Source organism: Schistocerca nitens, chromosome 8 (assembly GCF_023898315.1).
Source record: "Schistocerca nitens isolate TAMUIC-IGC-003100 chromosome 8, iqSchNite1.1, whole genome shotgun sequence".
NCBI classification, from domain to species: Eukaryota; Metazoa; Arthropoda; class Insecta; order Orthoptera; family Acrididae; genus Schistocerca; species Schistocerca nitens.
In genome coordinates, this window is record NC_064621.1 from 429,246,293 (window position 1) to 429,534,650 (window position 288,358).

The 288,358-nt window shown below is 43.6% G+C and overlaps 1 protein-coding gene and 1 non-coding gene across 2 annotated transcripts; both read left to right on the plus strand.

The window, feature by feature from the left end:
- The first annotated feature begins 15,003 nt into the window (after positions 1-15,003).
- LOC126199112 (myrosinase 1-like) lies at positions 15,004-240,050 on the plus strand. The gene is made up of 12 exons (XM_049935868.1): positions 15,004-15,132; positions 101,497-101,695; positions 128,098-128,231; positions 137,692-137,826; positions 160,299-160,421; positions 175,888-176,077; positions 186,784-186,878; positions 210,752-210,899; positions 215,515-215,663; positions 216,792-216,926; positions 235,181-235,287; positions 239,750-240,050. The coding sequence occupies exons 2-12, from the start codon at positions 101,518-101,520 to the stop codon at positions 239,898-239,900; spliced, it is 1,545 nt and encodes a 514-aa protein (XP_049791825.1). The 5' UTR covers positions 15,004-15,132; positions 101,497-101,517; the 3' UTR covers positions 239,901-240,050.
- Trnat-ugu (transfer RNA threonine (anticodon UGU)) lies at positions 40,078-40,151 on the plus strand. The gene has a single exon. It is a non-coding gene; the product is annotated as a tRNA-Thr (tRNA).
- Positions 240,051-288,358: the final 48,308 nt, after the last annotated feature.

Sequence of the window (288,358 nt, forward strand, 5' to 3'; positions counted from 1 at the left end):
CTGCAGACGATATGGCAAAGGAAAGTGAACATAATTAACTACGTGACAAAAACTTCGTTAAAATTGTTAGTATTACGGACGGTCGAAAATGTGTAACAAAATTCAAGTACGTTGACGCCAGCAAACTGGCTCAACTATAGTGCCGCTGCACAATCGTACCTTAGCTTTGATCACCGTATAACTTACACATAATCTTGATTCTGCCGGTAGACCCAGAGGAAGGACATTGTAAATGTAGCGAAAATCTCGGTTTTATTCAGTTTATTTTACACGACGCTCCACAAAACTCAGAAATATATCATGTCACCTGATTCTAGCCGCAGAAGTGTACGCACCTCTGGTTTTCCGCGGTTTTATTAAACTACTTGAGGCGAATACCGGATTGTCATGGCCGATTTGCTTCCGCATCCGTGTCCATGTTTTCTCTTTGTCCCGTCTCGTATGACAACAACATGGACGGGACTCCAAACTGTGAGCTTTCTTTTCACAACCAACAAGTTTTGACTCCGTTGAACTTCAGTAAATTTACATTTATAGTAAGATGGAGAGGCTCTCGCGATCATACTGGAACTACAGTGCCTCCCGTGCAGCCAATGTAACGCCCACCATTAATTCAAATAACGTATTGTTCTCGAAAAGCATTCCATTAAGTCCTGTTATTCGTTCCTGCTGCAGGTACACACTCCTGGAAATGGAAAAAAGAACACATTGACACCGGTGTGTCACACCCACCATACTTGCTCCGGACACTGCGAGAGGGCTGTACAAGCAATGATCACACGCACGGCACAGCGGACACACCAGGAACCGCGGTGTTGGCCGTCGAATGGCGCTAGCTGCGCAGCATTTGTGCACCGCCGCCGTCAGTGTCAGCCAGTTTGCCGTGGCATACGGAGCTCCATCGCAGTCTTTAACACTGGTAGCATGCCGCGACAGCGTGGACGTGAACCGTATGTGCAGTTGACGGACTTTGAGCGAGGGCGTAGAGTGGGCATGCGGGAGGCCGGGTGGACGTACCGCCGAATTGCTCAACACGTGGGGCGTGAGGTCTCCACAGTACATCGATGTTGTCGCCAGTGGTCGGCGGAAGGTGCACGTGCCCGTCGACCTGGGACCGGACCGCAGCGACGCACGGATGCACGCCAAGACCGTAGGATCCTACACAGTGCCGTAGGGGACCGCACCGCCACTTCCCAGCAAATTAGGGACACTGTTGCTCCTGGGGTATCGGCGAGGACCATTCGCAACCGTCTCCATGAAGCTGGGCTACGGTCCCGCACACCGTTAGGCCGTCTTCCGCTCACGCCCCAACATCGTGCAGCCCGCCTCCAGTGGTGTCGCGACAGGCGTGAATGGAGGGTGAATGGAGACGTGTCGTCTTCAGCGATGAGAGTCGCTTCTGCCTTGGTGCCAATGATGGTCGTATGCGTGTTTGGCGCCGTGCAGGTGAGCGCCACAATCAGGACTGCATACGACCGAGGCACACAGGGCCAACACCCGGCATCATGGTGTGGGGAGCGATCTCCTACACTGGCCGTACACCACTGGTGATCGTCGAGGGGACACTGAATAGTGCACGGTACATCCAAACCGTCATCGACCCCATCGTTCTACCATTCCTAGACCGGCAAGGGAACGTGCTGTTCCAACAGGACAATGCACGTCCGCATGTATCCCGTGCCACCCAACGTGTTCTAGAAGGTGTAAGTCAACTACCCTGGCCAGCAAGATCTCCGGATCTGTCCCCCATTGAGCATGTTTGGGACTGGATGAAGCGTCGTCTCACGCGGTCTGCACGTCCAGCACGAACGCTGGTCCAACTGAGGCGCCAGGTGGAAATGGCATGGCAAGCCGTTCCACAGGACTACATCCAACATCTCTACGATCGTCTCCATGGGAGAATAGCAGCCTGCATTGCTGCGAAAGGTGGATATAAACTGTACTAGTGCCGACATTGTGCATGCTCTGTTACCTGTGTCTATGTGCCTGTGGTTCTGTCAGTGTGATCATGTGATGTATCTGACCCCAGGAATGTGTCAATAAAGTTTCCCCTTCCTGGGACAATGAATTCACGCTGTTCTTATTTCAGTTTCCAGGAGTGTATTTTACTTGGCCCTATTCCCGAGAATAGTGCTTGTAGATGTATTTATAGAGAAACTAATTTTGAAACTTATTTACACTGTCTTTCGTCTATTGTGGTGCAGTCATCGATGGTAACTGCGTGGTTATTGATTCAACACTGCGTAAATGTGGTTTCATCAATCAACAGCATAAACAGAAGTATGTCACCATTCGCATTTAACCGCAGACAAATACTGAATCACAATGCTGTCTCCGTTCTGAAGAGCTACCCGTGAAAGGACAGAAGCCTTCTCTACGTAATGTTCGCTTTGCTCGTGTTCGCGAAACGGGGAGAGCTACCCGAACTGGTCGTGTGACAGTTTTTGGACAGCACTGAGCAATATTAATGTGTTCTTGAACTTATTGTTTACTTTCTTGTTCAGGTGCAACGTGCTCTCTGGTGACCCTGCCACTTTCACTCGGCTTTTCTAAAACTCGTGAAAAACGCGACGACCCGTAATTCGATGCTTGGGAAAGCGCCGACAGTCTTGTTCAACAGCCGTGGTATCACTGATATTTCAGAAATCGTAAAAGTACTGTACACTTCTTCAGCATATTCATATTTAGTGAAAATGTGTGGCATTTTAGCGACTACTTGTAGAATAAGCAGTTACTTTGATGCTGAATTGTGATGAGTTAGCAAAAGATCTCCCTAATGGAGTCGTGCCAAACAACAGTCAACTGATAATGGTGGAAAAAACGACACATTGTTTTGCGTGACTGCGTCCCCCATTGTCTTAGCCTTCGCATGACAACTCTGGAAAAAGATAATACATGTCTGGGGTCTTTTTTAGCCCCAAAGTGATTCTAGCAACTTAATGGTGATAAAATGTAAATATTAATAATGATATATTGAGAGACCCATGCACAATGTTGAAATCACAACTCCTTAGTTGCTTGCTATAATTAAGTTACGTATGTTGTAATTATGTACTAGCTATGTTTGAAATATGAAAAAATATATTGTTTAGTTTGTTTGGTTCCAAAAATTATTTTAACGCCAAATATACATATACCACACACCTTGTAACCCTATGCCATTAATTAATATGATGTGTAATATCATGTGTAAAAATACTGTGTTACAGATAAAGATCTACTCGCTCTCCATGTCAAGTGACGAACACTCATTACACAACACTCTTACTCTGATATGTTCTCTCAGACAAACTTGTGACACTCATCAGATTGTGATTCACTTTCATGAATTTGACCTTTCTCGTTTCGGATTTGGAACATTGTAACTATGGTCTAATGTGACGTGACGGAAATATGTGCAGTTTCAAGTATTACATTCCTTGAAATCTGCTTGCGCACATCAGGTAGTACCATGACATATGTTGTCAGTGCACATCCAGATACAAGAGGAGGCACCCTAGTTTCCTGAATATCGTTATCGTCTTTTCACATTCAATCACTTCTACTTCATCTCTGGGCTGTATATCTTCCTCCATCACATTTAAATAAGCGTTATTACTCTGATCTTGATTTCCAAAAATTGATTCATTTCACTATCACTCTTGTGTAAATCTGCTAAAGCCTGTTCGAGACTGTAGCCACTTTCAAAAAGTATATCATCATCCATCACGAATAAAATATAACAATACGTCTTATTTCAACAAAATGCGATTCCTAGCAGTGAATTAGTCGCAAAAATGCACAATTTGTGTTTTCTACTAATTGTTTACAACAATGGACATACAAACGTCAGTTAAGAAGGTGCATTGTTGCCAAGTTTTCATTTTCATACTAAAGTTGAAATACAGCATCAGAAATCACATATTGTATACGTGATGTATTTCCTGACCCCATTGCCAAAATTTCAAATTATTGTACTATGAACTGTAGTATAACCACAAATGTTTTACCCAGATAAAATCAAAAGCCCATGAAACGCACATCTGTAGGATGAGAATTCTACAATCACATTAAAACTGTTTCTTTTTAGTTAAACGACCCCTGGAATTTAAAAAGACCCCAGACACCACACGAGGGTTAGATTTTGATGTAAGGCAACTGTCGTAGTTGTTGGTTAATGTTATTGCTGTTGTGGACTTCAGACCGAAGACTGATTTGATGCAGCTCTCTACACTAGTCAATCCTGTGCGAAACTTTTCATCTCTGCATGACTATAATAAAACATACATAATTTTTAATCTGATTACCGCATTCAAGCCTTGGTCTATCTCTAGACTTTTCATCCCCCAACACATCCCTCTTTTGCCAAACTGAAAGATCCTTGATGCCTCAGGATGTGTCATATCAACTGATCACTTCCTTTAGTCAAATTGTGCTATAAATTTCTTTTTTACCCTCAAATATTTCGCTGCCCAAATAACAAAGCTCGTCTACTAAGAGTCTCATTTCCTAACCTAATTCCCTCAGCTTTACCTGACAATGCTCGACTGCATTCCATTACCATAGTTTTACTTTTGTTGAATTCATGCTGTAATACAGGAATACTGCGTGGTTTTCATAATATAATCCGATGCAACGCATCTTGTAACCTCTTTTCAAGACACTGTCCGTTCCTTTCAACTGACCTTCAGAAACCTTTGCCGTCTGCGACTAAATTACAATATCATAGGTAAATCTCTAAGTTTTAGTTCCTTCTTCTGGATTTTAATTTCCTTTCCGAATATCTCCTTGGTTCCCTTCATGACTTGCTCTAAACTGTGGTAACAAAAGTCAAAGGATGGCGATGTGCACGTATACGGTTGGCGGTAGTATTGCGTACGTAAGTTATAAAGTGACAGAGCATTGACGGAACTGTCATTTGTACCCACGCAAGTCATGTGAAAAGGTTGCCGGTGTGATTATGGCCGCACGACGGGAATTAACAGACTTTGAACGCGGAAGCCGCGAGGGATTAGCCGAGCGGTCTGAGGCGCAGCAGTCATGGACTGTGCGGCTGTTCCTGGCGGAGGTTCGAGTCCTCCCTCGGGCATGAGTGTGTGTGCTTGTCCTTAGAATAATTTAGGTTAAGTAGTCTGTAAGCTTAGGGACTGATGACCTTAGCAGTTAAGTCCCATGAGATTTCACACACATTTGAGCATTTTTTTGAATGCGGAATGGAAGTTTGAGCTAGACGCAAGGGACATCCCACATCGAAAATCGTTAGGGTGTTCAGTGTTTCGAGATCCGCAGTGTCAAGAAAGTGCCGTGAATACCAATTTGAGGATTATCTCTCAGCACGGACAACGCAGTGGCTGACGGCCTTCTGTTACCGACAGACAGCAGCGGCGTTTCCGTAGAGTTGTCAGCAGAAATCAATATGGGACGTACGACTAACGTATTCTTAGGCCAATGCCGCGAAATATGACGTTAATAGGCTATGGTAGCAGACGACCGCCTTGAGTTCCCTTGCTAACAGTACGATATCGCCTGCAGCGCCTCTCCTGGGCTCATGACCATATCAGGTGGTCCTAGCCGACTGTAAAACCGTGGCCTGGTCAGATGAGTCCCGATTTCAGTTGGTAAGAACTGATGGTAGGGTTCGAGTATAGCGCAGACACCACGAACCCATGCACGGAAGTTATCAACAAGGCACTGTGCGGACTGGTGGTGGGTGGCTCCATAATGGTATGGGCTGTGTTTTCATGGGATGGACTGGGTCCTCTGGCCCAAAACCTATGAAATGAAATGAGTGTTTGGCGTCATTAGCCGGGAGGCCCCTTGCGGGGCAGGTCCAGCCGCCTTGGTGCAGGTCTTATTATATTCGACGCCACATTGGGCGACCTGCGCGCCGGGTGGGGACGAAATGATGATGAAGACAGCACAACACCCAGTCCCTGAGCGGAGAAAATCTCCGACACAGCCGGGCATCGAACCCGGGCCCGTAGGACGGCAATCCGTCACGCTGACCACTCAAATATCGGGGCGGATCAAGAGAACCTATCATTAACCATCTGCAGCCATTCATGTACTTCATATTCCTAAACAACGATGAAATTTTCATGTATGACAATGCACCGTGTCACTGGTCCACAAACGTCGGCGATTGGTTTGAGAAACATTTTGGAGAATTCTAGTGATCGATCTGGGCCACCCACATCACCCGACATGAATCACATTAACCATTTATGCGACAAAACAGACAAATCAGTTCTTGCAAAAAATCTTGCATGGGCAACACTTTCGCAGTTATGGACAGCTGTTGAGGCAAAATGGCTCAGTATTTTTGCAGAGCACTTCCAGCGCCTTGTTGAGTCCATACCACGTCCAGTTGCTGCACTGCGCTGGGCAAGAGGAGGTATGACACGATATTACGAGGTATAACATGACTTCACTCACTTCAGTATATACAGATTGGATAAGATCGGGGTACGCTACAACCCGATCTCACTACCGTCTCAACTAAGAATTTCCTTTCGTATAATTAGACTGTTATAACTGCAGTATGGTTTCTGTGTGAGTTGAAAGACGAAGCTAATGAAGTTCCCTCACAGGCGGCGTGACGTCGTGTGAAGCAGCTAACCATACGTTCCTAGCGCCTGACAAATTTTACAGTACCTCACGTCACTTACCAGCAAGGAAACATTTATCAGAGGATCTGCATCAATGCTCGGACCTACTACATTTGTGAGAGAGTTTTAGTTAAGAGTCACCAGCCTTGTTCTTAGCTCGCGAGATATTGTTAAAGTATTAGGTTGGTGCATAAGTTCGTAGAGTTTTCGTTTTGCATGTCGGTGTTCCGGTTGCTGTGGGTTTATTTATTGATTGTCATTTTCTATTTCTGGATCACTGTTGCTATTTGAGTTTACATATTGTTGTTTTGAGACAGTGAGTGGAGCTGTGGACGCTAGAAAATGGAGTGCCAAGTGGATAAATCGGAACATTTCCGACATACTGTTTTGTTTGAGTTCAGTAGAGGAGTGAAAGCAGGGAGGCAGCCAAAAATATTTGTACCGTATGTGTGGATAATGCTGTTGTGCAGAGAAGGGCAAGAAAATATTTAGCTCGTTTTAAGGCGGTCCTTTTTGACATTAGTGACTCTCCACTTTTAGGATGACCTTCGAGGTTTGAAAAAGACCGTTTAAACGCATTAATCCACAAATATCCACGTCAGTGTACTAGAGAACTGGCAAATATCACGAACTACGATCATTCCACCATCGTGCGACATTTCCATGCAATAGGGGATGTTTGAAAATCGGGTGTACGGGCACCGCATGCTCTAAGCCAAAATCACAAAAATCAGCGAGTGGCCATATGTTCATCTCTGCTTGTTCGTCATCAGCTGGCTCGTGAACAACGTCGAGCAGTCCTTTCCTGTACCGTTAATGGTGACGAGAAATGGTGTCTTCATTCTACTATAAGGAGAAGAAGTGAATCGCTGAGTCCAAACAAAGCAGCAACTCCCGGTACAAAGAACAGCGCGCATCCACAGGAGATAACGTTATGTTATCTGGTGGAACAGTGACTGTGTGGCGAACTAAGAAATGCTTACCCGAGTTGTCACCATTACATTTAATATTACAGACGCAAGCCAAGAACAGCGACTAAAGTACAAGTGAAGTGGTGCTATTCCACGATAACGCACAGCAGCGTTTTGCCAGACTGACAAAAAACACCACACAGGAGTTGCGTTGGGAAGTCACTCCGCACCCACCCTATTTACCTACGTTGCGCCCTCAGATTTTCACTGTATCCGCTCTCTATCGAACAACCTTCAAGGAACTTACTTTCAGGATGAGAATGCGCTACGAACATGGCTCGACGAGTTCTTTGCCCCAAAACCACGTGATTTCTACAGGTGCGGAATCGAAAAGTTACCCCAGCGTTGGCAGACTGTTGTAAATAGTGAAGGAGAATATGTTATTGATGATTAAAGTCTCTGTTATGTGTATCTGTTGTGTTTATTAAACTTAGGGATTGCGCCACGAACTTATACAACAACCTAATAACCACTACTCCAATACCAATGATAAAAACCCTGCAGCAGACTAACTGCTCTCAAAATTGGTTTCAAGATTTTAAAACAAGGAAACGTATATCGCTAACAGTCAACGGGCCATCGTTCCAACCGCTATTGCGCAACTTACCCAGAAATCTCCTCCAGGAAAGGACACAGCTTGCAGTAACTGACGGGAAGTCATCGAGTGAAACAGAAATGATGTCTGGCGTTTGCCAAGGAAGTGTTATAGGTCCTCTGCTGCTTCTATTTCATAGATAGTGTAAACAGCCGTCTTGGATTCCTTGCAGATGATGCTGGTAAAGTCATCAGAAGATGAATTCGAATTACAAAATGATTTATTCAAGAGGTCTGTATGGTGTGAAAAGTGGCAGTTGCCCTTGAATAGTAAAAAAATATGAGGTCCTTCACATGAGTGCCAAAAATAATGTGTTAAATTTAATTTACATGACAAAAAATACAAATTTAAAGATTGTCGATGCAAGTAAATGCCCAGGGCTTACAATTACGAACAACATAATTTGGAAAATGTTGTTGGAAAAGGGAACCGTTTCATTGGCAACACACTTAGAAGGCTCAACAGGTGTACTGAAGAGACTGGGTACACTATGCTTTAGCGAACTCTGCTAGAGTACTCTGCGTGGTATGGGACCCTTAATAGACAGGATTGACGCAGGTCTTCGAAAAAAGGTCAAAGAAGGGCAGCTAGCTTTGTACTATCGCGAAATAGGGGACAGAGTGTCACAGATATTATTCTCGAGTTGGGGAGCACTGATTACAAGAAGTAAGTTTTTCTTTGTGACGAGATGTTTTCACAAAATTCCTCCTCTTCCCACTTACATAGTGAGAAATGACCATTGTAATAAAATAAGATAAATCAGAGCTAACACAGAAAGATTTAGGTGTTTATTTTCCCAAGTGCTACTGGAAAGTAAAGTGGGCGAGAAATGGTCTGAAAGTGGTTCTGTGAGCCTTCTACCCAGGACTTGAATGTGAACTGCAGATTTGTGATGGAGATGTGAAGAAGATAACAGTACAATGAACGAGCATCAAGAGTCACAAAAAAGGCACAAAATTCACACTGAAACAGAGTTTATTAGTTTCAATAAAACTCTGCGAAGCCCATCTCTTCTGTCATCACCTCCTCGAGCTGGCTTGTAACTCCACAACCTAACACGAGACCTCTGCCTACCAATCACACGAGGAATATCGCGCACGTTGCAATATCCACGTAGTGCAAAATAGGAGATAAACTAACCAGAATTTCACGTTCAGGAACGGGAACGTGTTCAATATTTCTTGTAACCTTCCTGTGCTGGCACAAAAACGTCGTTAAAAACTGGACCGCTAACTCTAATCAGAAACGCGTAACACACTCGCAGGGGGCCCATGGCAGGCGCGTTGCTGATCGAGCAAACAACTAACTCCCAAATTTCGTAAGCTCGGAGCAACTCCCAAAATAGTTGAGACACTGAGACTTTTCAGCCACCAGGCCAGATGTGCAGAATGACTTTTGGCTTCCGTACATTTCTCTGACAGAATTTTTCAAATTTTTATTTCCAGCGACACGGTACCAGGTAAATCGGAGTGTCTCTAAACCTTTAACCATGCTTGCAGATTCGAAATCAAAATGTTAAACATCTTAAAACACACATAGTTTCAAAATATAGCTTTTAAACGCTGAAAATGGGCATCTGGCCCGACACTGATCTAAACGTATTCACGAATAAATAATCTTTTGTCGAGACTTTGTCGATTTCTGAATCACAAACATATTCTTCAAATTTATTCAGGTTCCAGCGCACCATGTATCCAAAAAAAGAAAAAACTAGAATCAGTAGTTAAATGACCTAAGAGTTAGGTTCAGTCACCTATTTTGCCTCAAGAGTTCCCTCAATTACAACCGTCCATAACCCTAAAGTCACATCCAATGCCCCCAAACCATGACGCTAGGAGTAAAATACTATGTGCCACGCAAAACATTGGAAGATGGGACCTCTCCTCATGTCTCAACGACACTCGACAACAAAGGTCAGCCGGGGTAGTACAAAACCACGATTCATCGCTGAAGACAATGCGACACCATTCATCAACAGTCCATGATTCCCAGTGATGGCACCATATCAAACGCTGTCGTATGTGTTGTGGTGTTAAGAGCAGCCTACGCATCGAACAGTAATTCCTTAAACTAGCTGCTGTTAGTCTCCGACCAATAGTGCTGGATGACAGAGAACGTTGCAGGAAGTCCATTATTTGTTCTCGTAATGGCAGCTGCAGATCTGATTGAGTTACGGTATGCTTGGAGTACAATACGGCGGTCTTCACTTGTGGTGGTCAGAGTGGTCGACCGGTATTTTGATGACAAGTATTTCTTTCCTCAGGTCCAACAATGGGGCGCTGTCACATCCGAATATTGCACGATTCGGCCAGCCGGCCAAATGGAGAGTCACAATTAGGCCCATTTCAAACTCTGTCTCATACGAGTACGCAGTATCTCCTTCTTCTTCACAGTTATCGCTCAACGTCCGACGCTATTCACTCCCCTTTCATACCACACCAGGCTGGCAAGAACACTAAACACGAACAATCGCTCAATGTCCGACGCTATTCACTCCCCTTTCATACCACACCAGGCTGGCAAGAAAACTAAACACGAACAATAGTGATGCATCCTGGCCGCCGTTCTGCCTGTTACAGAGAATTGCAGCTCTAATCATTTAAATACTCGCCGATTGTATGTCCGACCGTGTCTTCTGAGCGCTTTCCTTTTTTTTTTTTTTTTTTTTTTTTTTTTTTTTTTTTTTGCAGTTAGTCTATTCGCACAAACACTCGAAACCAATTTTAAATGGAGGACGCGGCACTTTTTTACTTTATCCTCTGTGATTTTTCTTTCTAAGTGATGAATAACGGTAAAAACGTCTTCCACCCATAGAGCTGACTTGATTACTGCCGAAACTATTTCAATTAAAAACTTTTTTATCTATTTACGTTGTTATGTACGTTGTAGGCTTTTTCTTTGTCCAGGCATTGTAAATTTTAAATCATTCTTTGCATTCACATATTTGGTCTCAGTTATGGGAGAGCGCTCGTAGGGAGATATCAGATCCTCAAGCAACCTTTGAAATATGTCACGAAACAAAGTAAACAAGAAAATAAAGGATAAGAAGACACAAGGGTCACAAAACCCGTTGTTACAACATGCTTGAGGCGAGAATTGCTTGTGTTCCGACAATGCCACCGTCCCCGGCTTCTGTACATGTACGGTCTTCAGCATACTTAGTATTTCAGAACTCTACGTGCCGCACAGTCAACTGATCATTAATGTCGCCGATCCACACACACGCTTCTTGGGTGGCAGCTGATTTTACACGCCGGCGTGTAATGTACAACCACCGTGAGTAGTCGATTACCGTTCTACTCATGTTGAAAGAAAATTTTACTGAGCGCATAAGGGCTGTAGACTCTTCTGCAACTCAATGATTTACATAATGTCTGTTTATATTGCGTTTGTATATTACATTAGAGTATATCTGTTACTGTCATAGCTAATAACCGTATCTCCGCTGGTATAGCTTCTTTACAGTTTTTTTTCTTCCTGTCAGAGGCCCAACCAGACGCAATGTTACTTCGAGTCACGAGTTATTAAAGGCGTTACACCTTCCCAGGTTTGTCTCTTCCGCCACGTTCACGAGTGCCCTGTGCAGAAGATATTAATTGTGTCGGTACTTATGCTTTTTTACAAGGTCGTCTTTACTTGAAAATATACTGGCTGTGGCGAACTGTGCTAGTAGAGATGACACCTTGATCGCTGGAACAGATCTAGCGATCGTCAGGTGCCGTCGCCAGAGGTCGCCCGATAATATCGGCCGACAGTGTGGTCATAGTGCGTCTGATCTCAGTCAGTTTTTGGCAGGTTGAAGAATGTTAGGTTAGGTTAGAATCTCTTCTATGTGTGAAGTAGGATAGATTTGAATCTGCTGGGGTGGGATGGACACCAGTATGCCTCTGTGCTTGGAAACGTACGCTGCATTGTCGCTTTTGCTAACAAGGACGCCGAATGCATGTGAATGAGCTATATCTGTCTCGAAAACAACTGGGCGAGTACTGTTCACTCTGTCCTCTGCAAACGGAATAGCCAAACAAGTTTTACGAACGTAAGGGATAACGGAAGAAACGCTCTGTCACATACTCGACTCGTGATGACCTTCAAAAGCAAGATTACAAACACTCCTGTTTCGCTGTATTTATTTAAAGCTGTGCAGATAACCTCCAACGACTGTCAGTCAACATACCTGTGAAACACAAGCTTAAAGTTTAGCACATGATATTCTGAACGCGTAAAGCACTGAAAAGTGGAAATACATACCTTACACCATTTTGCAAACCACTTCATATCACCAACCTAGTAACACAAAGCCAGTAAGTGGTAATAATACACTACTGGCCATTAAAATTGGTACACCACGAAGATGACGAGCTACAGACGCGAAATTTAACCGACAGGAAGAAGAAGGTGTGATATGCAAATGATTACCTTTTCAGAGCATTCACACAAGGTTGGCGCTGGTGGCGACACCTACAACGTGCTGACATGAGGAAAGTTTCCAACCGATTTCTCATACACAAACTGCAGTTGACTGGAGTTGCCTGGTGAAACGTTGTTGCGATGCCTCGTGTAAGGAGGAGAAATGCGTACCATCACGTTTCCGACTTTGATAAAGGTCGGACTGTAGCCTATTACCTTTGCGGTTTATCGTATCGCGACATTGCTGCTCGCGTTGGTCGAGATCCAATGACTGTTAGCAGAATATCGAATCGGTGGGTTCAGGAGGGTAATACGGAACGCCGTGCTGGATCTCAACGGCCTCGTATCACTAGCAGTCGAGATGACAGATATCTTATTCGCATGGTTGTAACGGATCGTACGGCCACGTCTCGATCCCTGAGTCAACAGATGGGGATGTTTGTAAGACAACAACCATCAGCACGAACAGTTCGACGACGTTTGCAGCAGTATGGACTATCAGCTCGGAGACCATGGCTGCGGTTACCCTTGACGCTGCATCACAGACAGGAGCGCCTGCGATGGTGTACTCAACGACGAACCTGGGTGCACGAATGGCAAAACGTCATTTTTTCGGATGAATCCAGGTTCTGTTTACAGCATCATGATGGTCGCATCCGTGTTTGGCGACATCGCGGTGAATGCACATTGGAAGCGTGTATTCGTCATCGTCGTACTGGCGTATCAGCCGGCGTGATGGTATGGGGTGCCATTGGTTACACATCTCGGTCACCTCTTGTTCGCATTGACGGCACTTTGAACAGTGGACGTTACATTTCAGATGTGTTACGACCCGTGGCTCTACCCTTCATTCGATCCCTGCGGAACCCTACATTTCAGCAGGATAATACACGGCCGCATGTTGCAGCTCCTGTACGGGCCTTTCTGGATACAGAAAATGTTCGACTGCTGCCCTGGTCAGCACATTCTCCAGATCTCTCACCAATTGAAAACGTCTGGTCAATGGTGGCCGAGCAACTGGCTCGTCACAGTACGCCAGTCACTACTCTTGATGAACTGTGGTATCGTGTTGAAGCTACATGGGCAGCTGTACCTGTAGACGCCATCCAAGCTCTGTTTGACTCAATGGCCAGGCGTATCAAGGCCGTTATTACGACCAGAGGTGGTTGTTCTGGGTACTGATTTCTCAGGATCTATGAACCCAAATTGCGTGAAACTGTAATCACATGTCAGTTCTAGTATAATATATTTGTCCAATGAATACCCGTTTATCATCTTTATTTCTTCTTGGTGTAGCAATTTTAATGGCCAATAGTGTAATTTATAGACAGCTAATGCCAACCTACCACAAGCCAAAAATGACGCACTACACTAACTTTCTGCATAAGATAAGCCACCCTTCGCTTCCCGCGTCTGGGTTCCCGGGTTCGATTCCCGGCGGGGTCAGGGATTTTCTCTGCCTCGTGATGACTGGGTGTTGTGTGATGTCCTTAGGTTAGTTAGATTTAAGTAGTTCTAAGTTATAGGGGACTGATGACCATAGATGTTAAGTCCCATAGTGCTCAGAGCCATTTGAACCATTTTTTTAAGCCACCCTGCTCACTTCAACTAATTATTTTTTGAGGTTATAATTTACGCCTAAAATTTCCAATAAAGATTCTGCCTAGTTGTGGTGTCCGATAAAGCTGCGATTTCAGCCGATATATTCTAAATTATATTCCAATTATGATATTTTCACCCTCAGGATGCCACAAACTCGCCCTTTCTTGGAGTAAACTTATCAGTTTAGCACAGTCTATATTTCGTGTGTGAGAATGTCGGTCGATTTGACCATAGAAAAGTTTAGTTTCCCCGATTGTCGTCCGAAGTGTTCACGTCCGGACGATGAGATCGGCTACAGTGTAACCGCGCTCTTAGTGGCCTACTGATTTGAAAAGGTCGGCCGATGTCGGTCCTTAAGGGCCATACATATGCACCAACCGACAGAGCAACATACTGAACGACCGATTTCGTATGTAGCCTACACACGCCTTCACTCAGCGATAAAAGCGCCACCCTGTTCCTATCCCTACGTCGAATATTTTGTTTTCTCACACGCAGACAACTGACGAACCTCAGTCGGAAACTTGACACGACAGCGCTACACACGGTACAATATGTTGGGTGAAGTGGTGATTGGCTAAAATAACAACCCTCGTTAAGTCTGCCGGTCGGTCGTTCGGTCGGTCGGTTGCGCGGATAAAAAAGTGTGCTTTTTCTTGCGTATGAGGCAAACACAGGTACACGGCGACTACTTGTAGGCGCAGAAGTGTAAACCCACCTTTGGCAGCATCTCCTGATATGCTGAATTGAAGCGAGAGCTCGTGAGGAACAGCTGTGCGATAGCAGCAGGAAGAGCGGCGGAGCTGCTGAGTCATCCTGATGGCTGCCAAGGTCGCGTCCAGGCGAGCCAAGGCAAACCAAGCCGCCTACCAGTCGCGACGCCGCCGTCAAACACACAGCACGGGACGCGCGTTGCTGTGCTGTGCTGGGCTGTGCTTGCAGTGCTGGTGCTGCGACCTTCTTGCCTGAGGTAAGTTTTCCGGCAACCTGCTTCTCCTCCTCTCGCGGCGCGCCAGGAAGCCGTCAAAGTTCCCGAGCAGCGCTGCCCCGCATAGTTCGACATCGGGCGTGTCTTCAAGCGCTGTCCCGCATAGTTCGACATCTGACCAGTCTTCGAGCGCTTCGTTTGATCCACCTAAAGAGGGAAACGAACAATTTAGCGTGTGCATAGCAGTGTCTCGTACCGTGAAAGCGACGCTTTGCACTTGAGAATCAATACTTTCTGTATCTCCGCCGTCTTTTCAACGGTCTAAGTACCGTCGCACTGAAGTGAATACTGGTGCTATGTTTATATGGATGACATTAGCACGCGCGGCTTTAGATATATGTCTACGGGAAATGCGCTTGCCTATCTCGTGCAACCAATGGCTTCAGCTGACCGGCTGACCTCGGAACACTTATCTGTTCCTATCAGTCGCTTATGCGCAGAAGCGTTGCGGATTACGCGAACGGAGGCAGCGGGTAAGGCGCCTCTATCCGGTCGCAGCTTCAGGTCCACCTGTTGTTCCCTGGCGTCATTGAAACTGTTTAACCCTAAAAGTGTACATCCCGGTCACTCTCATCCTAGAGTTTTTTGTTTGTTATTATGCATGCGTCAACACACAGCCCGCTGCCACCAATACAGATTCAGCATTGATGGAGATCTAGGATGGACGTTCCAAGTAGTGAGACAATAGTCTTTAATTAAGTTGCCAAATATTTCTTGAAAGTTCACTGTGATCCTGCAGGACACTTCATGTAACTGCTCTGTCCCTGAGTGTGAAGATCATTTGTGTGAAAATGGTATGAGGGAATGACATGTTATACAGGAAGCCTTGTTAGAAGAACTTAAATGTGAAAATGACGTAAGTGATTTTCGCGATGAAAGTGATTCTGAAGGTTGATACCCATACAGTAGTTACGGATAATGGCAAATATGATCAGTCTACCGAATCTTCAGATAGCGATGAAGTAAACAGAGTTCTCCAAGGCAAGAATGATCATTGTTGGAACACAGCTGTCCTAAAAGTTCAGGTCTGCCATCTACCGATAAATTGTAGTCGATATTCCGAGACTGCGGAAATAATGACTGTAAGAGGTTTTGAACACCTCAGAATAATCGTGTAATATGTGCATTTCTTTAAATGAATATCATCTTCATGTAATTAAACTACAAACAAAGTCTTTACATCCGCATCACTTTCAGGTTTCTACATTGAAAAGCCCCCCCCCCCCCCCCCCCCATGAACCATGGACCTTGCCGTTGGTGAGGAGGCTTGCGTGCCTCAGCGATACAGATAGCCGTACCGTAGGTACAACCACAACGGAGGGGTATCTGTTGAGAGGCCAGACAAACGTGTGGTTCCTGAAGAGGGGCAGCAGCCTTTTCAGTAGTTGCAAGGGCAACAGTCTGGATGATTGACTGATCTGGCCTTGTAACATTAACCAAAACGGCCTTGCTGTGCTGGTACTGCGAACGGCTGAAAGCAAGGGGAAACTACGGCCGTAATTTTTCCCGAGGGCATGCAGCTTTACTGTATGATTAAATGATGATGGCGTCCTCTTGGGTAAAATATTCCGGAGGTAAAATAGTCCCCCATTCGGATCTCCGGGCGGGGACTACTCAAGAGGATGTCGTTATCAGGAGAAAGAAAACTGGTATTCTACGGATCGGAGCGTGGAATGTCAGATCCCTTAACCGGGCAGGTAGGTTAGAAAATTTAAAAAGGGAAATGGATAGGTTAAAGTTAGATATAGTGGGAATTAGTGAAGTTCGGTGGCAGGAGGAACAAGACTTCTGGTCAGGTGACTACAGGGTTATCAACACAAAGTCAAATAGGGGTAATGCAGGAGTAGGTTTAATAATGAATAGGAAAATAGGAATGCGGGTAAGCTACTGCAAACAGCATAGTGAACGCATTATTGTGGCCAAGATAGATACGAAGCCCACACCTACTACAGTAGTACAAGTTTATATGCCAACTAGCTCTGCAGATGACGAAGAAATTGAAGAAATGTATGATGAAATAAAAGAAATTATTCAGATAGTGAAGGGAGACGAAAATTTAATAGTCATGGGTGACTGGAATTCGAGTGTAGGAAAAGGGAGAGAAGGAAACGTAGTAGGTGAATATGGATTGGGGCTAAGAAATGAAAGAGGAAGCCGTCTGGTAGAATTTTGCACAGAGCACAACTTAATGATAGCTAACACTTGGTTTAAGAATCATGATAGAAGGTTGTATACATGGAAGAACCCTGGAGATACTAAAAGGTATCAGATAGATTATATAATGGTAAGACAGAGATTTAGGAACCAGGTTTTAAATTGTAAGACATTTCCAGGGGCAGATGTGGACTCTGACCACAATCTATTGGTTATGACCTGTAGATTAAAACTGAAGAAACTGCAAAAAGGTGGGAATTTAAAGAGATGGGACCTGGATAAACTGAAAGAACCAGAGGTTGTACAGAGTTTCAGGGAGAGCATAAGGGAACAATTGACAGGAATGGGGGAAAGAAATACAGTAGAAGAGGAATGGGTAGCTTTGAGGGATGAAGTAGTGAAGGCAGCAGACGATCAAATAAGTAAAAAGACGAGGACTAGTAGAAATCCTTGGGTAACAGAAGAAATATTGAATTTAATTGATGAAAGGAGAAAATATAAAAATGCAGTAAATGAAGCAGGCAAAAAGGAATACAAACGTCTCAAAAATGAGATCGACAGGAAGTGCAAAATGGCTAAGCAGGGATGGCTAGAGGACAAATGTAAGGATGTAGAGGCTTTTCTCACTAGGGGTAAGATAGATACTGCCTTCAGGAAAATTAAAGAGACCTTTGGAGATAAGAGAACCACTTGTATGAACATCAAGAGCTCAGATGGAAACCCAGTTCTAAGCAAAGAAGGGAAAGCAGAAAGGTGGAAGGAGTATATAGAGGGTCTATACAAGGGCGATGTACTTGAGGACAATTTTATGGAAATGGAAGAGGATGTAGATGAAGATGAAATGGGAGATACGATACTGCATGAACAGTTTGACAGAGCACTGAAAGACCTAAGTCGAAACAAGGTCCCGGGAGTAGACAACATTCCATTGGAACTACTGATGGCCTTGGGAGAGCCAGTCCTGACAAAACTCTACCATCTGGTGAACAAGATATATGAGACAGGCGAAATACCCTCAGACTTCAAGAAGAATATAATAATACCAATCCCAAAGAAAGCAGGTGTTGACAGATGTGAAAATTACCGAACTATCAGTTTGTTTTCATTTAAAGAGTGCCCCAATACTCTAGGTAAATTCTTTCGACAAGAGATATGAACGTATTTTACTTATAAATACGCTACCATAATGAAATGTAAGAATTGTTGTATTCAGAATGAGATTTTCACTCTGCAGCGGAGTGTGCGCTGATATGAAACTTCCTGGCAGATTAAAACTGTGTGCCCGACCGAGACTCGAACCCGGGACCTTTGCCATTCGCGGGCAAGTGCTCTACCATCTGAGCTACCGAAGCACGACTCACGCCCGGTACTCACATCTTTACTTCTGCCAGTATCTCGTCTCCTACGTTCCAAACTTTACAGAAGCTCTTCTGCGAACCTTGCAGAACTTGCACTCCTGAAAGAAAGGATACTGCGGAGACATGGCTTAGCCACAGCCTGGGGGATGTTTCCAGAATGAGATTTTCACTCTGCAGCGGAGTGTGCGCTGATATGAAACTTCCTGGCAGATTAAAACTGTGTGCCCGACCGAGACTCGAACTCGGGACCTTTGCCTTTCGCGGGCAAGTGCTCTACCATCTGAGCTACCGAAGCACGACTCACGCCCGGTACTCACAGCTTTACTTCTGCCAGTATCTCGTCTCCTACCTTCCAAACTTCACAGAAACTCTTCTGCGAACCTTGCAGAACTAGTACTCCTGAAAGAAAGGATACTGCGGAGACATGGCTTAGCCACAGCCTGGGGGATGTTTCCAGAATGAGATTTTCACTCTGCAGCGGAGTGTGCGCTGATATGAAACTTCCTGGCAGATTAAAACTGTGTGCCCGACCGAAACTCGAACTCGGGACCTTTGCCTTTCGCGGGCAAGTGCTCTACTATTTGAGCTATCGAAGCACGCCAGTATAATGCCCAGTATAACGCAGTTCTCCTTTCTCACAACGTCATCTCAGTCGGTCCGGCGACGATAGTTCCCGACCCACTGTTACTCGAGTTATCACCCAGCTGCCAAACATAGCGAGTGACTAATCGACTCCTACCCGCGAGACCTATGCGCTACAGTACTTCTATCTCACTATTAACGATATCTTTCTCTTTCAATTGATATAACATACCTTCATAATGTATCTCCCATATATTCATAATAACTGGGTTATATTCTGACAATATTTAAGGGCGTAATTTGTTGATATATGAATTCTTAATCGCCGTAGATGTACATATAACTGGACATTTTCAGGTTCTTCATCACGAAGAGGTGGAAAGCTTGTACAGTTTTATTGTAAAAAAAAAAAAATGAAATGTGCGTATGGCATTGTTGGCAGCGAATCCCAGTCTGGGCAGTTGGCGCCTGAGGGAAGTCTTCATCTGACGCCACTTCAACGGTCTGGGCATCAATGATGACGAAATGATGGTAACACAGAAACGCAGCCGCGACCAGAGAAAATCCGCCGTCCGGCCGGGAATCGAACCCGGAGCACAATGATCGAGAGTCAGCAATGCTAACCACAAGACCACGAGCTACTGACTTAACTTTTAAAAATAAGTAATGACTTCATTTTTCAATGTAAAAGAAGGCTGCTCGGCAGCACGAACATTTTCATTGGTTATCTACACAACACCGATCTACAGGGCGAGGCAAATAAAAATGGCACGGAGAAAAGAGTTCCAGGGTACAAAGAAACACAGCAGAGGAAAGGAAATGCAGTACTAAGTTGTCTATAGTAGATGTTGAAAGTGACGACGATTCATATCTTGGCGCTTTCGGACCCTTGTCAGCAAGTTGCTGAAGGCGGACGGAAACTGGACAGCTGGAATTGCTGCAGTCTCGTACGAAATGTTCTGCTGCAGTTCTTGAAGGCCATGAGGATTTTTGCGATAGACCTTAGACTTCAGGGCTTCCCACACAAAGTAATCGCATAGTGACAGTTCAGGTGGCCCGGGTGGCCACCTAACGCTGCGACCAAACTGAGCTCTGCTAACAACTCTGTCAGGCGTGCAGATTGTTCATGTGCGCTCCAAGGTTTGGCCGGCTTTATGGGCAGTTGCTCCATCCTGTTGGAAGTCAGCTTGGATATTAATAAACCGCTTCAGCTGTATTTAGTCCTTTATTATTGGATCACCACCGGTTTCGCGGCACTAAAAGCCACATCTTCAGGTGACTAATGTTTTAGTTACGTGAGTACTAACATTTTATATTCTCATGTAAAAGATTTTAATAGTTTTCAAAAATTTCTTAAAATCTTAAAATAATTTACGACACCACTGTATATTCAGGGCTGTTATTCGTTCTGGATTAATTGTTATACAGATGTTCACCTGAAGATGTGACTTTTAGCGCCACGAAACCCATAGTGATCCAATAATAAAGGACAAAATATAGCTGAAGCTGTTAATACCCAAAATGACTACTGATAGCTGTGATTGCCCTACCCAAAAGTGGGCTGCAGGCGCATGCCAATTGAGGCAAAAAGGGCCTTCTTTCTATTTTTAAATAAAAGTAAAGCCTTAATTAAAGTTAAAGCACATGTCCAGTTAAATAAGCTGTGTCTCAGAATGGTTGCATCCCAAATTATATAAAACACTTGTTCCGAGAAAGATTGGCTATGCCTGAACATTACATTCGCGGAGTTATGACATATTTTGTCAGATGTGAAATACGAAGTTTGAATGCAAAAAAAGGATCAGGTAAATAAGGGATTGTATTTAGCCCAGTTGGCATTTTCCAGGTTAGTAAGCGGGCAGCAGTATGATTTGGCCCGCGAGCACATTGAGGATGTAGGGGGACAGTTTAGAGATCGTATTAGTGCTACACATCAGGGTAAACTAAGTAGGTTACGTAATAAGGGGCATTAGATTGTTCATCAGGATGCCACTGAGTGTAGTTTTGACTTTTGTCTTAGGATGTTCAACATTTCTGATATCAACTTTAATGAGAAAGAAACATCATTTTTAGAGAAAGGATGTCATACATCAATGATATGACCAATCGACAAGGGATTAGTTCGTTGACCTCCCACGCCGTCTCTGCGCCAGATTGTGCCAACCTAACCACGGCTCAACGCTATGAAGTAGCTATTGGCTTCAAGAAAATAATCGAGGGAGGTCGTGCAGACTACAATGGGTCTGGTTTAGTCAAGGAACGACTTTACAGTGACAAGTCTGTTTTGGACATTAATAACAAAAAACTCGACGAACTTAAAGCGCTAGAGAAACACAGTCGTTATCTCAACTGAAGATCAGTATGTGATTAAAGTGCAGTCTTTCTTTGTAGATAATGGAATTTTTAAGTCTAATGTAGACCCTACGAACACATACTTGACCAGCTTAAAAAAGACCCTTAATACAACCACTACCTTTCCAAATCCGTTCAAGAAGAAAATCATTTTTCCTATGTACCCAGTAACTCCAAGACTCCGAGCTTTGATTAAGGTACATTAAGTCGACTTGCCAACTCGTCCAATTGTTAACGTCCATAGTGGATTTGATTGCAATACTGAGAAGTTGCTTGCGAAGTACCTCGACCAGCATTAGCGCCTCTCGATTTCCTTTAACATTCGCAATAGGGGACAGTTAATTGAAAAACTTTCTAGTTTAAATATCCCCCCAGGAACTCATCTAGTCTTCCTGGATGTCAAGAACATGTATACCAGTATTCTGGACGATCTGATGCCGGATATTGTGGCTCAGAATTTAAGGGTGCAGGGCGGAAGACCCAGCAACAAAATCAATGATGTACTCAAGTTGTTGGAGTTGGTTCTAAGGTTCTTCAGCTCTGGGAATAATATCTTTTTACAAAAACAAGGTCTTGCAATGGGATCCCCCATGTCATATTGTCTTTCAAATATGTTCATGACAGCTTTTGAGTAGGACGCTATGACTCAGTTTTCAGTGTATGCTAGCAAGATCGTTGGTATAGGTATGTAGATGACATTCACCTTCTTTTCTATGGGAAACGCGAGGAATGTTGTCAGTTCGTGGACGAGTTAAATGGCTTACAAGAGAACATTCAATTTACTCCTAAGCACAATGGATGGGGGTCGCTACCATATCTCGACCTTAAGATTACCTTACGACATTTACAGAAAAGGAACTTCCACTGATATAGTGATTGATAGCTCCTCCAACCGCCCTACCAAGTACAAAATGTCAGCTTTCAGGTCGTTTCTATACAGGCTTCATACTATCCCGTTGATAAAGGGTTTCGAATCATACACTTCATAGTCTACAAAAATGGCTTTGACAGTGAGTTCGCCATTGGTATAAATCGGGGTATCCTGAGAAAGATAAGAAGAAAAGCCACTCTAACAGACAGCATTTTTTTGTTTTCATTATCAGTGCCAATAGTTGGGTGGCCGCTGGTATCATGTATCATAAAATTCCATATTTCAGTAATATTCCCGAAAAGATGGGCAGACTGTTATGGTTTCTTCACTGCCAGCAACGTTGGCACAAAGTAGAGACCAGAGAACATGCCACCTCTTCCAAATATAGCCGGCCGGTGTGGCCGTGCGGTTCTAGGCGCTTCAGTCTGGAACCGCGTGACCGCTACGGTCGCAGGTTCGAATCCTGCCTCGGGCATGGATGTGTGTGATGTCCTTAGGTTAGTTAGGTTTAAGTAGTTCTAAGTTCTAGGGGACTGATGACCACAGATGTTAAGTCCCATAGTGCTCAGAGCCATTTGAACCATTTTTTCCAAATATAATGCAACCGAGGTGTATTGCACCACTTGCAAAGATTGCCCCATGCGGTACATCGGACAAACAGGCAGGAACTTTAGCACCAGATTTAAAAAACATCTTAGGGTTTCTGGCTCAAAATCTGCCTTGAAAACCCATCTTTGCGAGCAGAGACATTCCGTCACCGATCTCACTAATAACTTAAGAAACAAGGAGCATGCTTTAAGCATCCCGGAGGAGTTCGAAATTATGAGAGCCATTAATCGTTTTCCACATCAAACCCTGAATGGACAAACGGAGTGGAGACACTTTAGCATTTTGGCACATTTCGACTGCCTAAGTTAGTTGACGTAATACTCTCTACTTTCTTTGCCTGCTCCCACTTTGTTCCTCCTGGGTCTTTCCGTTTTCCTCCCCCCGCCCTTCCCACCTCACCTCCCCACCTCACCCCATCTCAGCTCCCCACCTCATATATGAGGTGCGACAATAAAGTAATGAGACTGATGTGAAAAAAACATGTTGCTTACCGTTGTCTCCTTCAAAGTACGAGGGTCAGTCAAAAAGTAATGCCTCCTATGTTTTTTTCTACGTTTAATTGTCAGGAAATTTAAATGCAATTACATAGGTTGAAAACCACAACATTGAGGATCATTTTGTCATTTTTCAATGTAATCTCCGCCCATCTCTACAGTTTTGGTCCATCTTTGAACAAGGGCACGTATCCCAGCACGGTAAAAATCACAGCTCTGCTTCCTAAGCCATTGACGCACGGATGTTTTGACGGCCTCCTCATCTTCAAAATGAATCCCACGATGAGCTTCTTTTAGTGGCCCGAACAGATGGAAGTCTGATGGTGCCAGGTCAGGGCTGTATGGGGGATGAGGCAAAACTTCCCATCCAATTTTGACAATCTCGTCAGAGGTGTGACGACTGGTGTGTGGTCTTGCATTGTCATGCAAAAGAAGAACATCTGCCATTGATTTTGTTGGGCGAACTCGCTGAAGACGTGCTTTAAGTTTTTTGAGGGTTGTGACGTATTGAACAGAATTTATTGTGCATCCCTGCTCCAAAAAATCAACCAGAATCACACCCTCTGTATCCCAGAAAACTGTTGCCATAACTTTCCCTGCCAATCGCACAGTTTTGAATTTTTTCTTCCTCGGCGAGCTTGTGTGATGCCACTCCATTGACTGCCTCTTTGATTCGGGTTCAAAAAAATGCACCCATGTTTCGTCCCCGGTCACAATTTTTTTCAGAAACTCATCTCCCTCCAAACGGAAGCGCTGCAAGTGTTGGGAGGCTATTGTTTTCCTTGCCTCTTTATTCTGATCGGTTAACATTCTTGGAACCCACCGTGCACAAACTTTTGAGTACCCCAATTGTTTAATAATCGTGCCGGCCGCGGTGGTCTAGCGGTTCTGGGCGCTCAGTCCGGAACCGCGCGACTGCTACGGTCGCAGGTTCGAATCCTGCCTCGGGCATGGATGTGTGTGATGTCCTTAGGTTAGTTAGGTTTAAGTAGTTCTAAGTTCTAGGGGACTGATGACCACAGCAGTTAAGTCCCATAGTGCTCAGAGCCATTTGAACCATTTTTTTAATAATCGTGATCACACTGCCTTTACTAAGAGAAATAATGCGACACACTTCATCTGCAGTCACCCGACGGTCACCACGAATGATGTCATCAACTTGCTGAATGTTATGTGGAGTCACTGCACTCACCGGCCTGCCGCTCCGCTTTTCGTCAGTCAACGGTGTTTGCCCTTCAGCTTCCTTACAACGACGAACCCATCGTCTAACAGTGCTGACATCCACTGTCACAACACCATACACCTTCTTCAGTCTTTCATGAATGCGTATGGGCGTTTCACCTTCTGCATTCAAGAATTCAATCACACAACGCTGTCACAAACGAACATCGATGTCGGCCATCTTACAAACTTCTGCTGTGCTGCCACCTGTTGACACAGAAAGTTACTACTGCAGTGGATTGCAGAAGAAGGTTTGAGGAATGGCGCCAAATTCAAATTTTTCACTTAAGGGGATACGGAATCGGATTTTGGGTTAAAAAATCGAATTTTTTTTTATTGGCGTATTATATTCTGCCATGTTTCCTCTTTAAAATGACGTATCATACATAGCTCTACTACAATTATAACTATTTTATTTTTATATATTTGTGAGATCGGGTATTGCGCTTTAGTTATACACGTCTCTCGTGGCTGACCATGAACTTTTTGGCAGTACCTTTAAAGTGACATGAATTCAAATATCCCGGTTTCCAGCGACTATTTATACACTAGTTGCCCGAAAATGTTTCTCTCTGGTTTCCTCAAGTTACTCTTTGACTTTGTGGCGGGACTGTTTTGTAAACAGTGTGATATAAGAAAGTAGTTGTTGTTGAGTTATTTCGTATTTAGTGCTTCATTTTTCGCAGTGAAAATGCCTAGAGCTAAAGCAAAAGTATTTAAAAAGCGTGTGAACTGGCAAAAGAAAATAAATAATGATTCATTAGCAAAGCAAAGCAGTTCATCATCATCACTGTTGGAAAATGTGAATCCACTTATTACTGATTTGCCGAACGAACTTACACCAAATGAAAACAGTGCTTCTCATAAAAAACTAAGAGATTTGGAAGAGAAATATAATTTACTTGATAGAGGGAATGAAGTTTTTGAACTCATTGATACGAATATATTGTGTGAAGCTCTTGAAAACAGTTTGTGCTGCAAAAAATGTCATGGAAACGTTTCTCTGAAAGTAGAATCCCATGTTGGCCTGGCTGCCCAGTTTAATTTAATATGCAGTGTTTGTAAATACAGCTGTAAGTTTCCAAGTTCGGTTTCAGTAACTGTAAATAATGGATACAAGAAAACTGAACTTTATAGTGTAAATATTAGGTTAGTTTATGGATTGCGAGCAATTGGTAAGGGCAAAGCAGCTGGTGATATGCTATGTGGTGTTCTAAATCTTCCAAGTGCACCTTCAAAGTTTGAAGCTTACAATTATGTACTAGGATCTGCAGTTGAAGATGTAGCACAGAAGTCAATGCAGGTTGCTGTGGAAGAAGCAGTGGAAGAAAATGACGGCAGTCGTGACCTCACAGTGGCGTTTGATGGCACGTGGCAGAAAAGGGGCCACACCTCCAACAATGGTGTTGTAACAGCAACTAGTGTTGATACTGGCAAGGTTATTGATGTTGCAATAATGTCTAAATACTGTAGGTGCACAGGCAGGCTGAAAAATGAACACAGTGATGACTGTATTGCTAATTATTATGGTAGTAGTGGTGGCATGGAGGTTGCTGGGGTGAAGAAAATTTTTCATCGCTCTTCACAGTGGTATAATGTTCGCTATGTCAAATATCTGGGAGATGGTGACTCTAAAGCATTCAAAGAAGTTTTGGAAAGCAAACCATATGGGAACAGTGTAAATATAAGCAAACTTGAATGTATAGGACATGTGCAGAAGAGAATGGGTGCCAGGCTGAGAAGGTTAAAATCAGTTATGAAAGGGAAAAAACTAGATGATGGGAAAACCTTGGATGGCAGAGGAAGATTGACTGATTCCATAATAGACCACATTCAGAACTGCTATGGCCTTGCAATCAGGCAAAATACAGGCAATCTTGAAGAAATGAGGAGAGCTATATGGGCTTTATATTTCCACACCGCATCCACGGATGAGCATCCACAACATGGTTTGTGCCCCAAAGGTGAAAACAGCTGGTGTAAATACAATAGGGGACTAACAACAGGAGAGAAATACATTCACCACCACAGTCTACCATCAGCCATCATGGCAGAAATAAAGCCCATTTTCAGAGATCTGGCTGACAGAAGTCTTCTGATGAAATGTCTTCACGGAAAAACGCAGAACCCCAACGAGTGCTTGAATAGTGTGATATGGCATCGTCTCCCAAAAACAGTGTTTGTCGGAATTAATACACTACATTTTGGTGTGTATGATGCTGTGGCAACCTTCAATCTTGGAAATATAACTAAATGCCAGGTCCTTCAAAAGTTGGGTATGTGTGTTGGTTCCCGTACGGTACGTGCTATGTTCTTTTTAGATCAGCACAGACTAAGGCATGCTGATAATATAATCAAGACATTAGTGAAAAAAGCAAGACAGGTGCAGAGGGGTGCCAAAAGAAGACTTGAAGATGATTATGAAGACTGTGAAGGGGGTATTAGCTACGGATCAGGAATGTTTTAATCTTCTTTCTCCGTTTCCCGTAAGTTTACTTTTTACTTCATCTAGGAACATTATCTCAGGTACTGGTCAACCTAGAAGTCTGAAATTTTTATGACGTAGTGACATAGGTCCCTATTACATACTCAACGATTTTTTAATTACTTGATTTACAAAAGACTTAGGGGTGATAGTCTAGTAAAAAGCGATGGAAAAAATTTACTTAAAAATAAATGTACAATATCTCTGTAAGAAAATACTTTGACAATAAATTGTTGTTTCAGTATTGTTGTAACATATGAATGCACATACAGTAAAATTTTTACCTCTCTGTCTCCAGTAGTTTGTGAGAAAATGTTCCCTATAGTAGGCATATATTAACATTGCGGGGATAGGTGATTCCGTATCCCCTTACCTTAATTTCTTTAAGTAGAAAAAAAATGGGAGGCATTACTTTTTGACCGACCCTCGTAGTTCCCTTCTGATTGCACACAATTTTCCAGCGCTTTTGCCATTGATGGTAACATTTCTGGAACTCGTCTTCTGTAATATCCTCCAAGACCCTCGTCACAGCTTTTTGGACACCTTGTGTTGTTTGAAAATGGTGTCCCTTGACCGCCGTTTTGATTCTTGGAAATAGAAAAAAAGGCGCATGGAGCGATATATGGTGATTAAGGTGACTGTGGTAGTACTGAAATTTGTTTTGAGGTTAAAAATTGGTGTACTGACAGAGCAGTATCGGATGGCGCATTATCGTGATGCAGAATCCAATTATCAGCAATGTTGGCACGGACACGAAGAACTCTTTTACGAAGTCTTTCTAAAATTTCTTTGTAGTAATATTGGTTAACTGTTTGTACAGGAGGCACCCACTCTTTCTGAACAATTTCCTTGGAATCAAAGCAGCACACAAGCATGCATTTCACTTTTGACTTTGACATGCGAGCTTTTTTTTGGTCTGGATGATCCCTTTGAGCACCATTGCGAACTCTGGCGTTTTGTCTCTGGATCGTACTGAAAAAACCAACTTTGATAACCAGTGATAACACGGCTCAACAATTCTGGATTGATTTCCGTTTGCTCTAATAGATCGGCTGTCACATTTTGCTGTGTTTCTCGCTGTTGTGGTGTAAGATTTTTGGGGACCATTTTTGCACAAATCTTTCTCATACCAAGATCTTCAGTTATTATTAGACAAACCGTTTGTCGATTGATGTTCAGTTCTTCTGCAATCATTTTCACGGATAATTTTCGATCAGATCGTACGAGGTCACGCACCCTGGCCAAGTTGACATCCGTCCGTAAGGTTGATGTCGTCCATTGCGGTCTTCATCTTCAACATTCGTTCTGCCTTCACTAAACATTTTATGCCAACGAAAAACTTGAGCTCTTGGCATAACCTCCACTCCAAAAACCTACTTAAGCTTACCGTAAGCTGTCGTCGCGTTTCACCCAATTTAAAGCAAAAAGAAATGGTATACTGTTGCGCAATGTTTGCAGTACCATTTCCGTGACGAGAGACACAAACACGTGTTAACTAATTATAGCACAACTCATGACTGTGCAGTTGCATCTACGTGCCGCTTGGACTAGAAGCAGCTTATAGACCAAGGTCAAAGATATTGTGCCTATGCAAGCCTGCAGGGTTGCCATATCTTGCAAAGAAAATCGGTCTCATTACTTTATTGTCGTACCTCGTACATCCTCCTCATTATCTTTGGTTTCCACACCTGCCTTTCAAGTATGTTTTAAAATTATTATAAATTTTCGTAAATTTTATCTACTCTTAATAACATCAAAATTCACTACAGTCTTGGATCCTTTTAACGGTAAAAGTGAACAATTTTTAAAACATTTTCACGAAAAAATAATTTTTACAATTTTAAAATTCTTAAAGTTTTTTGAAATTTTGAGATTTATTCAGTGGTCACTGCCTGCAGATGTTTCGTTGCCGTAATATATCCATATGACGTTCCTTTTTTACGTCATTACTCGCTCAAGCTGTAGCATAACTTACGAAAAACTGTAAACTGTCACTATCATCTTGTTATTCTATAGATGTTTTTCAAAAAAAAAAAAAAAAAAAAAGAATCTGTGCTTTTTATCCCAATATTCGTTGTTCTCATTCACCATTAGTGTATCCTCCAAAAGACCACCAATCATTCGGCTGAGCCCGCGCATCATCAGAGCATGCGCAAGCCGTCCACAGGCAAGCTGTTCGCTTTCCTGCCCTCAGTATGACACAGCACGCGGCCTCGTCCCCAGTTCGCGATTGCTTATAGGTCGGAGAAGCTGTAGTGCGGTTTTCAGGTTCTGTTTTTCCGTCAATAGCTATTTACTTGACGGGTTTGTTCCAGGCCGCAAACATCTCTTCGTTTTGTGTCAACCAAGTCATCGTTTTTCATTCTGGTCCAAAATTAGGTCTTAATAGTTTTTCATTTATTTTCACCTTACCAATGGATCACTATGGTGTGATCTGTTTACGACTCACCCAATATATTGGAATCAAGCTGTTTTATTCTAGGGCATACCCCCCCCCCCCCCCCCCCCCCCCCGTTAGCGGTGTTTTGTTATGACGGAACTCGAATTTTGGGTACAAAATTCCGAGAACTTCCGCTGTAATATTTTAGTTGTATGAGTACTAACATTTTGATATTTTCATGTAGAAGTTCTTAACAGCTTTTAATAACTTTTTAAAATCTTAAAATAATTTACCATACAAGTGTATATCTCAGGGTTGTTATTCCTTCTGGATTTCCTGTTATACAGATGCTCACCTGAAGATGTGTCTTTTAGTGCCACGAAACCGGTTCAAATAGTTCAAATGGCTCTGAGCACTATGGGACTTAACATCTGAGGTCATCAGTCCCCTAGAACTTAGAACTACTTAAACCTAACCAACCTAAGGACATCACACACATCCATGCCCGAGGCAGGATTCGAACCTGCGACCGAAGCAGTCGCGCGGTTCCGGACTGAAGTGCCTAAAACCGCTCGGCTACAACGGCCGGCACGAAACCGGTACCGATTCAATAACAAAGGACTAAATACAGCTGAAGTGGTTTATTAATACCCAAGATGTTCATAGCTGTGGTTGCCCTACCTAAAAGGTTGTCTGTTTGCTGGAAGTAACGGTTGATCACGGGGGTGTGGTTTTCTGCATACATTCACGTAAAATAGTATCCAGTCGTCTGAGCCACTTTTATTTGCCCCGTCCTGTGTATCCCTGTCAGCCCAAGGAAGCAAGCAGCTAAGTCGGCCGTCACAAATACCCTCGAACCACCGAACGCTTCTTCTCTTCCCTCCCCCCGATCCTTTGTGGCACCACTATGACTGTTTCTTTGGACGGATTGGAGGCGGAATATTTCTCTTGAGACACGACTGTACCTTACGCCGTATCTAGGAGCACTGGCACGTGTCACACAATGTTATCTGTCTTTGCCTTTATGGCTGCCACTGCTGTGTTTGTTCGTAGCGGCCAACGAGCGTGTTACTGAAGTCATTAGACGCAGTATGTCGTCTCCTTCAAAACACTCCAACACAGAGCTTTTGCTTCTAAGTGCCATTCAGAGGAATTTCTGGTCGAAGAGATTTAGCTTCCAAGAAAGTAGAAGTGATGGTACTAGAAAGCAGTTCTGCTCTCCATTTAGTAACATCTAGAAAGAATGAAGGAAAACAAAGAAAAATTCATGGAATGCGTGGACCTGGGAAACTACTTCTACAGTAAAGTGGAATAATGTTTGCCATATCACGCGAAGAAGGAAAACAAATAACGAGACAGCCGAATAATAAAAGTGGGAAATTCAAGAAAGAAAATTCGTGTTAGGAGGATGTGGGGCAGAGCTCTTTTTTCAATCGAGTGTCAACGAAGGAAATGAGGCAACAATATTTCTCAACAGAAATAAAAATGAAAGGAGAGCAAATGAGACTGATAAGGTCCACAGATGACAGCTTCTCTGGCTGGTAGTAAAAATGATGTACAAAAATGATTAACAGAATTGACGTCCTGAGTGACGCAGAATTTACGTTAAGGACAAACAAAAGAAAGGTGCAAGTGGTCAGGAATGATAGAGGAAAGAATAATAGTTTGCTTAGTATTAACATTGAAGAAAGCACAGTGAAGGAAACGATAGAGTTCTCCTGTCTAAAATGAAACATTATACAAGATGACCGAAGCATGGAAAACATCGATGAGCAGACTGGTGCACAGAAAAGAAGCTATTTTATACAAAAGAGATCTAAATGTATCGAATACTAACTTATAATAAGAGAAAAATGTTTCGTAAACTTGTATGTACAGCCACAATATTGTGCTGAAGTGTATAGTGGGGTGTAGGATTCATAAGAGAAGGAATATGTAGGCTTTGAAAATAGTGCAATGAAAAAAATTTAAAAATATGTTGTCAGATCTGATAAGGCGGGTCTTCAGTCTGATGGCTGGTTTGAACACAGCGACGATGTGCTAGTATTTGACTAACGGTTGTGGCATACCGTTGCCATCGTCTGCGTTTTATATACTGACTTACCTGGTCATTGTAACGTGGACTCGGAACAAGGGGCAAGATTGCATTTTTTTTCTCATGTAGCCAGAGGTGAAAGGAGCTACAAGCTACAGAAAAATTCTAGGAACAACCGAGAATGGAGGCCTAGCGTATCGGTATGTCCAAATCATCTGTGGGAATGTAGTCGGGTGACGTCGTCGGCAACCGCCAGTATTTCGACAGGTGACACCTTGTGATTTTCAAGGCAACACAGCTGCAAGTAAGCACTGGGCAAGGAAATTTAAAAACTTCAGTTGGCACAGCAATTCCGGGAAGGTAAAGCGCGCGCGCACACACACACACACACACACACACACACACACACACACACACACACACACACTGTAAACACTAGCGCCATCATGCGACCAAAGATGACCGACGTCAGAAGTTATCAATAGTGAAAATTAATAACCAACGGGTGAGGTAGCATTAACTCTGTCCCTCTGATTTCTTTTCTTTGACATCGCTTATTTACTGCAGTTTTGCCTTGAAAATGACGAGGTGTGCACGCGTCGATATGTGGACGGTTGTCGACGACGTCAGCATTCTTCTTCCCTGAAGTTATGCATGTGCCTGGAGAGCCAACGGCCTTGCTGCATTGGTAACGCCGCTTCCCGTCAGATCACTGGAGTTCAGCGTTGTCGGGGTTGGGTGGGTGACCGTCCGTTCTGGCAAGCGCTGTTGGTAAGGAGGGTGTACTCAGCTCTTGGGAGGCAAATTGACGAGCTACTTGACTGAGAAGTAGCAGCTCCGGTCACGAAAACTTAACTACGGCCGAGAGAGCGGTGCGCTGACCTCACGTCCCTCCATATCCGCATCAAGTGACGCCTATAGGCTGAGGATGTTATGGCGAACGGTCAGTAACATTGGGTCTTCAGAAGCCTGTTCGGACGGATTCTATAGGCCGGGAGAAACTCACGTCTCACATTTGGATATGTATTCTGTCACCTAATCCACTTTTTTTTGAACAAGTACTAGAAAATCAAGAAATTTGATTACAAATAACACTATCCACATAGGAGAACCAATAATTCTTCAACAGATACTAGTATTCCACACACTAGCTGCCTGACGTAAACTGTGAAGCACTAAGAGGGCAACAAGGTAGCGAAACGATACTTCACGGATTCTGAGGATAGGTGTTATTTCAGTGATTACAAATCGAGCCAAATTTACAAAGAACTTGGCAGTATGAGGCCATTTATCAGTATGCCGTTACACCCCCTTTTGGCCTGGATGCATGGGATGACTATGTTGAGCGATTGGGGAGGCTGTCATAAAGGCAAGTTGGTCTACAACTACCGTAAATGGTCCTTGATACTACTGGCACTGGGACGTAGATGACATCCGAACTGCCCCACATATTCCATGTGGGGACGGATCTAGTGATCTTGCTAGATACGGGAATACCTCAGCGTCAGGTAGACAGGATATAGAGAAATGTGCCATTTGTGGACGAGCTCTGCCGTACTGAAAGACGTTAGCTCAATACCGTCGCATCAGAGGTGACGGATGACAACGCACGATATTGGTGACGTGCTGATGTGCTGGCAGAGTTTGCTCAGTCTCCGCCAGCCGTGACCTGAACTCATACCCGATGGCTTCCCACACCATGACACCAGGAGTAACACCGCTGTGCTTTGAAAGAATGGGTGCCTCTCCAAATGCCGCCGTATTCGCCGTCCATCATCATTTGGGACTTAAGCAGAATCACGATTCATCGCTGAACACAATGAGATGCCGTTCATCAGCAGTCCATGGTTCCCTGTCATGGCACCAGTCTACACACAGCCGCTTTGTTTTGTGGTGTTAGTGTCGCCTACGCTTGGGACGGCAATTCCCTACTCTGGTTGCTGCTGGTCTCTACAACATGATGTTAAGTTTTATACTCCATCCGTACATTAGACATGTGTAAGCCTTGTTTTCTCGTCTTCTGTTATATACAAGCTTTATGTATTTATCATATTCATGGCAGTTTTCGGAACCTCTTGAAAATAGCGTAACACAAGGGCCGAAACGGGTAGCGGACTCAGTAAAGTTCTCAAGAGCAACTGGAGCGGTTTTTCATTAGTTGAACGAATAGTTGTGGAGTCAGCTCACTGAGAAACTAATAAATTTGGTTTTGTTAACACAGAGGGTCCAGAAAAATGTAGACACTCTTAGACACTCTGTGATAGTTAATAGTTTTGGAAGAAGAGAACATATCGTTGCAATTTTGTGCGGTAGCGTAACCCTTTTTTTATTTATTTATTTATTTATTTATTTTTTCAATAGATTTTGGGCGTATTTTCCAGCAGAAGACTGTGCAGCAATGAATGAAGCACACTACTTAAACTAACTTACGCTAAGGACAACACACACACCCAAGACCGAGGGAGGACTCGAACCACCGGCGGCAGGGGCCGAGCAATCCATGACATGGCGCCCTAAACCGCGCGGCTACTCCGTGCGGCAAACATCATTGAGATGCAACAGCAATGACGGAATGTGTACGGAACTCAGCCATCAACACGTACAATACTTTATGGTATTCGGGATAAATTTGAAGCCGACGGTACTGTTCAGGACGTACATAAGGGAAGATGGTGAAGAAGATGATGGTTTTGGATTGTGGGGCGCTCAACGGCGTGGTTATCAGCGCCCCTGTAAATTCCCAATCTTGTCACCGTCTAATCTCGCCATTTTCCTAATGATGAAGAAATGATGAGGACAACACAGACACCCAGTCTCCAGGGCGGAGGAAATCCCCGACACGGCCGGGAATCGAACCTAGGACCCCGTGAGGCAGCAGCGCTAAACATTAGAACACGAGCTGTGAACGCATAGGGAAAGGTCTGGCCGACTAAAAACATCAACAAGCTCAGCTTCCAGCTGTGCTGTGTTGCTACATTTACCAGGTCACCTCAAAAAACTGTGAAGCAGGGAGCACGTGAAAGCAGGTAAGCCGGTCAAGCGTACGACGAATTCTGAAGGTTGCATAGTGGAAAATGTACATTACAAGATCGCTGCACGCTTTGACGGAGGACAACTCGGGTCGAAGGATGGAGTACTGCGAGTGGTTTGAAGGCATCTTCGCGAGGATGAATGGTTTTCAGCGATGGTTATCTGGCCTCACGAAATGAACAATGCTGTAAAATGCAGCAACTGCGTGCACAAGGCTCCTGAAAATCCTCACTTTGAAGTGGACAAACATGTTAATGTACCACGTGGTAATGTGTGGTATTGTCCATCATCGTCCGGTTTGACTGGCCCATTCTTCTCTGAAGGTGCCGTAACTGGTGAGATGTATCCCCATTTTCTGCAAACATCGATTTTACGTGCCACCCGAGAAGTGTTAGCAAAAGAAAGATTTTACCTGCAACGAGATGGCGCTCCGCCTCACTGTTACAGAGATGTCAGAGCGTACTTGGGTGAAAATCTACCTGGACGTCGATAGGGGCTGTTGAGTACCCACCACGGTCTCTAGACCTTAAAGCTCTTGACTTCTACCTATGGGGAACCTTGAAAAATGAAGAAGAGAAGCCAGCTACACTGAATGAGCTACGAGAAACCATCGAGGCGTCCTGAGCGGCTGTCGCACCGGCAACACTGACAACCGTAGTTTGGTCAACAGTTCAGCGGCATCGATGTTGTTTGGTTGCTAATAGGGGGTCACTTTGGACACACAAGATAGCCTTCCTTCCGAGAAAGAATTGTAACGGTATGTCGTTTTGTTCCATTAATATTGACTATCAAAAAAGTGTCTACATTTTTCCGGACTCCTCTGTCAAGTGACTTCCTGTTAGCCACTTTTCTTTATTATAATCTGTTACCGTCTCTATAAATTTTGACCGTTGTTCGTTTACCTTCACCCGTCCAGTGCCCAGCAGCCAGTAAAGCAGCTGACAGTACAGTGCAGTCACCACATAATTAGATACTTAGCGTCTACCCAGAAAGGAGAAGTGCTAAATCATGTGGCGGGACTTGCGGAAATAGTACACATCCAGCCTGCACGTTAGCTTTACACAATTCCATACCTGGTTTTGAATATGCACCATTTTACCAAGCTGACAATTAGTGGCCACAGCTGAGGTCAACTGATACCTTTCGCCATTAGCGCTTGATAACATAGCAATGGGTAGCGGTTCAAACGGCTCTGAGCACTATGGGACTTAACATATGTGGTCATCAGTGCCCTAGAACTTAGAACTACTTAAACCTAACTAACCTAAGGACATCACACACATCCATGCCCGAGGCAGGATTCGAACCTGCGACCGTAGCAGTCGCGCGGTTCCGGACTGAGCGCCTAGAACCGCTAGACCACCGCGGCCGGCCTCAATGGGTAGCACCAGCTGAAACTCAGATACAGTTATGCTAATGGACAGACTGGATAATGACTTAAAGCCTGCAGTGTTTGGCTGCAACTACAGCGGTAAACCGGTATACAAACAGTTACTGTCTTTGGAAACTTGTCTGCTAGAAGATAGTCAAACGATCGAAGCTATTAGAGAAATATCATCCTGAAGTAGCAGCCCACAGTGTACTCTATTTTGCGGCAAGATGACATTCACAAACAAGTGTAATTTCCTTCGGCTAGGCATGTTGAGTTACAGAACTTATTTTCCGGCTCCATGTACAAATTGAGACCTTGCCGTTTCTGAAAATATTTGTGCGCATATGCGCTCTAAAGGCATGAATAGAATACATAAAGAGTTACTAGATAAAATAGGTGTAGGAAGAAGTCTACAGAAAACCTTGAATAAAAGAAGGGATACATGCTGTGGCATCCAGAATAGTGAACAAGACAGTGGAAGGAACACATGACGGGGAAAGTGGAAAAAGCTCATGAAGTTTGGATGGTTAAAACAAGATTATTGAGCATTTATTTATCCATGTTAATGGTTATTGAGTTTATCATGGTATAAGTGTATATCTATGTGGCCACTTTATAACGGGATGATTATATATTTTTATTTTTATAATTATGTATTGTATGATTTTGGTTGGGGTGGCTCTAAATATTGTGGGCTAGCATGAGACTTTTAATTAACTTATACCGCGATAACATTCGTACGGACATCGGCTGCCTCGAAGTACGTACGATATAATATTTTTTAAACACAACGCGCGACTCACTGCCTTCTAATAAACAGTTTGCGTGAGCACTGCTATTTAGAAAAGAAAATATGCGTATTCTTACGCAAACTGTAATTATTAAAATGGGTCTCAGGGGCTACTGGTTATTTATGTGCCAAACTACATAAAGATTAACTGAGATATTGCGGAACTTATTGAATAAAAATAATTTCAATATTTCTTGTTCATTATTTGCAAGGTAATACTGGCGAGAATCTCATCTGCCGTTAGGCAACCAAAATGAAACGTACTAACTCATTCAGTACTGTGGATTTAGTAAATGATCTCTATCACTACTCTTTTTAACTTTGAATTTAATGAAAGATCAAAATTGAGAAGCCTCTCGCATTTACATTTAATATTATGACATGAAATTTTAATTAAATAATACAATCAGCGTAATGGCCGACTAAATCCTGTTAGGGGAGATGAGGTCCCTGCACTACGAAGTTCTGTAAAAACTTGGATAATGAGAATTAATGGTTGCGATCATGAGAGGTGACAACTAAGTCAATAATACACACTTTCTAATAACAATTTCTATTATATTTTTCAAAAATACAGGTAAAACTTACGTTAATTATCAGACAGCACTACAATGGCGGCCTACCGCTAGACGAAACAAAACAGAAGAGCTTTTAATAAAACAATAGTCTCTGATCTTCATGGCTTATGTTACACAGAGATTATACCGAAAAACTGTGTTTTATTAATTACATCGATATTTGTGTTTTGATAATAATAACTTACGTTCTTTACTATTTGTTATACATCGCGCAGACGTACTTAGTCTTTAGATAATTTATGTTTCACACGTGTCATAGCAAAAACTTCTTTTCCCTTTCTCCAAATATCCATTTATGTGACATACCGTCACAAGCTCTGTGGCTGGGGAGTGAATTACTCACTTACTTCCGTACTTAGTTTTACTGGCCACACAAACCGCAGCCGGTCCTTGGCCTCTCTCAGTCCAGTCTTCCACGCTTTCCTGTCAGTTGCATCTTCACCTCCTAGACCCAGTATCTACATGTCTCACATGGCATTATCCTTCCATCTCGTTCTCTGCCGTCCTAGTGGTGTCGCCCGCATCTCGTGGTCGTGCGGTAGCGTTCTCGCTTCCCACGCACGGGTTCCCGGGTTCGATTCCCGGCGGGGTCAGGGATTTTCTCTGCCTCGTGATGGCTGGGTGTTGTGTGCTGTCCTTAGGTTAGTTAGGTTTAAGTAGTTCTAAGTTCTAGGGGACTGATGACCATAGATGTTAAGTCCCATAGTGCTCAGAGCCATCCTAGTGGTGTCGTTCCTTCGGCTTCCCCATGGATCACTGCCTTTATTACCGCGTTCTCCCCTCTCCTCCTCACATGTCCGTACCACCTGAGATTTTTGGTTGAAAACATTCTTGGTTGCATTTGCTCAAGAAATTCGATGAGTCTCGGACCTCGAACGTCGAACGGTGAGCATCACCTTGGCGGTTGAGGGCAGAGTTTTGAATTTTTTTGGGGGAGGTGATGACACTACATTCGAGTCCTTAGATGTTTCACTACGTTATCCCAAAGCGACATATACACTTTTCGACCGGTTGGTCGTCGTCTCGTACCATTTCATTTGAACACTTCTGATAGTTTCTGTAAATGCATCATATAGATGTGAATGCGGGACAGCGGCTGAACATTACCCGAAAAAAAAAGGAACCAACAGCCGTAATTCTTCCTAATTCAAGCAAACAGTTTCGCTTCGGCTTCAAGACAACACTAATGAAGCCTCTAAACTGGTTCCTTAAATAATAAAATGTTTGGGACTTGTTTCAAATTTGTATAGCAAAAAATGCCTGTCAGAAGGCACTAAAATCAGACAATACAACACATTAATCCAACCGACAGTCACATATGCGAATGAAACGCTCTCATTGAATCGAAAACTAGATTTACAAGAAATTAAGAAAGTAGAGAGAAAGATTGGAAAAATTCTGGGACCACGACACACAAGATGGATACAGGCTGCAAACCATCGAGACAACAGAAAAAGTAACAAACATCAAAACCGACAACAGAAAGAGACGAATGAAGTTGTATGGACACGTAGATAGATTGTCTGGAAACGGACTAACTAAACGTCTATTGGACTATGTGACATTCCTTAAAGCATCAATACCTTTCCTAACTGAAGTTAAGAATGATTTGACAAAAGCAAAAACTGACGTCACAAAGAAATCAGACAGGGATACCTTCAGAAGCAAAATTGATAAGTGGAAGTTCATTCCCGAGATGGAACGGAAACCATACCGGCCAAAATGAACTGAAGAAAAAAAATAAGGCCCTCGAAGAGAAAATGAAGAAATATTGGGAAAATAAGAAGAACCCTAAGAAAAACTGAAAATGACCTGCTTTTCGTTCTCCAGTGGGGACATTCGCTAATTACAATAAAATGTTTAGGAAAATTTACAGATGTTGGTATCCTTTTTCTACGAGAAGATATAAATCTTAACTGAAGAAAAGCGAATGCCCTAAAAGCATCTTAGCATAAGTAGAACTCCATAAAGTGACTGGTTGCTGCATTTCTTCAACAAGCATTATAGAGCTCGCTGGGATGGCGATGCGTCGATCAGCAAGAGCAGGACTGTGGATCACAAAGGAACATTATGTCGACCCAATACACAGGGTTAAGGTCATAACTGTTTCACCTCAACTGCGCTTGAACACGTAAAAGACATCGGCAGTCTGTTTACAAGGAGCACACAAGACAATGAGCAAAGTGTTTTCGTAATACGTGTATATTCCTCTGGTTACTAATATCAGCTTAGTTATTTTAATACAATCATGCTGCTGTTTGTGAGCTACCCAACAGTAGTTCTCACTGCATGAGTCGCATTCAGTTTTGTTGAAACAAAAAATACCATTGCCGATCTTGCAGCTCTAGAAAAATGAAATTACAATGAAATCCAGACATGTCCGGGCGAACAGGTACCATCTTCATATAGATAAGTCTTACCAGACAATGATGCTCTTTAGTGCGGATGCACTCACATTGCTCAAACTCTTACGGGAATCGGTAGATCGACTGCCGTGAGTAATGAGTATAGTGGGCAGGGGGACTGCAGTTGTAGTGTGTTGACAGTAAGTTGGAAATGTGGGTCTCACGGAGAGCGTGCCAGAGATAAATTCCTGCTGTCGCACTATCCTCTCTGGCCTCGATGGCTCAGTCGGATAGAGCGTCTGCCATGTAAGCAGGAGATACCGGGTTCGAGTCCCGGTCGGGGCACACATTTTCAACTGTCCCCGTTGACTTAAATCAACACCTGTATGCAGCTAGGTGTATTCATTTCATTATAACCCTCATTTTGCCAATGATCGATGACCAGCCCAAGGCTTTTCATTGGTTTTCGCATTAAAAGTCCATGTATCTTTCCTGTAAGTCAGAAGTCACACTGCTAGAGAGCATTCCTTTCCCGAAATATCGGTATCTTAGTTATGAAAACCTCGTTCAGTTTACCGAAACCAATCCAGGACATTTTTATTTCTGTGCTTATTTCTTTTGCAGTCCGTCGAGTCTCCCCACCTCAGAAATAAAAGCTGCTGAGCTGGTTCTGTGGCTCCATTGTTACGTAGCACACAATTTGTCTTATCATCGTTGATTTTCAGGTGTAATTTCAAACTCGGATAAGAAATATTTAATCAATTGCTTGTCGCCATTTGGAGCATTTAGACGAAGGTGAAATTTACCGTCTTATATGTCAAGCTATACTGAAATTAATTTAGTGTGATCCATAAAAAGATCTACAGTGTCCAGTTTATTCACATATTCCTTGAGAATGTCATAATTTTCCGGTTTCGGCTACTATTCAGTTACAAGAATATAGTATTTTACTTTACGTCGTTACTTTTTCGTGTCCTGATCTATCTGTTTTTCGGCACAATATTGGGCTATATAAAAAGTTTCAGGCTTGCTTAGCCAGATGTCGTAAATTTGGAAATTTGTGGAAGATTCATATGGGACAAAACCGCTGAGGTCATGGGTCCCTAGACTTACACTTTACTTAATCTAACTTAAACTAACTTACGCTAAGGTCAACACAAACACACACACACAGACACACACACACACACACACACACACACACACACACACACATGCCTGAGGGACTCGAACCTCGAAGGGAGGACAACGGTTCAATCCCGCGTCCGGTCATCCTGATTTAGGTTTTCCGTGATTTTCCCTAAATCGCTCGGGGCAAATGTCGGAATGGTTCCTTTCAAAGGGCACGGCCGGCTTCCTTCCCCGTCCTTCCCTAATCCGATGAGACCGATTACCTCGCTGTCTGGTCTCCTGCCCCCTAAACAACCCAACCTCCGAAGGGGGGAACCGCGCGAACCGTGGCAAGGGGCCCCACACCGCACGGCTACCCCGCCCAGCCAGATCTCGTCTAGGGAGCAACGTGGAAGACAATTTCGGCCTGTTGGAAGATGTTTCATATTATATATTTCTCCGCAATCGGACTTAATTGTCATCAGGTTCTAATAGGCTCAGTTTTATCGGCCTGATTTTGACAGAGACTACACCAGTTCTGATATAGTGTAGGATTTCCCAAGACTTATAGTTTAATTCATCACCACTTGGTGGATCTTCTGAAATAGGGTGGCCGACAGGCGGTTCATCCAAAGTGTAATTGAGGAACCTGTTGTGGATTGGCCAGAGCGCCAACCCACAATGAGAGGGAGCCGAAAGGCACGCGTTTAAGCTCACGCAGGATGGCGTGAGGTCTGGAACAGGACAAGGTCTTTAGAGTAGCAAAAATAGTACGTAGCTTCTGGAATACTTAAATTTAATCCATAATTGGTGAACATCGGTCTGACGGTACATGCATCACAAGATAAATAGCAATTGATAATGGCGCCTTGCTAGGTCGTAGCAAATGACGTAGCTGAAGGCTATGCTAACTATCGTCTCGGCAAAATGAGAGCGTAATTTGTCAGTGAACCATCGCAAGAAAAGTCGGCTGTACAACTGGGCCGAGTGCTAGGAAGTCTCTCTAGATCTGTCGTGTGGCGCCGCTCGGTCTGCAATCACTGATAGTGGCGACACGCGGGTCCGACGTATACTACCGGACCGCGACCGATTTAAAGGCTACCACCTAGCAAGTGTGGTGTCTGGAGGTGACACCACAGAACCTATTCTTGATTTTGGTGTTTTTATTCCATAAAGGCTACCGATAGTGGGCGGCACTCATCAAATGTCTTTTTGAACTGCTCGTTAAGTTCATGAGCTATCCTGAGAGACTTAGGACTGTTGAAACCAGAAGCTTAGTAGAAGTTTTCCAGTGGAGTGGGCTACATGCCTCCTGTTACTAGCCTACAGATTTCGTTTATGCTTTTTTCGATCTTCCTTGCATGCGCCGACGTAGACCAGACAGGGCACGCATACTCAGCTGCGAAAAAGCAAAGCGCTAAAGCGTTGGTTCTAAGCACAGTAGGTTTCGCGCCCCATTTGCTGCCAGTTAGCTTTCTGAGGATATTGTTCCTTTCAGCTACCTTATTCCGGTTTTTGCCGCAGTGACGTTTCTATGTGAGGGACATCTGAAGTGTCACTTTGAGGCATGTCGCCTCGTCTATGCGCTCAAGGGTAGACCCATTTCAACCTACGTGCAGCTATTGGCTAGGCGTGTGTGTGTGGGTGAAAATCGCAAACTTTGGTTTTATGGAATTTGGTTTGGGAGAGTTTTCTTCGTAATATATTAACGAAGCTTCTAGGGTATTCTCCAGTTTACCTCTACTTCCTCAAACATTCTGCCTTGCGCAGTGATACCCAAATCGTCTGCATACAGAAGATATCACGTATCTGTGGGTATTGACTGAACGTTCGTAGATATGCTGAACAGATGGGAGCTGGAATACTTCCCTGAGTAAGGCCAGTTTTCTGCTTCCTCCAGCTACTTGTATTCCCATCTAAGATGACTTAGAATTGTCGTTTCTGCAGCAGGGATTCTATAATTTTTACTAGTTGATGTTCCCAGGTAATATCATAGATTTTGAGTAACAGTTTTCGCTGGTTTACTGCATCGTTGGCGGCACTTAGATCGACCAGAGCTAAGCCCATTATTAAATTATTTTCAGAACCATCCTCTATATGCTTCGTCAGTGCCAATATATGGTCAGAACAAGATTTATCTGGCCTGAAGCCAGCTTTCTGCGGGATTAACTTTGAATCAATGATGTTATTGATTCGTTTGAAGAAGGGGTATGGGCCGATATTTTGTTGGTGAGACAGGCTCTTTTCTGCCTTTATGTATGCTATTACCTTGCACGTCCTTCATAGTATAGGTATTTTAAAGGTTTCTCAGCAGTGGTTAAATAGGTTTAACACTCAGTTTTTGGCATTCGGTCCGAATGACTGTTGCTAGCCTGAATGTCGAGGGAATAACAAAGAACAAGCATTAATATTTTGAAAACACGTTGGTAATTACTTTACGAGTTCATCGTAACAATATGTCTTGATGACAACACGTGGCCAATACTTCTAACGTGTAAAAATATGTCTGACATGAAAAATAAGACGCGTCATACAGTACGCTAAGCGCTGGTTATCATTTCATAAGTTTATAGTCAAACATAATTTATGGCTAAAACAATGACGCTCATTCATTGTCGGCTTACCGTAAATGACCTTTACTGGAAGGAAGAATTGAAAAGTGTCTAAGGCGGTTGATTATCAACACATAATCACGGACGGCCAATATATATTAAATATAAGTAAAATAATGCCATCTCAGACCACGCCAACACAGGTCTACCACCGACAATGGACGCTTACTGTCCTTTGACACCGCCGGCCAGAGAAAGGCGAGTGAATGTAGAACACCCGTTAGCTTCAAAACATCGAAAAATGCACTACGGACGGCAGTTAAGCCCACAAAATCTGTAGCCATTGCACCCGCCATTCTGCTCTGTACTGGCCTACTGTCTGACTGGCAATCGGCTTGCTTGCTCACTTCGTTGTACAGCATTCTCTTTATCGCTGGCCTGTTACATAAAAAATTAAAAATCTAGCGTTGGTGCCTTGTTTGAAAAAATCGTTGATTTTAATCTTCGGTAAAACCAATGGCAAAAAAGTCGTAATTCTGTCTCTTACTCTGTTATTGTAGCTTCTAAAAATGATTTTAATCCTCTTAGCTTTTTGTTCTGATGAAAGAAGGTTGTGTCAGGAATCCGTGTACTGTAGTTAGCAGAAAGCAGTAATTTTTTAGTAGTCATCGTCGATGTTAGATTTTAGTATGTATCACTCAAGTCAACGGACGTACAGAGTTCGCCTTGTGAAATCAACAATCCGTTGCGATATCTCTTTCCAATCTTCCACAAGAACAGTAGGACATTATATTGTTATTATCGTCAGTCTGGTGATTTCATGCGTTGATTTTCAACAGTTAGACAAGACCCATTCAGTGATCTGAATTTTTTTTATATGACATTTACCACATTCCTTTCTCATTGTTATTTAGTAACCAAGTATTTTGTAGAGGCGAGCGAACAATTGAAGATATATCTCATTTTTGTTTATAGGCGTGTCACAAACTTAACCTGTTTTAAAATTAATGTATGCTTCCTTTGTATTAAATTTGATGGCCTCGTCTTAGAAGTATCGGCTTACGTAAAGGCATATTCATGGTTGTTTCAAAAAATTATGTTGATATTGGGAAGATCAAAGACCGCATTAATTTCAGTTTATTATTCTATGAGACACTGTGTGATCTTTTTCCTGTACCATACACAAAAGATTGTGTCATTAGAAAGGTGCCAGGGCACGCAATTCTTTGCAGCAAAAAAATACGCATGCAATTGGGCAAGAAATCGTTGTAGTAGATGTAATACAATTGGCAACATCTCCATCATGTGCCGGAAGAACTTTTGTGAAGCAAGAGAGAGAATGACTGCATCGCTACTTTATGAGAGCTCATTCCAACCATTAACGATGTGTAATTATTTCTGCAACCTGTGAATAAACCGTGGGCAGCGAAGAAATGATCGTCATCTACTAATTATGCCAAGGAGCGTGCCAAACTGTCTCAAACTATGTACTGGGCAGCGGATTTTGTAAATCGACCAACTAACCTCTTCCAGATCTTCCATGAAAAAAAAAAAAAAGCAATTACTTCTAGATTATCATCGTGTAAACACAAATCACAGATTTTAATGCAAGGGTCCTATACGGTGATACCATAAATTTTACAGATTGTTTCCGTAGAAAAAAATCCTCAATATGGCGCCCATACAGCGCGAAATCTGCAGTGTACCTATGATTGAGTTTCAATTACTTATAGTTTATCCGCTAATTTATTTTTATATGTTGTGCAGGTGATACCTCACAGATCGTAAATTTTTCAAGGGGGTCGTAATTAAGAACTCTAGGGAGCTGCTGATGAACTAAACCTTAATTCACTAGCAATTTCGATTAATCGAGTATCAAGTAAGATAAAATTATGAAATTATGTATTGCAGCTTACATTTTTATGCCACAGTATGAACGCTACCGTCGGAAGGATCACAAGCATTCAAATGTTTTTTAATGTTAGTTCATACGGCTAAATCTAAATGATATTGTTGTGTTATTCATGTATAACTTTACAAATGTCAATATTGGATGCATCACTGGTCTTGCTGCTGTGATAACATCGGGTCCAGTCAGATCACCAATGTTAAGGGCTGTGGGGCTTGGCTAGTACTTCGGTGGGTGACAGTCCGGGTCTGCCGAGCACTTTTGGCAAGCGGGTTGCACTCACTTCTTGTGAGGCCAAATGAGGAGCTACCTGACTGAGAAGTGGCTGCTCCGACCATGAAAACTGACAACAGCCGGAAGGGTGGTGTGCTGAACTCATGGCCTTCCATATCCACATCCAGTGATGCTCATCGGCTGAGGATGACACAGCGGTCGGTAGTACCATTGGGCCTTCCGAGGCCTGTTCGGTCGGAATAATGGATGCGTTCAGAGTCTTGTGTCCGCTTCTGGTAGGTTTCGACTATTACACTGTTTTTTTGATTTCGTCTTATGGATGTCAGTGCATGCGGGAGAGTCTGTCTCTACGAACCTGTAGATGTGAATAAGGAAACCTGCGTGCCCCAAACAGGTAACTGATACGGCGTTTGCCATTGCTGTTCCTTTTCTTGAAATGTGGAAACTATACAGGGTGGTTTTTTCCACCGTTTACAAACTCTGGGGATTGATCGAAAAGGCCGGTCGGATTGGCCGAGCGGTTCTAGGCGCTTCAGTCTGGAACCGCGCGACCGCTACGATCGCAGGTTCGAATCCTGCCTCGGGCATGGATGTGTGTGATGTCCTTAGGTTAGTTAGGTTTAAGTAGTTCTAAGTTGTAGGGCACTTATGACCTCAGATGTTAAGTCCTATAGTGCTCAGAGCCATTTGAACCATTTGACGGAAAAGAGGATACAGAACAAAAAAAGGTGTAATGACCTCATGTCCGGTAATACATGGTTTCCATGCTGGAGATCATGTATTCAGTCATACATTTTTGCAGAGACTGCGGTCTAATACGCGCTGTATCATGCAGCCATAGTTACAGTATTTGTTAAAAATGGCCTCCATGTGCCCCAATGCATGCGTGTACGCGCTGTAGCATGTTCTGTCTCATTCGTCCATATCGGCCAGGCTGCATCCGAATAGTGTCAGAGGGAGCATGAATACGCTTCTCCAGTGTCCCCACATCTAGAATGGGGTCTGCATACACGATACTTTTGAGATGGCCCCACAACCAGAAATCGCACGGGTTGAGGTTTGGTAAACGAGTAGGCCATGAAACTGGACCCCCTCGTACGATCCATGGACCAGGGAAGACACGATTGAGATGCGTCCTGACGTTAACGGTGAAGTGGGCTGGAGCAGCATCATGTAGCAGCCACATAGCCCTTCGATTCATCAATGGCATTTCTTCCAGCAGGGGAGGCAAAGTCACCCGCAAGAAACGCCGATAATTCCGGCCTATTAGGCGACGTGGAAGGAAGACTGGTCCCAAAATAGGTCGCCATTTATCCCGGCCCACACATTCCGGCTGCACCGATGGTGGTGATTCGCCGTCATCATACCATGGGGGTTCTGCATACTATCCCACAGATGACTTGTGAAAGTTGAAGATACCACTCCTTGTAAAGGTGGCCTCATCTGTGAGTAGGATGGATGACACAAATCCCGGAATCGACGTTGCATGCCGAAGAAACCACTGGCAAAACTGCTCCCGATGTGGAAAGTATGGCGCCAGTAAACCCTGCACACGCTGTAAGTTAGAAGGGTAGTAGCAATTGTCATGGAGAATGTTCCACACGGCCATCTGGCTTACCATGTACTGGCGGTCCAACTGCCTGGTAGTGTGACACGGTGGTCGCCTTCCACAGTGGTAATTAAATTTTCTTCCAAGTTGGGTGTCCGAACATTTCAGGTACATCCTTCATGATTTCCTGCTTCCTGCAACGACCGTGTCTCAGACAAATTGCGAAACACTGTTGCAAACATTGAATGCTGTCGTTGTTGTCGGCGGGGATAGTTCTCCTAATACAACCTTGCTGCCCACCGCCCGTTGCCATTTGCCTTTCCGTAAGTAAACACTCCGTCGGCAAGCTCTCGATTCGAAAACGGAACCGTCGTGTACAACGCTGTATCACATCCATTACAAGTTGAATCAGCAAGAGAAGTGAATCGCTTACAACAGTAACAATTACTAAGGCAGGAGAGGGCGCTAGTGCATGACGTGTGAGGAATAATACAACCCTCTAGGAGGAAACCATCCATACTGTAACTGTGGGTGCATGGTACAGCGTCTATTAGACCGCAGTCCTGTCACAAAGTATGGTTCAAATGGCTCTGAGCACTATGGGACTCAACTGCTGTGGTCATAAGTCCCCTAGAACTTAGAACTACTTAAACCTAACTAACCTAAGGACATCACACACATCCATGCCCAAGGCAGGATTCGAACCTGCGACCGTAGCGGTCGTGCGGTTCCAGACTGTAGCGCCTTTAACCGCTCGGCCACTTCGGCCGGCCACAAAGTATGATTGAATAAATGGTCTCTAGCATGGAAACCATGCATTTCCGAACGTAAGTTCATTAGACCTTTCTTGTTCCGTATCCTCTCATCGATCAGTCTGTAGAATTTGTATACAATGGAAAAAATCACCCTGTGTAAGAAGCGTTTCCCCTGGTTTGATGCTCTGTTTTGCAAGTCTGTCTATGACTTCGTTGCACTGAATAGCTAGGTGCACAAAGAGGAAGTTAGAGGAATGGTTTAGTTTTCGTTCTTGGATTTCATTGTTGATCACACCACCTAATAAATATACAAAGAATGAAACCTATGGCCACCTGCTAAATACCGTGTTGGTGCCCCTTTCGAACAGCAACGGTTCTGCCTGGCCAGTCATCGACAAATTCGGAGTAAGTTTCCGGAGGCATGTGGCACCAGAAGCAGATGGTCCGCAGTAATATCCATCCAGTTCACAGCTCTCATGACACCTTCGATTACTATCACAGGTCTCACGGAAGCCTTGGTGAATGTCTCGAAAATGTGCACGATATGCAGTTCCAGTAATTAACGTGTCAGTGGTCTGTGGGCGCAGAGCTGGCCCCCGTTTCGTCCCCGATGTGTTCCACAGTATTCAGATAGGGCGGATTTGGTCGCAAACAGAGCAACGTTTGTCCATTATCGTGTCATCAAACGACTGTAGCATGTGATATCTGAATTTCTCCCGGCCCATACAGTTTTCAAATTACTTACGGGAATGTAGCCAGGTGACGTTGTCGAAAGTCGCCGTTATTTCGGTAGGAGCATTCCATGCCATTTTCAAGGCAAAACTACAACAAGTAAGCGTTATGCAAAGGAATTTAAAGCCTCGGTTAGCAGAGATTTCAGAAAAATATCACTCACTCACTCACTCACACACACACACACGCACTGCGAACAATAGCTCCATCACAAAGCAAAGATGATACGTATAGCCATTAAGGCGAGTATACAGCCGTTATGAAATACATGAAATACATTCGCAGTTGCCTGTTTCTTCAGACATGCATGCGTGTCCGGAGGTACACTGCATCTTACATCTGAACATAGGCACTGCAATATCATATTTATTCGCCGACACCGGGCAAGCGCATTTCAATTAAAATTCTCCCCTTTACGGGAATATACATAACTGATATACGAGGGTTGCCCAGTAAATAATGCCCCATATTTTTTTTCTCCGAAATAAAAAATATTAGAAATGTGAAACTTTAGGTGCGAGTTATTTGAAGTTTCCCGCGTGTGTACGCAAAGTTTCAATTTCCTCCGACAGAGAGCGGTGGTGTAGGAATGTTCTAAAATGGCGTCTGCAAGTGACATCCGTCAGAAACAACGTGCAGTGATTGAATTTCTCGTAGCAGAGGAAGAAACCGTGGGCAATATCCATAAACGCTTGTGCAACGTCTACGGAACATCTGCAGTCGATAGGAGTACTGTTGGTCGCTGGGCACAGAGGGTGAAAGCATCAGAGGGCGGTGCTGCGGAGCTCCGAGATTTGCCGCGGTCGGGAAGGCCTCCCACGGCTGTCACGCCTGACATGTTGCAGCGGGCTGATGTTCTCATTCGACGGGATCGACGCATACGACTCGACAATTGGCACTGGAGTTGTCAGTAAGCAAAGGAAGTGTGGATGTGATTATCAATCAGCTTGGATACTCAAAAGTGTGTGCAAGATGGGTTCCTCGGTGTCTTACTGTCGATCACAAATCCCAAAGAAAAGACATTTCTTTCGATTTGTTGCGACGCTTTCACGTTGACGGGGAGGCCTTTTTGTCACGGATTGTGACAGGTGATGAAACTTGGGTGCATCATTTTGAGCCCGAAACAAAAAGACAATCGATGGAATGGCGTCATGCTTATTCTCCACAGAAGAAAAAATTCAAAACAGGTCCTTCAGCCGGAAAAGTCATGATGACTGTGTTTTGGGATTGCGAGGGCGTAATTCTCATTGATGTGATGCCAAAAGGCAGTACCATTAATTCAGAGGCTTATGTCAAAACATTAGACAAACTTAAGCAGCGCTTCCGGCGCCTTGGGCGTCATGTTAACCCACAGGATGTTTTGATTCAGCATGATAACGCTCGTCCTCACACAAGTTTGAGGACTTGTGAACACATCGCGAAACTGGGTTGGATAGTGTTACCCCATCCACCCTACAGCCCCGATTTGGCTCCTTCAGACTTTCACTTGTTTGGGCCAATGAAGAATTTCATTCGTGGAAGACGTTTTGCCGATGACGAAGAAGTGATTCACGAAGTGACAACCTGGCTCCGTAGGCAGAGTAAAGATTTTTACCAGCAGGGAATACACGCTCTTGTGTCTCGCTGGAAAAAGGCCGTCGAACTTGAAGGAGATTATGTGGAAAAATAAAGCAAGTAGACAAAACATCAGTCTTTCACATATGTAAATTTGATTGTTGTGGAATAAATACTTCTGGAGAAAAAAAATATGGGGCATTATTTACTGGGCAACCCTCGTACTACTGCAGGTCGTAGACAAATGGTTGACGGCATAGCGAAGTTTGGGTCTGGCCGTGAGGCGTGTTCGGATAGCCTAACGGTAAGGCGATAAGAAGGAAATCCGGTTCGGGTCCTGGTCCGGAACAAATTTTCATTGTTGTCAATCATTATACAGCTGATGATTATCCTTATTCGCAGCTGTAAAGATGACCCACGTTAGAAGTTACCAATAGTGAAATTAATAATAAGCGGGTGATTCAAATGGTTCAAATGGCTCTGAGCACTATGCGACTTAACTTCTGAGGTCATCAGTCGCCTAGAACTTAGAACTAATTAAACCTAACTAACCTAAGGACATCACACACATCCATGCCCGAGGCAGGATTCGAACCTGCGACCATAGCGGTCGCTCGGCTTCAGACTGTAGCGCCTAGAACCGCACGGCCATCCGGCCGGCAAGCGGGTGATGTTTTTGACGAGGGAGAGAGCAGGATTCCATGCACAATTTAAGCAAAAATCAAAATCTATTTTCATACGGTTATTTGCTGATTTAATTTCATCTGCTTCCTTAATAACACTATACCAATAGCTGGAAGTGTAAGCCAGAATCTCCTTGTTGTTATACCTATTTCGTAGTCCGATTGCGAGTAACTTTGGTGCCTCGCCATATTGTGTAGCAAAACGCCTTGGTACTCCGTAGAGCCCTATAGTGTTCAAATATGTGTGAATTTCTAAGAGACCAAACTGCTCGGGTCATCGGTCCCTAGACTTACACACTACTTAAACTGACTTACGCTAAGAACAACACACACACCCATGCCCGAGGGAGGACTCGAACCTCCGAAGGGAGGGGCCACGCATTCCGCGGCATGGTGCCTCAAACCGCTCGGCCACTCCGCGCGGCAAGAGCCCTATAGTAGGTGTGAGCACCACATTAGGAACTCGGCGGATTTCTTACGTCGATTAGAGGGAATACGTTTGAGTGACTCCGATATTCTAACAAGTTTTGATGAACTCTCTCTCTTCACTCGTGTTCCTCTGTCCGATTCGTTCCGGTACATTAAGGTTAAGTTTGGTGTTGAGTTAACGAAACTGTTTCGACATGTGGTGACATCAACTAATTTTTTATTCAGTGACCAGTACTACGAGCAGACAGACTAATTTGCGATGGGAAGCCCGTAGCCACCTATTATTTAGTGCCAGTTTATTTACGGAAGACCACGAGGAACGTGTCTTGGAAAATGGCGCAAATGGCTCTAAGCACTATGGGACTTAACATCTGAGGTCATCAGTCCCCTAGAACTTAGAACTACCTCAACCTAACTAACCTAAGGACATCACACACATCCATGCCCGAGGCAGGGTTCGAACCTGCGACCGTAGCAGTCGCGCGGTTCCGGACTGAAGCGCCTAGAACCACTCGGCCACCGTGGCCGGCCGTGTCTTGGAGCCGGCGGCTTTGAAACTTGCGTGTTTTTTTCAGATAGGTAAACGATACTTTCGTTGTTCGGCCTCATGGCAGTGAGAATTTGAACAACTTTTTAGAACATTGAATTTAATCCACCAGGATGTTTGTTTCACTCTGGAAGTGGAAAGGGATGTCTTTCCTTCCCTGATGTGTTGGTCAGGAGGGAGGTTTATGATACATTGGGACATGCCGTTTATACGAAGCCTAGTCACACTGACATGCGTCGACATGCTGACAGTTGTCACCGTCTGGCTCTACGTGAAGGTGTACTCCGTGTCATGGTTCACACTGCCCACGTTATCTCGGACCTCTGAGAGTTTGTCAGCTGAGTTGGCCCAGCTCGAAATCACCTTCCGTCAGAATGGTTGTTGTGGAAGACAGATAAAACGTGTGTTGGGCTGTCGACCAACTGTGCACCGCGTGAGTGATGACAATACCGAGGTGGCACCAAAGTGTACGGCCTCTTTGCCTTACGAAGGGAGCATTTCGAATAGGAATGGTCGTATTTTGCGGGAATATGGTGTGAAATGTGTTTTCCGATCACCATCTAAGATCAGACTCCTTTTAGGTTCCGTAAAAGATGATCTCGGTTTGCATAGGGCTGGTGTCTCCTTATTCCTTGCAGTTGCGATATGTCATACTTTGGTCAGACTATCAGGACTGTGGAGGACCAGTGTACTGAGAATAACAACATCCGAGCAAATCCACCATTGGAGAACATTGTCTTGGCAATGGTCATCCAATGGAATGTAACGACACGGAGATTCTGGCATGCACTTCCAGCTATTGGGATAGTGTTGCGAGGAAGCTGTTGATATTAAACTGGCACGTAACATTATATACAGAGATGATGGTTTTTGTTTAAAGGCTTCATGGGATCCCGCTCTCTCCTTTTTCAAAAAACAGAAAGACATTGCTTTTACTACCGTACCCGTTGATTATGAATTTCACTATCGATAACTTCTGACATCGGTCGTCTTTGGTTTGTGGTGGCGCTAGTGTGTGTGTGTGTGTGTGTGTGTGTGTGTATTATCTTTCCGGAATTTCTCTGAAACCGAAGTTTTAAATCCCTTGCACAGCGGTTACTTGCTGCAATTTTGCCTTGAAATTGGCAGGATGTGCTCCTGAGAAACATCGGCTGTTGTCGCCGACATCAACCGGCTACTTTCCCGTAGTTTATTTGAACAATGTAGCATGATTCTAGCCTTGTAACATGGATTGTTATCCTGTTGGAAGACATCGCCACTGGTGAAAACATAGAGCTTGAAGGCATGCAGGTGGTCCGCAATAATATTCTCCTAGTCCACGGCTATTGATGATGTCTTCGATAACTACCACAAATCACACGGAAGCCTTGGTGAGTGTCGGACACAGTATAATACTGTCCCCGTCAGCTTGCGTCTCTAGTACGATGCATCTTACCAGTAGCCATTTGCCTGGATGATAGCGTGTCTGGAAGTAATCATCGACCTGGTGATTCATCTGACTAACGACGTGATTTTGTTGATCTACAGACCAATCTGCATGCTTTCGTGGCAGCTACTGTCGTGACTGACGATTTCGTTGAGTGACATGGGGACAGGTAGGTGTCATATGCTATGGAGCCCTGTATTGAACAATATGCGCTGAGATGTGTGGCCCGAAGCACTTGTACTTGCACTGTACTCTGTAATTAGATCTTCCATAATTGCCAGATACGCCCCGCCTCTCTCTCTCTCTCTCTCTCTCTCTCTCTCTCTCTCTCTCTCTCTCAGTGTATTTCCCATTTGCGGCCCATATCGTTGTTAGGATTATTTCCCATTCTTTTTACGGTTCCGTGCCTCAGTAGGTGAAAACGGAACCCCTTATACGATAGTTTTGTTGTCCATCTGTCTGTCTGTCCGAGTGTTAAAAACCTTTTTTTCTCAGGAACGGGTAGATATATCAATTTGAAATTTATGTCGCACACTTAGGTCTATGGTCCTATCATGGTGTAAAAGATTTAAGCTTCTAAGTCAGTGTAATCAAAAGATACGGTCGTTTATGTCACTTATTTTAATACTAGCAAACTCACTCATCAAAACCTATTGAAAGGTATCTTTACAATTAAGGGGCGTATTTACAATTAATCTGAAAATGGTGGTAAAGTATGGCCTCAATACAACTGTCGCGCAAACGGAGTGGAGTAAACTGTGCTGTACCTCACAGTGCTGAATGAATCATGGAGTGGAATTTTAGCAGTGACAGCATAAACAAAAATTCTGGTTAAATAACATTTATTAGATCGGTAAATTTAATTGCACACGTGAATACATGTAGTGAGTAATATGATAGTTGCTGTTACCTGCAATCTATTGGTCACATATTAATTTAACCTAGAACTTTACTTTGGAGTTCCCTGCAAGGTCTATGATCTATGGAAGAGGAATGATCAAAGAATGGTTTAATCACGAACACTTACATTCGCATGCAATTGAGAGACTAACACGAAGAAAAAGAACTAAAAACCTTCACCACACCACACGTGGGTAGCAAGAGGGGCTGTTCCCTTGACTTTAACATGCGAGATAAATGAATAAAATTTCTATTAAAAGTGAATTGCTACAAAAATGAAGCATAAATAAGAATCACAATTAATGCAGATATTCTAGAGAGGAAGATCACTGTGGCCTTCGCACTGTAGAATTTATTATTAGATCACGACCATGTGGTCCTCACAAACAAAAGTGTGCATAAAGAAAGTTATCAAGTGGGACGAATTGCACAAAATTCAGTCATAAAATCATGGAAATCATACGCAATATAAATGTTCTCGCGTAAGGGATACTAAACGAAATGAACTGAATCACAATAAACTCAACACGGCTCCACGCGTTTGATTAACAGTTCAACTGAACAATAGCCTACACCGTCCCTGGATTTTAACGCATTTAACACTCGCGAATTAGCGAGTAAAATTTGTCACACACAATAATAAACTATGAACGACTAGCTTCGAAAAACTTACGTAAAACACAACATTAACTCTAAAAGGCACACTTATCGCCAGTAGGTTTCACCCGTCTCGCGTCCCACGGAACACTCCGCCAGCATTCGCTCCCAACCAGAACCGCTCCCCGTACCTACGGTAGAGGCAGAGAAATCCCTATTGTGGTGCCAACCTATGAAAACGGTTCGTTCAAGTTAAACAGAAACCCCTTTGCTACCTGGTACGAGTTTCCTACCGTTGGCTGTTCTGACACAGACTACTACACTCCCACGGAACTACACACTGAAAACCTCGCACACTCTCATTCATACATTCAACTGATCGGACAAGAAGAGGAAAGAAGATGAAATATGGCACTTAAACGTATTAAACATGCGTGTGGGGCTCCGACAAGTACCAATAACTTAATGAAATATTAAAACGAAATATGGATAGTATACTGTGGCCACCACACACACACTCAGCTGCTCAGTCTTTTTCCTTTTCTTCTTTACATATAGGGTAACAGACCATTTGCACCAACAATTGAGGTGCCATAGCACAAATGAAGCTGTGTGGTATGGAAAAATCATGAAGAGGCTCATGCATAGACCCTTCACTATAGGGTACTTCCCGTTGGCCTATAATCATGAAATTTGGGGAAAAGGTACAACCAAAGGAAAAAATTCTAAAATTGTAAATTTGTAATTAGATATCTCGAATTTTTTTTTGGTCGTTTGTTATTCGACGTCAGACCTGAAATGAAAACAAACAGTAGTTTTGCGTTCAGGAGGACTGGATCGCAATAGTAAAAGTCAAACATTAGGCAAGGAATAACTTTATTCCTCATATGAAGCGTTTCGCAATTTATCCACCAGATATCCAGGAGTGAGTGCAGCACGTGGATATGGCGTTTCAAGTTGTTTGTTGAAATGCCATATATGCGAGCAGCAATCGTTCCTGGAATCTGACGACGGATAAATTCCGAAACGCATCATATGAGCAATCAAATCATTCCTTGCCTGACTTTTGCCTGTACCATTGTGACCCAGTTAGCCTGAATGGAGAACTACTGATTATTACAATAATGGTCGCCTCCCTCCTGCATGACTATATCACATTTATATTACTGAAAGTAAAACATTCTCGAAAATCTTGTAGCATCAGGGACCGATATCAGTGCACGAGTTCGACTCGCCACCTGGCCTTTTCTTTTCTTTTCTTTTTTTTTTGCCTTCTCTTTCTTGTTTTTTTTTTTTTTTTCCTACGTACTGTGGCTGTTCGAGTAATAAACCATACAGAGTCAAGAACTTTTCAGGCAAGTTCATGCGAGCTGCCAGTGGGATCGAGCAAATCTCTGATGGGAAAATTTGGGAGTGGATGAGGATTTGCAGTTCCAGCATTTGTCGTACCACGGGGTGGGGAGGGGGGGGGGGACATCCGAAAACCTTGACCATAACTGGCAGATGGGACACGCTTTCAATTTCAATCTGGTACCGTATGTTCCAGACAATAAATGAAAGCCTAGTGTATATGTAAGTGAATTTGACTAAGAGTATACGCTCTAAAATCGATGATTTACTCGACACATGAACGTCCCTACCGCTTGCAGGCGATGCGAACAACGTGTGTTGGTTCCCTACTCGTCTCCACTCCAGCTATATACTTTTCTTAAGCCGTCGGCACACAAAAGTTAATGTTGAGCGTTCTGAAGTTCAACGTGCTTACGGGACGCGTGTCTCAACTCGGCATATGCGATCGCAACGCCTTCCAGCGGCAGTTGTCGGGTGTATCTGGCTCACAGATCACAGTATTTGTGAAATGGATGGGTGTAAAATTTCTACTTTAGCTCTTTAAAACGCATATTTCCTCCCTTGTCCATAAGCTATTCATGTCATTTTTCCTGTAGTATGCATAAATAAAAACTGTAATATTCATGAACATGTTCTAAGGCAAAAAAGGAATTACCATGCCGTCTCATGAAAGTTCCATTACAAATAGTGCGACACAAATTTAAAGTAGTTCTCCGTATAAGATAAAAATTATTTCATCATTCTTACTTTTTAGTAACACCCTGAAGTCATTCTTTCTCGTTCAGTGTTACTATTCAGTAGTAGAATCTTTACAACGTGAAATTCAAAACTTAAAAACAAAAAAGTGCAAAATGTCTTACTACAGGTACTGTAATAACAAAGCATCAGAACCCACTAGAAAGCGCGATGGCTAGTAAAAAAGTTTTTTGGGTCCAGCGAGAGGCGAGCCAGCGACACATTATAAATCTGCGACTCTGATCATTGCGCTATACCGGCCACGTGTGTTACACGACCATAATTTGCATCTTACCGTCTCGTGAAATCCTTAGTCATTGACATGTTAATTACTGACAAATAATTATAACAAATTGCGCCAAGAACGTGGATTCTCAGTGTGCCGTTGCCTTGAAAGAGCGTACTTTCATAATATGCAAGGTACAATAATTCTCTTATCACGAATACGATGTTTCCTGTCATTTTATTGAAGCATATTATACAATTAACGACGGGTTTTCGAGAGATCCGCAATGTTCTGATGCCGAGATACGGCATATGTACATATACTCATGCTCATAAATTAAGGATAATGCTGACACATGGTGAAACAACGCTCTGGTGGGCGGTTTGCGGGTTTAAATCACCTCGGGGTATGACCATGAGGTGTATTTGACCTGCGGTCGCGTCACGGTGACGCTGGCAGCAGGCCACATACGCAGAGGTGTGTTGGTGCATGACAGAGTACGGTGCAGCGAGTAAGTGTACAGACGTTTTCAGACGTGCTAGTGGTGACTGTGTGTTGAAAATGGCTCAGAGAGCACATATTGATGACGTTGTGAGGGGTAGAATAATAGGGCAACTAGAGACTGGTCAAACACAGCAGGTCGTCGCACGGGCCCTCCGTGTGCCACAAAGTGTGATCTCAAGATTATGGCAACGATTCCAGCAGACCGGAAACGTGTCCAGGCGCTACAGTACGGGACGTCCATAGTGTACAACACCACAAGAAGACCGCTATCTCACCATCAGTGCCCGCAGACGGCCACGGAGTACTGCAGGTAGCCTTGCTCGGGACCTTACCGCAGCCACTGGAACTGTTGTATCCAGACACACAGTCTACAGACGACTGAACAGACATGCTTCATTTGCCCGGAGACCTGCAAAGTGCATTCCACTGACCCCTGGTCACAGGAGAGCCCGTAAACCCTGGTGTCAGGAACACAGTACATGGTCTCTGGAACAGTGGTCCCAGGTTATGTTCACGGACGAGTCCAGGTATAGTCTGAACAGTGATTCTCGCCGGGTTTTCATCTGGCGTGAACCAGGAACCTGATACCAACCCCTTAATGTCCTTGAAAGAGACCTGTATGGTGGTCGTGGTTTGATGGTGTTGGGTGGCTTTATGATTGGTGCACGTACACCCCTGCATGTCTTTGACAGAGGAACTGTAACAGGTGAGGTGTATCGGGAAATCATTTTGCACCAGTATGTCCGCCTTTTCAGGGGTGCAATGGGTCCCACCTTCCTCCTGATGGATGATAACGCACGGCCCCACCAATCTGCTATCGTGGAGGTGTACCCAAACAGAAGGCTAATGGAGAGGCCTGCCTGTTCTCCAGACCTAAACCCCATCGAGCACGTCTGGGACGCTCTCGGTCGACGTATCGCTGCACGTGTTCAAGCCCCTACGATAGTTCAGGAGCTCCGACAGGCACTGGTGCAAGAATGGGAGGCTATACCCCAGCAGCTGCTCGACCACCTGATCCCGAGTATGCCAACCCGTTGTGCGGCTTGTGTACGTGCGCAAGGTGATCATATCCCATATTGATGTCGGGGTACATGCGCAGGGAACAGTGGCGTTTTGTAGCACATCTGTTTTCTCAACTTATCACCAATGCCGTGGACTTACAGAGCTGTTTCGTGTGTATTCCCTATGTGCCTATGCTATTAGCGCCAGTTTTGTGTATTGCCACGTTGTGTGGCACCCATGCAGCAGTTATCCTTAATTTATGGGCGTGAGTGTATATGCTTCAGCTGAAAGGCAATATGGCGTCTCGCGTCTCTGTACTGAAGAAAGATGGCGTGGGTGTGCCGTAGGTGCCGTTCTTCTGTCTCATTGGTCTACGATCAAACGCACGTTCAGAATATCTCAAGTGATAGATATTATTTAGCGCGTTAGGAAAGACTCCCAAACGTGCTATTACCAGTCTGTGACGTCAGAAACTTGGCACTCCCAACGCCCAACGTTCGAATACACGTCACGGACCCGTAATCCTAAGAATCCCGCGGTGGCCTGTGATCATTACGTTTTGGTTGAGCATTGTGGTTCTATCGGTATTAAATCCGTCTTGCGACGCTCGGTTCACTCCAAAGTACCTCTAAGGTAGGTAAGAAGCGGAATTTCGCACCGTGTCACCAATCACTAAAGTTAACTACCACCAAACAAATACACTTGGAATTTGAGACAGCACAAACATCACAGTAGCCTGTTCTTGCTGATTACAAAAATTTGTAAACACACGGACAAAACTCAACAAAGCGACATCTCTCTCTTGAGTACGATTTGGAGCAGGGTACTGACCGCTGATGAGCGTTGCTAAGAACAACGTAAACGATCCGATGTAATGCCTTGATAACGTAAATTATAACGTTAGATAACGCTTTTGTTCGCTGCATTGGCTGTAAAATTTGTAAATTTTGTGATCCTTAGATGCAACGGAGTCTTAGTACAAACTGATAGCAGACGACAAAGCGTACAGTCTCGTATCAGATGACTGTCGCGTATCTGTGTCGTCCGGTATACCAAGACCACAAAAGTGGGAAGATGTCTCCTCAGTATAGAGCGCGTGCAAACGTAAGCGAAAACGCCGACGCTTAACTTTGTTTATCAAACCAGGGGTCCTGCGATACTGAGAGGCTGTAGAGTCAATTATTATGACAGTTTCAAATTTGAGTCTTGTCTAATCCCAATATCGTTACTTGCCTGCAATCATGGATCTAGATAGTACATGTCTGTAATCTGTATTTGGTTTGTCACTCCAAGTTGTATCACCTGCCACAAGCCCGCATCTCGTGGTCGTGCGGTAGCGTTCTCGCTTCCCACGCCCGGGTTCCCGGGTTCCCGGGTTCGATTCCCGGCGGGGTCAGGGATTTTCTCTGCCTCGTGATGGCTGGGTGTTGTGTGATGTCCTTAGTTTAGTTAGGTTTAAGTGGTTCTAAGTTCTAGGGGACTGATGACCTCAGAAGTTAAGTCCCATAGTGCTCAGAGCCATTTGAACCATTTGAACCTGCCACAACGGCTTGATTATGACAAGGTAGTCAACAACTTCACTATCGGTGTACAGTCTGTGTGCTTCCCCCCCCCAAGCGAAGATAACAGATTTGTCACCTGACAACTTTTATCAGTTATGTACCTTCGCTTAATCTATATTCAGTAAGTTTTCGATCGATCCGATGTTGAAGTATTTTTCAGGGTTAGCAGTGAAGAGAATGAATCGCAGAGTATGATGTAAAAACTTACTATAGCTGTGGTCAGGTCTTTTGGAGGGTGACTGTTAGTGGACTGTTGCCAGACTGTGAGTGACAAGCACTTGATAGTCACATGCAGCTCTGTTACACGTCGTAATAGTTCCTGCTTTCGTCAGAATCAATACAATTACGTTTTTGTGGTGAAATCTGATTTCTGCTATGTTAGTCATATCGTTGTGGAAGTAATGTAAGTGTGCATCATTTGAACGTAAAAACACATTAAAAGTCTTGCTATTCAGTTCGTTATTTGTAGTCTAGAGTGTGTAAAATTACTATAGACAACATGCGGTATTATATGTCTATATGAAGTATAAATGTAAGAAAATCACTGATAAAAAATGCACATCAGGGTAGAACATATTATAAGTACTGGTATTTCACGCAAATTTGCACGCTAACGAAAATGCATAATTGCTAAGACTAGCCGTGTTCATATCAGAATATTCATCTTCTGACTTGTTTGTTTTGATACATTTATAAACAAATTTACTTTCTTTAAGAATCCTGTATTCGGTGACCCCACATGTACGACAATCAGCCTGGCTCCTTTCACAGCAGGTGCCTTAAGACCCCCACTTTGGCTGGAATTCTGCCTTATGTACGTCGGTAAATAGTTCTGAGTAACCGAAGTTTCATCCAAATAAAACACAGGTCGCATGTCATTGAAGTACGCAGCAAATTCATTGTCAGCAAAAATTAATTCCGGATGCCACTATGTCGTTTCGTTAAAGTAAAAATTGTCTGTAATCGTTGGGACGTTTGTATTTAAATCCTATATCATTTATTATGCGTACAACAGATCTAGCAGATCCAGTAAAATTTATTTTTTCAACTAACTTTTTTGTATTTTTGTAAATGTTGGATACTCGCCATTGTAAAATTCACAAACTGTCCGCCTGACAACGTCTGTTGATAAGTCGTTCAGTTGGTTTAAAGAGCTGTGTTGCTTAATATTTTTCCATGGAGAATTGAACGTTGGGGACTTTTTCCTCGCTACTCTTGCGCTGGATAGTTCTGCACAAATAGCCTGTTCGGTAGCAAGGTGTTTTGTTACAATGTCTTTTTCATGTGTAACATGTCGCATTTCTTGATACCATCGTTATTGATTCTGTCTACTTTCCGCAAAACTTTCCTAACGAGCGTGCATGTTGATGCTAACACTTCACCATTATCGTATACAAGACATTTTAAATATTTATAGACTCTATGGATTATGAATCTGCGTCGGCCGGTGTGGCCGAGCGGTTCTAGGCGCTTCAGTGTGGAACCGCGCGACCGCTACGGTCGCAGGTTCGAATCCTGCCTCGGGCATGGATGTGTTTGGTGTTCTTAGGTTAGTTAGGTTTAAGTAGTTCTAAGTTCCAGGGGACTGACGACCTCAGATGTTAAGTCCCACAGTGCTCAGAGCCATTTGAACCATATGAATCTGCCTTGCTGCTGCATGGGTGAGCACCACGTACACCGAGGCGACAAACGTCATGTGATACCTCCTAATATCGTTTCGGCCATCGTACTGCCCGGCGTAGTGCGGCAACTAGACGTGTCATGGGCTCAACAAGTCGTTGGAAGTCCTCAGCAAAAGTATTGAGCCATGTTGCCTCTACAGCCGTCCATAACTACGAAAGCGTTGCAGGTGCAGGATTTTGTTCACGAACTGAGCTCTCGATAACGTACCATAAATGTTGGATGGGACTCATATCGTGTTATCTTGGTCACCAAATAATTCGCTGGAACTGTCCAGAATGTTCTTCAAACCAATCGCGAACAATTGTGGCCCGGTGACATGTATTGCCATCTATAAAAATTCCGTCGTTGTCTGGGCACATGAAGTCCATAAATGGTTCAAATGGTCTCCAAGTAGCCGAGCATAGCCATTCCCCGTCAATAATCCGTTCATTTGGACCAGAGGACCCAGTCCATTCCGTGTAAACAGAGCCCACACTATTATGGAGCCACTGCGAGCTTGCGCAGTGCCTTGTTGACAACTTGGGTCCATGTTTCCGTTATACTATAACCCTCCCGTCAACTCTTATCACTTGAAATCGGGATTCATCTGACAAGGCCGCGGTTTGTCAGTCGTCAAGGGTCCAACTGGTTTGTTCACGAGCCCAGGAGAGGCGCTGCAGGGGATATCGCGCAGTTAGCAAAGGCACTCACGGCGGTCATCTGCTGCCAAATTTCACCGCAATTCCATGACTTTCGTCAGTTTGAAAGAAATCTGTAATATTTGTAAACTCGTGTCTGTAAGTGCCGGATAAGTATCTGAGAAATGTGTAAAACTTAGCCGCGCGGGATTAGCCGAGCGGTCTCAGGCGCTGCAGTCATGGACTGTGCGTCTGCTCCCGGCGGAGGTTCGAGTCCTCCCTCGGGCATGGATGTGTGTGCTTGTCCGTAGGATAATTTAGGATAAGTAGTGTGTAAGCTTAGGGACTGATGACCTTAGCAGTTAAGTCCCATACGATTTCACACACATTTGAACTTTTCTTTGTAAAACTTATTTTGACATCGCAATGTGTAAATTTCGGTGCAGAGCAACAGACCTATGTGAAAATTTAATTTTGAACGGAAATACGTGGAGCACACGCTACACGATGAGAAATTCAGACTATCCGTTTCATCAAACAATTCGCCTGCGAGAAAGAAAACCGTTTTAAATGAAATTTACATAAGCTGTCTGATTGCTAAACTAATAACTCAGATTAAAATACTGGCCTGAATAGGGCTAATCTTTATCTTAGTCTTGTAAACAATCACTGTACCAGGACTATAATTGTAATTAAACAGCAAATGAACACAAAAATTAATGCATCTGACTATCTGATAAAACAGCTTGAAAATTCACAATGTAGTGCCTTACTGAAACCTTTTTCTTGTATTAAGCCTCAGGACTGATTCTTATATTTTCATTAAAATGCGCTGATAGTCACTGTGCCTTACAGTGGACAGGAACTTTGATGGTAATTAAATTTATTGGCATACTTGTGCGCACGGAACGCTCGTCCGCTCTGCATCCTGTCACTATTAGGATTATTGATTTGATTGTCCAAAACCAAATTTCATTTGCCAAACTTGCAATGTGCAATGCATTTTCATAAAAATGCTTCTCCGTACACACCACGCGATGCGAGTATGCAAACACAGTCATGAAAGTAAACAAGAATGGGGAACTAGTCTTAACGACTGATAAATAACAACAAGACTCCGAGTTTTACTACGCTTCATTAAACCCTAACAACAATATACCTGCCGGCCGGAGTGGCCGAGCGGTTAAAGGCGCTACAGTCTGGAACCGCACGAACGCTACGGTCGCAGGTTCGAATCCTGCCTCGGGCATGGATGTGTGTGTTGTCCTTAGGTTAGTTAGGTTTAAGTAGTTCTAAGTTCTAGGGGACTTATGACCACAGCAGTTGAGTCCCATAGTGCTCAGAGCCATTTGAACAATATACCTTTTCATAAAGTTCTCACAACTAGCTAGCTTAGCAAAAAAAGTTTCCTAAAAATTCCCCTGTTTGATTACCTTCCTTGACACTATCATCTGTCAGAGAAGTCCATGTGCTTCACTATAAAACTTTAACCATACACTATGTTGTAACAATAAGGAACTACACAGTTACATGTATGTGTACAGAAAAACTGGGTTACCTTAACAGGTGGTTTTTATCCTTCTTCTACGAATATAGTCTCACCAAAAATTTTCCTTCAAACATATTATTACAAAATCCCTTTTTAAATAATGTAGTGGTACTACACGGAAAATCAGATTCCATCCTTTACAAACCAAGTATGTTGCTAGACTGTCCAGCACACACTATTGCCACTCTCTTCAAAATGAAGCAACCTCTCTGAGTAACGTCTGTGGTCTCAAAATGGTTCAAATGGCTCTGAGCACTATGGGACTTAACGTCTGTGGTCATCAGTCCCCTAGAACTTGAACTACTTAAACCTAACTAACCTAAGGACATCACACACATCCATGCCCGAAGCAGGATTAGAACCTGCGACCGTAGCAGTCAAGCGGTTCCGGACTGAGCACCTAGAACCGCTAGACCACCGCGGCCGGCTGTGGTCTCGAGATTTAAAAAGAACAAGGTTATATCAATACTACAGAGGTTGAGTACATTTATCAAATTCGCAACTTCATTCAGTTCAACAGTTCCTTTTCAGCCCCAGTGTCTTATTCTCACTGCTCAACACTTTCTTTCTAAGTGGTAACTTACAGCAGAAAATTATTCCTTAAGACATTTTTGAGTGAAAATAAGCAAGTTACAGACAGTATTTTGAACTGGTTTTGGAGATGTAGGAGATAGATCTCGCCGCTGATATTGTTGCTCCTGCAAAGCGCATCTGTAGCGGGCGCTGACCCGCAACTTAACAGTAAAGTTGGCGAGCAGTTTACGGGTCAGTGGCTTCCGGAGAAGGAGCTGCTTCAGCGAAAGGGCCAGTATTTGAACCACTTCAAGTATCTCAGCTACTTTACTCAAGTTGTTTGCTCAGCAACACTTACAATAGCTCCCAGCTGCGCGCTTGCAGTCTCATAGACAATACCCAGCTACATGCAAACAACAATATATTCCGCGGCTGGAAATAGCATTTGCTACGGCGTTATTATGTTCACTGTTATGCTTGGATGTTATTGAAAATAATAAAAAAAATATATTCTCAACTACAACTGGGGTTATTTTAATTTTATCTCAATGACAGTGGCTAGACTCATTCGTTAGTGTGAATGATTCCACATGAAGATTTTATTGAACCAAGTGACACTCTAATCGCGGAGAGCACTTCAAACCTTAACCTTCCATCCGTCATGCCATTGAAATAACCACAGTCTTATCTCGACGTCCCGCATTTACTTTTTCTGTAACTAGATTGTACAGTAATGTACGAAGACCATGCCTGACATTTTACACGAGTCAACTACAGTAAATTTAACAAGTCACATTAACCCTTCTCCCGCGAATCATTATATACATTTTCCTTCCATAGCATTACCTACCAAAAGAGATCGCTAACACTTCAGAAAACTTAGTTTACACTTCACAGGAAATGTCAGACAGTATATGTCATGCAAGGACGAAGCCGGGGAAGCCTACAGAAGTAAAATCAAGTGTCTCTACGGGTAGGATACGGTAAAAATTGCACGAAGGTTGTATAAACTTTGGAGGAAGAAACGGAAGCTGTTGAATACACTCACCTTCTTGCTGAGATGCCATGAGGAAAATATCATTTCTAATTTAACCACGTCTGTTTATTTTATTAATAGAAGGAGTGCTAATAGGATTAAAGAGAATGACAGTCAAGCACTGATTACGGAACGCATTCGTTTTGCCTATAGAGAGTTACCTATTATTTCCAAAGATTTAGGTTACTTACATATGGACCTTTAGATGCGGTCGTCATGAAATCTTTTTAGTGCATTGATTATTCATGTGTGGTATCAGATTGGGCACTAGAAGCACCGTTATCAGGGAGTCTTCCCAATTCGGATTTCTTTCTCGGTCTGCCGCGCTAGAAGGGTGTACCCTCGACACACTAATGTTTCAAGTAAAGAACAGACTGGGCCCACAGTGGTCGTGTTGAAGAAATGTTTGAATTTTACTCCCACTCTAGTGAGTCATCCGGTTACGGTGAGAGCAATTATTCGTTCTCGTAGGAATGACGTAGTAGTTTCACAAGATGATAAGGGTAATGTCACAGTTGGGATGAGTACGTCGTTAAAATGCAGTCACTACTCTATGGCCGAATTACAGAATATTGTGTAATGACCCCCGGAAAGGATTAAACATATGACTGTTGACTTTTGAAGACGAGCACATTGTCGGAAGAGTTGTGTAAGAAACTTCATCCTGATGCTGTATTAACGCCAAGGTTGTACATAAAGCTACAGCCTATAGTAAGTAATTTCGGTACACCCTCTTACAACAAGGTTAAGCATTTAACATGTTTTCTTTGGCCATTTGATAGCAAATATGAACAATATATCCATGATTGTACGGATTTCGTTCGACAGCTGAAATCTTTGTGGCAGGGTTCTTCGGATTTACTTGTGAGTTTTGATGTGGTATATTTAGATGAGTGCCTCCGGAAGAGTCCTTGAATTTGACTGGTGAAAAACTGAGTGAAGAGTTGAAGCTTTGTCGTCTTCTATCGACACGAAAGTATTTTTCACTTAATGACAATATTTTTGATTAAACTGGAGAGATGGCTATGGGAAGACCTTTATCGCCTATAGTTGCCACTTTATTTATTAAGGACTTTAAGGATAGGGCACTGAAGACTCCAGCTTTGGAAAACATGTTCCTGGAGATACGTTCACGCCCCTTTTTTTTGTCTGCCGTCATAGACATGATGCACTTATTCGATTTTATGAACACTTCAACTATCTTCATCGCAGAATTATTTAACATGCTGGCTGAAGGGAAGCTTCCATTTTTGGACATGAAGGTTTATAGAAAAGCATGATTGTTCTATGGGACATAGTGTTCACTGCAAACGGACACATACCGACCGTATCTGTGTGGCAAAAGTTGCTAGCACTGTACCAATGCAGTGCCGTCCTTTGTACTCGTATTCTGGTAGGCAGAACATATTCTATTTCGGACACGGATAGTCGAACACAGGAACTTTCACAATGGGCATCTATGTTTAAGGAGATAATCAGATCAGTCGGACTATGGAGCTTGGACCGTCCCTGAAGTGTATGAAAGGGAGAGCTGTAGCCTTTATTCCTTATGTTGGGCGCATATCCTTGAAGACTGGAAGAATTTTAGGGGATTTGACATCAAGAGTGTGTTCCACCCACCTGACAAAATCAGAGCACTACTGGACTCTGTGAAGAATGACTTAGGAAGCGTGACATGTATGAAAATTCCGCGTCAGTGTAGGTAGAGTATTATCGGACGGCCGATTCCCACAGTTCAGGACAGGTGCGTGGAACATCGCCATCACACGAGGTTGCAACAGACGAAAAATGTCTAAATTAGGTACACGGGAGTAAATTTGACGAGACACTGCTAGTTGTCGATACGTCCGGTTTTTGGGACACTGTTTATCACAATTAAATTGAAATTAGGTTGCAGACAACTTGATTAATACGGTGACAAGGGTTTCCCTCTTAGCAGGACGGGGAACACTGTGCTATCCCGCATCAGGGCACGATGTTCTTCCATGCGGTCGAATTGAGTGTTTGAGGACAGCCTTTGATTGCGATACATCGTTAACGCTGGTGTCTACCGCGGGCGGCGCCCCAAGCCCATTCTTGGGGACAGCGCCGGTGGTGTGCGGCGCATGCGCCATGTGCCGTACGAAGGCCTATATTGGACGGTTCCAGTCTTGGCATCATCTTTCATTGGATCTCAGCAGCAGTTGTATCACCCTTGGAGACGGCAGACAGACGGATCGCCGAAATTTCGATTCTTGTTCATTTCAGGATCCGACAGCAAACAAGAGGAGACTAAAGAAGTGTTGCCTTCATGACATTTCTTTGCCCTTAGGAGGACAATAATAGTCACAGGCTGCGAGGTCAAGCGAACAGCGTGTTTTTCTTATCTGTTTCTTCCTATCTTCCGTTTTCCAAGCTAGGGAGATGGTAGGTTTAGGGGGTCAGACTAGGAGGAGTGGAAAGGCATTGGACTTGTATTCAAATACCCATCCAGACGTCGAGACCGATGTTTTTCCGTGATTTAACTGAATCTCGGTGTCGTTTCTTTGGAAAGGCACAGCCGATGTCTTTCCCCACTCCGCGCTTGTGCTCCGTCTCTAATGACTTCGTCGTAGGTGGGACGTTAAACCCAAATGTTTCTCCCTTCCAGTCTTTCTTCATTTACATAAAAACTAGCACTTCTTCCTGCTGTGTTGGCTCTCATTTTGTCTTGGTGCCTTGATTTCAATGCGTGCTCTTTACTACACTACTGGCCATTAAAATTGCTGCACCACGAAGATGACGTGCTACAGACGCGAAATTTAACCGATAGGAAGAAGATGCTGTCATATGCAAATGATTAGCTTTTCAGAGCATTCACACAAGGTTGGCGCCGGTGGCGACACCTACAACGTGCTGACACGAGGAAAGTTTCCAGCCGATTTCTCATACACAAGCAGCAGTTGACCGGCGTTGCCTGGTGAAACGTTGTTGTGATGCCTCGTGTAAGGAGGAGAAATACGTACCATCACGTTTCATAAAGGTCGGATTGTAGCCTATCGCGATTACGGTTTATCGTATCGCGACATTGCTGTTCGCGTTGGTCGAGATCCAATGACTGTTAGCAGAATATGGAATCGGTGGGTTCAGGAGGGTAATACGGAAAGCCGTGCTGGATCTCAACGGCCTCGTATCACTAGTAGTCGAGATGACAGGCATCTTATCCGCATGGCTGTAACGGATCGTGCAGCCACGTCTCGATCCCTGAGTCAACAGATGGGGACGTTTGCAAGACAACAACCATCTGCACGAACAGTTCGACGACGTTTGCAGCAGCATCGACTATCGGCTCGGAGGCCATGCCTGCTTTTACCCCTGACGCTGCATCATAGACAGGAGCGCCTGCGATGGTGTACTCAACGACGAACATGGGTGCACGAATGGCAAAACGTTATTTTTTCGGATGAACCCAGGTTCTGTTTACAGCATCATGATGGTCGCATCCGTGTTTGTCGACATCGCGGTGAACGCACACTGGAAGCGTGTATTCGTCATCGCCATACTGGCGTATCACCCGGCGGGATGGTATGGGGTGCCATTGGTTACATGTCTCAGTCACATCTTGTACGAATTGACGGCACTTTGAATAGTGGACATTACATTACAGATGTGTTACGACCCGTGACTCTACCCTTCATTCGATCCCTGCGAAACCCTACATTTCAGCAGGATAATGCACGACCGCATGTTGCAGGTCCTCTACGGGCCTTTCTGGATACAGAAAATGTTTGACTGCTGTCCTGGCCAGCACATTCTCCAAATCTCTCACCAATTGAAAACGTCTGGTTAATCGTTGCCGATCATCTGGCTCGTCACAATACGCCAGTCTCTACTCTTGATGAACTGTGGTATCGTGTTGAAGCTGCATGGGCAGCTGTCCCTGTACATGCCATCTAGGCTCTGTTTAACTCAATGCCAAGACGTATCAAGGCCGTTATTACGGCCAGAGGTGGTTGTTCTGGATACTGATTTCTCAGGATCTATGCACCCAAATTGCATGAAAATGTAATCACATGTCAGTTCTAGTATAATATATTTGTCCAATGAATACCCGTTTATCATCTGCATTTCTTCTTGCTGTAGCAATTTTAATGGCCAGTAGTGTATTTAAGAAGCAAAGTGCTATATAGAATTTAGTCGCCACCATGTGTTGGATATTCAGGGGGCAGGATCTGGGATGTCCGATCTTCGTGAAGAATGACGCGATCTGCCTCAGTATTGCGATTCCATTTTCTCGTGGTTGGCGTGCTTTATTTTGAGAGGCACCAACACCTACAGCACGCTGTAGGTGTCGCCACCATGATGGTATACATATATGTCGTCACCATTCGTATATTACATGTATCTTTGAAATAGCTTCCCGCCGACATGTAGTCAACATTGTTTCGCGTACGCGGCAGAAGTTTCGCTGGGAAGCCTTTGCGCATACTCCATACAGCTCCGGTTTGTGCCCATGCGATTTTCATATTTTTTTTAGAGCCCTGGTTCAAATGGCTCTGAGCACTATGGGACTCAACTGCTGTGGTTATCAGTCCCCTAGAACTCAGGACTACTTAAACCTAACTAACCTAAGGACATCACACACATCCATGCCCGAGGCAGGATTCGAACCTGCGACCGTAGCAGTCCCACGGTGCCGGACTGCGCGCCTAGAACCGCGAGACCACCGCGGCCGGCTTTTAGAGCCCTGATGAAAGACATTCGTGGCCGTTGATTTTCTTCGGCAAGAGGTGCACGTCTGGATACAATGATGCTTCCGTAGCAAACATTTTTCCATTTGACCGTCTTGTCTCACAGTGGGATAAATGTGTTAGCAGTGATGGTGATTACTTTCGAAATAATAAACAGTTTACGTACAACAACAGTCAAAAAACAGAGAAACCCATCTTATATGGAAGTCCCTGTATATGCTCCTAACACTGCTATGCAGAGAGTACTGCGCGATCGAAACAGCCGAGTTTCATCCCGCAGTCATGCTTTCTTTATTGTGATGCAGCTTGCGCAGTAAATAGTACACTGCAATTGATGCAATCATGTTACTGCTGGAAAGGTGCAGTGTCGCATAACATTACTGAATTTATGTGTTCTCTGCGCTTTTGGTGACATCAGTGAACACATCTTTCGTTGTTAACGCAGCATTCTGTTAGAAGAATGACCTGCGACTGTTTACTCGGAAAGTTAAGTGACTGGAAATAAAGTTTTCCTCTACCTGTTGGTGTTAACTGCGGTTAGCGCAACGTCTTTGTTTTTTAACTCTCCTCAGCTTATGACCACATAAAGAATGCAAATTGCAAATGGATAACGTTCTAAGTGCCATTTTTTTCATAAGCGTGTTTACAGTGCTGTTGTGTTCTCCATGCTCTGTTTCAGGTCCCCAGACTTGATCGAATGGCCAAAACGTGGAGGAAGTCTTTCAAGCAAGCGTTAATAGGTGGCGCATCGCCCATCTGCCAAGCTGTGCTACCCTCTAGGTTTCCCAAATTTAATACTTATGAGAAGTACTTTTTGTTGGCTACAGTTCTACGAGCTGAAAACTTAACGCTGCATTTCTGCACTTGTATTATAGAAAAAGAAACATAGTACGTCAGTATTAATGGTACTTGAAAGAAAAACTTTCTTTCTCCTATTTTGTCGGAAACTCACAGTTTTGAGACCGTGGTTGTGTACAAAATACAAGTTGATTCTTGCAAAGAAGAAAACAGCAACAAGCCACTGATAATAGTGCCCGTGTTTTACGCAAATATCGAGCCGATAGATTCATCTTCACTCGACTGTTATATAACATTTATTGTTGTTTACATTATTTGTTAAAAAAAGAACCGGCCAACAACTAATTTAAACAAAAACAAATGCAATATAAATGTGAACACTCCCCCAGGGGGGGCTCACGGTTCTTTCGTGAGATCGTGCGTGGCGCACACGGGTCCCCGAGCTATTGCAGCTCATTCTTCATTTCCTAGCTTCTTTTCCTTCTCCCTGCCCCCTCCCTCCCTATCCCCGCTCCTTCCACGTTGCCACCTCCTTTCCCTCTCAGCGTTCTGCTTTATGTCGACGTGACTATTCCCCTGGTTTCCTGTATTGGTTGTAATTTTGTTCCTTTTGCTGGTTCTTTCACCCTTTTGACGTTTCGGTCCCCACTTGAGTTTGACTTCCACTTCAAAATGTCCTGTTTTTAGTGTGAGCCATACGGGCAAGAACTCCCTCCGTAGCATCCACGGTGTGGATTCCTCTCCCCTCTCCCTTCCCCACTGTAGCCCCCTACCACCCTGCTAGGTCACCAGCACGTGTAGCCAGTCCGTATGGTGGGGCTGTTATGTACCCATATGGCTGAGCCCCCTGACAACACAGGGATCACAATACTGAGCTGTTCCCTCCCTGTGTATGCCAAGGAGTGGTTGCTTGTCTTCTTGGAGCATCGGAACTCCAGGCAAAGGCTGCTGTGCCAGATGGCCCTTACTGTGGCTGGATGGCGCCCATGGGGAGAGCCCCCGGTCGGAGTGCGTGGTATCAGGGCGGGTGCTTGGCTTATGAAGTCTATCAAGCTGAAAAAATCTGGCCGTCTCTTCGAATGGTGAAGGATTCTTAAATGCTGTCTCGTATGACCCAGCAGCCTTCCCTTCCCTGGCTACCCCATGGGAGGAGGGCCAGGCCCGCTGTCTGTGGATGAAACCCTTTCCCTGTTACCTCGTCTGTACTTAGGCGGATGGGGACACATTCACCCCCACAAAGCCATTGTGTTTCGTGGAAAATATCGAGGACAAGTTTGGTGGAGTGTTTTAGTAAGATGCCGTCAGGCTCCCTGTTGATCAAAGCTTCTTCTGCCATCCAATCCTCAGCTCTTCGTGCCTGTGATCGTCTTGGCAACGTCCCAGTGTCTATCATTCCTTACCAATCTCTGAATTTGGTCCAGGGAGTCATTTTTCATAGGGACCTCACCCTGCAAACTGATTATGAACTCCGGGATAATCTAGAGCGGTGTGGCGTTGATTTTGTTCGATGTGTGCAGAAGGATCGCAAGGACAACTGCACTGATACTGGCATCTTCATCCTGGCTTTCGAGGGGGACACCCTCCCAGTGAAGGTAAAGGTTATGTGCTACAGATGTGACGTGAAGCCGTACATCTCTCCACCTATGCGGTGCTTTCGGTGCTTGCGTTTTGGGCATATGTCTTCCTGCTGTATGGTGGACCCTTTGTGTGGTGACTGTGGCCACCCCGTCCATGAGGGAACCACTTGTGTTCCGCCGCCTGTGTGTGTTAATTGTACTGACAGCCACTCCCCTCGCTCACCGGATTGCCGGCTTACAAGAGAGAAAAGAAGATATGAGATTATAAGTCCCTGGATCGCCTGTCTTACACTGAGGCTCGGCAAAAGTATGAGAGACTCCATTCAGTGTCACTATCATCAACTTTTGCCTCTGTTACTTCCTTTCCTCTTCCTCCTCCTCCTCCTACTCCCTCATCCTTACCCCAGCCCCGCCCCACTCACCCTCTACCTACCCTGCCGTCCCCACGACCTCCTGTCAGGGAGTCGCCCTCCCACCCCACCCGATGAAGTGCCCCCTTCTTTGGCATCTCTCAGGCCAGAAGACTGTTACCACCACTCGGCCATGACGTGCACCATCTGTGGGCCCCAAGATCTCCCGCTCTCTTTCGGTTCCCGATCTTGCAGACGCTTGTACTCCCCCTGTGTCCTGTCCTCCTCCACCTCAGAAAGAGAAGAAGAAGAAACATAAATCCCAAGAGAAGGCGTCTCCGGTTCACCCAGAGGTGCCAACTCCCCTCTCACAACCTGACATCTTATTTATGGATGTCACACATCATTGTCAATGACAACTATTGACCAAATGACCTGACCTCCTCGGCTCCTTCATGCCTACTTTGGACTCACGCCACATGAACATACAGTGGAACTGCAACGACTACAATCGTCACCTACCGGAAAAACAACGTCTTGTTTTCTCTTATTCTGCATTCTGTCTTGTTCTCCAAGAAACACATTTCCGTGACGACCACTCTCCCACTTTACATGGTTATCATGCGTTCTGTCAGAACCGTGCTGGCCCTGGGATAGCATCTGGTGGGGTCTGCACTTTGGTTCGCTCCAATGTCCTTAGTGACTGGATCCCCCTGTGTATCACCTTGGAAGTGATAGCAGTTAGAGGGCAAACAACTCCGGCAATCACCATTTGCAACCTCTACCTCCCTGCAGGTAGGCCACTTGCTTATGTTTGCACTATCTACCTTACTTCAGTAACTCCCGCCCCCGTTTCTCCTCCTTGGGGATTTCAGTGCCCTCCATCCACGTTGGGGAGTGTTACATCAACGGCTCGGGGTATCCAAATCGACCAACTTATCACGGACTTCGATTTGTGTCTCCTCAACGATTGTTCCTTTACCCACTTCAGTGCCACTCTTGATACATTCTATGCTATCGATCTCGCGTTCTCCTCCTCTGCCCTCGTGGCTTCCCTACGTTGGTCATCCCATGATGACCTTCGTGACAGTGACGACTTCCCAGTGACACTATCGTTCCCCTGCTGCCGCCAGGCAGACAGACCCCCACGTTGGGCATTCCGCAGGGCCTATTGGCTTTCACACCTCCCTCTCGAATTCCACTGATGTAGTCGTGCAAGGCATCTCTGTTCATGCTCTTCTTGATGCTGCTGGCACTGCTGTCCTTCTATCCACGGGGCCCCCTCGTCATCGGCCTATACCGTGGTGGACCAAGGACGTCGCAGTCGCTGTCCAGGACCGCCGACAGGCGCTGCAGCGATTTAAGCGACACCCCTTCAAGATCAATCTCCTCACATTTAAGCGTCTTCGTGTTAAGGCTCGTTACATTATTAAGTGGGATAAAAAGGAATGCTGGGAGCGCTATGTTTCCTCCCTGCGGACATATGCCTCTTTATCGCAGGTTTGGTCGAAGATCCGTAGCGTTCTGGGCCGCCAGCAACAGTCAACTGTCCAGTGTCTGAACATCCAAGGAGCTCTGTGCACTGATCCCTTGGTCCACGCAGAACACCTTGTGACACACTTTGTGATGGCATCGTTGTCCGCTTCCTATCTTCCTGCCTTTCTCCAGCAGAAATGCAGAGTTGAACGGACCTCCCTCCATTTCATCCCGCTCCATGTTGAGCCCTACAATGCTCCTTTCACTGAATGGGAATTGGTGCAGGCTCTTAGCTCTTCACGAGACACAGCCACAGGGCCAGATTCCATTCACAATCAGATGATTCAACACAAGGACGTTCCCCAGAGGCAACGACTCCTCAGGGTCTTCAATCACGTCTGGCTCACGGGTACTTTTCCGTCGCAATGGCGAGACAGTATAGTTATCCCCGTCCTTAAGACCGGGAAGACTCCAACGTCTCTCGACAGCTACCGCCCCATTAGCCTTATAAATGTGCTTCGTAAACTGCTTGAAGGAATGAGATTTTCACTCTGCAGCGGAGTGTGCGCTGATATGAAACTTCCTGGCAGATTAAAACTGTGTGCTGGATCTAGACTCGAACTCGGGACCTTTGCCTTTCGCGGGAAAGTGCTCTACCAGATACTGGCAGAAGTAAAGCTGTGAGGCCGGGGCGTGAGTCGTGCTTGGGTAGCTCTACAAAGAACATTAGTGTCTTGCATATAAACACTACCAAAGGACTTCACACCTATACGAAGTTATGTGTATCTCAGTTATGATTTTTTTTTTAAAGTCATCTGCCTTCTGACTTGTTTGATGCGGGCTGCTACAAATTCCTCTCCTGTGACAACCTCTGCCAACCTCTTCGTCTCAGAATAGCTATGGCGACCTACGTCCTCAATCATTCTCCAGATGCATTCCAAACTCTGTCTTCCTCCACAGTTTTTACTCTCTACAGCTCCCTGTAGTACCATGGAAGTCACTCCCTGATGTCTGAACAGATACCCTGTCATCCTGTCCCTTCTTCTTGTCAGTATTTTCGACATATTTCTTACCTCTCCGGTTCTGTGGAGAGCCTCCTCATTCCTTACTTTAACAGTCCACTTAATTTTCAACATTCGTCTGTAGCACCACATCTCAAATGCTTCAATTCTCTTCTGTTCCCTTTTTCCCGCAGCCATGTTTTGCTACCAGGCAATGCTGTGCTCCAAGCGTACATTCCCAGAAATGTTATCCTCAAATTAAGGCCTATGTTTAATACTAGTAGATTTCTCTTGGCCAGGAATTCCCTTTCTGCCAGTGCTAGTCATCTTTTCATGTGCTCTTTGCTCCGCCCATCATGGGTGTACATACTGAATAGTAACTAAACTACACTGATGCGCCAAAAAAATTGGTATAGGCATGCGTATTCAAATACAGAGATATGTTAACAGGCAGAATACGGCACTGCGGTCGGTAACGCCAATATAAGACAACGAGTGTCTGGCGCAGTTGTTAGATCGGTTACTGCTGCTACATGGCAGGTTATCAAGGTTAAAATGAGTTTGAATGTGGTGTTATAGTCGGCGCACGAGCAATGGGACACAGCTTAAAAAATGGTGCAAATGGCTCTGAGCACTATGGGACTCAACTGCTGAGGTTATAACTCCCCTAGAACTTAGAACTACTTAAGCCTAACTAACCTAAGGACAACACACATATCCATGCCCGAGGCAGGATACGAACCTGGGACCGTAGCGGTCGCGCGGTTCCAGACTGTAGCGCCTAGAACCGCTCGGCCACTCCGGCCGGCGACACAGCATCTCCGAGGTAGCGATGAAGTGGGGATTTCGCGTACGTCCATTTCACGATTGTAGCGTGAATATCAGGAATCTGGTAAAAGATCAAATCTCCGAGATCGCCGCGGCCGAAAAAAGGTCCTACAAGAACGGGACCAACGAAGACTGAAGAAAATCTTTGAACGTGACAGAAGTGCAGCCCTTCCGCAAATTGCTGCAGATTTCAATGCTGGGCCATCAACAAGTGTCAGCGTGCGAACCGTTCAACGAAACGTCATCGACATGGCCTTTCGGAGCCGAAGGCCCACTCGTGTACTCTTGACGACTCAATGACACAAAGCTCGCCTGGGCCCGTCAAAACCGACAATGGACTGTGGATGACTGGAAACATGTTGCCTGGTCGGACGAGTCTCGTTTCAAATTGTATGGACGCTGCATGTCAGAATGAGATTGTTCAAGCTGGTGGAGGCTCTGTAATGGTGTGAGGCGTGTGCAGTTGGAGTGATGTGGGACCCCTGATACATTTAGATACGACTCTGACAGGTGACACGTACGTAAGCATCGTGTCTGATCACCGGCATCCATTCACGTTCATTGAGCATTCCGACAGACTTGGGCAATTCCATCAGGACAATGCGACACCCTACACGTCCAGAATGGCTGCAGAGTGGCTCCAGGAAGATCTTTCCAAGTTTAAACACTTCTGCCGGCTACCAAACTCCCCAGACATGAACATTATTCAGCACATCTGAGATGCCCTGCAACGTGCTGTTCAGAAGAGATCTCCACCCCCTCGTACTCTTACGTATTTATGGACAGCCCTGCAGGATTCACGGTGTCAGTTCCCTCCAGCACTACTTCAGACATTAGTCGAGTCCATGCCACGTCGTGTTGCGGCACTTTCGCGTGCTCGCGGGGGCCCTGCACGATATTAGGCAAGTATACCAGTTTCTTTGGCTCTCCAGTGTAACTGATGTGTTTCCTTTTTGTAGATGTCTGATTGCCTTTCTTGGCCGTTTCATCATCGGACTTGTTAGAAAGTATTTAGGATTTAATAAAAGTGATAATGCCGAGCAGTTATATCTCAGCTGTGGGGCATGTTGAGCCAGTCACCGAGTCCTCGTATTATGCACCTCACTAAGTATGGGTCTCGGTGGAAAACAGCGGTGCCCTCCAGAAGTGTTAAACTGTACTGCCCTCTCTTAACCGGATATGCAAATCAGCTGCGTAGTAACTGCTCCCTGCGAGTGCGGCTGTCGGGTTAATTAGTCGCTTATCGACTGGGGTCCGGTGGGCGGGGACACGTGCACTAGAAACGGTCGGCAAGTGCGCGTATTTGACAGGCAATTTTAAATGATGGTATCGGAACATCTGCTGAAAATTTTGGAAACAACAGTTTATTTACAAGAAGGAATGACACGTAACAATGTCCAATTAGTATAATGTTCAAAAACAAACGCATTTCGTCATTTATATAAATGTTTTTTTCTGTTCTTCAAGACATGTTCATAAGAACAAATTTTTGATGCAGCAGCCGCCACACATATATAATTAAGGAGAGGACGGCCAACGACCTTTGCAAGTGCGGATGCATATCAGGCTCGAACTCTTACGGGAATCGGCGAAATGGCGCGAGTGCATTAGTACTGTGTGGATAAGTTGAGATTTTGCGTCTGACGGGAAGGAGACCCGGCTTCGAATCCCGGTCCGCCACAAATTTTCAACTTTCACCGCTGGTTTAAAACAGTGCCTACTTGCAGCCAATGTCTGTAATTCCTCTGTGTCTTAATTTCATTATTTTCCATTGAATAAATTTATATCCAACCTTTCATTGATTATCCAAGATTTGTCTTTCTTCTAAATTTCCTATTCAAAACCAAAAATGCTTACTCGAAAAACACGAAGACGAGCAGACCAGTTTTTTGCTATATGGATAGTAAGCGCAAATAAAGTAAACAATGTAGAACATTCATCTTTCAGTTCTTAATCAAGCAACGTAGATTCTCTACCAAAAATGTTACTTAATTTGTTGATTCTAAATAAGTCTACAGCCCACACGTACAAAGCTGCTGCCGATACTTGTACAGTAATTCCAACCACAGTGTACAGAATTGATTAAGAGTTACTTAGGGGATGTAAAATTATTGCGCAGTCGGGAAGCTACACCTACATCAACGAATAAAGGGTAACACACGATACTGACACGCTGAGGGCAGACGTGTGCAAGTACGATATAAGTTATTACGTGTTGGAAACTGCCATACATGAAGTATCTTCACTATAAGACGTACAGTGGCTTGTGGACTTTATATGTTATTCTGAATCTCACAATAAGATTGGAAGTGACGTGGTATTTTAAGTCATCCGTCTTTGGCATGCGAGCGGCTACGTGCAGGGTTGAGACGGCGATGAAGGTCAAGCTTAGTTTTTTTGTTGTTTTAGTTTTATTTAGCTTATTTTTTTAAGTTTCTGTGTTGCAAAACTGTACAAAATTACTTAGATGTTTCTGCTTCTCTTGCAACGTTGTTTACAAACATTGTAACTTCTTCGGTAACAATATTCAGTTAACACAATAAAAGTAATATTGTAGAACAAAAGCAAACTATGCTTTTCATTTATCATTGTAAAACCTTAAACGTCACACTGTCGTCGTCTCAGAACACTTTTTTTTACGTTTGGAAATACATTCATTGATGTTAACACGAGAATTTATCACAGGAACAACTAAAAGAAGAAAAGAAAGAATATTCCGAGTACCTGAATACTAGTTCCGCTTCTGAAATGAAAGAATACTTACAGTTATATTTTATTTAATGTTACGTCTCATTTTAATTGTTGTAAGTGCTATATATCTAAACTAAAAACTACGGTGTGTACTGCGGACGTTTTTTATAACACCGTAATTCGTCTCCTAAACAAGATGGAAAGTCTAAATATCGAGTAGTCCGAAACCTAACTAACCTAAGGGCATCACACACATCCATGCCCGAGGCAGGATTCGAACCTGCGACCGTAGCGGTCGCGCGGTTCCAGACTGAAGCACCTAAAACCGCTCGGCCACAACGACCGGCGTTGTCCGAATACATTACATTTGGCGTAAGATAGGGCAGAGAAATTAATTACATAAGGCTACTAAAAAGATAACTGATCGATTACAAACGGCAATACTGACAGGGACACAATGAAAATTGTCGTATCGCTAACGTTCATTTGTCACCCTCACAAAATAGTTTACATATTGTCATTATTAAGTCATACAAGCCCTAAGCAGTAAGCTCAAAAGAAGAAGAGCTACTGGTTGATGGGCGGCCGGAGTGGCCGTGCGGTTCTAGGCGCTACAGTCTGGAGCCGCGTGACCGCTACGGTCGCAGGTTCGAATCATGCCTCGGGCATGGATGTGTGTGATGTCCTTAGGTTAGTTAGGTTTAAGTAGTTCTAAGTTCAAGGGGACTGATGACCACAGCAGTTTAAGTCCCATAGTGCTCAGAACCATTTGCTGGTTGATGTCTGACTGCTTTGGAATGTTTCATGGTTCTTCAATTGGCGAACCACACCGGTAGAATTTCGGTTTTTGAAAATCATGCACTGGCAACAATTACCGTATTAGACTTTATTTTCTCGAACATTTGTGAAATATTCCCAGGCCCACTATATACTATACGTTGCCGTTAATATGCACGGCACTGCGTTCACTGTAACACTTTCCTGCTCGCGCCAAACGAAAGACAGAGCTCAAATGAAATGAAAGAATTTTCCTCACGTCTTGCTTACCGTTGAGGCGCATTTTGCTACTCGCTGTGAGCAGAAGGCCACACCTCTCTTTACGGCTCAGCCTATTTGCCCTTTCCACAGATCGTCCGAGCATGTTGTTCCTTCAGACTTTCGGAGTGCTGCGGAATGCTGACGTCAGAAGCGCGTTTACGTTCGCGAGAGTCTCATGAGGCATGTTTTACGAGGAATGCTTCGAGAAGTTCTCAAGTTTCTCGAGACACGATCTTTCATGTCCCATCCCAGCAGTACAGGCTCCATGCAGAGCTGCAAAGTTTCAGAGCTACCATTGAAAACGAAGTACATCGTAAACAAAAGAGGACGCCTAGCGCAGCACAGCTGGCTGGTTGATCTGCCATGTGGCTTCTCTGTGCATTGCAAACGCGGCGATACATTAGCATATGGCGGAGCGTGTTTGGATTACCAGAGCTGCTGCGCTGTTTGTCTGGGGCGGCGGGATGCATGCAGCGAACTGAGTGGAGTGCATACTAATGTTTGAACCAAACACCGTACAATAACCCATAATTACGCTGGGTGCAATAACTCACATACACGGAAGCGAAAAACTATTGTGTTACACGCTGTGTAAGGCGGGTGACCTTGAAACGGACTTTAGTTTTAGTTTTAACGGAGTTTAGTTTTAACTGAGCGCGATCCGCTGCTAAAAAGCTTTTCCGGTCGGGGCACCGCCCTTCCGCTGCGCGCTGATTGGCTGCTGCGCTCTTATCAGCAGCTACATCCGCTGGGGCCCAGTCTCACTCGTGAGGCAGCAGCACGCTCAGTCGACTCGAGGCAGCCGCACAGTACAGACAGCCATGCCTTATCGAAGGAGAAGATTTACAAGAAGAACGAGACTACCTGTATACAAGAATGTAGATACATTTGATTTGAAACCAAACCAGACTGCTCAACAACAACTACTTGGAGGACCTATTACTTTTGTAGGATGTAAGATTAAATTTTCTTGCACTACAACAGAAGTTGTGAGTGGTAATTCATGGTTTACGATTGCTATACTACGAGGAGGTGATTCACCACTTGGAGGATTGGAGAGCTATAATTACAGAGATATTATAAGCTTTCGTACTTTTTCTATTGGTGTAATTCCAAATAAGAATTATGGGACTGCTGTCGTTACAACTGATAAACCATTTTCATTGTATACCAAGAACAGGAGGAAGATTAACGCCAATGAGAGACTTAATGTTTGGTGTAAAATAAGTGGTGTCCTTGAAGGTGTGATTGATGTACAAGGCGATGTTATTGTATACTACCATGCTTAATAAACATTGATCCTTTCCTTCTATCATCATCATCATCATCATCATCATTAGTATTGCTTATTTGCCGCGCAGGATTAGCCGAGCGGTCTAGGGCGCTGCAGTCATGGACTGTGCGGCTGATCCCGGCGGAGGTTCGAGTCCTCCCTCGGGCATGAGTGTATGTGTTTGTCCTTAGGATAATTTAGGTTAAGTAGTGTGTAAGCTTAAGGACTGATGACTTTAGCAGTTAAGTCCCATAAGATTTCACACACATTTGAACAGTTTTATTGCTTATTTGAAATCCCTGGCCGAATAGAGGCCTCCTGTAGGCTTCTCCGCGCATTTCGGTCGTGACATGTAAGGAACCTTGTTACTTCTGGATGTTTTCTGATATCATTTACTCGTCTTCTAAAAGGCGTGGCTTCGGACTTAACGTGTCTAAGAAACTCTGAGGGTCGTTCAATAAGTAATGCAACCTATTTCTTTCTGAAAGTAGGTTGGCTTTATTCAGGAGTCTAATACACCTTATTATTTTCCACTCTTTTGGCTGCAAGACACTGTTTTTCAACATAATCTCCGCTCAAAGCGACGGCCGTGCGCCACTTTATTGGGAGGTTGTGTGTGCCTGCGTGCTACCACTCTACTGGTCGACATCAGAATCAGCGTCGTGCTGCATCAATAACCTCCTCGTCATCCACTTACTGCTTCCCGCGGGCTGCATCCTTCGTTAGACCAAACAAAAGGAAGGTGCGAGATCCGGGCTGTTGGGTGGATGAGCAAGAACAGTCCAGCCAAGTTTTGTGAACTCCTCTCGGGTGTACAGACTTATGTCAGGCCTTGCGTTGTCAGGGAGAAGGGTAAATTCGTTTTCATTTTTGTGGCGACGAACACGCTGAAGGTGTTTCTTCAGATTCCTGAGGGAGGAAATCAAGCAGAATAACCCTTTCAGAGTCCCAGAAGACCGCCGGCTGAGGTTGAGATTTTGGACTTATTTTCTGGAGGAGAGATAGTGTGGCGCCACTCCATGGATTGCCGTTCTGTCCCTAGTTCGAAGGGATGAACCCATGTTTAGCCGTATGTGACGAAATTCGACTAAAACTTGCCACTATCAGCCTTGCAACGCGTGAACAATCCCACACAGATGGTCCTTCGTTGCTCTTTATGGTCTTCTGTTACGCAGTGAGGAACCCAACAGGCACATGGAATTGAGTACCCCAACTGGTGGACGAGCGTGTCAGCTCTATCAACAGACACATCCAGTTGGGCAGCCAGGTGTTTCATTGTGATCCGTCGGTCACCTTGAATGAGAGCGTCCGCACATTCCAACATTGCAGAAGTCACAGCTGTGTGCGGCCGGCCGGCACGTGGGAAATCGAACATGTTTGCGAGACGTTTGATGACAGATTCCTCGCCCAACGACTCAATGTACTTTTGTTCACTTCCAGGTCTTCTTAGACATTCTGCAAGCGCCTATGAACATCTTCGATGCTCTTGTTTTCCTTCAATAAAACTCAGTGACAGCTCTCTTCTTGGAACGTACTTCCGCTACAGACGCCATTTTGAAGGTTACGTACAGCGTCACCACCTATCGGAATTTCATGGAACTATAGGGGCTGAAGCGGGAATATTCCACGACGTGCCACACAGATTCCGCATTTTTTGAAGCGAAATTGGCTGAGGAAAAATTTGTTGCATTGTTTATTGAAAGCCCCTCGTAGTAAATAAATCGCGATACTCTTCTTCGGTTCACAGTTTTAAGTTTACTTAATAATTCGACGGTCCGTCTGGACATCATCCTCAAGTGAGACGCTACTGTTATTGAGTCTGGAGCTGGCGCCCCTGTACACGCCAGAGAGTACTCGGCGAATGCTCAAAGTGCCTTGATTGCTGCCCACTGTCCACTCTCCCCCCCCCCCCCCCCCCCCTCTCCACACACACACACACAGATATACATTACCAGACTCTCACAGACTAGCTTTTACTGAAGCTTGACGTTTGGTGAGGTAAGATGGCGGCATCAGGAAGTTTGCGTGTTGTACCAACACGATTTTCTGAAACGAAATAGCATTTTGCTTTACGAGGTAAAGAACTCCTACAGTTGAGCAAATATTTGTGTGTTAGTTGAGTTTAACACATACATTGTAGAATTGTGCAATGAGAAGAGCATCAAGTTACATGTATACACGTTTGAAGCAGACTGAAGCGCGTAAAGACACTTGTTATCAACGACAAATAGCACTTTTTTACTTACAAGTGTACTGTGCTAACAAGCATTCCATTCGAAGAAAGGCTGAAGTTGATCGAAAGTGGTTAAAAGCTCATCATTAAGCTACGTCTGTTAATACTAGATTATGAGACCCCATAAAATGTAATAAACTACTTAAATAATTCTGGTATTTCGCATAAGACAAATTTTAATATAATTATTTAGGCTTACATACAGTACAAAAGCGAAAATACAAAAGATGTTTCTAGTAATGCTTCCAGTGAAACATGTTCCTTTCCTTATATATTCCGTCTGCTGTACGAAAAATTACAGCCAAACGAGACGTATGTATTGACCATTATGCCAAAACTCTGAAGGTAACATGGTTCTATCAGTTTATTCCCATTCCTTACGACTGTTTTATCAGTAAAAAAACAGCTTTTTATACGTCCTTGCGCTCGCCGCCATGTTGTAGTTCTAAACTGTTGTTTTCAGAGAGACCAATGACACTGTTTACTTTAGTTGGCTGTTTGGTTGATTGTTTTGGGGGAAGGGACCAAACAGCGAGGTCATTGATTCCATCGGATTAAGGAAGGATGGTGAAGGAAGTCAGCTGCACCATTTCAAAGGAAGTATCGTGGCATTTGCCCAAAGCGATTTAGGGAAATCACAGAAAACCTAAATCAGGATGGCGGGACGCGGGGTTGTACCGTCGTCCTCCCGAATGCGAGTCCAGTGCGCTAACTACTGCCCGACCTCGCTCAGTATACGTTAGTACCAGTCTAGTAATGTATGTCTGTCCTCACCGTTCCAACTCCCCCTTCTCTCTGCCCCACGCGAAAGCAGCGCTGCTAGTGGTGAGGGCGAACAAAAGCGAGGTATCGCTGCCGCAACTAATGGTCAAGATCTTCTGCCGATTGAAAATGTTGCTCAAAGAACAGCCCTTGTCCCTGTTAATACTCTGAAAAAGTCGCGGAACCCGGCGCTGATCTGAATTAAAACAGAATGTACTCGAAAGTCATTAGGTCACTAAAAAGTGGCAATTCAGGTCGTTAAAATGGTGTTTCTAGCAGAGTATTAAAAATCTTCTCCTGTCTAGGCAGCACTAACCTTAAGCTATCTTTCTGATCAGTCCCTGATTCGGCACATGAATATTTCCATTGTCCAGCAATGTGCATCTACAAAACTGGAGAATAGCGAACCACTCGCAACTGCAGATCAGTTTCATTCCAGCCAATCTTTTCACAATGTGTGATAGAGTACTGACTGATTTTTCTTAACCCTTTAGTGACCAGTGGGAACTATAGTTCCCACTTATTTGCTTTCGCTGTAAGTTCAGTGGTAATCCGTGTTCCCACTTCTAACTTGTGCTATCATCTCTGTTAGAGTGTGGTAACTATTTGTAGATTGTCAACGGTTAGGCGAAAGCTGTACTATTTCTACCTTGTGAGTCAGTCAATGCACAAGCGCAGTTCCCAGGTGAAAACGAGCCACTGTTTCCCGCTACAGCGCTTTTTGGATAGTGTGCTTTCCTTTTGCGTGTGAAGTGACTTGTGTTGTATTTATCTACTTTTATATTTATGAGGGAGATTGTATTCATGTATATTTGCTGGATTTGACTGAAAATTACATAAATATTACAAGGTAAGTTATTGGAAGCAGAACTGAAGTATTCCGCCCATTGGCTGTGGCAGAGTATAATAAAATAATGGGAGGAGTGGATAGATTTGATCAGCTGCATGAACGGTATGCTGTAGGCCGTCATTCATGGAAGTGGTGGCACAAACTGTTTTCCTTTCTTGTGGATTTGGCATCGTCAATTCCTACGTTATGTGGAAGCTACAGAAGGCAGAAGCAGACCAGCTAACATTTAGATTGCACTTGGCGAGGCAGCTTATCTCTGGCTTCTCAAGTCGTAAGAGAAGAGGAAGGCCTGTTCATTTTCAAACACCAAAAAGAGGTGTGTCTGGAGTACCAGATGACGTTTGTCTGGAGAAAGCTGGAACTCATTTCCCTACAAAAGGTACAACAAACAGAAGATGCCACCAATGTAGCACCAAGAACAAAGAAAAGAGAACAAAAATAATGTGTAGCAACTGTCGTGTACCTTTGTGTGTAGCACCATGCTTCTCTAAGTTCCATAGTAAATCACCTTAGTGAACTCAAAGGACAGTATGAACTAATACAAACATAAATGTAAGGTTTAACATGTTTTTGTACTAAAAAATAAAGGAAATTTTTTTTTCTTTAAATTAGCAAGTGAAGTTACTCCAGAGTTCGGTGGGAACAATAGTTCCCACTAATTTTTTTATACTCGAAGGCTAAACTCTGACTTTCAAGATTTAAACTATGATTTTATGAACGGTTTCTCAGCCCAATAAAGTGTTCATAAAAAGTCTACAACTTCCGGAAATAATTTGGTCACTAAAGGGTTAACAGAACGTAACTGCCTCACACTTTGAATTTCATGAAGGATTGTCCCCAGAGAAAGTCCTGATTGAGTGTGTTGATGTTCAGTGACCTTGCCACAGCCTTTGATCGAAAGGACCACAAAATTCTAATTGAAGAACTGAAATACAGAGTCCGCCAGAAAAATGGATACACATTATTTTACATTTAATAATTGATCACACATGTTGTACAACCTTCAGTTTAGCACATAGTTACTTTAAATGTTCAAAATGTCACTGTTGGCGGCTATACACATAACAGAACGACGAGCGCTCACCACAACTACGTCAGCAAATATTACGTCGACATCGCTGCACTTGTCGCTGTAATCTCCTAGCGAAGTTCCTCCAGTGTGCATGGCTTACGTCGATAGACATTATCTTTCACAGTTCCCCACAAGTAAAATTTAGATTTGGCGAAGTGTCGGGATGCTGCTGCTGCTCTCATCTGTTACTTTCCCCTCTTTGGGGAAGTGTGAGGGGGAGTTTGTAGCCTTTCGGCTTTTACTCCCCTGTGTATGTGTGTGTGTGTGTGTGATTATATCTGTAGGTTTTTTTTGTGTCTGTGAAATGTGATGATTGTTCTATTTGTGTCTGGTACGTGCGTAAGGTTGGCAAGAAGATTGGTGTTATATGGGAAGGAGCAGGATTAGGGATTGGATATTGGGATTTTCTCTTCGACTTAATCGTCGAAGATCGTCATGGGGCGCTTGTGTTTGTCGCGGGACACGTCATACCGACCTAGGGAGTGGATGAGGGCGTTTCCTGATCTGGAAGAACCCTCGTAGAAGGCCCTTGCCAGATCTTGGAAACGCTCTCTCAGGAGTGAGATTTCAGCTGCGGCGTGCAGATCATCTATGGGGAATCCAAGAGGTAAATGCAATGCCCTCCTGAGGGCACGGTTCTGCAGCCTCTGGAGTTTGTCCAGGTGCTGCTTTGCCACGTATCCCCACACAGGGCACGTTTATTCCATTACTGGCCGGATCAGGGCCTGGTACACGTTTACTGCTACTGGGCAGGGAAGGGAGCTGGTTGAGTTCAGGATTGGGTATAGGATGGATATTCTGGCGCAGACCTTCCTGTGGACCTCGTCTATGTGGGGTTTCCACGTAAGACGAGAGTCCAAGGTTACCCCAAGGTACTTGGCAGTTGTGCGCCAGGGGAGTTGGGTTCCATTTAGGTGAAGATAGAAGGGGGGGGGGGGGGGCGTTGAGGTTCGCGCCTTCCGAGCCTGCGGGTAATCAGCATAGCGGTCGGGATGCTGTGTTCTGCATATCTATATAGCTGCTTGGCCGTCGTCCGCTACTGTAGGCCGGCCAATCACGTTCCTCTGGAAGGGAGTACCACGTCGGTGGCGGTGGCGGTGGTGGTGGTGGTGGTGGGTGGGGGGGGGGGGGGCGGAGGCTCGGACCTACGTCGAGACCCGGTGGCTATCCAATCTGTCTGCAGACGCCGCTGCCTTCAGATCGGAGCGTTTCTGCCGTATTTTGTCAATTGTGGGATTCCACGCTGCACTGAGCTGAAAACCGCTATCCCTGTTTACTAAATTGTTGTGCAGACGTATCTCCACTGCCTCTTTGAAGATCAAGTCTCAGAAACCGTTGGCGCTGCACAGCTTCTTCGTTTTTTCGAATTCGAAGGTGTGCCCCTCGATAATGCTACGTTCTGCTACAGCGGACTTGTTTGTCTGTCCTAGTCGTACGTTCCTGAAGTGTTCAGTACAGCGCTGGGAGATACATCGTTGTGTCTGCCCGATATATTCCATCCCACACTCGCACTCAATACTGTAAATGCCCGGCGTCTGCAACCCCAGCTGGTCTTTGGTTGAGCTAAGTACAGGGTGTTTCAAAAATGACCGGTATATTTGAAACGGCAATAAAAACTAAACGAGCAGCGATAGAAATACACCGTTTGTTGCAATATGCTTGGGACAACAGTACATTTTCAGGCGGACAAACTTTCGAAATTACAGTAGTTACAATTTTCAACAACAGATGGCGCTGCAAGTGATGTGAAAGATATAGAAGACAACGCAGTCTGTGGGTGCGCCATTCTGTACGTCGTCTTTCTGCTGTAAGCGTGTGCTGTTCACAACGTGCAAGTGTGCTGTAGACAACATGGTTTATTCCTTAGAACAGAGGATTTTTCTGGTGTTGGAATTCCACCGCCTAGAACACAGTGTTGTTGCAACAAGGCGAAGTTTTCAACGGAGGTTTAATGTAACCAAAGGACGGAAAAGCGATACAATAAAGGATCTGTTTGAAAAATTTCAACGGACTGGGAACGTGACGGATGAACGTGCTGAAAGGTAGGGCGACCGCGTACGGCAACCACAGAGGGCAACGCGCAGCTAGTGCAGCAGGTGATCCAACAGCGGCCTCGGGTTTCCGTTCGCCGTGTTGCAGCTGCGGTCCAAATGACGCCAACGTCCACGTATCGTCTCATGCGCCAGAGTTTACACCTCTATCCATACAAAATTCAAACGCGGCAACCCCTCAGCGCCGCTACCTTTGCTGCACGAGAGACATTCGCTAACGATATAGTGCACAGGATTGATGACGGCAATATGCATGTGGGCAGCATTTGGTTTACTGACGAAGCTTATTTTTACCCGGACGGCTTCGTCAATAAACAGAACTGGCGCATATGGGGAACCGAAAAGCCCCATGTTGCAGTCCCATCGTCCCTGCATCCTCAAAAAGTACTGGTCTGGGCCGCCATTTCTTCCAAAGGAATCAGTGGCCCATTTTTCAGATCCGAAACGATTACTGCATCACGCTATCTGGACATTCTTCGTGAATTTGTGGCGGTACAAACTGCCTTAGACGACACTGCGAACACCTCGTGGTTTATGCAAGATGGTGCCTGGCCACATCGCACGGCCGACGTCTTTAATTTCCTGAATGAATATTTCGATGATCGTGTGATTGCTTTGGGCTATCTGAAACATACAGGAGGCGGCGTGGATTGGCCTCCCTATTCGCCAGACATGAACCCCTGTGACTTCTTTCTGTGGGGACACTTGAAAGACCAGGTGTACCGCCAGAATCCAGAAACAATTGAACAGCTGAAGCAGTACATCTCATCTGCATGTGAAGCCATTCCGCCAGACACGTTGTCAAAGGTTTCGGGTAATTTCATTCAGAGACTACGCCATATTATTGCTACGCATGGTGGTTATGTGGAAAATATCGTACTATAGAGTTTCCCAGACCGCAGCGCCATCTGTTGTTGAAAATTGTAACTACTGTAATTTCGAAAGTTTGTCTGCCTGAAAATGTACTGTTGTCCCAAGCATATTGCAACAAACGGTGTATTTCTATCGCTGCTCGTTTAGTTTTTATTGCCGTTTCAAATATACCGGTCATTTTTGAAACACCCTTTATATTGTAACCTCCCCACAGAAATGCATAACAATGATAATGAGCCAAATGTTAACTCCCCACAAAATTATGTTAAATAATAATGCAAAAATGGAACCAAGCTTAAACTCCCCACAACATTGATAAATGAAAATTGACCAAAAACCACAATAATGTCAATTAACTAATGAACCATGTAGGAAATGTAACTTCCTAAAAGAAATAATTAAACCTGATAAATCATATAATGGCAGCAACGCTGACCTTCGGCCCTGTGAAATAATTAAACCTGATAAATTCTTACCTCAGTAAAACTGCGTCTATATCTGGTCTTATTTTTCGGCACAGCTCTGTGCAATGCTGGCGTATATTTAATTTTGATTCGTGGAGGAAATGCATAGGAAATATTCTTTAAATTGAAATGAATGCTTTTTCTTCGAAAGAGTGGAAAAATTCTTTAAATTGAAATTATTACTTTTCTTTAAAAGATTTACTTTATAAAAAATTATTATTGGGGCATTTTTTTGAACAAATTAATTACAATTAACATACGTTATTAGCTGAGCGCAATGCTGCTTCATTACCTTCTACAATAATATACATATCGTCCACCACATTCCTGACCAAACTCGTGGGCAGAACACACCGCGGACGCATGCCGACTCGCCACACACAACTGTATCCGACTTCTACTACAGACAGAGTGCAACTCGCAACTGTTCCTGCCGACTCGGTACACGCAACTGTATCCGACTTCTACTACAGACAGAGTGCAACTCGCAACTGTTCCTGCCGACTCGGTACACGCAACTGTATCCGACTTCTACTACAGACAGAGTGCAACTCGCAACTGCTCCTGCCGACTCGGTACACGCAACTGTACCTGCCGACTCGGTACACGCAACTGTATCCGACTTCTACTACAGACAGAATGCAACTCGCAACTGCACACTCTCGCGCGGTCAAGCGCAGACTAGCCACGATAAATAACTCTCTGGTCAGAGATTCTGTCATGCCTCGCCATCGCTGGTAATGAATACATATGAAACGTACGCGTTTCAATATCTTTGACTTTTTTCGGTGCTCGAAAGATGGTCATTATTTCGTGCTTCTTTAATATTCTTGCGATCTTGGCTGTTGCCTGTCACGCAAACGGCAGAAACGCCACACGTTTTTCTTCATCTCCTTCTGGTTTCTCCTCCCGCCTCTTGTCTGCATACAAGGCGTGTCTTATTTGTGTCTCGGTGTAGCCATTCTTACGGAAGGTTTCCCGCAGATGTGCTAACTCAGGTGGCAAACTCTCGCTGTCACAGATCGACCTGGCTCTTTGTACTAAGGTGTTCAGTACTGAGTTACGTTGTGCTGGATGGTGGCAGCTACGAGCATCGAGATATAAGTCCGTTTGCGTCTTCTTCCTGTATATAGAGTGTCTCAACGTACCGTTCGGATTTTTCTTGATCAAAATATCCAAGAAGGGAAGGCAGCCATTCTCTTCTACCTCCATGATGAATTTGATGCTGTCATGTACGGCATGGAGATGGCGTAGGAACTCTTGTAGTGTTCCTTGCCATGGGGCCACATTACAAAAGGGTCGAAACTCACTGAAACGTTGCGTCACGACGACGCCACCACCCGGCTGATAACCCGAGAAGAATTCATCAATCCAACTCCATCGAGCCGAATAACTGCTTGCATAAGAGCCAGAGGTGGACCGATACGTTATTCACTTGCTCAAGTTGTCAAGCTCTTTCTCTCTAATAAATCATTCAGTTTTTCTGAAACTGTAATCATTCGTTCGTCTGTACATGTAAGTTATATCTACCGATTCTTGTCACATTCGGATAACTGCTTCGTGGTGCGTCGCCTCTTTTTCCCCTTAGAGTGAATATTGGCTAGTACACTTTGTAACGTATTACTATCTTTACGACGTTTCTCATCGAGCCATATACGGTATCTCGCATTTCTAGCTGCTTCTCTCACATAAATAATGATAAAAATTTAGAAATCCAGGGTCGCCATCAGCCCAAGCCCTTCCTACCCATTTAGAAAAAGAAAACGGAGCTGGAAAATTATTAATTTAATTACTTTAATAATTTAATTACAAGTATGCAAATTTCTTTAAGTAGCCAGATAAATAGTGTTGTGTCTAGACCATACAGCCCAGACACAATGCTGTAGCCGATAGGGCACGCAAGGCTAACGCAGACGGGCGTGAAGTCTGGAACATGAGACTTATAAATGCACTAAAGAAAAATACGTAGCCTTTTTAATACTTAACTTTATTCTCTTGTTGGAATACATCTCTCCTGCATACTCGTAAGCTATTGGCACTGATACAAATGGCGCCTTGCTAGGTGGTCGCCATTTAACTTAGCAGAGGGCTATTCTACTGTCTATCTCTCGGCAAATGAGAGCAAGGCTTAGCACGTCCAATCGCTAGCTATGTTGTCCGTACAACTGGGGACGAGGTCTCCTCAGTCTCTCGAGACCTGCCTTGTGGTGGCGCTAGGTTTGCGATCCCACAGTGGCGACACGCGGGTCCGACATGTACTACAGGACCGCGGCCGATTTAAGTTACCACCTAGCAAGTGTGGTGTCTAGCGGTGACACCACAAATAGCACTCCATGTCGTGCATGAAGCAACTTGATTAATTCAGGATTGGAAATCGGAGTGAGTGGGTAAGATCAACACCACTGAATTTATCATTCACGTAGATTATTTATTGTATCTAAGTATTTGGTTGCACATCCTAACTACACATAACTGGTGTCTGACTAGAAATATTTGTGTAAGAAGTACGTGAGAATGTAACAGAGCACAATTTAACTACAGCAAGAAGAAACACGGAAAACGGGGGTGGGAGACAATGATACTATCATCTCCTTTGCATTCATACCATAAAAATATCTCATTGAGATTCGCATTACGATTCTACGCATGCACTATTCTGGACAGAGGTTTAACCAATGCACGAGGTTGTGCGATAATTATTCAAAATACTAACTGCGTCTGCTGCTTGCAAACGGCCGAACTCGAGCACGTCGTGCATTCCGAATCAAACTGTTGTGCTGCTTTGTAGAAAGCGCACGAAAGAACATATTCTTGCAGAAGTTATGGCTCATTAAACAAGCAAACTGTTAAAATAAAGCCTATTGCGGTGCCCTGATGGACCAGAAGGGTCATTGATTACCAAACACGTGGCACAAAATCGACACACAAAGACAAAAGCAACTTCCACAAAATATAAGATTAAAAATCATTAAAAATCATACTCGGTTCGACACAGTATTACACTCACGTACGGTTGAAGTGATACTAACTAGCTTTTCCTAATCAGATTTACCGTTTGTAATTCTGCTTCATCGTTGTTTAAAATGAACAAAGTAACTTCCACACTTTTTACTTAAACACCCAAAAATCGCCTATTTAAAGCAATATAATTATGGCACATTCGGAAAAATAACTCGCTTCAGTTAAGCTGTAGTTCTTAAGTATTTCAACAGTTAAACATAATGAAGTCCTAACTAAACCTGCTTCGTATCACCTGAAACCCCCCTTAAGAGCTACGATCCGTACTCACCAAGCGTTCACCGAAGAGTGCCGCTTTCTCTTTCGAGAATACCTAGCTCCCCGTGCAGCGGAAGCTACCAGAGGGGTAGCCCTCCGTCACCAACCTCACACTCAAAAACAGCCTTCGACACAGCCTTCGACTAAGATGGGTAAACCTCTCTGTTCAGGTATTGGAAACCTAAGTTGGTCATCCTGTGCTCTCCTTCGAACGAGAAGCACATCGTCTGCTCCCAGCAGACGATGACCAAGTGTTTCCCACAAAACAAAACCGAAACCCCACATTAAAACACACATATAATATTCAATAGGCCTTATTTGCGTGCTCAGTCTTTCTGGAAGAGTTCATGAATTGTACCGAATTCGATAAGCGTCTTATGAAACGACTTCACAGAGACGTTTCTACTTTTCTGGGGAAGGTCATTCTTCTGGATTACACTCTTTTTATACCTCTTACTGTGTTGATATAAACAACAGCCTTAGCTTATTTTGCCTATTTTCGCTCCGTGTCGTCAAGTGGAATTATCTTCTGCAGCAGTGCACATAAAAATAAAGAAAGTATTTGTTCTGCAGGTGATATCACGTAAGCAGAGGTGTGCACAGCAATCAAAACACTTGAAAACAATAACGCAGATGGTTTGGATGAAGTCTCAGCCGAAATTCAGAAATATGGAAGTCAGGACTTAATTCACCACTTTATAAATTGTTGAAATGTTTGTTGACAAACAAGTCAACGTCCAGAAGACCGGAGGCGTGACGTCATTGTTAAACTGCAGAAGAAAGGAAATATAACCGAATGTACAGATCGGAGAGGTATCACGTTTCTGTTGGTGGCAGGTAAAGAATTTTGGCTCTTTTTTCTGTAAAGGATACTAGAAGCAGCAACTGACGACTACGATAAGAACAGGCTGGCTGTCGAAGTGGGAGATCCTGCTCCGAATAAATATTTGTTCTGTGAATCACAGTAGAACAATGCATGCAATAATTTTAGAATTTAACTGTTCATTGAACCTTAACTTCGTTGTTTAGAAAAAAGGATTTGACATAATACACCAGAATCATTGTAGGTATTGCAAGTTTGTGTGAAATTCCTGAACATCACACTGGCGTCTTTAAAAACCTGTAAAGTTTCTGTATAAGAACGGAAGAAGGGAATAAGTCTTTCTTTAGTATTCCGACAGGCATCAGACAAGGATGCATTTAGTCACCATTTTCACATTAATCGTAGATTTCATGATGAGGACAACCCCGGACAACTCCAACGTGCGCATACGTTTGCATAAGAAACCCAGGCTAACAGATCTTGATTTTGCTGATGACGTTCTTCTGGCAAAAGCCACACAATGTTACAACTAATGACTATCAAGCTGGAGAGAATGGCCAGTCCGGTAGGGCTAAAAATGAATAGTGATAAAACAAAAACATTGTGCAGAACAAGTGAAAATTTATCTACTCTGATTTTATTCCAACAAAAGGAACTATAAGACGTTGCCCGATTTCCATATCTCGGCAGTCTCATCTATAATAACGGGTACGTAGACGCACACATCACCAACAGAACTGGGAAAGCTTCTGTTTTCTTCCAACGAATGGGTCCCAGATGACAACTGGACTCTGTAACTATGACCACAAACCTACTGTACTGCCGGCCGTGGTGACCGAGCGGTTCTAGGCGCTACCGTCTGGAACCGCTCGACCGCTAGCCATGGCCGTATAGGCGTGTAAACCATGGAAAATGTCAGCAAAATCGGCACATAAGCTCAGTGTTTTTTCGCCAATGATGCTTGAGGCGAATTTTGAAGATCGGCTATCGCGGCCATGTTTCAGATGGTGAAGTGCCTACAAAAAGTCGTCTACGCAGCCTGCAAAAAGTCGATGCTGAAAGGAGACTGTAACTTGTGTGGCATGTTTTACGCATGAAAGGTGGAAGAATCTCCAAATAATCAATGTTATGGATGCGGAAGCAGAGGGAGACATCGTAAAGCCTGGAAATGAACTTTTGCAAAGGATCTTCGATGAATCGACGGAAACTGAAAACCTGGTAACTGATCGAGTTCTGTGGAGGAAACTTGTAGCCCGGTATGCTGCCTAGATCGGCAGACTCAGCAGTAACAATCTTGTGTAAAGTAACTGCAGATCAGGCAAAGGTCTCTTAAAAAATCTCGGAATACCAGTACTCACTTGACAGTCTTGTCGTTAGACGAACCTACTTTTGTCCAGCCATAACTGGGGTTCTTTGATTGCTCTGGGAGAAGGCTTATCAAACTAAAACACGTGAAATATGAGTTAACTTTATTACATACAGGGTGTTTCAAAAATGACCGGTATATTTGAAACGGCAATAAAAACTAAACGAGCAGCGATAGAAATACACCGTTTGTTGCAATATGCTTGGGACAACAGTACATTTTCAGGCAGACAAACTTTCGAAATTACAGTAGTTACAATTTTCAACAACAGATGGCGCTGCGGTCTGGGAAACTCTATAGTACGATATTTTCCACATAACCACCATGCGTAGCAATAATATGGCGTAGCCTCTGAATGAAATTACCCGAAACCTTTGACAACGTGTCTGGCGGAATGGCTTCACATGCAGATGAGATGTACTGCTTCAGCTGTTCAATTGTTTCTGGATTCTGGCGGTACACCTGGTCTTTCAAGTGTCCCCACAGAAAGAAGTCACAGGGGTTCATGTCTGGCGAATAGGGAGGCCAATCCACGCCGCCTCCTGTATGTTTCGGATAGCCCAAAGCAATCACACGATCATCGAAATATTCATTCAGGAAATTAAAGACGTCGGCCGTGCGATGTGGCCGGGCACCATCTTGCATAAACCACGAGGTGTTCGCAGTGTCGTCTAAGGCAGTTTGTACCGTCTCAAATTCTCGAAGAATGTCCAGATAGCGTGATGCAGTAATCGTTTCGGATCTGAAAAATGGGCCAATGATTCCTTTGGAAGACATGGCGGCCCAGACCAGTACTTTTTGAGGATGCAGGGACGATGGGACTGCAACATGGGGCTTTTCGGTTCCCCATATGCGTCAGTTCTGTTTATTGACGAAGCCGTCCAGGTAAAAATAAGCATCGTCAGTAAACCAAATGCTGCCCACATGCATATCGCCGTCATCAATCCTGTGCACTATATCGTTAGCGAATGTGTCTAGTGCAGCAATGGTAGCGGCGCTGAGGGGTTGCGGCGTTTGAATTTTGTATGGATAGAGGTGTAAACTCTGGCGCATGAGACGATACGTGGACGTTGGCGTCATTTGGACCGCAGCTGCAACACGGCGAACGGAAACCCGAGGCCGCTGTTGGATCACCTGCTGCACTAGCTGCGCGTTGCCCTCTGTGGTTGCCGTACACGGTCGCCCTACCTTTCCAGCACGTTCATCCGTCACGTTCCCAGTCCGTTGAAATTTTTCAAACAGATCCTTTATTGTATCGCTTTTCGGTCCTTTGGTTACATTAAACCTCCGTTGAAAACTTCGTCTTGTTGCAACAACACTGTGTTCTAGGCGGTGGAATTCCAACACCAGAAAAATCCTCTCTTCTAAGGAATAAACCATGTTGTCTACAGCACACTTGCACGTTGTGAACAGCACACGCTTACAGCAGAAAGACGACGTACAGAATGGCGCACCCACAGACTGCGTTGTCTTCTATATCTTTCACATCACTTGCAGCGCCATCTGTTGTTGAAGATTGTAACTACTGTAATTTCGAAAGTTTGTCCGCCTGAAAATGTACTGTTGTCCCAAGCATATTGCAACAAACGGTGTATTTCTATCGCTGCTCGTTTAGTTTTTATTGCCGTTTCAAATATACCGGTCATTTTTGAAACACCCTGTAAATGAATAAAAGTTTTACTTGACACGCTTCTTTGCCATAGGATTGTTGAAAAATTTACGACTGTCATTGACTATTAAAGAATCACTTGATGGACCTATTAACAAACTGTTCTCATTATGTACAAAACGCTGTATTTACGAAAGTACTTTCCATCAAAAACCTTAACAACTGTCACTGTTCTGTACTATGATATTAGCTGCTGTAGCTGACGCCACAAACTGGGAACAGATCGCTTCCATGTTCAGCTCTGTATTGATACCTGATGCGAGGGTAGCCGGCCGTTGTGGCTCTGCGGTTCTAGGCTCTTCAGTCCGGAACGGAGCTGCTGCTATGGTCGCAGCATAGAATCCTGCCTCGGGCATGGATGTGTGTGATGTCCTTAGGTTAGTTAGGTTTAAGTAGTTCTAAGTCTAGGGGACTGATGACCTCAGATGTTAAGTCCCATAGTGCTCAGAGCCATTTGATTTTTTTGATGCGAGGGCGCTGCTATGCTGAGGGCTAGGTGTGGCCTTCAGGAGCACTTCCCGTAGGTCGTAGCAGACTGCTGAGAGATCTCGCTAACGTCTGTGGTATCGATATGTGCTGCCGACTTTGGTGTGACACCGTGATCTCTGGATAATACCAAAGACAGAGCATTAACTCCTTAATGTTTTCAACCGCTTACAATAAAAATCAGTTTTATCTGATCTGTGATTTGCTAACTGATCTTAGTAGAACAACAGAGTAATACATGAAAAGCACAGTAATGTGTATGTTCTACAGGGTTAATTTGTGGGAGGATTTGGAGGGGTCTTTTGGTAGTGATGACTGGAATACCCGTTTTTAGATGACTAAAGACATAAAGAAGAAGAAGTGGTTGAGGAGGGAGAGATATAGCCTATCCCAAGTGTATACTGAGGAAACTAAGAAGAAATTTGGACAGGGACATAAAGTTTTGGGAGAGAAAGTAAAAGCTTGAAGGCTTGATGATGACGTTTCAATCCTACCAGAGATGAAAATGTAAGTGGAAGATCAGTTGAAAGGAATGTAGAGTGCCTTGAAAGAGGATATAAGATTGTCAGCTAATGCTGAGGGAATTAGATTACGAAGTGGTCAACAAAATAACTGACAATGACAGATGTAGAGAGGACAGTCCAATCAGGGTAGCCGAGAGCGCTAACGCGCTGCTTCCTGGACTCGGGTATGCGCGCCGGCCCCGGATCGAATCTGCCCGGCGGATTAACGACGAGGGCCGATGTGCCGGCCAGCCTGCATGTGGTTTTAGGCGGTTTTCCACATCCCGCTAGGTGAATACCGTGCTGGTCCCCATGTTCCGCCTCAGTTATACGGCTCGCAGACTTCTGAACACTTTCGCACTATTCCATGGATTAAACTCGACGCAGACAGTTGGGGTACGCTAATTCCGTCCCAGGGGGTACGGGGTGGCGGCGGGAAGGGCATCCGGCCACCCCTTAAACATTAACATGCCAAATCCGATTACCGATGGCTGCCCCTGCGTAACTGTGGGACAAGGCTCAAGCGATAAATAGATAGACAGACGTAGACAGGATGTGAAATATTTACTGAAAATAGCGGGAAAAATATAAAAAGATAGATTTGTTAACATAGAATATAAAATTAAGTGTTAGGAATAATTTTATGAAATTGTTTGTTCGGCGTGTGGCCTTGATCGAAAGTGAAACGTTGATTATAAACATTTCAGGCGAGTAGCTAATAGTAGCTTTTGAAATGTGGTCCCACTGGAATATACTGAAGATTATGTGTGTAGATTGGATAACTATAGAATACATACTCAACTAATGTCAGAAGTAAGGAAATTCAAGGCACAACTTGACTAAAAGAAGGGATCAGTTTATAGTATATACAGAGTGGTCCATTGATCGTGACCGGGCCAAATATCTCACGAAATAAGCGTCAAACGAAAAAACTACAAAGAACGAAACTTGTCTAGCTTGATGGGGGAAACCAGATGGCGCTATGGTTGGCCCGCTAGATAGCGCTGCCATAGGTCAAACGGATATCAACTGCGTCTTTTTTAAAATAGGAACCCCCATTTTTTATTACATATTCGTGTAGTACGTACAGAAATATGAATGTTTTAGATGGACCACATTTTTCGCTTTGTGATAGATGGCGCTGTAATAGTCACAAATATATGGCTCACAATTTTAGACGAACAGTTGGTAACAGGTAGGTTTTTTAAATTAAAATACAGAACGTTGGTACGTTTGAACATTTTATTTCGGTTGTTTCAATGTGATGCATGTACCTTTGTGAACTTATCATTTTTGAGGACGCATCTGTTACAGCGTGATTACCTGTAAATACCACATTAATGCAATAAATGCTCAAGAAGATGTCCGTCAACCTCAATGCATTTGGTAATACGTGTAACGACATTCCTCTCAAGAGCGAGTAGTTCGCCTTCCGTAATGTTCGCACATGCATTGACAATGCGCTGACGCATATTGTCAGGCGTTGTCGGTGGATTACGATAGCAAATATCCTTCAACTTTCCCCACAGAAAGAAATCCCGGGACGTCGGCTTCGGTGAATGTGCGGGCCATGGTATGGTGCTTCGACGACCAATTCACCTGTCATGAAATATGCTATTCAATGCCGCTTCAACCGCACGCGAGCTATGTGCCGAACATCCATCATGTTGGAAGTACATCGCCATTCTGTCATGCAGCGAAACATCTTGTAGTAACATCGGTAGGACATTACGTAGGAAATCAGCATACCTTGCACCATTTAGATTGCCATCGAGAAAATGGTGGACAATTATCCTTCCTCCCATAATGCCGCACCATGAATTAACCCGCCAAGGTCGCAGATGTTCCACTTGTCGTAGCCACCGTGGATTTTCCGTTGCCCAATAGTGCATATTATGCCGATTTAAGTTACCGCTGTTGGTGAATGACGCTTCGTCGCTAAATAGAACGCGTGCAAAGAATCTGTCATCGTCCCGTAATTTCTCTTGTGCCCAGTGGCAGAACTGTACACGACGTTCAGAGTCGTCGCCATGCAATTCCTGGTGCATAGAAATATGATACAGGTGCAATCGATGTTGATGTAGCATTCTCAACACCGACGTTTTTGAGATTCCCGATTCTCGCGCATTTTGTCTGCTACTGATGTGCGGATTAGCCGCGACAACAGCTAAACAGCTACCTGGGCATCATCATTTGTTTTAGGTCGTGGTTGACGTTTCACATGTGGCTGAACACTTCCTGTTTTCTTAAATAATGTAACTATACGGCGAACGGTCCGGACACTTGGATGATGCCCGTTGGGCATTTTGATCACAACAGCCATAAATCAACACGATATCGACCTTTTCCGCAACTGGCAAACGGTCCATTTTAACACGTGTAATGTATCACGAAGCAAATACCGTCCGCACTGACGGAATGTTACATGATACCACGTACTTATACGTTTGTGACTATTACAGCGCCATCTGTCACAAAGCGAAAAACGTGGTCCAATTAAAACATTCAAATTTATTTACGTATTACACGAATATATAATAAAAAATGGGGGTTTCTATTAAAAAAACGCAGTTGATATCCGTTTGATCTATGGCAGCGCCATCTAGCGGGCCAACCACAGCGTCGTGTGTTTTCCCCCTTCAAGCTAGACAAGTTTCGTTCTTTGTAGTTTTTTCGTTTGATGCTTATTTCGGCCGGCCGGGGTGGCCGAGCGGTTCTAAACGCTACAGTCTGGAATCGCGCGACCGCTACGGTTGCAGGTTCGAATCCTGCCTTGGTCATGGATGTGTGTGATGTCCTTAGGTTAGTTAGGTTTAAGTAGTTCTAAGCTCTAGGGGACTGATGACCTCAGAAGTTAAGTTCCATAGTGCTCAGAGCCATTTTGATGCTTATTTCGTGAGATATTTGGCCCGGTCACTATCAGTGGACCACTCTGTACACTGAGGCATCAAGGAATAGTCAGTGTGGTAATAGAGAGAAGGGGGTAACCTTATGGAGGGAGATCGAGGACTACAGACAAGAATGTGGACGTACATCAAACCAAAAAGAGCCATTGACTCTGCAGTGGAGTCTGCACTGATATGAAACTTACTGTCAATGTAAGCCAGTGAGCTCGAAGCCGGAACCTGTGCCTTTCTCAAGCTACTGCTGTGCTTACTGCGGTATCCAGATTCTGCTTCAGAGCTACGCTCACACTTTCACTTCCGCCAGTACCCTACGTTGCACCGAACGAGGTGGCGCAGTGGTTAGCACACTGGACTCGCATTCGGGAGGACGACGGTTCAATCCCGCGTCCGGCCATCCTAATTTAGGTTTTCCGTGATTTCCCTAAATCGCTCCATGCAAATGCCGGGATGGTTCCTTTGAAAGGGCACGGCCGACTTCCTTCCCCGTCCTTCCCTAATCCGATGAGACCGATGACCTCGCTGTTTGGTGTCTTCGCCCAAAAAATCCAATCCAATCCCTACTTTGCATCAAACCAGTCTCAGAAGGGAACACAAGCACAGCCTCTGTTGACTGGATGCTCGTCACAGCTGCTGAGAGTTATGCAAGTCGCGACAGGTTTGTCGTTCAGAGCAGCGCCGCTTGCTGAAGGTGGCGTGACTCATCACCAGGTGGAGGTTATCTTATATGAGCGTCGTTGCTGCCATGCGCACAGCTGAGCGCCAGCTTACCCGCTGGGGGGACAAGGTCGCCTCCTGACGGGAACCTCCCCACTTGCCGCACTGCCCTTCTGAAGGAAGCCTCTCTGTGCCGCGTGTTCCCAGCTGTAGCTGCAGCCGCGCGCCATGTACAGCCGTGTGGCGGCCTACCACGCGCAGCAGGGCCACGTGCTGGAGGCGGACGCGGACGCCCCCCAGCGCCGCGGCCAGCGCGCGGACAGGCCGCGCAACCGCTTCCCGGACGACTTCATCTTCGGCGCCGCCACCGCCGCATATCAGGTCGAGGGAGCCTGGGACCTTGACGGTCAGTACTCGCTCGCTGCAGCCGCCCGCAACTACTCTAGTTTAACTCTGGGATGAATGTGAGGTGTCTGTAAGAGCCCTACCTTAAAACAAATACTAAATGTAGGTATTGAAGGAAGTACACCTGAAGTATGACTTGAAAAACACCTTCTTCTTCTTCTTCTTCTTCTTCTGCTTTTACGGCCTCATTGGACCACTTCAGTCAATCATTTCTGGTCCTCTTCTTTGGTATTTTCCCCTTCCGAGTGGCCCAGTATCTCTTCATTCGTTCCGATGCTTTTCGTCGTTCCTTATCTGTAAATACCCTTTTCATTGTATGTCGTTTGTCAATTTTTGGTTTAAATCTTATTTCTGTGTCCCTCAACTTCTTTAAATTTGGCGTTTTGTTCTGCAAATCATCCAGAGTTATTTCCAGTTCTTCCATATCCTCTCTTATTTCCTTAAGCCATCCTCCTTGTTGTTTCAATTTCCAGAGTTTCTCAATAATTTTTCTTGATAATCTGGTTTCTGGTGTCCTCAGAATGTGACCACAAAAAGAGATCCTTTTCTTTCGTATAGTATCAGTGATGGGCTCCAGTTCTCTGTATACCACTTCATTTGGAACTATCCGCCATTGCCCAGCTTTTTGATATTTCTTATTTATGCATGTTCTAGCAATTCTTCTCTCTACTTTTAAAATTTTGTCAATTCTGTTTTTCTGGGTGACTTTAAAAAGAGTTTCACTTCCGTATGTAACCTCTGGTTGAACCACCGTCTTGTAATGTTTTAATTTTGTTTTAATTGATAGACATTTTTTATTGTACGTAGACCATGTTAGTTTTTGAGCTTTTATCATTTTATTAGTTCTTGCTCGCCATGCAGGTTTCTCGACCAATTTATGTGTTATAATTTCACCCAGGTATTTAAATTGTTTCACTATTTTAATTTCCCTATTATTCACTGTGATGTGATCTATTACAAGTGGATCCGTTACCATTATTTCAGTCTTTTCAAATGATATCTGGAGTCCTAATTTTTGTGCTATATTTTGTAAGCTTGTTATTTGTTTCGTGGCTTCCTGAATATTATTAGCTAGTAATGCTAGGTCATCAGCAAATCCCAAGCAATTTAGGTTTATTTTATCTTTCTTAGTTCCAATTTTAATATTCATAGGATTTTCCTTGTACCATTCTCTCATTACATATTCAAGAGCACAATTGAATAGCAATGGTGATAAACAATCTCCCTGTCTCAACCCTGTTTTAATCGTAAATGGTTCAGATATTTCTCCTCTAAATTTTACTTTGGATTTGGTGTTTGTTAAGGTTAACTGTATCATTTTTATTAATTTAGGATGAAGTCCAAAATTCCTTAATATTTTCATCATTGAAGATCTATGGATGCAATCATATGCCTTTTTGAAATCTACAAAGGTTATGACTAGTTGTTTTCGCCTTCTTTTGTAGACATCCACAACTAACTTCAAGGTGATTATCTGTTCTGGGCAGCTTCTCCAGGATCTAAATCCTCCTTGATATTCTCCCAGTTCCAGTTCTAGTTGATCTTTACAGCGGTTGTATAGTATTCTTGACATGATCTTATACGTGCAGTCCAAAAGGGAAATTCCTCTATAGTTGTCTGGATTTGATTTTTCCCCTTTCTTATGTAATGGATGTATTATAGCAGTAGTCCAATTTTCTGGTAATTTCTCTTCATTCCAGATTTTTAATATGCATTGGTGTAATGATATCTTTACTGGTTCTGCTGCATATTTCCAAAGTTCAGCAAACGTTTGATCTTCTCCACTTGCTTTGTAGTTTTTGAGTTCTTTCAAAGCTCTGTAGACCTCATTAATTGTAGGTGGATTTATATTTTCTGCTGGTGTTTTAATTGGGGTTTCTGTGTTTATCTGAAGAAGTTCTGGGGGATCTTCACAATTTAGTAACTTGTTAAATGTTTCTGCTAGAATTTCTGTATTTTTACTATTGCTATGGGCTAGGTTATTATCTTTATCTTTTAACATTAATGTTGGAGGATCATATCTTTGTAATTGTCTGCCAAATATTTTGTAATAGTCTCTTGAGTTTGTTTTTTCACTATTTGTTTCTATCATTAGAAGTATATCTTTTTGGTACTGACGTTTAACTCTCCTTATTATTTTTTGTGTTGTCTTCCTTTGTTTTGTGAGTTCCAAATATGATTTTTCTGTTTTTTCATTTTGATGCCTTAACCAGGCTTGGTGTCGATCCAACACTGCTTCATCACATTCATCGTTCCACCACTGGTGTTTTTTCCTTGGATTTATAGGGGCAACTTGTTCAGCTATTTGTTTCAATTTGGGAATTATTTCTTCCAGATCATCTGTTATTTTTATATCCATGGTTTGTGCTTCATAATCCTCATTTTGTATCAGTTTATGAGGGTCATAGGTTCTCTTCTTCTTCTGGTGGGATTTTTTCTTTGCTAATGGGATTAATTTAATTTTAATTTTTATCATGTAATGATCTGATCCGGTATCTGTCCCTCTCAGTACTTTCACATTGTAAATTTCCTTGTGGTAATTCTTCACCTTCACTAACAAATTTTCGTGTTTTATTAAATAGACGATATATTTCCATTATCCGGTGTAAATCGACTTGCACTGAAGCGCCAAAGAAACTGATATAGGCATGCATATTTAAATAGAATAGAATGGAATAGAATAGAATCTTTATTTGCCATTCAGTATGTTTTCCATACAATTGGCATCGTCAGTGTGTTCAATACATGTTTTTTTTAAATTGCAATAATTATTATTGTACATAATTGTGCCTGTGGAGGGCAAGCAGATATGCATGCTACAGTAATATGGATAATACAACAATTATTCATTCACAATGGTAATAATAATAATAAATCATAACAGTTAAATATACAATAGTATCAAGATTATTCATGGTACATCTTTCATATCCATGTAAAAAAGTCTTTAGCCGGCCGTTGTGGCCGAGCGGTTCTAGGTGCTTCAGACCGGTACCGCGCGGCTGCTACGGTCGCAGGTTCGAATCCTCCTCGGGCATGGATGTGTGTGATGTCCTTAGGTTAGTTAGGTTTAAGTAGTTCTAAGTTCTAAGGGACTGATGACCTCAAATTTTGGGTCCAATAGTGCTCAGAGCCATTTGCACCATTTTTAAAAAGTTTTTGTTGTCACATTACTGTCACAAACATATAGGTATAATTTATATGGCAGTTTTTTGTTTCATGTAGCACATCTCTTTTGAGTCACTGTTTAGAAACTCATCAAGTGAGTAATATGGCGTACATTTGGGCCACACTTCTGTTGTTTGCTTAAAGTTATTCATCGGTAGTTCGCTCACAGCCTTTCGGAGTTTGTTATAAAACTTCAAGCTAAGGTGTTTATGGCTCTTTTGTGTTAATGTCAGCCTTGTGTATGGTAGGTCTATGTTACTATTATTTCGAGTATTATGAACATGCACTTCAGATCTTAAATTAAAGTTCTTTACGTTCTCTTTAGCATATATTAAACAATTATAATTGTATATACTAGGTAGTGACATTATCTTTAGTTCTTTAAAATGATTTTTGCAACTTTGTCTTGGTGCTAGTCCTAAAATGCACCTGACTGCTTTCTTCTGTCACTTGAAGATGGTACTTGAACCCACTGAGTTACCCCAAAGAACTACACCGTATTGCAGTTGTGAATGGAAAAAAGCAAAGTATGTGGAGATTAGCAGATTTTTACTGATAACGTGTCTCAGCTTGTGTAATAGGGACATGTAAACAGGCAGGAAACTGCGCTGCGGTCGGCAACGTCTACATAAGACAAATGTCTGGCGCAGTTGTTAGATCGGTTACTGCTACTATAATAGCAGGTTATCAAGATTTAAGTGAGTTTGAACGTGGTGTTGTGGTCGGCGCACACAGCAACTCCGAGGAAGTGATGAAGTGGGGATATCAGGAATCCGATAACACATCAAATCTTCTACATCGCTGCAGCTGGAAAAACAGATCCTGCAAGAACGGGGCCAACGACGACTGAAGAGAATCGTTCAACGTGACAGAAGTGCAACCCTAACGCAGGTGTGGCAAAGCCTTACACCTCGCCTGCGCCCGTCAACACCGACGTTGGACTGTTGATGACTGAAAATATATTGCCTGGTCGGATGAGTCCCGTTTCAAATTGTGTCGAGCGGATGGACGCATACGGGTATGGAGACAACCTCATGAATTTATGGACCCTGCTCATCAGCAGGGGACTGTCCAGGCTGGTGGAGGTTATGTAATGGTGTGGGGCGTGTGCAGTTGCAGTGGTATGGGACCCTGATACGTCAGATACGACTCTGATAGGTGACACGTACGTAAGCATCCTGTCTGATCAAATGCAATCATTCATGTCCATTGTGCGTCCCGACGGACTTGGAAAATTCCAGCAGGACAATGTGTGACCCCACACGTCCAGAATCGCTACAGAGTGGCTCCAGGAACACTATTGCGTTTAAACACTTCCGCGGGTCACCAAACTCCCGTGACATAAACATTATTGTGTATGTCTGTGATGCCTCGCAACGTGCTGTTGAAAAGAGCTCTCCACCCCCTTGAACTCGAACAGATTCATGGTGTCACTTCCCACCAGCACTATTTCAGACGTTAGTCGAGTCCATGCCACCTCGTGTTGCTGCACTCTGCGTGCTCGCGGGGTCTTACATGATATTAGGAAGGTGCACAAGTTTCTTCAGCTCTTTAGTGTAATACATGATTTATTTTTGCTCTTGAGTGAGATAAAATGCATGTTCTTGTCATGAAAAAGTTTGATGTTAGCTTATGATTTTCGTAAGTCAAACGCGTAAGATATGTGCGAAAGAGTGGAAAAATAAACAGTGTAAACTTACAATATACGAAAAGCGTTTTTAATTTATTTTGTAGAAATGTTTGATAAGTTTACACTGTTTATTTTTCCACTGTTTCGCACATATCTTCCGCATTTGACTTACTAAATTCATAACATAACATTAGACTGTTTCATGATAAGAACATGCATATCATCTCTCCCAAGAGCAAAAGTAAATCATGTACTGATGATGGACCCACAGGGTGCGAAATGCATTGTGTATTTAATAAAACACGAAAAATTGTGACTAAAGACTTTTTTAATTCTTGCTTCCAGTGTATTCATACACTCAACTTTGCAGCTACAAAATATTGATAAAATTAAATTGAAGGAAATGTTATATTTATTATTTCTGTGCCACTAAATGTATTCGCAATAAATTTTGCAGACAGAATCTATATATGCCTCTGAATGCACCTACAAAATTATATCATGCTAACACACATAGTTCCGGAGGTACGACGTCGTAAACACTGAGAACGTGAAAAACTGCCGCATCATGCTGGACGTATACATTTATTACTTCTTCTCTACTAATTCTATTCTGAACACATTTTGCGAACAGTATCCACATATGCCGCTGAATGTACCTACGAAATTATATCACTGTGTGGCACCAAGATCACAGGAGATTATTACGTCATAAACAGTGAGATGCGTAAAAAGTTGCCCCATCATCCTCGAAGTTTTAATAAATTTATTATTTTCTATTGAAACACTCGTACAGTCGAGTCAAATTAGGGAAATTTCTGACACCTGGTAGCGGTTTTGATAGCGAAGCACAAATGGCTTAAGGAAAGAATTACTGTCTCTAGAGATATTTAGAGGCGTTGTCGTAGAGACGTTTACAAAATGGCTTTGTAGACTCGCAAAGCTGCTGCACCCAGCATACAAAAAATGTCCGGGATCATGTTTCTTAACTTCGGTACTGTACTTACTCATTTGTACATTACGCGTATTTCTTTGTTTGACTGTTTGATAATTTCAAAGGCGTTCGCAGGTACATGGAAATGAAAATTTTGATACTTTACTATGAATACAGTTTCGGTTTTTATTTTCATTTCTAATAGGAGACTGGCAAAATGAACACCCAGGGAATGCCAGCTTTGTCAGCTAGTTATGTTGTCATTTTCCACAGTTGAATAAGTAACTGTCACTTTTACTCATCCACAACAGCATATTCGCTCATTAATAGTAATACTCTTCATAAATAATTTCAGTATGTTCTTTGAATAGGTTTTTTGTGCATTTGCTGAATGACTGACCATTTTTCTGCCTTATCGGTGGGGGCACATAAGGCATCTTCCTTATAGTGACCTTCCAGTTGCCGCAATTTTTGTCTCTTGGCTAGAAACTCCACAACGTGCTGTACCTCGTAGAACTTTATTTTGAAAGCGTGGCTTGTTGGTCCTCCTGTCTATACGAGAAAAGTTCCGTTTTTATCAGACCTGTCTTCCGTGTAGTTGGTATGCTACTGTGAAAATAAGCGTAAGGTATTTATTGCTACTGTATCTAATAGCCGGCCGGAGTGGCCGTGCGGTTCTAGGCGCTACAGTCTGGAACCGAGCGACCGCTACGGTCGCAGGTTCGAATCCTGCCTCGGGCATGGATGTGTGTGATGTCCTTAGGTTAGGTAGGTTTAATTAGTTCTAAGTTCTAGGCGACTGATGACCTCAGAAGTTAAGTCGCATAGTGCTCAGAGCCATTTGAACCATTTTGTATCTAATACGTTTCTGTATAAAACAAAATGTCATCTTCCTGATTGTTTCTTCCAAGTGTATGTAATCAAAAGAATCAACTCCTGATGCACATGATGTTTTTCATCTGCAGTGAAGCTGTTTCGCCGAGACAGAGAAACATGACACGTCTGTTCTTTTTGGCCACACAACGTACAAATGTCAAATTGTCCATTCAAATGAAAGTCATGATTATAAAAGTTCTAAGGTCATGAAGGCTTCATTTCAAGTTAACATTCCTTTTTGTTTAGTGGCACTACCTCTTACTGGAGAAGGTGGAATTTTCGTGACACTGTGTACTCGTATTCTGGTCATTGGTGGCAGTGATTTATCCTAGTGAGTTCCATCATGACCGATAAGGAAAACAGCTATTCTGTAGTCTGTGTCATTTAATTCTCCACTGTTCGCTTCACCTAGGACGCTAGAAGACTACGTATTGTGTTTATGATACAAAACCCATCTAAAAGTCTTTTGCCACTGAGAAATACACTTGCCTTCAATTGAGTACGGGGATGCAACTTTTACAGATTCTGACCTCTCAACAAGGAGTAATAGTGCCAAACTGATAACTGTTACAAGTAAAACAGCTACTTTAACACGCCATTCTGATAAAAATAGCCGGCCGCTGGTGGCCGAGCGGTTCTAGGCGCTTCAGTCTGGAACCGCGCGACCGCTACGGTCGCAGGTTCGAATCCTGCCTCGGGCATGGATGTGTGTGATGTCCTTAGGTCAGTTAGGTTTAAGTAGTTCTAAGTTCTAGGGGACTGATAACCTGAGATGTTAAGTCCCATAGTGCTCAGAGCCATTTGAACCATTTGATAAAAATAAATAAAGTATCGGAAAGGCAACTGGTTTGCTACAGCGTTTAAAAGGCTCCTATGATGTACTAGACGGGTAGAACTACAAAATTAATGGAATAAAATAATTAATTTGACGTGCGAGAAACAATGTACCTTCAAGAAAAAAGTCATTTTATTTCCAAGGATTATACAGAATATCAACCAAAAAATAAATAAATTTTAAGACAATTTATTGGGAGAATGAAAGGTTGCCGGGACTTAAAGGCCCCTGTTATTCATCCAAGGGTTAAAATAAACTTCAAAAAACAAACAAAAGAAAGTTTTACACCACCGCCATATCTGTGAACATGTGTGGGGTTAGATTCACTGCGTTTACACGCGAAACAGCTTCCAGTGGCGGAAACCGAATTTTGGAAACCATTATTCGCTGTCGAGTTTACATGTTAAGGTCTGAAGGGGTTGCGCTAAACCGGTCGAATAGGGCATCTGCAGAACAACTGTTACCGTTTCTGATTTAGTCAACACAATGACTATTTCCATTCAAGTAGATATTTCTGCTTCTCATTCACTGTACAAAAAGTCAAACTACCCAGATAAGCCGAAAATTTTTGAAAACAAGACTTAATATGACAACCGAAGCGCGTCTCAAAAATGATTGTGCTTTACGCGGAAGCGAGTTGTGGTAGCGGAAATCTGGCAGCTAGAACCAAATGTTCAAATGTGTGTGAAATCTTATTGGACTTAACTGCTAAGGTCATCAGTCCCTAAGCTTACACACTACTCAAACTAAATTATCCTAAAGACAAACACACACACCCATGCCCGAGGGAGGACTCGAACCTCCGCTGGGACCAGCCGCACAGTCCGTGACTGCAGCGCCTGAGACCGCTCGGCTAATCCGGCGCGGCAGCTAGAACTATACATTTCCAGATTAGATGCTGTAGGGTTGTACGGGGATGCAACTTTTACAGTGCTTCTGGCCTCTCAACAAAGAGTGCCAAACTGATAATTGTTATGAGTAAAATATAAATAAAGTATCGGAAAGGCAGCTGGTTTGCTACAGGATCTAAAAGACCCCTGTCATACACTAAACGTACACTGCAAAATTTATAAAATAAAATAATTAATGTGACGAACCAGAAGCAGTAGTGTGAAATCGGTTTACTAAATGCTGTTTTGGGAGCTCAGTGTAAACATAGTGACTGAAGCACAGTTTAAACCACAACTGGCTGCTTGAGACACCGTGACGAGAGGTACACCAGAGGTGAGCCAAGATAGATTTATTCTGCTTTCACGAAAAGCTTTTAAATATCCCGTAAATTACCCTAAACGAAAATGAATTGTTTCGTATTTTAATATTTAGCTCTGTAATGATATTCAGAAATTTATTTCTGTTAAAAATATCTATGTAGTACTTATTTTAAAAAATAATAAAAAATCGAACAAGTATGAGTACAACTCGCGCTCTTAGTATTCCGTACACACATAATGATATATGTAGATAGTATAATAATAATACAAGGGGTATTCGGAAAGTAAGTTCCGATCGACCTCGAAACAGAAAACAATGTGAAAATCAAAAATGTTTTACTTGCAATGGTTAGCTACAACTTCTAGCCACTTATCTACGAGGCTGTTCGGAAAGTAAGGCCCGATCGGTCACGAAATAGAAACCACAGTGAAAAAAATATTTTATTCGCAACAGTTAGCCACACCTTCCAGCTGCCTCTCTAAATAGTCGCCGATCCAACTTAGACATTTGTTGTAGCGTTGTACAAACTTTCCAGTATCCTCGTTGCAGAAAGCAGCCCCCTGTACTTTCCGCTAATTCTCTACGTTGGTCTGCCTTTCGTTGTTTGTGCCAAAACGTTGTCTTTGTAGCCAGCGTTTCCTGTGTTAGAGATGAACATCGGAGGTAAGCATTTAAGGGCTGAATTGTGGAGGATCAAACACTTCCCATCGAAAACACCGCAGGAGCTTCTTCATTGCCCCTGCAGAAAGCGGCTGAGAATTGTCTTGAAGAAAGAAACGCATGACATTTATGTTTTTCTGGGCTCTATAGCTTCAGGCGAAATCTCTCACCAGATCTACATACTTGGTGGGAGACACTGTTGTTTTAGGCAATTCTACGTGATCACTTTGCGCTCTGAACCGAAAAGAGCGACGTGAAGCGATCGAAAGGCACACTAAAGACAGTGCCTAACACATCTGTTCAAAGTTCCATCGGATTTTCACAGTGGTTTCCGAATATGCCTCATACATAGTCGCCGCTGCGACGTAGACATCTGTCCTAGCATTGTATCAATTTTCCAATACACTCGTCGTAGAAGGCAGTCACCTGTGCTTTCCGCCGATTTTCTGCGCTGGACTACAGCTTGTTGTCTGTGCCAAAATGTTGTCTTCATAGCCAGTGTTTCACGTGAGCAGTAATAAAACTCAGAGAGAGCCAGTTAACGGCTGTATAGTGGGGATCAAACACTTTCCAATCGAATACGCTGCACTAGCATCTTCATTGCTCCTGCAGAGAAAAAGGAAACGCATGACAGTTGTGTTATTTGGGCTGCATAGGTTCAGGCGAAATTTCTCACCAGACCCTCGTAGTTGGCGGGAGACACTATTTTCTAGGCATCTTTACATGCTCACTGTGCGCTCAGAACTAAAAAGAGCGACGTGATGCGATCGACGGACATACTAGAGAAACTGCCCAGCACATCTGTGCAAAGCTTCATCGCATTTTCACAGTGGTTTTCATTTCGCGACTGATCGGAACTTACTTTTCCGAATAGCCCTTGTAATAATAATAATAATAATAATAATAATAATAGTAATGTGGAACAATCGGGTCTACTGCCGGATGTTTGTGTCGCTCTGGCACAATATTTCGGCCACGAAACTCGTTGCCTTCTTCAGGTGCTACCTGAGACTGTCTCAGGTAGCACCTGAAGAAGGCAACGAGTTACGTGGCCGAAATATTGTGCCAGAGCGACACAAACATCCGGCAGTAGACCCGATTGTTCCACATGTCAAGACCTCGCCGGGAAAGCTTGAAGAGTTACAATAATAGTAATAATAATAATAATAATAATAATAATAATAATTTCGTGTGGCTTAGTGGCCTGGTGCAAGTCTTTGAATTGGACGGCACGTCGGCGACCTGCATGCCCTAACTTACCCCAGTTGTCCAGCCGGGGAAAGGGGACCGGGAATTTAATGTGGAATCCGAACAAAGAGTTGTTTCTGGGGACTTGTCACATCGGTGAGAGGTGAAGGCTAGATTAAAAAGAAGAGTGAAAATTGTGTGGTCTGACCAAGAGTCCATCTCGCGACTTCTGGGTTGCCAGGCACACGCTGTACCGCTATTTCATCAGTACCCAATTTATATAGTTCATACATCTACAGATTTTGATGACGGAGTTAGCGAGCATTGAAATGCGTGACATATATGGCCGTATTGAACTGATTTAGAAGCTTTAGTTTTTTACGTTGCCAAGGGCCCTTACTACCTGACATAAATTTGAGCCTGATAACTCTACCCATTCCTTTCAAAAATCTGTCTCAATTGTGGGACAGACAGATAACAAAGTGACCATATACTGAAGAGCCAAAGAAACTGGTACTCCAGCCTAATATTGTGTAGGGCCCACGCGAGCACGCAGAAGTGCCGCAACACGACCTGACATGGACTCGACCAATGTCTTAGGTAGTGCTACAGGGAACTGACACCCTAAATCCTGCAGGGCTGCCCATAAATCCGTAAGAGTACGAGGCGGGTGAAGATCTCTTCTGACCGGCACGTTTCAAGGCACCCCAGATATACTCAACAATGTTCATGTCTGGGGAGTCTGGTGGCCAGCGGAAGTGTTTAAACGCAGTAGAGTGTTTCTGGAGCCACTCTGTAGCAACTTTGGACATGTGGTGTGTCGCATTGTCCTGTTGGAATTGCCCAAGCGCGTCGGAATGCACAGTGGACATGAATAAATGCATGTGATCAGACAGAATGCTTACTTACGTGTCACCTGTCAGAGTCGTATCTAGACGTATCAGGGTCCCATACCACTGCAACTACACACGCCCCACACCATTATAGAACCGCCACCAGCCTGGACAGTCCCCTGCTGATGTGCAGGGTCCGTGTATTCATGATGTTGTCTTCATACCTGTACACGTCCATCCGCTCGATACAATTTGAAACGAGACTCGTCAGACCAGGCAACATGTTTCCAGTCATCAACAGTCCAATGTCGGTGTTGGCGGGCCCAAGTGAGGCGTAAAACTTTGTACTGTGCAGTCATCAAGGGTACACGAGTGGGCCTTCGGCTCCGAAAGCCCATATCAATGATGTTTCGTTGAATGGTTCGCAATGGACGTCTTGCTGATGGCCCAGTAGTGAAATCTGAACAGTATACGGAAGGGTTGCACTTCTGTTGAACGATTCTCTTCAGTCTTTGTTGGTCCCGTTCTTGCAGGATCTTTTTCCGACCCAGCGATGTCGGAGATTTGATGTTTTACCGGATTCTTGATATTCACGCTACACCCACGATATGGACGTTGGGAAAATCCCTACTTTATCACTACCTCGGAGATGCTGTGTCCCATCACTCGTGCGCCGACTATAACACCACGTTCAAGCTCACTTAAGTGTTGATAACCTGCCAATGTAGTAGCAGTAACCGATCTAACAACTGCGCCAGACACTTGTTGTCTTTCACAGACATTGCCGACCGCTGCGCCGTATTCTGCCCGTTTGAATACGCATGCATATACCAGTTTCTTTGGCGCTTCAATGTATAACTGTTCCGTGTACCAATTGAGGTACGGAACCCTAAAAACAACCCGTTTCCAAAAGCATTGCTGTTGGATTTTATTTTTATTTTTAAAGGTCTTACCAAAAGCCCAATGAAAGGCAATTATAATTTCTGATGGCTAAGGGGGCGGGGGGGGGGGGGGGGGCACCAAATGCTAAATAATATACCGGTTGTGTGGAAAAATGTTTTCAAATCATCTGTGGATCTGCCTGTGTTTAGTTGTTGGCAGAAAGTCGTGCGCCCCTTCAGCAGTCTCTCAAATCCAGATCTTCCGTGTATATAGTTAATATGGGCGATGAATGGTTTTAGTGATAAACAGTAACTTTGCATAATGTGTCTTTTGTTGTTATTCAGCACGAGACAAAAACTGTTCCACATCATCATTACGGCTGTCGTCAGTGTGAGTACCTGAATCTATGATGCACAGTGTTACTTGAAGCTCTCGTAACAAACCGCCACATGCTGCTCCCGTTACTGTGATAAACTCTGTCAATAGTAAGTTTAACACAAAATTAATCATTGCAGTATGTAAGAAAATTGATAATATGTCAAATGACGATTAATTTGGCTTCAGGAAAGGTAAAGGTAACAGAGAGGCAATCCTGATACTGCGGTTGATAATGGAAGATAGACCGCAGATAAATCAAGAAACGCTGATAGGATTTGTCCACCTGGGATAAGCATTCTACAACATAAAATAGTGCAAGATGTTTGAAATTCGTAGAAAAAGAGAGGTAAGTTGTAGGGAAAGACGGGTAATGTACAATATGTGTAAGAACCACGAGGGAACGATAAGACTGGAAGTCGAAGAACGAAGTACTCAGACTAAAGAAGGTGTAAGACGGGGACGTAGTCTGTTGTCCTTATTGGTGAATCTGCACATCGAAGAAGCAATGGTGCAAGAGTAGGATTAAAACTCAAGGTGAAAGGATATCAACGATAAGATTCGCTGATGACACTGTTATCCTGTGAGAAAGTGAAGTAGAATTGTACAATCTCTTGAATCGAATGAAGAGTCTAATAAGTACAGAATATGGTTTGAGTGTAAATCGAAGAAAAACGAAAGTAATGAGAAGTAACAGAAATGAGAACAAGGAGTAACTTAACTTCAGAATTAGTGATCGCGAAGTAGATCTAGTTAAGGAATTCTGCGAACTAGGCGGCAAAATAACCCATGACGAACGGAGCAAGAAGGACATAAAAAGCAACCTAGCGTTGCCAAAACTGGCATTCCTGGCCAAGAGAAGTAAATCGGTATTAAACATAGGTCTTAATTCGAGGAAGAAATTTCCGAGAATGTGCGTTTGCAGCACAGCACTGTGTGGTAATGAAACATGGATTATGGAAAAACTAAAAAAGAAGAGAATCTAAGCATTTGAAATTAGTGCTACAGAAGAATGTTGAAAGTTAGGTGGGCTGATAAGGGAAGGAATGAAGAGGTTCTGCACAGAATAGGCGAGAAAAGGAGTATATGGAAAACACTGACACGAAGAAGGGACAGGATGATACGACGTCTATTAGGACATTAGGGGTACTAGAGAGAGCTGTAGAGGATAAAAACTGTAGAGGAAGACAGAGACTAGAATTCATCCAGCAAATAATTGAGGACATAGGCTGCAAGTGCTACTCTGAGGTGAAAAGGTTGACACAAGAGAGAAATTTGTGGCTGGCTGCGTCAAACCAGTCAGAAGACTGATAACTCGAAAGAAATGTGTTCTGGTGCGTTTTTTGCTTCCTCATTACATTCTCCTCCTTGCGGAACGTACAGGGCTTGGAGAAAATTATGCAAATTCCTTGAGAAAGTCATGCTTGACATAAATATAGACGATAGCCAAACATGCAGGGGTGCTGTTTATTTGACCACGAACGTCACCAGTGCAGTTACAGCAACATGTTGCAAGTGTCAGTCTTGGTCAGAAGAGGTCTGTGTAGCTGTGAGTGCATTATGTCAGGGCCAAGTGAATTCGAACGTGGGCAAAACGTTGGCGCTCTTGTGTGGATTTATATCGCTTAGAGGGGAAACATTATCCGCTAAACAACAGCATGGACGAAAGTGTCTGTCGAGTTTTATGGTTAAGTGAGCTTCCAGGACTATCAGACTTCAGAACAGCCGATCAGAAGATAAATTTTCAAAATATGGCTTTTCATATTTTTTCACTGTAGGACACTTGAGTTGAACGATCTCAGGAATATTGGATAATGTGCCGGATCGCACATTAGGAAGAAGTTTAGCGTATTAAGTTGATTGATGATTACATTTATTCGTAAAATGGCGTCAACTACTCAACTTCGGTAAACACTTAGTACATACAAAACCCTGTTACTCTGGTTCCCTTAGGGGTATCTGTATTCCACGAAGTTAGTATCATCATTCAGTTAGGATTAGGTTATGTGAGGAACTCAAAATAGACACTCAAATGCTCCAAAATTTCAGACACTCAAAACTGACAGAAGGCAAACTTCACCATTTCTGGCGCAGTTCGAGTTGTGAGAAGTGGCTTTATATCCAAAGTGGAAATATATCACAAAATTTTATGGAGATCGCGACGCATAACGTGAATCGTGACCGAGTAAGGAAGGAAGTCGGCTGTAACTGGCTGCAGTTAAACGATAGGAAAGTTTATTACTCGCGAGATTCACGTAAAAATTTTTCCGACAAATGAATTAACAATTATAGAAACTCACTGATGCAAAAAAACTAACTCCCATCGGAAATCACATTGCCAGTGCACACAGCCGTGGCACGTTTTACTGACCAGACCCCCGAACAGCGACTGCTAATTCTAAACAAAATTCAGCTTGCACCAACTCCTTGGATAGAGGTAGAAAAATAGTTAGTAGTGGCGAACTGACTAATCGACAAAGCGAATCTATAGCGGTACCAGGCGTCTCCTCCGCTCAGGAGGTAACAGACAGAAACTTCCTGGCAGATGAAAACTGTGTGCCGGAGTGAGACTCGAACTCTTACCTTTGCCTTTTGTGGACAAATGCTCTGTCGACTGAGATACCCAAGCACGACTCACGACCTACCTCACAGCTTTACTTCCGCCAACCTTCTGCTGGGCTGCAAAGTGAAAATTTCATTCTGGAAATATCCCCCAGCCTGTTGCTAACCCATGTCTCCCCAATATCCTTACTTCCAAGAGTGCTTGTCTTGCAAGTTTCACTCGACAACGTCTGTAAGGTTTGGAGGTTGGAGACGAGGTACTGACGGAAGTAAAGTTGTGAGGACGGATCGTGAGTCGTGCTTGGGTAGATCAGTCGGTAGAGCACTTGTGCGCGAAAGGTAAACGTCCCGAATTCTAGTCTCGGTGTGTCACACAGTTTTAATCTGGCAGGAAATTTCGGAGCAGCGCACACTACGATGCAGAGTGAAAATTTTATTCAGATAAAGACTGGTTCCTCTGTTCAGAATTCCTTGCGTGTGGGTCTGCAGGAACCAATCGCCAGGCCGCTCGTTAAGAAAGAACGAGCAGACTGACACCCTGCCAAACTGGCGCCGCAAGCCAGGCCCGAAAACTTAAACGCAACGGCCGTTCCCAGACCCTGCTACAGGGCGAAACCAATAAAGTGCACCTGAATTTACCGACGTGCATAGGTTTGCGCAGGATTCATACGATCAAGTAATCATCCCTGTTTAGGTGAGCTAGGGTCTTGTGGGACCAAAGTGCTGATGTCATCGGTCCCTTGTTTAGGAAAGGTGGGCAAAGAAGACGACATAAATATTCCAGAAATCGAATCGAGAACAACTGCAAAAATGATTAACTTAGATGTAGCTATCCTCGATGAAGCGGAGTAGCGTTCAAAAAAATGTTCAAATGTGTGTGAAATCTTAAGGGACTTAACTGCTAAGGTCATCAGTCCCTAAGCTTACACACTACTTAACCTAAATTATCCTAAGGACAAACACACACACCCATGCCCGAGGGAGGACTCGAACCTCCGCCGGGACCAGCCGTGCGGAGTAGCGTAAAGCACTTAATACAGGCGTCTTCCAGTCAACATCCTGTAGTGTCGGCAGACTTGCCAACACTACGTACACTAATTGAAAGAGGCGGCCAAGATGCACGCGCTAACTCACGAAGGATGGAGTGAGGTCTGAAACAGGATTCGTAATGAATGTGATAAAGAAAAGAACGTAGCTACTAGAACACTTAACTTTTATATCGTCCTTTGGTATACAGCATTCTTGATGATACAAGTGAGACTATCTTGAGATACATGCAATGGTACAAATGGCGCCTTGCTAGGCCGTAGCCATTAACTTAGCTGAAGGCTATTCTAACTGTCTCTCGGCAAATGAGAGAAAGGCTTCGTCAGTGTAGTCGCTAGCAACGTCGTCGTACAACTGGGGCGAGTGCTAGTACGTCTCTCGAGACCTGCCTTGTGGTGGCGCTCGGTCTGCGATCCTGACAGTGGCGACACGCGGGTCCGACATGTACTAAGGACCGCGGCCGATTTAAGCTACCACCTAGCAAGTGTGGTGTCTGGCGGTGACACCACACATCCCATACCGAAAGCAGCCTTTCAGAGTATGCTGATGCAATAGCCCCATACACAACAATCATATACAACCGCTCGGTCGACAAAATATCCGTACTAAAAGACTGGAAAGTTGCACATGTCACACCAATACTCAAGAGGGGAAGTAGGAGTAATCCGTTGAATTACAGACCCATATCAATTACGTCGTTTTGCAGTAGAATTATGGAACATATACTGTGTTGGAACACTGTGAATTACTTTGAAGGTAACGTTCTGTTGACACACCGATTTAGAAAATATCGTTATTGTGAAACACAACCAGCTCTATATCCGCACGAAGTTATGACTGATATCGACAGGGGATCTCAAATTGAACTGCTATCAACAGGGGGTCTCAAATTGAATGTCAAATTGATTTCATATTTCTACATTTACACAAGACTTTTGACATCGTTCCTCACAAGAGGCTTCTAATCAAGTTGCATGCCTATGGAGTATCACTATAGTTGTGCGACTGGATCCGTGATTTACTCTCAGAATGCCTCGAGCATTGCGGTGATGTATCGGGTTCTTACCAAATGGGACTGACGGAGGACATCGAAAAAATTCACAGACGGGCAGCTCGGTTTGCATTATCGTGAAGTAAGGGAGAGACTGTCACGGATACGATGCGCGACTTGGGATGACTGTCATTAAAACAAAGCCGTTTTTCGTTGCGGCTAGATCTTTTCACGAAATTTCAGTCACGAACTTTCTCCTCTGAATGTGAAAATATTTTACTGTCGCCTACCTACACAGCAGGAAATGATCATTTTAAAGAATTAAGAGAAAACAGAACTCGTACAGAAAAATCAAAGCGTTCATTTATCCCATGCGCTGTTAGAGAGTGGAACGGTAGTGAAATAAATAGTCTGCCATGCACTTAAGTGTGAAGTGCAGAGTAGTCATGTAGATGTAGATACACCGGACGCTAAATATCAGGCATAGTAAAGACGAGAATAAAAGTGGATCAGGTCGGTTCCCAGACTGATGTTTCCCCCTGACATTTTCAAAAATCTGAGGAAACACAGACTGAGAAAACACCTCTGCAGACATTAATAAATTTTAAAAATCACGTGAAAGATGGTTTGACTGGCGCCTTTTTATTTACGAAACGCGGCTCTGGATTTCTCAGTACGGCCTTTAATTTGTTGCAGATTATGCCAGTGGTTGTTAATGTTAATTCCCAGATAAGTGCATCTATTTACGTATTCTGCGTTTACCATTAATATTTAGATGACAGTTCCGTCTGTCTTTCTTGTTGATGACGAAGAATTTGGTTTAGGTATTTTGATTTATAGGCGAACATGAGTAATTGTTCAGAAATAGACATGCTCGGTATAGCAAAGCAACGTAAGTTATTTTATATAAAGTACGCTTCCAGTCAGCATTTGGTATCAGTTGTTTTCCTTTGGGAGTATGAAATTGCTCCATTTTTGGCAGTCATAAAGAGTTGCTAGCTCTATGAAAGATCCGTACCTAAAGAGTGGAAAGTTGAACAGCTCACACCGATAGAAGTAATCCTCTGAATCATAGACCCATATCATTGATATCGATTTGCAGTGGGAACTTGTGTTCTAACGTTAAGAAATAACTAGACGAAAACCTCTTCGAAATGTATCCAGCAGGGGTTCAGAAAATATCGTTCTTGTGAAACTGGCTCTTTATTCACATGAAGTAACGAGTGCTGTTGACATGCGATCTCAAGTTGATTCCATATCTCTAGATTTCCAGACAGCTTTTGACACCGTTAGTCGCAAGTAGGTTTTAAGAAAATTGCGTGCCTATGGAGTATCGTCTAATTTGCGCGACTGGATTCGTGATTTCGTGTCAGAAATGTCACAATTCGTAGTAATTGATGGAAACTCATCTAGTGAAACCGAAGTGATATCTGGCGTTCCCCAAGGAAGTGTTGTAGGCCCTCTGCTGATCTTAACCCATATAAAGTATATAGAAAACTAAGGACCCCTCTCAGATTATTTGTAGATGATGCTGTTGTTTACCTTCTAGTAAAGTCATCGGAAGATCTATATGGATTGCAAAATGATGGTTCAAATGGCTCTGAGCACTATGGGACTTAACATCTGAGGTCATCAGTCCCCTAGAACTTAGACCTAACTAACCTAAGGACATCACACATATCCATGCCCAAGGCAGGATTCGAACCTGCGACCGTTGCGGTCGCGTGGTTCCAGACTGCAGCTCCTAGAACCGCTCGGCCACACCGGGCTGATGCAAAATGATGTAGAAAAGATATTTGTATGCTGCATAAAGTGTGAGGCTGTCCATAAGGATATTAAAACTAATTAAATATAAGTTACATGACAAATCAGTCAGATTTAAAGGTTGTTCATATATAGGGTGAGTCACTTAACGTTACCGCTGGATATATTTCGTAAACCACATCAAATACGGACGAACCGATTCCACAGACCAAACGTGAGGAGAGGGGCTAGTGTAATTGGTTAATACAAACCATAAAAAAATGCACGGAAGTATGTTTTTTAACACAAACCTACGTTTTTTTTAAATGGAACCCCGTTAGTTTTGTTAGCACATCTGAACATATAGACAAATACGTAATCAGTGCCGTTTGTTGTATTGTAAAATGTTAATTACATCCGGAGATATTGTAACCTAAAGTTGACGCTTGAGTACCACTCCTCCGCTGTTCGATCGGTTCGTCAGTATTTGATGTGGTTTATGAAATATATCCAGCGGTAACGTTAGGTGACTCACCCGTATATATATTATGAACAACTTAAATTGCAACCATCACACAGAAAGTGTTGTGTAGAAGGCGAATAACAGACTGCGTCTTAGAAGATGCAACAGATGTATAAAAGAGCCAAGCGTAGAATACGCTTACGCGTGCTCATCTGGAGTATTTCTGCGAAAAGCTCGCTTTGTATTATCGCAAACAGGAGAGAGAATGTCACAGATATCATACACTATGTGGTGTTGATTGTCATCAAGACAATGGCGTTTTTCGTGGCGGCGGCATCCTTTCACGAAATTTCAGTCACCACCTTTCTCCTCAGAATGCGCATGAAAATATTTAAGTTTTTATTTTTCCCACGTGCTAATGGAGAGTGGGACGGTCGAGAAATAGTCTGAGGGTGTTTCTGTGGAGTCTCTGCCAAACATTTACGAGTGAATTGCAAAGTAGCTACGTTCGTAAAAATGTAGATGCATTAAGCTTATCTTCTTGACTGCCTGTTTCAGTATATGAGGAGACTACTATTAGGCAAGTGAACTTTTAACAGCCGAAATTACGAGCGCTGAGCCAGTTGCATTCTACTGTTGAGGAAAAAACTAAACTGCAACAAGGATGGCGGTTTATTACATAGGGGTCTGTGCAACTGGCCGCAGATAAATGAGACAAAAGGGAGAAAAGTATCTGAGCGCTGCTACAAGTGTGATGGAGACTGCCTATGTGGCACTTAAAGTCTCTTGTTACGAGACAAAATGGATTGAACTAAAGATAATTGCGGTAATTCCACAAGGGAGTCTTATAGCGCCATCACTGTTTACATTTTTTTTTCTCAGGGTTCAGTTGCAGAGTAAATTAAAGAAACAATGAAAATCCGATGAAGCCTTGTGCACATGTGTTGCACAGTGTCTGTAGTATCGCCGTCGATCGCTTCACGTCGCACTTTTCAGCTCCGAGCGAACAGTGAGTACTTAAAAAAACCAAACACCGTCCGAATAGGCACTGAAGGCCCAACGGTACCGACCGACCGCCGTGTCATCCTCGGCCCTTAGGCATCACCGGGTGCGGATACGAAGGGCCATGTTCTCAGCACAGTTTTCTCCTGGCCGTTGTCAGTTTTCGTGACCGCTGCTGCTCAATCGGCCTCACGAGTGCTGAGTACATCCCATGAGTGCTGAGTGCATCCCACTTGCCAACAGCACTCGGCAGACCCGGACAGTGTCCCATCCAAGTGCTAACCAATAACGACAGTGCTTTACTTCGGTGATTTGATGGGGAGCGGTGTTACCACTGTGGCAAGGCCGTTGGCACAGTGAGTACTTAAAGATGCCCGAAACATCGGTGTCTACCGCCAAGAGTAAAATACATGCTGTCATTCGATATCTTCATACTGAGGGGCTCTACCTAATTCATGCAGCCTACATAATGTAACGGTCATGCATGACAGCAGACTGAGGCAATGGTTTAAGATCTTTGAAGCAGGGCATGCAGAGGAACATGATGCAGGCGTTCGGGAAAGGAAGCGACGGTTAACTGATGATCTGGATCAGGCGACTTGAGAAAATTGTCTACGAAGGGCAACTCAGAATAAGCGAAGGCATGTCATCAGCCACTGTCCTTCTTCACGACAACGCTCCGCCACACTGCAGCTGCAGCAAAGACGCTCCTGCAGCGTTTTCAATGGGAAATGTTTTGATCCCCCACCATACTGCACGGACTTTGCTCCGTCTAATTTCCATCTCTTTGTTCACATGAACCACTGGCTAAGAGAACAGCATTTGGGCATAGACGACGAAGTGCATACCAGCATAGAAGAAATCGGGTCTCTCTGAGACAGAGCTCTTGTTGTGTGAAGGTTGTTTAACACCTCAGATTTCAAAGAAAACTGCCGAGTGCACACAGGGCTGTACTTCTCAAAGCCTTCCTAAGTATGCTCGTTTGCACAAGACACTGACCTCTTCTAACTCGCAGGACCCCTTTTGTGGCGTCTCTCTAGTGTATTCATGCGAGGAGGACCGGTCAAACCAGAAAGAACTCCCTTACAACGCAGAATGCATCTTGGTGGAAATTATCGAACTCTGGATCAGCTGCAGTTACGACCAGCTAAAGTTATGCCCTCTGTACCGGTACGTCATTACTGCCTATTTTATATGTTTCGTTTACCCTCATAACCACGCACAATATCACTAATTAAATGATAGTCAAAATTAAAATCATTGCTAGCCCCAAAGCCTTGTTAATCTCTAGTTAACCTAATTACAGTGTGTAGGTAATAGTTCGCTACTCCAAGACAGAGTGGCATCGCAAAATGTATTCCATGCACGAAAGAAGTGGCTTCGATTGTAAGAACAATTCTTGAGTGTTACTCGTCGTTTTAGGACCTTACTAGGTTGGATTAACAGATGCAACGTGGAGCAGCACATTTCGTCACGGGATCATTTACTAAGGACGAGAGCGTCACAGAGATGCTCAGCAAGCACTAGTGGCAGACGATACAAAAGAGGAACTGTATATCAGGGAGAGATTTACTGCTGAAATCAGAGAGCTTAAGTTCCAAGCATTATTTCCTTCCACATGTGTCTTGCGAAACAATCGCGACGAGAAAATCGGCGAAGTTAGTCTTTCTTGGCATGCACAATTCGCGAATGGAAGAGGGGATGAGGTAAATGATAAAGGCCCAGGAAATACTCATTGCCACACACTGCCAGTTGGCTTGCGAAATATACATACATATGTACTCACATCATAAAAAGTTTTGCATCAACCCAGTTCCCAGAAATCCTGAAGATAGACGTTGACTGTGGATATTGTATCACAGCACAGTCCCTGTGACTGTTCAGAGATGTCACTAAACCCGCCCAAAGATGTAAACAACCATGCATGAACAGCACTTATTAGACGGAGGGGGTCCGACAGCCAATCAGTTCCAGTCAGTTCACCAGGAAGGAGGTACGTGGCTCCTGTTGTCTGTAGTTCAACCACGCCTAGACGGCCAATACCGTGGTTCGATCGCGTTCGCATTGTTGCTTTGTGCCAGGAAGGGTCCTCAACAAGCGAAGTGTCCAGGAGTCTCCGAGAGGCCAAAACTATGTTGTGCGGACTTAGAGGAGATACAGAGAGACAGGAACTGTCGATGACATGCCTCGCTCAAGCCGCCCAAGGGCTACTACTGCCGTGGATGATCGCCACCTACGGATTATAGCTTGGAGGAATCCTGCTTTACGTGCAGTCACAGAACATCGTGTTACGACTCAAACTGTGCGCAATTGGCTGCATGATGCGCAACTTCGCTCCAGACGTCCATGGCGAGGTCCATCTTTGCAACCACGACACCATGCAGCGCGGTACAGATGGGCACAACTGCATGCCGAATGGACCGCTAAGGATTGACATCATGTTCTCTTCACCGATGATTGTCGCTCATGCCTTCAACCAGACAATCGTCGGAGACGGAAACCAAGTCAGGCTGAACGGCTTAGACACACTGTCCAGCGAGCGCAGCAACGTGGAGGTTCCGTGATGTTTTGGGGTGGCGTAATGTGGGGCCGACGTACGACGCTGGTGGTCATGGAAGTCGCAGTAACGGCTGTACGATACGTGAATGCCATTGATAGTGCAGACATATCGACAGCATATTGGCGAGGCATTCGTCTTCATGGGCGACAATTCGCGCCCCCGTCGTGCACATCTTGTGAATGACTTCCTTCAGGATAACAACATCACTCGAATAGAGTGGCTAGCATGCTCTCCAGACATGAACCCTATTGAACATGCCTGGGATAGATTGAAAAGGGCTGTTTAAGGACGACGTGGCCCACCAACCACTCTAAACGATCCACCCCGAATCGTCGTCGAGGATTGGGACAATCTGGACCAACAGTACCTTGATGAACTTGTGGAATAGAGGCATGCATCAATACAAGATAACGTGCTACTGGGTATTAGAGGTACCTGTATGTACAGCAATCTGGACCACCACCTCTGAAGGTCTCGCTGTATGGTGGTACTACATACTATGTGTGGTTTTCATGAACAATAAAAAGGGCGGAAATGATGTTTATGTTGATCTCTATTCCAGTTTTCTGTACAGGTTCCGGAACTCTCGGAACCGAGGTGATGCAAAACTTTTTTTGATGTGTAGATTAGTACTGACAAATGGTAATACGCTTAATGACCCAAACTGCAGGAAACAGCAGAGGAAAAGTAGCTACAACTCTACGATCAGCTGTCAGCATTGTCTGAAACTGCCCGGCAGATTGAAACTGCGTGCCAGACCGGGACTCGCACCTCGGACCTCTGCCTGAAGCGAGTCAGTGCTCCACTGACTGAGCTATCCATCTGGTACACCGTTTTAACCTGCCAGGAAGTACCAAATTATCACACACTCCATGTGTTAACGAGAACTGTCCTGTTGAAAAATGGCATCACGATACTGTTACAGGAGAGTTAACACATGAGGACGCAGCCCGGTTGTGACACACCTTTGCACTGTCAGAGTTCCTTCAGTCACTGCCATTCATGATCTGAGGTAACATCTGAGGCTCACCACACCACGACACTAGGAGTAATACCGCTGTGTCTCTTCAAAACAGTGAAATAATGTGACGTCGTCTCAGGTCGCCGCCATATTCGCCGATGATATTCAACCCGGTTAGCGCAGAACTGCGATTCATCACTGAACACACAGCGACACTACTCATCAATAGTCTATGCTTCCCGGTTGTGGCATCGGTCCAAACACAGCCTATGCGTGGGACTGAATCTCCTAGTTCAGCAGTTGCTATTATCCGACCAGTAGTGTGGTATTACCAGTATGTTGCAAGGAGTCCATTACGCGTTCTCAGATGGCAGACGTAGATATGAAGAGATGACGATGTACCTGGTGCACAATCCTCCGTTGTGACCGGAAACCTGGCGGCGAGAATGCCTGCCGTTGTCTTCCCGTGCAGTGCAACAACGGTCCACTGACAAATCTGAAATATCTGGATACTGTTCGATTCGACCAGTCGGCCAGATGGAGTACCATTATGAGGTATCTTTCAAACTCTGTTGTTTGCTTATAATGCTGTCTCACACGAGTGCACGGCATCTCTCTGTCCTTCACAGTGATAACGCAACATTAGACGGCGTTCACGCCTAGTATATACTCTTCCAGGCCTGGTAACAACACTTAACACGAACAACACTAATGAATTTCGGTGGTGCCCGCTATACTTGCGGCGAGGAATTGCAACTCTTATTCATTTATGTACCTGCCGATGGTGTGTGCGTGTATGGTTACATTGACTCTGGCTTCTGGCTGCTTCAGTTCTTCTTTTGTCAGGCAGTGTGTATAGTAATACAAGTCACTTCTACTGTTAGTTTGGTACGTCTGTTATAGGCACCTGTTCTACAATTGTTCAAATTGCTGGATAAATTTACTTTGTAAACCCTTGTGCAGACATTTTGATGCAAGGCCACCGCAGTGCTCATTTTTCTGCAACTAGTTTCGACAGTAAGTCATCGTCTGGCTAACTTTAATTATATTGTACATGGGGTAACACGTTCTTAAAATACAATATTTATAAAAAAGAATTGTCGGCCAGATGTTGACATCCTGTTGGAATTAATTTCAGAAGAATAAGTATTTTAGCAACTCTGTGATGGGTATGCATAAAAATGTCTCTTATAAAAGCTATAGACTCTAACTTAAAACCGAGTGAGGTGGCGCAGTGGTTAGCACACTGGACTCGCATTCGGGAGGACGACGGTTCAATCCCGCGTCCGGCCATCCTGATTTAGGTTTTCCGTGATTTCCCTAAATCGCTCCAGGCAAATGCCGGGATGGTTCCTTTGAAAGGGCACGGCCGACATCCTTCTCTAATCCTATGAGACCGATGACCTCGCTGTCTGGTCTCCTTCCCCAAACAACCCAACCCAACCCCATCTAAAAATAGAACCTGTGTACACCTTTCCACTATGAAACATCGGATAAACTGTCTCTTAGAAATATTCGCGGCTGTCTCTTTAGGTAACTCATTGCACATATATCTTGTATGAACTGAACATTGTAGATCTTTTGCTGCAGTTAGCGAATTATCTACCAAGGCGATACCTGATATCTCAGCCTTGCCTGCTAGCAGCTTGGTTGGTTGGTTGGTTGGTTGATTGGTTGATTGATTTGTCGGTCGGTCGTCGGTCCCATCGGACTAGGGAAGGATGGGGAAGAAAATTGGCCATGCCCTTTCAAAGCAACCATTGCTAGCGGCTTCATGGGTTGGGTTGGGTTGTTTGGGGAAGGAGACCAGACAGAGAGGTCATCGGTCTCATCGGATTAGGGAAAGACGAGGAAGGAAGTTGGCCGTTCCCTTTCAAAGGAACCATCCCGGCATTTGCCTGGAGCGATGTAGGGAAATCACGGAAAACCTACATCAGGATGGCCGGACGCGGGACTGAATCGTCGTCCACCCAAATGCGAGCCCAGTGTGCTAGCCACTGCACCACCTCGCTCGGTAGCAGCTTCGTGGTGTTGGTTCTATGCAACTTACAGTGTTGGCTCTGAAGTCGCTTCTCTGCAGACATATCACTGACAACAGCAGACAGCCTCTTCCAAAATGGACACCTGTTGGAAGCTGTTTACGAGCTGTGGCCACCTGGAACATGGGCGATTTAATCTGTGTTACAAATCGCAAATCGGTCATCAACGCTGACTAAGAGAGAACTTGCCCTTGGTTATTTCTATGGTCGTGAAGTCGACACGCACTTTTTAATAGGTGTTCTCAGAGGGTAATTTGTCTACTGTTATCTGGGGTGGAAGGTAAGCCACTGTATCAGAGGGGAGGGGGAAAGGGGGGGGGGGACGGAGAGGGTTCCGAGCTCAAACTGATGACCAAAGTGAAAGTAGGATAATTCTACAGTTGTGATTCGCATGTAACGTTCATTTTATTCTGTTAAAGGACCTTTCTTATCTGTCTTTTAGGCAAGGGCGAGAGCATCTGGGACCACCTGCTGCATTCCGGTGGCAAAATCACAGATGATGGTGGCACTGGTGACGTAGCAGCCGACTCTTACCACAAGTTTCGGGAGGATGTTCACCTTCTAAAGGAGCTTAATGTGAGTATTGTGCGGTGTGAACCTAGCCGTGACCACATGAACGTATCACCTCTCATAATCAATAACAACGACATTTCTTTTGTAGCATTCACGAGAAATGGATGTATCCCTAATAGCATCGATGATTTAGGCCATTCCGTGAAATTTCTGGCTAGCTACTGGATGTCTGAGGCTTGTTTCCACGATATCCCGGCGCAATTTTCCGGTCAGCTTCAGGTGTAGACTGGCGATAATGCACTGAACTCCCGTACGGCATCGCTAAAAGACGATAGTGCTGTGCAGGGCAGCTAATGTAATTCCGTACGAGTACAGAAAATATTATGTAGGGCAAACGATGCGCGCTGTTCTGGAGTACATCGTGGAACACCAACGGCCACTGCGTACGTTATCGGATCAAAAGTATCCGGACACTCCTATGTAATGCGGATATGATCACAAGATGTCACTAAAGGCGAACCCTCCAGTATAAAAGGAGGCGAAGATTACTGTGTAGTAAATAGGGAGGTAGTAACATCACAATGGGTCGATCGGGAGAGCTCAGTGATTCCAACGCGGATTAGGCGTTAGATTTTAGCTGACAAGGGGAGCCCGCCAATTGTGAAATTCAGATTCGATTCATACTGCGCATAATAAAAGCTCATGGCCAGAGGTGTAACGTGGCAAAGCACCAAGATGCACTTCTCAGCCGTTGTCGAGAAAATCGACAGTTAAAAGAAACCGTTGCGGTGAAATACTCTCTACGATTAATATTCTCTACAGCGTCGTGGCGCAGTGGTAAGCGCTCGGGTTCGTAATCCGAATATATATATATATATATATATATATATATATATATATATATATATATATATTCGGATTATATATATATATATATATATATATATATATATATATATATATAATTCCCGGCAATCAGTTGCAACAATTATGCATATAATAAGTTGTTGAAAGTCGTTTGTCGTGGAAAAACTGGCGACTTCGAACATCATTATGTTTTCCGCAAACAAAGTTGTATTTCACAAATGCTATTAATTGTCTTCATAATGTTAACCACGTATACACTCCTGGAAATTGAAATATGAACACCGTGAATTCATTGTCCCAGGAAGGGGAAACTTTATTGACACATTCCTGGGGTCAGATACATCACATGATCACACTGACAGAACCACAGGCACATAGACACAGGCAACAGAGCATGCACAATGTCGGCACTAGTACAGTGTATATCCACCTTTCGCAGCAATGCAGGCTGCTATTCTCCCATGGAGACGATCGTAGAGATGCTGGATGTAGTCCTGTGGAACGGCTTGCCATGCCATTTCCACCTGGCGCCTCAGTTGGACCAGCGTTCGTGCTGGACGTGCAGACCGCGTGAGACGACGCTTCATCCAGTCCCAAACATGCTCAATGGGGGACAGATCCGGAGATCTTGCTGGCCAGGGTAGTTGACTTACACCTTCTAGAGCACGTTGGGTGGCACGGGATACATGCGGACGTGCATTGTCCTGTTGGAACAGCAAGTTCCCTTGCCGGTCTAGGAATGGTAGAACGATGGGTTCGATGACGGTTTGGATGTACCGTGCACTATTCAGTGTCACCTCGACGATCACCAGTGGTGTACGGCCAGTGTAGGAGATCGCTCCCCACACCATGATGCCGGGTGTTGGCCCTGTGTGCCTCGGTCGTATGCAGTCCTGATTGTGGCGCTCACCTGCACGGCGCCAAACACGCATACGACCATCATTGGCAGCAAGGCAGAAGCGACTCTCATCGCTGAAGACGACACGTCTCCATTCGTCCCTCCATTCACGCCTGTCGCGACACCACTGGAGGCGGGCTGCACGATGTTGGGGCGTGAGCGGAAGACGGCCTAACGGTGTGCGGGACCGTAGCCCAGCTTGATGGAGACGGTTGCGAATGGTCCTCGCCGATACCCCAGGAGCAACAGTGTCCCTAATTTGCTGGGAAGTGGCGGTGCGGTCCCCTACGGCACTGCGTAGGATCCTACGGTCTTGGCGTGCATCCGTGCGTCGCTGCGGTCCGGTCCCAGGTCGACGGGCACGTGCACCTTCCGCCGACCACTGGCGACAACATCGATGTACTGTGGAGACCTCACGCCCCACGTGTTGAGCAATTCGGCGGTACGTCCACCCGGCCTCCCGCATGCCCACTCTACGCCCTCGCTCAAAGTCCGTCAACTGCACATACGGTTCACGTCCACGCTGTCGCGGCATGCTACCAGTGTTAAAGACTGCGATGGAGCTCCGTATGCAACGGCAAACTGGCTGACACTGACGGCGGCGGTGCACAAATGCTGCGCAGCTAGCGCCATTCGACGGCCAACACCGCGGGTCCTGGTGTGTCCGCTGTGCCGTGCGTATGATCATTGCTTGTACAGCCCTCTCGCAGTGTCGGGAGTAAGTATGGTGGGTCTGACACACCGGTGTCAATGTGTTCTTTTTTCCATTTCCAGGAGTGTAGTTAACGGAAGACGTAGAAACGATATTCCGAAACGAATACGTATAGCGTAAGTCAAACGTTCGAATTAGAATAGAGACCCCACGAACACAGATTTGCTGTGGCAGGTATGAAATATAAACTCTGTTACTCGCTCGTTACACTTGAAGGACAGATGTTGAATGGGCCGAAACGAGCCGCCGCATAACAGCGTAGTTGCCTGCTAACTTCGAAAGAAGGTAGATGCGGTCCCTAGCGCAACTTATAACATCATCTTAAATCAGTGCGGACGGGAGAGCTTTGGTACACCCTGTTAAAAAAACGGAAAAATGGAGGCGGTACAATTGGAGAGCGATCCGCCTTCACCAACATGCATAAGCAATTCATTAATAGTATATATATATGAATTACAAAAAACTAATAATAAAAAAAAATTGCATGGCGCGAGATTCGATCCGGCGACCTTCGGATTACGAAGCTGAGCGCTTACCGCTGCGCCATGACGCTGTAGAAAATTATTAATCGTAGAGAGTATTTCACGCAACGGTTTCTTTTAACTGTCGATTTTCTCGACAACGGCTGAGAAGTGCATCTTGGTGTTTTGCCACATTACACCTCTGGCCATGAGCTTTTATTATGCGCAGTATGAATCGAATCTGAATTGCACAATTGGCGGCCTCCCCTTGTGAGTAAGAAATCCACCGGGCACATTTCAACTCTTCTATATCTGCACAGGTGGACTGTTGGTGATGTGATTGTGAAACGGAAGTGCAATGGAACAACCACAGTGAAACCAACACCACGCGGACCTCATTTACTGACGGATAGGGACCAGTTCCAAAGTGCCTCCAGCAGTCAAGGTACCGCATTGACTTAATGGGGTATGATGCTAGAACAGCTCTCCTCATAAGCTACACATTTTTTGTAGCCAATGTTAAGCGACGCTTGAGGTGGTCTAAAGAGTGACCCCACTGATGATTCACGCTGTACCCTATGGCAATCCGATGGAAGGGTTTGGGTTTGGCCAATGGCAGAAGAATGTTACCTGCCATATTATGTAGTGCCAACAGTGAAGTTCGGAGGAGATGATGTTATGGTTCATGTTTGGGGTGTGGTTCCCACACTGCGCTTAAGAAAACGCTAGATGCGGAAGGATATGAACTCATTTTGCAGCTCTGTGTAAAGTGTACAGTGGAGGAACAGTTCGGAGACGATGATTGATTGTTATCATGAAAACAGTGCACCCTATCGTAAAGCAACATCTGCAAAGGCAATAGTTTCTGAACAATAACATTCATGAAATGGTCTGCCCTGCCCAGAGTCCCGATCAGGATCCAATGGAACACCTTTTGGATGAATTAGAAGGTCGACTGTGCTCCAGATGCCAGCGTCCAACATCACTACCTTGTCTGGTTTCGGCTCTTCAGGAATAATGGGTTGTCATTCCCCCATAGACACTCAGACGCCTCATTGAAAGTGTCCTCAACATAGCTTTAGCCTTTATAAAGGCGAGGGGTGGACACAGCTCGTATTAATGTGCACTAATAGGTGTCCGGATACTTTTGATCAGATAGTGTACGTCGGATGGTCATTCGATGAAATTCAATGAAACCAAAATTGAGGAACATACTTCAAACTTTTGGAGCTCCATTAACAGTGAATCAGTGCCAATATGACTATCTGAGGCCTTAGGCAGTCAGTGCGACCGTTTCCAATAGGATACTGCATAAATCAGTTGCATATTTTTCAGAGGAGCCACTCCGAAATTTGCCTAAAATGATTTAGGGACACTACTGAAAACCAAAACTTTGCCAGGTGAAATAAATGCATAAATAAATATTTTATGAGAGAGATACTTGTGTGTGACACAGCTGAATCCGATAAACTTAATTTATTTCCATGTTTTGGTGCGAGTTTTAGCTGGGTTTTTGTCTGTATCCTATTTTTATATTTGTGAAGATTATCAGCAGAATTTCAAAGGAACCAGTAAGAGACTTTTATAGATTGTTATTCATATTGGAGTTGTGACATATTTAACCCTGTCTTGTGGATCAAATTTAAGCTGGAAATCCTTATTAAGACAGTTCTCTAAAGTGTAGAAAAGGTGAGAATGTGGTTCTTCGAGAAACGCTTCCTAGACGCTTCCTAGTTGATTAGAAGAGGGATCCGTCGTGAAATTTGTATTGTGGGCTAAACGCAAGTTGGCTACATTTCATACTCTGAAATGTATGACCTAAAATGAACTATACGCAAAGCCTACACAATGCATTTTCACCTCTACAAACTTTTAAAAATTTAGTGCAGTCATTTAAGTAGTTTCGTGCAGCACATTGTCTACGACGAACAACGAAAAAGGTTCAGTACTTTATTGAGCGAAGATATCAGGCTACAAGACACGAAAGAATCAAGTCTTTTCATCAAGTAGTTTGCGTAAATAGTGTAAGTATTTCGTAGCAGACTGTGCGTATATTCCAGCGCTTCGTTGAGAAGACCCGTAGCTGTCGCTATCACTGTAGTGGATGGTGTAGCGATAAGATTCTAACACGTTTGAATTCTAATGCCACCGGTTATAGCGGACGTCAAGCAACGGCACGGATGTCGCCAACCTAGGACAATTCCGACCGTAGCTGTACTGCGGTAGAGTTTTGTCCCCTAAAGCAGCTGTTTACTGTGGGTCACTTCCGTCGCTCACTGAGGAAGCAGCCTATAACAGCGCGCGTATCCCAGCTGCGGCTACGAGTAAGAATTCGTGCGACGCCACGTAGCTCACAGTACAAGAGGCATGAACGTCTGAGTATTACCGTTCGTGAATAGAATTACTATTAAACTTTCTTATAGTCAGACTAAGAAAGAAGAAAGTGGTGTATAGTCTATAATGTTCGTTCACTGTCAATCAGATAGCTGACCAGGTAGCAGCTCACATGAGACATGGCGACTTGATTCTGCTGAGTATCACAAAAGCATTGGCCTAAAAGCGGACAACACCCTAGATCGTATAAATATTTCGTTATTTAAGACAATCGATTTCGAGAGGCTTTGCTGTTGTCTTCAGGTCTTAAAAAATATTTTTTTTTTTTTTTGTGAAAAGTGTTCGTTTTACGTTGGACCTCACATAAAGTTGCCATGTGAAGTCGAACGTAAAATGAACACGTTTCACAACAAAAGATTTTTTAAGGCCTCAGGATGACACCAAAGTCTGTTGAAATCGGTTGTCTTAACTAAAGAAATATTTATGTGATCTAGGCTGTTGTATGTTTTTAGCAAGTAAAACAGATCGCTCCTTCGGTCTTTTCAAAATGAGAAAATTCAATAAAAACCGATAGGGTAAACAAGAAAATGGAATATAAGATGAAGTATACAGGAAATTACATATAGTTTGCTCAGATTCTAATTTTGCAGAGCACTGATGTAAGGGCAGTAAAGTCCAGCGTTAGTTTGGGAATCGCTAAAGGCTTATATGTACGTACTATGAGTCTATTTAGATATCATATTACGATTTGTCATTATTTTCGACAAAGGCATAAAAATATTATGAAATTCATAAGTGTCCACCACTAAATATTGCTTCTTAGTGCCCAGACATGTGAGTGACAATAAGAAAACGTTCAAAAGAGCGAAGATGTACGATTGCGCTACTGACTTATACTAAGCCGAAAATGTTAGTGGCTGCTGGAAAGTTGAAACCTTCAATCGATCAGCGACCCCAGGTATGCTGGCTGAGGAGAAATGCCAGCTAGAGACGGGCGTTCAGATTAGTCACTGGCAACCATACAGATGCAAGTTACCAAGCAGAGAATCTTCCGGAGAGAATAACAGAATCACAGCCCGAATTGATGAGTTTTGAAACGGTCGGGACCTAGGTTGGTGAGTGGTAAGGTGAAAGATCAAATAAACTGATACAATTTCAGTTATTTTTTAACAATAAAACAGCAAAAGCAACTAGAAGTTTTAGTCCTCTTAATATTCCAGGCGCTCGGTTTAGAAAAACGATTTACACCTTATTAACTTTTCCGCTCTGCTAAGCACTCAGAATAACGAGGGCACTGGAAAGAAAATATGAAAAAATTGTAGCTATTATCCGTATTAAAACACAACTGTTCACTAATACTGTTTTAAAACAGTTACAGTTAGCAGCTCCCCTTTGTAGGCACCCAGGATAAGCAAAATTTGAAAGAATACCATTTAGCAACTAGCTGTGACAACAGTTAAATTAAATCAGCAAAACGAAAGAAACATCAGTATTTAACCGTCCATCTCAGGTGGACAACTACTGTTCAAATTATTTAACAAAACTTAGGAAACAGCTCTTGAACAGAAACGTTTAGGATACAAGGAAATCAAATGGGCTGTCTTTTAAGATTTTAAATGATTTACAATGTTGTTCCATAAACAGTAAGTGGCTATCTGTAACACACCGAAAGCCCCTAAGCTTTTAAAAACTAATTCAACAGCAAACTTGAATTTAAAATACACAGTGCTGACTAAATATTTAGTCTTCAGACAGTAAAACAAAAAAGAAAGAATACGCGGAAGGAGCAATCGTCAAACGTCCACTACCGCGAGATGCCACAAGAATTAAAATAAAAATAACAGTTAACGCAAAAGTGGCACAGAACTAATTGAAAGCCAAGTCATAATAAAAGTGAACAGCCCTCCAGTCAGTGCAACCGGCCTCACGCATTTTTGTATAGGTCATAAACACAAAGAAGATAGATTACATACGGAAAATGACCGCTACTGCACGTATACTGACATGACAGCCCTCCCCGAAACGTGAGGCAGAACTTTACAAAATTTTAATAAGAAATAACACACTTGCTTACTACAAGAACAGAGCATAAACAGGACCCCACACGGGTCGAAACCACACAATGTTACAGTGCAATGTGGCTTGATAACCAAGATGGCGGAACATCTCGGCAGAACACAGGGATTTTCCAGAATCCCTCCGCCGCCCCTGACACCTGATGGCCGTAATGTAGACGCTCAACGCAGTTTCCACAATGTTTCTGGGTCAAGTTAAAACGGACTGCAGGTGCCCTTTCCACCAGGTAATGCAGCATATTCTGGGTCTCGGACTCCAATCCGCGCCTCGCAACTGCCCAAGTAGGAAGCAAACAGCCATTTCCAACAGTGTGGCCGCTCCGTTAACGGTCATCACAACCACCCCGACACTTCGTGCGGCTCCAACTACCGAAGCCAGTCCCTCGGCCGTTACACGGAGCCGTCAGCAAAATGTCGCCCGCAAGTTGCAGTATTGCACCGGACGCTTAACCAACGTCTCTACCCTGGCTCATGCGCAATCCTTTACCCTTGCGAGGCGCTGCATTGCTGCCCTTTAGCTGGATGCCTAATCTGTAGTTACCAGGCAACGGGCCGAAGACGTTACGCTAGAAGGTCAGTTTTCGATGAAGGCTTAAAAGTTTATCCGTTAAAGGTCACTAAATTACACTCCTGGAAATGGAAAAAAGAACACATTGACACCGGTGTGTCAGACCCACCATACTTGCTCCGGACACTGCGAGAGGGCTGTACAAGCAATGATCACACGCACGGCACAGCGGACACACCAGGAACCGCGGTGTTGGCCGTCGAATGGCGCTAGCTGCGCAGCATTTGTGCACCGCCGCCGTCAGTGTCAGCCAGTTTGCCGTGGCATACGGAGCTCCATCGCAGTCTTTAACACTGGTAGCATGCCGCGACAGCGTGGACGTGAACCGTATGTGCAGTTGACGGACTTTGAGCGAGGGCGTATAGTGGGCATGCGGGAGGCCGGGTGGACGTACCGCCGAATTGCTCAACACGTGGGGCGTGAGGTCTCCACAGTACATCGATGTTGTCGCCAGTGGTCGGCGGAAGGTGCACGTGCCCGTCGACCTGGGACCGGACCGCAGCGACGCACGGATGCACGCCAAGACCGTAGGATCCTACGCAGTGCCGTAGGGGACCGCACCGCCACTTCCCAGCAAATTAGGGACACTGTTGCTCCTGGGGTATCGGCGAGGACCATTCGCAACCGTCTCCATGAAGCTGGGCTACGGTCCCGCACACCGTTAGGCCGTCTTCCGCTCACGCCCCAACATCGTGCAGCCCGCTTCCAGTGGTGTCGCGACAGGCGTGAATGGAGGGACGAATGGAGACGTGTCGTCTTCAGCGATGAGAGTCGCTTCTGCCTTGGTGCCAATGATGGTCGTACGCGTGTTTGGCGCCGTGCAGGTGAGCGCCACAATCAGGACTGCATACGACCGAGGCACACAGGGCCAACACCCGGCATCATGGTGTGGGGAGCGATCTCCTACACTGGCCGTACACCACTGCTGATCGTCGAGGGGACACTGAATAGTGCACGGTACATCCAAACCGAAATCGAACCCATCGTTCTACCATTCCTAGACCGGCAAGGGAACTTGCTGTTCCAACAGGACAATGCACGTCCGCATGTATCCCGTGCCACCCAACGTGCTCTAGAAGGTGTAAGTCAACTACCCTGGCCAGCAAGATCTCCGGATCTGTCCCCCATTGAGCATGTTTGGGACTGGATGAAGCGTCGTCTCACGCGGTCTGCACGTCCAGCACGAACGCTGGTCCAACTGAGGCGCCAGGTGGAAATGGCATGGCAAGCCGTTCCACAGGACTACATCCAGCATCTCTACGATCGTCTCCATGGGAGAATAGCAGCCTGCATTGCTGCGAAAGGTGGATATACACTGTACTAGTGCCGACATTGTGCATGCTCTGTTGCCTGTGTCTATGTGCCTGTGGTTCTGTCAGTGTGATCATGTGATGTATCTGACCCCAGGAATGTGTCAATAAAGTTTCCCCTTCCTGGGACAATGAATTCACGGTGTTCTTATTTCAATTTCCAGGAGTGTATATACAGGAGAGAAATGATTTAGGTTAGACGACGTACTATGATCAGCAGGATGATGACCTAGACAGATGAGTCACTACTGTAAGTTGATCCTTAATTTTAACTGTTTCACAAGATGATCTTTTGCAGGTGGACGTGTACCGGTTCTCGATATCGTGGCCGCGGATCCTGCCGGATGGCGGTGTGGACCGGGTCAACCAGGCGGGCATCGACTACTACAACAAAGTCATCGACGAGCTGTTAGCACATGGCATCCAGCCCATGGTGAGTACCTGCCGGTCCAGGCATCCTAAACTAAAGGGAAATTTATATGCCTTAGCTGCTTTGGGCATTGAAACTATTCAATAGCTGCGCTTGCAAATTTGTGACCGGACTCCAACACAGATGCTCCGCTTCTCGCTAACGGTCGCCTTGACAGCCTCGGTCATCCCGACACACTTCCTGTCCGACCCAAATTCCCAAGTGCTGCTCACCATGGAGGTGATGCCGCCTATCAGCGCCGTTGCTTGCAGCCCCACTGTATTCCCAGAAGGAGAACAACGATGGTATGCATTCGCAATGAAATAGTCGTACCCCTGTCGAGGCGCATCCACACAATTATACGTGTGAATTATACGTGTGATGTCTGTTTTCTCGGACACTTCTGAAAGAATAGACACCACACATATATTTGTCTGGGCATCTTTATTAGACATTTTTTTCTTGTTGAGGCAATAGAGGAAGTCTCCAGTCTTTATTCGATCAATCCTTTAGTTTTTCAACAATCTTCTCAAGTAACAAGACTAATTAGTTTCTTACACGTTCCGTGAATTATATTCGCGGCAACATTTTTTATATACGAAGTACAACAAGACAGTAGGTTTACAAGTACGACACATATTTTTTTTGTGAAAACATGGCTACATGCTGGTCATTTACATAAGGGGATTTGTAAAAATTTTAATACGGTGGTTGGAACTTTATTTTCAGCTCGTACAAAATAGATATGTGTTTCAAAGTTTTACTGGCCTTCAAAGTAGTCACCAGCATTGTGTACAACCCGTTGCCAGAGATGTGGAAGACGTAGGATACTCTTAGCAGTGCCAGTTGTGTTGACAGTTCGAGCGGCGCAGAACAGTCAAACAAATCAGTAACAGCTTGCGCTGTACGTGCTTGAGCATTGTCCTGCAAAATGATGGTCAAGACCTGCAGAAAGTGTCATCACTTCTCTCTCTATGCTGTTCATTTTTGGAACACAACCTACGACCAGCATAGAGACAGAGGCGATGACACTTTCTGCAGGACCTGACCATCATTTTGCAGGACAATGCTCAAGCACGTACAGTGCAAGCTGTTACTGATTTGTTTGACTGATGGGGCTGCTAAGTACTATACCACCTACTGCGCTCCCCTGACTTAAGCCCGCGTGAGTTCAACTCGATTTCTAAACTGAAGGAAACACTTCACGGCATTCGCTTCAGAACTGCTACAAATTCGTCGGTCAACAGACAACTCCGCTCGAACTGTCAACACAACTGGCACTGCTAAGAGTATCCTACGACTTCCACATCGCTGGCAACGGGTTTCACACAATGCTGGTGACTTCTTTGAAGGCCAGGTATCTATTTTGCACCAACTGTAAATAAACAGTTGCCATTATTGATGTTCCAACCCTCGTATATTAGATTGGTGTATAAGTTAATAGTGTTTTTGTTATGCGTGTTAGTATTCCGGTTGCTGTGAGTTTATTTATCGATTGTCATTTTTATTTGTAGTTAACTGTAGCTGTCTGAGTTTACATATAGTCATTTGGAGATAGTGACCGGGACTGTGGGCGCTAGAAAATGGAGTGTCAAATGGAGAAATCTGAACATTTCCGACATAGTCGTCTGAGTTTATTAGAGGGTTGACAGCAGGTGAGACACCCAGAAACATTTGTGCCGCGTATGGGGATAATGCCACTGGATAGAGCATGGCAAGGAAATGGTTTATCGTCTTAAGGAGGAACGTTTCGACATTAGTGTCCCTGTACATTCAGGAAGAGCTTCGGGGCTTGATGAAGATCGTTTTATATTCAAAAAATGTTCAAATGTGTGTGAAATCTTATGGGACTTAACTGCTAAGGTCATCAGTCCCTAAGCCTACACACTATTTAACCTAAATTATCCTAAGGACAAACACACACACCCATACCCGTGGGAGGACTCGAACCTCCGCCTGGACCAGCCGCACAGTCCATGACTGCAGCGCCTTAGACCGCTCGGGATCGTTTTATGCATTAATCCACAATGATCGACGTCATTGTATTCGAAAACTGGCAAATATGATGAACTGTGATCATTCCACCATCGTGCGACGTTTACATGCAATGAGGAATGTACAAAATAACGGTACCAGATGATCCCAGCTAAAATCACAAAAAATCTGCGGGTCGCCATATGCGCATCTCTGCTTGCTTGTCATCAGTTAGCTCGTAAATAATAGCGACCATTCCTATCCTGCATCGTTACTGGTGACGAGAAACGTTGTCTTTATGGTAGCATAAGGGAAAGAAAGGAATGGCTGAGCCCAAACAAAGCAACCACTTCCTCTACGAAGACCTGCACGCGACCACAAAAGATAATGTGATGCAGCTGGTGGAACAGCGGCTGTGTGGTGTACTACGAATTGCCTCCCCGAGGTGTAACCGTCACTGCTGACGATTATTGTCAACAGTTGAGAAGTCCTGGAGAGGCGATCCAAGAACAACAACCAGGAAGACTGCGTGATGGTTCAAATGGCTGTAAGCACTATGGGACTCAACATCTCAGGTCATCAGTCCCCTAGACATGAACTACCGGTACTTAAACCTAGCTAACCCAAGGACATCACACACATCCATGCCCGAGGCAGGATTCGAACCAGCGACCGTAGCAGCAGCGCGGTTCCGGACTGAAGCGCCTGGAACCGCTCGGCCACAGCGGCCGGCTGAAGACTGCGTGATGTGATGCTCTTCTAAGATAACGCCCGCTGGTATTCTGCTAGACTGACGGAAAACACTATACAGGAGTTGGGTTGGGAAATCATTTTGCACTCACCGTATTCACCAGCTCTTGCGCCCTAAGATTTTCATCCTTTTCGCTCTCTATCGAACAGCCTTCAAGGAACTTGCTATCCGGATGAAAATTCTCTCTGAACATGGCTCGACGAGTTCTTTGCCTCAAAACCATGTGATTTTTAGAGTCGCTGAATGAAAAGTTGCCTCAGCGCTGGGAGACTGTTGTAAATAGTGAAAGAGAATTTGTTATTGATAACTAATGTCTCTGTTCTGTGTATTTGTTGTTTGTATTAAACTTATAGAAAAACGCTACGAACTGAAGCACTTGCCCAATACAGCAAAAATTTGATAAATGGTTCAAATGGCTCTGAGCACTATGGGACTTAACATCTATGGTCATCAGTCCCCTAGAACTTAGAACTACTTAAACCTAACTAACCCAAGGACATCACACAACACCCAGTCATCACGAGGCAGAGAAAATCTCTAACCCCGCCGGGAATCGAACCCGGGAACCCGGGCGTGGGAAGCGAGAACGCTACCGCACGACCACGAGCTGCGGACAAAAATTTGATAAACTTAACCCACCCCGTACATACTGTGTGCTTTGAAATTTGTCTATAGAGTATACAGAGTTGTCAAGCCGGTGTGAGCTCAGTTTGTTTTTATAATTTCTGCTATCTGCCGGCACCTTTAATTCAGGAAGGAGATAAAGATATGTTTTTCTGACTGCTTACTTCGCTGCTTTCTGTGCAGGCTTAAGGCTGAGTTGTGTGTAGAGCAATCTATTTTTGTTCCTAATGTTGTATTTATGATTGCTACAATTCTGTTCAAACTGTGGTTGATTTTTCACAACAAACTTCATACGAGAATGAAATTATTGTGAGCCTCTTGTTAGTATGCCTATTTTTTAAACAGTTGTTTTAAACAGGATACACACCAGGTGTTACTCTTACAGCCTGTTTTTGTGCAATAAATACTTTGTGTCCGTGAATGAAATTGTCAAAAAAAAAATTAATGTGAAGTCAAGGAATCAAAGTATGCAAAGAAAGTTAGGTTTCTAATACTTTGATCACCAAAATCAGTGACTACACTTAGAGCAAATGTTGCTGCTCTCAAGAAGTTCATGAACTTAGGAAATACGTTTTCCGTAATTCACGGAAAACTTCTGCATCGACTCAGCTGATCAGTAGAAATAATTTTTGCTGTTTTAGTGTTAGCGTTTTACGTGGAAGAATAAAACAATCAAAACAAAATAAATAATTAATTTACACATTAAATTTGGATATCACAAAAAATGTTGAGAAATCTACATCTACAACTACATGATTATTCTGCGATTCACAATTAAGTGCCTGGCAGAGGGTTCATCGAACCACCCTCAATATATTTCTCTACAGTTCCATTCTCGAATGGCGCGCAGGAGAAACGAGCACTTAAATCTATTTATCCTCATATTTTATCATGATGATCATTTTGCCCTATGTAGGTTGGCGCCGACAGAATATTTTCACAATAAGAGGAGAAAGTTGGTTATTGAAATTTCAGGAGAAGTCCCTGCCGCAACGACAAACGCCTTTGTTTTAATGATTACCACCGCAATTCACGTATAATGTACGTGGCACTCTTTCTCCTATTTCGCTATAATACAAAACCAGATGTCCTTAATTGAACTTTTTCGATGTCCACCGTCGGTCCTATCTGATGCGGATCCCCAAACCGCAGAGCAATACTCCGGAGAGAGCGGAAATGCATGGTGTATACAGTTTCTTCAGTAGACCTGTTTCAATTTCTAAAAGTTCTGCCTATAAATCGCAGTCTTTGCTTTGCTTCACCCACAACGTTATCTTTGTGATCGTTTCACTTTAAGTTACTTGTAATTGTAAGCCCTAAGTAATTTACAGCCTTTAGATTTGTGTGATTTATTGTGTATCGAAATTTAGCGGATCTCTTTTTAGTACTCATGCGAATCAGACTTAACACTTTCTATTGTTTGGAGTAAACTGCTACTTTTCGTAACATACAGATATCTTGTCTAAATCATTTTGCAATTGGTTTTGCTCATCTGATAATTTTACATCATCTCCAGACAATCTAAGACGGCTGTGCAGATTGTCTCATGTGTCGTTCATGTATATCAGGAACAGCAGAGTTCCTACAACACTTCCTTGGAGAACGCCAGAAGTTACTTCGGTTTTACTCAATGACTTTTCGTCAGTTATTACAAACTGTCATCTTTCTAACAGGAAATCACGAAACCATTCACATAACTGAGATGACACACCATAGGCAAGCAATTTGAGTGGAAGACGCTTGTCAGGAACTGTGCCAAAACCCTTCTGGAAATCTAAAAATATGGGATCAGTCTGACGTCCCCTGTACTTACTCATTACTTAGTGAAAATAAAGAGGTAATTGTGTTTCATAAGAACCATATTTTCTGAACCCGTGTTGATTATTTTTCAGTAATTCGTTTTCTTCGAGGTAAATCATAATATTTGTGCAGTATATGTTTCCAAATCCTACTGCAAATTGACGTGATGTTGTTGTTGTGGACTACAGTCCGAAGATTGCGTTGATGCAGCTGTCCATGCTACTCTATCCTTTGCAAGCCTCTTCCGACTGTATTCATCTCTTGGTTTTTCTCTACGATTTTTACCCCCCCCCCCCCCCCCCCACGCTTCCCTCCACTTCTAAATTGGCAATCCCTTGATTTCTCAGAATGTGTCCTACCAACCAATCCCTCCTTCTAGATTTCTTTTCTCCCCAGTTCTATTCAGTACCTGCTCATTAGTTACGTGATTACCCATCTAATCTTAAGCATTCTCCTGTAGTGCCACATTTGAAAAGCTTATATTCTCTTCTTGCCTAACCATTTATCATCCATGTTTCCACCCAAACAAATAATTTCAGAAAAGACTTCATGACATTTAAAATTATACTCGATGTTATCAAATTTCTCTTCTTCAGAAACTCTTTTCGTGCCATTGCCAGTCTACATTTTGTATCCTTTCTACTCCGACCATCATCAGTTTTTTGCTAGCCAAGTAGCAAAATTCATCTACTACTTTAAGTATCTCATTTCCTAATATAATTCCTAATGTAATTCCCTGAAAGGAGCCGGACTGGTATATAATCTAAACCAATGGTATTGTCTTCATTGTTTTAAGCTGCTTCGCTACACAGAGACTATCTCCTTCTAAGTTACTCATGTTGGCAATTGTTCTTGATTCGAATTCGAGAATATTTACTTCGTCTTTTTCTGTGGAGGAATTTTGGAAAATCTTGTTTAGTAACTCTACTTTAGTGGTACGATTATCACTAACAGCATAATTGCTATCGCGCATTGAAGGTATTGATTGAGACTAACCGATGGTGTACTATACATATCACCAGAGTCTCTTTGGGTTTCTGCCAGATTTCGAGAGAGAGTTTTGGAAACTATTAAAAGAATCTCGACTTGAAGGACGCGCTAAATTTTGAGCCTTCTGTAAAACTTCGCCAATCTTGGGAATTTGCCTTTCTTTTAAATTTGGCATGCTTTTTTGTTGCTCCTGCAATAGTATTCTGACCCGTTTTGTGTACCATGGAGGATCAGCAACAACTCTTATTCATGTATGTGGTATTTATCTCTCAATTGCCGTCGATACTATTTCTTTGGATTCAAACCACAGTTGACCTACACTTGCATAGTAAGAGCGGAAGGGATGGAAACTCTCTCTTAGAAAGATGTCAAACGAATTTTATCTGTTTTTTAAAAAGATGTAATTTGCGTTTAGTTTTGGTCTGTTTGGATATTACGGTATTCAGTCTCACTACAGATGCCTTGTGATTACAGAATGCTCCGGGTTGCACTTGCCACAACGGTGCCTGCTTCTGTTTTTGATTCTAAAGTGAAGCCATACAGGGCAGTCGATTTTCCTTGGCACACTGCTGTTATGACGATTAAAAGTTTTTAGCGGGTGGACTGTCTTCTACATAGCGTGTCATAGTGGGTGTTCACCTCTGTATGGTGACGTTCGGTTTTATCGGAGCGTTCTCCACCATATCTTATTACTTTTACGACCTATGCGTCACTGCGCGTAGTGTGTTCCGTGGGACTGTCTGTGAGCGCTGGGAATTCCCATAATTTGTTATGAATGTCATGACTTGAATCCAATTTACACTTGAAGATGCAGCTGTAAATGCTGTGAAACAGATAATGCCTAAGAATGAAAGGATTTTACAGCTGAAGCGGTTTTATTTCTCAACGTGATTTATCGTGGCTGTGGTTGCCCAGATTATAAAGTTTTTATCACTAAAAAGCAAGGAATCTCTTCAACTTTTTGCACCGTGTTCTTCAGTGACACTATATCGGTCAGTTACGTGGTTTTAACTTTTTTCTTAGTGCTCAAATGGTAAATAAAAAAATTTTGGGATGACATTTCAAGAGACTGAAATGTTTCTGATAATTTATTAAGTCGGTGTTTTTCATGGTAAGGCGTACTGCGTTATCGAACGTACTCTCCTCTGTCCTTCTCGACACTGAGTCTACCTTCTATCACGGCAGACGGGATGGTCACCGTAAGCAGACTTCAACTCCAACGTTTTCGCAGTGTTTTTACATACGAAAACACACATTAAAAGTTTCTTATGCCAGTTGCGGCAGGCGACTTTACTGGTACCTAGTAAAAACTTAGATCAGAATTCCCGAAACTGTGAGACATCTATATCGAGTCATCTGTACACATGCAATTAATCTCGATAGACCTAGAAACACTGCAGTTATGCACGGTACGTCCGTACACAGATTTTAAGTCTGTATCTAGGACTATAATGATGGAAATATTTGCTTCGTCTGTTTCATGCAGATTATCTCATGAGGCAACAGACCGGAAATTGATTGGAGAGTACAAACTGCATCTTTAATAGTAATGTAAGAGACAGTACTATCCGGAAATTGTCCAATCTGGAGTCTTCTGAGGCCATCGATACTATTGTAACTAATGCTACAGTAGACAGGTCAATGGGAGAAGCAGGAGCATCCCTGAAAAAATGAAAAGCAAAAACTGTACAGCCAAATATAGGCACAAGAAAACTAATTGCGAAGAAATTACGGTAATAGAAGGAATAAGTCACCTGATAGTTGAAACAAGGAAGTACAAATATGTTCAGAAAGAGAAAGGAATACAGCAGTATGTGAGGAATGAAATCAATGGTAAGTGCGAGGAAGTTAAAGCGAAAAGGTTGCACAGGAAGTGAAGAAAACTGAAAGGAAATGTACGTCGAGAAGACATTTTCAGCTTATAGAAAACTCAAAATATCTTTCCGTGAAATTAGAAGCAAAGGCGTCAGTACAAAAGGCTTCCATCGCTAATCACAGGTGAGAGACTAGATGGATGGAAAAGTATACTAACGGCCTCTACGAGAGGTAAGAACTCTCAGCTTACACTATAGAAGAAGAAATGTCGATTGGGAAGACGTAAGAGACCCATTATTAGAACATGACAGAGTTGAGGATAACTTGAGATAAAATAAGGCAGAAGGGGTAGATAATAATGTTTTGAAATTTCTAAAATCATTAGTAGAAGTGGCAACCAAACGATTTTTCGTGTCAGTATGGGATTAAAATACGGGGTGAAAGTATATCAATGGTAAGACTTGTTGATGGCATTGCTATGCTAAGTGAATGTGACACGTTGAATGGCATAAACAATCTAAACAGTACGGAATATGAAATGAGACTAAACCAAAGAAAGACGTAAGTAATGAGGAATAGCAGAAATAAAATTAGCGATAAATTTAACATCAAAATTGGAGACCACTTAGTAGAATTAGTTAAGGAATTCTACTACCCTGGAAGCAAAATTACATACGACGGACAAAGCAAGGCGGGTTTAAGAAGCAGACTATCAAAGGCAAAGAGAGCATTCGTGGCCAAGAGAAGTCTACTATTATTAAACATAGGAATTTCTGATAATGTACGTTACGAGCACAGATTCGTAAGCAAGCCTGAATAATCGACTGTAAGAAAACGAGAGAATAAGGGAATGGAGGCGTTAGAGATGCGGTTTTACAGAAGGATGTTTTAAGTTGCGTAGGGTGCAAATATTACTCTGTTTAATAGGTTGGCGCAGAAGGCGCGGTGCACCATATCAATTGCCAAGCTTAACTCGTTCTTTTTTGCAGGGGAAATATCAGACAAATTCCACTTTTTTTAGCTGGTTTTCGACCTTCACTCTTCCTGCAATGACTGAATGATTAACGATAAACAGAAATGACTCATAAGTGACAAAACAGGTAATTAACGCGATTACTTTGCTCTTTTAATGCTGGATGACGACTGGTTAACAGAAAATGACAAACAGAATGACTTAAATAATGACTATACTTCACGAATAACTATTGACAACGCTTACACGTTGAACAATCGCTGCAGACTGTTATTCCGTTGCGCGTTACTCTTATATAGAGATGTGCGTAGTACAGGAGCTGCAAAATGGTGAAACTCTCAGTAATTACATCTTCGTTAATAATATGAAAAACAGAAAAAATTGCTAATATATATCAGAGGATGAAGTAATTCGGTTCAACTATAAACCGTATAGTTAAAAAAATGTCAAAAATGGTATGTAATATTACGTGAGAGGGAAGTTTTGACGTGCACTGGAAATTTCAAAGCTCGCCAGCAACTTTCTGGAGAGCTACATTTTTTAATTGGAACATTTCATTAAGTAACACGTTATTTGAGTACACGTATATATTTCGTAAACAGGAAAACTGGAACAACAAAACTGCAGCATTGTAATTCTGAAATAATTATATTTTAAGGGTCAAATATTATGGAACCAATAATTCCGAACAGGAATAATTATTGAAGTGTCAAACCTTAGGAAAAAGAAAAAAATTGGCCAAGTACGACTAGCATACGCGCTCTGAAGGTTCTGTACAAACTTAATTATGTATGCAGACAATTAATCCATTCTGGGAACGGAGGATCTCGACGATTTATGCCTATTATCAGGTATTGGAAGACTTTCGAGCAGATTTTAAGTTTGAAGTCTGAAAAAAATGACGAAAGAAATGATTTTCATGTGATATAATTACAAATTGGATATTTTCTGTTTTTTTTTTTCATTTACGTGTACTGTGAAACCTTGCTTCTTGCCAATTTTCATGTACACTATAGGATGTTTTGAGAGAGTTTGCGAATATCAAAATATGTGACATATACGACCATATCTTTTGGTTGCATTAACTTAAAAGTTTATCGTTTCTGCACTGCAAGGGTACAATATACCTCCGGTGACATAAATTTCAGCTTGATACGAACAACCGTTCCAGAGAAAACAGGGAGTCTTAACAGACTGACAGACACTCGGACAACAGATGACAAAAATATTTTTTCGTGTGTTATAATTACAAATTAACAAGTTTCGGATTTTTTCCCCTTTAGTTTTACCGTCAAACCTTGATTCTTACCAAATTTCATGATGCTAGGTCAACGAAAAGTACCCTGTAGGTTTTGATGAGTGAGTTTGTGAATATCAAAATACGTGACATAAATGGCCGTATCTACTGACTGCATTGACGTAGAAGTTTCGACTTTTTACACAACCAAGGGACCGTAGACCTTAGTTGTTGTTGTGGTCTTCAGTCCAGAGACTGGTCTGATGCAGCCCTCCATACTTCTCTACGCTGCGCAAGTTTCTTCATCTCCAGGTAACAACTGCAACGTACATCCTTATGAATCTGCTTGGTGTATTCATCTCTTGGTCTCACTCTATGGTTTTTACCCTCCATGCTGCCCTCCAGTACTAAATTGGTGATCCCTTGATGCCTCAGAACATGTCCTACCAACCGATCCCTTCTTCTAGTCAAGTTGTGGTACAAATTCCTCTTCTCCCAAATTCTATTCAGTACCTCCTCATTAGTTACGTGATCTACCCATCTAATTTTCAGCATTCTTCTGTAGCAGTACATTTCGAAAACTTCTATTCTCTTCTTGTCTAAACCAGTTATCGTTTGTGTTTCATTTCCATACATGGCTGCGTTCCATACAAATACACTACTGGCCATTAAAATTGCTACACCAAGAAGAAATGCAGATGATAAACGGATATTCCTTGGACAGATATATTATACTAGAACTGACATGTGATTACATTTTCACGCAATTTGGGTGCAAACATCCTGAGAAATCAGTACCCAGAACAACCACCTCTGGCCGTAATGACAGCTTTGATACGCGTGGGAAATGAATCAGACAGAGCTTGGATGGCGTGTACAGGTACATCTGCCCATGCGGCTTCAACACGATACCACAGTTCATCAAGAGTAGTGACTGGCGTATTGTGACGAGCCAGTTGCTCGGCCACCATTGACCAGACGTTTTCAATTGGTGGAGATCTGGAGAATGTGCTGGCCAGGGCAGCAGTCGAACATTTTCTGTATCCAGAAATGCCCGTACAGGACCTGCAACATGCGGTCGTGCATTATCCTGCTGAAATGTAGGGTTTCGCAGGGATCGAATGGAGGATAGAGCCACGGGTCGTAACACATCTGAAATGTAACGTCCACTGTTCAAAGTGCCGTCAATGCGAACAAGAGGTGACCGAGACGCGTAACCAATGGCATCCCATACCATCACGCCGGGTGATACGCCAGTATGGCGATGGCGAATACACGCTTCCAATGTGCCTTCACCGCGATGTCGCGAAACACGGATGCGACCATCATGATGCTGTACGCAGAACCTGGATTCATCCGAAAAAATGACGTTTTGTCATTCGTGCACCCAGGTTCGTCGTTGAGTACACCATCGCAGGCTCTCGTGTCTGTGATGCAGCGTCGAGGGTAACCGTAGCCATGATCTCCGAGCTGATAGTCCATGCTGCTGCAAACGTCGTCGAACTGTTCGTGCAGGTGGTTGTTGTCTTGCAAACGTCCCCATATGTTGACTCAGGGATCGAGACGTGGCTGCACGATCCGTTACAGCCATGCGGATAAGATGCCTGTCATTTCGACTGCTAGTGATACGAGGCCGTTGGGATCCAGCACGACGTTACATATTACCCTCCTGAACCCACCGATTCCATATTCTGCTAACAGTCATTGGATCTCGACCAACGCGAGCAGCAATGTCGCGATACGATAAACCGCAATCGCGATAGGCTACAATCCGACTTTATCAAAGTCGGAGACGTAATGGTACGCATGTCTCCTCCTTACAAGAGGAATCACAACAACATTTCACCAGGCAACGCCTGTCAACTGCTGTTTGTGTATGAGAAATCGGTTGGAAACTTTCCGCATGTCAGCACGTTGTAGGTGTCGCCACCGGCGCCAACCTTGTGTGAATGCTCTGAAAAGCTAATCATTTGCATATCACAGCATCTTCTTCCTGTCGGTTAAATTTCGCGTCTGTAGGACATCATCTTCTTGGTGTTGCAATTTTAATGGCCAGTAGTGTACCTTCAGAAATGACTTTCTGCCGCTTAGTATGTGACATAAATTTGAACTTTATACATCTATCGATCCCAGAAACAGGGTTTTAATAGTCGGACAGACAGACAGACAGGCAGACAGACAGGCAACAAAGTGTACCCATGAAGGCTCTGTTTTTACTGATTGAGGTATTGAAACCTGGAAATGTATTTTTCTGAAATAGGGGAATTTTACCTCTCATATGAGGTGTGTTAATCCTAAAACAGTTATTAGCGGGTCCGAATTTTGAAGAGTACATGGTTTCAGTCATTCAGTTGGCAGTCCGTTCAGCATTTGGAGAATGCAGCAACTGCGATGGCCTATACAGGAAGGGCATCGGGCCACTCTGCCATTAGCATTGCTAGATACAAAAATTAACATACGACCCCGTGAAGGAACAGGATGAAGGCCTTGCGTTACGTGTAAACTAGAAAGGAAAAAAGAAGATAAAAAAATTTGTTTAAGGAGTGGGGCAGCTATCCCGTCTTGCTGCATTTCGCGATCTACTTCTCGTAAAAAGAGAATGGGTTATCCTCCTCTCTGTTTTTGGTACCACACAACTTAAGTATGTAAAACATATTATTACACTCCACGTTCTTAAAAGCCTTCCCCAAATCTTTGAACTGTGTATGGTTCGTACTGTTTTGCTAAATCGCTAATCTTCTTTTTTTAATGTGACAGCTCCCTACATCCCCTAAAATCAAACTATCTCGGTTCTAAACCACTTTCAAGTTGTCTGTTACCGATTTCGATAAGGTGCTCTTGTTTTTTCAGTGATTTTGCGGTAATTTTCATATCAGTCCGCCCCTGGTGACATTATATAATGAGCTGATTCACGAACGAAAGTCCTCTTTCTTCATAAGTTTGTAATGTCGTTGTTGGAACTACCGACTACACATACAGTACGTTCCGGGATATTACGCCCTTCCCTAGGATAACCAAAAATTATGAACTGGACGGGAAGCGGAGGTGATAGAGATGATCATCGGTGACATCAAGAGTGCCTCGTGAGTCTGCAAACATCACGTAACAGGCTGGTCTTCAAGGTTTCAGTCATTGCCCATCAAGAGTAATTTGCACGGCATGAGTGTGTTAGCGCCACTGCTGGTGGCTTTATCGCGTTCTGCTTTGTATTGTCGAAGCTCTGCGCTGACTGATATTTCCACGGAACTCCATTAGCTGGTAATACAGAGCCATGCGTCTCGCGTTATACAGCGCACACGTGGCGACTGCGTGATGGAGTTCCCGCAGATTTGACGCGGGATTTTAGGCCACTCCTGTGTCCCATTGTGAGGACGAAATCGAAAGTGAGCGTGCTGTTGGATGGCCTGCGTTATACCAGAAATGAAATTATGGGATTATTCCGCATGACGACAACTGAAAGCCGATTATTCCGCGTGGTGACTGCTGAAAGCCGAAGTTTGTCCTGTCCTGTTGCTTCACCAGATGAAAGCCGACGGCAGCGCACGCAGCAAAACTGTTTGTGTCGCTTGCACAGAGACAGGTGGATCTGTGGTCGAGACAACGGACTCGCAATCGTCATGCGTCTGTTCCAAGCACGGATGCAACCATTCTGAGTTTAGCTTTTCGAACTTTCCCTAAATCACGTAACTGAAATAGTTGCTTCAAAAAATCTACTGACGATCCCATTCCTCGACCTTGCTCATGTCAGTTAGGTGACCATCTGACGAAGCAGTTAAGGAAACCAAAGACAAGTTTGGAGAATGAATTAAAGATCAGGAGAGAAAATAAAAACTTTGAGTTTTGCGGATGAAATCGTAATTCTGTCAGATGTAGCAAAGGGCGTGGAAACAGCTGAATGGGATGAGCAGTGTCTTGAAAGGAGGCTATAGGATGAACATTAACAAGGACAAAACACGGATAATGGAGAATAGTAGAAATAAATCAGGCGATGCTGAAGGTATTATATCAGGAAACGAGACACCAAAAGTAGTAGATGAGTTTTGCTATTTGGGCTGTAAAATAACTGATGCTGAAGGAAGTAGAGAGTATAAAAAATGTGAACTAGCAATGCCAAGAAAAGCGTTTGTGAAGAAGAGAAATTTGCTAACATTGAGTAGACTTAACTGTTAGGAAGTCTTTTCCGAAATCATTTGTTTGTAGAGTAGCCGCCGGCCGCGGTGGCCGTGCGGTTCTAGGCTCTTCAGTCTGGAACCGCGGGACTGCTACGGTCGCAGGTTCGAATCCTGCCTCGGGCATGGATGTGTGTGATGTCCTTAGGTTAGTTAGGTTTAAGTAGTTCTAAGTTCTAGGGGACTGATGACCTAAGATGTTAAGTCCCATAGTGCTCAGAGCCATTTGAACCATTTTGTAGAGTAGCCTTATATGGAAGTGAAACGTGGACAATAAAAATTACAAGCAATAAGAGGAAGCTTTCGAAACGCGATTGTACAGTAGAATGCTGAAGATTAGATGGCTAGATTATGTAACTAATGAGGCGCGCTCAACAGAATTGGGGAGAAAAGAAATTTGTGACACAACTTGACTAAAAGAAGGAAACGGTTTATAGGTTACGTTCCGTGGTAGCAAATGATCATCAGTTTAGGAAGGAAGTGTGGGGGTAAAAGTTATAGAGGGGGACCAAGAGACGAATGCAGTAAACAGTTTCAAAAGGATGTAGCTCGAAGTAGTTATTTGAAGATGAAGAGGCTTGCACAGGATAGAGTAGCTTGAGTAGCATGGAGAACTGCAGTCTTCCGACTGAAGGCCACAAAAACGACATGTGACCATCTTTAATGTTTCCAAGCTGCATAAGCGTAAACTCAACCTTTTATTCTACAGGCGTTCTACATGTTATCAGAACATGAATCTATGTTTTCAGACCGCTTCCAGCCGTGTCTTTTCAATATCCTTTCTTCCAGCAGTGCTAGCCCGGTAAGTTTCGCAGGAGTACTTCTGTGAAATTTGGAAGTTAGGAGATGAGGTACTGCCGGAAGTAAAGCTATGAGTATGGATCATGAGTCGTGCTTGCGTAGCTCAGTTGGTAGATCACTTGTTTGCGAAAGGCAGAAGTCCCGGATTGTAATCTGCCAGGAAGTTTCATGAGTCTGTATTGTTTGCATATTTATGGGACTTGAACTGAACATAGTCTCTGTCTCTCATTTTCTGTTATATACTTTTCAGTCATCAGTCCACAGTATTAGTGGTACTATACTTCAGTATACGTTAGAATTGAAGATTACATGATTATTAATACACTAAAGAATGACACATCACGAAGGAATTATCCGAATGGGACGGAAATCGGTAGATGTTATGTACATCTATAGCCAAACAAATGATTACAATTTCGGAAAATTTGGATGGTCTATTCAAGAGAAAGAACTTCACAAATTGAGCAAGTCAACAACGTATTGGTCCACCTCTGGCCCTTATCCAAACATTTATTCGGCTTCGCATTGATTTATAGAGTTGATGGATGTCCTCCCCAGGGATATCGTGCCAAATTTTGTCAGAGTGGCACATTAGACTGTCAAAAGCCAGAGATGCTTGTAGGGCGCTGCTCATAGTGCTCCAAATGTTCTCAGTCGGGGAGAGATCCAGCGATCTTGGCAAGCACGAACACAAGCAGTAGAAAATCTCGCGAAGTGCGGGCGGGCTTTATCTTGCTGAATTACAAGCCCATGACGGCTTGGCATGAAAGACAACAAAAAGGGGCGTAGAATATCGTCGACGAATATCGCTGTGCTACGAGGTTGCCGCGGGTGACAATGAAAGAGGTCCTGCTACGTGTTTTCAGTGAGTTACAATTTAGCAAATCACCATTAAATACAGATACAACAGATAATGTTTTAAAAGCAAGCCACTGTGATCTGGACTGAAGGCCTTACACGCTAGGAATGGCAATAAATTAAGAATAGTTTAAAATTCGCTGCAACTTACAAATTACAGGTATTGAAATATTAAAAGCAAGTCGCCACAAACACAGCAGACGGCATCAGACGCCAGGAGTGGCAGTAAATAAGGTTTTAAGGTTTACTGCTAAAATACAAATCCCAAATTAGAATTTTAAGGCAAATGACCACAATCACAGCTGAAGGCCTTACACGCCAGGAACAGCAATAATATAAAAAAAATTTGAAACTTGCTGTAAAACAGCAAATAAAACAGCAAAAGTTAATTGAAGAAAGCAATTGATCCAGACGGTGCTCCAGGAAGAGCTGAGAAGGTCCGGCAACAAACACTTCCGCGAGCGATGAGATAGGCAGCCAAGAGTTACATTCACTTCACAAGATGGTAACTCAGACTAGTGGCAGTCCAACGAATGACTAATGATAATTTTGCTGAAGCTACCTGACATCCGATAGACCAAATTCAACGATGGAACAATACACCAAAGCCGGAGCCGGCGGTCTGCACTACGTCCCCAGAATACTGTGTTTAGAGCGGAAATGCACTCATCTTAAAGCCTGCTGGATCTGGGTTACGGTGAGGTTGTGCACCCTCGTCACCACAGCCCTTCCATCTGGCAGTCCATACGTGCCGCCAGCGGTCCCGGCTTGTTCTCTCACTGCGCGGACCTGGCTCCTACTGAGTCCCCCAACTGAACTGGCCCACTCACAAGACCCAGAAAAACAATGACGTCGCCCCAAAGATAGGGCAACAGTTAATACATATCGATAACCGCCCTTGCTGCCACCAGCGGACAGGCAACGCTTGCGAAACCGAGTGGCGCCAGTCAACAAGAGAAGAATACAAACAACTGCAACCATGCCAACTAAACGATACCGTCTGGCCTCCAACAGAGGGTGGAAACCTACCAACAGCACAATGCGAGCCGCAGCACGGCTCAATGTTAGTATCCCACAACTGTCTGGGGTGTCTCCGAACACGTCCATCCTGGTTACCGGGGCTCTCTGAAGCGGGAATCATCACCGAATACAATTCTACTTGAGTCAATGAGATTCTAGGCCGAAGACGTTTCTGATGAGGCCCCAGACGGCAGTGCGATACTTACCTGACTGTTGCCCACCATACAGCCCGACACCCAGGAGTGGTGGCGTGGGATGGCCTTTCTTTACGTAGTGGGACTGCCTTGGTTGGCATCTGCGGAACAGCACGGCTATATGTTGACGATATTCTACGCCCCGGTTTGTTGCTCTGCATAGGAAGCCATCCTGGGCTTATATTGCAGCAAGATAAAGCCCACTTGCACACGACGAGAGTTTCTACAGCTTGTCTTCATTCTTGCAAAGCACTACCTCGGCCAGCAAGGTAGCCTTATCTCTCGCCGGCCGCTGTGGCCAAGCGGTTCTAGGCGCTTCAGTCTGGAACCGCGCGACCGCTACGGTAAGGTTCGAATCCTACTCGGGCGTGGATGTGTGTGATGTCCTTAGGTTAGTTAGGTTTAAGTAGTTCTACGTTCTAGTGGACTGATGACATCAGATGTTAAGTCCCATAGTGCTCCGAGCCATTTGAACCGTTTTTGAACCTTATCTCTCCTCAAACGAGAACGTTCGGAGCTTTATGGGTAGGGCCCTGCAACTAGCTCGGCAGTTTTCACGATCTGACGCGCCAGTTGGACAGATTTGGTCCGACATCCCTTAGGAGGACACCCAGCGGCCCTATTATCAATACCAAGCCGAATAACTGTTTGCATTAGGACCAGAGGTGGACTTGCTCAATTTGTGAAGCTCTCTATATCTTGAATAAATGATCCCATTTTTCAAAAGTCGTAATCATATTTTTGTCTGTACATGTTCCTCACATTTCCATTCGGATAATTCATTCGTGGTACGTCGTTTTTTCTCTCCGAGAATGTAACTTAGTTATATTTTGTAACCTGTAATACTAACATCCACGCTTAATTTCAAACACTGGCAAGAATAGATGATTATTTCTGTAAAATATGTAAGTAAAGTATTTGTTTGAAGATTAAATTGTCTTGTATAATGTAAATTATTTATTGTATTTGTAATACATATTGAAATATTTATGCACATTTCACTTTCTTTCAAACTTCAAGTGCGCTCTTTGAAAACTTCGTGTTCTGATACAACGCTGTAAACAACAAATGGGACTTACTTGTGGTGTATTATATAAAACAGATCAACAAAATTCGCTTTTGTACTGTCAGTTTTAACAAAAGTTAACATGTATACTTCGATTTTTGTTTTATGGACGATAGTCCGTACTTCAAGGCATTTTGTGTGCCTAACGTTTCCTATCCAAATGCTGGACATATCATCAGAGGCTGCAAAGACTCAGGTAGCAGTTTCAAACATAAAAAAGTTTAGCAAGTAGAACCATTTACACAATTTCACGAAACGCTCATGTGTAAACAGGAACCACAAGAAGAAGTATTAACACTCACCTTAAGTAAATCAGTACCAATTGTAGTCTCAGAAATACAGATAAATCGGCAGTAGCACATAGTGTGCAGGGACTAGCAAAATACCAACTCGTTTCTCCGATTACATGGTTTTATTAAGCTCCAATCATTACTAAGCTGCCTGACAGAAAAAGTGAAGTGCCAGAAAACATGGTCGCATCTCAAATGTAACTTCATACATGTACACACCGATGGCAGATATGTACATGATTAGAATTGAAATTCTGTGTGAAAGGTAGAACGGCTGCTAGAGGGCACTTGGATGTGACAGGGTCCCAATGTTGGACTTCATGAGAAATTTGAGGGGAGGAATACTCACCGTCACAGTCCCGGTGGACTCATCATTGGTCAGAGACTAGCACAGTGCTGTTACTCCTGGTGACGTGGTGTGGAGACCTGTCGGGTATGACTTCAGGTCATGGATGGTAGTGATTGGGGGGACTCTGTCGGCACTACTGATACTTATGTATCATCTCTCGTACGACAGTATCGTGGTGCCGTTTTCCAACAGGACAGTGCTTGTTCCCACTTGGCACGTGTCTCTATGAACTGCTGAGGTGTTCCTGTGGTCAGTAAGATTCCCAGATCTGTCCCCAATAGAATGTGTGTGAGACCAGCTCGAACATTAACTTTGTCCCAGGCCCAGTGTCGAGGATATCAAGGAGCATTTACAACAGTTTGCGCCAGCTTGCATCAGGCGATGATACAATCGCTTTTTATGATACTCTTCCCAAACGAATCAGTGCATTCCACCACACCAGAGGGTGTATAACGTCATAGTGATAAGTGATCTCACACTGCCAAGTTCTTTGTATCAGTGAGTGTGCTTGTTGCATTACTGGCCAGGGGGCACCATCTGGGATGTTGGGCCGCTGGTGCAGGTCATTCTGTTTGACGCCACTTCGCCGGCCGCGGTGGTCTAGCGGTTCTGGCGCTCAGTCCGGAACCGCGAGGCTGCTACGGTCGCAGGTTCGAATCCTGCCTCGGGCATGGATGTGTGTGATGTCCTTAGGTTAGGTTTAAGTAGTTCTAAGTTCTAGGGGACTGATGACCACAGATGTTAAGTCCCGTAGTGCTCAGAGCCATTTTTTTTACGCCACTTCAGCGAATTACACGTTGATGGAGATGAAATGATGATAACACATACAACGAGATCTGAGTGGAGACGATCCCCAGTTCGATCATGAATCGAACATGGGCCTCCGTTATCGAGAATCAACAATGCTAACCAGAAACTATGACCTGCTGGCAGCCAAGGTCTTTGTAAATTTGACTAGAATTTGCAATCACTGAAGTAACACCACATTTCCTTTCAACATGCAAATTTCTATTTTATTTCCTCCTCCTCCTCTCTTGTGTACGTAACTTTTTTTCTCAGGTAGCCCTATACACAGAAGCCATGGAAATTCAGAAGCACGGAAATCGCTTTAACAGAAAAGAAGGACGATTTAAATTAGACAACTTGTGAACCTAGGTGTTAAATGAGGCAAAAGCGCCAAGTATTTTCCACTACAAGCTCCACAACATGTTTTGAGGTTTTATGATGTCACAAACTGACTGTTATATGGATACTTATAAACACTTCGGCTTGCTGAGCTTGTTTTAGTTTGAAAATGCTATCTGAATTCTTATAGCCTCTGATGATGACTGCAGCATTAGGAGACGAAATTTTAAATGCAGAAATATGCCGTGGACGATAGCCTAATGCCCATAAAATAAAAATCACCAAGGTCACACATACCATCTGTGAAAGCCAGCATTGTGTATTCTTATAAAACAGTGTGTGTGTGTGTGTGTGTGTGTGTGTGTGTGTGTGTATGTGTGTGTATGTGCATGTGTTTTGGATCCCCACCCAAACCACTGGATCAGTTTCAACCACATTTGGCACAGAAACAACAAGCTGCACAGTGCTTCTTGAGCTAAGCTGGTGCACACTGGATTAGTGTTGGAACCGTCATACTGTGCCAATTGAGAGAGGTGTGACATTACAGCCAGTGTGTGTAAGTTGCGGGTATGTTGTGGCACTCAGTTTGTCCAGTCAATAGGAAAGAGTGCAGTGTTAAAACATTTATCGCTCAAACAAGTGGTTGAGCCGATAAATTTTTTAACATTGACATTCACAACCACGACCTCTCATCCCGTATGGATAAAATCAAAGAGTGCAGTGTGCGGGTAGAAAGGACGAGAAGGGGCTATACTCTCTAGGAGCAGAGATACAGAGAAAAATGTGTTTTCGCCGACCTGTGGTATACTGGTTCCCTGCATGACAGACATGTTATGTGAGAAGAGTATGAGCCTCTGTTAGTGACCTGCTTTGCAGTATGTTATACACATCGGGAGCAGGAAATGGTTTTCCATCCCCTGACATGTAGGCTGCATTGCATTACAGGTGTTTTGTATTAGTGTGGTACAAGCATTCGTTATCAACTACTTTTGGAGAGTAGCCTACATGTCAGGGGCAGAAAAAACTGTTTTCAAGACCTTGATGTGTACATTGCCTGACACAACGATCCTGCTGTGGCAATAGTATTGTCCTGTTTTATAGACTACATGTGTATGGAAATGCTGGGAAAAGTAGGAGATGGACAGAAGAGGGGAGGGACATGCAGAGGGGCCAGAGGGGATGGAAAAGGACAGAGGGATACAGTAGGGGGAATGGACAAAGAGGGGAAAGATGTGGACAGACAGAGAGAGAGGAGAAGGAGTGGATGGACAGAGAGAGGGAAAGAGAGGGAAAAAGAAGAGTAATGGGAGGAGAAGATATGGGAGGAGAAGATAGATGGGGAGAGTAGGTAGGAGAAGATTGGTGGGGAGAGAGGGGATGGAGAAGATGTAGAGGTTGAGGTGGGGAGTAGGAGGTGTAATGGGAGGAGCAGGAGGAGGTAGCTAGGGAGTAGAAGAGGATGAGATGGACAAAGAGAGAAGGGGGAGGAGGAATCGACATGGAGAAATGGAGTAGGGAGAGTTGATGGGGAGGAGATGGACAGAGAGAGAAAAGGACATGAGGGGATAGGCAAAGATGCAGGGAGGAAGAGGTAGGCAGAGAGAGGGGGGAGGAGGAGTGGGCGAAATAGGGGAAGAAGAGTAGTACAGGGAGGGGAGGGAAAAAAGATATGGATAGAGGGTGGGGGAAGGAGATATGCTTGAAGGGACAGCCAGAAAGGGACATAGAGGGGAAGGAGGCTATGGAGAGACAGTGAGGGTCTGGAGGAGGAGATGGACGGTTTGGGGTGGGGGGATAAGGTGGACAGAGGAGGCGATGTGTGCAATATATGAGTCGAATGTTTAAGCGAGCGAAACTGCTGGGTAAAGGCTAGTCTTTAAACTCATATATTCTATACAGTTTTGCAAATTGCAGTAAAGAATGCACTATAACTACCACAGATACACGTTACTGGCGTATTGATATCGGAATGGGGCCGTTACGTACAAACTGAAGCCTTGGGTATGAAATTTACACTGATACTGTGGATACGCTATGTAAATAGCATACGGATTTCATTATTAGGTTTACCAAAATACCACACTTGATTTAAGTCTTTCTGTTTTGACCACACAATATATTAAAGTATTCATCCGCTTGGACGTCACAGTTGCAGCAGCTGCACAGTGCTTCTTGAGCTAAACTGGTGCACACTAGGTTGGTGTTGGACTACACTTTATAGTAGAGCATAGTGCCAATTAAGAGAGGTGTGACATTACAGCTGATGCGTGTAAGTTGCTGGTACGTCTTGTCACTCAGTTCGTCCGGTCTATGGAAAAGAGTGCAGTGTGTGAGTAGAAGGAACGAGCAGGATTATCGTGCGCAGCGATACCAGAGCGTCGGAAATGTCTTAGCGGCGACCGTGCGCCTTTTGTTACAATAACGAGCGGAAATGTAAGCGGCCGCCGTGTCTGCCCGCAGGTAACGATGTATCACTGGGACCTGCCGCAGAAGCTGCAGGACCTCGGCGGCTGGGCCAACCCGGTGCTCGCCGACTACTTCGTCGACTACGCTGAGCTGCTCTTCGAGAAATTCGGCGACAGGGTTTGTTCTTGTATAGTTTTAACATTTGTATTCTTTCCTGATCCACTTATAATACTCTATCACCAATTCTTAAAGCCACATTGTCATCTCCTGCTGTTTAATTTTTAAAATGGCTTTTTTTAAATTTCATCATTTAGTATACACTAACTACTCATTTCGGTGTGTAAGTATACTGTAGTACCTTGCCTGCCTCACAGGTGAGGCGAGGGTGTGCTGAAAAGTAATGCCTTCAATTTTTTTTGTAAAAACTCTTAAGACTTTTAAAATAAAACAAACGTCATCAACATTCTACATCTTTATTCATCTACATCTGCATTGAACTCCTCAAGCCACCTAATGGCGTGTGGCGGAAGGTACTTTCGGTACCACTATCTGATCCCGCCAACCCTGTTCTACTCGCGAATAGTGCGAGGGAAGATTGACTGTCGGTAAGCCTTTATATTGGCCCTAATTTGTCGAATTTTCTCCTCGTGGTCAACAAGCGAGATGTATGTGTGTGGATGGGGGGGGGGGGGGGAGGGAAGAAAGGGAAAAGGGGGAAGTAATATGTTGTCCGACACCTCCTGAGAAGTGCTGTCCCGAAATTTCAATAGTAAACCTCTCCGTGATGCACACAACGCCTCTCTTGTAACGTCTGCCAGTGGAGTTTGTTTAGCATCTCCGTGACGCTCTCTCGCCAGCTAAACGATCCCGTGACGAAACGCGCCGCTCTTCGTTGGATCTTCTCTACCTCCTCAATCAGTCCTACCTGAGTGGAATCCCAGATAGATGAACAACACTCAAGAATCGGGCGAACAAGCGCCTTATAAGCCGCTTCTTCCTGTTACATATCTGCAGCCCCCTGCCGCTAGAGGGCACCGTATTGTAGCGTGAGAAACTGCGTGCTGTAACAGAGTTTCGGATTAGAAGAGCTCGTCCTCACAGGGAGCACTCTTCAGCATCACATTCCCAGACCACACACGTGCGCTGCGACATACTTGCGTTCACTGTCATCAGTCATTGTCCATACAGTCCCGACTTGCCCCCATCCGAGGTTCATCGGTTTCCAAAACTTAAAGAACACCTTTCAGAACTTCACTTTGATAGTGATGAAGCCACGCAAGCAGAGGTGAGGTCGTGGCCTCGTCAAGGAAACCAAACATTCTACAGTGACGGTGTGAACAATCTGGACTCTCGTTGGGAGAAATGTCTTCATTGCCAGGGTCACTATCTTGAGAAATAAATTTTTAGACATGAAGTATAAAGATGTAGAATGTTAATAACGTTTGTTTTATTTAAAAATCTTTAAGTGCTTTCACATAAAAAACTAGTACACATTACTTTTCAGCACGCCTTCGTAGTTGTCTCTTTACAGAATGCCGATAGTGAGTGCGAGAGGATGGTGAGGAGCTTTAGATGTGCACAACACGAGAAAAGGTGGATGCTTGGTTTACAGTATGTCAACATTTGCGTTTCCAGAAACGGATAGAAATTTCACTGTAGCAAAAAAATTGTTCAAATGGCTCCGAGCACTATGGGACTTAACATCTGAGGTCATCAGTCCCCTAGAACTTAGAAGTACTTAAACCTAACTAACCTACGGACATCACACACATCCATGCACGAGGCAGGATTCTAACCTGCGACCGTAGCAGTCTCGCGGTTCCGGACTGAAGCGCCTAGAGCCGCTCGGCCACCGGAGCCGGCTTCACTGTAGCAGCTATGTGTTTTATATAAGAGTTCATCAGTAATGAGTCATTAATTATTATTAATAATTCTAAATTCTGTATTCGTGCGTCGTGTTGTCGACCTAACAATCTACCGCGCTGTGACGGTTCTGAAAGTAAAGAACTTCAGCCCGTACATAATCTGGTGAGTATTCTGTTTGAGAGAGATCTATAAACTACATGTAGTTAGAATTCACGATTGAAGATACTCTTTCGTGTATCGTGTTGCGAAATCAACAGTCAACGCTTCGTGAAATGGTTACGAGTACTGTCGTGAACGACATCACTAGCACGATCAGTGTGAGTCGGTGTTAATTTCAAGGAACTGTATCAGTTACCCAAACCAGAACTAATACTCGGAGAGCGATTTTCAAATGATCGAGATGTTAGTAAATAAACAGCGTAACTGATCATCACGACAAAATAGGGACCTAAATGTAGAAAAATGTAAGTTAAAGCGGATGAGTAGGAAAAACAAACCCGTATTGTTCGGTTACAACATTAGTCGTGTCCTGCTTGAGACAGTCACGTAGTTTAAATGTCTGGGCGTAAAAAAAAATAAAAAAAAAGTTGAAATGGCTCTGAGCACTATGGGACTTAACATCTGAGGTAATCAGTCCCATAGATTTAGAACTACTTAAACCTAACTAACCTAAGGACATCACACACATCCATGCCCGAGGCAGGATTCGAACCTGCGGCCGTAGCAGTCTCGCGGTTCCGGATTGAAGCGCCTAGAACGCTCGGCCACAGCGGCCGGCTGGGCGTAACACCGAGAGAGACGGTGCATTGGTTACCTTACTGGGGAGAACCACAGTTCAAACCCGCGTTCGGCCATCCAGATTTAGGTTTTCCGTCATTTCTCTAAATCTCTCCTGACATATGCCTGGACGGTTCCTTTGAAAGAACACGGCTGACTTCCTTCCCCATCCTTGACACAGTCGGAGCTTGTGCTCCGTCTCTAATGATCTCGACTTCGACGAGACGTTAAACCCAACATTCCTTTCTTCCTTCCCTTTGAGCGTAACGTTGCAAAGCGTTATGAAAAGGAACGACTATGTAAGGTTTGTGTTAGGGAAGGCGAAACGTCGACTTCGGTTCATTGGAAAAACTTTGGAAAGTGTGGTGGTGGTGGTGGTAGTTAGTGTTTAACGTCCCGTCGACAACGAGGTCATTAGAGACGGAGCGCAAGCTCGGGGTAGGGAAGGATTGGGAAGGAAATCGGCCGTGCCCTTTCAAAGGAACCATCCCGGCATTTGCCTGAAACGATTTAGGGAAATCACGGAAAACCTAAATCAGGATGGCCGGAGACGGGATTGAACCGTCGTCCTCCCGAATGCGAGTCCAGTGTGCTAACCACTGCGCCACCTCGCTCGGTTTGGAAAGTGTGATTCATCTATTATGGAGATCACATATAGGACGCTAGTGTGATCTATTCTTGATAACTGCTCGATTGTTGGGATCCTTACCAGGCTGGATTAAAGGAAGGCATCGAAGCAATTGAGAGGCGGACTGCTAGATTTTTTACCAGTTAGTTCGAACAGCACGCATGTGTCACGGAGGTGCTTCGGGAACTCAAATGGGAATCACTGGAAGAAAGATGACAGTTCTTTTCGAGGTAAACTATTGACAAAATTTAGAAACCGGCATTTGAAGCTGACTGCAGAACGATCCTAGTGCCTCGAACATACATTTCGCGCAAGTTACGAGTAATTATGGCTAATACACATGAACATAGACGTTTTTCCCTCGCTCTGTTTGCGAGAGGAACAGGAAAGGAAATGACTAGCAGTGGTACAGAGTGTCCTCCGCCACGCACCGTACAGTGTCTTGCGGAGTATGTGCGTAGATGCGTATGTCGACAATAGGGTGCAGACCACTGTGGCTGAATTTATTAATTACACGTTGCGATTATTACATTATTACAGAAGTTTGTGAACGGTGAAGTACACGCTTATGTTATTCCTGCTAGCATATATACTTGGGTCTTTACCAGATACTTGTGATCCCATTGTGTGTGTGCTTCCTCACTCAGAAATTAATTAAACAGTTACAGAACTTGATATATAGTTTGTGGTTGCAGCAAGCAGAAGAAACGCACTAAGGGGAAGAGCAGGCACATGTGATCTAGGGACACGGTCGTTAAATATTCCGAACCATGTACTTGTAAATATAAGTAGCTGAGTGGTTTTGCTTTTTTGAAGGACAAAAATGGTTCAAATGGCTTTGAGTACTATGGGACTTAACTGTTGTGGTCATCAGTCCACTAGAACTTAGAACTACTTAAACCTAACTAACCTAAGGACATCACACACATCCCCGCCCGAGGCAGGATTCGAACCTGCGACCGCAGCGGTCGCGCGGTTCCAGATCAAAGCGCCTAGAACCGCTCGGCTACACCGGCCGGTTAGAATTCTGTCATGAAACATTTTTGGACCAGTGAAGGATGGAGACGACTGGGGAAAAGGGAAAACCGTGACCTGCAGGAGTTATACAAATTGCTGGACATTGTGTCCGTGATTAGAAGAGAGGAGACAGAAGTGGTATGGACACGTAATGCGTCGAGAAGGCCAGATCACTAGACAAGTGGTGTAACAAGGCATATGAGGTAAAAGTCAAAGGGAAGACCAGGGAGGAGATGGATCTGATGGATCAGAGAGGATACGAGTAATATGGGACTATTGGTGAAGAATACGTAGACCGAAAATGATGGAGGAGGCTGATCGTGGTTTGTGTGGACAATCTCGTAAGTGGTAGGTAAGTAAGTAAGTGGGCTTGGTCGTTCATTCCTTTATACTAGCTCGACGTTTTCATTTCACAACTCTTTTGAATGTGCAGGCATCTGGTGACCAAAACGTAACTCAAGATGACGGCTGCGTTGTGTGTGTTATATTTCTATGCTCTCAGTTTAAATTGTGCACACTGAAGCTACAACCGCATAAAATTTCCACATCCTTTACTGCTTTAAACAAGGTGTCTGCCACAAGACATCCTAACTGAACTCTCTTAGCTCCTACAGACTCAACACCAGTGGTCGTCAAACTGCGGCCCACGGCTCGCAGTCGTATTTTATGTTAAAATGTATCTATCAATCAACAGCCGAATCCAAAAATGTCAACGTCAAGAGCTTGATAAAACTGTAGTTCTCCTGTTCAATAATAAACAAAAATGCTTACAGTGACAGTAACATTTTAAGGCGTGCTTAAATCTAGTTGACGTGGGTGAATTCGATTGCGAGATAAAGGGACGTCCATTAATTACGTGATCTTAAAATGGGGGGGGGGGGGTCTGTAGAATCTCACCAAATCTTATTTAAGGGGGAGGTTGGGAATGAAAATCTCACGTCAGCTTTTTAATTAAGAGGATAGACATTATTTCAACGGTTAACATTTTGTTTTATGCAGTCAATTCCAGCCATAGACAACATTACCGAGAATCTCACCAAATCTCATTTAAGGGGGAGGTTGGGAATGAAAATCTCACGCCAGCTTTTTAATTAAGAGGATAGACATTATTTCAACGGATAACATTTTGTTTTATGTAGTCATTTCCAGCCATAGACAACATTACCGAGCGAGGTGGCGCAGTGGTTAGCACAATGTACTCGCACTTTCGAGGACGACGGTTCAAACCCGCGTCCAGACATCCTGATTTAGATTTTCCGTGATTTTCCTAATCTGCTTTAGGCAAATGCCGAGGTGGTTCCTCTGAAAGGTCACGGCCGACTTCCTTCCCCATCCTTCCTTTACCGATGATGTCGCTGTTTGGTCCGCTTCCCCAGATAAACCAACCAACCAATTATAGACGGTATTACAGTGTCCACGAATCGTTATGGCCTCTCTGATCTGAACTGAATGTCTTACACATGTTTTGAAAGAAATTCCGCACAAGTGTTAGATTTCATTTAGGAAGTTTTCTGCCGCGCATGTTGAAATCACTGCATGTTAGCGAGTCAGTCAGTCGTGGTATTCTGCAACGAATATAGAGCTGATGTTATTGTGTTCAACACGAATTTGTACCAACATCTTTACAATGCGTATGTTAAGCGGCATGCTGACAAGTTGAAACACACATGCCAGCAAGAAGGATAGGAACACAGCAATCTGTGGAGCGAATTCCAAAAGTTTTCAGAATGTTTTAAGTCTGAAGTCGGATAACAAACGAAAAAGAAATTCTTTAATTTACAATGAAGAAATTTCAGATTTTTTCCTTTACTTTTACCGTGAAATCCTGCTTATTGCTATGTTCCTATATTCCTTAATTACCTTAAATTTTTTTGACTTTGAAGTAAAATCTTCCTAAAAATTGTAGAGCCTGCTTTGTACCTGCTAATCCCCATTTATTTCGGAATCAAGGTACAACCAATTTCGCGATAATGAATCGCATCTTGAGTTTGATTTGGCTGGATTACAATACGATCTCCACATGTTCTATAGGGCACAAATCGTGGCATCATGAAATGCGATGGTTGTTGAAAGATCCATCAATAATCTTAAATAATCAGGGGTCCTCGCTGAGGGACATACTAATTTGCACTGGTGCTGAATTCCTGATAATACTTAGAAAAACAGCTTTCTCTGCTGCGATGAGGAAATGATGACAAAGTGTGCAGACGCGGCCACTAGTAGGTCATAGTTTTCCGTTAACTTTTTTAAAGACTTTTTAACTATGCACAGATTACGCTGCGATTGCTCACATAGAAAACTTCCTTAATCAACCTACAGTCGCTGTGCACTTCGGTTCCTTGTGGAACCAAAATTGGGCAGGAAGTTAAGCGTTTGTGGAAGGAAGCTAAGCTGAAGTTCACCGACAAGAGTTCTCGTAGTGATCGTGTTAATTAAGAGACTGAAAAGCTACATAATCATACGGGTCAACGGAAGGTGCAAACAATGTTGTCTTTCATCTGTAAAGCAAGTGAAGGTTACCGGTACTTAGGATTGGTGTGTTTAACAAATATTTTTGATTACTTTTTAAAAACAATTTGTAAACGAAACATGATTTTATTGAAGTGTTTTAATCAATGTTTAAAACAAATTTAAAAAATTTTATTTGTACTTATTTTTGCCCGGCGACGTGAGGAGGGATGCGTGAGGGTCCAACCACATCTCACCAAATCTCATCAATTGGGGGGGGGGGGGGAGGCTAAGAAAAGCTCTAACGTAATTAATGGTGGCCGTTTGCCTCTGAGGCAGAGTGATGATTGAGGGGCCACTGCGAGGTTAGAGGATTTGAGAGTGAGGAATGTTGTTCGTCTTAGCGTACTGACAACTTATGGATGGCCGCACAGAAGCCATCCACCTGAATGCTATTGAAATGTTCTGAAAAAAAAAAAAATATTGTTAGACACTTCAGACCATCGCACCACCCTTCAGTCCGACGTGATGCCGGATTATATAGGCCTACTAACAAGGGGAGCCCACGACGCTGAAATCACGGATTTACTTCAAACTTCGTACACTTCTGATAGGCCATTAAAACAACATAATGTGCAAGTAGTAAAGTTCACTAATCTGGCAATTCCGAGAAAATCTGCAGAGAAGTTTTACACGTCTGTTAGAGGCTTGTGTAACTGTACGTAGGTGCCGGACTTCATGGTGGTCAAGTGATTTAGCGTTTGAGCTTCGTAATACGAACGTGTATGACGTGGCGTCTCGCCTCCCGTTGAAACTATTTTTTTCATCACAAGTCATGTTATTTAATTTATGGCATTTGTGAAGTAATATAATAAAAAACACGCGTATTTGCATGAAGTTTCAGTTTGTTTTCCATGTCTGTATGACAAATATCATCCTGCAACGTGTGATGTCAAGAGCACATCCGACGAGTAATTGTTTGTTACTCTTGTAGTCTGGCACATTGTGCCTTACTATATTACTGATTATGAATAACGTCATTCGCACCATTATTTGTCGAGGTTCGACTTGGGCTTTCCAAGCCTGTTCCTAATCCTTCAGAATTTAGTTACAAATACTAAATAGTCAACATGTGGAATTCACTACAACTTCATGAAAATGCACGTGGATGTTTATTCATTATATTATCTTTCGAATACCACATAAATTAAATAATGTGACAAATGATAAAAAAACTAAAGATTAAAAAATGAGTGTTGGCGGTATTCGAACTATCGTCTCGTCTCTTGTCTATCCTGTGCGCACCTACGCTAACAACTTGACGACAATGACTTCTTACCGCCTGCCCCTTCTCTGGCGATTTTCTCGGAATTGCCAGAGTAGTGCACTTTACTACTTGCACATTGTGGTGTTTTAATGGCCTACTAAAGTTGTCAAAGTTTGAAGTAAATCTGTGATCCCTACGTCGTGGCCTTCCCATGTAAGAATATAGCGTTCACTTCTTTAGAGTCTCACGTATACCGACTACTACAGCAGTTGTAATTTAAGTGACACACGATTTCTTGTCAACTGGCAAACTATTACTTACACCGTCCGGTTCAAAAGTTCCGAGACAGATTACATTCCTTGCTTGTAAGCGACGTCAACACAGTTATTGTGGTGGCTAGTTGGACTAACAATTGTTAACAGATGTACATTCGACCAATTAGTTGTGAGCAGGCAGTGTTAAGTGGAGGGTGTGCGCTAGAGTGTTGTATCACAAATCACAATCGAACAGCATCTCTAAATCAAGTATTCAAGACATTCTCCAGAATATTTGAAGCATAAAAAAGTGTGTGCAAAGTTTGTCCTGCACACCTTAACTCCCGAACAGAAATAAAGTCAGGTAGATGCGTGCGGTTTCTTGATTGAAATGGAAAATGCGGACCATTCTTTTGTGGGAAAATCATCGCGGATGAAGAGGCTTGGTGTTGTCAGTACGAACCTACCGGAAAAGAACAAAGTGCAGAAATTCACATGAAGGACCAACGCTTTGACGACAGAACCGACATTTAGGCTAATGTAACGCTTGAGTTGAGCAACACGCCAAAGAAAGATTTTTCTGACAGTTTCATGTGGTTGTGTGAACTTCTGTTCGTTGAACTCAAGTGGGGGAGGGGAGGGGAGGGGAGGGGAGGGGAGGGGAGGGGAGGGGAGGGGGAAAGACATGTAGAACACCTGAGGCGTTAAGACTACCATCTTAATTTTTTTAATCCAGTCTCAAAACTTTTTGAATTAACGAAGTATACTGAAAATTCGAGTACTTATACAGAAGTGTAACAGATCTTTTTATCACCACACAGTAATATTCAGGAATATTTGTAAACATACTGGACAAACAAATTAGTTACACCGAGGAGGCATCACCGTATAACACAGCTTCCAGTCTTGATAATGAACTCAGTTTTGGGAAGTACAGAGTAAAAGTGTCTGCAGGTATGCCATATCCTGCTGAAGCCACTCATTTATGAGTTTATCCCGTAGCCACCATATTGCGAAGATGTAGGTTGCTACGTTTGACCCAATATTCCAAATAGTCCCAGACGTTTCCTATGGGATTAATGTTGGAAGATTTAGAGGGCCGTCGAGGTACGAGAAGCCACCTAAGAGTTCATTAAACCAGGACACGGCTGTTGCTATCTTGGAAGTATCCAAACCATAACCTCGAAGATGTAGATGAAAGGGTTACATTTGGTCACTGAGAATGTTCACGGTCACCGAAAGAGTGTACTACCTAAGTCATGGTTGACACTGCTTCAACAGGTTTTATAGATTGACACTGAATGCTGTTTTATAGACTATAACTTAATATATGATATGGTAGCAGCCGAAACGACTTTATAAATAACTATATTAAGCAACTTAGAAGGTATTATTCACAAAATATCTACAACAATGGCAGAATTATTCATGAAATTAATTTATTTCATTAATGTTACCAATAAACACCCCAAAATCATCACAAAACACCTTTGGTGTGAACTACACCCTGCACACATCGTGGGTTAAGCCCGTCATTGGAGTGTCGATGAACTCGACATCTAGCATACCGCCGGCCAGTGTGGCCGTGCGGTTCTAGGCGCTTCAGCCTACGGTCGCAGGTTCGAATCCTGCCTCGGGCATGGATGTGTGTGATGTCCTTAGGTTAGTTAGGTTTAAGTAGTTCTAAGTCTAGGGGACTGATGACCTCAGATGTTAAGTCCCGTAGTGCTCAGAGCCATTTGAACCATTTTTTCTAGCATAACTCAAAAAGAGGAGAAATCGCAATTCGTTGGACCACACTACACGCCTCTCATGAGCTCTGTTTCTCTATGTGCCTCTGTGAGCAACGGGCTTTCGCAAGTTACCCGGCTACAAATGTCCATTGCGAGCAGCTCACCTCAGAATGTTCACTTGCATACTGCTTGAGACAATGCTACTCTCACTGGCATCAGAGATTTCTGTCGGGTTTGAAGCCAGCTGTCACTGACAAAGGTTGATGCTCATCTACGACTCCTTTCAGTTAGGTTCTTTTTACGACCACTCCTGTTACGATGTGTTACGTGGCTGCGACGGGTACGTCATTCCTTGTAGATACGTCAATAGTCCGAGTTGATACACTAACAAATCGTGCAACTTAGTTCTGCACGGTGCGAAGTTGTTGCAAATGCTAATTATTCCACCGAAATTATGCCTAAATTAGTTTATGTCTGTCGTGGCTATTACTTTATTTTCTACATAGTTGAGTTCTGGAACACCCTCTTAATATTACTGTGTACCAGTAGATTGTCATCTGCAACTAAATAATGTTGCTATTAGTCTTGTTGGCGAGTTAACAAATCACTAGACGGACGGTAATTCCCATAATTTAACATGAAAACATGGCTACTGATAGATCTTCAGTACTAAACAATCATCATAATATTGTTCATGTCCGTTACTTCAGCAGCTGCAGTTCAAAAATGGCTCTGAGCATTATGGGACTTAACATCTATGGTCATCAGTCCCCTAGTACTTAAACCTAACTAACCTAAGGACAGCACACAACACCCAGTCATCACGAGGCAGAGAAAATCCCTGACTCCGCCGGGAATCGGACCCGGGAACCCGGGCGTGGGAAGTGAGAACGCTACCGCACGACCACGAGCTGCGGACAGCAGCTGCAGTGTTTATCCTTTCAACAAAGATAAAAATAAACTGTGAGCTGCACGAACATTTTCTTAGATTTACTTTACCAGTTTCAACTTCAACCGTAGTGAAATTTGCGATGCAGTAGGGTATAAAACAGGACATTGTGTACTTGATTTGGTGTGTGCACCGTTGGAGATCTAGAATTGTGATTAACTAATTCATAAGCTTCAAACTGCTATTCATTTGAATAAATTTGGAGTAATACGATTTACGATGGTTTAGTAACAATGTAACATTTTCTCCGCATTACTGTTCTAGGGTTTAACTGTCTTATTCAGAAGTATGAAATAGGCTCAAATTATAGCCGGCATCAAATTAGGATGAGACGTTGGTGTCCCAAATTGAACCAGCAAGAAATACACGTATAAAAGAGTATATACAAAGACTGACAATCTACATAATGATGACTTGAAGAGCATTTATCATATTTACACACAAAATAGGGGCGCTAGTGTTCATAAAACCTTAATGAAATTACGACAGTGGGAGCGCTAGTATCCACTGAACCTTGTAAAACCACATAAGATATTTAACATAAACATAAAAAAGGCAATTAAACCTTAGATGAAATTTTAAACAAACAAAAAAGTATGAAAAATGTCTTTACATGCAAAGATAGCCAAACAAGGCAGGTAATAAGTTATGTTTTGTCGTCAGCTGATGGTGGCGCCAGGGGCTTATGGAGAGGCGAAGATCTGTCAGCTACTCAGTATCTTGTAGACAAGGCCGACAGGTGAATGCGATTCTTCAGAAAACGGAAGTAAGTGGGCTGCACTCGGCCTACTGTGCCAGGGAGTTGAGCTGCCGACACGGAAGCGTGCGAAAGGCCCCATCCCGTGTTTACAAATCCACTTTGTCTGCAGAACCCGTTCCTCTAACCCATATGTAGGGTGACAGTTATTGAACTATATGGAAAAAAAACTACGGCGTGCGCACACTTCATTCAGCATGCAAACGTCACTAAAGATATTCGGATTTAGATTATGACATGTTCGATATGCCTGCCATCATTGACTATGATGTGGCGAAATTCTGCATGACCCGCTGAAGTGTCGGAACATCGATGGCGTCGATGGCCTCAGCAATGGTTCTGAGATTATTGTTGTATTTAATACAGCCCCAGAAAGAGGAGTCGCATGTGTTCAGATCCGGAGAATATGGCGGCCAATCAAGGCCCATGCCAGTGGCCTCTGAGTACCCCAGAGCCAGAATGCGGTCCTCATAGTGCTTTTGCAGCACATCAAATACTCTCCTGATTCAGTGGGGTCGAACTACGTCTTGCATGAATCATATCTTGTCGAAATCAGGGTCTCTTCGGATAATGGGGATGAAATCATCTTCCAAAATCTACACGTACCGTTCGGTAGTCACTGTGCCATCAAGGAATACGGCACCGATTTTCCGTGAATGGACATTGCACCGCACACAGTCACCCGTTGAGGGTGAAGATTCGATGGGGTCGAGCTCCGTCATTCATGAACCATATCTTGTCAAAATCAAGGTCTCTTCGGATAATGGGGATGAAATCATCTTCCAAAATCTTTATGTACCGTTCCGTAGTCACCGTGTCATCAAGGAATATGGCACCGATTTTTCCGTGAATGGACATTGCACCGCACACAGTCACCCGTTGAGGGTGAAGAGACTTCTCGATCGCGAAATGCGGATTTTCAATCCCCAAAACGCACCAATTCTGCTTATTGACGAGTCCATCCAAATGAAAGTGGGCTTCATTGCGCATACGCATGCTAATTCCTCTCATGCCCCGCGACCAACCGTGCAGTTTGAACCTTCTAACGCAAACCGTTCAGAACTTACGACGATTTTATTTCATATACTTCAATAACTGTCACCCTGTAAATGATGACTAAAGCCTACTACTTGCAGTTCACTTAAATTTGGAAATTTGGCACTTGTGGAAGAGTCTTATGGGACCAAACTGCTAAGGTCATCGGTTCCTAAGCTTACACACTACTTAATCTAACTTAAACTAACTTACGCTACGGACAACACACACGCCCATGCCCGAGGGAGGATACGAACCTCCTACGGGGGAATCCGCACGGACCGGGACATGGCGGCCTAGACCGCGCGGCTACCCTGCAATTCACTTACTTGGGTTTTCTGCGGACTAGCATCCAGCACCCAGCCTCATCTACAAGGTACTGAAAGGTTCAACGAATCGTCGTTTCTCCATTGGACTTTGGCGCCACTATCAGCTGACAATAAAGTAGAACTTTTTACCCGCTTTTATTTAGCACGATTTTCATGTACTGATATTTTTGTACTTGTTTGTTTAACACATGATACTAGGTTTAAGTGCCTGTTTATGTGCTTAGCTTAAACATTTGGTTTGGTTTTGTAAGTTTCAATGGACACTAGCACTTCCACTGTGCATACTTTTATTAAGGTTCTATGAACACCAGCGTTCCTACTTTATGTACAAGCATGGTAAATTCTCTTCAAGTAATTCATATGCCACTTGATATTCTACGCATATGTTGTGTATGATTTGGGATTTGACAGTCTATTGCTTGCTACTCATCGCTTGTATTCTCTTGCGATGTGACTCTATTTATTAATTCCGTAACAAAGTTACGTTGTGGTTCTCATGTGTAACCGTTTCACATTTATTTTAACACAGCTGTTATACTTCACTATTGTTCAATTTTAGCCCGCCTGGTTAGCCGAACGGTCTACAGCACGGCTTTCCGGAGTGGGAAGGAGCGCCTGCTCCCCGGCACGAATCCGCCCGGCGGACTTGTGTCGAGGTCCGGTGAGCCGGCCAGTCTGTGGATGGTTCTTAGGCGGTTTTCCGTCTGCCTCGGCGAATGCGGGCTGGTTCCCCTTATTTCGCCTCAGCTACACTGGACCTTGCCGTTGGTGGGGAGGCTTGCGTGCCTCAGCGATACAGATAGCCGTACCGTAGGTGCAACCACAACGGAGGGGTATCTGTTGAGAGGCCAGACAAATGTATGGTTCCTGAAGAGGGGCAGCAGCCTTTTCAGTAGTTGCAAGGGCAACAGTCTGGATGATTGACTGATCTGGCCTTGTAACACTAACCAAAACGGCCTTGCTGTGCTGGTACTGCGAACAGCTGAAAGCAAGGGGAAACTACAGCCGTAATTTTTCCCGAGGACATGCAGCTTTATTGTATGGTTAAATGATGATGGCGTCCTCTTGGGTAAAATATTCCGGAGGTAAAATAGTCCCCCATTCGGATCTCCGGGCGGGGACTAATTCTGTCAGAGACAGCAACGGACTTGAGAGAGCAGTTGAACGGAATGGATAGTGTCTTGAAAGGAGGATATAAGATGAACATCAACAAAAGCAAAACGAGGATAATGGAATGTAGTCGAATTAAGTCGGGTGATGCTCAGGGAATTAGATTAAGAAGTGAAACACTTAAAGTAGTAAATGAGTTTTGCTATTTGGGGAGCAAAATAACTGATGATGGTCGAAGTAGAGAGGATATAAAATGTAGACTGGCAATGGCAAGGAAGGCGTTTCTGAAGAAGAGAAATTTGTTAACATCGAGTATAGATTTAAGTGTCAGGAAGTCGTTTCTGAAAGTATTTGTATGGAGTGTAGCCATGTATAGAAGTGAAACGTGGACAATAAATAGTGTAGACAAGAAGAGAATAGAAGCTTTTGAGATGTGGTGCTACAGAAGAATGCTGAAGATTAGATGGGTTGATCACATAACTAATAAGGAGGTGTTGAATAGGATTGGGGAGAAGAGAAGTTTGTGGCACAACTTGACTAGAAGAAGGGATCGGTTGGTAGGACATGTTCTGAGGCATCAAGGGATCACCAATTTAGTATTGGAGGGCAGCGTGGAGGGTAAAAATCTTAGAGGGAGACCAAGAAATGGATACATTAAGCAGATTCAGAAGGATGTAGGTTGCAGTAGTTACTGGGAGATGAAGAAGCTTGCACAGGATAGAGTAGCATGGAGAGCTGCATCAAACCAGTCTCAGGACTGAAGACCACAATAACAACAACACTATGTTGGCGATTGCTGTGCAAACAAGTTCCCCACGTACGCGTACACCACCATTACTCTACCACGCAAACATAGAGGTTACACTCGTCTGGTGTGAGACGTTCCCTGGGCCGGTGGGGTGGGGGGTGGGGGTTGTGGACCACTGCGGCTGCTGTGGGGACGGAGCCTCTCTGTCATTTCTAGGTCCCCAGTTAATATACAATACAATACATACAGTTGTTCAATTTTTGTTCTGTATTCTTTACATGTGTATTTCTTGCCGATTGTTTTTAGGACACTGTGGCCTAATGCTTATTTGAAGTAGGCCTACCTGTGACCTGAGGCTATTTCAAACTCCTGGAGACGACAGTTTAAACCGTTGACACCGGTAACGTGAATAATAAAACTTTTGTGCAGGGAATGACAATTTTTTTTATCTTTGTTGAAAGTAAAACATTGGTTAAATTCACGGTGTAGCTACTGGCACATCCAAAAACGGTAGCTCCTTTCCAACATTTTATCACATCTCCATGTTGAATCGATAAACAGATTAGATTCAACGGACTGGTGCATACAGAACATTTCACTGCTTTAACTTTCGGCAGTGGCGGGAGATCATGTGACTGCTTGGCACCAGTACACCACAGTACAGATCTCCAAAGCGACCACCTTCTCTTTTATCTGGATGACATGTATTGTCGGCATGCTTGCAGGTGAAGCTGTGGACGACCTTCAGCGACCCGTGTACTTTCGCGGGCGGCTACCAGGGCGCTGACGCAAGGGCGCTGGCGCCGCGCGTCGACCTGCCGGGCGTCGCAGACTACCTGCTGGCGCGCACCGTGCTCATCGCGCATGCGCGAGCCTTCCGCCTCTACAGCCACCGCTTCCGCCACGTCCAGAAAGGTAACCGCAAGCGCATCTCTCTGTAATTCTCTGGCGCTCGGACAGCCCCACATATCGTTTACACCTTCAGTTCAGAGTCCCATTATGAAGCGTGTTTCTCGTCAAATATCACGTTTTTAAGGGTTATGATTAAGATGTGTGAGCTGTTGCGTTAATCTGGTTAGTTTACTTCAGTGTAAACACGTAGGCAAAATTACCATCAAAGGTCCCGCAGATGCTGCAAAATTTAACGCAAATTACACTACTGGCCATTAAAATTGCCACACCAAGAAGAAATGCAGATGATAAACGGGTATTCATTGGACAAATATATTATACTAGAACTGACATGTGATTACATTTTCACTCAATTTGGGTGCATAGATCATGAGCAGTCAGTACCCGGAACAACCACCTCAGGCCGTAATAACGGCCTTGATACGCCTGGGCATTGAGTTAAACAGAGCTTGGATGGTGTGTACAGGTACAGCTGCCCATGCAGCTTCAACACGATATCACAGTACATCAAGAGTAGTGACTGGCGTATTGTGACGAGCCAGTTGCTAGGCCACCATTGACCAGACGTTTTCAATTGGTGAGAGATCTGGAGAATGTACTGGCCAGGGCAGCAGTCGAACATTTTGTGTATCCAAAAAGGCCCGTACAGGATCTGCAACATGCGGTCGTGCATTATCCTGCTGAAATGTAGGGTTTAGCACGGATCGAATGAAGGGTAGAGCCACGGGTCGTAACACATCTGAAATTTAGCGTCCACTGAACAAAGTGCCGTCAATGCGAACAAGAGGTGACCAAGATGTGTAACCAATGGCGCGACTGCTACGGTCGCAGGTTCGAATCCTGCCTCGGGCATGGATGTGTGTGATGTCCTTAGGTTAGTTAGGTTTAAGTAGTTCTAAGTTCTAGGGGACTGATGACCACAGAAGTTAAGTCCCATAGTGCTCAGAGCCATTTGAACCATTTTTTTGTAACCAATGGCACCTCCATACCATCACGCCGGGCGATACGCCAGTATAGCGATGACGAATACACGCTTCCAATGTGCGTACACCGCGATGTCGCCAAACACGGATGCGACCATCATGATGCTGTAAACAGAACGTGGATTTATCCGAAAAAATAAGGTTTTGCCATTCGTTCACCCAGGTTCGTCGTTAAGTACACTATCGCAGACGCTCATATCTGTGATGCAGCGTCAAGAGTAACCGCAGTCGTGGTCGCCGAGCTGATAGTCCATACTGCTGGAAACTCCGTCGAACTGTTCGTGCAGATGGTTGTTGTCTCGCAAACGTCCCCATCTTTTGACTCAGAGATCGAGACGCGGCTGTACGTTCCGTTACAGCCATGCGGATAAGATTCCTGTCATCTCGACTGCTAGTGATACGAGCCCGTTGGGATCCAGCACGGCGTTCCGTATTACCCTCCTGAAACTACCGATTCCATGTTCTGCTAACAGTCATTGTATCTTGACCAACGCGAGCAGCAATGTCGCGATACGATAAACCGCAATCGCGATAAGCTACAACCCGACCTTTATCAAAGTCGGAAACGTGATGGTACGCATGTCTCCTCCTTACACGAGGCATCACAACAACGTTTCACCGGGCAACGCCGATCAACTGCTGTTTGTGTATGAGAAATCGGTTGGAAACTTTCCTCATGTCAGCGCGTTGTAGGTGTCGCCACTGGCGCCGACCTTGTGTGAATGCTCTGAAAAGCTAATCATTTGCATATCACAGCATCTTCTTCCTGTCTGTTAAATTTCGCGTCTGTAGCACGTCATCTTCGTTGTGTAGCATTTTTAATGGCCAGTAGTGTAGAAAGAAACCTTCAGTGAGTAAGCTTCTTGTAAAATAAATTAGTAAAGCGAAGTTTATACAAGGTATTTCACAGTTAATTTTACACACTTCTAGAGATTATAGAGGATTCTTAGTAGATCAAGTGTTACGTAGGAACCCATGTTCGGAAACGCCATTTAACAACGCTACAGAGCGTTAAAGTTACATGCTTCGGCGCCTGTAAATGTATCCATGTGCAGGGTGATTCTGTGATGATGTTACGAACTTTATAGGATGATGGAGAAGGATAAATGAATCAATTTGAGGTAAGGGTCCCTGCACCAGTAACCAACAAGTCGAGAGTTACAAGTGAAAACTGTTCTGATAACCTCTGGCAGTGGAATACATGTATTGGTACTGTTGCTGCTAAGACTGTAGGGTAAGCAACTTTCAGAGGTGGTAGTATGGACTAAAACAAGGAAACGGTGTCCGGTAAACAGGGGGTCTAGAATGCATATCTGAAGAGCTATGACCACTTGTCCATCTTCGCTACTGTGAAAAACATCTCGTACATTGAACAAGAGCTCATAGCTCGTAAGGCATCTGTGTTCAAATTCCAGCTGATATTCAGTTTTCATCTTGCAATTAATGTTTAATTCTTAACTAGAATTGAAAAAAAGATATAGTGTTAAAATTACTGTATTCTTATCAAATGTAACAGTTTCATAAGTCGTGGAAAGTACTTGTTCATAATCATGGAAATTAGGACAGTCTGCATTGTTACCAAATTTGTGCAAGATTGCAGCTCTCCACCTTGTCTTCTACATGGGAGCAGATGTGGGAATATCACACTGATGCCATCAACACTCCCACATCTCCCCCTCCCACACTTCCCCTCCCCCCCCCTTCCCTTTGCCCCTCGCATGCTTCTCCCCTCCCCAACTTGTGAATCGGTGGAAAAAAGACTGAGCCTGTGCTGAGCTTCTGGAGAGCAAGGACGTAAGATAATGTCTTGGGAATTATATTCATTTATTTATATGTGTATCATTCTGCTGGAAGAATTTCCTAAATTTTGGCAGGGAAACCGAACTGATAAATTCTAATAAATACAACTGCATAAAATTGGCAGTACGATGGAAAAAAAAACTCTCGTGAAAAAACGGATCTTGTGACACGAAATGGATTATAACTTCGAGCAATATATTGTTTATTTATTTAAACATTAATTAAATTTCTAGGAAATATGTTCAGTTGATGAGGTGTTGGTGTTGGACACAGAGGAGTTCATTAAGAGTGTTACCTGTAAACATACAGCTTAGGATTGCGTCCATATCCTCCTACACGAGGGATGGAAGGGGATGGTAATGGATGAGCAAATAATAAGCATCTAGCTGGATGGATTGAGTATGAATTTTGGAAATGGTAGAGACAACTGCCTGTTCTGGAGCTGTTCGTGTTTTTTGAAATGGCCTGTCCATCGCAGTACAGGAGACAATTTCATCCTATTTCACTCCCCCAGACTGAATGTACCAGAGATGGTCTCCTTGGCGTAAGAGGCTCAACCGCTTGAACGGGTTTTGTTCCCGTTTCCGATGGCGTGTGTGTATATTTTCACCATGCTGTGAGCTCTAGCCTACAATGTGTTGTTGTGGTCTTCAGTCTTAAGACTGGTTTGATGCAGCTCTCCATGCTACTCTATCCTGTGCAAGCTGCTTCATCTCTCAATACGTACTGCAGCCTACATCCTTCTGAAAATGCTTAGTGTATTCATCTCTTGGTCTCCCTCTACTATTTTTACCCTCCACGCTGCCCTCCAATACTAAATTGGTGATCCCTTGAAGCCTCAGAACATGTCCTACCAACCGATCCCTTCTTCTAGTCAAGTTGTGCCACAAACTCCTCTTCTCCCCAATTCTATACAATACCTCCTCATTAGTTATGTGATCTACCCATCTAATCTTCAGCATTCTTCTGTAGCACCACATTTCGACTTCCTGACACTTAAATCTATACTCGATGTTAATAAATTTCTCTTCTTCAGAAACGCTTTCCTTGCCATTGCCAGTCTACATTTTATATCCTCTCTACTTCGACCATCATCAGTTATTTTGCTCCCCAAATAGCAAAACTCCTTTACTACTGTAAGTGTCTCATTTGCTAATCTAATTCCCTCAGCATCATCCGAGTTAACTCGACTACATTCCATTATCCTCGTTTTGCTTTTATTGATGTTCATCTTATATCCTCCTTTCAAGACACTGTCCATTCCGTTCAACTGCTCTTCCAAGTCCTTTGCTGTCTCTGATAGAATTACAATGTCTTCGGCGAACCTCAACATTTTTATTTCTTCTCCATGGATTTTAATACCTACTCCGAATTTTTCTTTTGTTTCCTTTACTGCTTGCTCAATATACAGATTGAATAACATCGGGGAGAGGCTGCAACCCTGTGTCACTTCCTTCCCAACCGCTGCTTCCCTTTCATGTTCCTCGACTCTTATAACTGCCATCTGGTTTCTGTGCAAATTGTAAATAGCCTTTCGCTCCCTGTATTTTACCCCTGCCACCTTCAGAATTTGAAAGAGAGTATTCCAGTCAACATTGTCAAAAGCTTTCTACAGTTGTTGCTGGAAGAATTGCCTTGTACCATCTAAAAGTGTATAGCTGCTGAGAAACGTGTACACAGATACATGGTAAGAAGGGATAGGACAGCAAACTATTACTGAAGTGTAGGAAGTGTAGCCTCCTTCCAACCTACCAGTCAAATAGCTGCCAAGCAATTTGTACACACACATTCTTACAAGGTAAGAAGGGACAGGACAGCAAACCATCACTGAAATGTAGGAAGGCCGATACAAGCTACCACAGAAAATTCTTCACTGCTGTAAATACACATGGAAACTGTCACGATAAAAACACCACTCATAAACAGTGGATCATACTGCAATACACAAATCGGGAATTGAAAAACGTCGTTGTAACAACTACAACAAAAAACGACCCCAAAAGAACTCGCCAGGGGAGAGTGGCAGCAGCTGCACATGTGTTCACCTCATTGTGTAGATATAGGCTAAGCAGCCTGAACCAGTCTTACCTCCCCCCACCCCCTCCCCCTCCCCCTCCTACGTCCCATCATCCTCGAGACACTTGAAACGGGTTTTTTCCCCTTTCTAATACATGGTAAGAATGGTAAGAAGAGATAGAACAGCAAAGTATTACAGAAGTGCAGGATGAATTGTCCCCTTCCCCGTAAACCAAGGCGAGCACCTCTGTTTCATTCAGTCTGGGGTAGTGGAACAAGATGAAGTTGCTGCTGCACTGTGGAGTGACTGGCCATTTCAAAAACCATGAACAGGCAGCAATCTCTATGAGCTGTGAAAAGCGTCACTAGTCCAACCTTCTACATTACCATTATTTTGCTGAAAAGTGTTTTCCGTATGCTCATCCATTATAACCTCCTTCCACTCCTCATATAGGACACTATGGACACAGTCCTCAGCTGTATGCTTACAAGTACTACACTTATTAAACTCCTCTCGCCAACTGGAAAAACATGTAGCGGGAATTTAATTAATTAATGTTTAAATAAATAATATGTTGTTGTAATTTGTCACCCATTTTGTGTATGGAATCCGTTTTTCCACGAGTGGGTTTTCCTATTGTTCCGCCAATTTTAAGAAGTTGTGTTTATTTGAATTTCAAGCAGCAGGACTGTAGCGTAATTATCAGTTCGTTTTCCCTGGCAAAATTCAGGAAATTCCTCCAGCAGGATGACTTAACTTTGTGTTCTGCCTTACGGCAGGTCTTGTCATGGGAGAAGCCTCGTCAGAGAGGTCCACGGCATGAGCGTCTAGGGAAGTGATTCCAGTGGTGGTTTCCCGTTGCCTTCCACTGATGATGAAATGATAATGAGGACAACACAACACCCAGTCCCTGAGCGGAGAAAATCTCCGACCCAGCCGGGAATCGAACCCGGACCCCTTGGCGTGACAGACTGCCGCGCTGACCACTCAGCTCTTGGGGTGGACAACAGGATAACACCCTCAAAATAAATAAATTAAATAAATGACGACAGAATCTTACATCTTTCCTCTTTAGCAGATGACCATAGACTGCTTCTTTTTCCCACCAATTCACAATTTTGGGGGGGGGGGGTAGGGGAAGTGAGGAAGTGGGAGGAGGTGGGGGACCACACAGGAAGAGCTGTCATCTTGAATAAATATGGCGACAATGTAGACTGTCCCAGCTTCTACTCTGCCCTAGTATTCACACACACCCATCGCAGTCACATACACTTAACAGATAGACTCACTTACACAGCTCCCATACTTCACGAAGCAAAGCTGCCTGTGGATGCGAAAGATAGGGAAAACCTTTCCAGTTAGGCCGCTGAAACTGCCCTTTTGGGTCCCCCAGCTATTCCTGCCGTATGAAGTACTTTACTTAACAATCCAGTAAATTCCACAACAGACGTACGACAAAAGTTTCAGAAATCCGCGAGAAAAGGGGCCAATGTGCGTGACGCAAGTGCAACACTCTGACAGGCAACTGGACCTATCCCGTGCGATATCAGGACCAACAAACCATACCACATTCACATTTTTTAAAACATGTTTAGAACTCCTGATCGTGTTTCGCCTTTGCAGCTCACCGCTATGATCTGTCTGCAGTGTATATAGAGAGAGAATTGGTATACCATTGTCGGCTGCACGACTGTGAGGGGTGAGTTCAGCTGCCTAGTTGGAAAGTGTTTTCTCCCTCCGTGTACAATGGCTCACTTTCCACGTGGCATATGAAAGATGTGTCTTAGGTATGTTTTTGGTTGTAGGTGTAAAACACAAAATAAACGGGTTACCTGTGTGAGTGTCAAGTAATGCCGAGGTATGCACATACCACTGTGGGCAACGTAGAATAGGTCTAGGACCAGGTACAGCTGTAGTTAGTCAGCAAACCTCGAGTTCTCCTGAGGCTGCCAGTAACCAGTCTAGTAATACAAGCTGGCAATTATTCGCTTGGAACTTGAATTAATCCGTTTGATTTTACATTATTTTTTATTGATTGCTGTTGTTGTTGTGGTCTTCAGTCCTGAGACTGATTTGATGCAGCTCTCCATGTTTTATTGATTATATTTTCAATATACTGTTTTATTTCTACATTAATATTAACAATGATAGCTTTAACAAAAAATGGTTCAAATGGCTCTGAGCACTATGGGACCCAACATCTGTGGTCATAAGTCCCCTAGAACTTAGAACTACTTAAACCTAACTAACGTAAGGACATCACACACATCCATACCCGAGGCAGGATTCGAACCTGCGACCGTAGCAGTCGCGCGGTTCCTGACTGAGCTTTAACATAATTTATAACTCTATAGAGTGAGTCAGGAGGAAAGGTACATGCTTTGTGGGATGATACTAGTGGTAATTCTGAACAAAACAAAAAACTCGTAATAAACATATGCCCTTTTCGTAACCGTTTCCGGATAAACCAATGAAAACAACTAGGAACAGAAAGCGTGTAGCGTCGTCCTTACAAACTGTGTCAGTACGCAAGTCACTTGCGCATGGTGCAGTTGTTTATCTCAAGTCTCAGTCCGACGGTCGTAGTTGACGGTACTACAGTGTTGTTACGAGAACAACGAATACCGTTTTGTTCAAATGGGTCAAATGGCTCTGAGCTCTATGTGACTTAACATAGTCCCCTAGACTTAGAAGTACTTAAATCTAACTAATCTAAGGACATCACACACATCCATGCCTGAGCCAGGATTCGAACCTGCGATCGTAGCAGCAGCGTGGTTCCGGACTGAAGCGCCTAGAACCGCTCGGCCACAACGGCCGGCTACCGTTTTGTGTAGTGACAATGCTACGGATCTACACATGCAGAGTATGCTGACATGGTGTTTTGTCTATGGTTTGTCCAATGGGAATTCCAGAGCTGCTTTTTGAGAATACCAACAACGATTTCCGAATCGCAGAGTGCTAGATAGTAAAGTGTTTAGTGGGGTGTTTTACGGATTGCGTGAGCGTGGTACGCTTCCCAGCGTAAATGTTGTCTCTGAACGTCCCACACAACAAACTCTTAATGAAGTTGAGAACATTGTTCAAGTAGTGGAACGCAAGGGTTTACTACTAGCTCTAGAAGAATTGCTGCCCAACTTGGTATTCGACAAACACGAGTGATACGTACAGTACACGAGCACGGTCTGTATCCGTTTCATCGGCAGTGTGTACAACATCTGCAAGAAGGAGATTCTGCTGCCCGGCAAGTATTCTGTCAATGGATCACTGCCAATGAGCGATTAATTCCACGTATTCTGTTCACTGAAGGGTCAACATTTACCCGCAACGGAATCAACACCACGCGCAACTCATGTATGGGCAATTGAAAATGTCCACGCTACTGTGGAAACGAGTTTTCAGCGACGTTTCTCAGTCAACGCGTGGTGCGGTATTATTGATGACCAACTCATCGGTCCAGTTGTTTTAGGTAACCGTCTTACTGGGACACGGTATCTTGAGTTTCTTCTCAAACTCTGTTACTAGAATGCGTGGAGGATATCCCTTTGGCAAAATGGCTCTGAGCACTATGGGACTCAACTGCTGAGGTCATTAGTCCCCTAGAACTTAGAACTAGTTAAACCTAACTAACCTAAGGACATCACAAACATCCATGCCCGAGGCAGGATTCGAACCTGCGACCGTAGCGGTCTTGCGGCTCCAGACTGCAGCGCCTTTAACCGCACGGCCACTTCGGCCGGCTATATCCCTTTGGCAACACGAGCTCGTATGTACTTTCAGCATGACGGAGCTCCTGCACATTCCGTACGGCCAGTGACACAGTATCTCAACACAACGTATCCTGGTCGTTGGATCGGACGCCGTGGAGTAAATGCTTGGCCACCGAGGTCACCCAACCTTACCACATTATTGTTTCTGGGGGCTGCTGAAGAGCGACGACTACAAGCACAGAGTGGAAACAAGAGAGGAACTTCTCGCTCGTATTTTACATGCTTGTGCCCAGGTAAAGGAATGCAAAACTGAGCTCCGACCGACGGAACAACACCTGTCTACAAGAGCAGAAACATGCATTGAAGTTGACTGTGGACTGTTTGAACATCTGTGAGGAAACGTACAGAGTTAAACATACAGTAATATAACAGTATCTTTATTTACGGTCACCTGCACCTTTCCCGTTCCTAGCTGTTTTCATTAGTTTACCCAGAGACGGTTAAGATACGGTCATATGTTTATTAGAAGTTTGTGTGTGTGTGTGTGCAATCTTATGGGACTTAACTGCTAAGGTCATCAGTCCCTAAGCTTACACACTATTTAACCTAAATTATCCTAACGATAAACACACACACCCATGCCCGAGGGAGGATTCGAACCTCCGCCGGGACCAGCCGCACAGTCTATGACTGTAGCGCCTTAGATCGCTCGGCCAATCCCACGCGGCTGTGAAATCATATGGGACTTAACTGTTAAGGTCATCAGTCCCTAAGCTATCCTAAGCACAAACACACACACCCATGCCCGAGGGAGTACTCGATCCTCCGCCGGGAGGAGGTTTTTTGTTCAGAATCACCAGTAGTATTACCCGTCAAAGCATGTACCTTTCCTCCTGACTCACCCTGTATAATGTAAAACATTGTACGCCAGCATGAGTATTGAATATGTATGTCCTGTTTAGAGTTTCCCAATAATAGGTCTAGAAACCATTGCAGTAAATTGAACTGAACTGCAAGTCACTTTTGTTTTCTTCCACGACGTGTTGTGATGGATTACACCGTCCTCCTCAGTGGGTAATTTTTTTTAATGGATGCCTCCAGCTCTCTGTCTTTCCCTGTATTTCGAAGACGTTCCAGCAAAAGGAACACATACGTTCATTATTAGAATTTCTAACGTAATCCATTGATCCAGCTGGGGATGAAGGTGGAAACACTGGAAACGTTGTGGAAGCAAATAAAAGTGACTCGCAGTGATAATGGTTTTAATCTGTCTTTCAAATGATAAACTGCTGCAGTTTTAAAATCACAGTCCAACATATAGGACGTAAGATGAGTGTAGGTGACGTTAATGGGTATATGTATACTGTGGTGTCATGTTTGGGTTGCAAGATGGTCATAAAGGGAGGGAGCGAAAACAGTTGCCAGTACATAGCCTACTTCTCCTTTCGAATAGCTCCAAGGGGGCCGTGAGGCTTAGGGTCCCCATCCGATGGGTGGTTCACTATTAACAGTATCACTACACGAGACACCGCAGAAAGGACGTGGGCGCACAGACTGGTGAGCGATCATAAACTCTTCGCTACCATCACTCCTCCCTTTGCCAGCCAAATACTGGTGGTGGCGATTTCTTCCACTTCCAGGATTCGAACGGGCTACCCCGATTCGTGTGTGCCCCCACGCACGCGTGAGTTCAAATGTTCAAATGCGTGTGAAATCTTATGGGACTTAACTGCTAAGGTCATCAGTCCCTAAACTTACATACTACTTAACCTAAATTATTTTAAGGACAAACACACACACCCATACCCGAGGGAGGACTCGAACCTCCGCCGGGACCAGCCGCACAGTCCATGACTGCAGCGCCTAAGACCGTTCGGCTAATCCCGCGCGGCTACGCGTGAGTTAGCGACTTCTGCTACAGGAATGGGTTGTCCAAGGTGAAATATGCCCACATCTTTTATTTTGCCCATCCGGGTAAATGTCGCTCAAATGGCCAACAAAAATATTTGACCACTTTGCATCATGTGCCACGCCAGAATAATTGTTTCCGCCGAGGTGATGGGACTTTTTTCCAAAACAGGGCATTTTTCTACAATTCACTTGTTTATCTGTGACGGAAGTTATGTGCACAGGCTTTGTACTGTGCCTCACGAATGTAAGGATGCTGTCTGTACTGAGAGAGTTTGGCGCTGTCTGCAGGTCGTGTGGGCATCACACTGTGCTGTACTTGGTTCGAGCCCGCTACCAGCAGCGAGGAGGATCAGCGGGCGGCGGAGGCGGCCCTTCAGTTCGAGGTATGTGGCCAGCCACAAGTCCCTGCTGTGCACTCCTTTGTACTGATGTATGAACGCTGATAGTAATTATCGGTACATTTATATTTCTGCCTCACCGTACTGCCTGACATGAGGCAAGTTATAAGCAACCTGTATGTGAGAAGAGGAGTTCAACAGGGCACCGTGCAGCAACCGAATACCTCTATGAAAATAATTTTTATTTCCATAAGTAATTAGATTCACGAATTTCGGGTCTTACAACATTATCCAGCAACAGCTGACGTTTATGAATGCAGGCCAACAGGCTGTCAACCCCACACTCGAACGAGAATAATATACATATGCAGGGAGAGGGAAGAATGTTGTTGCGTTCGGCTTAAGACAACAGTGTACAGGGGGTCGAGCGGTCAGGACTTGTGAGTGGCCATCCAGCGCTGCCGCTAAATGACAAAAGTGGTTCAAATGGCTCTAAGCACTATGGGACTTAACATCTGAGGTCATCAGTCCCCTAGACTTACAACTACTTAAACCTAACTAACCTAAGGACGTCACACACATCCATGCCCGCTTCAGGATTCGAATCTGCGACCGTAGCAGCAGCGCAGTTCCTGACTGAAGCGCTTAGAACCGCTCGGCTACACCGACCGGCCTAAATGACAGAACAGAAAATTAAATCAAATAGAGAGCATATTTTTCGGTATACAGAATACCAGGTGTAGGCCAGTGTAGGAGGACATGCAATTAAATAAGTGGGCAACGGATGGGGAGGCGGTTCATGGTAACTTACGTTGGTGGTCTGTCACAGGGCGCAGAGCCAGAGGCTCTGCCTCCCAAGAAAGACGTCTGTTGTGGTCGATGTCTCGATCGTACAAGATTTTCGAGCAACAGTTGACGTGTATGAATGCAAGCCACCAGGCTGTCAAAACCACACTCGAACGAGAGAGAATAACGTACACGTGCAGAATCCTCCAGCGTCCACACAAATGACCTATGTCCCACGCACGCTGTTGGCTTAAACCAATGGCGTGAATTCCCTAGCGATTTCAGCAGAGGGCTCAGGCGTCTCTTGTCAGCAGCTTTAACTGGAGAGAATTGCCTCGGTTCTGACAGGCAGACAACTTTTCACGTCGGCACAGCGGAGGTTTCTCAGAGAGAAAACTTGGAGAAAGATTTGACTGCGGCCTTTGAAATAAAATTTTTTAAACCAGTTCTCTAAAATGTTCCTCGGATGGCTGCCACCCTGTACAGTAATGTCTCGACATGAACTCAGCTCCTCATGTTACTGGGTAGGGACTTCAGAAAGTACATCTGTCGTCCCAAACTAAGACCATTGTGCAACATGTGGGACGAACTGAGTACCTGTTGTGTACGACTTTGTACACAACACTAAGGAGAGGTGGCTACACAGTGGAGAGGCAATGTAGTTCTAAGAAAGCTGGGCAGGAGCAGAAAAGATTAGCAAATAAGTTGACATAGTAAACAGAAGATTTACTTAAATTGTATTTCACCAAGTGTATGAAGTCTTGTCACAAATAATGCAGGGAGAAATAGAGTCCAGCTATCACAGTGTCAACAAGGATGAGGCTCCATGAACTGTGAACGATGATGCGGTAGCGAAGAGACTCCAAGCGCAAGTGGAGCGTCTTGCTGTCGCCAGCTGTGCTATAATGCAGTGGCAGAGGACGCTCGTGGTAGGGGGCTGCTGAAGGTGTGGCTCAGCAGATGTGCTTCATTGGATCCGCCGGTCCCCTACAACCGCTGTCGGCGTCTGATGGGAACTTTGCAGTTCCGTTACCAACTTCGACACCCTTGGGGTGGTATTGATATGTGATACCACAGTATATATATTCCAGGTTTTCCGTAGTCACATTTCTGCTATGGTACAGATAACAGGTTCATCATATATGTGGGGAAAATCAGCTGCTAAACAATTTTTGAATTCGTGGTAAAAACCCTCAGCTGCCTTTTATGCATGGTGCAAAATAAAAGAGAGCTTAAGGTTTTCACTATGAATTTCAACGAGGTGCATTACAGTGTGGGAGTGAAATGATGCAAAAACTGGAAACATAATCCAAACTTGAAGTAAACAGATCAGTAAGTCTTACAGACAAAACGTCTAAATGGCAAACAGACTCACCGTGGAACTCTGGACAAAATGCAATAGCTGAACAAAATCCAGTGTAGTGAAATGGTGTCAACCGTTTTCCTAAGGACAGACAGACGTGCGATGCTGATAGGGAAGGAGGTTCATTGAAGTCGACCACAGACTACCCTCCTCGTCTCCACGGAAGAAATGGGATGACATGTGTAATTTACTTTCTGAAGTTCCTCGTATCTCACCTCTCATTGGGTCTGGCAGCAAATTTTCCCAAAGTACCAAGCGTTCTGCACAATTTGCACTGGTTGTTTGCTTGTATCCTATTGTCCATCTTAGATGTATTTTTCTTGTCAATCATATCGTAAACTTTTGTTGATATTGAATAACGTCTTTCTTTCCCATGCTAAAAATCACACATTTTCATATGAATGTTTCCTTTAAAAATATTCAGTTCTTGAGGAGTGATTAGCTTAGCAATATTTTTGGGAATGCACATACTCCGAGTCATGTTGGGTCGTAAGTCATATTGTCAGGGATATCTACAGTATGTTGTTGCCCCGACCTTCAACCTACAGTCGAAAACAGTGGAGGTCCATTCCACATGTATGATGGGTCATCCATCACAAAAAATGGTTCAGATGGCTCTAAGCACTATGGGACTTAACATCTGAGGTCATCAGTCCCCTAGACTTAGAACTACTTAAACTTAACTAACCTAAGGACATCACACACATCCATGCCCGAGGCAGGATTCGAACTTGCGACTGTAGTAGCATCGCGGTTCCAGACTGAAGGGCCTAGAACCGCTCGTCCACAGCGGCCGGCCCATCCGTCACATCCAGCGTGTTGCTATCACTACCCTGTCTTTATACGAGTGGCTGGGGTCGCCTTGTTCAGACACATCACATGCTTAATGATGCTGACTTGTGAACTGTAATATTACATATAAATGTAAATGAGTATCCTCCATGGGAAAAACACGTATTTCATCACTTAATTATTTTGCCAACCATACTGTCTTCAAAGCATTACAGAGAAATTCAGCGTTCTCTGTTTATGTCCTCATAGCTGTACCTTTGATTGTGCTGTAACGTGCATACAACGAAACGGCAAACAGTGGGAGACTTAGTGCTCGATTTAACCAGAAAGGCCATAACATATTTAAGGAAGACTTGATCGTTGGCGTGCTCCCGGAAAACGCGTTATATCTGGATATGACATTCCATGTTGTTGCCTGAATTAGGAAAATGATAGTACACTGATACTAACGAAAAAGATTAATATTGAGTTTTGAAATTGTCTATTCTGTGTATGGAGTGTTTTCATTTTTAAGTTTCTTAGCCATGACATTCAATTTTATGAATTCGTAACCCATATTTACATGTCGGAACAGTATAATAAAGTAATGTAGGAAGTTGCATTTTCCATGACGTGTGAAACGTACGTTGTTTAACGTCCATGTGCTTGGTCTCGAAACGCACAACACTTCCCAGAAAGTTCTCCTACAAGCCCTGAGTAAGAGCTGGCGTGAAGTCACACTTCCTTGCTTGATGAAGTTTGCTGCTTTTTTTACCTAACGATTTAAATTAGCCACCTGAGAATGAGAGAACATGCATAATACAAATACCACCCGCATTTGTAGAAAGACTGTTATTTTTGCTTGCTAATAAACGCTGCCGTGTTAATTGCTTCCTTCACAAGATTATATGATGCGCTCAGATTTTCTCCATGTTTGCAGACCTCCCTCTTACATTGAAGGACCGTCTGCGATTTTTTTATCTGCGATTGCTGGGCGAAAGATTTAAAAAGTGAACCGTCAGCGAGAAAGAGAAGTTGACTCCGGCAGCGACCTGGTGGATAAGAGCCTGTAATTTTGGGAGGCATCACTTTTGCGCCCATCTGACAAAGTTTCTTAAGTTCGATTTACAATAAGGCCGATCTGTAGTTAAGTCCAGAACTTGGAACTATACAGAACTACAAAAGTTAAAATAACAAGTGACACTAGAAGCACAGCGTTGTTACAAGATGAATGGAATATAAAATGCGTTAACATAAGGAAGTCGTGACGGATGCCTCTATTGTGCAACAGGGTCGTCAGTTGGATTGTTTAACATTTAACGACAGAGGACAGAATTAGTTTTTGAAGATTATGCAGTTATCTATGAGGAAGTCCCATTCGGTGAAGGCAGCAGTGATATCTGGGTATATCTCAGCACAATATCGGCTTGACTCAAAGACTGGCAGCTAACATGCAGAGAACGGCGAAGTTGCGCACTTGAAACGAAAAAGCGTTGTAGTCGTTGGCTGATCACAACTATTCTGTCATTGTAGCATACCGGTGAGTTACCAAAGTTTCCTCAATCACTATCAGCCATGACCTAAAGTCATAATGCTGGTTCACTACACCTTGATGCCAGGAGTAACACCACTGTGCCAAAACATTTCAAGAATGGTACCTCTCTCCAGCTCGCTGCCAGTAGGGGATTATTGTTCATTCTGGTTCACTCTGCATTGTTGCCAGATTTATTAAAGATGGCGGCCCTTCTTGGATGGTCCCCTTATCTCTCCCTGGGGTGTAGATGTGGCAAGAATACAATTAAATTGATATGCAAATAAATTAAATTCAAAAGAGCAGGAAATTCAAAATATGGTGGAAATTTAAAAAAAGTGGTGGGAAATTCAAAATGGGGGAATTTCAAATTTTGAATCCCTAGCTCACAACACCACCTCCAGACAGTGCTGTTGGACACCCCCGCTCCCCCATTTCTCCACTTGTATATTGGGGGGGGGGGGGGAGAAAAAAGAATCAGTCTGTGCTGAGCTGCTGGAGAGGAATGGTTCAAATGGCTCTGAGCACTATGGGACTTAACTTCTGAGGTCATCAGTCCCCTAGAACTTAGAACTACTTAAACCTAACTAACCTAAGGACATCACACACACCCATGCCCGAGGCAGGATTCAAACCTGCGACCGTAGCGGTCGTGCGTTTCCAGACTGTAGCGCCTAGAACCGCTCGGCCACCCTGGCCGGCCTGGAGAGGAAGTCTTTATTTATTTTGAGGGAAAAAACCCAGTTGTTGGTGTGGGAGGTGCATTTATTGGCAACTGTATATCCCAATTACATATAATAATATAATTCAAAATATCACTGACAGATATTTAAAACAAAAATCAAAGATAACCACCACATACCACAAGCTGAGTAATACATCCACCCTCTGCTATCGACTGTGAGCAGATGTGCGGCGCTAGAAAAACTTTGTCACACCAGCACTCAACTTCACACCACCTTCACAATAGCGTACACTTGGTATCTATGGAAGGTTGGGAGCATGTTGCCTTTAGCCATCCACACTTTGTGTTAGCAGGCTGTGGACTGCCCGAAGACCAGCTGTCCTGTGGCTTGCACCAGAGTGGCAGTGGCTAATCCTGCAGCGAGTCTGGTAACTACCCACTAAAGGCGAGAGCGGCTAGCGGTGACGCAAAGTACCAGCACAATTGGTTGTGTTTATGTGTTAGCCGTATTCACTTGGCTGAGCAGCCCCTACTGTTCTACCAGCAGGAGTGGAGGGGTTTTGCTTTGTGGACTAACGAGGCAGCTTCGTTTGATGGTTGTGAAATACTGAGAAGCTAAGTGATTCTAAGTGAATACTGGAATCCTTTATGGTGTAGGCCTTTGGAGCATCCCCATTCTAAAGTGATGGCAGTTTCAAAGGCCTTCCTAGAAAGATTGGCGAACACACAAAAAGAATGCTAACCACCAGAAGAATTGTCCAGAGCAAACACTCGCCATATTGAATCTTCTCAAATTTCCACCTAAAAACCGGAGATTACTCACAACACATACAATCGCGAAAGCACATATTGAGTATTAATTCACTAGTCACCCGCCCAGAAGGCGACATGGTTAGGTCAACTGTACCCTCATATCTCACCTGACCAGTCTGGGGGCTCAGCAGAGGCTCACACCTCAAACCAGAAATGTCCTATCGTTCAGGCCACTGGCTATCTACACTACGCACCCAGGCACCAAGCAGAGTTCTCCTAGGAAACTAGTTTAAGTGGTTCAAATGGCTCTGAGCACTATGGGACTTAACATCTGAGGTCATCAGTCCCCTAGAACTTAGAACTACTTAAACCTAACTAACCTAAGGATATCACACACATCCATACCCGAGGCAGGATTCGAACCTGCGACCGTAGCAGTCACGTGGATCCAGACTGAAGCGCCTAGAACCGCTCGGCCACACCGGCCGGCTAGGAAACTAGTCACATAGTTATTAGTAAATTACAATTAAATATTATGATTACAGCACCAATATGGTGACATGAGTGAAGTATTGAAAACACCTCCTCCTGACAACTGTGGCTCTGGAAATATCAATTTCCCATGTAAAACTATATCCTCCTTATGACTGGACATAATTTTCCACATAAAATCTTTCATACCAGTAATGGCTGTTGATACTTTGAAACTGCAGTTTTCCACATCAGATCTATACCTTCTTTATCACTGGATGTAGTCCCACCTACACTATTTTCTTTGTATATGTCAGAACACTGAGCACAGCAACTTTACACTCCAACACATATGCATTTCAAACAAGCAATGCAACTATCGATTCTTTGTGTGTAGCATCAGAAAAAGTTATGGTATCTCCACATTCACACTGGCTAGGAGTCTCGATTCTCCTCAGCTCTAGGGAATTATTTGACATTGAGATTTTCCAGCCAATCATATTCGAGAATATACTGCAAGTATTTGCAGTCAGCACTTCCAGAAGATGCTGCATCCCTCCAAGATTCTCTCAAAAAACTGTTGTAAAGCACAGGGTTGGTGTACTGTAATAAACAGTGCAGTCGATAGTGCGACAAAGAACATGCGAGGGACTGCTTAGGAGAGCTGATGAGAGAACAGTCTGCGCATCTATGCTGATACAGTCGTATGCCTGCCCTTTGTGAACACCATAACAGGTCCAGTTGAACCATTGCATTGTTATACAGTGCAGGAGTCTGTGAAATGAATCTATCGCCCCTTACAGTCGGATGTACTCGTCAACGTTTTGAAATCACATCCTCCCATTACGACTACTAATAAATGTTTTTTTAGTCTGATCACTTCCCACACACCTCCGGTGATAAGTCCGAACACGAACCACAGTAACTTTGCTTTCCAACTGCGTTACATTCCGAACAAGTAGCATTTATATGTGTATAGGGCCCAAACAATTGTGATATGTCCGTACTCACAGCAGCTGGATGTGGTTTTGCACGGCCTACCATTGCTTCCCAGAAGCAAAACCCTCCCGCCACATCGTCTTTATCACATATTTGTGGAGGAATAAAGGGCATAATAACAATTGAAAATCTCTCGACTCGTTTGTTTATTTTGCGTACGTTCTTGCTCAGTAGTAGGCATGTGCCAGAGCAGGATGAACTGACAAACTTAATGTAGAAAGAGCAACAAACAAGGGTCCAGCATATTTGCGAAGACATCACCGCAGCCCCCCCCCCCCCCCTCCCGCAGATGTCTCATCCCCACGAGATGTTGCGATTTCGCCATTCCTACGAAATTATTTAACATATAGGTCTTCCAGCTAATCAGGATGAAGAACAGACTGTAGATATTCTGCTCCTGTGATGTTGTGAATAAATGGACTTGTCTCTAGATTTCAGCATGAATGCTGCGTCACCATACTTTGATGTAGCAGACTGTGGCTGTTCGTATATTCCCCCACATGCTGTCCTTGTGGTATCGCTGGAAACCATAGTTCAATAATTAGTGTGTTTGTTCGAGTCGAGTACTGACCTGCACCATGTGGTTGGAAATCCTCAGTGCACTTCTGTTACTCAGAGCCAGCACAACAGAAAGAGGAATGGGATGAAATGGTTTTCATATACCCAAAACAACATGTAACTACCCTCATTCATCTACATTTTTTGTTGTATTTTTCCTCAGTTTTACGCATTTTTCGTCAATTTCGAAATTTTATCAGTTTTTTCCGTAATTTCAACGCAGTTGACCCAGTTCTTCGAGTTCAAAACCACTGCTCTCGATGACTTCTCACGAAAACAAAATGTCACTTCGCTTCGATCTCATGGAACTATCGTCAAATGACATTGCAACATAGTTCTCAATTTCTGTATCGTGTTAAACCAACACCTCCATTACTCTGCGAGTGCTGTGTGCACATGGACATATCGTGAACGCGGTCTTGGTGCATTCCACGGCTAGCTGTCATCAGGTATAGATGTCTATGGGCTGACACTCCCAATCTTCCACAGACACCACATGCATGCTATTGCGGAAGTGGTATGAAGTCGAGCACTGGCCTGATGCAGTGACAGAGTTTTTTCTAGCACCACACATCTGTTCGGAGATGACAGCAGAAGGTGCATATCCTATTGGGCCTGTGGTATGTGTTTGTTTTAAATATCTATTAGTGGTGTTTTTGAATCATATAATGATCTGTCATTAGGATATGTAGGTGCCAATACATGCAACTCCCACACTGACAGCCAAGCTTTTCCCTCAAAATAAATAAAGACTTTACCTTTCTCTCCAGTAGTTCAGCACTGACTGAGTCTTTTTAATGCGAATTCACAAGTGAGGAAGTGGAGGAGGGGGGTGTCTGACAGTTGATGGTATTGTGAACTGGGGATGCAAATTTTGAAATTTCCACCATTTTGAATTTTCCGCCATTTTTTTTGGAATTCCACAATTTTGGAATTCTGCCCCAATTTTGAACTTCCGACCACTTTGAATTTAATTAATTTGCATAATTAATTTAATGGATTGACATATTAATTTAATTAATTTGCATGCCAATTTAACTGTCATGTTACCACATCGATACTCCAGGTAGGGAGAGGAGATGGGGGGAGACCAACAGAGAGCCGCAGCATGAATAAATTTGGCAACAATGCAAAATGCACCAGGACGAAATTTGCGCCCCTACTGCCACCATATTCTCCGACACTTGTCAGAGCCGCCCATTCATTGCTGAACACAATGCATCGCCATTGACAAGCAGTCGTTGCCTTCCAGTCACAACACCACGCCGGCCGTTGTGGCCGAACGGTTCTAGGCGCTTCAGTCTGGAACCGCGCGACCGATACGGTCGCAGGTTCGAATCCTGCCTCGGGCATGGATGTATGTGATATCCTTAGGTTAGTTAGGTTTAAGTAGTTCTAAGTTCTAGGGGACTGATGACCTCAGATGTTAAGTCCCATAGTGCGCAGAGCCATTTGAACCACAACACCACTCCAAACACAGCAGAGTGTTTTGTTGTTTATGGAAGCCTGTGCATGGGGAAGTTGTTAGATGGACTCCCACCAATGGTGGAGGACGGCACAGAACGTTTCAGAGATTCCATTGCTTGTACTCGGATGACAGACCCAGACGTGAAGCTGTTTGCTGCAGAATTTCGGCGATCCTCCGTTGCTGTGGTCAGGCGTTGTAATCCAGAACCTTGATGACGAGTATGCCTGTTGTCACGTTCCCATGCAGCCCAACATACGACCACTATCACATCCAAATGCCCCATAAATCTGCATATTATACGATTCGACCAGTGCGAATAACTGAGTCCCACAATGAGGCTCCTCACAGACTCTGTCATGCGCTGATAATGCTATCTCACAGAAGTATGCGGCATCCTCTCGTCCTTCACAGTGATCACGCAACATCTTACGCTGTTCACGCCGCTTATATACCCTACTATGCCCGGTAACGAAACACGAACAGCGCTAATGCGCTTTACTGGCCACTTAACCTGTCACAGGCAACTCGTAATCATTTACATATCCGCCAATGGTGTGTTTGTGTACTAAGTTACATTGACGTCCGATCATGCCTTCTGGGTGCTTCACTTTCTTTGTCGGACAGTGTATGTTAAATTAGGACCTGTTAGATCAAATCATCTGACTACAGCAGAGATGAGTTATTCTAGCCATAGTCATTACCGTGCAGACGATGTACTGGAAAATTTGCATTAACTGGCTGTTGTGTTGGTAGAATTTTTTCTACATTATAAATGAAAAAACACACGGCACTGGTGCAATATCCTACAATATTTATTAATATACAAATTAGCTTTCGGCTGTTATGCCACCGTCAGATATTTGACAACGGTGTCACAGCCAAAAATCTATTTGTAAAATAATAAATACTGCAGAATATTATACCAGTGTCGTATGTTTTTCCATTCATAATGTATCGGAAAGGTGTCTCAATAGCCGGACATAAACCGTGGTTAGTGAGCAACGTTTGTGAATTCGAGCGAAGTCTGTTGATTGTTACCGCTTTAAGACCACTGTACCACAGTAAAACTGATTTCAGCTGCCCGCCTCGTACCAGGCGATACTGGAGCGTACAGAAAAAACTGCCGCCTGCCCAAGGCGCTATCGCTTCATCCCTGCTAGTTTTCCTTCTCTCTCTCTCTGTCTTTCTATTTCTCTGTCTCTCTAAAACACATCTTGCAGACGACCATGGTAAGATGGAAATTCACGCTGTAATCGGAAACTGTTGCTTCTGTAGGACAATATATCTCCCTCAGTTATGTCGTGTGAAGACACTTCAATTGGAATACGTGTAGTAGAGGCATCCCATGTTTTGCTTCAGAAGATATAGAATCTGCTCATGACCCTCCATGTAGCACTCAAGCATCTAAATAGCGTAAAGGCTTCAAATCTCGATATTCTTGTGATTCACTTACAAGAGATGTTTGGAACATGAGTTCCACTGTACGTGAGAATACGTATATTTCATAACGAAAATTGTGCGAACGACAGCAAACATTCAAGAACTGTCAAGCACTACGAGTGTAGCATCAGTTTCAAGTGGACGCTGACTACATACATAGGTGCACATTTTTCATAAAAGGAACACTGTACCACAGATAAATACTACTTCAGCTCAAAATGCCTTAACCATTTCCATCATGTGTGGTAAATTATGTAATTATATTGAGTTAGATCGCGATATAATTGGGAAAGGCGCCTATTCTTTAAAGGGAAGCTAGATGTTAGAAGAAAGACTATAAACGTCTAGCAAAAAAATTTTAAGCGGCAATCATCAATTGACGAACCCCATTCACAACTATTGTGCAGGCTTAGAAAGGAGTTTCCTAGATGTATTTATGGGCTGCGGAAAAAAATTATATTCTAGCCCATATAAATGTACTCAGCTTTTGAAATCGCCATATCCACGACAGCTTTGCGCCAAATATTGTGCTGTTGTTCTAAATGAGGTCTGAGCCTTTATGAAGAACGTTGCGAAACCAGGCCTTGACTTTTCCGCGTACGCTTCGATGATCGATCATAAGCAAATTCATATTTTGCTCCGCCAGTGAAATTCTCTGCGGTTTCGCGTTAATAACGATGTGCAGTTTGCGGTTATATATCGATCTGAACTCCTCCCCACATGAAAGTGCACAGCTTTATGGTTAGTCATGAATGCGCTGTAGTGTTCAAACGTTAGATGAAAACTGACAGCTTTGTACCGAATCACGCATATCCTGGAAATTACTTGCCGATCTGTTACTGAACAGCCGGCCGCGGTGGTCTCGCGGTTCTAGGCGCGCAGTCCGGAACCGTGCGACTGCTACGGTCGCAGGTTCGAATCCTGCCTCGGGCATGGATGTGTGTGATGTCCTTAGGTCAGTTAGGTTTAAGTAGTTCTAAGTTCTAGGGGACTGATGACCACAGCAGTTGAGTCCCATAGTGCTCAGAGCCATTTTTTTTGTTACTGAACACGCCAGTTGACCTTGAACTGCTGATGATCTCTTCGTTCAGCACCCCAGTTCATCAGTAATAATCAAAACTGGCACCGATATAAATGACTCACTGGTAGTATGTTGCCGAAACACTACTTGCAGGCCTTACTGAAATGTTAGTAATTTTCAAATTGCAGCTGGAGGACGCCTAATTAGAATCGTTTTTTGTCTTCTTAACTTTAAACCTATGAGCGAAATAGTTTTTACCGCTCACATTTACAAATCAAACACGAGATCGAAGAGAAGTCACTTGGCGCTTCCAGGATTCTAGTAAGTAATTAACAGTTTTCTGAAGATCGTTTTTAATTTTTTTATTTTTGATGTGGTTTAACAGTTCTGTCTAGGACTATTGTATGAATCTATTGTTGATATTATGTATAAGATTTGGTGCCGGCCACTGTGGCTGAGTGGTTCTAGGCGCTTCAGTCCGGAACCGCGCTGCTGCTACGGTCGCAGGTTTGAATCCTGCCTCGGACATGGACGTGTGTGATGTCCTTAGGTTAGTTAGGTTTGAGTAGTTCTATGTCTAGGGGACTGATGACCTCAGATGTTAAGTCCCATAGTGCTTAGAGCCATTTCAACCATTTTTATAAGATTTGGTGGATCGCTTCACCACTAATATATGAAAAAACAGTTTGTACATCGGTATTTCTTAGTGTGTTTTAAGGGGGGATGCCAATATACCTGTTGTTTTTATTTAATGAAACAAGGATTTAAAACTACTGAATTTGTTATTTTTGTCATATAGCTTGCGTTACTTCTACTACATGGCGCAAACTGAGACAGCTGTACTTTTTGTTAACAACAGCCTCTGTTTCCCTCTACCTATAAACCAGTAAAGTTATATGATGACATGTACTGCTGCGAGTTTGTTGGCTTGTAACTCACTCAAATGGTATGTTGACTAGAATGGATCATTGCTATTGGATAATATGGTGTTTTACTTATTGTTTTGTGTAACTCAATCTTGATCTGTAATTTCCTTGTATTTTAGCACGAAGACGGCTATTTATTGCTGAAGTCTGGATATGCTAGAAAAATAAAAATGCCAGTGGGATTGGTTAATAAAAGTATTTCACAAACTTCTCACAACACAGACTGGTTCCATTAGAACTATTATATGCACAGCAGCTACGCAACACTGTGAATGTGGTTAACAATACCAACGCTGTCAGACGTATACTGCGTGCTGCATCTGAGCCGCTAAGGCTAGCTATTCATTTTTTGTTTTGTTTTTGAAATCACCTGCCTTCTCAGTACTCGCCGCGATGTCAATATCGAGATCGGATTGGAGTCTCTGGCCGCCGCATATCTTCGGCGATTTGGCTTCCCGCGCGCCGCGAGGCTGACAGAAGGAAGAAGAAGGGGGTTGCTGTGAGTTAGCTCTGGACTGTACGTGAGGAGCGACGTCGGTGTCGTAGGGCAAGGCCGCTTAGTCGGTGGGCCCCGCAGAAGCAGTCGGTTTGGGATGGAATGCCGTGGGCTCGAAGATCGTAGTGTGAAGGCCGGTGTTGTCCCGATGGTGGTCATTGTGTGGTCATTCAAGGGCTGAGAAGTGATTTCTTGGCTCTGCCCTTGGATTCCGAAGAAGAATTAGGCAAGTTTGGTGTACGAGGTGAACATAAGAATTCTAAAATGGTGCACGCTGGTGGCGCGTATATCGGACTTGTGAGTGGTGTGAGCTTTGCTTCGGTACAGCAGCCTCCAGTTAGAGCACTGCTTCGGAGGAGAGCGTTGATATCGGCATTGTCATCCGTTTAGCTGCTTTAAAGTAAATGACTGTTTAGGATCGAAGGTGGATCCAAGTGAGGGACCGAATCATTGCTTGTCTTATTAAGAAACCTACGTTACCACCCCAGCGTGATTAACTCTGTTGTCTACACTTATAACGCGTAATTAGACCCTCTCGTAGTGTCCGTGAATGAGCTTTGGAGGTACTGTTAAGTGTTTGTAGTGTTCAGATTTTTCTGAATTACCAGCCTCATAATTTCCAGATTTGTAACCATTGTATCTGTGCAGAAGGCACCTGAAAGCTTTCTGGAAGACTGCAAATTGGGATGCAAATCTCTATCCGAAGTCTGGGCGATTCGCAAAAGGGGCACGTACTGGATAGTATTAGCTTTTGATCCCAGTATGACAGAGGACTAACAATAAAAAGCAATCAGAAGTTGTGAAAGAGACTCGCAAATTGTATGCTATGCAGTGCAAATACACTCCAAAATAGCTAAAGGAGCGCCAAGCTGAAGCAGGGCACCGAAGAGACAGTCTCCAATGAAGAAACACGAACCGCCGCCATGTGCTCACCCTTAAATCGGCTACCGACTTTGTACTCACACACACTTCTCAAAATTACAATAGAAAGGGTGGAAATTACAAAACTTGCCAAAGGGATAACTGAAAATCTTCCTCTCTATTCCTGCATGCAGGGAGAGCTTGCAGAATTTTCTTCTCTAGAACTTGTTGTATTCTCTGCGAGCAGGCGAAAACTTGGCAATGTACTGCCCCTCACCTTATGATTGGCGGAATTACGTCTAGACGTGTAAATGCAACTCGCTTCCCATGCTGTTTACGCAAAGATAGCGGCTGCTCTGTTCTCTCCTTACACTTTCAGGAGGACGTGTTAGCTTTTGCTGAAATCTCTAGAGAGCTCGTGTGGCTCACATTGCTTAGAAGGGTGCTTTTGAGCTACTCTGGCTTAAAAGATACCCAGAGTGGCTTACTCGAGCAACTACCGCCTGTGGGAGTTCCTGGTGGGAAACCTCCCAGATTTCCGCCATTGCCTACCCACCGCGTAAAATTTGCAGATGGGACATCTCACCACATTCCAATAACTAGGAGGAACACGAGCTAATATACCAGTAGCGACATGTGACAAAGAATGTCACAATACTCAGGTGCAAAGGTACTGTGATGTGGTTGCCATTGCTGCGGGAATAGCTCAGAACAGGGGCATTGTGCTGCCTTTCCATTGACTTCAGTAACTCCATTCACGAGGTGAAGATCGGTCAACTGTTCATCGGGAAACCTATCCATACTGATGTGTATCACTGTTAATTTACTACTGACCTTGGTGGAAAACCAAAACAGAATCAGAACCAAGCAGACTGAATGTACGCTTGAGAGTGAAGAGAGCATCGCTGGTGTCACGTCTGTTTCCAACCGAGCCACACAGCGCTACCGTCGACGTTTGCATTGTTGTTCAGATGTTTTCACACTGCAGTACCGATACTAAAGTAAATGGGGTAAGATTGGTACAAATGGCTCTAAGCACTATGGGACTTAACATCTGAAGTCATCAGTCCCCTAGACTTAGAACTACTTAAACCTAACTAACCTAAGGACATCACACACATCCATGCCCGAGGCAGGATTCGAAACTGCGACCACGGCAACAGCAGCGGGGCTCCGGACTGAAGCGCCTAGAACCGTTCGGCCACAGCGGCCAGCTAAATGGGGGTAAGAAATGTAACTGCTCTGTAACGAGTCATCAGAGAGCAAGGGGTATTTCTACTACAATAATCAGCTAATATTCCAGAAGATTCTCGGAAATTTTGTGGTTGGTTTTCGGGTTCACTCCATACAATGACCTAGTTGTTATAAGTGGCTTGCTTTACGTGCTCCGCTTGCCACTGGACAAATCCTCCCAGCAAACGTCAAACGGAGTGTTGTGTCCATCCGATCAGGAAGGAGAGGAATGAAGGTTACAAGGGGGACGTAAGATGGGAGAAGACAACAATGGGAAAGGATTTTTTCAAATAAAACAGTCTATAATTCAACTAATCAATTTACTAAGCCAAGAGAAACCCAAATCAGGATGGCTGAAGTGATTTTGAACACCGGTCGTACTAAACGCGAATCGAACGTCGCAATTGGTGTGACAACCCGCTCAGTGCCACCTCCTCAGCCCGAGCTGATAAACGGCGTCATTTTCCGTAAAGGTGGACTTTTGTATTCAGTCTTAGGAATTTAGCGTAGTTCGCTTGCAGTCTTCATCTGGTGAGCCTCTTAAAGGAAGATTTTGTTTCTGAAAATGGATATGCGTGAAACAGCTCAGTTAACTTCACTCAAGGCAGGTAGAAATGTGTGGGGAAGCACCAAATTCGTTTCTCTGACACTGTGGCTTTAGCATCATCTGATCATTACTAACTGGGATGTACAGAGTGGTCATACAAATCAAAAGCATAGAAACAGCTTTAACAGAAAAGAAGAAGGGTTGAAATAAGACACGTTGTGGGCCTTAGCCCTAAATAAAACAAACAGTGCCAACTCTTCAAAACTACAAGCCTCCCATAATTTACGTCGGCGCTACTTCGCGATGTTACACAGCGGTCTGATGACCTCACGAAGCGACCGTTGCGTGGATACATTCAAACAGCTCGGCTTGCTGAGTTCATTTGCAACTATTTTTTGAGTCTTTAAAACCTTTGATGATATCTCCAGCGTTGAGCAGAGAATTACACCTCGAACCAAGGCCCATAAAACCAGTATCAGCAATAAAGATTGTCTCTTCATAAGTCCACATCTTGGTACATTTGTTAAATCAAAATTGCTGCGGCGTGACATTCACCACCGCGTTGCTCTACATGGTTCATTGCAGCATACTGGGAACCTCCTTACCGCATCTGTCCTCCAAGTGATAGAGACGTTCCTTCTCAGTGCTGTCCCATTCGTTGACGATCGCTCTTCCGAGGTCATACAGTTGTTGAGGAAGGAGCCGACAGAAGAGTGGAAATACAACCTTGGCATACGACCTTATAGTCTAGGAAGTGACGCTGAGGCAATGAAAGCTTTGGAATATCAGGAACAACAAGGACAGTCAATGAAGATGCGCAGTTTAGCAAAGATGACGTACTGTTTTACAGTAGAGCACATGTTCAAAATGGCGACTACCAAATTCAGTACAGGCATAGGCCTAACATCTTTGTAGAAAATTCTGGCGCACTCCACCAAGTACATCAGAGGGCCGTCAGATCGGGGGCCGAGATGGCCACCCAATTGGACCTCACCTTCCGATCTCAGAGCGCGCCAGTTCAAACCAGATACGTGTACACATCATCTGAGCCACGAGACCTTAACGGCGTGACAACATATGGAACGAGCCTTAAGGACACGCAATTATACGGACACAGAAAGTGTACACTGTCTTCGCTGAACTAACGACACGGGTGCATTGATTGCTCTTGTTGTTTTTGACATTCTAAAGCTCTCAATGACTCAGGATTTCTGCCAAGACCTACATTTCTAGTACAAAGCAGGTTTCAGCTTGTCCCAAGCCTGCTCATGTCAGCAGACACCGCACGCTGTCCCATTAGTGTGATTCCTGCCTCCTGGAGGAAGATGTTCAGGAGGGAGAGATGAATCCATGGCCGAAATGTTGTAAGGCTGGACAATAGTTTACAGGATTCTGTCGCCAATCTGTACAGCTCTCAGATTACTCTCAACAGCGATGAGAAGTGTCCACATCCGTTCATGGTACCGGTCTAAAATATGACTGACCCACCTCCATGCTCCTTAGGAACTATATGCGTGAGACATGCATCGCTACCTCGCAGTCTCTTCAGTCTTTCACTACGACATGTAACATACTCTGCTCTCGTCGGCGAAGAGAACACACCATTGATCCGAGTTCCATTCCAAGTGTTCCTTTGCTGACCTTCTTCGCGACTCACGGTACTGGCACACTGTTTTCCGCAGTCGACACCTATAGTCCAAATTGATCATGTGAAGACGCTCGCATACCGTCTCTTACCTCGAAACGTAAAGTGCACAGTTCTGTTGCGTACTCTTGGGTGTTCCTAATACGCAGAAAATTGATCAGCGTAATTTTAATTGCAAAGGAGAATGGTGTTCCTTGCTAAGATGTGGGGGCTGAACTGGAAAATGAAACCAGTTATTGGCTTACGGGCTCAGTTTTCTTGTGATTATCTAATCTATCGAAATCCTTCAAAATGCTCCGTACTGCTGTTTCTTCTGTGATTTAATTGAAATATTCTGCAGGTTAAGCTGTCTAAAAATACTCGAAACATATTTTAAGAATTACTGATACACATGACACTCAGTTCAGAAATCTACGTTTAGGAAATTGTGATTTAGTACATTGCCAATGAGTAACGCATGAACAACTAGAATCACAGTGTGTTTGTTACCACTTGCACCTCGATATTGAAAGTTCTGTCAGTTGTTGGAAATCACTGCTTCTTGTTCTGCGATCGCGAATGTTCGTTTCGGGTTAGTTTAGAAGCTGAAATGCCTCATACCTGTGTAAATACCTCAGTTTTTTAGTTACATCTGTGAAGAGGTAACTCCATAGTCACAACCGAAAACATAACCCTGTTATAACGAGGTGCTACGAAATTTAATTCGAGTGGAACTGATGGAGCAAGGAAGACATAAAAAGCAGACTAGCGCTGGCAAAAAGAGCATTCCTGGCCAAGAGAAGTCTGCTAGTAGCAAACATAGGCCTTAATTTGAGGAAGAAAGTTATGAGAATGTACGTTTGGAGCACAGCATTCTGTGGCAGAGAGACATGGACTGTGACAAAACCAGAATAGAAGACAGTCGAAGCATTTGAGATGTAGTGCTAAACAAGAATGTTGAAAATTACCTAGACTGATAAGGTAACGAATGAGGTCTCCACAGAATCGGTGAGGAAAGGAATATATGAAAAACACTGAAGGGAAGGGCGACAGAACATCGATTAAGACATTAGGAAATAACTTCCATGCTACCAGAGGTAGCTGCAGAGAGTAAAAACTGTAGAAGAAAACAGAGATTGAGATACATTCAGTAAATAATTGAGGTACGTTGCGAGTGCTACTCTGAGATGAAATGCTTGGCTTACGATAAGAATTCGTGGCAAGCCGCATCAAATAAGTCAGAAGACTGATGAGTGAAAAAAAAAAAATTGGCGAGCAGGTGGATAATTTGACTCTCACAAATGCTGTTTGTCATGCACCACATTCCTGACAGAGTGGTCAAAAGAAATCACGTCACATGCCCTCAGCTGTTTCCGTGATTTGGAGTGAACCAACGACCCACACAAAGGACTGTTATCTTTGACGAAAGTATGTGGAATCACTTCGAAAACAAGGAAAACTACGTGTTATCCTAATTTACCGCGTGCTGCAGCGCCTGTAAGACACAGTGAAGAAACACCGACAATAGTGCGTTCTGAGAATGAGAGTGAAGACGAATAGTAAGAAATTCACAGAAGGTGGCAAGGGAAATCTATGCTTGCCGATCCAACGTCTCAAGGCCACTGTGAATCAAATCAGCCGCACGTTTTGTCTCAAGGGGATTTCAAGGATCTTTTTTGTGTTTAAAATTTGTCGAAGCAGTAGGATGCTCTTTTTGAATCTTCTTTTTCGGTAAACGAAAATGAATGTTTATCGTGATTGCCAGTTTTATTTTTTTACAGGCAACGTTATATGGTTTTTTGCGGTGATGTCGGGACTATTATCGAGACTCTTGGGCATGATTTCACTGCAAATGTTTCGCTCTCGTTCATGCATTGTAGCAGAAAAGTTAGTGTGAAAGTAATTTTTATCAACAGTAGGAACAAATCTGGTTCTGCCCATGCAGTTAATCTGGTGGAGACGTATGAGAGCTTTAAAGTGCAACTCACATCAATCCATTATAAGTAATAGAAATGGTGCACGCGTGGAGATCTCAAAATAATTGCCATTCTTCGCGGTATCCAGCTCGTATACACGAAGCAATGATATTTGCTTTGCTTATAGTACAACAGAGGCAGAAAAAACGACTACAGTGGCGAAAAGAAAAACTGCTTGCAGTGACCTATCAACTGGACAGAAGGATACGGTGAGCATTCCTCATGTTGATCTCAAATATTTGTATTCACCTCCGCTGCACGTTAAACAGTATTTCGTCATAAAACTTTATGAAAGATATGAACAAAACTTCATGTATTTGTGAGAGAAAGGAACAAAAAAGTTGCAGAACGCAAATTATGGAATTAATGTCTGATGAACATTTCCTTGGTTTTTCGAGAGATGTTGAAAGAAAGACGAGGCTATTTTTCGTGCCTTTAAGAACTTTTTAGGCTACTTTATTCCAGAGAACTATAGTGAAATTATAATCTTATGGTATCTTACAATTTTTTGGTTGTAAGGTGTCAGTTTAGCTATATTTCTTAAAAGACCATTTTCTCTTATTGAGGGCAACCTTGGCGCCGTTAATGACGAACATGAGACATGGTTCCATGAGGACATTTCTCAAACGGAAAAGCGGTGTCAAGGCAAACTCATTACCGCAATATTCCAACTGTTGCTGGTGTTTACGAAGCGTCGTTCCTGAGGCAAAGTATCTCAGAGAATCGCGAATAAAATATTTTTAGGTTTAATGTTTTACTTACGTTACTCTTATCGTATTCATTTCTTTAATTCCTTTGCGAATTGCTAATTCTTTTATGTCTGCCTTTGAAAGTCCTGTTGCGAGAGTGTGTATTTTCGCCAGATACATCTGATAATCAAACTGCCGTAAGCAATTACAAAAACTGTTACCCATGAAAACTGAAATCGGTACAGAAATTCTGAAGTTAGATATGGACATCTTCGAATATTCAGGGCGATTCAAAACGTTGCGCAGAAATGGAATGAGTTGATAGAGATGAAGCACAGTAACTTTGGACTAGAAACGTAGGTCTTGGAAGAAATCCTGAGCCACTGAGAGCTTTAGAATGTCAGAAACAACAAGAGCAATCAATGCACACGTGTCGTTAGTTCAGCAAAGACACTCTACTCTTTCTGTGTCCGTATAATTGCGCGTCCTTAAAGATCGTTCCATCCTGTTGTCACGTCGTTCAAGGTCTCGTCGCTCAGTTGATGTATACATGTGTCTGGATTGAATTTGTGCTCTCTGAGATCGGAAGTGAGGTCCAATTGCGTGGCCATCTCGGCCCCTGATCTGACGCCTCTTGTTTCTTTTTGTGTGTGCAGAGGGTAGGAGGGAGGGAGGGGGGGGGGAGAGAGAGAGTTGCAAGGCGTCCGTACCCGGGGGCAAGGTGAGACCGCGAGGAAAGGGAAAAAATATAGTGTAGTCACGTGTTTTTCTTTTCCCCACGTGTAGACGCCCCCTACAAACTATAGTATGGGCGCGTGGGGCGGGGAGCATCGGCATGGCTTATAAGAAGCCTCGCGTACGTGACATTAGCTGCAGACGATGAAACATTTGTCGCCAAGATAGTTGCAGTGTCTCATGAAGTTCGTGCGATGCCTGGTATACTTGGTAGAGTGCGCCAGAATTTTCTACAAAGATGTTATGCTTATACTGAATTTGGTGATCGCCATTTTGAACATGTGCTCTACTGTAAAACAGTACATTATCTTTGTTGAACTGAGCATCTTCATTGATTGTCCTTGTTGTTCCTGATATTCCAAAGCTTTCACTGGCTCAGGATCACTTCAAAGACTATAAGGTCCCATGCCAAAGTTGTATTTTCACTCTTTTGTCGGCTCCTTCCGTTTGTGTGCAACCTTTTGAATCACCTTGTACTTTCTTGTAACCGAACAGTATTTTTTTTTACTAGTGTAATTTTTTTGTCCCCACAGTCGTCAGCTGGTGTTGACCGCGGTCTGCCACTACGAGGCAAATGGTCAGTATGTTTTTCCACACGCAGTGTATGAATGTGCCAATGACGTGTTTTGATGGACATTCCGGCGGGAAGCTTTCCGAGCTGACAACCGTTCTTGTCGTAAAGTGAAAATGTGCATACTGTTGAAGCTGGAAACAATCCCTCGGGGCTGTTACACATGCTGCATCGTTCACGACTGGATACTTCGCATGCTGTTGTAACCTTCCTCTTACTAATCGATCTATCTTGCTTGCGATATAAAATATGAGCGTGGACTGCGTGTATGCCTAATGGATTTTTTCTAATTGGGTAAGGCTATCTTTCCCGAAGAAGTAATACCGATAAGTAGGAGGAAAGGCTACAGCCGACCCTTCTGATGAAAAGTCTCAACTTAACGTCATCAAAGAAATTTAGAAAAAAAGCAAGCACTTTTTACTTTGTTGTTGCTTATTTTGCAAATTGGATTTCATATTATTGTGTGAACAACTGAGCCTTTCTTTTACTGACTTGAACAGAATTAAACACTAGAATATGCACCAAACCAAACAGCCATGTGCTCCAAGCTATGTGTAAAATAAATAAAAATTTCGCACTCTTAATTTGTACATTTCTTTAGATTTGGATTTTTTCCAGTGATTCTCAAACTTGAAAAATGAAATTTCTTTACTTCAGTCATATACTGAAACCTCTGTTGTACAACAGTTAATTGAAAGTAGACTGAAGCTAAAATTCTTAAAAGTGAAATTATTCATTAATATTCATTAATTATTAATTTGTTTCTTATGACACTCAGCATATAAGGGAAAAAAGGAACAAGGATCCTGTTTGGTAACAATGTCGGGGGGCAATGAGAGCACAATCGCCCTCAGTTTAACTGATTATTATTTAAACAAATTATATCAATCAAATCACATTCAGTTGTACCGCTGGGTTAGCCGTTAATACTTTCTAACAGTTAACAGTCATACTTCAGTGCTGTGCATATGGCGAAACTCGGAGCCGACGACGAAACTGTGTTGCTGGAACTACTGCTGTTGTTGAAGACGGTAGCATCTTGTGGAACCACAGCTAATTACAGAAACGGGCAGTCATAATTAATACAGCCTCTTCCGCCCGTCCACTGTCCTTACTCCCGCTACTAGATATCCGGCCGGCGCGCGTACATGATGCCGCCGAAAATGGTACTCTCTACTGCGAGAGTGTTAACATCACACTTCCGCACGCTACAAGCGCTGGAACCCGTCTTCCTCTCACTCTGCGCGCTCCGTGCAACTCCCTACCCCAAAGATTTTACAACGCACAAGCACTGCTATTATCGTTGCTAGTCTATGCAAATGACAACTCCTTTGGCTTTTTCCCAGAGCTTATAAGTTTCAGAATAAGACACTGATAAATGCAATGAAACGTCAACAGACTTCTACCTAAATTTACACATACAGTGAAGCAATGTCCCTACTTATTAAAACAAAGGAATTTAAATTACAAATATTTACATACAATTCAGAAAAAATTATATATCGGTAGCAGGTGCCATGCATCCTGCATTTTCGGTGTTACACTGTACTGAACTGTTTAGAGAAATCCAAGGGTTATCAGCTTCCTTTGAATGTTTAGTTGAGAGGTGATGCAGAAACTTTGATGGTTTCATACTCTCAGGTGCCAATACTTCGCCGCAAATTACATACTGAGGTGTACTGTTCATGACAGTAAAACTATAATTCAGATAATGGTCGTCATAAAGTGTATTTTTTTTTCGGTTTTGATTCGGTTCCGCCACTGCCACTTGTACCAGACTTGGGGGGGGGGGGGGTCTACAGATCTTTTAAGAAACTTTCCTATTTTATGCTCGCTCAGAGCAAAGCGCGAAGACAATCATGTCCGTACTTGCTTGCGTACTCGGACAACTGACTGTAGAGAGCAAAGACGCGCGACTATGCCCCCGCTGACCCCTTCTCACCCCCACGCCTCTACCGTGGCAAAGAATATAATTATATCTCTCCCCGCAGAGCGCTGCGACCTCTTTTCACATTGCACTTCACTTCTCGATCAGTATAGTATCAATAGAAAGAAAATTAAATACGTTGCCTTTGGAATCGCTGGCATACTTTTATTATGGTTCTGGGGTCGCCAGAATATTTTTACTTGGAAAGGGGTCGCATTTTGAAAAAAGTTGAAAAGCAATGGTTTACAGAATCCAGTTATAGTTTACGTTCATTACCTAGGTGGCACGTGTAGCGAATTCCTGTACTAAAAAGAGTAGATATTGATAAAGACGTTTCCTATCAATATGGCCACCCACCCACCCACCCACCCACCCACCCACCCACACACACACACACACACACACACACAAAGCCATGCACGAAACTTTTCTTTAGCAGCTCACTGCTCTGCACTGATCCTGTTAAACTAAGCAACTGCCTTTGCAGCTGGGCCTGTACGCTCACCCCATCTTCTCGAGGGAGGGCGACTTCCCGGCGGTGGTGAAGCAGCAGGTGGAGGCCCACAGCAAAGCGGAAGGGCGGCGCCGGTCACGGCTGCCTCCGCTCACCTCCCACGAGATCGCCGAGATCAGGGGTGAGTCCTGTCTACATATGACTGCGCGCCCAATTTCTGACATATCTTTGCAACAGCAACAAATTTTAAAACTTCACTAATATCACATCTCTCTGTTGAGCAGGGGTTAGTTGAAGTCATTTGCATGTAAAAACCAAGCAAAACTGGTGAAGGTATGGAATGAGATTTTCACTCTGCAGCGGAGTGTGCGCTGTTATGAAACTTCCTGGCAGATTAAAACTGTGTCCCGGACCGAGACTTGCCTTTCGCGGGCAAGTGCTGTACCATCTGAGCTACCGAAGCACGACTCACGCCCCGTCCTCACAGCTTTACTTCTGCCAGTATCTCGTCTCCTACCTTCCAAACTTTACAGAAACTCTCCTGCGAACCTTGCAGAACCAGCACTCCTGAAAGAAAGATTATTGCGGAGACATGGCTTAGCCACAGCCTGGGGAATGTTTCCAGAATAAGATTTTCACTTTGCAGCGGAGTGTGCGGTGTTTCGAAACTTGCTGGCAGATTAAAACTGTGTCCCGGACCGAGACTCGAACTCGGGACCTTTGCCTTTCGCGGGCAAGTGCTCTACCCTCTGAGCTACTCAAGCACGACTCACGCCCCGTCCTCACAGCTTTACTTCTGCCAGTACCTCGTCTCCTGCCTTCCAAACTTTACAGATGCTTTCCTGCGAACCATGCAGAACTAGCACTCCTGAAAGAAAGGATATTGCGGAGACATGGCTTTACAGAATCTCTCCCGCGAAAGGTAAAGGTGCCGAGTTCGAGTCTCGGTCCGGGACACAGTTTTAATCAGCCAGGAAGTTTGATGAAGATCTGGTTGGTACAGTCCTGTCTGCTAAGTCCATTGTACGACAGACAATAGCGTTATTTGAGAGATTGTGAGGTTTTTACGTGCTGCAGAAGACCGAGCGGGCCGGCTTGTGTGGCCGAGCGGTTCTAGACGCTTCAGTCTGGAACAGCGCGACCGCTACGGTCGCAGGTTCGAATCCTGCCTCGGGCATGGACGTATGTGATGTCCTTAGGTTAGTTAGGTTTAAGTAGTTCTAGGGGACTGATGACCTGAGATGTTAAGTCCCATAGTGCTCAGAGCCATTTGAACCATTTTGAAGACCGAACAGTGGCACCTGTGCGTGCAGGTTGGATAGCTTTTGGGAACCTGTATGGCGTCTTCGACGCTAGTAAAACATTATTAGAGTTCAGTTACTTGCTTGCAATGTTTCCAAGTCTTCGTTCTCCCGCACCAGCCTCTGCTGTTGTTCTTTCAGCTGCGTGTTGGGTTCTAGCTGATGTCCGTCGAATCAGCTCAACCGTTGCGCGTCCAGTACAAGTTGTCAGCGACCCTGGTGCGCCGCGGACTGCCGGTGAGCAGGCGCGACCTTTTGAGCTGGCTGCTAGAGTTTACTCGATTCTATTCTGAACTGTACGATGACCCTTGGTGACCTATTCGCGACGTAACTGGTGTCCGAACACGCGTGGCCGTTTGATCTCTTCCCGACTCCTCGTAGGTTTCAGCACCCGAAGGCGCCCGAGTGTTGAACAGGAACGTGGACCCAGGGAGGCCCTGTTGGTGGCTTCCGCGTTGAACTCCAATACTGGTGGAACTTTGCTATGTGGTTCTGTCGGTGGGCAGTCAGTTTCTTCATCAGTAGATTGTTGGCGGCTAGCAGCATGAAGTTCACCAGGTGAAGGCCATACTCTGGAGTACATCTTCGGCTAGTTCATGGACTGTGCTGGAGCATTTTCTAGGACATAGATCCAGTAGAGTAACAAAGCCATGGAATCGAGTGTTATTACTGTGAATTCCACCGATTCCAGTGATCAGCCCATGACGAGAGCTGGAGTAATTAAAGGAAGCTAGTGTGAGGCTATGACGCAGGGCTCGCTTCGTAATGACCGAATGTGTCCTCCTTATTCTGCTGTAATCACTTAACAAGCTGTTAACTGCTGTGTTGGTCCCTCGCTATGTTCCGTTATGAAAGAGATACTGTTGCAACACGTCTTACGAGCTAACGAATGTGCTTGTCTCGCTTCCTTCGGTTTTCTGTCGCAGTCGCCTTTCTGCTGAATGCGTGCCATTGCTCGGCAGGCCGTGTCGTCGACCCGACACACTTGTGACATACAGGCTTGCTTCCTGCATCTGCATCTGTCTCAAGCATAGCTTGAATTTGCCTGTGTCAACGTGAGGGAACTTGAATGAATTTTTTCTAATTTCTGTCCCTTACTATTCTTTGCCTTGACTGCGCATTTCTAATTCCCACTGAGAGACACGTGGTTATGTGAATGCGTGGTGTCTGTTCTTTCGGACATTTCCGAAAGAATAGACACCACCCATTCATATAATTGATACGTCTAGCTGATTGATACACGGACATCCCAAAAAAGTTCCCTGATTTTCCGGTTAAAAATACACTTCCTCCTGGGTGAAAATACACTTTTTCCACGTTAAGTGACAGTATACTTTTCCTCAGAAGTGTAAAACTTACCAATCCTTTGAATTTTCATGGATTTATACACCGACGTAGAATTTCCCGGCACTTAAGAAAACGAAACTCAGAGAAAAAAACACGTTTTGGAAAGATGTTTGATATGCAGCAACTTGTACAGTACATATTTTCGTATTAAGAAAGTATAAATTCGAATTCCACCAAACACCGCATATTACTTTATAAAGCATTGAGATCGAGATTGCGCGTTTGTAAGCCAGTCATAGCTCATGTCATGTGATCTCACCAGCCGATGACAGCTGATATTCTAAGCATAGGACACATGATGTAGTCAGCCAATAGCAACATCCCTGTTAAGTAGCGCGAACACACAAGTAGGAAAAGTTAATGGTATAAATTAATATATATAATATTGGTCTCTAAGATTAATAAGCTGAAAGAAAAGCTAAGCTTTCACATATAGTATTGAACTTTGTTGCGCCTGTTACAATTTAAAATACATCACACAAATGTGCCAGTAAAATTTTTACAACGACATAAATGTCTAAACTTCTAGGCTCAAAATTCTTCTACATGGTCATCCTCAAAGTTGATTTTTAAACGTGAGTCAAACGCTCTGTGATTTAAAAAATTCATCGTACATTCTCGCACATAGTTAATCTTGCATAGAAGGAAATTTACTTTGAAATTAACACTTTTCAAGCAACCATTCGCAATATTTTCCTGCGACCTGCCGGAAATAGGTTCGTTTCATCAGTTGCCAGAGAGCGCCAGATGTCACCGCGTTTGTGCAGCTACGATGGCGCAGAAAGCCCGTATGTTCGTACGTGTAACACATTAAAAAATCTTACATTATCTCATAAAAGAAACAAGACATTAGAAGATACTCCAAGAGCATCAGAATTTCACGAACCATACTAAAATGCATAATTTGGCTTAAAGTGCACATTCATATGCCCAGATTCGAACATAAATTTCCTTGGAGTACCAGTTCTGTATTATCTCACGTTTCGTTCTTTATTATGGCATAATGTCATACGTGCTGGAAGATGAAAAAGTGCACTTGAAATGCAGCGGACAATTGAAACTATTCAATAGTGTGGAATTAAACACTTTGTTTCAAATAAGTTGACTGCCTCAGCTGAAAAGATTATTAAAAGCCAAATTTGTTTAGCAAACCGACAAAAATAACTTCATTGTTCTGCAAGGCGATGAATGTTTGACTATCAGAAAGGTGGACATAAAATAAAATCTGAAACTAATAACATATTTTGGCGTTCTGTAATTATGTGAATGTATTTTAATTCACTGCATACCTTCCGGCCACAGAAATCCATTTTGTTTTCATTTGACGTGAGAGCAATAAACGAAGAGGAAACAGCAAAATCACTAAACATAAACACGGGTCACATGGAGACTACCCACCTCCCCGCTATAACTCAGGCTGCTCTGTGCATCAGCCCCCAGTCTATGATATTTCCAAATCAGTGCAACACTACATAGTATTGCCCTTCATCAGTGGGGATGGACAAATTCGTCCGACCTCCTGTGGGAATGTCAGAGTAGCGAACGTCGCGGAAATGGACAGGGGATGCGGATAGGTGGTGCTCGATGGAAATGTAGATCGGCTACGAGGCGTGCCGGGATAGTCCGCGCAGTAGTGATAAATGTCCCGCATGGCGCAGTCATTGACGCACGTGCCTAATAAGCAGGAGATCCCGAGTTCGAATCCGTGTCTGGTACACATTTCCTCTCGTTGCCGCTGATTGCGCGTAATGTCCTGATGCAGCTGACATTCGTGATCCCTTCCCTTTCCTTTGCTCTCCTCCTTCAATTTACAGACAGTTGGTTACCACGTTGAAAAGCCTCTGTGCGCTTAAGTTGTTGCTACAGGGTAGTCTGTTCCAACACTGCCCCGTGGAGCACGGGCGCCGGGTTGCGGGTTGCTTCGGCCTTGGCCACCCACGCTCGCGTGCTGGAGTCCAGGCAAGCACGGAACTCACGCTACAGCCCGGCAGCCCCATTGTTCGTGCTGCCCACGGGCGGTCACTCGAACTGGAACTATAATAAGGGGAAGTTGTACACCTCGATAAGATATTAAGTATTAATTTAAAGATTTGTGAATCCCCGGACGCTGGCAGTGGCCTGTAATACATGATATCGTTGCTCACACAGGCTCTGCTGACTTCCTGGGACTGAACCACTACACGACGCTGTCCGTGAGGGCGGGCGGGTCCGGCCGGGTGCCGTCCATGCAGCACGACTCCGGGGCCGTGACGTCACACCTGGAATCCTACCCTGTCAGCCCCGCGCCCTGGCTCAGGGTAAGACCTATCGAGGAGGGAGGCCGCACTGTTCACTTTCTTCTGCCGTTCTCTGTTCATTTGGGATAACTGTACAAAGATTATAAAATTGCAAGTGATGCGTGTTATATTTAATCATGTTGGCTGCATCTCGGTGGCTAAGTGGGCAAGTGTCAACACAAATTCTGAGGTCTAGACTTGAGTACACAGTGTTGGAAAGTGAACACATCCAGTTCATAGGAACAAATTAATGATACGAACAACTGTCGCTGTATTCCCATACAATGTGATAATTCGTGCATCCACGAGCCATGAGGATACCGAGAGCAAATATTTTAAATGCACATGGGTCTCACACTGCATTCAGAAATTACGAATGGTGACATAGTCGCAACAAAAATCCATATTGATCCCGGTGGGTATTGACATATATTTATTCCAGTTACGGATTACAAAATTGTTTTAGGTTATAAATTTTTGTCAATAATGACCATCCTCAAACCTCAGCACACTCAGCATTCTAACCACACAGTAAGCATATCAAAAATGGTACAGTCAAAGTAAGAAGCCTGATAAACGTCGTTGTATGTATATAATATTTATATTTCATACAAAAATAACGAAGCTTGTTTGTCTTTTTACTTCGACTGAACCATTTTTGCGTGTGCTAACTCAATGTGATTAGAAAATTACGTGCACTCAGGTCTGAAGGTAACCTGAAATTAAAAAAAAATTCTGATACGTAACTAGAATAAATATCTATACAGCGTTTACAAATAGCCTATTAGACCGAAGTGATCATCTCTATAACAATCAGTAAAATTTTTGATATTGTAGCATCTACTATAAAACGTTTACTCATAAATCCTATAATCATGCTAGAACAACAGACACAATACGTTACTCTATTAGAGTTCGGAATTAATAATGACATCTATAATTACAATACTGGAACAAAATATGACCTTTATTAATATTCAACAAAATTTACTTTCTCACATAGAGGTGCTACCAAAATCTTCCGCCACCTACGCAATAATATCACAATAATTGCAGTTGTAATGGGCAGCAGTGTAGCATCGTATGAAATGTATGGAATTACTGCCTAAGAGTGTGACTGCTTTAACTGACCTCCTGTCGTGTGCGCAGTGCATCCCGTGGGGGTTCCGGAAGACGTTGCGCTGGGTCTCTGCGCAGTACCCTGGCTGTCCCATCGTAATCACCGAGAACGGCTGGGGCGACGCCGGCGATCTGCAGGACGACATGCGCGTGACATACTTTTCGGTGCGTAGTTCTACACCATGACTATACAACCTCTGGCAAACCGCAATTGTCTGGGGTTATTACTTTACAATTAACTGTAAAATGTTGATATGATATTTTTTACTGTTGAGCACTCATCATCATCAGCAGCAGCAGCAGCAGTAGCGACAGAAACAGCCTTTAGATGACCCCTGCTGGACAAAGCCGCCCATATTTATGCAGTACTACGGTCTTCTGTTATCCACTCCATGTTGATTCTGCATGTTTTCTGTTGTTATCCACCTATCTTCCATTAGGCCGTAGCCTCAGCTTTCTCTTATTTCTTGAATCGAACAACGAAAGCCTTTAGTCCGCCTGCCATGCACCTGCCTTCAAATCCTACAAATTGGTTACAAATTGATATTCATACATGTATCAACGGGACGGAAAATGATAAATTGTAAACTTTGGCGGCCGAAGGATGGATGTGTGACGCTTCAGTACAGTCTCACCATGAATCTGGCAAGGATAACAAACAGCGGAGATGTAGATAACAGGGGGTACAAGTCTTTGTGAATTTTATTCTGTGTATTCAGTTGCACAGTAACTATGTCTCATACACAGGTGCTTGACGAGTACACACACATGTCAGAATTTGAGAGGGGATGTTACTTGAGCTCAAAGAAGCCGGTTGGAGTAATGGGCAATCGCTCGACATGTGAATAGGAGGGATGTTGGCAGGAGTGGGTGGAACCATGGTGGAACACAGCGTCAAGAAGGAAGCGGTCGACCTACAGAGACGATGTTCAGGAGCAAGCAATCGTTAGCCACTCAGAGCTCCATTATCATTGCTCTGATGTGAAACTGGTGCTTCATTGACCAGAAGGGCCATTAATAGGCGGCTCACATCAAGGGCGCCGAGCTCACGATGACCCTTAAGCCCAACCAACACCTTTGACCTCTGTACAGCGAAAACACCGTTTGCAGTTTTGTCAGTGACATTCGGCTTAGAATCTCATTGACTGCTACACCATATCCTCAAAGCTGGAGGCAGTTCGTATAGTGAAATTATTTTTATTAAACCAATTACAGTATAAAGAAGCAGTGCAGTGTTACCCTCTGAAAGGAATATTGTTGTGTTGATCGTGATGTGCCTAACGGAGGTGGCTTTTCGGAAGTGAAGTCAGAATTACGTAAGCATTTAAAAGGTAACAAACAATAATTTACCTGAATGAGATTTTCACTCTGCAGCGGAGTGTGCGCTGATATGAAACTTCCTGGCAGATTAAAACTGTGTGCCGAACCGAGACTCGAACTCGGGACCTTTGCCTTTCGCGGGCAAGTGCTCTACCAACTGAGCTACCCAAGCACGACTCACGCCCCGTCCTCACAACTGTACTTCTGCCAGTACCTCGTCTTGCCCGCGAAAGGCAAAGGTCCCGAGTTCGAGTTTCGGTCCGGCACACAGTTTTAATCTGCCAGGAAGTTTCAATAATTTACCTATCCACACTGTTCAAAGAATAAATAAAACGGTCGCCAGCCTAATTAGGAATGAGAATGATTAACTTTCCTGTTCAATAAAATAGATATGAGTATCTTTAATGGACAGACACAGCCTATACTTTATCACACGAGAGTGCAGTGAACTCTATCACTAGCAGATGTTCACGTTAAAGAAAGTGCTAACAACTATAGAAGAACATAGCTATTTGCATAAGTACAACAGATAATGGTTCAAATGGCTCTGAGCACTATGGGACTTAACATCTATGGTCAACAGTTCCCTAGAACTTAGAACCACTTAAACCTAACTAACCTAAGGACATCACACAACACCCAGTCATCACGAGGCATAGAAAATCCCTGACCCCTCCGGGAATCGAACCCGGGAACCCGGGCGCGGGAAGCGAGAACGCTACTGCACGACCACGAGCTGCGGACACAACAGATAATGACATACACTTTTGCCTTCAGTGCTTAGCCAAAGCGAATAATTTCAATAACATTACTATTAAATTGCACTTCAGAATGCTGAAATTAGGCAGAGATTCAGTATCTTTTTCATATATTTTCCTATCTGACATGGATTGTGGATATGGTTCACTGCAAAATTAGGTATTGTGCATGGATTAGGTCTCTCACTACTAAAGACCTTTCTACTTAGAATGAAAATTAAATGGAGTTCACTAACAAATTACTTCTCACTGTCCTTTGAATAAATAAGTTACTGTTTTCATAGATAGTGGTTTTTCTATTAATCATTATCTAGCATGAGCACAATAGACAAACTGTGGATCCTGTTACACTATTAGTATGCTCTTTTAATACACGTGACGAAACCAATATTATACTGAACTTGACTTGAGTAGCAAGAGTAATTGAAACTTTCTATAATTAATTAACTTTGCACATTTGAACTACTTTCAGTGGAGGGGGCCCTTAATCTTGACCACTGTAATAGAGAAAACTAAACACACTTTCAATACACTAGAGAAACAAGTCCTTAACAAGCATGAACATGTAACTTTCAACAGTAATAGTTCTCAACTTTTACTGCAGTAGAACACAACTTGACGTAGTTACAAGACAATAACTCACCTTTGGGTGATTTTCAACAGGCTGCACTATGATCATTTAATTTGTAAAACTCTATAAGCCACAGTTTTGAGAACATTCACTTTTGAAGTTGGTAACAAAATATTAATAAGCAGTTTTAATAAAAAAATTATTTTCAACAAGCATCATTTACTATATTTCTCAATTCTGCTACATTAACTTTAACTTAGTTTCTTCTTACTATCTTCAAGTGGCATTATTGAATTAATAACTGGGCTTTCCTCTTTTCACAATATGGACACTCGGTAAGCATATTTGACTTGGGAAGGACACTAAGTGGTTGTACGACTGGGGATAAAAATCAAGATAGCTATAAGAGTTCGAGTATAAGTTACCTTATATTTGAACACACTAAAATATCCAATGAGCTGATCCTGTACGTTACTATAATTCTTCTGTTCCGTTACAGTGATTGCGCAATGTGGTGGCGAGTGTATCTTGGCAGGTGGATTTGCAGTTGGTAATGATAAAGCTCTGTCATTTCTTGGTCGCGATGATAGTTCTCATTTGCAAAACAGAGCTAGGTTACAAATCCACCCATCCGAGGCTTTGGCATATTGGAAAACGGCAGAAAAATCCTCTCTCGGCACCAGCACAATATACGACTTTTACATAAGCTGTTGGCAGTTTGGTAGCTCGTTACCGACTAACTCTTCCGTCCACCTTTCGATCCATGCCAACCACATATTGCGCGCGCTACAAAGTTCCGGAGAGGAACCACACATTTCATGCATGTAAAGAACTAATAACCCTAAGTGAGGATCAGCAAACACAGAGTAACAAACAAACCTTTTGAACAAAAGAGATCAATTACACATATTGACAGTTCAACATAAAACTATTTGAACAAATTTTCAGTTATATATATAATAATTTTTGTTCCCCTCCAAGTGAGGCAAAGAGTTTAAGTAATGAAGACAATACATTGCATATGTTTCTTACCAGGACATCAAAGTTTTTTACAAAGAAACAAGTACACATTTCTATACTGAAACACGTATGTTGTGCGGCAGCGATGCTGAGACATTGTAGAATCTCTGACCAGAGCAGTTGCGCTCGACTCGCAGTAGCGAGCAGTCAGTCTGCAGTAGTCAGTCCTCAGTAGTGCTTGGAGTCGGTTGCTAGCAGTAGCGGAGAGCAGTCGGCGGGCGTCGGCATCGCAATGGTCGAGATTCAGGACGAGGTATAATTTATTTAAATAAATAATCATGCAGCTTTGCGCTCATCAGATAATGTAAGGCCCACTCATTGTAATTTAACTTTCAAAAATCGCCCCCAATTATAATTTTGATTTAAAACCAATTTTAGAGACAATCATTCAAATTTCCTTCCATTTCCTTTTAACAAAGATTTTTTAAAAGGTACTTCCAATGCTTTTCATGCAAGTGCCAGAGAACAATAAGAGCAGAATTTTGACATGCAGTTTCACTAAGGTAAGAAATTTATTCTCCTTTCGCACAGGGCAAACACCGACTTTTCGGTTGAATTGAGTTTAGGTTATCATTACAGTTTCATTATCATGGGATCAGCATTCATTATTTAATGGGAACTTGTACTTGAGTCAGATAGCGAGCTTTCATTTAATTGTCTTTGCCATTAATATTCTGTGGGAAGGTCACACTTAGCTGTGGCACCATTACTAATAAATATAGTTTTTTTTAAAATTGTTGTGGGGAGGTTACACTTGGCGACACCCAGTCCAGGATCGTATTTCGTGTGAATCTTTTGAAAAACAGTCAGATATCTGCTCTTATTGCTTAAATATAATTTTAATTTGGCGCAACGCTTTTACTAATTTGTGACTTTCTTTCCTTAGATCATCGGCAATTCGTTGCTCTGTTGTATTTTGTTTGTTGCTTTTGCATTGTGTTTATTTGTTTTGTGATTTATTGTGACTATTGTGAAAATGCCGCGAAAGACTGTGAATAGTGTATCGCGAGGTATTATGAACGAAACAACCGAATTAAATGACTTCATCAATAGTACCAGTGACACGCAGTGTAAGGATGATAATCCTGCGTTCACTAACAGTCAGTGCGTTTCAACCACTTGTCTTACTGCTGAACATATAGCATTTTTGCAACAAATGTTTAATCAACTTAATGAAAGTTTCAAACAGACGAATGAAACGTACGACAGACTTAATGAAAGTTTCGACAACCACTTCAAACAACTTAGCGAAAGTTTCAAACAGAGGAATGAAAGGTTCGACAACTATTTCAAACAACTTAGCGAAACAATTAATGAAAGTTTCAATCTGACGAACGAAAAACAAGATAACCTTAACGAACGGAACAAACAAGTTAGTGAACAGAGTACAGCTGTTACCGTGCAATGTCAGGACATTAAAGAACCATTATGTGTGAATACTAAGGCTTGTGCTAAAAACAGTAATAAAGAAGTTGGCACTGTTGCACAAGAATTAAGTAGTGCACGTGTAGGTACAACAGAATCACATAAAGTCGAAATTAATGCAGTTACTGAACAATGTTCAGCAAACGCAACACAGATACACGAAATTAATGCAGTCATTGAACAATGCCCTAAAAACGCAGTACAGATACACGACGAGTTTAATTTAGAGTCAGTGGAAGTTTCACACACTCTGAATACGGAAGTCGATAGTAAAAGTGAACCACATAACAACCAAAATGACGAGAGTATTAAAGTAACAGAATTGAAAACTATTGCCGTCACCAATACGTTACAGGATCCGCCACATTGCGAGCATTTGTCAGAGTCACGCAGCGCGTATAATGTGAGCAATTTACAGAGACTACGCGACTTAAAATCCGAAAAGCTACGCGACTTAAAACCTGAAAGGATACGTAATTTGAAATCCGAAATGACACAGACAAACAGATTCTCGCACAAACCTGAACGTTTTCTTAAATTCAGTGACGAGAACGTACATTACGAGCAATTTGCATTTGTAAAAAAATCTAAGGAACATAATAATGACAGAGTACAGATACACGATTTGAACTGGTTACGTCGATTTATTTTCGTACTTTCACCACTATTACCTGTAATGCAGAAACTAACTTTGAACCTGATACGACAATTTGCCATTGTATTTTCATCAGCATTGAGTGTAATACAGAAACGACAATTAGCATGGATACTACAATTTTCTTTTGAATTTTTACCACCATTGCCTGGAACGCAAAAACTAAAATTTATTCGCAGTGCGTAATAGACCTCAGGGGATTCATTACGCTTTAATGAATATGTGCCGTAGCGAGCATAGGGCCCCGAGCTGTAGTAGTGCTGTTTCATCTTTAGTTTTCTGCACTGCTGCCTTCTCTTCTACTATCCTTTATATCTATCAAAACAGCTCTTTAACTATTGCTCTACTTAGAATTAAGAAAAATGTAATGAGAACCCGATAAGACAAAATTTTACCGAATGTGACAATTTTCAATAGGCACTACCGTAATGACAACTAACCACGTAATTTTAATAACAGATAAAATAGTAATCATCAGTATGTGTAAAATTAACAGCAAACGCATTTTTTTGGTAACAATAGACGTTTTTCACCACAACGGCATGAAAGTCAGCCGCTTAGCATTCCTGACCAACAATGTAATGTACAAGCTTTAATGTTTCGCCGCGTGCACGTATAGTCCCAGCTACAATAAATAGTAACGCACAGCAAAGAAATAACTACGTACAGAAAACACACTATTTCGACTCGTATCGCAATGCGCCGTATAGAAGTGACTATTATGACAGACGTAAAATTAACGAGCACAATTTTTCAGCGTACATTTCATTACAGTCGATCTTTTCAGCAGCAAGAACGTCAGCAACAACATATAATCATGAATGAAACAGACAATAGGTGTCATCTATAGCGTAACACGTCAGTAAGAAATAACAGAGCAGTTTAAATAGTCAAAAATACCACAGCATCCTCCCGTAAATAATAACACGTACGACAGAATTTGACCAGACACAGTACAGGTAGCCTATTCCAGTAACGTAAGCAATACTTATTGACACGCAGAATTTTGTTCACGAGAATGTTATTTGAAATATGCTTTGTTGAATGCACCACTTTTATCGCACCCAGATCTTACACGAAATTTTTCTATTGCCACCGACAGTTCCAACACAGCTTTAGGCGTACATATTTTTCAGGAAATTGAAGAAGATGGCTCAATAGTAATTAAAAACATCGCATTTGCAAGCCGCATTTTGTCACCTGCTGAACGAAATTATTCCGTTACTGAACTAGAAACATTATGTGTTGTATGGGCTTTTACGAGATTTCGGCACTTTCTTTATGGCAGACATACCACCGTTTACACAGATCACAGAGCTATACAATTTTTACTTTCAGCTAAATTTACTCACGACAGATTAAGCAGATGGAAACTGTATTTACAGGAATTTAATTTTACGATTGTTCACATTCCCGGCACACAAAATGTTATAGCAGACGCACTTTCTCGTTCTCTCAGCAACAATCAGCAAGACGTAGCAACCAACTTCTGCAAAGCAAATTTCAGCGTCATGTACATTCAACAAGTTGCATTTGAAAATTTTATTTCATCGTCATTACAAGACATAGCAAAAGAGCAAAGCAAAGACAATGTGTGGAAAGAAATTAAACACTTTTGGCAAGATAAGAATAATGTTACGATTAGAAACCACTACACTGTACGCAATGACATTATGTTTCGCCGCTCTCATCCAGACAGTAACAATTGGTTATTATGCATTCCTGACGAACTGGTTAACAAATTAATCTGGTATACTCATTTAAGTTACGCACATTACGGAGCTAGAAAATGTTTTCTTATACTGAGACAGAACTGTTATTTTACAAACATGGAAAAACGTATACGACGAGTTTTAGCGTCATGTAAAATTTGCCAGAAAGCTAAGTCAGACACCACTTCACACATTCCTCCATTATATCCCATTATACCTGTTAAATTAAGACATATGGCCGCAGTAGACATTTTTGGTCCAATTCCGAGAACTAACAGAGGTTTTTGCTACATCTTTGTCGCTGTTGAACTCACTTCAAAATTTGTTACCTTCACTCCGTTACGTAAAGCTACTGCTAAAACTGTTTCGAAAGCATTTGTAAAGCATTTCTTATTTCATGTAGGACATGTGATGAAAGTAATTTCTGACAATGGATCACAATTTCGTTCTACTATATGGACACGCATGTTACGAGCTAGAAACATTTCTCCGATTTATATATCCAAGTACCACGCCTCTTCGAACCCTTGTGAACGACTAATGAAAGAAATTGGTAAACTGTGTAGAATATACTGCCACAAAAGACATGTTAATTGGGACACACACATACACTCATTTCAAGATGTAATTAATTCCATTCCAAATGAATCCACTATGCTATCTCCGTCTGTTATACTGAAAAACGTTGAACCACCCAACAAAATCAAAGAATTAGTAACATTTCCTACATCTCGTCGATTACGACACCACGAAATAATTGACATTGCGCTGAACAACATCAAACGTGCCGCAGAGCGCCGGAGAAGACAGCAAAAACAGGTTTGTAGACACCGAGACTTTCACGTTGGACAGAAGATATTAGTACGTACACACTATTTATCCAGCAAATTGAAAGGTAAGTGCAGTAAATTTGAACTTCTATACGCAGGTCCATATCGGATTCGCAGCATTCCTCACCCCAATGTTGTACACGTCGAAACTCTGAGAACTAGAAAATCGAAAGGCAACCATCATGTGTCAAACATTAAACCCTTTATCGAATGAAACCACTTTACGATGTAACATGCTATGAGGCCGTTTACACATTTTATGACCACTTATGCAATTATATTCACATGACTAATTACTGATGATTATCGTATTTTTTCTTGGCAAGTGCCCGGCAAGGTAAGGTTAGCAGGTCGCTTTTCTTGTCGTTACACATCAGACCGTGCACATTTTTTCCAGATGAACTTACACATTTTGTGACTAACTATTGATGATTATCGTATTTTTTTTTTGGCAAGTGCCCGGCAAGGTAAGGTTAGCAGGTCGCTCTTCTTGTCGTTACACATCAGACCGTGCATATTTTCCAGATGAACTTACACATTTTATGACCACTTATGCAATTATATTCACATGACTAATTACTGATGATTATCGTATTTTTTCTTGGCAAGTGCCCGGCAAGGTAAGGTTAGCAGGTCGCTCTTCTTGTCATTACACACTAGACCGTGCACATTTTTTTCAGATGAACTTACGCATTTTATGAATAATTATGCAATTCTCTATAATGACGCATTAATTTTATCAAATTCTATCTCCATTGAACTCTTTAATTATCGCATCTATTAACTACACTACATATAAGCTGAACACAACGAATGTCACATTTTGTCTTTCTTATGTATGTACGATTGTTTTCATGTTTTGTTTGTATGCACTGTGAACTAGTTAAGGTATAACACACACCATTTGACTTTGACATTTTGCCTTGTGATATCTCAACATCGTGACTGTTTTACATTTTCCTTTTTTGCTGCTGCATTACGATATTCTCTGTACACTTTTTGCCTTTAAACACTGTCTGTGCTTTGAGATATTACGTTTTCTGTCATGTTATGTTGTATGCTTAATTGAGTCACCATTAACCAGTCACTATTTAATGGGTATATGATTTAAATGCAAGACATTAATCTTTGTTCATCAATTTCAGAAATAAATGATGCGTACAGGAAATGAATTAAACAGAAGTGGGAATTTCACCTATGGAATAAACGAAAGAAGATGCAATAAGCTAATGAGGACGAGTAAATGGATCAGAATTAACAAGCATTAACCAGAATATATTATACACATCGCAGAATAGCAGTCTTAACTAATTTTTTCTTTCAGAATACAAAGCGATTGATGCAAGCTGTCAGACAGAACTACACATTTTAGTTTTAAGTGATGAAATATGCTAGGGATTAGGAATAGTTGTGTGATGAATAATGAAATGATTTTGCAGATGATAATGAATGCTGATAATGAACAATGATGAAGAATATGGTACTATGAATAATGAAGTTTTTGTTTACAGGTGATGATAATGATGGAGTTATGATGATATGAATAATGAAGTTTTTCTTTACAGATGAGGATAATGTTGAAGTTATGTATTTATGCTATGTAGTTATTTAAGTATTTGTTGCAGTTTACTTTGACAGCAGGTGTTATATTGCGTAGTAGGATGACTGAAGGTTTTGGAAAGGATAGCTATGGAACACATTTTTTATACACATTTCACTACCTGTTAATTCGAAGTTCACTACTTTTCAGCATAGTCTGCGTTTCTTCTTTCAGCTCAATAATCCATTTTGTATTTTTCTTTCAGGAGAAGCTTTTTATGATACTTACTAAACTTGTTACCTATTATACCTGTTCTAGTACTTGCATTTTTTTTTTTACCCACTTGTGTCTATCATTTATAAATGTGATAACCTTGCTACAGCTGACTCATGACGAATGACGTTACACAATCTTTTCATTTATAGGAACAACCTAGAAGCAATTTTTTCTCTTATTTCTTCTTGCTTTCCCTTATAATTACCCAAAGCAATGCATTGCTAGCAGAAAAAACAAAATGTATTAACAGTCCCAGATAATGTCACTAGTTTATGATAATTCTGAATAACACTGATCAGCTCTGAATAGTATGTCACTTGAATAATGACTTCTTAATGATACCAAAACATAATTGCCACTATCTATTGTAATGAGAGTACTTATTATGCCCATGCTTATTAATGCTACTAATGTTTTGTACTATTCAGTACTTGCTGGCCACTGAGTGCCCATAATTAATGTAACTTATAATGCCCATGCTTATTAATGCTATGACTGTAATTAACTGATTTTGCTAATAATGATTTCTTAATGATATGAAGAATACTGAATGATGAATAATGTTTTATACTATTCAATACTTGCTGGCCACTGAGTGCCAATAATTAATGTAACTTAACGTTTTGTTAGTGTTTTCAATGATGACTTCCCATATTAATACTGAATGATGATAAATATTTTGTACTAATCGAAAGTTGCTAGGCCACTGAGTGTTAATAGTTACTTGTAAATATGTCATTTGAATGAGGAAAAATGTTTTGTAATACTCAATACTTGATGGCGATTGATTACCACTCTTGTCTTTAAATTAATTAATGAACATTTTTCTGTAATACTACATTCATGGTACAGAAATGTTCAATGACTAGAGTATGGATACCGCAAACTACTTATGTAATCACTAATCAAGACTTGTGTGTTAGTTAATGTCCTTCACCTTCTGACCTAACTACCTGAAATTATTGTAACATCCATTTGTCTTGTCCATCCTCATTATCATGGAGCACTATATTTGGTTTTTGCACTAATTCTACGTTGGTGTGCCGCCTCTTAAAAGCGTGGTGTTGACACGACATGCTGTCCACCACTGTAGGCGAAGAAACTACTTATGTAATCACTAATCAAGACTTTGTTATGGAGCACTGTGTGCCGCCTCTTAAGAGCGTGGTGTTGACACGACATGCTGTCCACCACCGTAACCGATGAAGACGTTATTCTGGTCCCACTGTTTGGTGTACCTGGTATACTGCCAAATGATAGTATGGAATACTACTACGACGTTTCACTGTCTTGATACGCTGATAAATACTTCTGGGAACGGAACTGCAGATTGTATCACTTAGTTGTGATTCTGTGGAAAGATATGGACTTTCAGTGCAGCTATGTGCAAACTAAAGTGCTACAACCATGATGCAATCCTTCCTTTCCTATCCTAATAGTGAAAATCATTTTTTTACTAACACCATTTATGTTCATGGCCTATACATTTTTTTTCTCGATTTGTTGAACTCTAGTGCGAGTACACTTGTGTCACTTGTCGACATGATTTTTGCCAATTGTTGTCAAAATACTAAAGACATTTTCGATTTGTTTTGAAGTGCAGTATGTGTGCACTCTTGTCATCTATATTGTATATACTTTTTGTGATTTGATGATTTTTTTCTACTCTTGCGTTTATTTGTTATAAAAATGTTCAAAAGTTTTCAGTGCATGTGCACTTATGTGAATATGTTTTCAACTGAACTACAGTGCCTGTGCACTCTTCTCAATTTTCGATATGATTTGTGTTCATTCTGTATACCTTTTATGATTTATGTCATTTGTTACTCTTGTATATACATTTCGTCTTTTACTGATATGTTCTCCACTGCAGTGCATGTGCACTCATGACACTTGTCAACATGATTTTTTTTTGCCTGTTATGAAACTGCTAAAGAATTTTTCAGTGTGTGTACACTTTGTTATCTGTCAAATAATTTGTATATACATTTTTCCTGATTTGTTTTGTACTTATATTTTGTCTTGTCTGTAATGTTTTGTAATCGGTGCATGCGCACAACATTTAATTCATGTGATACATCTAAATATTTTGTAAATGTTAATTAATTAAAAGAAAAATTTGTTACGATGGCAAGTCCAAATGACTCACCATCGCTGCCAAATTTTTGCCCCCCCAGTGGAGGGTTATGAAACACGTATGTTGTGCGGCAGCGATGCTGAGACATTGTAGAATCTCTGACCAGAGCAGTTGCGCTCGACTCGCAGTAGCGAGCAGTCAGTCTGCAGTAGTCAGTCCTCAGTAGTGCTTGGAGTCGGTTGCTAGCAGTAGCGGAGAGCAGTCGGCGGGCGTCGGCATCGCAATGGTCGAGATTCAGGACGAGGTATAATTTATTTAAATAAATAATCATGCAGCTTTGCGCTCATCAGATAATGTAAGGCCCACTCATTGTAATTTAACTTTCAAAAATCGCCCCCAATTATAATTTTGATTTAAAACCAATTTTAGAGACAATCATTCAAATTTCCTTCCATTTCCTTTTAACAAAGATTTTTTAAAAGGTACTTCCAATGCTTTTCATGCAAGTGCCAGAGAACAATAAGAGCAGAATTTTGACATGCAGTTTCACTAAGGTAAGAAATTTATTCTCCTTTCGCACAGGGCAAACACCGACTTTTCGGTTGAATTGAGTTTAGGTTATCATTACAGTTTCATTATCATGGGATCAGCATTCATTATTTAATGGGAACTTGTACTTGAGTCAGATAGCGAGCTTTCATTTAATTGTCTTTGCCATTAATATTCTGTGGGAAGGTCACACTTAGCTGTGGCACCATTACTAATAAATATAGTTTTTTTTAGAATTTGTTGTGGGGAGGTTACAATACAGTACCGAATTAATCATAGAATAGTTACAGAAGCTTAACGATGGAATGTTGAACAAAACAGAAAGCAAAATACACTACTGGCCATTAAAATTGCTGCACCAAGAAGAAATGCAGATGATAAACGGGTATTCATCGGACAAATATATTATACTAGTGTGCCGTCAATGCGAAAAAGAGGTGACCGAGACGTGTAACCACTGGCACCACATACCATCACGCTGGGTGATACGCCAGTAATGCGATGACGAATAGCCGGCTGGAGTGGCCAAGCGGTTCTAGGCGCTACATTCTGGAACCGCGCGACCCCTACGGTCGCAGGTTCGAGTCCTGCCTCGGGCATGGATGTGTGTGATGTCCTTAGGTTAGTTAGGTTTAAGTAGTTCTAAGTTCTAGGGGCCTGGTGACCTCAGAGGTTAAGTCCCATAGTGCTCAGTGCCATTTGAACTAATGCACGTTTCCAATGTGCGTTCCCCGCTATGTCGCCAAACACGGATGCGACAGAACCTGGATTTATTCGAAAAATTGACGTTTTGCCATTCGTGCACCCAGATTCGTCGTTGAGTACACCATCGCAGGCGCTCCTGTCTCTGATGCAGCGTCAAGGGCAACCGTAGCCATGGTCTCCGAGCTGGTAGTCAATGTTGCTGCAAACGTCGTCGAACTGTTCGTACAGATGGTTGTTGTCTTGCAAACGTCCCTATGTGTTGACTCTGGGATCGAGACCTGGCTGCACGATCGTTCCAGCCATGTGGATAAGATGCCTGTCATCTCGACTGCTAGTGATACGAGGGCGTTGGGATCCAGCACGGCGTTCCGTATTACCCTCCTGAACCCACCGATTCCATATTCTGCTAACAGCCATTGGTTCTCGACCAACGCGAGCAGCAATGTCGCGATACGATAAATCGCAATCGTGATAGGCTACAATCCGACCTTTATCATAGTCGGAAATGTGATGGTACGTATTTCTCCTCCTTACACGAGGCATCACAACAACGTTTCACCAGGCAACGGCGGTCAACTGCTGTTTGTGTATGAGAAATCGGTTGGAAACTTTCCTCATGTCAGCACGTTGTAGGTGTCGCCACCGGCGCCAACCTTGTGTGAATGCTCTGAAAAGCTAATCATTTGCATATCACAGCATCGTGTTCCTGTCGTTTAAATTTCGCGTCTGTAGCACGTCATCTTCGTGGTGTAGCCATTTTAATAGCCAGCAGTGTAAATCAGCAAAAGATATGTAGTGTCTGAAATATGGTATTACAACTAGAATAGAATTGTCTTCAGTGATGAGTCCCGCTTCGAACTAAGCACAGATCACGTGCTAAGATGCGTCTCGCGACGCCCCGGACAGTGATGCGATACCAGTCTGACTGTCGTCAGCCATACGGCCCGACAGCCAGAAGCCATGGTCTGGAGTGCCGTTTCATTTTGTAGCAGGACCTCTTTGGTTGTCATTCGCGTCACCCTTAAAACTCAGCGCTCCGTCGACGATGTTCTACGCTGCGTTTTGTTGCACTTCATGGCAAGCTATCTTGGGATTACATTTCAGCAAGATAATACCCGCCCAAACACGGCGAGAGTCCTGCTGCTTGTCTCCGTGGTTCCGAAACCCTACCTTGGCCAGCAAGGTCGCCGGTCTCTCCCCAATTGAGAACGTTTGGAGCATTATGGGCTGGGTCTTCCAACCAGCTCGGGATTTGACGATGTAACGCGCAAGTTGAACGGAATTTGGCTCTGCATTACTCAGGAGTACATACAACAACTCTATCAATCAGTGCCAAGCCGAATACATACTTGCATAAGAGCCAGAGGTAGATCAACGCTCCATCTGTGAAGCTCTTTTTATTGAATAAATCATCCAATTTTTCTGAAACTGTAATCATTTGTCTGTTCGTGTGCATGACATCTACCAATTTCCGTCTTACTCGGATACTCCATCGTAGTGCGTCGTTTTTTTTCTTAGAATGTATGTCAGCATAGTCTACAATCCATTGTGAAATCCATGGCTGTAGGTACTTCCAATCGAACTCTTACGTTTCTTCCTATTGCATTCAGATATGGAGTACACGAGGAATGTCACGAGACGCGGTCCCGCCAGTATAAGTGTGCAGTGTTGTCAGTAGAAGACCAGTAACAGTGGTATTTAGTCAGCCAGGAGAGCTCAGCCAGGTGCATTTCAAGCGTTCTCAAGCTGCCCAAGTCGACTCCTGGTAATGTGATTGTGAAGTGGAAACACGAAGGAAAAAAATGGTTCAAATTGCTCTGAGCACTATGGGACTTAACATCTGAGATCATCAGTCCCCTAGAACTTAGAACTACTTAAACCTAACTAACCTAAGACATCACACACATCCACGCTCGAGGAAGGATTCGAACCGCTCGGCCACAGCGGCCGGCCACGAAGGAACAACCACTGCTAATTCAAGACCAGACAGATCTCATGTACTGATGGACAGGGACTATAAAGCATTGTGGTGCGTGGTTCTAAAAAGTCGCACGAAATCGCCGTAAGAATTTACTTGTGATCTCCGAAGTGCTACCAGTAGTTCAGCTAGCACAGTGGCTGTGTGTAGAAAATTGTGTACATTGCTCTTTCGGTTCCTCAGAAGCCACCAATTTCTGTAGTCAACGCTAAGCGATTCTTGAGGTTGTGCACAGAGCGTCGCTAGTGGGCAAGCGATGACTGGAAATGTGATTTGAAATGATGAATCACATTATACTCTGTGTCAGTCCGATGACAGGTGTACTGTTTGGCGAGTGACGCCAACATGTGTAGTGCCAGAAGTCTAGTGGATAGGTTGTGATACCCTTAAAAAACGCCAAATGCTGAAGCATTTGGATTGGATTGTTTGGGGGAAGAGACCAAACAGCGAGGTCATCGGTCTCATCGGATTAGGGAAGGAAGTCGGCCGTGCACTTTCAAAGGAACCATCCCGGCATTTGCCTGGAGCGATTTAGGGAAATCACGGAAAACTTAAATCAGGATGGCCGGATGCGGGATTGAACCGTCGTCCTCCCGAATGCGAGTCCAGTGTGCTAACCACTGCGATGCTGAAGGACATGAACATATTTTACAGCAATCAGTACGTACTGCATACAGTACGGGGCAATAAGGACACTCTGCACCCTTTTATAAAGGAGCAACCGGGGTTCAATGGTTTGCCGACTATAAAATCCCTGAGACGGACAGATCTGCCAATGGAACACCTGTGAGATGAGTTAAAACGTCGCCTTCATTCCCGGCTCGAGTGTCCCACACTGATACCTTCTCTGGTTTCAGCTCTTGAGCGAAAATGGACTGCCATTCCTCCAAATTCCAACACCTCATTGAAAGCGTCTCTAGTAGAGTTCAAGCCACAATAAAGACCAAGGAAGAACACACACTATATTTGTGTCCGGATACTTTTGATCACATAATTTATATTAGTCTAATCTGGTCTTTATGGCCCCTCTGGGAGAGATATGTAAAGGCTTCTACTATAATTCATAGATTCCCTTCTTAGTACAGGTTTTTGAAACTTTGAAAGTAGCTTATTGCAAGCTATCTGACATCTGTCGGTAAGTGTCCACTTTTTGAGATTTTTCAACATTTCCAAGGCGGCCATCTACGAGAGAAACAAACTTGTGCCTATTATGCCGCCCTTCTTCGTAAACGTTTAGTACTGCCTATTAATCCTGTTTGGTAAAGGTCTTCTAGTCGTGGGCAATAATATAGGATGAATAACGCTAGTGTTTTCTAAGCAATCTCCTATTGCACTTTCCCAGTAATTCACCAATGAAGCGACGTCTACCACCTGCTGTACCTTTGTATTTCCATAGATAGTTACACCCAGAAATTCCTGTGAGTTCACTGTTTCCAGTTGTGATTCATTGATACTGTATGCATAGGTTACTATATTTTTGTGTTTCATCTCAAGTCTGTTCCCTGATACATTTATTTGTTTTCCTGCATTTCGAAAATGCTTCTCTCCATTTCTTGCAAAGAAAAGTTTAGTTAAGAAAGTTATTTTTTTGCATTTGATCTCCATGCCTTACTGCTGTAAGTAAAAAATGTGAATACATAGTCATTGTAAACATTCTTTATCACATATGTCGAAGCTTAGTTCTGAAAATCCCATTTAGTTTACTAAAGCTCCCAAGGATATTTTCATTCTTCTGTTCCTCTTGCCACCCATCCAGTCATTGTTTTAAACTGCCCTACATACACAAGTAACTCGTCAGCTGGCTCTATGTCTTCGTTGTGAATATGTACGATTTTGTTCTGTGTTCACTGCTCATTGTATTAATCCTAGCATTATTTTAATCGGAACTGCCAGCTGATGCGAACAGCCAATGACAGAAGAGAGTGACTGCACTTAGTTCATTTGAAGTCCTGCCTTCAAACTTGCTCTGTTAAGTTCTACAGAGAAACAGTACAATTTTATGAACGGAATGGCAGTGGTCCATGTGTGTTATAATAACACGTACACGTTTTTCTCTTCTTTCCAGTTTAAGGAGTGCTGAGAACAATTTTTGGTTCAAATGGCTCTGAGCACTATGGGACTCAACATCTTAGGTCATAAGTCCCCTAGAACTTAGAACTACTTAAACCTAACTAACCTAAGGACATCACACACACCCATGCCCGAGGCAGGATTCGAACCTGCGACCGTAGCAGTCCCGCGGTTCCGGACTGCAGCGCCAGAACCGCTAGACCACCGCGGCCGGCCAATTTTTGGTGATATGGAATACTGTGCCTGACTCATCTTTCAAATTTGAAGTTCTCATTATCTTGATGAACTCTGATGAGAGCTGTAACACTGATATATTCTTCCCTGTACTATCACAGGTTGAATAATGCTTTGTTTCCAAGGGAATGTTTCTATAGATTCTGATGCAACTAAATGGAAAAACTCTCTAGACCATTGTGCTATATTTATTTATAAGCCAAGCTTATTCTTTCGCCTGCTTAAAATCTTCTTTTTATGTGGTTGTTGATAATTTTAGTGAACATCTTGTACAAAATGGAGAGGCATCTGATAAGTCAGTAGTTCGTTCTTGTCGAGTTATGTATTGGAGCACACGTTTGGACAACACTATGCGTCAGTACTCTGGTAAGGCTAGCGTTCCTTGTTCATATTGAGGAGACAATAAACTCTAATCCACCTTGTGCTCTGTTATGAGCATGGTACAAATTATAGGCTAGCTTTTTCATGAGAAACACATATCGATCAAGGCACTGTAGCGGTTATTCTATGTGTTATCATAATCATCATTAATGCTTAAAGTTCTCTAGAGATGCAGATACTACTAGTTTCCCATATTCGGCACTTTTATACTTAGCGTCATCGATTGAACGTGAAATCATGAAGTTCTTTTCTTTCATTTCATCAGTATACTTATAATCGTGCCAAATTACGCTTACGTAAGCTATTTTCTTTTGGCAGGCATACCTATCTGAGCTACTGCATGCTATAAATGAAGACGGCGTTAAGGTGTTTGGATACATTGCATGGAGCCTGCTGGACAATTTGGAGTGGATCTTCGGGTACACGTAAGTAGTGTCTGTGGACTCATTTCTAATGTTCTACAGGTGTGTTACAATGGCTGCTTATTACCATCCTGTTTTAATCATGCTACTAACAAACCCACTTGATCAACTAAACTGGACATAGCTGCTGTGTGTGTGTGTGTGTGTGTGTGTGTGTGTGAGAGAGAGAGAGAGAGAGAGAGAGAGAATGGAAACAAATGGAATAGATTCAATGATCGCGGACGTCAAACCAAAGCAAAACAATAAACAAACGACAGTCTGAAGCGCATCAGAAACGTAAATTTGTGCAGTGAAACGTTTGTCCAAGCCACAGCAATATAACAGGACGCAGTATTTACAAACGAGCAGGAGAAAACGGGAATAAACACTGTCAAAATACGAACGTAACCCATGAGTAACAAACTACACGAAACAGTTCGCCATAGCCAAGGTTCACAAAACTTTATCGATGTCCACAAGTTCAGCTCAGCTTCACAAAAGCACGTTTGGCACACAAAAACGAACTTGTAGCAGCCAAGGACTCGTAAAATACTACAATGGTAACGTCGGAGACGGGGGTGCGACACGAATTTTACTAGAATAAACATCTTAAAGATTAGATAATAAACAAGAAAAACAATGTAGACATTGTCTAACATTCATGTTTGCAGATGACACGATGTACTAATTTAGACCTGTGGCTGATTTCGGTTGGCAGCCACAGGACACATACAATGTAAAATAAAAGGCAAATTGTACATACAATTCGACTGACAACAAAATCTGATGTATCATATTCCTTAAACTAAAAATAACCTGTATGTATGTATTTCAGGAAAATAATAATAAACACTGAGGCTGCCACAACTGTGGTGAAACACGTTTGGGTGTTAAAACAATAATTTGTGCACTTCCTAAAAGGCGGACCCATCCTTAATTAATTATTATTTTTCTGCAAACACGGGAACTGAACTCTGAACTACAATATGATCGTAATCCTAATTTATGAGAAAATTAGTAAATGAAAATTTTTGGAAGGATCGTGTAAAATATTGTACACAGAAAATAAAATGTGCCAAAAAACGATACTGACGAACTGTTAGGGTTTTCGAAGGGGTGCTTAGGAAGTCATCCAAAGCCGCTACAGAGCGTCGAAGTACGGCGCGGTTCACACCAGAGATGGTGGCTGTCGCTGAAACAAACGGTTTTCTGCACATCAGTTTAACCTGACTGTTAACACCGCTAAAAATGGCCAAAATAACTGATTTTCGGTTTTTTTATTCCTATTATTCCTGTAATAAACGCAAAAATCGAACCAAGTTTGAAAAATTTTTACGCATCCAATTAGAAGATACATACACTGAAACGCCAAAGAAACTGCTGTAGGCATGCGTATACAGAGATACGTAAACAGGCAGAATACGGCGCTGCGTTCGGCAACGCCTATGTAAGGCAACAAGTGTTGGGCGCAGTTGTTAGATCGGTTACTGCTGCTACAATGGCAGGTTATCAAGAGCTGAGTTTGAACGAGGTGTTACAGTGGGCACACGAGCCATGGGACACAGCATCTCCGAGGCAGAGATGGAGTGGGGATTTTTCCTTACGACCACTTCACAAGTGTACCGTGAATATCAGGAATCCAGTAAAGCATCAAATCTTCGATATAGCCGCGGCCGTAAAAAGATCCTGCAAAAACGGGACCAATAACGACTGAAGAGAATCGTTCAACGCGACAGAAATGCATCCCTTCCGCAAATTGCTGCAGATTTCAGTGCTGGGCCATCAACAAGTGTCAGCGTGGGAACCATTCAACGAAACATTATAGATATGGGCTTCCGGATCCGAAAGCCCACGCATGTACCGTTGATGACTGCACGACACAAAGCTTTGCGCCTCGCATGGGCCTGTCAACACCGACACTGGACTGTTGATGACTGGAAACATGTTGCCTGGTCGGTCGAGTCTCGTTTCAAATTGTATTGAGCGGGCGGACGTGTACAAGTATGGAGACAACCTCATGAATCGATGGACCCTGCACGTCAGCAGGGGTTGTTCAAGCTGGTGGAGGCTCTGTAATGGTGTGGGGCGTGTGCAGTTGGAGTGATATGGGACCCCTGATACGTCTAGCTACGACTATGACAGATCACACATACTTAAGCATCCCGTCTGATCACCTGCATCCATTTATGTCCAGTGTGCATTCCGACGGGCAAACAATACGACACCCCCGACGTCGAGAACTGCTATAGAATGGCTCCAGAAACGCTCTTCTGAATTTAAACAATTCCGCTGGGCACCAAACTCCGCAGACATGAATATTATTGAGTATATATGGGATGCCTTGCAATGTGTTGTTGAGAAGAAATCTCCACTCCCTCGTACTCTTACGGATTTATTGACAGACCTGCGGGATTCATGGTGTGTCAATTCCCTCCGGCAATACTTCAGACACTGGTCGAGTCCATGCCACGTCGTGTTGCGGCACCTTTGCGTGCTCGCGGAGGCCTTACACGATATTAGGCAGGTGTACCAGTTTCTTTGGCTCTTTAGTGTAGAATCCAAATATTAAATAAAATAGGCAAATAAAAGAAAAAGTATTTCTTCCACCGCTCGCTCTTTTCTGGAAAAGCGGTGCGTGGTTGAATATTATAAAAATCATTGGTATTCTCCTACTGATTCTAATTTTTTGAAACTCTGCTCGATAACCATTTTGAATTCTCGTATCATACCACTGTTTGGGCACTGCAAATAGTCAGTGCTAAAGGGTGAATATTGAGACTGAAGAACCCTGTTTTTCGTGTTTACTTATACTTTGAATGAATTATTAAGTGTTTCATTTATTACTGCGACCAGAATTCCCTTCCTGTTTTATTATTTCATAAAAGTGACAGACAAATCTTAAATCTTTCAAAGGAAATGAAGCATTACACCTCATTGTTAGGTCACTGCGAAAAACTATTTTAATACTAGAGTTGGCGCCACTGTGAACTACAATATCGAGAAACGACCGTTTAGACCAAGGGGGAGGGGGGGGGGGCGGCGGCGGCGGCGGCATTTCTAGCACACTGCACGTATACGCGTACCTTAAGCCATGACACACGCAACCTGCACATTATTGTCTCAGCGGTGTTGTACCAATTTTTATGACATTTGTTTGCTGCTCATTTCTGTCGACATAGTTATTAAAATAGCATTGATCGCTTTTCCCATTTTCTATAACAACACAATATTTCAAAACAATGCAAATATTTCAACTAAAAATAACTTTTTTTTAAAAAAAAAGCGAAAAATTGTAGCACTGCTGCGATGGATAATTATATTTCACTTTTTACTCGGTTAATAGTAAAAATTTAAAAAACTCACAAAAAACGAGACCAAACAAATATAGAAAAATACTAGTCATTCCGAATTAAAATACGGATATCGGATTTTAACCGGTCGGTTTTTCCCATACTTCGCTCACACTGTGACGCTACGGTGTGCAGTACGATATGTTGCAATAAACACACTCTGCGTCATTTACTGACGTGTAAAAAAATTACGTTAGTGTAAGATGTGAAGTGTAACATACATTGTATTAGCTATGTCACAGTGTTACGTAAAAACTGAAATAACGATACTTAAAAGAGTCTGTCTCAGGAAATGGAATTTGGCTTACAAGGTCATAGCTTCAAACCATGGATTATCATATTACTAAAGGAATCATTTTTATATTTATTTAATATAAATTACCAATTCATCTTGTATTCATAGTGATGAAGAACAAAGAGCTTTGTAATGAACTTAAGGTGTTCTAGTTTCTGTCACAGTCGCATTAATTTTTTTTTTTAATTTATGGTGGCTGGTTTCGGACTACTTTGTCCATTGTCAGCTTACAGCCGTCGTCGTAAACGTTGGCATATATTTCCACCAGCACACACGTATTCTAGTGTCATAACTGGTATTTTTATGTATGTATAAAATGATAATGCGTATGCTAAGGATTACGGAAGTTTGTGGTAAGGTCTTACGGGACCAAACTGCTGAGGTCATCGGTCCCTAAACTTACGCATTACTTAATCTAACTTAAACTAACTTATTCTAAGGACAACACACACCCATGCCCGAGGGAGGACTCGAACCTCCGTCGACGGGGGGAGCCGCGCAGGCCGTGACAAGACGCCTCAGACCGCAAGGCGACCCCGCGCGGCTAAGTGGAGTGAGCTGTCACTTCTTGTCTTTAAGAAATCATTATATCTTGTATAAGCATTACTGTTTTATACATATAAAAAATACGAGTTATTGATATTGCAGATGTCTGCATTGGCGGAAATGTAAGTTAACGTTTACGTCGAAGGCTATGGTTTGAGAATGTACAATGCAATCCGTAAAAATTTTTGTATGCGATAGTGACAGAGACTGGAAAAAATAAAATTTAGTAATCGAAGTTGTTGGTCCTCGCTCCCACATTATGTTGGAACTTCATATGTATGTGTTCTTTTCGCAGAGTGAGGTTTGGACTGTACCACGTGGACTTTGAAGACCCGGACAGGCCAAGGAAGGCGCGGGCTTCTGCCAAGTTCCTCGCAGAGGTCTTCCGGACCAAACAGCTGCTTCCGGAGCACTTTAAACCGTCCGCTGTGGCCTCTGACAAGTGACTGCAGAAACGTAGCCATGGTAGATCTTTCTTATGGTCATCCGACTGTTGTTTGCTACATGGTCATCAGAGAATTCGTTCAATGTAACGTCTTTTCTAAAATAATCAAACACACAAATTGACAGAATAAATTTATTTTACGTTTGAACAACCACATGTTTATTTCATGTCCCTTTTCCAGAATATATTGTGGCAGATTCTAATGAAAAAAAAAGTTTTCTACACGCTTATAACTTGAATAGTTCATGAAAATTCCAGGCAGATTAAAACTGTGTGCCGGACCGAGACTCGAACTCGGGACCTATGCCTTTCGCGGGCAAATGCTCTACCGTCTGAGCTACCCATGCACGACTCATGCCCCGTCCTCACAGCCGTACTTCTGCCAGCATCTCGTCTCCTACCTTCCAAATTTTACAGAAGCTCATTGTGGAAACATCCCCAGCCTGTGGTTATGTCTCCGCAACATCCTTTCTTTCAGGAGTGCTAGTTGTGCAAGGTTTTGCAGGAGAGGTTCTGTAAAGTTTGGAAGGTAGGAGACGAGGTACTGGCAGGAGTAAGGCTGTGACGATGGGGCGTGAGTCGTGATTGGGTAGCTCAGATGGTAGAGCACTTGCCCGCGATAGGCAAAGGTCCCGAGTTCGAGTCTCGGTCCGGCACACAGTTTTAATCTGCCAGGAAGTTTCATATCAGTTCACACTCCGCTGCAGAGTGAAAATCTCATTTTGAATAGTTCATGTCTTTTCGAGCGGAAACCTCTTTCCAAGTATTCTCTTGATGACAAGACGCCAATACAATCAGCCATCTGAGATAAGAACAAACCTACGTTCTCAGTGTAGTGTAGTGGAGCATTCAGTGTCCGATCATGTGCGGGAGAAAGCGAATTACTTACGACGTTTAACCACATTAAATAAATGTCTCGATGTACCACTTCAGACAATCTGAGCACGCATTGATGCTGCACAGTAGCAATGGTTGTAAGCACGGGAAGTAGCTTGCCAAATAGGCATATACCGCAGCAACGTCTTAGGAACATTTAGTTTAGCAGTTGTCAGACACAAAGAACTGAAGTTGTAGGGGTCGCTCGTGGGAAGAAAACACTGTGCGTGGCGTTTTGGGCGTAAATATAAGGGATGTGTCGACCCGGACGGTACACACCCGTCTTCAAGCGTCCCTCTTGACCTGTAGGAGGCCATAACAGCAACTATACAACGTGTTTGCACTATGATTCGTTAAGAAAAGGGACAAAGGATCAAGACTTATAACTAAAATATTCTCTGGTCACGAGAACACTGATCATTGACAGCTAGTGGGTAGGTACGCCAGTAATAATGACTGCAGGTAGTGCCTCAGACAGTATGAGAAATATATGTGAACTGAAGGGGGGGGGGGGGTGACTCCTGTAATCTGCAGTGGGATATTGATATTAAGCGGAGTCAGCGGCGACGAGCGAAAATGTGTACCGACCGGGATTCAAGCCCGGGATCTCATTTTTATTAGCGAGGTGCGGTGACCACTGTGCCTTCCGGTGGAGGGGGGGGGGGCAGCGTTATCGCAACTGCCCTGACTATCTCGGTACCCCTCACGGGCGATCCATACACCCACCGAGTGCCACCTACCTGCAGTCCCTGTCCATTATACTCCTTTTCTCCACTTAGAGATTCCCACAGGAGGTCGGACATATTCCTGCATTCGCACTGAAGAAAGTGGATCCATTGCCCAGTCAGGCTTATGAATTACGTGGATGCATGGTGTCTATTCCTTCGAAGGAACAAATGCCAAGCATTCACATAATATGAGAACTATGCGGCCGTGAGGTATACTTCATTGGAGTATATTATTTTTTGAGGATATCACACACGGCGGCGTTAGATTATCAATCAAACAATTACCGGCTGAAGACCTTGACACGAATGCCTCCAGGGAATATGTCAAGTATTAACTTGCGAAAAACCTCAGTTATTACTACAACATGTTGGTTCGTCTTGGGCGTTCGAAGAAGATAGGAAATGGGCTTGAACAGACAGCACAATGTCCACAGATATCGAACATTTGGCATCTGAGCTCTTAGTGGGCCGTCAATGACAATAAATGGGATTGTTACCTGTAGAATATAAAACTCAGTACGATGGAAACTGACGTCATTCTTATAAAGCCTTTGTTGCATGATTATGGTATCGGAATCATACTGCTGTAAAATGTATGTGGGCGAAATCAGGTGTACTGGGATAAAGTAATATTTTAGATGTGCTTAATTGTACACTTCTGGCCATTAAAACTGCTACACCAAGACGAAATGCAGATGATAAACGGCAATTCATTGGACAAATATATTATGCTAGAGCTGACATGTGATTACATTTTCACGCAATTTGGGTGCATAGATGCTGAGAAATCAGTAACCAGAATAACAACCTCTGGCTGTAATAACTGCCTTGATACGCCTGGGCATTGAGTCAAACAGAGCTTGGATGGCGTGTACAGGTACAGCTGACCATGCAGTTTCAACACGATACCACAGTTCATCAAGAGTAGTGACTGGCGTATTGTGACGAGTTAGTTGCTCGAGAGATCTGGAGAATGCGCTGACCAGGGCAGCAGTCGAACATTTTCTGTATCCAGAAAGGACCGTACAGGACCTGCAACATGTGGTCGTGCATTATCTTGCTGAAATGTAGGGTTTCGCAGGGATCGAATGAAGGGTCGAGCCACAGGTCGTAACATATCTGAAATGTAACGTCCACTGTTCAAAGTGCCATCAATGCGAAAAAGAGGTGACCGAGACATGTAACCAATGGCACTCCATGCCATCATGCCGGGTGATACGCCAGTGTGGCGATGACGAATACACGCTTCCAATGTGCGTTCACCGCGATGTCGCCAAACACGGTTGCGACCATCATGATGCTGTAAACAGAACCTGGATTCATCCGAAAAAATGACGTTTTGCCATTCGTGCACCCAGGTTCGTCGTTGAATACACCATCGCAGGCGCTCCTGTCTGTAATGCAGCGTCAAGGGTAACCACAGCCATGGTCTCCGAGCTGATAGTCCATGCTGCTGCAAACGTCGTCGAACTGTTCGTGCAGATGGTTATTGTCTTGCAAACGTCCCCATCTGTTGACTCAGGGATCGAGACGTGGCTGCACGATCCGTTACAGCCGTGTGGATAAGATGCCTGTCATCCAGCGCGGCGTTCCGTATTACGCTCCTGAACCCACCGATTCCATATTCTGCTAACAGTCATTTCGACCGAAGCGAACAGCAATGTCGCGATACGATAAACCGCAATCGCGATAGGCTACAATCCGACCTTTATCAAAGTCGGAAACGTGATGGAACGCATTTCTCCTCCTTACACGAGGCATCACAACAACGTTTCACCAGGCAACGCCCGTCAACTGCTGTTTGTGTATGAGAAATCGGTTGGAAACTTTCCTCATGTCTGCACGTTGTAGGTGTCGCCACCGGCGCCAACCTTGTGTGAATGCTCTGAGAAGCTAATCATTTGCATATCACAGCATTCTCTTCCTGTCGGTTAAATTTCGCGTATGTAGCACGTGATCTTCGTGGTGTAGCATTTTTAATGGCCAGTAGTGAAACTGAGGTTCGTTAATGCGTCCATGAGCTAAGTAAAGGTCGCCACTTGCCTTAGGGGTAGAGGCGTATGTAGCATACATAGTCACTGCAGGATTAGATGATGTCAGACGGGAATATTTCATTGTTTGGCTTCCAGTACTGACAACTCGTGACCGTTCGCGGCCCGTACCTATCAGCGGCTCTGGTATAAATTTCAAACGGAAGTAACATTGATTCGTGAATGCGTGTGATAGAGGCGGTAAATTTCAAATACGGTACATATTAGTAGCAACGAATATGAAACTAAATTAAGGCTATTGTTGGACAACGCAATGAATAGAAGGAAAATGAGTTTCAAAATATTTAGTAACTATTATTGCATCATTCATTAAATATAAGTGCTGTTACTGTTAACAGGCAATTAGTCATCCACTGTCACACGCAACACAAAAAGACTTCGTCAGGCAATTACGGTGACACAACATTGGGTTCGCTGAGGATGACAGCAGTCAACATCGTCATCTACATCCGTACTCGGCGTATACCTTGTCCTACTACCAGTCATTTCCTTTCCTGTCCCCCTTGCAAACAGAGCGAGGGAAAAAACGACTGCGGGCCGCGGTGGTCTCGCGGTTCTAGGCTCGCAGTCCGGAACCGTGCGACTGCTACGGTCGCAGGTTCGAATCCTGCCTCGGGCATGGATGTGTGTGATGTCCTTAGGTTAGTTAGGTTTAAGTAGTTCTAAGTTCTAGGGGACTAATGACCTGAGAAGTTGAGTCCCATAGTGCTCAGAGCCATTTGAGCCATTTGAAAAAACGACTGCTTATATACTCTCTTTCTCTTATCTTCGTGGGCCTTACGCGAAATGTACATTGGCGGCTCTAGAATAGTCCTAAAGTCTGCTTCAAATGACGGTTCTCCTAACTTCTTCGATTGGATGTCGTCTTCGATTCAGGGATTCCAGTTTGAGTTTTCGAAGCATCTCCGTAAATTTTGCGTGTTGCTCGAACCTACTGGTAACAAATTGCTTCGATGTCGTCCTTTAATCCGTCCGGTTGGGGAGCCCGCGCTCTTGACTAGTACTCAAGAATGGATCTCACTAGTGTTGTAACGCGATCTCTCTTGCAGATGAACCACACCTTCCGAAAATTCTTGCAAGGAACTGAAGTGGACCATTCGCCTCCCCTATTACCATCCTTAGGTGCTCGTTGCATTTCTTATCGCTTTGCAACGTTCCAACTAGATATTTAATCGACGTGACTGTGCCAAAGTTGCTCTTTGTTAATGCTTCATTCGATTTTTTTAAAATTTGGCTCCATGTGGAATGGTAGTCAAGCGTGACTTACTGTTGTTATTGTTCTCGTGTTAATTCCGCATTACGTTCACTGGCTACTGGTATGGGAAATTTCCTTCCTCGTGATTTAATAGCATGTCGAACTTGTACGGTAAAATCTACAGTTTCCATCGGCACTGATATTTAAGGAAATTTTTATATTTGTATTGACTCGTCGCACGTGTATATTATCTAATGGTGACAGTGTGAGCTGCAATAAACACAATTTGCGACTGACTGCTGTACCTTCTTTCACCAATTGCTTCATTCGAACACTACGGGATTGTTTTACTCACTCATGTGCATTAACCTACATCTTTCTACATTTATAGCAAGCTGTCATCATTGCATCAACTAGGCATTTCGTCTAAGACATCTTGTATCCTCTGAAATAGAGAACAGTCGACACGAAGTGTTCTAAACGGTACCTGCTTTAAACGATCAGTACTTGAGGACCGGCGGTCAACTCAGAGTTCTTACTACAGCTAGTCTATTGGGGCTCATAACATATTAGTTTATGTAGCTTACCAGTTAATAATAGGGTAAGATATACGCCGCCCGAGGTGCCAACTTAGAATTTCAGAAGTGGTTATTGAGCAAAAATGTTTGGGGACCACTGCTGCAGAACAATGCTGAAAATTAAGTAGACTGATAATAAGTTAGGAAGTTCTCCGCAGATTGGATGAGCAAAGGAGTAGTGGAAAACAAGGACAAGAACGAGCACAGGATGATGAAACATGTCTTAGCACACCAGGGAATAATTTCCATGGTACTAGCGGGAGCTGTAGAGAGTAAAAAAATAAAAAATAAAAATAGGGGAAGACAGAGATTTTTAATATCAAACGTAATTGAGGGCATTGGGCGTAATTGCTGCACTGAGATGAATGCGTCACAGGAGATGTTGGCACCGAAAAAAAAAAAAAGTTTATCGTCTGCTGTTCAGTACGTTCATTAGTGCTCTCTGTTACATGTGCCAGAAAGCGCAACAAAAGTTATCAACTACAACTGTATTATTACAAACCACTTCATTTCAATAACCTGGTTCTGTCCAAACCAGCTGTTGCATTTTCAGCAGTTCTACGTGAGATCCTCAGTTTTTAGTGTCCCACATACGCCTATATCTAACTTTTTTTTAACAGTTAGAATTTCTTGTGCCTCTTGTGAGGGCTGCAAGAAACTCTTCTTGGGATGCAGTTTCCTTCTTGTAAGAAACAGGTACTGGTAATTCATTAACTGTAGTGCATCCGTCGTTCGATCGTTATTGAGAACGAATTCCGCTCAAAGGACGCTGTAATTTCCTAGTTTTATGGTTCTGTGTAATATTTAAGAGGGTAATAGTCGAAATTTAGTATCCTTAAAAAGATCAACTGCTACTGTGGATCTTCCGACTGCATGTTGGCGCTACAGTCCAGTAGTAGGAGTGAAGCACTTTCAGCTCAGACTGTGTTGTTGTCGGATTCCTGGTTTCGGAGTAATTACAATATTTAGAACTTAGGATCTGTCTGTTTAGAACAAGAAACTTATTGTAGTCTTATGCGGGATTTCATGTTATTGTACGGAATCGTCGCGCCAGGCTCATGGGGTGCTTCAGCTTCGCGGAATAGTGTAAAAATGTTTAGTTTAAAGCCGGTACTAACCACATTTGTCTCTAAGTGGTTAGATCGAAACACTAACTGAAAGGTTCAAATGGCTCTGAGCACTATGGGACTCCAAAGTTGCTACGAAACGACATTATAAGACCTTGCAGAAGGAACTGAAAGATTTAGCTGCCAAAAAAAGACCAAAAACTTACAAAGATCGACAGATGGGATTAATTGTTTTCTTCACGAAAAGCACTGTGTTCTAAATATTCAGGAATGGAGCACGTGAAAAAATTGATGGTATGAATGGTAAAATTTCTGAAGTCGCACACAGTGTGTCAGATGCAACAGTTTTCAATGTAACTGAACGAAGAGTGCGGACAGTTTATACACTGAAGAACTAAAGAAACTGATGCACCTACTTAATATCGTGTAAGGCTGCCGCGAGCACGAAGAAATGCCGCCACACGACGTGGCATGGACTCGTCTAATGTCTGAAGTAGTGATGAAGGGAACTGACACCATGAATCCTATATGGCTGTCCATAAATCCATAAGAGTACGAGGGAGGTGAGATCTCTTCTAAACAGCAAGTAGCAAGGCATCCCACATATGCTCAATAATGTTAATGCCTCCGGAATTTGGGGGACGGCGGAAGTTTTTAAACGCAGAAGAGTGTTCCTGGACGTGTGGGGTGTCTCAATGTCCTGCTGCAAATTGTCCAAGTCCGTCGGAATGCACGATGGACATGAATGATGCAGGTGGTCAGACAGAATCTAGACGTATCACGCGTCCCATAACACTCCAACCGCACACGCCCCACACCATTAAAGAACCTCCACCAGCCTGAACAGTCCCCTGCTAACATGCTGTGTCCATGGATTCATAAGGTTGTCTCCATAGCCGTATACGTCCATCCGCTCGATACAATTTGAAACGTGAGTCGTCCGACCAGGCAACATGTTTCCAGTCATCAACAGTTCAATGTCGGTGTTGACGGGGCAGACAAGGCGTCAAGCTTTGTGTCATGCAGTAATCCTGGGTAACACGAGTGGGCCTGCTGCTCCGAAAGCCCATATCGGTGATGTTTCGCTGAATGGTGAGCACACAGACACTTGTTTCTGGCTCCGCACTGGCATCTGCAGCGATTTGACGAAGGATTGCACTTCCGTCACGTTGAACGATTGTTTTTAGTAAATCTGATGTTTTACCGAATTCCTGATATTCTCTCTACACTTGTGAAATGGTTGCACTGTAAAATCCTCTCTCCATCGCCACCTCGGAGATGTTGTGTCCCATCTCTCGTGCGGGAGTACAGCACCACGTTCAGACTCACTTAAATCTTGATAACCTGTCACTGTAGCAGCAGTAATGGATCTAACAACTGCGCCAGACGTTTGTTGTCTTATGCAGTATATGCGTTGCTGACCGCTGCTCCATATTCTGCCTGTTTAGATATATCTGTGTATGAGTATGCATTCCTATACCAGTGTCTTTGGCGCTTCAGTGTATATTACTGCAAAGTATGTTAGTTATGTCAAGGGCATACCTGGAACGATTTTACAACTTAAAACTCACTGTTGATGAATTTATGAAGAAAAAGGAGTGCAGTAGAGAAAATTAGAACAGTCGGTATGGATTTCAGACCTCGCATTTTACCTGGGCTTGACTGCACGCTGCCCACTGTAAGAAATCATAAGGTGTTCTGCATTGTTTTCTTCAGATATTTTCCACATCTCCATAATGAGGTTGCAAAAATGCTACAATATTTCGGCCAATATATGTGTTTGAAAGACTTTTTTCGGTTATGAAACTAAATAAGTTACTATTACGTGGCAACCTGAATTTTCTGCGTCGGTTCGTATGCTGTCAGTTTGTATGAGACAAAATGTATGTGTCTTCATTGCGCCAAAAATAATTCAATAAAAATGAAATATTGTTTTGTTTTTGTGGTGTCACAGCCAGACACCACACGTGCTAGGTGGTAGCTTAAATCGGCCGCGGTCCTGTAGTACATGTCGGACCCGCGTGTCGCCACTGTGTGATCGCAAACCTAGCGCCACCACAAGGCAGGTCTCGAGAGACTGACTCGAACTCAGCCCAGTTGTACGGACGACAGAGCTAGCGACTAGACGTACGAAGCCTTTCTCTCTCATTAGCCGAGAGACAGAATAGCCTTCAGCTAAGTTAATGGCTACGAACTAGCAAGGCGCCATTAGCCTTACAGTGATTGTAATTAAAGTCTCCTTTGTGCGATGTACCACAATGAGTGATTAAAGATAAGTATTATACCAGCTACGTACTTTTCTTCATAGCATTAATTACGTATCCTGTTCCAGTACTTCACGCCCGTCTGCGTTAGTCTAGCGTGCCTTTTAAGCCACCTCTATCTACAAGGTGTTGGCCCAGCTGCCGACACATCAGTTTTGAACCTTTGCTGTTGAGAAATATGAAATATAACACCAAATCGTATACAGTGCGGCTTAGTTGCCGTTTAAATGCAGCGCGTCTGGAGTTTCCCCCTCGTCACGCTTAGACAGCGTGGGGGAAATGTGCCACCTAGCGGAACACTATGGCACTAGTGCCAGGGCATGGCTCCCAATCCGTATTCCTCCCCCCCCGCCGTGTTTTAAATCGTCTTTGATTGTCAGAACTTGTGCACTGGGAAAACATGTAGCTACCGGAATAGCAATACCATAATGCAAAACAAAGACGCTACGAACTTATGCACCAACCTTCCAATAATACTTTTACACAAATTCGCTGAATATCTTTCCCGTTAGCAACCGTCTGACGGGACACCTTTGGGCACAGAACTCAACTATTGTCTTCGCGTTCCCTCTGCAATCTTCATAAAAAAGTAGTATATGTAATTTCTCTAGGTTCGTGAAAGGCATTTATTATTTCAAACTAGTCAGCATTCGACACGCTCCTCTTTCACCGGTATCACGACAGTGCAAGACTGTGTTTCCTTCTTATCCGACATGTCGTATTTCCTTATTTGAATGTGAAATCACCATTTCCTGGATAAGATAACAGTCGGTTTCATGTTGAAAACAGATGAATCCCAAGTTCTAAATATCGAAATTACTCCACATGTGGATGCACAGCTCGAGGATGATGCAGAAAATGCTGGCCCAGGCCGGGAACAGGAAGAGTGTGGGGAGTAGGAAGACGGCAGGGTTCATGTTCTGCTAGGCACGGCACACGTGCTCCTCGATTATGCACTACTTCTGGCGTTTGAGGACGATACCGGTGGGGACGGATGGGGCGGCGGGCACCGGTTTGCCCGACCGCTTCACATCTGGCTCTTCCTCGTCCTGCAGCGGGGAACTGCGCGGAATCTGAAAGGGCCTTTTGCGCCGACCCCCACTGCACACGCGCTCCTCCGCAGTCTCCTTGAGGCGGAATGCCTCGGGCTCTCCCGTCTCCTCATTTGTGGTGGCTAGCCCCTCCACGAGCGTGAACTGGATCGGCTCCACATGTTCGCCTGTCTCCTCGTCAAGCTGAATACGGATTTTGAAGAGTGAGACGGCAGTGAATCTGTCTCTCTTACAATTATGATACTAGCAGCAGGAATTACCATAGCTCCATTTGAAAAATCGAAGTTGATTCCCACATTTCTGTAATTAACATACAAAATACGGTAAGGTCAGAAATAATCTAAATAGGGTAGGTTGTGCTGTAAAATAATTGTTAAAAAAAGCTCAATACGTTGCCCCGTTTCGTAGTTAATTAGCGCGCAAATTCAAGCGGCCCGACAGGTAAAATTAGAGTTAGTTGTCCTCTTAGCGTAGATGATAGCGCACGAGACGCTCAGCTTTTAACTCAGGTTCGACCCTTACTGCCATCCCATGCCGAATAGTTGTACGGTTCTCTTGTTTGCTTTTAGGAAACAAAATTAAGAACTTCCGTGGCGACACGGTCTCTCGCGGGCCGCTTGAATAGGATCGCGCAACAGTGTGGCTAACTTCAACGTTAATTAACTCGGAAACGGCGGAACGTATCAAATTTGTTTCTTAACAATTATTTCTCAGCACAATCTACCCTGCAACACGCTTACAAGCTTTTCAGAGCGTTTATGACCACCCTGTGCATGGAAAAAGAGAGTACGTCGCCCAGTGAGGACTTACTCACGGTTGATCCTGGCTAAAACATAATTACGGTACCTTACAATATTCTGGAAGCGTTTAAGGTGAACAGCTTATCTGAATCATCCTGCGTGCAGGATGTATAAAAAAGTGTCACAAATTCCTACATTATGTAGTACTAGACAAAACTAGAAGAAAAGTTCCTATAATGATATGCGTGGAAGTTGGTAGCCGATTTACTTGTGACAAGTAACGTGTTGTATTACAGATTAACGGATGCTCTGTATCACCGATTTCTGGGCGATGAATTACCAGCGCTATTGGAGAACGCTACCCTTGCAGAAAGACAGTGACTGTTAAGTTATGCACGACAGGGCACCGTCCCATTCTCTACTGATCGTGATCCGAACGTTTCGTGAGCGATAGGTTGGTCGAAGAGACCTGGTAACATGGTCTCCCTGTTCACCGGACATGAATCTTTTGCATTTCTGGCTATGGGAGAATATAAAAGGCATTGGCGTAGGCCCGGTTCACAGACAATATGCAGACATTAGAGGAACGTGTGACCAACGCATGTGATGCAATTCGTATGGAACCAGTTGTACGCGGCTTCGAAAAATCGTAGTGACAACACGCTTATAATTCACACTAGATTTTATTGACAGAGGTTCTACTATGATAAAAGTAAAAAAAATAAATGTATTTCATTTTTTTCAATTTTGATCTGATAATCTGATAATTATATATATATATATATATATATATATATATATATATATATATATATATATTGTGTTTCATACTAGAATGTCGTGTTCTTGGAAAAGAACAACCCGCTGTCCTTTAGGCAATCAGTATGAATTTTATAATTACCTAAGGGACCTTTAACAATGAACAGTAAAAGAATTGCATTTGCAAATAAAATCAGTAATAAATGGGGCAGTTATGAGTTGTATAGAAGACAAGGAGCGGCCTTCTGTCCACGACCAGGATGCCGCAGTATTCTTTGCTGTAGTAAAGGCTGTTTGACATTTATAAAAATAATATGACATGGAAGTAAAAAAAATGAAGGAAAAGAATAGAATAAGAAATCTGTTAAACACTAAATATATTCAAACAATTCTCACAGGCAATTAGGGCTTATTTATAAACAGTATAACTTACATAAGTAATTTTCTGACTGTATGGTGCGATCAGATTTCAGCCTGTCGTGTGCTAACTTCTTGGTTCATGTTTTTGTCGCAAATTCCAGTCATTACTTTTCTCCTTCCTTCGAGACAATTCTTGCACCGTTCAACACGTTCATAACAATAACTTGCCGATTTACAGTATCGAACATAAATTACTTGAATTTTATTAATTAATAATGTTGTCTGCACGCTGGCAAGACCGCTCACTTTTATAGCTTAAAGACGACCTTCTTTACGCTTTCACATTACAAGCAGAAGTACGATAAAATCTGAAGGTTCTTTTTTTATTTAGATAGAAGCGGAACGCTCAGTTCAACTTCTGTTAAATTTTTTCTTTGACTGCGCAGTCTATGTATTAGCGTTCGCCGGCCGCGGTGGCCGAGCGGTTCTAGGCGCTACAGTCCGGAACTGCGCTGCTGCTACGGTGGCAGGTTCGAATCCTGCCTCGGGCATGGATGTGTGTAATGTCCTTAGGTTAGTTAGGTTTAAGTAGTTCTAAATCTAGGGGAAGGAAAAGGCCGGGAGACACGGGAAGATTTCAATTAGATTACATCATGGTCAGACAGAGATTCCGAAATCAGATACTGGACTGTAAGGCGTACCCAGGAGCAGATATAGACTCAGATCACAATATAGTAGTGATGAAGAGTAGGCTGAAGTTCAAGACATTAGTCAGGAAGAATCAATACGCAATGAAGTGGGATACGGAAGTACTAAGGAATGACGAGATACGTTTGAAGTTCTCTAACGCTATAGATACAGCAATAAGGAATAGCGCAGTAGGCAGTACAGTTGAAGAGGAATGGACAACTCTAAAAAGGGCCATCACAGAAGTTGGGAAGGAAAACATAGGTACAAAGAAGGTAGCTGCGAAGAAACCATGGGTAACAGAAGAAATACTTCAGTTGATTGATGAAAGGAGGAAGTACAAACATGTTCCGGGAAAATCAGGAATACAGAAATACACTCCTGGAAATGGAAAAAAGAACACATTGACACCGGTGTGTCAGACCCACCATACTTGCTCCGGACACTGCGAGAGGGCTGTACAAGCAATGATCACACGCACGGCACAGCGGACACACCAGGAACCGCGGTGTTGGCCGTCGAATGGCGCTAGCTGCGCAGCATTTGTGCACCGCCGCCGTCAGTGTCAGCCAGTTTGTCGTGGCATACGGAGCTCCATCGCAGTCTTTAACACTGGTAGCATGCCGCGACAGCGTGGACGTGAACCGTATGTGCCGTTGACGGACTTTGAGCGAGGGCGTATAGTGGGCATGCGGGAGGCCGGGTGGACGTACCGCCGAATTGCTCAACACGTGGGGCGTGAGGTCTCCACAGTACATCGATGTTGTCGCCAGTGGTCGGCGGAAGGTGCACGTACCCATCGACCTGGGACCGGACCGAAGCGACGCACGGATGCACGCCAAGACCGTAGGATCCTACACAGTGCCGTAGGGGACCGCACCGCCACTTCCCAGCAAATTAGGGACACTGTTGCTCCTGGGGTATCGGCGAGGACCATTCGCAACCGTCTCCATGAAGCTGGGCTACGGTCCCGCACACCGTTAGGCCGTCTTCCGCTCACGCCCCAACATCGTGCAGCCCGCCTCCAGTGGTGTCGCGACAGGCGTGAATGGAGGGACGAATGGAGACGTGTCGTCTTCAGCGATGAGAGTCGCTTCTGCCTTGGTGCCAATGATTGTCGTATGCGTGTTTGGCGCCGTGCAGGTGAGCGCCACAATCAGGACTGCATACGACCGAGGCACACAGGGCCAACACCCGGCATCATGGTGTGGGGAGCGATCCCCTACACTGGCCGTACACCACTGGTGATCGTCGAGGGGACACTGAATAGTGCACGGTACATCCAAACCGTCATCGAACCCATCGTTCTACCATTCCTAGACCGGCAAGGGAACTTGCTGTTCCAACAGGACAATGCACGTCCGCATGTATCAAAATGGTTCAAATGGCTGTGAGCACTATGGGACTCAACTGCTGAGGTCATTAGTCCCCTAGAACTTAGAACTAGTTAAACCTAACTAACCTAAGGACATCACACACATCCATGCCCGAGGCAGGATTCGAACCTGAGACCGTAGCGGTCTCGCGGTTCCAGACTGCAGCGCCAAGACCGCGCGGCCACTTCGGCCGGCGTGCCGCATGTATCCCGTGCCACCCAACGTGCTCTAGAAGGTGTAAGTCAACTACCCTGGCCAGCAAGATCTCCGGATCTGTCCCCCATTGAGCATTTTTGGGACTGGATGAAGCGTCGTCTCACGCGGTCTGCACGTCCAGCACGAACGCTGGTCCAACTGAGGCGCCAGGTGGAAATGGCATGGCAAGCCGTTCCACAGGACTACATCCAGCATCTCTACGATCGTCTCCATGGGAGAATAGCAGCCTGCATTGCTGCGAAAGGTGGATATACACTGTACTAGTGCCGACATTGTGCATGCTCTGTTGCCTGTGTCTATGTGCCTGTGGTTCTGTCAGTGTGATCATGTGATGTATCTGACCCCAGGAATGTGTCAATAAAGTTTCCCCTTCCTGGGACAATGAATTCACGGTGTTCTTATTTCCATTTTCAAGAGTGTACAAGTCGCTGAGGAATGAAATAAATAGGAAGTGCAGGGAAGCTAAGACGAAATGGCTGCAGGAAAAATGTGAAGACATCGAAAAAGATATGACTGTCGGAAGGACAGACTCAGCATACAGGAAAGTCAAAAGAACCTTTGGTGACATTAAAAGCAACGGTGCTAACATTAAGAGTGCAACGGGAATTCCACTGTTAAATGCAGAGAAGAGAGCAGATAGGTGGAAAGAATACATTGAAAGCCTCTATGAGGGTGAAGAGTTGTCTGATGTGATAGAAGAAGAAACAGGAGTCGATTTAGAAGAGATAGGGGATCCAGTATTAGAATCGGAATTTAAAAGAGCTTTGGAGGATTTACGGTCAAATAAGGCAGAAGGGATAGATAACATTCCATCAGAATTTCTAAAATCATTGGGGGAAGTGGCAACAAAACGACTATTCACGTTGGTGTGTAGAATATATAAGTCTGGCGACATACCATCTGACTTTCGGAAAAGCATCATCTACACAATTCCGAAGACGGCAAGAGCTGACGAGTGCGAGAATTATCGCACAATCAGCTTAACAGCTCATGCATCGAAGCTGCTTACAAGAATAATATACAGAAGAATGGAAAAGAAAATTGAGAATGCGCTAGGTGACGATCAGTTTGGCTTTAGGAAAAGTAAAGGGACGAGAGAGGCAATTCTGACGTTACGGTTAATAATGGAAGCAAGGCTAAAGAAAAATCAAGACACGTTCATAGGATTTGTCGACCTGGAAAAAGCGTTCGACAATATAAAATGGTGCAAGCTGTTCGAGATTCAGAAAAAAGTAGGGGTAAGCTATAGGGAGAGACAGGTCATATACAATATGTACAACAACCAAGAGGGAATAATAAGAGTGGACGATCAAGAACGAAGTGCTCGTATTAAGAAGGGTGTAAGACAAGGCTGTAGCCTTTCGCCCCTACTCTTCAATCTGTACATCGAGGAAGCAATGATGGAAATAAAAGAAAGGTTCAGGAGTGGAATTAAAATACAAGGGGAAAGGATATCAATGATACGATTCGCTGATGACATTGCTATCCTGAGTGAAAGTGAAGAAGAATTAAATGATCTGCTGAACGGAATGAACAGTCTAATGAGTACACAGTATGGTTTGAGAGTAAATCGGAGAAAGACGAAGGTAATGAGAAGTAGTAGAAATGAGAACAGCGAGAAACTTAACATCAGGATTGATGGTGACGAAGTCAATGAAGTTAAGGAATTCTGCTACCTAGGCAGTAAAATAACCAATGGCGGACGGAGCAAGGAGGACATCAAAAGCAGACTCGCTATGGCAAAAAAGGCATTTCTGGCCAAGAGAATTCTACTAATATCAAATACCGGCCTTAATTTGAGGAAGAAATTTCTGAGGATGTACGTCTGGAGTACAGCATTTTATGGTAGTGAAACATGGACTGTGGGAAAACCGGAACAGAAGAGAATCGAAGCATTTGAGATGTGGTGCTATAGACGAATGTTGAAAATTAGGTGGACTGATAAGGTAAGGAATGAGGAGGTTCTATGCAGAATCGGAGAGGAAAGGAATATGTGGAAAACACTGATAAGGAGAAGGTACAGGATGATAGGACATCTGCTAAGACATGAGGGAATGACTTCCATGTTACTAGAGGGAGCTGTAGAGGGCAAAAACTGTAGAGGAAGACAGAGATTGGAATATGTCAAACAAATAATTGAGGACGTAGGTTGCAAGTGCTACTCTGAGATGAAGAGGTTAGCACAGGAAAGGAATTCGTGGCGGGCCGCATCAAACCAGTCAGTAGACTGATGACCAAAAAAAGAAAAAAAAAGTCTAGGGGACTGATGACCTCAGATGTTAAGTCCCATAGTGCTTAGAGCCATTTGAACCATTTTTGTATTATCGTTCGCGCTAGATGCGCATCTTTGCAGTTATGCAAATTATGTAAAACAAATGTCTTCCAAAGAATAGGTCTCATCTCATAAGTTGATCATTTAATACACGAGCTAGGTGAATGCCTTTCCAAGGGTACTCATAGCTTTCATACGACGGAAAGCCCAATTACATAACAAGGTTCCCCGTATTGCATGCCCTCAATATAACCTCCCCGCATCTCGATTACCTTCCCTCCACACAGACGGAAGGCGTCGTGCACCGTCAGAGCATCCATCTCCGTAGATGTCTGGTATGGACCGCTCTGCGCCACGGATGATGTCTTCTGTTGCAGCGCGTGCCACGAAGAGATTCCTTCATTTTGGCGAACAGGTCGTAATCGCACGGACTCGTAACGGGTGAGTACGGTGGATGCTCCAGTATCTCCCACCCCCACGTGCGCAGGGCCTCCTGCGAAGGGTTTGCCGTGTGGCATCTTGCATTGTCACGAAGGACGGTGTGGTGCAGTGCCAGAAGGAAATACTATTGTGCGCTCCAGCCACGTGCCACTTCAGTCTTGATCCACACAGGTTGCTCTTGTTTTCTAAACGTACTCTTAGGGCGCTTGAACTGGCCTTCCGCAATTTCAGACAGTACACACAGCAACTGACTCAAAACACAGACGTCGCCGCTCAATGCACGACTTCAGCTGACCTTCTGCTATCAGTTAGATGATGGTGATGTTAGGTTTGTGGGGCGCTCAATTGAGCGGTCATCAGCGCCCGTACAAAGTCCCAATTTTTACACAATCCAATCTAGTCACTCTCACTAAGGTGATGATGAAATGTTAAGGACAACGCAAACACCCAGTCCCCAGGCAGAGAAAATCCGCAACCCGGCCGGGAATTGAACCTGGAACCCCGTGATCCAGAAGCAGCAATGCTATCCACTAGGCCACGAGCTATGGATCTATCATTTAGAGACACTGAGCATACCATGTGATGCATATATTTTGTTAACATCGAGTAAAGGTTTAAGTGTCAGGAAGTCTTTTCTAAAAGTATTTGTATGGGGTGTGGCCATGTATGGAAGTGAATCATGGACGATAAATAGTTTAGACAATAAGAGAATAGAAGCTTTCGAAATGTGGTGCTACATAAGACTGCTGAAGATTATATGGGTAGATCTCATTACTAACGAGGAGATACTGAACTGAATAGGGGAGAAGAGGAGTTTATGGTACAACTTGAGTCGAATAAAGGATCGGTTGGTAGGACAAGTTCTGAGGCATCAAGGGATCACCAATTTAGTACTGGAGGGCAGCGTGGAGGGTAGAAATCGTAGAAGGAGACCAAGAGATGAGTACACTAAGCAGATTCAGAAGGATGTAGGTTGTAGTAGGTGCTTGGAGATGCACAGGATAGAGTAAGATGGAGAGCTGCATCAAACTAGTCTCTGGACTGAAGACCACAAAAACAACAACAACAATAACAACAACAACATATTCAAGTCTCAACTACAGTTTGTTTAGACTTGTAAAACTGCCGAAAGCTACCTTAGATACACATCAGTAAGCGTAGACTACGGTAGTTTTCCTAGTAGCTTTGGTCAGTTAGGGTCGTATCAGCGTTTCCCGCACGTTGGGTGTGTTGCATGCCTATCAGGCGTTACCTCATGAGGATCGCTTTCTGTACGTAACCGATCAGTGCCTTACTAGATTTCCCTAGGAACTGGAAACAGCGAACCGTCTGGAAACGGAGTGGGAATATACAAAAGGGCCACGTAACCTATGGAACAGTTCAGTTCTACATAGTTATGCTCCAGTCTGTTACGTAAAAATAAACAGTATTTTTAGCAAATTCAGGTTTTATTCGCAAACAATTGATTTGTAACGTGCAACAGAGGGATGTTGTAGCAAAAATAAAGAAGATGATAGAGGTTTATCATATAGCGCTAGAAAACACAATTTTCTCAAAAAACAGGTAAAGTAAAGAAACGCACAACAAAAGTACATCAAACATCCCTTCAATACTTCTTCGAACGTATATAAAACATGTTTATGCTGTTCATAAGGATCTTTCGTATTTATTAATAATAACAAGAAACTTTTGCCTTTGGTGATAATGAAGCACGTTCTATAGAGTAAAAAATAAGAAGAGGACTGATTATATATACAAGTTTGTGCTTGTAAACTGTACTTGCCTCAAAAGTAATTGTTTTGGTTGCATAAAAGCGAAGAAATTAAGCGATCAGCAAGTTTTTATTACTTACAAAATGCAATTTATATTCTGTAAGGATATACAGTAAAATACAGAATGAACTAACACTGAATGATGTGCCGTTCTACTTATATGCAAAACAAACAACCAAACAAACAAAAAAATGAAGAGAAGGCATCAGCCCCTAGTTTCTCTCTTACACGTTCATTTATGGTTTTTTTTTCCCTACTAGTGCTACCAATATTACCGGTAATCCTACTTTTTACTACGTCTTTTATCTACTGTACCAAAGGTAGCGAACCGTAGTTTTGGTAGAGTCCAACTCTAATTTTATTACATCAGTACACGTAGGCCTGTATGGAAGGCGCCCAACAGGCACAGTTCGTGGGTTTAGAACTGAAGATGAACATACTTCAGCTACTGAATTTTTTGCGTCCACGGCTTCCACATCGTGTCAACCGAGATGTCCACTACAACACTCGTGATGACTCTCATCATCCGTAGCCAGACAACTGTAGCAAGCTCGCAGCTTCTCACTTGATGTTGTGTCGGGACTCCATCCTACTGATCCATAAACATCTTGTGTTCATTCAGGTAGTGATGTAACATCATATCCATGTGTTTGAGCATCGCGGGATTAGCCGAGCGGTCTGTGGCGCCACAGTCGTGGACTTGCGGCTGGTCCCGGCGGAGGTTCGAGTCCTCCCTCGGGCATGGGTGTGTGTGTTTGTCCTTAGGATAATTTAGGTTAAGTAGTGTGTAAGCTTAGGGACTAACGATCTTAGCAGTTAAGTCCCATAAGATTTCACACACACACATGTGTTTGATTAAAAGGTTGTGTTTGTTCCATTGTTGAACAAGTGACTTTTTTCACTAGCACTGACATTCATTTTTTCTTGTTCATAGTGTAGAACATTTTTTCGTGCGTTTTCTTTTACTCTGTCTTGCTGATGAAAGAATATATTGTTGATTTTACCAGTACAATTTTCCATTTACCTATTCATCTACTATGTTGTGAGCCCTTCCATCAAAAATGCTTATTTATCTGATTGTATTACTGTAAGGGTCACAAGGAATCTGGTTAGCGTACTAGTGGCCACGCATGCGCCTTTAGGCAACAGTATCTCGAGATACTTATTAACTCTTTATCAACTTTAATGAAGCACGCCGCCAACACTTGGCTCACCAATTGGTGAGGTAACACTACGCTATCTTCTCTCGAATTATTCTTAACCGCTGGTCATCTCACTTTGTAGTTAGGTGAATGTCGCTGCCATCTGTCAACGCCGTTATCAGGGCAGCGTGACCTCATAGCTTTGCCTACCAGATGACAACCAAATCCGTTGCAAGTTTGGAAAATGTAAAATTTGGAAATTTGTGGTAAGTTCCTAAAGGGCCAAACTGCTGAGGTCATCGGTCCCTAGGCTTACACACTACTTAGTCTAACTTAAACTAACTTACGCTAAGGACAACATATGCCAGAGGGAGGACTCGAGCCTCCGACGGGTGGAGCCGCGCGAATCGTGGCAAGGCGCCGCAAGTTTGCCTGAAACCGTCAAGCTATTCGTAGCAAGCGACTTCAAAGTGAACCATATCCATACAGGTAGCGGAATGGGCTCTTACCTACACCTTTGGACTTCGCATATACCCAAAGTCAGGCTGTAGATATGACATTCCGAACGTTGCCATCAAGAACGATACAGTTGGGGCGTTAACGATTCATAAATCGCGCACGTTAAGACAAATGAACTGTTAGTCTCAAGCCACCCGGTAAAAGCTGTCTCGTCAGCTCACCTGTCCATTTAACTTACTGTTTTGTGGTCTGTGGAAGCAGTTGTTATCACGAAAGACACAGCTACGCTGCCATCAACGCAGTGAAGTCTGCAAGACAAAACAATATCACTGACAAGGGAACCTCCCCATCGCACCCCCGTCAGATTTAGTTATAAGTTGGCACAGTGGATAGGCCTTGAAAAACTGAACACAGATCAATCGAAAAAACAGGAAGAAGTTGTGTGGAACTATGAAAAAAATAAGCAAAATATACAAACTGAGTAGTCCATGCGCAAGATAGGCAACATCAAGGATAGTGTGATCTCAGGAGCGCCGTGGTCCCGTGGTTAGTGTGAGCAGCTGCGGAACGAGACGTTCTTGGTTCAGGTCTTCCCTCGAATGAAAAGTTTCTTTATTTTCGCAAAGTTATGATCTTTACGTTCGTTCATTGACGTCTCTGTTCACTGTGTTTTGCGACCGCACCGCAAAACCTTCATGTAACCCAAAGAAATACCATCAGATTGAAGTCGCAGTATTTCCTCTTCGTGTTCTTCGTACGGATCGTCAACAATCTCATCATCTGGTACTGGTACATACACCCCCGCAGCAATCAGCAAGGTATCGTCATCACCACACGTACTGTTTATCAACAAATGTAGGAAATAATCATACAAATGTTCGACAATCGTTCGATCCCTTAAGGAACTTGCCGATTCCTTACAGTTCGGAAAATATTCATTGACCTTGTTACTGAAGTCGCAAGCTATATTTGCTGGATTCATCTTGCCCACGGAATACATCTCACGTATTTAATGCACTCTCGTCCAAAGGAGCGAACAGTCAACTGCCAGCCAGGGAGCCTCGTTAGCAGGAATACTCTCTCTTGCGTGCGCTGTAGTCGACTGACGTCGTGTGTTTCGATGTTTGTTTAAGTGTAGCGTCCCCATACTACGGCGCAGTTACCTCGCATCAGACGGACGGACGGACGGACGGACAGATAATAATTGTCTGAAAATAAAAAATTAAACTTTTCATTCGTGGGAAGACTTGAACCAAGGATCTCTCGTTCCACAGCTGCTCACACTAACCACGGGACCACGGCGCTCCTGAGCTCACACTCTCCTTGATGTTGCCTATCTTGGGCATGGACTACTCAGTTTGTATATTTTGCTTATTTTTTTCATAGTTCCACACAACTTCTTACTGTTTTCTCGATTGATCTGTGTTCAGTTTTTCAAGGCCTATCCACTGTGCCAACTTATAACTAAATCTGAGGGGGGTGCGATGGGGAGGTTCCCTTGTGAGAACTCCTCGACACTACGAAACATTATGAAGCATGGATTAGGTTCATAATCTAGAACTGACGGGAACTACGCTGGAATATGAAGAGATAAAGAAAAGAAAATGCAGCGAACACGGCTAATACTTCAGGCAACAAATAAGAGAAACTGTTGTTAGTGCTGTAGAAGAATTCAGTGGTCGTAGAGAAGCTGAGCAAACGCATTAGACTGTTTCTGCAATTTCAGAAATAGGTAACTTTCCTGGATCTATGAGGAGGATAGTCTACACTCGATTGCTTTGTAGACCAAATGAACTTTGTTTTGACATTGTTACGAGAGGATCGTTCTATGCCGGTGACGGCATAATGAACGAGTTGACCTATCAGCTGACTTTCGTAAAAGCACTATGTTGGGAGACGGTGTTTTTAGTAGCTACATTATTTACGAAAATAGGTTTACAGCAGGGAAAAGAACACATTCACTTTGCTGATGCGACTGTACTTCATTTCTTTTGTTTATCCTTGTTCATTCTTTATTTGCTTTTATTTTATTTTGTTTATTTTTTTTTACAGTTACAGTTGTTCAGATGGAGATTAATCTCATCTTTGAGAGACTAGGTTCAAATGGTTCAAATGGCTCTGAGCACTATGCGACTTAACTTCTGAGTTCATCAGTCGCCTAGAACTTAGAACTAATTAAACCTAACTAACCTAAGGACATCACACACATCCATGCCCGAGGCAGGAGTGGAACCTGCGACCGTATCAGTCGCGCGGTTCCCGACTGTAGCGCCTAGAACCGCTCGGCCACCCCGGCCGGCTGAGAGACTAGGATATAGTTACTTAAATGCCCAACAAAATGAGCTTTAGCTGGCTTTTGACATGTCAATTTAGCATCTAATGTATTTTTATGGATAATTCTTCCAAGCGAGATACCTTCCGTTACTAATGAACCCATAGTAGTGTCACACCTTCCTTTCCTATGAACTGACGTTGGCAGAAACATACGTAGTACCTGCAGCAGAGATTCGAATCGTATCTTGATTGCAGCCGTATCACATTCAAACAGAATCAGCTGTATCATTATTGCAGCCATATCACATACAAACGGAGTCAGCTACATATTAGATCACTTGTCTCCTGGATTACCATCGCAAACACCTTTCCGTCGCAATAGCACAGAAATGCTGCAAGCAAAACACTTGTACAATTCATAGAATATTGCTCTAGTGTATGGGTCCCGCACCAAATATGACTAACAGAGGGCTGGTCACAGGTTTGTTTGGCCCTTGGCAGAACGTTGCCGAAATGCTGAAGAAAAACTGAACCGGAAAACGCTTGAAGATCGGTGAAAACTACGCCGTGAAAGCTTAGTTACAAACTTTCAGGAACCAGTTCCTAGAGAGGAATAAACTACAACCCTTATGTATAGCTCCTGTAAGGGTCAGAAATACAAGATCTGACTGATTACAGCACACATAGAAGCATGTAAGCAATCATTCTCCTCGAGATCCATGCGTGAAGGGAACGGTAAAAAACCCTAATAACTGGTACCCTGGGAAGTACCCTTTGTTATGCAGAGGATGTATGTAATTGTTTGAAAATAAAGAAGCAATGGATCTCCCGAGGTTGTATATTATTTGAATAAGATCTTTTATTAAACACTACTAAGCAATTTCAATAACTTATAATCTTAGCGGAATCAAAACTCTTTTATTCGATGTTAGTTGTCTGTGGACCTAAGCATGTGCAAAGCAACTGAGTTATTGTTTAGGCGACGTATGGATTGAATAGAGACTGGCGATAGCGTAGTCATCAAATTCCCTTTTAGCGCAGAAAGAGCAAGTATCAGAGAGGCGAGGAACCTTGCACCCTAACTGAGGGTAAGCGCCTAGTTGTTGTTGAGACAGGAGGGGTGCGAAGCAGTGATAAACGACGAGGCATGTGTGCCAGTTCGCACGCGGTGGAGGCTCCAGCAGCAGCTTCAAGAGAAATAATCCTGTCAAAGAGGGAGGCGCTTATTTCTTGTTGGATAAACGCACACGGAAAACGTTCCAACACCTGTGATTAATTTTTCAATGTCTATGTAATACGTTAGCAATCTTCACCCTTCGCAAGCGAGCGAAGTATTGTGCCTCTTAGGCTGATGAAGCTGAGAAGTACAAGAGAGCATTTGAGTCCCCCCGTCAGTGTACGTAGTCTATTAGTCCCGAATAATTCCAAGGGAGTTACTGAATAGTTCCCTTGGTACAAGTATGTTGTTTTTATCTACCATGGAACAAGCTTAACATATGGAGAAAAAACATATTGCTCCAGCAAAGAAGGCTTTGTGGAGAGGAACTCTTGTAAACAGTCAAATTACATACAAACTGAGCAATACGTCTTCAGGATCCAAACCATTACTGCGTCTGAGATTTCTCGTTGTCAGGATTTATGACACTCTATGACTTAAAGTCCTCATTTGAGGGGCATATAACCTCCAAGAGTATCATAAATCCTAGCAACGAGAAATCTCGAATTCAGTAATGGTTTGGATCCTGAAGACGTATTGCTCAGTGTCGATGTAATTTGACTGTTTGCGAGAGTTCCTCTCCACGAAGCCCTTTCTTTGCTGGAGCAAAATGTTTTTTTTCTCCGAATGATAAGCTTGTTCCATCATAGCTAAAAACAACATACTTGTGTGATGGAAACTATTATGAACAAGGAGATGGGTTTCCACAGCGCACGTCTCTATTACCTGTGAGAACTAACTTCTACATGCGTCGCAATGTCGCCACACACAAAGAACCTCTTTTACAGATTCACAGACTTTTTTTGTGGGGCGGGGGTGGAGGGGAGGTGTTGTCTGCTAAAGTGATACCACCTTGGCGGCTGGACTTCCTGGGTGATTGGTAAATGGGGGTGTTTCCTCTTTATTTAAGTGTAAGAGGGATATGAGCTCGGAATTGTCCTTGAGCCCTTTTGGGATGGGGATTGAGGCAACGTAGGTATGGACTGATTTCATTACTTTATTTAATGCTTCAGTGCGGCGCGTCGACGATGGCTCGAGGTACTCCATCGCAGCATCAATGTTCAGGGGCGACTGTCCCCGTGTGGTGCAAGTGTCTTGTCAAAAGCCTCAGCGCATCCGCTTTATTATAAAATATAAGTGTGTGGTAGATGGTAAGTTCCTGGACAGTCGTCATGTCGAGTTCCAGGTGCAAGTCAAGGACCCTGACCGACCTGGGAGCCCCGAAGATGAGCCGAAGGCATCGATTTTGTAGAAACTGCGGTAGTCTGATGTTGGATGCGCACGCCGTCTCCCAGGTGGAGCACTCGTACGATATTGCTAGAAGTACTGTGGCTTTATAGAGGCGGAGCTTTGTACAGACGTTCATGAAGGTGCTGTCACAGAGGGGAAGAGTTGCTGTATCAATCCAAGGATTCCCGTTCTCTTCTCAGTCAGGAAAGGTCTGAAGAGGAGCTTGCTGTCGAAATGCACACCGAGGTTCAAAAATTTCAAATGGCTCTAAGCACAATGGGACTTAACATATGATATCATCAGTCCCCTAGACTTAGAACTACTTAAACCTAACTAACCTAAATACATCACACACATCCATGCCCGAGGCAGGGTTCGAACCTGCGACCGTAGCAGCAGCGTGGCTCCAGACTGAATTGCCTAGAACCGCTCGGCCACAGCGCCCGGCTCACTCCGAGGTACTTCGTGCGGTTTGTCCAGGTGGTTTCCGTTACAAACTACGAGGACGATAAGTTTGTCGAATTGATAGATTTAGGAAAGCGTTTTCACTATGTCGACTAAAACACACTCTTCTAATTTCTGAAGATATCTGTGATAACATGCAGACAACATAATGTTAAAATTTATACAGAATCCAGACAGTAATAACTGCAGCAACTAAGAAGGGAGTGAGCCACTGTTGTAGCCTTTCTGCCATGTTATTTAATCTTACACTGAGCAAGCAGTAAAGGAAATCAGAGAAAAAATTGGAAAATTAATTAAAGCCAGGGAGAAAATAACAGCTTCGATCTTTGCCGAAGACGTTGCAATTCTGTCGGCGACGACACAGCCGCTGAAAAATCAATTGAGTGGAATAGTTGGCGAATGACAGCTTGCTCTGAATGTAGACAAATATGAGTTAATGCTTATGAGTAGGAAAACAATCCTGTAACCTTGGAATAAAGCATTGGATACTGTTTGATATAGACACATCGATTAAATATCCAGGCGTAAAGTTGTAAAGCAATTTGAAATGGAATGAGCACTTCAGGTTCGTAGTAGGAAAGGTGAATGCTCGACTTGGTTTTATTGGGAGTATTTTGGGGAAGACAAGGTGTAAATCGTCTATAAAGGAGAGGGTGTGGGGTGTGTAGAACGCTAGTGTTTGGGTTCCCCACCAGGTCGGATTAAAGGAAGACATCTAAACCGTCACAGAAGTGCCGCTAGATTTGTTACCGGAAGGTTCGATCAGCAAGCAAGTAGTACGAAGATGCTTCGTGGTTTCAAATGGGAATACCTGGAGGGAAACGACGCTCTTTTCGCGAGGCACTGTTGCAGAATTTTAAAGAACCGGCATTTGCGGCCGACTGCAGAATGATTCTACTGCCGCCAGGGTATATTTTCCTCCAGGGTCACGAAGGTAAGATGCGAAATATTAGGGCTTGCACGGAGACTTTTAGACAATCGATTTTTGCTAGCTCTATTTGCGAAGGGAAAAGGAAATCATTTACTAACAGGGAAGGCGATGTCACACCCGTGACGATGAACATCACAAGTTTCCGCAAAAAATCGGGATTTTTGACGGGTTTAGCGGGCTAACGGGATTACACAGTTTTGGACAACAGCAGCTTCAACGGATATGGTATTTATGTTTCCTTGTGTCTACACTAATAAGGGTAAAAAATCATGAAACCCATGTTTCTCTTCGACAATAACATTAACACCGTGGAACGACCAAGCTTTAGCCATTAAGAGTGACAAATTTGCTCTAATCGATGGGAGTAAATGGAGAATATAGCTCAATTAATGTGGTAATGGAACTAGATGACGGCTTCATTATTCATTCGCTTTTTAAATTCGCTAACTGCTGCTGGGCTGCCATGCCACGAACTAAATGACGATAACGTGCCAATTACTTTACCGCGTAATCTGAGTATACCAAAACTCTGTAATGGAGCATAACTTGTAGTTGGTACACTGCGATAAAATGTGGCAGATAGGGCAGGCAATATGGCGGAATTCATGACTTTTTTAGAGTACAAACTAGTTTCCCGTTCGGTATACGCGTCTGTTTTAACGGTGGCTGCTAATAAAGTACATGGTCAACGCTTATTATTTATTTGTACGCATCTGTGGCGACTCTAATACAATCACTGGTAATGAAGAATCGTTATAAAGGCAATGCTATTTTGTATCGTTCATGAAACAACCTCTTGTATGTCAACTACACAACTACTTCCGCGTAAAAACATCCTCGGGCATTTCTTCGATATCTATTACATCCGATTTAAAGGAGGCTTTAGGAACAGCACCATGCAATACACAACAGTACTTTTTGCATTATCGGCTTCGGTCACACCATGAGGATCCTCGCGGCATCTGTACCACAGGGGAATAATGATAAATAAGCCGCGTACAGTAGCAATATACAATGGTTCATAAAACCGTTTTCATCGAGTATATACGTAAGGTTGTTAGTATTGTGTGACAATATCGGCTGCCATATCTCACGGGGCGGATTCAGCCGTCTAGTATAAAGGTTGGTCTTCCTACGCTCACTTTGGTTCTTTCCCATGTGAATATGACAGAGTTGCACTGTAAGTGTATTTTCAAAATGAACGCGAGTGTAATGGATGCGAGTATAGCGTACTATTGGGTTTATATTGTTACGGATGAAGCGATTGTGGGTGGGGCCCGGTATTGACACATAGACTACTCCTCTCGATCAACACCAAGGCGGCCTTTGTGTTTTACGCCCCCATCCGGAACATCAACAACGGTGACACATGTCCTCACTTCATGAGACGCTGCGGAGAGGTTTGGAATTTAATCCAGGACACTGGTGAGCAGAAACTTTGATCCACCGCCTGTCTTCCCATTGCAAATCAAACACTGGGTGTGCTAATTTCATCCACCACCAGGATTCGAACCGGCGTACCTATGAGTCGAGAGCCACCTCATAGGCGTGCGTTGGCGACCTCGGCTACGGATACGGGTGAGTATGCATGCATTATATGCTGATGCATGTACACTCGATGAAAAGTGATTTATCAAGAACCGAGTACATTTATTGTGTGCAAATTGTTCTTCTTTGATACAGATAAGCCGAGGATTGTCAGAGTGTGATCCGAAAAGATAGTGAAGATAAAACTAAGTCCTGCTGTTCATTGCATGATGCAATTTTTAACTTTTAAGAAAGGTTTTCAACACCGCTGACACAAAATATTTTTCAAAGAGATGAGATGGAGTTGAAACAGTAAGCACGAGAAAATCCTCTCGGTTTTCAGCACTTGTGCTTCCAAACAAAGTTTAGAAATTTCGGCAGGTGTTACAGTAATCTCCAGCAGTTAAAACTAATGACTGTTTAGAATACACGACATCCATATTCGAAAGAATGGCTTACTGTTGTTCTGAGAGTGCTAAGCCCGTGTGCGGCTCCTTCAGTTGATCTGTGTGAAGCAATGTAGGCCATTTCTCTTGATGGTGGCATCCATCTGTAACACACAAAAAGAAAGTCTCATATTGTAACGCTATACTTTGGTGCCAAGGTTGCATATGTGCCTGTTCCGTGACGTTCAAATTTCCTTGTGGAAGTCACTAGGCGAGCACATAATCCTATGACGCAGGAAAAACATTCCGGTCAACTGATGGACCTCCGCTGACGGAAAATTTCGAGGAAGTTCCGAAGAGATCGAGTTCGCATCCTCTGAACGTCATAGAAATGTGTATCGGCCACATTTCCCAATTACATGTAGGCTTCTTACAGCAGTTTTTCATATCCTGTTCCCTTTGATTTCAAGTCCAAATACTCTCGTAGGTTTGCAGGTTGCGTAAAGAGATTTTTGAGCTAGTTATAAATAATAGGTGTTTTTGCTGACTGTCATATAAGATGCGATTTTGTTAGAGTTTTACGCTCGAACTCTGCATAGAGGCGTTGTTCATCAAGGAAATTTCGAGAGTATTCATTTCTCCCACATACAACTCGCGAAGTGACGGAAAAATTATAACAGTCAATCTACATTTATTACTAGCCGAGTCCCCGGTGTTGTCCGGGTACGTATTTACTCCAAGTTTCTATTATTCCATATCCTACTCCCCTCTCTCTCTGCCCACCTCCTCCTCCGCCCACTTTGTTCAACTCCTTCTACCCTCTCTGTCCATCTCCTAGCCCTCCCTCTGTCCATCTCCTCCCCTCTATCCATCTCATACTCTCCCCTTTCTCCTCCTCTCTCTGCCTACTTTTCCAACCCCCACTCTATGTCTCTCTCCTCCTGTCCCTGTCTCTTCCTCCCCCTCTGCCCATACATTTGTCTTCCATCTCTTCCACCATCCTCCCTCTACCAATGTAACCACCGCCTCTCTCTGTACACCTCCACCTCCACCCTCTTTCTATCAGTCTCCTATTTTCTATCACGGTCCATCTTCTTCTTCCCCCTCCCTATCTCTCCATCTGCTTCTTCGCCCTCTCTGTCTCTCTGTTTCCCCTTTCTCCCACTCCTATGTCCATCACTCCACCCTATTAAGATGTTCGTGGTTGTTACGCCCCCTCCTCCCCCCTCCCGGCCCTGTATTTATTTCCAGACAGTAATATGTCATATCTTCCGTGCTTCAAGTCGTACAAAGATATAAATTTGCAAGTACATTCATTGGTGTAAGTGAAAACTCTCTGCAAAATGAGTTGCGAGTGGAATCATTAGTAAAGAACTAATAAATGAAAACGTCACGGTTGACACGGTAGTTCTACAACATGAACAGCGAAAATGTAGTAAGCGATAAACTTTTTTCCTTTCTTTATTTTATTGTCCGTCTGCCTGTCTGTCTGTCTGCCCGACTGTACGAAACCATGTTTCTTTATTTTGTAGTTTCATAAATGTTTGAACTTATATGTACAATTTGTTGTCGCCCATTAAATACTGTCATTCTCAGATGCTGGTTGAAGGAAGTCTGCATATTTGCGCGACGTGAGTTAATCTTCTTTTTCACCCCCACCTCTATGAGAGGTAGGTGGTTCTTACCTCCACAGTGGTTCTTTCCGAAGTAGTATGTGTACCAAGTTCAGATGATATCGATCCAGTGGTATAGGAGGAGATGCAGAACATAGATACATACATTTTTTATGATATGAGTGGGTAAAAATACGTGAACGTGTTTATGTTCTACAAATCCTCCTAAATCTTTGGATCCATTTCAACAAAATTTGGTACACTTAACACTTATAGTCTGGAAGAAGGTGCTGTGGTGGTAATCATCTCCCATTGGGGTGGGTATGAAAACAGGGTTGCATAGGAGGTGGACAGAGAGAGATGAACTGACAGCGAGCGGAGGAGGCGATGTAGAAGGGAGAGTTGTAGGAGAGATTTGGAAGATGGAGTGGGGTAGTGAGCAAATGGAATAGTAGGAGGGTGCGAGGAGGTAGGTGGACAAAGTGTGAGGAGGAAGACGGAGACAGTTTGAGAATGCTGGTGGAGATGGAAGGGTTGTGGGGAGACAGGTGGAAGAGGTACAGGGCCTGAGGAGACTGGTGGGAGGGCGGACAGGGACTGCTGAAGCAACAGGAAAAGGGGAGAGTAAAATAGAAGGGACATGGTAGATTAGGGGAGAGATTTAAATTTGTTCTGATTATATTGGTGAAATCATAATTGAGATCTACCATCATGTGGGGCACGTGGAGCAATTTCGACAAAATCTAGAACATAAAGAACTCATTTTTAGGGTTCTGTACATCAGTCGGTAAAAAGTAATCCTTGTAGGATCCATTCGTTGTCCGTCTGTCTGCCTGTCTCTCTGTCCGGCTGTAAAAATCCCTGTTTCTCAGGAACGGATAGACGTATCAAGTTGAAATTTGTGTCCTATATTATGGTCTGGGGTCCCTTGCCTATGTACAGAAGTGAAGCTTCGAAGTCAGTGCAATCAAAAGCTACCGCCATTTACGTCACTTATTTTGATACTCGCAAATTCACTCGTTAAAACCTATAGGGTACTTCCCCTTGATGTAGAATTATTAAATTTGGCAAGAAGAAAGGTTTCACAGTACAAGTAAAGGAAAAAATCAGAAAACTTTCGTCTGTAGTGGTGCAAAACCGTTGCACCCTGCGACGTCACCCTCGGGCTCGGCAATGCTTCATACAAGAAGGTGCTGACAGGTTCTAAAAAAAACCAGACCTCAGAATTTCATGTAAGGTGGGTTGATGATGTCAAATTGACACCAAGTTTCACCACAATTTTGACCAACTTCACGGTGGACGTTTCACTTGTTGGGAAGGTCATCACACCCCTTCTTTCGACTCTTCTGCGACGGGGGTCAGAACTGAGACGCCCCATGTTGATAACACGCGGTTTTCTTATGTGTGTCCGAGGAAAACGTTTGAGAAACATCGCTGCTGTAAATCAGCACGAAAGAGGCCTCGTGGGTGGAATAAAGAGCGACAATGAAACCACACCCTCACTACGGCCTTGATTCCATCACATTTCACGGCCTAAGACGACCAGTGTCAGTGTGATGAACAACAGAACGACGTTCTCGACAATTTTTTACATTGCTGATACCTCCCGGACGATTCAAACCTTCTCGGAAGACATCGTGGGCCTGAAATTACACTGAAACTGATCGTACTCGTTTGGAGTGTATTGAATACGCAATTTTTGCTCTCGTGTACAGGGTGCTATCACCAGGGACCTTTCAAAGCCATCCCAAGCAGAAAGGTGTGTTTATGCTATTTCGGCTCTCTTGTGGCGTAATAGCGTGGGGTGGGGAGGGGGAAGGAGAATGTGTGACGTTGACACATGCGCGAATAAAACGGCACAGCGCCACTCTAAGACCCACACAGTTCAACAACACACTTGGTGACACCTGCACAACTTTTTTGGACACTTTAAGAATGTTCCTTTACAGAGAGAACCACTTATTTATTGATGCATGTCTCAACATCACAGCCCCCGTCCCTTCTGTGATCGTGCCATGGGAGGGCGCGAAACACGAGGGCTGTAACCTTCTTCTGCTTCGGATCACGTTCAAATTTCGTCGAATGCTTTGAGCGGTCCCTAGAGGTTCCACTAGGTACACCAGAGCAAATATTGTGGTCGTACTGCACCCCAGAGCGATGCGATCAGGTTGAATGTGGCTGCAGGCTCCTACGTCCTTAAAGAAGGGCTGAATCGTCGGGTGGAGGGGGGGGGGGGTAGATGTTAGCAGTGTCCAAGACTGTCAAGATAGTTATTGGAAAAATATAGTATTTTTCTTTAAAAGAGCATTTAACGAAAAAATATTAATTTCAGTTCAGTCTTTTAATATTGCCGAAAATAAAATTTAATATGTGTGAAATTTAACGTTTTGACTACCAATTTTTATTTCAAAGACATTAATGTATGATTAGTTTAATTAATGTCGTAGTCAGAAGTAACAATATAAAACGAATATTTCCCGCCATCTAATTTTTCAACGCCAGGGGTATGAGACATACAGGGTTATTCGTAAGTGGCTCTGGTGTTTCAGAAGACGACGGCCCAAAAACTACGTGACATATAAAAAGGGACACACATAAGTGGATTTAGCATGACTCACATTACAGGTACACAATGTGGGATTCGCCTGTGACGTGGCAAACGCCAATACGTGCGTACTGTCCATTAACACGACGTGTCCGTGAAGGTGCGACAGCAGCTCGTGTTGCAAATCTGTTAATTGGGTAGCCTACTTCCAGGAGCGAACTAACTCGATGGGGCAATGAAGCTTGAGGACAGCACAACTCAAAGGTGCAGTCTGTAATAATTACTATTCTGCATACCATCAGCGGGCTGCCCTTTACCAGCGGACATTGATACGTAGCAATAACATGCAACAAATTCCAGCTGGCTATCTGATAACCTGTCGTGGGACACCTACATCCCAACGGTAGTCAGAGGATTATGTTAAGTGAGATAAGCAGCAACAATCAGACGTCATAAAAGTAATTTCAGCAAAAGTCTTGAAATAAATTTGCGAGACGTGGGCTTCCTAACAGTTGCAATGTTGATGGAAAAAACACTTAGCTGTGGGAAATGTGGTGTCGTCATTCCACGTTGGTAATCCTTAAATCATACTGTGTAATCTTCATTAGGAATATCCGCTGTAACTGTGCTCCTTCAAATAGCGCCTTATATATAAATTTGGTAGATGGTGGTTTATTTGCAGTCTGGTAGTGGACTGAAGTACTTGTAGTCAGCCATATAGACCAAAGACGCTCCTCATTTATATTTTTAGTTCACAGAACGGACTTATGGAAAAAATAGGTCCACTTAGTAAAGACGTGACTCCACTGTCAGAACAGTGTAGCTATTAAGTCACTTTGTGGAATATTAGTCCATGATAAGAAGCATAATTTTACTTTAACTTCAGAGTTCGCGCTGTGTATCGAAAGCAGTCAGCCTGGTAAACCAGTCTCTTCACTTTCCATTTAGTATTTTTCACAGTATTTTGTTATGATATATGAAATAACAAACAGTTTATAGCGAGTATCACTTTTATCTATATGTCCACAAGTTCACGGTCGACACTATACGTCGTACACAGTCCACTCATCAAACTCGTGACTCCACTGTCTGCATATCGTATTTTTGAAGTTTACTTTGTGCAATGATAGTCCATGACAGGAACCAATTTAACACATATAATGGTATATTTTACTTTCACAGTTCGTAGTATGCACCGAAAACATTACGCATGTACACCGAAAACACTGCGTATTGTACACCGAAAAAACAGTCTAAAGCTGCTGCTAGAAATACGCCTTTCCATTGCTTATGTGACAATAATCAGAACCCGCGCTTCTCCCCAGACTTATTCCTTACTTCACTCATGGTCACAATGTCTGCGTACATACAGTGTCTGTATATTCACAAAACAATAATGTCTTTCCTTCAGTAGCGATTACAGGTTTGGTAAACATTACGAAATAGATTCTCGTTCTGCTTCTATACGTTGGTGTCAGCTATCTGCGACATACGAAAATTTGTGCCGGCCTGTCACTCGAAGCCGGATCTCCCGCTTACCGCGAGCAGTCCCCTTAACAACTTCTGCTACCCGAACACACTTCCAGCACCGATCCGAATTCCCATGTGTCGCGTAGTCACATGTTCCTGTAGGCCTGCTCGGATAGCCGAATGGTTAGGGCGACTGCTCGCGATAAATGGAAAATCCGGGTTCGAGACCCGATCCAGGACAAATTTTGATGTGTCGAACAGGTGACGTCACTGAATAGCCACAGAATGCGAATCTATTTCGTTCTTTGTTACTGCTACACATAGCGACCTATGGATACCTTTCAAAGTTTGTATTACATAGATTACGATGTTTTAAACTTTTAAGCGCCATTGCAATTTTATGCACACAACAGCAGAAAATGAAAAATGGTAATTTCATAAAAGGCAGATATTATTCGTCCTAACCAAGCTGACATGCGCCTCGGTGATTGATGGGAGTGGGGGCAAATGGGAAATGCATATATGGTCATGCCATCAGCCGTGGCACAGAGTGTCAGCTCGGTTTGAGCGAATAAAGCATAACGTACGTAGAAAGAAACACGCAATCTGCTCTATGCAGTTCTCTTTGAAATGAAAAAAAGAAAGAAAAAATATTCCAAACACTGCTTCATGTTGTATTCTTCGGTATCACTACTGAAATCACGCTATGCTTTATAGTAGATGTTGAAGCGAAGTTTGCCATATTTTCGTGAATTAATTTCTTCACCTTGAAATAGAACACAGTGCTTAAATGCGAAGTTCTACCGAATATAACATGGATGTCATAATGAAATAAGGAGACGTGCGTCACTACTGATCACCCACTGATTTCGCAGAAAAACCTGATTTGTTTTTTGAGCACCAACAATAATAATCATGATTTTTGTCATTGAACCTTTTAAAATAACACTCAGGTGATGTAAGTTATGGGATAGCGATATGCATATATACAGATGGCAGCAGTATCACGTACACAAGGTATAAAAGGACAGTTCTGTGGCGGAGCTGTCATTTCTACTCAGATGATTCGTGTGAAAAGATTTACGAAGCGACCGCACGACGGGAATTAATAGAATTTTTAGCATTTTGCAGTCCCGTCAGCAACTGTGGTACACTAATATTTTGAAGAATCAGCTTCAGTTGCGCAAATTTTCTGGTCTCTACCAGGTTTCGGCTAAATTAATCTAGCCTTCCTCAGAAGCATAAAACTACTATAACATGCCAGAGTAAGGCACAGTCAAGATTAAAACTAAAACCTATAGTACCGTGGCACCACGTAGAATTGAAACTACTTAACTGAAGTCCAGCTCCGGCATCTCTTCACCACGCGGTCGGTCAGCAGCGGCAAATAGGTTGGCACTGCCGGGGCTGGAATTCAGTTAAGCAGTTTTAATTCGACCACGGTACTATAGTACTATAGGTTTTAATTTTAATGTTGAATGTGCCTTACTCTGGCATGTTACAGTAATTTTATGCATCTGAAGAAGGCTAGTTTAACTTAGCCGAAACCTGGTAAAGACCAGAAAATTTGCGCCACTGAGGCTGATTCTTCAAAATATTGGAATTAACAGACTTTGAACGTGGATTGGTAGTTAAATTAGACGCAAGGGACATTCCATTTCGAAAATCCTTAAGTGTCAAGAGTGTGCCGGGAATACCACATTTCAGGCATTACGTCTCACCACGGACAACGGAGTGGCTTATGGCCTTCACCTAACGATGGCGTCAGCGCAGAGTTGTCAGTGCTAACAGACATGCAACACTGCGTGAAGTAAGCTTAGAAACCAATGAGGGACTACGACGAACTCATCCGATAGGACAGTGCGGCGAAATTTGTCGTTAATAGGCTACAGCTCCATCCATAATTGCTGACTGGTCCATCGGTAGTGACTGACTGCCGTGTCACCCATAGCCAGTGGTGTCATTGGATGCCGTGTGGAGTGTCGTGGGATTAGCACAACGCGCACTCGGCCGTTGTCAGTTTTCGTGACCTGGAGCCGTCACTACTCGGTCAGGTAACTCCTCAGTTGGCATCACGAGGCTGAGTGCAGCCGTTCCAGTCTTTCCACCAATGGTTAAATCCCTGGCAGATCGGGAATCGAACCCAGGTCCTCCGCTAAACAGTTAGCCACGCCGACCACTGTCTCTCTCTTTCTTTTTTTTTATTTATAAACTGAAACTGCGACAACAAACGGCTAAAGGACAAAATATGTATTTAAACGTGTTTTTTCCTACATATAACAGAGAACACAATTGATGAAGCAGTTTAGGAGCTGGTTTCTCAGGATGGGGCACAGAAGCTGAAATCGTTATAGGCACAGAAAGCTGGCTAACGCATGAAATAAGTTCTGCAGCAATTTTTACGAAGTCTCAGACGGTGTTCAGGAAAGATAGATTAGGCAGAATTGGTGGTGGAGTGTTTGTGTCTGTCAGTAGTGGTTTATCTTGTAGTGAAGTCGAAGTAGATACTCCGTGCGAACTGGTATGGGTGGAGGTTATACTTAACAGCCGAACTAAGTTAATAATTGGCTCCTTCTACCGACCCCCAGACTCCGCTGATATAGTTGCTGAAAAGTTCAGAGAAAATTTGAGTCTCGTGACAAATAAATACCCCACTCATACGGTTATAGTTGGTGGGGTCTTCAACCTTCCGTCGATATGTTGCCAAAAATACTTGTTCAAAACCAGTGGTAGGCAGAAAACATCTTCCGAAATTGTCCTAAATGCTTTCTCCGAAAATTATTTCGAGCGGTTAGTCCACGAACCCACGCGAATTGTAAATGGTTGCGAAAACACATTTGACCTCTTAGCCACAAACAATCCAGAGCTGATAGAGAGCATCATGCCTGATACAGGGATTAGTGATCACAAGGTCGTTGTAGCTAGGCTCAATACCGTTTCTTCCAAATTCACCAGAAACAAACGCAAAATAATCTTATTTAAAAAGAAGCCTTCCTAAGAGACAATCTCCATTCCTTCCGAACTGACTATGCAAATGTAGACGAGATGTGGCTCAAATTCAAAGATATAGTAGCAACAGCAATTGAGAGATTCATACCTCATAAATTGGTAAGAGATAGAATTGATCCCCCATGGTACACAAAACAGGTCCGAACGCTGTTGCAAAGGCAACGGAAAAAGCATGCGAAGTTCAGAAGAACGCGAAATCCCGAAGATTGGCTAAAATTTACAGACGCGCGAAATTTGGCACGGACTTCAATGCGAGATGCCTTTAATAGGTTCCACAACGAAACATTGTCTCGAAATTTGGTAGAAAATCCGAAGAAATTCTGGTCGTATGTAAAGTACACAAGCGGCAAAACGCAGTCAATACCTTCGCTGCGCAGTGCCGATGGTACTGTTACCGACGACTGTGCCGCTAAAGCGGAGTTATTGAACACAGTTTTCCGAAATTCCTTCACCAGGGAAGACGAATGGAATATTCCAGAATTTGAAACACGAACAGCTGCTAGCATGAGTTTCTTAGAAGTAGATACCTTAGGGGTTGCGAAGCAACTCAAATCGCTTGATACGGGCAAGACTTCAGGTCCAGATTGTATACCGATTAGGTTCCTTTCAGATTACGCTGATACAATAGCTCCCTACTTAGCAATCATATACAACCGCTCGCTCACCGATAGATCTGTACCTACAGATTGGAAAATTGCGCAGGTCGCACCAGTGTTTTCTGTATTCAAACATTATGAATCACCTCGAAGGGAACGATCTATTAATACGTAATCAGCATGGTTTCAGAAAACATCGTTCTTGTGCAACGCAGCTAGCTCTTTATTCGCACGAAGTAATGGCCGCTATCGACAGGGGATCTCAAGTTGATTCCGTATTTCTAGATTTCTGGAAAGCTTTTGACACCGTTCCTCACAAGCGACTTCTAATCAAGCTGCGGGCCTATGGGGTATGATCTCAGTTGTGCGACTGGATTCGTGATTTCCTGTCAGGAAGGTCGCAGTTCGTAGTAATAGACGGCAAATCATCGAGTAAAACTGAAGTGATATCAGGTGTTCCCCAGGGAAGCGTCCTGGGACCTCTGCTGTTCCTGATCTATATAAATGACCCGGCTGACAATCTGAGCAGTTCTCTTAGGTTGTTCGCAGATGATGCTGTAATTTACCGTCTAGTAAGTTCATCCGAAGACCAGTATCAGTTGCAAAGCGATTTAGAAAAGATTGCTGTGTGGTGTTCAAATGGTTCAAATGGCTCTGAGCACTATGGGACTCAACTGCTGTGGTCATAAGTCCCCTAGAACTTAGAACTAGTTAAACCTAACTAACCTAAGGACATCACAAACATCCATGCCCGAGGCAGGATTCGAACCTGCGACCGTAGCAGTCGCACGGTTCCGGACTGCGCTGTGTGGTGTGGCAGGTGGCAGTTGACGCTAAATAACGAAAAGTGTGAGGTGATCCACATGAGTTCCAAAAGAAATCCGTTGGAATTCGATTACTCGATAAATAGTACAATTCTCAAGGCTGTCAATTCAACTAAGTACCTGGGTGTTAAAATTACGAACAACTTCAGTTGGAATGACAACATAGATAATATTGTGGGGAAGGCGAGCCAAAGGTTGCGTTTCATTGGCAGGACACTTAGAAGATGTAACAAGTCCACTAAAGAGACAGCTTATACTACACTCGTTCGTCCTGTGTTAGAATATTGCTGCGCGGTTTGGAATCCTTACCAGGTGGGATTGACGGAGGACATCGAAAGGGTGCAAAAAAGGGCAGCTCGTTTTGTGTTATCACGTAATAGGGGAGGGAGTGTGGCAGATATGATACGCGAATTGGGATGGAAGTCATTACAGCAAAGACGTTTTTCGTCGCGGCGAGATCTATTTACGAAATTTCAGTCACCAACTTTCTCTTCCGAATGCGAAAATGTTTTGTTGAGCCCAACCAACATAGGTAGGAATGATCATCAAAATAAAATAAGAGAAATCAGAGCTCGAACAGAAAGGTTTAGGTGTTCGTTTTTCCCGCGCGCTGTTCGGGAGTGGAATGGTAGAGAGATAGTATGATTGTGGTTCGATGAACCCTCTGCCAAGCACTTAAATGTGAATTGCAGAGTAATCATGCAGATCTAGATGTAGATCGTGTGTAGATATAGGTGTAGATGGGGCAGGATAAGGTTAGGATTGTGAACGGGGCCGTAATCAGTTACTCTCGGTTGCACAACAAATACGTAAACTTTATTTTATGGAAATTAAAATTTGAAAACGATCTCTTAAAAAAACACAATTGACTGTATGAGAACTGAAGGCCTTATCACAGAAAAAAAATCCACAATTTTAGGGCATGGCCAGCCGTTGTGGCCGAGCGGTTCTAGGCGCTACAGTCTGGAACCGCGCGACCGCTACGGTCGCAGGTTCGAATCCTGCCTCGGGCGTGGATGTGTGTGATGTCCTTAGGTTAGTTAGGTTTAAGTAGTTCTAAGTTCTAAGGGACTGATGACCTCAGATGTTAAGTCCCATAGTGCTCAGAGCCATTTGAACCATTTTTTTAAAGGCTGAAGGCCACTAACAACAACCTCAAACAACAAACGGTCGAGGGCCTGATTTAGAAGTGAGAACAACAATTCCAAATAGCACATATTAAGATAAATACTTCGTTTTAAAACAAACTGTAACACAACTGAAGGCCTTATTATAAAAGAAGTGAAATTATTGCTCGGCTGAAGGCCACAAGCAATTTCAAATAACAAACGGCTGAAGGCCTGGATTAAAAGTCAGAAGAACAATTCCAAATAGCACTTTTAAAATAAATCCCTTGCTTTTAAAACAAGTTTGCTCAAAAAAACTTACTGTAACATGGCTGAAGGCCTTATGACCAAAAAAGTCAAATATTGATGGGCTGAAGGCCACACCAACAATAACTAAAAAATTACAAATATTCTTGAAACAAACATCACAATCTAGGGAATCAGGACAGGAGTTTCTTAGCAAGTGTTCCAAGGGTCGGCCTGGGAAGGTAACTCAAACATAGGGTAAGGTGAGACAGGCAGCCAAGGATTGTACTCACATAACAAGATAACAGCTCAAACTAGGGGCAGCTTAAGCACCGACCGACAGACTAACCAATACGCCTAACGTCCGATCACTGGTACAACGATGGAATATTTTTAGGCAAGGGCGAAGAGACAGATGGCACTACGTCTTCAGAAAACACCCAAGGCCGAAGGAAACATTAGAACAAGGTAGACGTGTCCAAAAAATATGCATAGTACAATACAAGAGGCTGTCAAACTACGCGCCGTGTCGGACAGCATCAACATGACGAGGAAAGGTACACTGCCGGAAAGGTACGCTAACCTCCAGGGCAGGTAACTGGGGCGTCAGCGGCCACAAGCCAGAAAATACCGCTGGTTGCAAATGTTCAAATGTGTGTGAAATCTTATGGGACTTAACTACTAAGGTCACCAATCCCTAAGCCTACACACTACTTAACCTAAATTACCCTAAGGGCAAACACACGCACCCATTTCAGAGGGAGGACTCGAACCTCCGCCCGGACCAGCCGCACAGTCCATGACTGCAGCGCCTTAGACTGCTCTGCTAATCCCGCGCGGCCCGCTGGTTGCACTTCACTAATAAGAATAATACTAAATTCAATGATGAATAACAAATAGAGAAGGACGGCTGCAATATTTCACTGCCTCGAAACACTTCACTCGTTGCCACCAGGCTTAGCGGCCCTGGGAGCAACAACCCGCCAACCAAAGGCGAGATCTCAGAATAGTGAAGTTTGCGTTAGCAATTAACTCTTCACTCAACTTAAACGTCCAATGTTCGGTGAGCAACAAAGTCGTCGCTCTCGCAGCTAGCCCTCCTCGATCCGGCAGCGGCAGCGCGCCGCCAGCCGCCCCAGCTTGCTCGCGCGCTGCACGGACCTGCTCGCTGTTGCGTCCCTAACCGATCTGATGTCCGTTAGCAACTCTCACCAAATCCAGTACGCAGACAGCATTAAAATAACTGCTCGTTCAAAACCACAAGATACACACGGATCCGGAGAAAAATTTTCACCAGCAACTCACAATACTAAAACCATTCACAGTAAAACAACACGGACAAATTATAAGTCGGCACAAACACAGACAAGCAAGAAGCGGTCGGAAGACCAAATGCACGTCGTCCACTGCGACGACCGACCAAACGACCAACCAACGGTCGTCCCCACTCAAGTCAGGCACGGGAAAGATCCCAGTATAAATCGTCGACTGACAACTTATTGCCATGAGGTCACTTCGACGGGCGGATACACACACACACACACAAGTGAAAGTTGCACTACTCGATTATCACGGTCCATTCAACTAAAACTTGCTGAATCCGGTCCTTGACGTGGTCGTGCACTCTCGCGACTGCATCCTTCCGTCGGGCAGTGCATGTGTGTCGCCAGCGGTCGGGCGAGTACTGGCTGTCCGGCCGTCACTGCTGCTCCGTCCCAAAACCACTCGCTCGACACACGACGGCCCGGAAATACTAGAGGCCGCTCCAAAGACGGTGCCACAGTACGCGCTGTCGATAAGCGCTGCTGCTGCCACTCACAGACAGACAATGCGAGCAAACCTAGTGGCGCCAATGAACACACTAACACACTAAGTAAACGAGACGCCACTATCGCCATTACAAGATGCTAAGTTATGAACGGCATCGACGCGAGCCGAATACGGCTCACAGTTTGCCAGAGGTTGAAACGAGAAATGATAAAGGTCGTATACCCCGATAGGGTGACTCAACGTGTCTATCAGACAAGGCCCACACACACTGAGGTCTTCGACCAGTATCCTGTCTGGTAAACGTGACATTTATCATCTTAGCAAAATTGTCCGATAACAGAGCAATTGCGAGACGTCCAAATATATAGTAGGTATTTAATGCTGACTCTTCAAAAAGTCATCCCTCCCTTACCAGAAATGTGTGCAAAATGGACAAAATGGGCAATATTAACCACATCACGGAATTAGTCTTCGACTTCGAGAAGAAGAAGGGATCCGGTCACAGGATAATATCGGCGATGCAGGCAGTAACACTGGTCCTGGTGAGGAAAGCAAGCTGATTCAGCAGCCAGAGCCATTTCGGCAGGTGACCACTGTAGGGGTCAGGGATTTTCTCTGCCTCGTGATGGCTGGGTGTTGTGTGCTGTCCTTAGGTTAGTTAGGTTTAAGTAGTTCTAAGTTCTAGGGGACTTATGACCACAGCAGTTGAGTCCCATAGTGCTCAGAGCCATTTGAACCATTTGAACCACTGTAGGAAGCGTGTCAAAGGGACCACTTCGATAACATGTACCTTTGTCACTAAGTCAAATTCGACGTAGGCTTTCATTGGTACATAATAGGCTATTAATGACTTTGTACCAAGATTCTAGGGGTAGCGTCTTTGATTAGTAATAGTCCTCAGTCTCGAGTTCGAACCTCGTCACCGCTTAAATTTTGAATAAAAATAAATCAGCATTGTCGGTCGAAGCCTTCCGGCATAAGTCACACTCATTCTGCGAATGGAGGAGCGGACAGATGTTCAGGGCACTCTCTCGTCCTGGGGGTGGGAAACTGCCCCTAAAGGCGGAAAAATCAGGAATGATCAACGGCATCAGGATTAAGAAGACAATCGAAAACACTGCATTAAAGGCACATAATGTATATCCACAGAACATGTAGCCTGTAAATGAAGACGGTGTCATGATGATCTCTCAATTGGCAAAAGTTTCCGGAATAGCCCCCTTTCGGATCTCCAGGACAGGACTTCCAGGGGGGAGGTGAACATGAGAAAAACAGTGAATAACCAACGAAAGGATAACGTTCTACGAGTCGGGGCGCAGAATTTCACAAGCTTGAACGTGTCAGGGAAGCTAGAAAATCTGAAAAGCGAGATGCAAAGGCTCAATCTAGATATCTTGCGGGTCAGTGAAGTTCAAATGGTTCAAATGGCTCTGAGCACTATGGGACTTAACAAAATGGTTCAAATGGCTCTGAGCACTATGGGACTCAACTGCTGAGGTCATTAGTCCCCTAGAACGTAGAACTAGTTAAACCTAACTAACCTAAGGACATCACACACATCCATGCCCGAGGCAGGATTCGAACCTGCGACCGTAGCGGTCTCGCGGTTCCAGACTGCAGCGCCAGAACCGCGCGGCCACTTCGGCCGGCGGGACTTAACATTGGAGGGCATCAGTCCCCTAGAACTTAGAACTACTTAAACCTAACTAACCTAAGGACATCACATACATCCATGCCCGAGGCATGATTCGAACCTGCGACCGTAGCGGTCGCGCAGTTCCAGACTAAAGCGCCTAGAACCGCTCGTCCACAACGACCGGATGTCAGTGAAGTGAAATTGAAAAAAAAAAGACAAGATTCAAAATGGCTCTGAGCACTATGGGACTCAACTGCTGTGGTTATCAGTCCCCTAGAACTTAGAACTACTTAAACCTAACTAGCCTAAGGACATCACACACATCCATGCCTGAGGCAGGATTCGAACCTGCGACCGTAGCAGTCGCACGGTTCCGGACTGCGCGCCTAGAACCGCGAGACCACCGCGGCCGGCAAAAAAAGACAAGGATTTCTGGTCAGATGACCATGGCATAATATCAGCATCAGCAGAGAACGAGAGAGGAAAAAGACTAATTGAGTTCTGCAATGAATTTCAGCTCCTAATAGCGAATACTATGTTCAAGAATCGCAAGAGGCGGAGGTATACTTGATAGAGACCGGTAGGTATGGGAAGATTCCGAAATGAGATATTGGACTGTAAGGCGTGCCCAGGAGCAGATACAGACTCATATCACAATTTTGTGGCGATGAAGAGTAAGCTGAAGTTGAAGAGGTTAGTCAGGAAGAAGCAATACGCAAAGAAGTGGGATACGGAAGTACTAAGGAATGACGAGATACGCTCGAAGTTCTTTAAAGCTACAGATACTGCGAGCTCACTAGGCTGTACAGTTGAAAAGGAATGCACATCTCTAAAAAGGGTAATCACAGAAGTTGGAAAGAAAAACGTTGGTACAAAGAACGTAACTGCAAGAAGCCATGGGTAATAGAAGAAATATTTTAGTTGATCGATGAAAGACGAAAGTACAAAAATGTTCAGGAAAATTCAGGAGTACCGAAATACAAGTCGCTGTGGAATAAAATAAATAGGAAGCGCAAGGAAGCTAAGAGGATATGGGGTCATGGAAAATGTCGGTAAAATTAAAAGCAGCGGTGGTAACATTAAGAGTGAAATGGGAATTCCAGTGTTAAATGCAGAAGAGAGAACGGTTAGGTGAAAAGATTATATTGAAGGCCTCTATGAAGGAGAAGATTTTTTCTGAGTGATAGAAGAAGAAACATGAGTTGGTTAAGAAGAGATGGGGGTCCAGCATTAGGATCAGAATTTAAAAGAACTTCGGAAGGATTAACATCAAATAAGGTAGGAGGGACAAATAACATTCCATCAGAATTTCAAATAATCGTTGGAGGAAGTGGCAACGAAACGTCTATTAACGTTGGTATATAGAGTGTTTGAGTCTGGCGATATACCATCTGGTTTTCGGAAAATGTCATCCACACTATGCAAAAGACTGCTGGAGCTGACAGATGCGAGAATTATGGCACAATCAGCTTAACAATTCATCCATCTAAGTTGCTGACAAGACTAACACAGAGAAGAACGGAAAAGAGAGTTGAGGGTATGTTAGATGACGATAAGTTTGGCTTTAGGAAATATAAAGGCACCAGAGAGGCAGTTCTGACGATGCGGTTAACAATGGAAGCAAGACTGAAGGATAATCAAGACAAGGTAAACTGGTGGAATATTTTAGAAATTATGAGGAAAATAGGGATAAGCTACAGGGAGACACTTGGAATACACAACATGTGAAAGAGCCAGGAGGGAATAATAAGAGTGGAAGACCAAGAACGAAGTGATCGCAATAAAAAGGGGGTATGACAGGTATCTAGTCTTTCACTCCTACTGTTCAATCTGTACACTGAAGAAGCAATTATGGAAGTAAAACAAAGGTTCAAGGGTGGAAGTAAAGTTCAGGGTGAAAGGATATCAATGATAAGATTCGCTGATGACGTTGCTATCCTCAGTGGAACTGAAAAAGAATTACACGATCTGCTGAATGGAATGAACAGCCTAATGGGTACAGAATATGGATGGAGAATAAATCTAAGAAAGATGAAAGTAATGAGAAATAGCAGAAATGAGAACAGTGAGAAAGTTAACATCAGAATAGATGATCATGAAGTAGGCGAAGATAAGAAATTCTGCTGCCTAGGCAGCAAAATAATCAAGGAAGGCATCGAAAGCAGACTAGCACTGGCAAGAAGGGCACTCCTGGCCGAGAGAAGTTTAGTAGTATGAAACATTGGGCTTAATTTGAGAAAGAAATTTCTGATAATGTACGTTTTGAGCCAAGCGTTGTATGGCAGAGAAATATGGACTGTGGGAAATCCAGAACAGAAGAGAATCAAAGGATTTGATTCGTGTTACTATAGAAGAACGTTGAGAATTAGGTGGACTGGTAGGGTAAGTAATGAGGAGATTCTGTGCAGAATCATAGAGGAAAAAAGTATACGTTTATGGAAGACAATGACAAGAAAAAAGGACAGGATGGTAGGACGTCTTGTTCCGGCGTAACATCAAGCACCGACACGTCGGCCTGGAACGATAAAGCAGAGAACGCTGAGAGACGACGTCACCCAACAGAACGCTGACTAGGACACCACGACAGGAGCGGCACCTATTCGAAGAGTATATAACCGCCGCTCCAGCTAGTCTCGGCCGCACTGGAAGAGGAGAATAGAAGAGGAACTGTGACTTGTGATCTATGTAATAAACTCCATTAATTAGATTTGCTTGAATGTTGTCTAGCTATCCGAGAAAACAACTTCCTAGGCACCCTATGTTAGACGAGTGGGCAGGATCCCACACATTTGTTAAAACATCAGGAAATAACTTCCATGATACTAGGGGGAGCTGCAGAAAGTAAAGCCTGTAGAGGAAGACAGAGGTCGGAATACATCCAGCACGTAGTTAAGGATATAGGGAACAAGTGCTACTCTGGGATGAAGTTAGAAAAAAAAAAAAAAAAAAAAAGACACAAGAGGAAGCCACTTCCATCGTGTTTAAGAGGAGACAGATGTTGGCCCATACAACCTTCGAATGAAAACGCGGTTGATAACTGTTCAGCGCGACTGGGGCAGACTATGACGTCCCCGCGAGCAAGAAGAATAAGTCCCTGCAGCGCAATATCCTCTATGACCTCGGTGGCTCAGATGGCTCAGAGGGTTTAGCTACCCTCTGTAATAAAAACACTGACAAGGGAACCTGCCCATCGCACCCCCGTCAGTATTAGTTATAAGTTGGCACAGTGGATAGGCCTTGAAAAACTGAACACAGATCAATCGAGAAAACAGGAAAAAGTTGTGTGGAACTATGAAAAAAATAAGCAAAATATACAAACTGAGTAGTCCATGCGCAAGATAGGCAACAATCAAGGACAATGTGAGCTCAGCAGCGCTGTGGTCTTGGGTTAGCGTGAGTGGCTGCGAAGGAAGAGGTCCTTGGTTCAAATCTTCCCTCGACCGAAAATTTCTGCGAAGGAAGAGGTCCTTGGTTCAAATCTTCCTTCGACCGAAAATTTTACTTTCTTTATTTTCGCAAAGTTATGATCTGTCCGTTCGTTCTTTCACGTCTCTGTTCACTGTAATAAGTTTAGTGTCTGTGTTTTGCGACCGCACCGTAAAACCGTGCGATTAGTAGACGAAAGGACGTGCCTCTCCAATGGGAACCGAAAACATTTCATCGCAAGGTCATAGGTCAAGCGATTCCTCCACAGGAAAACACGTCTGCTATATTCTATACGACACTGGTGACGGCATGTGCGTCACATGACAGGAATATGTTGTCGGTCCACCTAACTTGTACACTTAGCGAATGGGTAAAAAGATTCTTCTACCTTGCCCGATTTAGGTTTTCTTGTGGATGTGATAATCACTCCCAAAAAAGTGATGACAACATAAGAGTTTGTCACATAAACTGAAAATAAAAAATTAAACTTTTCACTCGAGGGAAGACTTGAACCTAGGACCTCTCGTTCCGTAGCTGCTCTGGCTAACCACGGGACCACTGCGCTCCTTGACTCCTATTCTCCTTGATGTTCCTTATCTTCGCATGGACTACTCAGTTTGTATATTTTACTAATTTTTTTCATAGTTCCAGACAACTTCTTCTTGTTTTCTCGATTGATCTGTGTTCAGTTTTTCAAGGCCTATCCACTGTGCCAACTTACAACTAAATCTGAGGGGGGTGCGATGGGGAAGTTCCCTTGAGAGTGAACTGATCAACGAACAAACTGAACGAGTGTCATCGGTCGTCCGGCACGAATACATTCAACAAACAATATAGAACAAAATAAGATAAAATATAGAGCGTCTGCCAAGTAAGCAGGAGATCCCGGGTTCGAGTCCCGGTCGGGGCACACATTTTCAGCTGTCCCCGTTGACTTATATCGACGCCCGTGTGCAGCTAGAGGTATTCATTTCATTGTAATTACATTTTATAACCTCTCTACTTCGACCAGCATCAGTTATTTTGCTCCCCAAACAGCAAAACTCATCTAATACTTTAAGTGATTCATTTCCTAATTTAATACCCTCAGCATCACCTGATTTAATGCAACTACATTCCATTATCTTCGTTTTGTTTTTGTTGATTTTCATCTTGTATCCTGCTTTTCAAGACACTGTCAATTCCGTTCAACTGCTCTTCCAGGTCCTTTGCTGTCTCTGACAGAATTACAATGTAATCGGCAAACCTCAAAGTTTTTATTTCTTCTCCATGGATTTAAATTCCAACTCCGATTTTTCCTTTTGTTTCCTTCACTGCTTGCTCAACATACAAATTGAATAGCATAGGGGATAGACTACAACCCTGTCTCACTTCCTTCCCAACCACTGCTTCCCGTTCATGCCCCTCGACTCTTGTAACTGCCATCTGGTTTCTGTACAAATTGTAAACATCGTTTCGCTCCCTGTATTTGACCCTTGCTACCTTCAGAATTTGAAAGAGATCATTCCAGTCAACATTGTCAAAAGCTTTCTCTAAGTCTACAAATGCTAGAAACGTAGGTTTGCCTTTCGTTAATCTGTCTTCTAAGATAAGTCTTAGGGTCAATATTACCTCGCGTGCTCCAGCATTACGACGAATCCAAAGTGATCTTCCGCGAGGTCGGCTTCTACCGGTTTTTCCACTCGTCTGTACAGAATTCATGTCAGTATTTTGCAACTGTGACTCATTAAACTGATAATTCGGTAATTTTCACAACTATCAACACATGCTTTCTTTGCGGTTGGAATTTTTATATTCTTCTTGAAGTCTGAGGGTATTTCGCCTGCCTCGTGCATCTTGCTCACCAAATGGAAGAGTTTTGTCATGGTTGACTCTCCGAACGCTATCAGTAGTTCTAATGGAATGTTGTATATTCCCGGGGCCTTGTTTCGACGTAGATCTTTCAGTGCTCTGTCAAATTCTAAACGCAGTATCATATCTCTCATTTCATCTTCATCTACGTCCTCTTCCATTTCCATAATACTACCCTCAAGTACATAGCCCTTGTATACACCCTCTATATACTCCTTCCACCTTTCTGCTTTCCCTTCTTTGCTTAGAACCGGTTTTCCACGTGAGCTCTTGATATTCATACAGGTAGTTCTCTCTTCTCCA

Bases quoted from the DNA above. Each gene is read 5' to 3' on its own strand.
- LOC126199112 (XM_049935868.1), top strand. From the start codon at position 101,518: ATGTACAGCCGTGTGGCGGCCTACCACGCGCAGCAGGGCCACGTGCTG. The intron at 176,078-186,783 runs GTAACCGCAAGC...CGCTGTCTGCAG, and splicing joins CTTCCGCCACGTCCAGAAAG to GTCGTGTGGGCATCACACTG. The intron at 210,900-215,514 runs GTGAGTCCTGTC...TTGCTCACACAG, and splicing joins CGAGATCGCCGAGATCAGGG to GCTCTGCTGACTTCCTGGGA.